This window comes from Phyllostomus hastatus, unplaced genomic scaffold (assembly GCF_019186645.2).
Source record: "Phyllostomus hastatus isolate PE091 unplaced genomic scaffold, TTU_PhHast_1.1 phas_contig_1, whole genome shotgun sequence".
Lineage (NCBI taxonomy): Eukaryota > Metazoa > Chordata > Mammalia > Chiroptera > Phyllostomidae > Phyllostomus > Phyllostomus hastatus.
The window spans coordinates 16,620,923-16,859,128 of NW_025333498.1; the positions used below are offsets into that span (position 1 = coordinate 16,620,923).

The following is a 238,206-nucleotide window of genomic DNA, read 5'->3' on the forward strand; positions in this document are numbered from 1 at the left end:
CAGTCATCATTTCAGCTAATTTTTATTAAGTGCTTACTTTATTTTTTAAAAGATTTTATTTATTGCCCTGAGCTGGTCTCCCTCTCTTTCTCCCTCTCTAAAAATAAGTAAAGTCTTTTAAAAACCTTTAAAAATAAAGATTTTATTTCTTTCTAGAGAGTGGGGAAGTGACGGGGTGAAACATCAGTGTGTGGTTGCCTCTCATACATCCCCCACTGAGAACCTGGCCCACAACCCAGGCATGTGCCCTGACTGGGAATCGAACTGGCAACCCTTTGGTTGATAGGCCAGCACTCAATCCACTAAGCCACACCAGCCAGGGCTATTAAGCATTTACTGTATATCAGGCCCTGTATTAAGCACTTTCCATGGATCATCTCATTGATTAAATGACGTGGGAGACAATGAACGTACCTATTTTACATACAAGAAAACTGAGGCTTAGAGAATTTAAAGGACTTGGTCAAGGTCACAAAGCCAGCAAGTGGTCACGGGCCTGGGAAGGAGGACGTGGGAGCGTAGCTAAGTCTTTGTGAGCGTGGACGACACCAAGGCGGAGCGTGTTCAACGTTTCAAAGCAAGGCCTGGAAACCATCTGCTTCTCATAACACAAAAACCCCATGCCTTTTCATCTCCCCCTCCCTAACCGTGAGCAAACGATTCCAGGAAGAGATTTCCTCCTTCAGACAGATCTGAGGGCGTCCTTAACCAGTCCATCATCATCCCCCAGGGACTTGAACTAGCTTTCCTAGCTCAGCTGTCTCTCTTTGCAAAGTCCATTATGCTGGTTAGAGTCCCCAGAGGCCCAAAGCGTCTCAGGCAAGTTCTCAGAAGCCTCCGGAGCTCCTGTAAGGCCCCTCCTCTGCGGACCAAGTGCATCTTCCCAGCATTACTTATCATGCATTCCATCGGCTGCAGCCGTGCCAGGTGCGTCCAGCCCGAGGCCCCCGAGTGAACTTCCAGTGACACTAAGCAACATCGGACGCAGTGACACTAAGCAACATCGGACGCAGTTACTTTTCTGCCCCACCCTCCCCTTCGTCCTCAGCTCCTCTCCTCTCTCTCCTCAGGTATTACGCCCCTCCCTGATCATACATTCCTCCCGTCTCTTCTCAAACTTGCTTTCCAGGAAAGGTCCTTTGCATTCCAAACTGGTTATATTTAAACAATTGCATCAGTTGAGCCAGGTGCTGGAATGGGAATGAAGAACTCCAAGATTCAAAAGATTCCTGCCCTTGGGAAAGATACGGTTTAGTGAGTGTAACAGATAGAGAAGAATTTCAGCAGGGAGGTAAACTCTCATAGGTAGGCGCCTCAAGGGTTTACCCCATGGCAGCCCAGAGGACATACCAGAGGGGATGCTACCAAGGGTGAATTCTAAAGATGAGCCAGAGGTGGTAGGTGAATAGGCATTCCAAGCAGAAGGAACAGAATGAGCAAAAGCATGGAGGCACGAAAGAGCTCAGATGCACTGGCGCAGTTCTATACTCTGCGGCATAAAGTGCCAAGCCAGGGGTGGCCAAAGATGGGAGAATAAAATAGGGGTAATGTCAAGGGAGTCCCCGAACGCCACCTCAAGAGGACTGGACTTGCTTCTCCAGCGTTTCTCAAATCACACCTTGGGGACCATTTGGGAAGACCAAGCCTGGGCAGACACCCGAGTTCCCACCCTGCAGGCTTTGTGCCCCCACCCCCATCCCCAGGGCAGCCGTGCCCTGGTCTCCTTTAGGTGTTTGGTACTCTGCATGCGGTCAGTGAAGAGAGACTTCTGTTGTAAAAGACTTGCTAAACCACCACATCACCCGATGGGGCAGCATTTCAGAGGAACTCGGGATTTGGGGGTTAGGGAGAGGCTGCCTTTGGGGTTTTATCCGGTTGGGGGTGCCCCAGCAGTGCTCTCTCTCCACAGGCCAGGAAGCGGCCATTCCATTCCCTAATTTGATTCTGCGATGAGAAACCTGGAGCTGCACTCTCCCTCCCAGGCTGGCTAACCCGTGTGGGCCCACTGACCGCACCAGCCTCACCAGCCTCAGCGCCCCTCAGCCTCCTCCGAGTCCACTCCTTCAGGGCCCACCCACGGGGTTTGTCACTCCAGTGACCCCTGATGTGGAGCTGGAGATGACGAGTGTTGACAGGACCCACGGTGACGCCAGAACTGACCTCTCCGATGGACTCTATCCATTTTAACGCTCGGCCAGCCTCCCTGTGCCCACCATCACTTACCTCGTTTGTTAAGAGCCGGGTGGAGCTGGTCTCCTCTTTCCTCCTGCCCGAGGACCTGGCTTTCCAGCGCTCCACCCCTGCCTCCGGGGCTTGTATGTCACTTGGTCAGGTCGTGAATATTCTGGTTCTTCCACGTTCTTCTCATCAGCCGAGGCCCTCAGCCCCTCACCACGGCTGCTGCTCTGTCTTCCTCGGCTGCTTCCGCCCCCAGGAAAGCAACTGGCAATTCGCCCTCCAGCACCGCCTCCCAAGGGACCCACTGAGGAGCCTCAGGAAGTGTACTGTCTTCACGGGAGAACATTAGTCCAGAAAGCTCTGAGTATTTTGAAGGTGCACAGTAGCAATAAAAATGTTTGAGGATGCACACCCCCCCAAATAAATTGATAATTGATTTATAGGTTATAATCATGTATTACTGCAATAATCTGTTATAAACATTATTAAACATACACAAAAATATAAATGAAAGCAAATGAGTTAAAGGTAAACAATATTTTACAGTGTTTTACTTATTCATGGTATAAAACTTTTACTCTAACTTAAAAATGCAATAAAAATATTCTTTCTAAGAAGACTATAATGGATACGCTCAATTAAATATTTTTAATTAGCATACTGCTAACCACCATTACCATCACAGAAAACAAGAATTATATACATTTAAAGTGTTAAAAAATTTTATGTTTAGTAACATCTTTATGTACTTTATAACATAGACTCTTTGCAAATTATACATTTTTATAGCTGCTCCCATCTAATAAATTCTGCTGTTCATTAATGTTATTATTGCAATTTTGATGTTTTATAGTTTAATCCATATTTTACTTTTGTAATTGTTAAAACGTTATTGCAGAAGGTTGAGTTCATCACTCTTCTGGATCGATGACGCGTCATCACTCTCCAACACGTCCTTGGGACGTTTCAGCACGTGCCCTCTTCATCTTTGGGAGTTAGTTGTCTTTCAGATCAATCATCTATAATAGCATCTTCATAAAGCGTTTTAAGAAATAAGTATGAGTTTGTCACAAAAGCTGTATTAAATAAATGCAGCCTCCCCCCAGTGCCCTCCGCTTCAGCAGGCAGGAAACAACTGTTCAAACACACCCAGACGTCCACAGGGCGCAGAGGCTGGGAAGGGAAAGGCCCACCTTGAGTCCTGGGTTCATTTCCTGGCGGTGGTATTAAGGTTTCTCCCCTCCAGCTGCGTTGCCTTGTCTCACTGGAGCCAGGCTCTGGACCTTGCTCTGGGAGCAGAATGCATTTGGAAAACCTCGTGTCTCTGGAAGCCCCTAAGGTCTTCGCAGGTACCTGCACTGGCACCTGACCAAGGAAACAAAGTTTAATCATCAGTCAGAGTCATCAGCCTGAGCAAGCAGAACAAATGCCTTTTGTGTCATTAAGGCCATTCCCCAGATAAATAAAACCCGCATTCCACACTGGCTTCCTGAGACATTTACTCCGGACCCACCTGGCAGCTGTGAGTTCCCTGTATCTCTGTCACTGGCCCAGATGGAAGCCACTATGGAGACACCATAGACTCCCTGAGACTGTGCTCCCACTGCCAACCCGCCCCAGCCCCGACCCTGGAAACTCAGGATCAACTATTTTTCAGTTCCTTTTACGTGAGGGGCCATGGTGTCACGTCCCCAGGAAATATCCCAGTAGTGAACAGCTGCGTCTGCCCACGCTGGACATTTTTCCTTCACCCATTGGTCCTGGGGGCTGACCCGAGCCACAGGCAGCATGGTGCCTTGCTCTCTGGCTCCTGACTGGGCTCGCAGGGTGAGAGGCACTGGCAGGAGAGAAGAGTCAGGGTATTTATTCCTCTAGTCTCACCCTGCTTGGCATCTTTCTTCTGAAGGTCACAACTGCTGCCAGTGACCTCTCCCCTAAAACTGAAGCTCCCCTCTCCAAGTTCTGGGTACCATTCCTGCCCCTTCAGGCCTAGGCTCAGTAAGCCTCTAAGATGACCCCAGTGACCCTTGCCTGCTGATATTCACACCGTGTATCACACCCTAACCCTAAGTGTGGGCTGGATTTAGTGAATTGCTTCTAATGACTAGAACCCAGCAGAGAGATGGGATGTCATTTTCAAGATTAAGTTACAAAAATATTGTGGTTTCCATCTTTGGCACTTTGAGGGGAAACAGGTGTCATGTTGTAAGCTGTCCCATGAAGACACCCACATGGCAACAAACTGATGTCTCCAGCCAAGAGGCAGAGAGGACCCGAGGACCACCAAGAGCCATGTGAGTTCACTTGGAAACAGCTCCTCCTCCAGCCAAGCCTTGCAATGACCACAGCCCTGGCTCCCACGGCGACTGCAGCAGTGAGACACGCTGACCACACACACCCAGTGAGGATACACCCAGGTTCCCAACCCACAGGTAGAAATGATAAGACAATAATGGTGTGTTTTAAGGCACTAAGTTCTGGAATAATTTGTTACACAGCAACTGATAACTAATATGAAGCAATGTCATTATTATCATGCTCATTTTATTTTTTTATTTATTTAGACTTTTTAATTGAGTTTATTGGGGTGAAATTGCAGAACATTGTAAATTACATAGGTTTCAGGTGTACATTTCTATACTATATCATCTGTATACTGTATTGTGTGTTCACCAGCCCAAGTCAAGTCTCCTTCCATCACCATTTATCCCCCCTTTGCCCTCTTCTACCTCCCCCACCCTTCTTTCCCTCTGGTAATCACCATACTGTTTGTTGTCTGTGTCAATGAGGGTTTTTTTTTTGTTTGTTTCTTGCTTAATCCCTTCAACTTAAAGAAAAAGATTTTATTTATTTATTCTTAGAGAGAGGGGAAGGGAGAGGGAAAGAGAGAGCCAGAAACTTCAATGTGTGCTTGCCCCTTGTGCACCCCCTACTGGGGACCTGGCCTGGAACCCAGGCATGTGCCCTGACTGGGAATCGAACCAGTGATACTTTGGTTCTCAGGCTGGCACTCAACCCACTGAGCCACACCAGCCAGGGCCCCTTCACCTTTTTCACCCACCCCCACATCCTCATTTGAGAGATGCAGAAACCAAGGCTTAGCCACCTTTCCTAAGTCATACAGTTAGGAAACCAAAAAAGCAAGACTAGCAGCCAGACAAGCAGACTGTGAGTCCATGCCCTTAGGCATTACACTTTCAGTCTCCTGATGACACAGTCTTTGACGGGAATTTAAATGTAAGAATTAGCGACTTCCATTTTTATATAATGTCATCGGAGATATAAATTGATATTCTCATTTTGGAGAGCAATTTGGAAGTGTCTATCAAAGGTGTAAACCCTTATACCCTGAAGTTCTATTGGGTTGGCCAAAAAGTCCATATTGTTTTTCCCCTTAAAATAAGATACCTTTTTCATTTTCACCAGTAACTTTACTCATTTGGACACTTTGAGTATGTCAGCTATCTTCTGCTATTGGCTTTAGGTGGGTAGAGGCCAGCGGTGCTGCTAAACATCTTCCAATATACAAGACAGTTCTACAGCAAAGAATTATTTGGCCAAAATGTCAGTAATATCAAGAAACTTCACAAACTACTTTGACACATTTGATCAATCACAGCACCTTCTCCATATGCTGCACAATGTTTTTTGCATTTCAGTTGTGTTTTTACCTTTCCTGAAATAATAAAGCCTAATATGCCAAGAATGTTGTATCTTCTTCCATCTTTAATATTAAAATGGCTGCACAAAAATTCACCAATTTTGATAAGTTTGTTTTTAATTTGCACACTGATATGACAGCTGTCACGATACAATCTAACAAAACTGTTTTGAATGAAGTTAAAAGACAACTAAGCACTACTTGGGCCATTGTACAGAAAAAACCTAACGGACTTTTTGGCCAACCCAATCCTTCTGGGATGCTAACTTACAGAAGTACATAGGTACCTAAGCATTTAAGAACCGAAATGTTTATTGTGTATTTTTAAAAGGCAAATAGCTGGAAGTAGTAAAATAGCCACTAATAGGGGATTTGTTTAAATTATAATATATCATACAGTGAAAGACTATGTAGCTATTAAATAGAATGACATCGTTTTATAGTTAGAGAAGTGGACAGATAAACCACGATATCTGTGTTGGGATGATAAACTGGCCCCCAGATTCCCACTCCCCCTGCCTTATACCCAAAATTTCTCCCAGTTGTCCAGTCATGTACTAACATAGGTGCTGTGGTGAAGGGACTTCGCAGATGTAATTAAGGTCCCAAATCAGTTGAGTGTAAGATAGATTATCTTCAGTGGACCTAACAGAATCAGTGAAGCCCTTAAAAGGACTGGCACAAGACACTGGAAATGTGAGAGGGATTCGCTCTGAGGGACATTCTCCACTGCTGGCTGTGCAGGTGGGGGAGGCCCGGTGGCAAGAGACATGGGTGGCCTCTGGGGGCTGACAGCCAGCAAGGAAACAGGTACCCCCCAGTCCTACCACCATGAGGAACTTGATTCTGTCAATGGTCTGAATGAGCTTGGAGGTGGGTTTTTTCCCAGAGCCTCCAGAGGATTCAGCCTGGCTGGAACTTTGATTTCAGCCTGTGAAACCTTGAACAGAGAACCCAACCATGCCATGACCAGACTTCTGACCTACAGAACCATTAAATAATAAATGATGTTGATAAATTTATGGTGATTTGTTTCAAAGCCACAAAAAACTAAAGCAATAGATTATTTAATTGAGAAAGAGGGTAAATTACAGAAGATGTATAGTATGATCCCATTTACCCGGCTTTCTATAAATATTTGTTGATTTTTTTCAAAATGAGGTTACGCAGAAAAAACATGGAGAAGAATATAGGTATATCCTTCTATTACAGTGGTTATCTCTGGAGATAAGATGTGGAAGACTTTCGCTTTATATATAATATTTATGCTTATGAATATTTGAATTGTTTAGAATAAGAATACTTTTCTTACGTAAGGAAGATGACCCCTTTCGGCCCACACACACCCTGCTTCTCTGAACCAACCCCGGGCTGAGCATGCGCTCTTACGCCACATCGCGTTCCATTTCCAGAAGAGCACACCCACATTACTCAAGTCTTTGACCAGTCCTATCTAAACCCCCATCATTCTCTACCGAGATAAATATAATATTTTCTTCTTTTGCTATTTGACAGTGAGAAATCCGAATACTAGTCAGTTCAGGTCATTCACACCAGCAGAAGCTCAGTGGCGGAATAAACAGGAAGTCAAGTCAAGAGACAGTATGCATACTCATTAGAGCAAGAGCATTAGGGTGAAAATAACCTGGAGTCTGAAGTTCACAAACTGAATGATCTTGGGCAGGTTACCTAAGCGCTTCAAGTCACAGTCTCCTCTCTGTGAAATGTGACAAATGCCTATTTCACAAGGTTGCTGTGAGATTTAAATGAGATGCTATCAATATACGTAAAAAGGCCTAGCATAGTGCTTAGCATTCATTCATTAAGTGGTAGAGAGTACTAAGGACAGGCCACATGTTGGGAATGCTGTGCTGAGACAGACCGGCAGTTCCTTTTTCATGCGCCTCCCCCCACGTTGGAACTACTGTCAATGGGGCGAGACAGGCGTTTAACAACTAACTGCAACGATCCAGTGGTCAGTAAAATAGAAGTTCTCAGGCACCACAGGGCTAGTGTAGAGGTCAGAGTGCATCCCAAAATGGTAGCTCTAAAAAGAGCAAATATATATTTAATAATATTGTGCTCAGGTGAATTTGCTTAATATTGCTAATCACAATGTCCTTCTCTCTCCCTCCCTACTCCAGCTATCCCAAGATAGTAACATTTCCAGCCTAGCTTTGTCTACAATCAGCATTCAGGAAGCCATTTTCCTTATTAACTCGTTCATATCAAAGTGTATTGTGCATGACTGCAAAGGTTTAGCATAATGCCTTTGCCCACTACTAACTTCGTTCAGTAGCTTCATTTTAAGGTTTAATTTGGTATAATAATTAAGGTATAATAGAGACCTAGCCCAAGGGAAGGAGGTATCTGTTATAAAACTTTAGGCTTTAATCTTTTTAATAAAAGAAACTTAAACTTTTCCAGCTTGAAATTATTTTAAACTTAAAATGAAGCTGCAAAAAAACAGTAAAAAATGTTTAGCTGTACCCTTCACTCAGCTTTCCCAAATGTTAAATATCATACATAAATAACCATACCCAACTTATTGAAACTAGAAAAAGTGTCACTGATAAAATCCTACTCAGGTTTTGACTTAATTGGAGAGAAATGTTGGGTCTGAGAGGAGAGAGCAGGGGGCATTCTAGACAACTGAACACTGGCCTTATGGGTGATTTAAAACAGTGGACTATTCAGAACACCATTTACTTTTGGCGTGCAGTGATGAAATGATGGGAGGGGCATGTATTTTACCTTCCTAATTTTCTTTTATGTATACTAATGCAAAAAATTTACATGGACTCTTGAAAGACTTGAACTCAAGAGAGTTCTTATCCCAACAAGTATTCAATCAATTCCCTAAAAGATTACAGGAGCTCTCTGCTGAATTTGGGGGAATCAAAGACATCTAAAGATTCCTACCAGTGGGCTACTCCTACATTCCTCTTGGGAGGGATTGTCACATTTAACCCTTACTACAATCCTAGGTGGTAAGAGCTATTTGACTGAAGGGAAAATTGAGGCTTTGAGAGCTAGCAAGGAGACCAGAAGTTCCTGGGCCAACTTCCACACCACACTGTGATCAGTGCTAGTGATTTGTTTCCAATACTGGAATAATTAAAAAATTGCTATACAGAATAACGTATCTTCATTTTATATAAAACATAACAGGTACACAGTAGCATGGAAATGATTTTAAAAGGCAAATATATGCATATATATGTGTGTATATATATATACATATATATATATATGATATATATATATATATATATATATATATATATGATATATATATATATATATATATATATATGAATATGACCTTTAAAAGATGGGTACCTTTAGGGACAAAAGTTTGTCATCAGAAAGAGTTCACCCATGCTACAAAATCTCTTTCCCAGAGGGGTATTGTATCTGTTAAGAGCATGTCAAGGTGCAAGTGTGCCCTTGGGAATGGTGCAGGAGCAGACAGCCTGAAGTCAAGGATGAACAACCTCCTCAGCCTAGGACAGCAATTCTGAAGTGTACATGTTCCCACTTCTATGCTTTTATTCAAAGGCATACACAGCCTAGGTTTTTAAACAATATGATTAAATGGTTATTATATTCACCACAACTTGTTCTTTTCAAACACACATATTTTGAAATCTGTGTTGTCTTAGTGAGTGTCAACTTTTCTCTGTGGCCAGGAGCTGGGCCTTCAGAGCTGGCCAGAGCCTGATGGTAACAGTTGGCTCTGGCAATAGAGTAGAGCCTCAGCTTTCTCCAGATGTTTGCTCTCGATGCTACTGTAATTGAGGATATGGGTGGCTGACGATAAATCTATCCCCACTGGTAGCAAACTACAAACTAATCAAAGAGTCCCTACCCCTTTGTGGGGTACCTGGCATCTTTCCACAGGAGGAGCAACCCTGTTGTCCTGACACAGTGGGTGGGCAGGCAGGTACATGTGGCCCTTGGGCCTCTGCAGTGTGAAACGTAACAGAAATGGAGGCACTTCGAAATGGAGTCCAAGCTGCCGTCCCAGAGGAACTGCCTTGCTCCTCAAATCTTGGGGATGTGTACACTGGGCAAAATAACCTTGGACTGTCCAAACCAACAGTGTATTCCAAACAACTGTATGGAAAGCTAACAGGAAAGCAGACATTCTGACTACCAGACTGAAAATTAAAGGCATTCTTTAGAATTAGTACCACTGTGTATAACTAAAGAACAACTCAGCTTATTTGTGACTATAGAAGTTCCTTCCATGACTTATCAACACCAGTAGAAATTCCTTCCTTCTACTAATGTAATTATTCCCCATTCCTTTCTCTTCAAAATCCCATTGCCTTTACCCCCTAAACCAAAATACTGTTTGGGTTTCCATCTAAAACAGTGCTGCATAAATAGCCATTCTTTTTCATCTCAATCAAATGCTTCTTGACTTTCACATTGGCCTTTTATTTTTAGGTTAACATAGCTGGTGTCAGAGTGGGAGCTAAAGCAGCCTCGCCATCACGGACCAGCATCCCGGGAACCATGAACTGCTTCCACGCACTGTAGCCTTCCCAACCATAAAACCCTCTCAAAATCAGTCCTCCATCCTTTTTGATTGAAGTTTTAAAATTGAGGTCGGCGCCTCTATTTGGGATTGGAAGGGGATCCCCCTCAAAGAGGACAATGGCCCCGGGAATGATTGTCCCAGTGATGGCGTGTGGCTGCTGCCCCAGGAGTTTGCTGCTGAGTGAGACTTTTCCCCTCGGGGGTTCCCTTCTTTACCTGGTGAAGGTTTCTGGGGATGTGAGCAACTCAGAGCTTGCTACTGCATTGAAAGAATGTTTTTGTCGCAGGGGGGGATTTCTCGTGGCTCTCCTGTTGGTAACAAGTGCCCTTGGGTGGGGTGGGGGGATGGTAAACAGCTCACAGGAATTTTATCCCTTTTGGGTAAGTACTCATTTTGTTGGGTGCATTTTTTCTTTTGTTTCCTTGCCTTGTCTTTGTCTGTTGTATTGTCGTAAGAAAAAGATTCCAGTGCTGGCCTGGCGGCCGGGTTGGAGCATGGTCTCACACACCAAAGGGCCGCAAGTTTGATCCCTCAACAGGGCATGTGAGGGAGGCAACTGATCGATGTTTCTCTCACAGGATGTCTTCTCTCCCCACCCTTTAGGGTTAATGGACATATCCTGGGGTGAGAATTTTTTTAAAATAGAGAGAGAGATTTCACAGGGGAGGACACAAGCATAAATCCTATAAACCTGTTATCCTGGCAGGGCCCCTGCAAACCGACTGTGCTTGCTGATCTCGCTAGACTGCTTCTGTGTAAACAAATGTATGTAGATTACAGGCACATGAGGTGAAAGCCTCATGCTAAGGAAATCTCGGAAGTCAACACCATAAACTGATGGGCATGGATCCAGCATTTAAGACTCATAAGGACACTTGCCACCTCAAGCAAAGCCTCCTGTGATAGAATAAGTTAGTCACTCTGCAAGTTCCTTCCATGACTTATTAATACCAATAGAAATTCCTGACTTATCAACACCAATAGAAATTCCTTTGTCACAGAATTAGATTGACATCAGAAATCTCTAAAAAAATGACAACCTCAAGAAAAATTCTGTGCAATGAGAATTTTAAAAAGGGTACACACTTCACAACCTCATGGTACATCCCTTTTAGATCGTCATATGGCTCCAAAGAACCCAAGTTTTATTTGTTAACATGCATGTGATTAAATAAATCAATAACGTGGACTTTTATTTTTATCCTCAAAATTCCCTTTTGATCCCAGCCATCCAGAAAGTGTATGTACCAGTGTGCATTTGGTAGTCAAGCTACCTGTGGCTTTATTTTATTTTTTTAATCCTTACTCAAGGACATTTTCTCATGACTTTTTAGAGAGAGAGGCAGAGAGGAAGGGAGAAAGAGAAACATAGATTGATTGCCTCCTGTATGTTCTCAGACCAGGGATTGAACCCACAACCTAGGTACGTGCCCTGATCAGGAATCAAACCCACAACTCGTCAGTTATGGGACAACACCCCGATGAACTGAGCCACACTGGCCAGGGCTACCTGTGCCTTTAGATTAATATCTCTTTTGACTTTCTGTCCATCCTTCAAAGCTTTTGGGAAATTAGTCTTTAACAAGTGATCTTCACTCTCTAAAATTCCCCAAAAGTTCCTTCCTTGGGAATTTAGCAAGATATATATGTAAACATTTTGGTCTTTCCTCTTGTGCCTTTCTAATACAATGGACCAACTTAGCAAAAGTAATTTAGGAAAACCTTTGTTTTAAGTCCACCTCAATGGCCTTTCCTTAAGGAAAGAATTTCAAATACCTTGGGAACAATGGAATGTATTCTCTGATTGATATGTAGAAGCTTCTAAAATACAAAATGATTTCAAAAACAGCTCTAAAGGATCTACAGGAAACTTTGGCCATCTGGGCAGGTAATTTTTAACTTAGGCAGTTAAAAGCAAAGTCTCCTATAAAGGGCTAATAAAAAATTGAAGATATAAGAACCTAAACCAAGACAATAAGATCAGTTGGTTTTTTATCCTCTCTCTCCCAGGAACAGCCATTGCCCCTTCCGTGTTCTAAGGGCTTGAGGGAGCTGTCTGCTTGCTTTGGGACCTGCCGGCTGTCAGAGGAGATGACTTCTGGAAGGTTGTGACCTTTGCACACTGTTGGGTCCATGGGCTTGTTCTGTGCCTTCAGAAATGTTTGCTGTTTGTCCCACCTGAGACCTGACAAGATAATTCAAGGAATTTAATAATTCCTTGATCAGAAATTAGGTAGAATTAAAAGTATGATAGAAATTTTTTTAAGGTTTCCTCAGCAACTCTCCCAGGCTCTCCTGTGAAAAATCAGGAATGTAAACACAGTTCACAACTGCTTGTGACTGAGCAAACCAAAGGGAAAAAAGTTAGGCGAGAACCTTTAAAAGCACAAGCAGCTGAAAAGGTTCCCTGACCAGGAATCTAACAGGTGACCTTTTGCTTTGCGGGACAACACCCAACCAACTGAGCCACACTGGCCAGAGCAATATAATTTTTATGACTTTATCTGAATTATCACTGGGTATTTTTATCTTTATTTTTCTCCTAAGCTACCTATGACCTATAGCAATTTGGTAAATTATACCTTTGTAAGGAGAATTGAAACATTTATCTTTTTCTTCCTACCTGATTAGAAACTTTTAGTAAGTGTGTTATTCCTGTTTCCCTGGCCGTGTGGTTATTTACTAAGTTCAATAAGGATCTGTCCTCCTGTAACAGGTCACAAATGGAAACATTGGTTATATAACCAAGGCGTTGACGGGAATGTCATGTATGACAGAGACGTGAATCATGGATAGACTCAGATATGATCAGACAGCTTGGAGGAGCAACTCTGGGCTGTGGAAGCCTCCCCAGGAAAGCTGGCCTGGTACCTTGTGTTCAGGGTTCCCAGAAGCCTTACCAGCCGCCCCTTTTCCTGACGCCCTACAAAATGAATGTAAACAATTTGATATAACTTCAAAGAAATCATTTTAATAGCTTATACTTAGATAATCTTTGTGCCTGATACAGAGACATACCAAACTTCAACACTGACATGTACAATTTTTCTTAAGATCTGCCCCTTTTGATTAAACAGGAGCTTTCACTTTTTGAAATAACTGTAGGTTGACCTATGCATTTAGTTTTATCTGCCTTTGTTATTCAATTAAATAAAGGAAATTAAGGAATTCAACACCACAATTTATAACCAGATTAATACACATATTAGAAAAGACACTTTCAGAAGGACTCTTTAACCTAACCAAGATGGAAAGGACCATATCAGTTACTCCTAACTAATTATCGGGCTGCCAAATTTGAAGTTGCTGACTCTTGGATCTGTGCTTCCCACTTAAAGAAAGTTCCTACACCCAAACTGGACTGCTCAACCAACAGAGGACCTGAAATTAAAAATCACTAGGAAGTGAATCAGACAGCATCTGTTGTGGACAGCTAACCCCAAAATCTGGACTAGGTTTGTATAATCAAACCTTTATTTTTCTTCCCCCCCCCCGCCCCTTATTTTAGTTCCTTCCTATCTCACAAATAATATGAGAGCCTAAGCACTCACTATAGTATTTATTGTTTCCTTTTCCCCGTAGATTTCTACCTGGAAAGATAACTCACCAATGGGCATCATTTTTAACCTAGTTCACAGGTCAAAACATGCAACTCGTTGAACACATAGTGAAGGGTATTCAATTCCTGTAAACCCCAGTAAAGTTCAGATTTGAAAGTATACTTTTTCCTTGGGCAGATGTTGTAGAGAATGATACATGATTAGGAACTTATCAAAACCCTAAAAGAAACTGTTGGATGTACCACCAAAGCAATAGCCACCCAATAAAAAAAAATCTTTAGAGTCCCTGGGCAAGTTGTATTTGACAGTAGAATTGCTCTTGATCACACGTGAGCTGAAGAGGGTGGGTTTTGCTCTACTGTTAAGGTCTCTTGTTGTAGATGGATATAACACCTCTGCTGAAGGACAGTTGGAACTAGATGAAACCTGGCACAAACTGAATGATTAATACAGTACCGCTGGCACTCCTAGCTCTTTGGTATCTTCGGCTGGCTGCCCTCAGTTATTGCCTCCTGGTTCAGATCTATTCTCCAAATTGGACTTACCATTTTGTTTGTTATTATTGAAATCTTTGCTGTTACAAAACTTTGTTCATTTTGTGTAGCTTGATGACACAAAGACACCACTCAGATAATGGTTGCTCACACTTTCAGATGATTACTAAGGCTTAAGGGACCTCATATCAGAAACCTCAAGAAACCACAGAAGGTGTTTGTCCTTAAGAGTATGAAGCTTTCCTGTTCTGGCATTCTTGTTGCTCAAATGTGGCCTAAGTCCACTCAGGAAACCTCTCTCCCTCTTACCCGAGTCATGACACAACAGGTATGAACATTGCCAGCAACGAAGGCCGAATGATGCTGTCCATACAAGATCGGTGTTGCTTTTCCAGAGGCTGATCAGAGATGCTTTCAAGGAAAGATCTTAATCAAATGGGAGAAATGTGAAAAATAATATAAATGGATCCACCTCAAAATGGAGTTAGAGCTGCTACTCCAGAGGAACTAACTGCCTTATAGGACTTATGCCTCAAACCTTTGGAGTTTAAACTGGGCAAAATAACCTTTAGGCCAAACCAACATTGTATTCCAAACAAGTTTTTGCAACGTTCACAGGAAAGCAGACTGAAAATTAAAGGCATTCTTTAAAAAGAGCACCACTATGTATAGCTAAAGAATGACTTAGCCTATTTGCATCTATTGAAATTCTTTTCTTGACTTAACACCAATAAAAGTTCCTTCCTTCTATTCAGGCAATTATTCCCCTTCCCTTTCTCATAAAAACCCACTGCCTTCACCCGCAATGGAAACACTATCTGGGTTTGTTTTTACTCAAATCAGTGCTTCCCAAATAGCTATTCCTTTGGATCGCCAATAAATGTTTGTTGCCTCTTACTGTCATCTTTTGTTTTTTAAGTTAACAGTGGGTTCCACTCCATTTTAAAATTCAGTTTTTAAAGTCAACTTGAATTTATGGTAACTCAAGGCTGGACCTCCTCTTTTGAGTTGAGAAGGCGATGGGAAAAAGCGTTCCCTAGGGGTGGGGGAGGGGGGCCCCAGCAGCGGGAAGCTGGAGAGGATGCGATCTTTGGGGGAAAGGGTCCTGGGTTGGACACCCCTTCCAGTTCCTCTCTCCTCTGCGAAAGCCGCCGTGTCCCCTCACATACACCCCCACCCTCTAACCTCACGCCCGCCACGCTCCTCTGGGGGCGGGGGGCACCCCGGGCTGCGGGGCGCTCCGCCTCAGAGCCGAGCTGGGCTGGCGCGGCGCCCCGAGCCGAGGGCCGAGGGCCAGCGGCGGCCTCGCGGCGCGTCCACATGTGGCGGGGCCGCAGGGGGCGGGGGGGACCCGGAGCCGAGGGGGGAGGGTTTACTTCTCCGCGAAGTTCCCGGATGGTCGCAGCCTCCCGGCGCTGAGCGCTTTTCCTGCCGGGCGGCTCAGCCTCACAGACCTGGGAGAAGTTTCCCAGAAAAAAATGCCCGGCGCGTCGCGGGGCCCTGGAGCCTCCTGCAGTCGCTGCGCGGTAAGGGACGCGCCGCCGCCGCCTCGGGCGCCACAGGTTTCCGGGGTCTCCAGGCAGCGACCGCGGAGACCCTCGCGCCCTCCCGGGACGCCAGGAGGGGTTGGACTCGGAACCGCGACTTGGCACCGGGGGCGGGGGGGGGGGGGCACGGGGCTGGTGGTGCAGCCGGGGCCGTCGGGGCTGCGGGCGCTGCATCCGCTGCGGGCTGCGGGCGCGTGGCCTCGGGAGGGGCGCGTCTCCCGGCCCCGCGGCCTGCGCGACCCGCCCGTCCGGCAGACGGGGAGGGAAGCGGCCGTGGAGGGCGAAGCTCCGGACGCGGCGCTTCCCGGGCTGGGCGCGTCCCCGGACCGCGTCGACCCCAGGGCCGCCCGGGGCGCTCGGGACCCATTCGTTGCCGTACTTGATCCCGGCAGGGGTTTCTCGGAAGCGCGCGGGGCTGCCTCTACACCCCGCAGCTCGGCTGGGTGGGGACTTTCGGGCATCCCGGGGGCCAGTTCATGCCAGGAAACCGCCTCACCTTTTTAGCCGGGGAATCACGCCCATCCCGTAACTCGATTTCCCCAACTAGCCTCCCGCGGGTGTCCCAAGACTGATGCTCGCTCTGTGGTCCTTGTGGACGCGCGCGTTAGCTGTATCTGTTCACCGTAGAGGCACTTCCAGTCCCGGTCAGCACTTTTTCCCCCACCAGGGCCTCTTCTGAGCTATCCGCACAGCTTCACTTCAGTCTCCTTCTCCCTAGTTTTTTCTATAGTATTAACATAATCCCTCCCTCCCTCCCTCCTTCCCTCCTTCCTTCCTTCCTTCCTTCCTTCCTTCCTTCCTTCCTTCCTTCCTTCCTTCCTTCCTCTTTCCTTCTTTCTTTCCTTCTCTCTCACTCTCTCAAAAAAACAAACAACCCCCCCCCCCAAAAGGAAAAGCAGTTAAAAAAAGTTGCAAGTGTAAGAGGAACCAGCTGCCCCACTCGGGGCGGGGTGGGTGGGGGCGGTGGCCAGATCTTCAACTGCTGGTGAGGTTGAACTACTTGAGATTAACAAAGGGGGTGCCTGTGTGAAGAAGGCTACCTGGTTCTGGGTAGTCCCTGAGGGGCGAGTCCCTCCTGGGCCGGCTCCTGGCCTTATCTCAGTTCTCCGGGAAGCCTCTCAAGTTGTCAGCGGTGATTGGGTGCCTCGATATCTTTTTCTGAAAATTGTGTGTCACTGTTGTCCCCTGGATAGTCACTGGATGCCACCCCCAGTTGCTGACCGCGTGTAACCCCTGACTCCAGGCGATGCAGCCTCGGAGCCCCTGGACAGAGGCCCGCCCTGGGTGGGTTTTATGTTGCCAGTTTCCAACGCAATGTCAAACAGCACTGTAGCTTCATTTTGAGTCATTGGCATATTTTTCCTTTTCAAAACTATATTTTTCTAATAATGGATGAATTAATTTCAAGGAATTTCCTATTGAAGTTTTTATAAATCACATTTTTACTTCTTGAGGTGAGGGAGCCCTATATCAGCATTTTTCATCTTAATTCCTCTTTATAGTGCTCAAAACACGGCCGTCTGCTTTTGCTGTGTATCTTTACCTGCATGCCATCCCACAAGGTTAAGTTTCTCAGGGACTAAATCCACAGCTGCCTGTAGGAAGCCCATTCATTACCATTGAATGGAGGTATGCAGACTAGACTCTGCAGATGTTATTAAAATATTTAAATGACATCATCTTTTTACTTGGGACCCACCCAACCCCTGCCTTCAATTTGGCTTCCTGAGAAGCACATAAACTCTTTTAGGTGTTTGTAATGAAAAGGAAAACGTTTTGTCAGCAAGGTATGATCAAATTCTGGGACATTTAGAGACAATGAAATTACTTCCAGCTGGAGAGATTCATGTCTTCTTTCATTTGTTCATTTCACAAAGTGCCTACTGGGTACCACCTTCTGGTACCCTTAGTTATATTGTGCATCCTGAGCCTCATTTATCTCCTCCAAGAAATGGGGTTGATAGTCTTGGCTCGCTCTTCATTACAAGGTGTGAGAAAATGGGGTGTGAAACGGCCAAAAGCAGCACAGCACAAGGCGTTAGGGAATACCCAGCACCTTGTAGCGTGTGGCCCCAAGACACAAGAGGGATAAGGAGCTAAAGTGGTGGAATGCAGGCAGTGAAGAGAAGCTTGTATGCCTTGTCTCAGGTGCTCTAGCCGGACGAGCCCCCTTTTGTGGCAAGTATTCGGAACTGGTTCTGTGTCACTGTCTTTGATGTTTCAGGTTGTAATTTTAGGAACATTTATAGTTTCCACAATGCACATCAGAAGAACAAAACCAATGTGCCTTTTATCTGTTGCTTTCGATTTTAAGCACCTGAGATTTCGTATTCTGCCTCTCAGAGCCGTGGTCTTCCTGGAGCCTGTGCTCCAATGAGGTCTACCAAATTCCAGTGATTCCATGCAGAGGTCTCCCTGCCACTGTGTCCCAGCAACCCACAATTGTGCTGTGGTGCTGGGAGGTTTGGAGGGCTTTTCCTTGTGAATAGCCAGGACTCACATATGTGAATCAGGTCACAGTTGGAATCAAGCCAGATACTCATCCAGCATTGAGGGTCCCTGCTAGGGGTCCCTGCTGTGCTCTGTGCTAGGGGTAGAGGGGGAGAGCTAGCTCAGAGAGAGGTGAAGTTGACCCTGAATGCTTACCTTCTGGTAGAAATGAGACATGGTCTTAAACAGAAGGAATGCAAGACAGAATATAGTAAATAAGGTTAAAAAAAAAACGGTACAGATAAAATACAGGGAATTTAGAGGAGAGTGAAATTACTTCCAGCTGGAAGGAGTCAGTCCTTTACCCATTTGTTGGTCCATTTAACAAGTATTTATTAAGTGTGTACTACGTGCCAGGCAGAGGAAGGTTAATAGGCAAGTGCGCTTCATGCTTCACCTTCCCTGCCCCAACTGGGGAACAGTTCAGGCCCCACCTCTCTGTGATGAGCGAACACTTCCTCCCTCAGCCTCACCGTACTGCCTAGCCCAACATTTGTCAAAGTACTTAACCCTGGCTCTTGTATACTTTGGAATAATAAAAACCCTAGGCTCACTGAAGCCCCCAGAATACCTTCAATTAGCTGGGTAATGCTATTCTGCCCAACACACTTTAACCAGTATTGAAGTATGCTGGTCCTTAGCCATGGGTATGACTGGAAGCTTATAAAGGTTTGATTCAGTTAGGCTAGTGTGAGGCTCAGGAGTCTAGGTTTTTAAAGCCCCCAGGTGAGGCTGACATGCTGCCTTGGGCAGGGGTCTCTCAAGGTGGAAGCATGGGACAGGCATTCGGACAGGCCTTGTTTCCCGTCCCAACTCTGTCATTTATAAGTTCTGTGACCTGTTTCTTTACCTTTAAAATCTGCCTTGTTCTGAATGTGGGATGAAGTCACACATGTGGATCACTTAGATTGTCCAAGGTAGTGCTGCAGTTCAGTATCTGTGGGCTGTTATCATCATCATCAGTGTTAGTTTGTGCAAAACGCGGTTGATGTTCCTTTTTTCATATAGGAATACAAAGAGCCTAAACACAGGAACTGCTTTTTATATAAAGTAACATTTTCAAGAATCCCTTAGCTGTTTGTAGTCTATTGAGAGTCTCATACCAGTCGCCTCAAGTGTTCTCTTAACATCTAAGAAGGAGGAATCTCACAGAACAGAATCTCAGTTTTGGGGGCTCCCAGCCTTTGGTATTGGCTTCCCCAGTGGAGCCTACTCTACTGAGATTGTCAGGGCAGATACAAGGCTGGAAACCAATGACATACTACTTTCCTGGCCCTTTGGCACCAGGGTAACACGCTGTGGCCGTCGTGCAGTGACCATCATCAGTATGGGGTGACCAGTAGGACTGCCTGCCTCAGGTCAAACTGCTTTGGTCACAGGTGTAGCACCTAAGCCCATGGAGTGGACATACCACTGCTCTTGTGTTCTCTCTTGGCCAGGGGTCAGGGAACTGTGATTCCAGGGAAGCATGCTCGCTATTAGTCTTCGGAGGAGTTGTAAACTAACTTTGCTAATACTCAATAAAAGAAGAACATAGCTAAAATACATAGGACACACAATTACTTCCAATTTTCGTTAGTTTAGAAGCTTTAGTAAATGTTGCTATGAAGTTATACAAATTTAGTATTTTAGCATTGCTTACTATGGATATATTTTTTTCTCATCCAATAAGCCATATTCCCAGTGTAACTCAGTTTTTTCTTTTTCATTCTCTTTTATCTCCTAGTTATATTAATTTGAGTGAATTGGAATTTTAAACCTTTCTATGATCTGGCAAGCTTTAAAAAGTCTCCCTTTTCTTCCCTTCCACTCACTGTCTCTTTTCCTTCTTTTTTTCCTATAACATTACCACTTACTATTTGTCATTTAATTGAATCATTTATAGTCACACAAGGTAGTCACAGAGCTAATATTCAAATCTGGGGCAGTCTGATTCCTAACTTAACCCTAATTTCCCCTTCAGTGGTGATGTATACTACTCTTCATGTAGGGGACTCTTTTGTTCCCCTGTGTGCCTTTGCTTACTTGCCCTTTCTTCTCCCCATTTTTTTCACTTAATGTTGCATCCTATAGGTTCTTCAACCTGGCCACGAATACTTGTTGAGAAGAAAAATAATAGACTTTGCTAAAAATAAAAGGAGAATATAGCTAAAATAAACAAGAGATACAATCGCCTACAAATTTCACTAGTTTGGTAGCTTCATTCAACATGGCTTGCATTATTAAAACCTGCTTCTTTAGAACAGCAAAATGCCCTCTTCTGCACGAGCTGATTCCTGCCTCTCCTGGTATATTCCCGTAGCTGTTTGTTTGCGCGTCACCTGGGGCTTGGAATCCACTCTGTCCTGTACTGGACTCACGTGTAAGTGTCCTTCTCCTTCATTACTTTATAAACTCTCTCAAAGCAGTAACTTACAAAAATCACTTTTGTATTCAAAAACAATAGATTTTTATATAGGAGGGTCTCAATTAATGTTTATCGAATGGCAGTTTCCTACTGCCACTCTGGTCTGAGAGTGGTAGATCACACTGATCTGAGATCAGTGAATTTTTCACGAAGACAAAGTGGATTTTAATGTTTTACAGAAGAGTATCTGGTTTCTGAAGATGCTAGGAAACAGATTTCATCCTAAGGGTAGTCCTTCACCATCATTGGTATGTAACATATGACATTATTTTTTATTCACATATATAATTAGCTTTATTATTGTTGTTGATTTTAGGGCACAGGTGGCAAACACAAGGCTGAATCTGGCCCTCCACCTTGTTTTATCAGGCCTGGCACATTGTTTCTACCTGGCAGCAGTGCTGACTTCTCGCTTAACTGTTAAGGAGTAGTTACATTTATACAGTCCTAAAATTACATTCTATCCTTTAAAGGCAACTGTGAGGCTGATGTGGCCCCCAGTGAAAATGAATTTGACACCTCTCTTTTAGAGAGAGAGGAGGGGAGAGAAAGAGGGAGAAAAAACGTCAATGTGAGAGAGAAACCTCGATCGTTGCCTCCTGTCTGCACCTTGACTGGGGATTGAACCCACAGCCTAGGTATGTGCCCTGATGGGGAGTTGAACCTGAAACCTTTCTGGTATAGGGGACGATGCTGTAACCAACTGAGCCACCTAGGGCTATAATTACTCTAAATGCTGTTTATTTTTATATCTTCCAAATTGAACAGTAACAATAATCCTAATAATTAAAGAAAAGCATTTTGAGTTCTTGTGGGAAGGGTGGGACTTATTATTGTAATGTAGAACCTAAGAAGTGATACTTCTGTCTAATACCTGTATCTGGTGCCTGGTTCATTTCCATATAAATGAGGGTTGGGACTCTCCCATCCATGGATTTTCCATCTTTTTTTTTTTTTTTTTTGACTAAGAGGCAATGTACAACCTGAGAAAGAAGTTTAAGCAAAATTGAAGACCACTAGCTTCCTCCCAAACTGCCACAGACTCCTTTGTATTGGAGGAATACTTTGTTCTATGAGGTAAGAGGTGTCTGCAGGAGAAAGGACACAGTGAATAAAATAGAAAATTTAGAGCCAAATTGTTTCCTGGGACAGTGGAGTCCTTTACAACTTCAAAAAAAAGTTTATTTTTATATGTTTTCTATTCTTCTTATATAAACTATATGTACTCATTTAAATATATATCTATATATTAACATTATTTAAATATATATTACATTATTTAAATATACTTTTTCTCTTGTAAGCATACTTGATTTCTTTAAATGTATATAATGTGTATACTTTACCTCATAAAAACATACTATTACCCTATTCTTAACAGCTGTATAGCATTCTGCTGAAGGGATGGATATATGACTGGTGCATTATTGTCTACAGTCACCCTTTAAAGTTCTCACTGCCAATTTGGTGACCACCAGCTCACCTGTTAGCTCTTGCTAATGATGCCCAAACAATCAGCCCATTGAGTCAAGTCAAATAACCAACCAATTCAGTGAGAGAATAAATATAGTCATTTCATTGGCATCCACAGACCAAATGGGCAGTTGGTTGAATTTCATGCTTGTCAACCACTTGTGTGCCTCCTCAAGCCATTTCTGAAACCTCCCAAGCATTTTTTTATAGACATACACAGAAGATTTAATCTATAGACTGAAGAATTTAGGCCTGGAATGGGCCAAGAGAGAAGTCTGGCCACATCTTAGAGTGATGCAATGCTGAAACATTGATCATATTATCAAATAATACTTTAGGGGACCCTGAAACTCCCCCTGCCCCCATCCACAGCAGAATGGAACTTGAAAGTAGAGAGCCTTCAGACCTTGAAGAAGATCTCTAGGAAACATGTATTATAGCTATTTTTTTTGAAAATGTAAACAGTGAGATCAGTGTCTTAACCACAATAGTCTTGTGTTATGGGGATGGATATTTAAAAATAGAGACAGTCAGATCTGCCTGAGATATAAAAGGGGATAATGGGCTGTTAACAGGCCTGAGTCCAGTAAGCAGCACCTGTGAGTGCAGGGGCAGGGACTTCCAGGAAGGACCACTGGTGATGGATTGAGAGAGGCCAGAGGGGAGGGAGATTGGAAGATGATTCATCTACTCATCCGTCCCAGGTCCCAGAAGGCAAGTTATGGGACACCAAGACAAGTTTTCATATGATACTGAAGTTTCTAGTTTGATTTTTGAGGGTCTAGAAAAGGGCAAAGTAGTTGAAGCCCTTTTAAAACCTTAAAAAGTAGTCAAGCAATTTACTTTAGCAGTGCCTATTTTTACCTATTAGAGCCAGAATTTGATTGCCATGTATGGTTTAAGAAATAAGCCAAAGTATCAGTTTAAATAATCTCAAGTTTTGTGGGTAAAATTCCACACTGTTCTTTTCCCTAGTGTTTTAGTATTTTTTTTTAAAGCCTCACATTTGTTTGAGACAAATTAAAAAACTAGATTGTTGTTAAATTGGTGTGGAACCACATGACCATGTTTGAATGTTGTTGGGCATAAGCTGGATAGAGGGAAAATGAAGAAAAAAAGAAAAGGAAAGGAAAATTCGGGCTTACTTGAGTGATAATTTACAAGATGTTGGAGCCAGAACCTTATTAATTAAACATGATAATTCTCTCCCTCCTCCTTTTCCCCTTTTTGATGAGGAACTGAGAGAAGTAAAAAAAAAAAATTTAATTATTTAATTGGTTAAAGGACTATGTGGGGGTTATTATGGTATTATGTTAACTTTAAGCTGCCTTTCCATACACAATTTTTGTGTATATCATTTCCACTCTGCGGTGATGAAGGAACATGTCCCTTACAGTTAGGAAGAGGCTTTTGTTAACCACCAAGCCAGGTGCTCAGCCTTTGTAATCCAGTCTTTGCTTCCTTGTTTTCACTGAAAATGTGACTCTTTTAAAAAATTAAATTGTAGTTTTTATTTTGCTCAGATAACAGAAGTAATATATACTTTTATATAAGACCAAAAAAAGAAGTATATAAAGAAAAATTAATAATTTTTCTTTTATTTTTTCAAATTCTAACTCCTTGAGGTAATCAACATTATCATGATACTTCCTCAACTTTTATATATATATATATACACACACACACAAATATATATGCATATATATAATTTTTTCTATGAAAAATAGAAACATTCTACATATCAGGCTACAAGATTATTTTATTGAGGCATAAGTGACAAAGCTGTAAGTTTCAGGTGTACAGTGTGTTGATTTTGTATACTTCTATTTGCAGTAGTATTACCACCATAGCATAAGCTAGCACCTTTTATGTCATATAATTATATTTTTTGTGGTGAGAACACTTAAAATATAGTCTCTTAGCAACTTTCAAGTATATAATACAGTGTTGTTAACTGTAATTACAATGCTGTGCAACAGATCTCTAGAACTTATTCATATTCTAAATGCAAGTTTGTACCGTTTGACTTATATATGTATCTCCAATTTCCCCACCTCCCAACATACTCTCCCCCTCAACCACCATTCTACTTTCTGTTTCTGTGAGTTGAGCTTTTTAAGATACCATGTGTGAGATCATATAGTATTTGTGTTTTCTGTCTCATTTATTTCACTTAGATTAATGCTCTCAAGATCCATCCATGTTGTCACAAATGACAGGATTTCCTTTTTTCTTTTAGCTGAGTAATATTTCATTGTGTGTATATACCTCATCTTTATCCACTCATCTGTTGATGGACACTTGGGTTGTTTCCATGTCTTGGCTATTATAAATAATGCTACAGTACATATCAGGGTGCAGATATCTTTTGATATCCATGAGATTTTTAAAATATAACAAAACATTATAATCATCCTCTCCAAATTTAAAAAAAAACTAATTTATATCATGGCTGCTTAATTAACCAGATTGTTTCCAGTTTTGTGCTACTTCAACAGTTCTCTGAATATCCTTGTGTGTGAAGTTGACCACAGTATCGTACAGAAGCTTTTCACTTCTGTCTGTCAGAGTCCCCAAAGCGGTATTACTTGCCAGAAGTTATGGTATTCTTAGTTCAACTAACATGACTTGAAAGTATCTGTTTGCCCACATTCTTGGTAGCATAATTCATTTTAGAAGTATAAACTTTTTAATCTCTTTTTCCTGTTTTGTTTCAAATCATTTCTTTAGGGAGCACTTGTCACTCTCTTTACCTTTTTAGATCTGAATTATTCATGCCCTGTCTTTTCCTTCATTTTCCAATGGACATGTGACCTGTCTTCAAACTGGAGAAAACCTTGAACCTAAGCTCACTGAGCTTAATCTTCTGTACTGAAATAAAGCAAAAACACTTGATTTCTATTTATTATAAGGTAAATATAGACTTTTGAATCCTATTTTTTTCTTCTAAAAGTATATTATTTAAGAATGGTCTCAGGGAATATAAATGTTTTAATGGGAAAAACAGAAACTTATTACATACAAAGATGGGGAATTTTAAAGGAGTTTTAAGCTTGCAAAGCTAGCTGGATGTCCCTCTCAAGTCCAAAAGTCTGAAGACAGATTCTTTGAGAGCATTATTTGTAAGTTATGCTGAATTACATCAAGAGGAAAAAGTGAATCACAGCAGATAGGAATTTAAACCTGGAACATCATTGGAAACCCCTGCCCTGTTGCTTCTGCTTGTTTTTCTGGGAGGTGAGACTAGATTCCATTTCTCCTGTCCTTGTAGTTGCTGAGTTCATTATGAAATTATTTGTATATAACTCCAGCAGTACATTGGCTAATCAGAAACAGCTGTACAACTGGATTCATTTATATGAACAGAATAACTAAATCAATCAGCAAAATTTCTTGTGTTTGGGTAGGTTTGGGCCAACATTGTGTAGCCCAGAATAATAACTGTGCTTTGTAGCTAACCTGACCCAGATGGCGAAGAGATCGTGTCTGGGCAGCAGAGGTTGGAACTGGAAACTCAGAGCCCCTGTGAGTCCTTGATATCTGCCACAATAAAGTGTAACCTGATTTTTAATGTTGGTGTTTGAAAAGCTAAAAAGCTTTATAAAGGGGCATCCTGTTCAGAAAAGAGCACAAGAGGATTGTATCCTCTGATATCCAGGAGGGCTGGGTCTCCTGATGAGGCTGAATTGCCGGATCAGTGTCCCCTGAAAGATTAGTTTGTACATTCTGCCAAACTGCACAGGCTGAAGCAAGCCAAGGTCCCCATGCTGGGAAAATGTCACAGGCAAGACAGACAAACTGACGTGTCTGTCTAGAGGGAGCCATGCTAAATCAGGGGGAAGACACAAGTTCCCAAGCGAGACTGAGGCTGAAGTCTTAACATAACATACCAAGAGGAATTCCTCAGAATGTGTGTGCTTGGGCAAAACCCAGAGGTCCACGAGAGTGGAGTGAGTTCGCAGAATGCCGCCCCGTTCATGTGGTTCTTATGGTTTGTCTTAATGGAGACCTCAGTACAGTAAGACGTGAGGTCTGATGAGAACAGAAACATCATTAGACCCCTATTCTCCATGTGTGACGCAGTCTGAGGAACCCTGAACTCTCTACCACTTAAAAACACAGGTCACTGTCAAGACCAGAATTCCACTGGCCAGGTCCTAAGGCTGGATTGGGCTCCGGGTGCCTGGTTGGCCTGCTGTGGAGCTAACCTAGGTAGGGAGCTGCTGCATTAGGTTTTACCCGTGAGTGGCAGAGTGAGGGAAAGGCTGCCAGGAGGAATTGGCAGCCCTCCTCTTGCTACATTCCATGGTTTTGGCATTGGAATTTGCAAACACATCTTCTTGGGGCCCCATATGCTGATGCCTGAATGTGTGTGATCCCTCTACCCTACCTTCACTTTTACTCTGCCCCTGGTTTTGGATGTACAGATAGTGTAGACTTTTGAAAATTAAGTCACTTCCAGGTTAAGACCTGATGTCAACCAGCTCATTTACTTCATTCCTTTTGCTCTGAATCTGCTAAAGGCAAAGTGAGTGGTAAAGATAAAGTGGTAGCCTGGGAGTTCAACACTTGTATTCTAATCCCAGCTTTGTTGCCTAGTGGTCATGTGACCTTGACAACAATAAGCAGTATGAACAAATAGAGCATCTGTAAGAATGGGGAGAAGATTGAGGCTAGTGATGCCAGTGATGGGACCGACTTAACATCTCTGATGTAGACAGTTCCTGGTAGACAGTGTAACTGTGAACATTTTATTTATTTATTTAAAATCCTCACCCAAGGATATGTTTATTGATTTGAGAGAGAGAGGGGAAAAGGGAGAGACAGAGAAAGAGAGAGCAACATTGATGTGAGAGAGAAACATTAATGTGAGAAACATGGATTGGTTGCCTCCCTTACATGTCCCAACCAGGGATCAAACCCACAACCTAAGTCTGTGCCCTGACTAGGGATTGAACCTGCAACCTTTTTTAATGTATTCGAGGATGCTTTAACCAACTGAGCCAACTGGCCAGGGCAACAGTTAACATTTTAACTTACCAGTCAGAAATTTAATGAGTCTGAAATGTTACTTTTGCCCTTTCTTGACTAACTATTTGGTAAATAAGGTAGAGAAGTATGTCTATCACATTTCTCAGTTAGCTAAAATAATACATGTGTGCTGTGTGTAATATATAAATATAAAATTACATTTCAGCAAACTCATCGAATTCTTCATTTGTACTTGAATCTCACTGTATGCTTGCTGGAAAAGAACATGAACTCTTACCCTGAGACTTTCTTTGTGATGCTATTTGTGGGAGTGGGGCAGGAGCTCGCCGAGTCCAGGTCTGTCTGCAGATCCTGTCTTCTTTACGTGCAGTGAAAATCACACTGCTTCACTACATGCACACACACATTGTGGTCACCTTATTCTCTACTAGTGTGTGTACATGGTCATGACTTGAAGCCACCTGTTCTTACCATCTACCCCACACAGGAGCACGTGTGCACACACGTGCACACATACATCATTGGCTAATTCTTTTTAAAGAGCATTTCAGATATAACCAATTCCAAGCTCCATTGGGGAAATACATGCATTGCTGTAGTTTTATATTCATTAGCCTTTGCAGTTTCTTAGAAGGCAGAGGTTGTTGCTCTCTACAGTGCTCTGCGTACAGCCTCAGACAAAACACCATGTGCCGGGGACTGTAGGTGCATGCTCTGTAGGATGCTCACTATAATGGTGATGATTCCTGGGAGTGGATGCAAATACCAAGGGGACTTTCCATTTCGAGTTCTACCATGACTATTGATTGGTGCTTGTGGCTGTTACTGGTTGAGGCTCTTGTTTGTATTTCTCACCCCTGGTCTGCGGAACAATACGTTGCTGTTTTGGCTCAGAGGCAGACTGTTTTGGATGGCATCCAAGAAACTGCATTGCTCTTGCTTCTCGAGACTGGTGCTAATGTTACAGAGCATCCAGTTGTGCACAGAAAGACCCTGGGCCAACACACTGGTCAGTGGTGCCCCTGTGGACTTTCTGCTTTACAGAGAAGTTAGACAAACTTGTCTGCCTGGGAAGCTGAACCTTAGGACCTGTGCCCAAGAGGGTCCAACCAGCATTTATAGAAAAGGAGAAAATACTTTCTGAGTTCCAACCCAGATGCCCCAAAGAAGATGGAGGTCCAATAAAAGCTTTGCTTATGCTTCCCTGCAGCTCTGGCCCCAGCAACACGGAGGAGGAGGGGGAAAGGGAGGAGGTTCCTGGTGATGGAGAGAGTGCAGAGGTCAGCAATGACAGCAGGGGAAAGAATCTGGTGGTTCTGAGCTACAGGGGGAAGCCCCACAGTGGGATGGGGAGGCAAGAGGTGAAGGGACCAGGTTCCTAAGGTTCCTCTGTAGGGGTAAGAAGCTCCCCGGCCTAATGGAGTTGCTGGGCAGGGGCCCAGAAAGTGCAGGGAAACTCGATGAGCTGGATTAAGCTGTGGTCTGCCCTTAGAAAGAACTCACAGGAAACAAGTAAGAGGGTGCCTGCTCTTCTCATGCTTACACAGAGACGTCAGGAATGACATATTTCTCTTCAGATTGCCCCAGACCATTTTGGGACAAGTAATAATAATATCATCTAATGTAGATATTGCTTACTATGTACCAAGCAGTCTTATAAATGCTCTAAATTAAATCACCAAATCTGTATAGCAACTCTATGAGGCAGGCTCTGTTATCTTCATTTTAGAGATGAGGAGTTCGGGTTAGTCACCTTGCCCGAGTTCACACAACTAACTTGACAGAACAGAGTCAAGATTCAGTCCAGGTCAGGTGGCTTCAGAGCACACTCTGAACCCTGGTGCACCCCTGCTTTTTTTCCAGGAAGGGACATCCAATTGTAAAGAACCTAGGTGGCCCCAACTGTTTTCAAGCAGATAGCTGACCACTGGTGCAGTGTTCTGGAAAATAACCTAGGCTTTCTGTACGTCTGTTTTTCCTGCATGGCTCTGGGTTAAGGTCACCAACCCACTGCAAAAAGGACAGCCGGAAATAATCAACCAGCTAATGTGACCTATTAGCAAAAGGGCCTGCTCTCTGTATCTGAATCACCCACTTTAGCACCTGACACCCATCACACACATACATTGTTAATGACCGTCTGAGACTTCAGCGGTCTCTAATGAGGAAAAGAAATTTCCTAAAGCGTCACAAATGCTGCCTGATTAAGACAGGTGTCAGTGACTAGTATCACATTATGTTCTCAAGAATAAATGAATCAGTTATGTTTAGCCAGTGGGGAAAGACTATAAACTCAGTGATAAAATATAGAACTTTTCATAAGATCCCAGAACATTAGATTTGGGAAGCAAAGTGAAAATGGAGATAATTTTGCCCAATCTCCATTTCACAGGTGAAGACACAGAATTGAAGAGAAGTTAGATGACTTTCCCAAGGCCAATTGCTATTTGGTGTCAGAGTTGAGACAAGAGCCCAGGCCTGCTGAGTTCCAGTTCAGCTCTTTTTCCCTTGCTTGAGATGGCAAAAATTATTCTATGAATGCTTTTATTATTAAATTACGGGTGAAGCCCTAGCCAAGTGGCGCAGCTGGGTGAAGTGTCATCCAATATACCAAAAGGCTGCAGGTTCAATTCCTGGCTGGGGTACATAAGGGAGCAATGGATCGATGTGTCTCTCTCACATCGCTGTTTTCTCTAACTCTCTCTCTCCCCCTCCCTCTATCTCTAAAAATCAATAAGCATATCCTTGGGCGAGGATACAAAAAATTACAGGCGAAGCACAGAATGGTCTGTTTCCTTACTGGACAGGACCAGGTTAACTTTGCCTTAAAGATGTGAGAGATACAGCTGCACACCTCCTTCCTGGACAGCACACAGGAAGCCCAGGACAGGACAAGACCAGGCAGTGTTCACGGCACCTGTCCCCATGGAGTTCACAGCGCCAAGCCTCTGCTTCCTCGACAGACCTGAGTCGGACAGCAGACACCTGTCCCCAGTACTCTCTGCTGAAGCCATTTGTTTTGGAGGTGAAGGAATCAAACTAACTCAGTTTATAGCAGAGTTCAGTGAAGGGGATGAGGGAAAAGAGGGAAATGGTCGCTTCCTTTCTGTAAAGAAAAATGTTTCTCAAAACTCTGCTGCTTAGAGTAATTGTCAGGCAACCAGGCCTCAGCCAGGCTTTGGCTGTGTGACGTTTGAGATGCCTGCAAGCTGCAGGACTCCGGCTGGACTGCTGGGATGGAGGAAGCTAAGTCCCTCCTGGAAGAGTCCCAGGCAGCCTATGGAGACCTCCCCGGGGAGCTCGTCCTCACCACAGCCATGTGGACAGGACTGCCAATGCCGGGGGTCAACACAGGACTCATCTGGGTCAGTGCAGACATTCCTGCTGACAAGGCAACTACAGGTACCTTATACCTGCAGAACAATGAACCGGGATCCCCACAAACATGAATGGAAAAGAAGTCAACTTTTTATCAGATAAAGACAGGAACCACAGGCCAGAAGAGCATCCAGAGCTGTTTTCCCCACCTCTGGGCTATGCTGCCGCCAGGTGGGCCCAAAGGGGGCTGTAACGTCCCACTGGCTGGGGCTGATTTCACCTTGGTCCTGTGTGATTCCACCCACAGCAACAGCATTTGAGGGGACTTGAAACTGCAAGGGCAGAGGAGAAACTTGAGAGCCATCATCCACAACCCCTGCAGGGACCCCAACAGCACCCTGCCTTGTGGGCCACCAAGGTGGGAGGGCACTTTATTCCTTCCCATCCTTCAGGCCCCGCAGTACTGTCAGCCCCCATATGATTTCTTCCCTGGCACTTTATCTGGCTGTCTTTTCAAGCCCAGGGACAGACAAAACAAACAAGCTCACAGGAGAGCAGAAGGTAGAATAAAACCCACTTGGTTCTTAAGGCTGATTTAATCTGGGAAGATTTTCAGGGAGGTGCGCTGTTCACCAAGCCCACAGGGCCTTTCCAACCTCAAATCCACAGTCACTGCTCTTGGTCAGAGGGCAAGAGGAACTCTTGTCCTCGTGTCACACAGAACCCTCTTAGAATTAAGCAAAGAACCACAGGCAGAGCTAGGATTCAAATTTCAAAGTTTCTGATTCCCAAGCCTCTGGTCTCCTGGCCTGTGCATGATTAGAATGACAGTTTTGGTGACACCTTCTGTCTTTGAGAGTGCGGTTCTAGTGTCAGCCAGCTTCCTGCAATGCCTCCTTGGCACGTGCAGGCTTCTGTCCCATTGTTGCCCCTCCCCCTCCCCCCTTAAGCCTGGATGGTACAGAAAGTGACTTTGGTGTTCCCCCTGAGTGGTCAAGGAGCAGGGAGGCTCCTGCTGTGGGCAGGCTCCAGGCTGGTGCAAGTGGGCGTCACCTTCTCCTGAACTTACAGTCTCAACTGTGGTGTAAAGTTACAAACTCTCATGAAACCAGTAATGGCCTGCTTCCTTGGAGGAACTAGAGGGCAGGGTGTGCAGTAACTAACCCTATTACATAAGTCAACACAGTGAGTTCCTCCTTTTCTCCTGCTGAGGTACATCAGAAGGACCCAACGCCAAAGAACTGCACGAATAAACTCAGACCTACATAAAAAAACCTGGCAGTGTAGATTTTGGGGTCTGGGGAAGCAGAGGGTTGTGGGTGGGTCCCTTCAGTTCTTTCCAGAGCCAAAATATTTTTAAGAGAGAAAATTTAAATTTAAGAGGCTGCAAGTTGTTTAGAGTTAAAACAACAACAAAAATAAGCATGCTTGGAGTAGTCCTTTTTCTACACTTGAATGACATATGTAAAGGGGAGATGGCATCTGGGTAATATTTGTAAAGGAATCTCTGTGAACAGTGAGTACACCATATAAAGAAACATTATCTAAACCAATGTTTTAAAAACTTTCTTGTCTTTGACCATGACCCACAGAAATATATTTTTCATTGAGATCCAATACAGATAGATAGAGAATAGAAACAAAAGTTTTATAAAGCAATTCCCATTTTTTCTAATATAATACATTTTTATTATACATATATTTTTTAAAGAGAGCTAGTTGCAACCCACTAAATTGATCTGGTTGTTAGAGAATAGGCAGCAACTTGCAGTTTGAAAACTACTGATTAAAATATTGTTCTGGCTAAAAAGTTCATTTAGTTTTTTCCATAAAATAAAAGACGCATTTTTTATTTTCACCAATAACTTTATTGATTTGGCTATTTTGAGTATGTTGGATATCTCCTACTATTGGCTTCTAGTAGATAGAGGCCAGGGGTGCTGCTAAACATCTTCCAATGCATAGGACAGCCCCACAGTAAAGAATTATTTAGCCAAAATGTCAATAGTACCAAGAAACTTTGCAAACTACTTTTGACATGTTCCAGTAGTTACAGCACCTTCTCCATATACTGCACAAATCATTTTTTGCATTTCAGTTGTGTTTTTACCTTTCTTGAAAAAATAAAGCATAATATACAAAAAGTTACATATATTCGTCCATCTTCAATATTAAAATGGCTGCACAAAAATTCACCAATTTTGATAAGTGTTTTTAAATGCATGTTGATGTGACAGCTGTCACAGTACAATCTAGGGAAGTTGTTTTGAGTGAAGTTAAAGACAACTAAGCACTACTAGAGCCATCATACAGAAAAAACTAAACAAAATTTTTTAGCTAAGAAATATGTCAAACATGTAGAAAGCAGTCTGCAGAAGGAGATCCAGTAGCACAGGGTTCGTGGTCGTAGAAGAGGTTTTCTTCACTCATCTAATCGCTAAAAGCTGGTGGAGTGGTGATGGTAATGGAGGACCAAGGAAGGGAGAAGAGGTCATGGCTGATGGAGGGAGTCAGAGGCTGAGTTTTAATTCTGCTCACAGAAAACATTTGAGTGTCCATGATGCACTGTCCAGGCACGAATAAGACACAGGCCCTGCTCATAGTGCAAGGGTGTGCACAGTCAAATGAGTGTGCAGTGACTCCATCCAACACAGTTTATAGTGAAGTGGAAGCATAAACAGATGACACAGAGAACCTGAGGTCCTCTGAGATGCCTGGAAGGAGGCACTATGTTACAGGGTTATATTCAGTGTTACATACCTATTTCTCTGTCTCGTATGTAATAGATAGTCAATAAACACTTATTGAAAGACCATGTTATCTGATTAATACTTACAACTAGACTAGTAAGAATCCTAATTAAAACACTTTTTGAAGGGTACTTTAACACACCTGATTTATCATGTAGCATAAGTAGGGACAAAATAGATAAAAAAAAGACCCCCAAAGTTTGAGTTATATAACAGAATTGCGAAACCTATCTGGGTTTCAGGTCCTCTGCAAAGCAAGCCTTTAGAAAGTTGAGGTTTGTCAGGTTTGACCTGTAAGTCAGCCTATGGACAAATTGCTCTGGCCTTTGCTTGGAGATGAGAAGTCCAAGTGGTGTGGGGTGAGCTGGCCCTGGCCAGCAGGGACCATGAGCATGTGTTCCATCTCCCTTTCCTCCGCTCCACTTCTGACACTGCACTCAGTCTGCCCTCCTAGGTCAGGCAGTTTGAGATGATGTGATTCAGGTTTTGGGTTGGGAGATTGCTCTAGAGAGGAGGATGCTTGCAGACCACTCTCCATTGGATCCTAAATGGAGCCTTTGTTTCAAGTTCTGGGCCAACTGTGCACTAGCAGGGCGCTGAGGCTGAGAAGTGGTCTGGGGCCATGGAGACCTGACATGGGTCCCAGAGTAGCCCCACTGCAGCCCCGAGCCAGGTTTCCTGTGCACGTCTGGCCCTGAGTGCTGGACTTCAGCACCAAGGCCTGTCAGTCCAAACCCCAACTTGCCATCCTGCTGCTAAACTAACTCAGCTACAGGTCCTTTCAAGCAGTTTTGGGGCTGGGGGGAAGGGGGTGGGTTGGGAGGGAGAGTAGGGGAAGCAGGCGTTTGCAAAGAGAAGAGGGAAAGACAATGTGTAACTTGAGAAAAATAGGATGGTTTTCCAAAGAAGAAGATCACGTCACTTCAAGACTTGTACTAAGAAGACACACCTAAAAGTGGACACATTTAACCTCAAAATGATTGCTGTGCATTTTAGACATTTGTTCAACCACAAAGCAAATAGCTAGGGACAACTGGGGACAGAAGATAATTTACACTCTTCAAAAGGTCCGTTGGGTTCCAGCCACAAAGAACAGGTAGCCCTTTGGCTCTGAGGCCTGGTCCTGGGCATGGGGACCTCGCCTATGTGGATGGTGGGCCCACCCAGCTGATCCTGTCTGTGCTTAGTCATATGCTTAGTTGTTTACACCTACTTAAGATAAAGGGCACTGTTGGATAAGACCAAATGTAAGTTCCAAAAGGCATTTAAAATAAGAAAGGCAGGCAGGGAGCCCCAGGTTCCAGCTGCAGCTCTGTCACTGTGTGACCTTGGGCCTCAGTTTCCTCATCTATAAATTGGGGGGATGGGAGATGTTCCCTCTGATCTCCCTCAGCTTGGACACCCTGTGGCTCTCTTCTCAGCCTCAGAAACATTTTTCTCACAAGAACTCGAGGCTGCCCAGAGCTGCTCTCTCGGGCAGCCAGTGAGCACATTCTTTCCTGTGCCCACATATGGAAGCAATTTCTGGATTATCCAAGGCACTTGTGCTGCTGAGCTCAACCAAACAGAGGAGCTCAGTGGTGGAAAGTGGAAAAAGACAAAAAACTGCATGTATTTTCTTACCACTGTGCACTTTCAGATCTGGAATCCCCTGTGCAGTCTGTCTTGCCACACTGTCTCAGGGGCGAGCCAGTGGGTCAGGGGGTTTCACAGGTAGAATCCTGATCAGAGCCAAACTTATGTGTGTTGAGTGTTGAGCTCACTGCCTCTCTGCTGAGGCCAAAGCCCACTCTGCCTTTCTCCCTTGGAAGCGTTAAGGGCAGGGCTGGGGAGGAACCTGAATTCCTGAGTTTTAGTCCCACATTTATTGTAATCTTTCTCTCTGGTCTGTTAAAATGAGGACTATTAATGGCTGCCTTTAGTTGAAAGTTGAATTGGGAAACATTAGCCAAGTGCTTTGAAGGGGAAAGTGTTTTATTAGCTCCCTCTCTGCCAAGGTAACCCTTTACTCATGTTCCTCTTCTGAACTCCTGGGGAGTTTTGGTAGTGGTTGAGCCATAAGTCTTATGAACTGGAGACATTTACTCCGAAATTCATGTCAGGGGAATGACTTTTTCTAGAGCACAACCTCATTTACAAAGCCTTACCTGCGGCCTTGGTTCCCATCAGCGGTCCTAGGACCCGATTTCCTCCATCCCTCTCTGCTCTCCTGACCTTAGTTCTGGGAAGAGGAGGTTACTGAGAAGGGTGTGTTCATAGGGAACTGTTCTTTGTTCCCCTTTCAGCCAGCCTCTGACTTCTCCACTGCCTGATCCCCCACTGACATTAAAACTTAAAAATTAATTTGTAAAGCACAGATAATCTTCCTTGAAATGGAATCTGAGCAATTAGGGATCTATACACATTTACCAGTGCTTATTAAAACTGTTTCATCAGTGTTCTCATGGATTTGGAGTATTCCTTTCAAATAATTTCTGGAAAAATATCTGTGAAAATCAAGACAGGAAGCTGATACATGCCCAAAGACTTTTTAGCTGGAAACACATTCTTTTTTTGTTTTGTTGCTGGGTCTCCAGTATAGACGCTTTGGTTGAAAAGGCCCTCTTACTCCCTTCAGAGAGAAAATGTTTACAGCTCTGGTTTGCTTCATCTGGGGTTGCTGCTGCTGAGGGCTAGAAATCAAAAGATGTAAAGATAGAAACACTCAGCGGAACCTCACACGTGTGGTCACCCTACTTCAGAACACTCCGATGAGCTCTGCTTGGCTATGAGTGTGGTTGTAATTCCGTGCATAGATTTTCCTCCTATGGTTTCTGGCCTATTTTAAAGCAGCTCAACTTTGCCACCCTGTAGAACCATAATCAGGAGTGTTTATTTTAAGTCCTATCTCTGTGGAACTCCATGTTAGGTTCTCTTCAACGCTCATCAAAGAAGATTCTACCAACTCACTTCCTATCCGCTAGGTATGAACAGTCTGAAGTAGCAATCCCAGAGAAGAGTCACTGAATGCTGGCCTGTTCCTGCCGTGGGTATCTACGGCATTGACTTGGGGTCCCACAAGGTGCTCTGTGCTAGCCAGGGCGATGCAGCTCCCTGCTCTGTGGAGATGAAGATCTTTCACTCCATCTGTTCTCCCTCCAGGGCCTCTCCACCCTCTCCTGGGCAGACAGCATATCCTGCCTCTGGTCTCTAATGCAGCTGCAGCCACACCCACCCAGACACCAGACACCCGGCTCCAACTGACCAATCAGGGTGAACCCCCCTCTCTAAGGCGGTCACCACCAAGCTTCCTCACCCCTCTGCAGCCTCCTCTTGCTTCATCTCTTCACTCAGCAAACACTTAAGTGCTCACTGTCGAGAGTTGCTTATGTTCTAAAAGGGAGAAAGAGATAGTAAACAAGCAAATGAGTAACTACTTAGACAAATTAATTCATACTTACTCAATACTTAGATTAATTACTTAGATGATTAATAGTGATAAGGGCTAAGGAAAAGGCTGCCAGGATGATGGGATGGGATGAGATGATGGGGATACTACATGAGATACAGCTGTGCAGGAAAGCTTATGAGAGTCGAGATATAAATGACAAGGAGCCAGACAGGAATGTCTGGGGAGAAGCTTGTGTCAGTCAAAGGGATTATCAAATGCAAAGGCCCTGAGGTGAGAATAATCTGGACAAATCCAGGAACAGAAAGAGGGAGAGTATAGCTGTGAGGAAAAGGGTGAAAGGCGAAGTCAGAGATCTGGGCCAGGGCCTGGGGCCCTGTGAGGACTTTCAGGGTTTCAGCCAGTGGACATCGTCTGATGTGTGTGTTAATCAGATCACTCTCGCTTCCATCCCACCTCTGCCTGGCTCTGAGGTCATGGCCTCAACCCTAACTCACACCTGCTTGTACCATCAGGTTACCCCCAGCTCTGTGTGCCACACTCTGACCCTCCCATTCTGGTTGCCCAAGTTCAGGTCCATCACTTTGGCAGCCAGGCCCAGGGGTTCAAAGGAGGGGTGAATCCATCTGCCCTGAACCAGACTGCAGCACTCGACAGAGAAGAGAGCAAGGGGCTTACTGGGCTGTGAGCTTTGGGCAGGCTCCTCGCCCTCCTGACTTCAATTCCCACCTCTGTTCCGGTGCTCTCCGGCTGTAAGCTTCAGTGATCCGAGCCATCATCACGGTAACTGTTCATCGGGCACTTGCTCTGCACACTTACTCCTCCATGAGATTGGCACCACCGTTCTCTCTCTTTCACAGTGTAGGAGACTGAGGGACAGAGAGGTTAAGCAATTTGTGCAGAGCCTCCAACTAGAACGTGGTTGAGCCAGGATTCAAAGCAGGCAGTCTGACAGCCTCATACTCCAAATCACTATATTCTACTGTGAAACGGCTGGTTGTTTTTTTGTTTTGTTTGCCCCAGCCTTCATAGTCCTAAACGAGGTTCTTTTCCAGATTGCTCAGCCCAGAGAGCAGCCCTCATCAGGGGCCCGGATGTCCCCACTATCAAACTCTGTCTGAAGGAGTGAGCAGGCCAATTAAGTGCTCCGTGTTAGGAGGGCATCTCCAACATCAGCTAAGCAAGAGCTGACTGTCCCCTCCCAGACCAAGTCCCACAATCCTCTTCTAATCCTCGTTGGGGAACCTCTACTCTGGAACATCCACTCCCTGCTGAACAGCAGTAATAACAGTAGGAGCAAATGTTTATGGAACACTTCCTAAGTACCTGGATCTCTTTTTATTTTGTTTTACCAGTGAAGAAGCTGAAGCACAAAAAGTTTAGGTAGGCGGCCAGCTTAAGGTTACGAAGCTAGTAAATGGCAGAACCAGGATTTGAATCCAGGCAGGCTGGCTCCAGACACGATTTAGAGTGCACTTCTTTATACTGAAGAATTCCACTCTTGTGGTTCCCATGTGGTAGTTCATGTTCTAATCCTTGTAGCCACAGGATGTTCTCATTTTATTAACACAGGATAAACCTGTAAACATTTGAAGACAATTATCACATCTGTCTTGGTTCCAAATGATCACACCAAGCTCTCAGGGAGCAGTTCTGTCCTCGGTCTCCCAGTTCCTCCCAGAAAAGCACAAAGAGTGCTTTATAATTTTCCATCCAAATCCAGACACTTGTGAGAGGCAAGGGAGCACTATTAATAATTATGCTGGGACAACAGGCATAAACAGAGACTGTCCTGGGCACACCAGAATGTGGTTCGCCCTACCCCCAGGCCGTGGTAGAAATGCCATCTGCTCAAAATGCCTTCTGAAGGCTGTGGCCAAGTGGATTATGGGGAAGTCAAGCTAACTCTGCATAGTTTCTCTCTCTTTTTTAAAGAATTTATTTATTTTCATTGTTTATTATTTTTCATATTTTTAAATATTTTATTTATTTACTTTTGGAGAGAGGGGAAGGGAGGGAGAAAGAGACAGAGAGAAACATCAATGTGTGAGAGACACATCAATCAGTTGCCTCTCACACGCCCCTAACTGAGGACCTAGCCTGCAACCCACGTATGTGCCCTGACTGGGAATCGAACTTTCACTTTGTGGGAGGACACCCAACCCACTGATCCATACCAGTCAGGGCTCTACACAGATTCTTAATTGATGGGAATTCGGTTTTAGGAGTCTGCCATTAGTGAAATTCTTGCAGTGGAAAAATGCTGGACGTATAGTGGAGACCCACAATTGCTAATGTGATCTTTGATGAAGTCACCTCCCATCTGAGTTCTCAGTTTTCTCGTCTGTGAAATAGGAGTTGATCATCTGGAAGTCCCTTCCGGTCCTCAAACCCTGGTCCCGTGTCAGCCTCCCTGCCATGAGCTGTGGTCTACACCTTCACTCTCAAGCCACAGACATGGAAGTTGGAATTTTTCTTTTTTTAATTATTATTATTTTTTAAGTCCTCACCTGAGGATATGGTTTTGATTTTAGAGAGAGAGGAAGGGAGAGAGAGACAGAGAGAGAGAGAAACATCAATGTGAGAGAAACATCAACCAGTTGCCTCCTATATGCACACTGACCAGGAATCAAATCGCAGCCCAGGTATGTGGCCTGAATCAGACCCCCGATTTTTGGTGTATGGGACAGTGCTCCAACCAACTGGCCAGGGCTGGAAGTTGGACTTTTTAATCCATTTTTCGTGTTTAGCATTATGTGCCAAGCCCTAGAGGTCAATTTTCAGAGTGCCAGCGAGATCCACTGATTTAGCCTGCTTTTGGGCTGTCTGTGGAATTGTGCTGAACACTAAGTATCTTCTTTAAAAGTGTGTTTCCTCTGACACAGCCACGGATTTTGTTGATATAAACACAGGAAACCAGAAATAGCCCGACTTAATTGAGAAATTTCTTTTATAAAAATTACCTTTTATAGTTCCTAAAACCTGTATCTTTGAAATAATTTCAAAGTGTTTTCACACACTCTATCTCAGTAGATCCTCAGTGTGGCCATGGAAAGGGGTCATTATCTTTGTTTTCCAGATATTGAAACAGAGGCCCAAACGGAGGACATGAAGCGTAGAGGGCTCGCAGCTAGTTAATGGTGGGACTGCAACTCACATTCATGTCTGCAGGATCCTTTTCCGATAGTCTTTGTGCTGCACAGGTACTTTTCAGGTCGTTTGTGTTCTTTAAGCAGGTAACTGACTACTAGAAACAGCTTCCCATGCCTTAGCTCAGGCATTCAATCAGTTACACACACACTCACATACACACACACGCGCGCACACACACACACACACATACACACACAATATCAATGTTCCATGGAGACAGCTGACGCACACTGTTTTCAAACAGAAGTAAAGCTTTTCCTGGTGAAGTAGTGTATACCTGCCTTCTGCAGTGCTCTATGAAAGGCTCTGTAAAACCCACCACCCCTCTGCCTCCAGCAGAACATGGTGTGAACAACTCCACACTTTTCTAAGGTGACTCACACTGTTTTGCCCATTTTAAGGATATAGGATGCTTATGGGATTCTGCGCAATTCCATTCTATGTGAACTTGTTGCATTTAATGAACTTCACTGTGATTCTAAGTCCCTTGGTCAAACTGTCACAGGGCTTGTGTGAGTTGCATGCACATGGCCTTTGCTTGTCTCCTGCCTTCTCCTTTCTCTCCCCTAACCCCTGAGGCTCAGCTATTACCCTGTCCACCCTGTTTTCCCATCTTGCCCAGTTCCACCCTTACCATTACCAGAACCATGTCTCCTTTCTGGACATTTCTTTGCTGGCTTCATCATTCATTCATCCACACAATAAACACTTATTAAATACCTACCAAATAAAATGGTGTGAAAAGACCCAGCCTAGCCACTAGCATATAAAGTGCATGAGTCCCCACCCCCTACAAAGCACAGCACCCCTTTATTTCATTGTGTCTGAGGTGACTGACTTCATCACGATAATCTCCCAGGTTCTTCTATGGCAAAAGCCTCTTGCTGTTATGGCAGCCTGTTCTCTTCCCTAGAAGGTAAACACGAGGTGCTTGGCTCACACTCACGGCCTGTGTGTCCTGACCTCTCCCCATAGTCAAAGCATAGCCTATGCCTCCACCAGAAGCTGCTCTACAGAGGAAGAAAAGTTAGAGAACAAGTTCTCCATTCTTTCTGGGCCTGCTGCATCTTAGAGAGTAGCCAACTGGCATCTATTCAAAGAGCACCCTTATCTAGGGAAGAAAAAATGAATGGGAAATATTTCCCATTTTTTAAGTCTAGAGTTTGCTCTCTCTCAGCAGTTTAACAGGAGTTCATGCTCAGTTTCACCAGCTGACAGGACATTGATATTTATGCTTAAGGTTCTGTTTCTCCCACTTAGTGCGTGGAACTTTCAAACACTGGGAACTGATTCTTCTCCTACACATGCAACATTTATGCTGCCAGATTTTTCCTAAACCCATTCTTTAATCTTCATCACATATAATTTACTAACTGGAGATAGTTTTAGAAGACAGGATATATTCCAAAAAATACATTGATAATTTTACCTATATGAGATCACTCAGAAAATTCAAAGCATTAGTCCAGTATAAACTGTTAGGAAATATTCTTGGCATTCTGTTTTTTGATTTTTACAAAAGACAGATATTTTGCTTAGACCATAGTTCTTATAATGATTCTTTTCCTTTCTGAAAGAGCAGCAATTATTGGAAGTAGCAATTCAAAGTTTCACCAAGCCACTATAAATTTAGCAGCCTTTCTCCTCATTCTGTAAATGTGCATGGGTTTTTAAAATAGTTTAGCCATATCCTGGATCATATAACAGTATGCGTCAGCTGTCTCCATGGAATATCGATACTATGTGTGTGTGTGTGTGTGAGATTGAATGTCTGGGTTAAAGCATGGGAAGCCGTTTCTAGTAGTCATTTTAGTCTACTAGTCAAACTCGGCCATTCAATTCTTAAGGTAATTTTTCAGACAGAACTGAATATGGACGATCCACCTAAGCCAGAAGCCCCCACAGTGTTCGTCTCCCCGAACACAGCAGCACCCACGCCCTCACCCACAGCTGTGCGTATGCACTGCTGGGAGAAAGAGGAAATGGAACATCAGAACGGGTTGGTTGTCCAGGGACTAGTTTCCATTTATGTGGTAATGTTCACACAGCAGCCTTGTTGGACTTCTTACTTTAATGTCAGACCAGGAATCCTTGAAAAAAAAAAAGAGTAGGAAAATCTTTTCATTGGAAAATGTCTTAGAACCAAAGAAAATGGCAGAGGAATATTGTGCTGTATTACAAATCAAAGCTGGTGGTATGAGTTCCTCTATATTCTTTTAATTCTGTTACTATTTTCTTGGATCTGCCTGTTAGAAACTTGGACTCATCTTTGCATGAAACTTATGCTTTGAAATAATTTCTTATTCCTTTTTACTCATAAATTTAGTTTATTAGTTAAATGTTACTATATAACAAATGAGCTCAAAACTTAGTGACTTAAGACAACAACCACTTAACTGCTAATGGGTCTGCAACCTGGGCTGGGCTCAGCTGGGCAGCTCTTCTGCTGCTCTTGCTTTAACCAGACTTGGGTTGCATTCAGATGGCAGATTAGCTAGGACAGGACATAGCTGGCAATCAGGGACGGTTAGGCTCCTTTTTTTCTCCATGTAGTGTCAGGACCTCTCACTCTCCAAGTGGTCTCCCTGTGTTCTTTCCATATGGTCTCTTCATCAGGGTCACTGGACTTTTTGGTGTTTAAGATCACAAAAGCAGAAACTGCCAGGTCTTCTTAAGGTTCACGCACAGAACTAGCATGGTGTCACTTCTGCAGCTTTCTTTTGGTTAAAGCAAGTCATTAGGTACAGCCCAATTCAAAGGGAGAAGACTAAACAAGGTATGAAATTCCAGCAGGCATGCTTCATTGGAGGCCACCAGTGGAACAGATCACCCCACAGTCATTCTCCAATAAAATACTTATTGAGTGCTTGTCATGGACCAGGCATTAAACATCCAGTGGTGAACACGCAATGCATGGTCCCTGCCATTATGGAATTTATAGTCTGGGGGAGCCCAGGAAGCCAGGAATCAGAAAATTGCTGTGCAGAGTGAGATGTCCAGGGCTGGGAGAAGTGCTGATGCCCTGGAAGCATGCCTGGACTTCATGGAAGGATGGAAGAGTCATCCTGTGGAGATGAGCAAAAGAGGGTTGCTCGCAAAAGAACAGCATGACCCTAGGCCAAGAGCCAAGCAGAAATGTGGCCCTTCCATGGAACTGAAAGAAGTGCTGCATGGCTAGAGAGTAGAGCTGTGTGTTTGGTTGTGGGGAGAGGAGGAGTCACACCTAAGGTTTCCAAAATAGAAGGCTGGAGAGTTAAATAGGAGCCTCTTCACATATTGAGGGCCTGCTAAGGCATGTTAAGAAAATTAGATTTGATCTTAGTCATAAGGGGAAGAGATCTTAAGCAGGACTGCCTTTCAGATAGATCACAGCTACAGCAGACTGTGAATGGAGGAACCTGGGCCTGGAGATCCCCAGGAAAGTGTTCAGGGGCCAGGCAAGGGAGAGTGGTGGATGGTCATGGGTTTGGAGCACAGGGGATGGATTCCAAAGATACTAGGAGGTAGAATCTACAAGTCTTGGTGATCGATTGGTTAGTTATGGGTCCGAGAGAGACCGAAGAGGCAAGGGTGGCCCTCAGGTTCTTGGCCTGGGCAGCTAGTGATGGTCTCATCCACTCCAGTAGGAAACCCTGGAAGAGGGACAGGGTTAGATCCCATTGGAATGGGCTGGCAGCACCAAGAAGAGCTACCTGGAATGTACCAAGTTTGATTTCTTTGCCTTTTGTCCACTGCAAACACTTTTCCCACTATCATGTTGTGAGATCCTTAGATGCTTCTTAGCTTCTGCTTAACTTCACACATCTCTCACACGCTTTTTGCTTCTCCTCCGTCCTCCCATAGAAAAGAATAGAATGACCAGATCTGAGGCAGGAGTGTCCAGGGATGTCACCTTCTTGGACCTTTCTTTTACTTTGAGGGCAGTGGATTGGAGACACTGCTGATGGAGAGTTATAGGATCTGGCTTGGTGGCTTGCAGAGAACAACTCAGGTCACAGGGTTAAGAAATGCAAAGGCAAGAGGATTGAGGGAGGAAAAAATGGAAAAAAGAAGACAAAGAAACTAAACCAGTTAGAAGAAAATTAAGAAGTAACTGAAGACATAATGAAGGAAAGGAAAATGAATCACCCATCTGAGGAGAAAAAAAGGAACCGAACAGAAAAGACAGAAAGAGATGACTCCACAGGCTATGACCTTATGGAATGTTCTAGAATCTTGTCCTTCCATGCCTCCTTTTTACATTTGCATTTGTAAAATAAGCCTTTTTTTTTATCCCCATTAAAGCCTCAGTGGACCTTTACATGAGCTTTCTAGTTATATAGTAAAGAAAATGAGCAGTTAATACATTAAGGTAACCTCTAGTTCTTTTGTCAAAGAAAAGTAATCCTAAGAAAGGAATATACAAACTGTTAAAGTAAATATTTATTTAAACTGTCTATTTCCAAGTGATCTAATGGAGAAATATCTGTAGCCTGAGAGAATGGAGAAAGAGCAGGACCTCGTGATCAATTTTTAATAAACAAATGTATGATAAATTATGCATGGAGGGATGATATAAAGCATTAAACAATGAAGGATAAATAATTTAAATGATTAAAAACTGCCTCTGTCATATGTGTGATGCATGAGGACTCTATTTGAATTTGCTCTTTAAGGAAATAGAGGAGGAATTTTTAAAGGGGATTTTTTTAAAGACAGGCTTTTAAAGGGAAAATCATAATGTGGTCTGCTAAGACAGGTTGTTGACCACAAAAATTCTGACTCCTGCAATACTATATCTTGTGCCTCTCTGATAAACCTGTGAGCATTGCCTTGCTGGTAGACAATATTGTGTCCTATCAGGAGGTCAGTGGTGGGAGCACTGCCTATTCTCTAGAAGGCTGAGACTCAAGATCTCTTTTCAAGTGTCCAGAGAAACTTTGTCAGGTCACAGGAGTACAGTGGCCGCTGTTTCTTATACAGTCTCAAACTTCCAGGTCTCCTGGGTAAAAGGTACTGTCCGTGCATATTCACTGCCTTGGGTAATCTCCCATTTCTATCCCAAAATTGGAGTGGACAGATTACAACCAAAGAAATGTCGGCAAAGGCATCCTCCCCATGGGCTGCTCACCAGTGGTTTAGGGAAGCCACATTCATCTAAAGCACAATATTATGTCATGCAGCGGCTAAGACCATAGGTATAGAGGTCAAACCTGTCTAGGTGAGAACCCACTCTACCACTCACTAGTTTTGTCACCTTTGTTATTAATTGACCTCCCTGAAACTCAATTTCCTTATTTGTAAAATGAGTTCAGCGATACCCCCAAAGAACCATTAAGCATTAAATAAGATACAAATGTTAATAGCTTAGCTCAGTGTCTGGAACATAGTAAATGCTCAATAAATGTTTATTATTAACTACAGAATTATATATTGGGTGTTTATTTTCCTATCTCACACCAGTACAAAATGGACCAAGAGCATTAGGCAAAAAGAACTTAAATCTAGGAAATACCTGTCACCTAATCTAAATCAAAGATCATTAGCTGTAGTCTAAGAGCCAGTTCTGGAAAGTGCAGTATTTTCAAAATAATTGATTTCAAATACCTTAAGGCAAGGGCTTAAAGGTGCTCCATTGAGCCCCAATCTCCATTATTTCCATTGGCTTACCCAGCTTGCTTTTACTTCTCTGCCTGCCTAACTCTGATAGGAGTTTGAGTTTACTACCTCAGGCTGAATAGTTAGTTCTATAAAGTTAGAATGTCTGCCCTTAAGTTTTCTAGCTCCTGAAATATTTTACTTTAAGTTGGGGCATCTGATAACCTTAGTGGAGATAGGGGAAAAAATTATTTTTTTCCCAACTGAATAATTTTGATAAAATTAAATGCCAGATATGCCAGTAGATCTTTTGCCAGTTATTTACTTTGTCATTATTTCAAGTTAATATTTATTTCACATCCATGTATGTGTTATATCAGAACTATAAACTCACAGTTCAGAATCTGATTATCTAGAAATATAACTGTAGCCATTTATGGTTGATATTCTGTAAACACAAATACATATCAATAAAAGTTCAAATTCGGCCCTGGCTGGTGTGACTCAGTGGATTGAGCACTGGACTACCAACCAAAGGGTCGCTGATTCAACTCCCAGTCAGGGCACATGCCTGGGTTGCGGTCTTGGCCCCCAGTAGGGGGCCCATGAGAGGCAACCACCCATTGATGTTTCTCTCCCTGTCTTTCTCCCTCCCTTCCTCTCTCTAAAAATGAAAAAATAAAATAGAACCTTTTAAAAAAGTTCAAATTCAAATTGTTGGTGCACCAGACCATGGGAAACTGAAGACTCACTATGAGTATTTGGAAACATGGCTGAAAATATATGGACATTCTGCTAATAAGAGGTGTGCTTGTGTCCCTTTAACCAAGAGAGTACTGCTTTGACCAAGAGAGTGCTACAGAAATGGCCCCATGTGACTCCAAGGCTAGGTCACAAAAGGCCACACTTCTGCCTTGTTCAGTAGGATCACTTGCTTTATAAGATTTGAGCCACCAAGTAAGAAATCCAACTAGGCCCTGGCCAGGTAGCTCAGTTGGTTAGAGTTTCATCCTAATGTTCCAGGGCTGTGGGTTTGATCCCTGGTCAGGTCACGCAGGAATCAACCAATGAGTGCCTAAATGAATGGAACAACAAATTCGCAAGCGCTCTCACACTCGCTCTCTCTCTCTCTCTGTCTCTCTCCCCCCTTCCCCCTCTATACCCCCTCTGTTCCCTCCTCTCCTTCCCTCCCTCACTTCCTCTCTCTTTCTAGAAATAATTTAAAAAAAGAAGTCCAACCAGGCACTGGAAAGGCCACATGTAAGTGCCCTGGTGGACGACAGTCTTGGTTGAGCCCAGCCTTGCATCAGACATAAAAGAAGAAATCATCTTGGAAGTGGATTCTCCAGCCCTAGTATTCTAGCCCCCAGTTTATCAATGGTCTCAGCTAAGACCACACAGACATTACGGACCAGAGAAGAGTTGTCTCCACCGTGACATTTCTGAATTCCTGACCCACATGATCCATGAAAAAATGAAATGGTGGTTTTATGCAGCTAAGTTTTGGGGTTGCTGGTTATGCAGCAATAGATAACTGGAGCACTCACCGAGCAGGTTTGCCTGGCTTTGTGTCCAGGTAGTTACTGCATGACAGGTGTTTATACGATCTTGACAGTAAGAACCATCTGGTTCCATCAAAACATGCCATATTACTGCTAGCTTTTTTTTCCATACAAGATAAATATAGGAGATTAGCTAATCAGTTAATGGATATTTATTGAACTGAGACCCATGGTGAAAGGCAACAATCCAAGCTCTTCTGCAGTTTTATAGTTCGATTTGAAGGGTGTGTTGCTGTTACCTTTTATACTGTAGTAACTGTCACTCCCTCTAAAGTAGAAATAACAGTTTTCTTCAATGATTATGAATTAAACAATGTGTTAAAAAGCACTTAGGTTTTTTAAAATTATATTTAATTTTTATGCTATTAGTTATCCTAAGTTTTCCTCCATTACTCCCTCCCCCCACAAGCATCCCCTGCTCCCTCAGGCAATCCCCCAGGCATTGTTCATGTCCATGGGTCATGTGTATAAGTTCTTTGGCTGCCCCATTTCCTATACTGTACTTTACATCTCCATGGCTATTCTGTAACTACCTATTTGTATTTCTTAATCCCCTCACCTCTTCACTTATTCCCCCACACTCCCATCCCACCTGGTAACCATGAAAACATTCTCTGTATCCATGAGTCTGTCTCCGTTCTTGTTAGCTTGATTTGTTTTTTAGATTCAATTGTTGATTGATTTGTGTTTTTTTTTGCCATTTTATTGTTCCTTGGTTTTGATCTTCTTTTTCTTAAATAAGACCCTTTAGCATTTCATAGAATAATGGTTTGCTGATGACGAACTCCTTTACTTTTTTCTTGTCTGAGCAGCTCTTTATCTGCCCTTCAATTCTAAATGATGGCTTTGCTAGATAGAGCAATGTTGGCTGTAGGCCCCTACTTTTCATGCTTTGAATATTTCTTACCAGTCCCTTCTAGTCTGGAAAGTTTCTTTTGAGAAATCAGCTGACAGTCTTATGGGAACTCCTTTGTAGGAAACTAGCTTCTTTTCCCTTGCTGCTTGTAAGATTCTCTCTTTATCTTTAACCTCTGGCATTTTAAATATGATGTATCTTGGAGTGGGCCTCTGCATCCACCTTGTTTGGAACCTTCTGTGCTTCCTGGACTTGTATGTTTACTTCCTTTACCAAACTAGGGAAGTTTTCTTTCACTATTTTTTTAAATAGATTTCCAGTTTCTTGTTCTTTCTCCTCTCCTCTGGCACCCCTATGATGTTAATGTTGGACCTCTTGAAGTTGTCCCAGAGGCTGCTTATACTAGCCTTATTTTTTTAGATTATTTTTTTCTTCTTGTTGTCCTGATTGGTTGTTTTTTCTTCCTTATGTTCCAAATCATCAATTTGATTCTTGGCTTCATCCACTCTACTGTTGTTTCCCTGTGAAATTGTTCTTTATTTCAGTGTATCCTTCATTTCTGACTCTGCCTATTTTATGCTGCTGAGGTCCCCACTAAGTTCCTTGAGCATTCTTATAACCAGTATTTTGAACTCAGTGTTTTGAAATGGAGATTTTGTATCTCCATTTTATTTAGCTCTTTTTTCTGGAGTTTTGATCTGTTCTTTCATTTGGGCCATGTTTCTTTGTTTCCTCATTTTGGCAGCCCCCCTGTGTTTGTTCCTATGTATTAGGTAGAGCTTCTTTGAGTCTGTCTTGGTAGTGTGGCCTAATGTAGTAGGTGTCCTATAGGGTCCAGTGGCACAGCCTCCCCTCTCACCCAAGCTGGGTATTTGAGGTATGCCCTTCCAGTGGGCTGAGTACACCCTCCTCTTGTAGTTGGGTCTTGGTTGCTTTTGGCAGATCAATGGGAGGGACTTACCCAGGCCAGTCAGTGGCAGGGGTGGGCTGTGACGATTGACTACTAACCTACACACTCCATGGAGGATGAGCTGTGCATGGGCAGGGTGGTAGTGCTCCAGCATGGTTTGTAGCTGTCCACTGGGTGCACTGACCCTGGGGTTTCCTGAGCGGTGTAGGCCAAGGTTAGCTCACACCTGTTTTTTGCCCAGGGCCACCCTGCATGAGCTATAAATCAGTCTGAGATGGCAGCTGTTTGTGCTGGGCTTGGAGATTCCCAGGTGAAGCCAAGCTATGAATCTAGGCTGGCTGCTGCTAGTGGTGGGCCTGGGGCTCACTGAGGCCAGCTGTTGCTGGTTTGATAGGATTTAGGAAATTGTGAAGCAGGAGCTAAGATCAGCCATTCATATATGGAAAAGCAGCTTGGGTTGGCCCGTAAGTTGCAAGTTGTGTGGGGTGGAGTCTCAGCAGATTTCCAAGGTGGGTCAAACAGTGTTAGCTGGCTTGATGAGTCTCAGGTATGGCACCAGCCTGCCAGCTGTTTGCAGGGAGGGATGTCAGACACTTCAGCCTCTCCCTGTACACCACTGGAACCTTTCAAGCTGCTACCACAGTGCTAGAGCTCAGAAGGAGTGCGTCTGAGTAGGTAAGTCCATGTGTGGATTTTTTGAGAGGAACTGCTTGCGGCCCCAGAAGTTTCTTCCACTGACTCAATCCCCACTGGTTTTTGCAGCCATAAATTGTGGGGACTTATCCTCCTGGCACTGGAACCCTGGGTTGGGGGGCCTGGTGTAGGGCTTGGACTCCTTGTTCCTGAGATATCCCTCCTGAATTTTTATCTACCACATGTGGGTGAAGGACCAGCCCATTCCACGTCTGTGCCCCTCCTACCAGTCTGGATGGATGTGGTTTCTTTAATTCCATAGTTGTCAGACTTTCATTCAACTTGATTTTTGATGGTTCTGAATGATGGTTGTTTTATATTTTATTTGTAATTTTGATGTGGTTGTGGGAAGAGGTGAGCTATGTCTGCCTACACCGCCATCTTGACAACTTAGGGTTTTAAAAAAATATATAATACTGTTGAGATACATAAACACTTAATGTAATAATTACTTTGAGTTAATGGATAATGCTAATAGTGTATGCTATTAAGAACATTTGCAAAGCAATATGAGCATACACATGAAGATTAGGCTGTTAGAGCCTGAGGTAGCTCATGCTTTAGAAGCAGCTGAACTATAATAAGGGTCTTAGTTCTTCCATTTGGAATCAGTTTAAAGAGATCATTTGGTCTCTTTATGAACAGATAATTCTATCTGAATTTTGAAAATCAGGGTGTGGCAGATCACAGGGCAGATCCCTTCAGAGAGGCTGTGTGGAGAAATCTTTATTCTTTCCAATGCTGCCTTTTCATCCATCCAGCAACATAGGATACCAGCATCCTGGTGGTCAAAAGTCACATTCCGAGGTCAGGGGCAGCACATCCACAGCACATGTGATCAGTCAATTAGGCTGTCTTGGGAGATGGAAGTTCGCCGTGGTATTGGTTCATCCAAGATGTGGTGATTACACACAAGTTCTTGTGGCATTTGGGCATTTCCCACTGTCCATCCTTCAGAAGGCAGCCGGGCCAAGGGTGTGTTGAACCAGAACAAAGATCCTTAGCACAGGTACGACTGAAGAGAGGTTGGGTGTTTTCTGTTTGTCCAAGACTTTCTATTGTTAAAAAACATTGTCAGGAGGTGTGCTATTTATGTTTAATCCTAAAAGGAAAACTGAAAAGCTAAAGAGAGTTCATACTTTTTGAGAAGAGCAGTTGAGATGGCATTATGATTCCGTGAAAGTTGAAAGTCCAGGAAACACCTTAGCATACAGAATATTGTAGAGGGAGGGACAAAGAGAGTTTTATATCCAGTTCCAATCTTAAAATCTGTAAGTTACTAGACAGGTTAATTTAGAATCCAAATCTGCATTTTTTATTTTGAAGCTCTTTTACTTTGTGCATACACAGAGTGGACCATTTATAAAACCGGTGAACTGGACTGTGTATTTGTAAAGGAGGAATTCCGTTCTTTGTTGTCAGCAGGCAGTAATCTCTCATTTGTTCAGCAGACACCTGCAAGGTGCCAGTCCTTTCACCCTTCCAGGAGGAGAGAGACATGAACAAGAGTGGTGCAGTAGACCACTGGTGCAATGAAGTAAGGGGGCATGACTCTACCTGAGAGGGTCTGGAAGGAAGAGGTTGACCCCTGAACCAAGGCCAGATTTCACCGTAGAGACCAACCACTTCTCTCTGAGGTGCTTATTGCCCTAAGTGTCGATCTTTACTTTAGAGATGAACTGAGAGATGAAAAGAAATTTATTTGTTTTGCTACATATTGTCACAGACATTTTAAAAATTTTATTTACAGAGAGAGAGAGAGAGAGATTTATTGTTCCACATATTTATGCATTGATTGGTTACTTCTAGTATGTGCCCTGATTGGGGATAGGACCTTCAACCTTGGCATATCGGGACGTCGCTCTAACTAACTGAGCTACCAGCCAGGGCCTCCAGATATCTCTAAAGAAGTGATAAATCAGATTGTGGTGTGAGCTTGGTTGTCCTAGTAGCACATTCTCATATTTGAAGATATTCATCTTTGGAGGTGCCTACCCACTCCTGTTTTCCTTTAAAAGGGCCAATAATGTTCCCAACTTCCTGTCTCCTTTAGAGAGATATGAAACTGTCACAGGTGCTGGACAACAATAAGAGTGTTCTGTTAAAAAAAATCTGTCTCAGACCTTCACTTCATCAACTTGGTAGAAAGAGAATATAGGAGAGGGACTGCCCAGAAGGAATCGTGATTTATAACTGAGCCTTAAAGTCGCTGCACCAGCAGAGTGCCTGAGCTCCTGTTGCCAGTGTAGGAGGAGCGAAGTTGAGATTAAAGACTGACCTGGTGCAGTGCTGTTGTGAAGTTAGGGCTTACAGTTGTGGCTAAGGTAGAAACTGTACCTATTCATAATTACTCTTGATCACTATTTCTTTGCTTGACCACCAGATGAAGTGGCTGGCTGCCTGGCGTTTGAAAAATATGTGTTTTTAAAGACCGGAAGCACATCAGGTGTGGCATGCTGGTGATAGCCTCAGGTTCATGTCTGTCATCTCGGGATACTCTGGGGGCACACTCATTGTGCAGAATGGTGGGTGACAGGGCTGTAAAGGAATAAAGTAATCCACTGCAACCAGTAAGTAATGGATTTGGGATTTGAACCCAGGTAGTTTGAGTCCAGAAGCTTTTCTTTTAGGAGTGGTATAGCTTCTTTGCCTATTCCACCCTATTCTGTGTGCTCTTAAATATGGAGGGGAGGGATGCATCTGAAAAGAAAGACTGTTCATACATAGACAGTTAATTAATTAGGTGTTTTCTTGGTTTCATGTTAGCTATTTATATGCTGAAAACACAAATCCTGAATCACAGCCACAAATATGTATGCTAACATTCATGATCTCTCCAAGCACCCTTGGTACACTTGAATTATTTATTTTGACTTGTATTCTGTTCTCTATTCCATTTAACAGAAAGGAGCAACAAATATGTGAGAGTGTCTTGGTTCTTAGTACTGTCTACTACCTCTGGAGTTCTGTATTTATGAGGCATCTTAAAACTCATACTGGGTGAATGGCAAAGCTTTCTATGTGTCCCTAGCCAGTCTTTTTATGAACAAGGAAAATTGCCATATCCTTTTAGTGTTTTGATTAACAACAAAGATGAATGAGGTGCCTAGTTATTTGGAATTCAACTGTATGATATTGGAAAGGGTGAATTTGGTTGTTGGCACCAGGCCTGTAGTATGCCAAAGAAGAATGCTTCTGCTAGGGCTCTGGCTTTGAAGACAGCTAGCCAGAAGGCTTGATAATTCTGGTTTAGATTACATTGCAATGGCATAAACAAATATACCAGAATGCAATGCATTAGCGAGAGAATTTTATTGACCTTTCATCTTCCCTTTAGTTGTTCCAAGGGCTCAAAAAGTGGTGCATGGTGTCTTTTTGCTTAATTGCTGATGAGGAAAGCCTTTAACATGACATAATGCTGCAAAAATCCCCCAGGATCAGTGTAGAAACAATTGCTCTGGGGTCTAACTGGACTGTTTGACCTACATTGTGAACACTGACTGCCAAGGGCGGGCCTCACTGCAGTTCCTCCCTGCACAGCATGCATATGGTGTGCATGGGTTTCAGTTTCTCCAGGAGACAGAACAACAGGGAGATAGTTTGCTGTATACTGGAAATGACACCAGACTTGTAGTCAGAAGCTTGAGGTTTAAAATCCCAATTCATTATCTTATTTACTTTGAACAAATCTCTTTAGCTCTTGGAACTTTAGTCTTCCCTTTTATATTATGAGAATGATTAAAAAATAATATTTAACTCATAGAATGTTTATGCAGCTAAGTTAATTTTGTTAATTATTCTGTTAGAACAGAAACACTCTTTTAAGGTAGTGGGTCACTTCTTTGTGGTCCAAACTAGGATCTTAGTCCAGTAAATTGAAAGTAACCAGCAGGTCTTCAAATAGTTGCTACACCTTTATCCCTAAATCCTTTTTCCCACTACCCTGGGATTCTCCATGAAAAATTAAATATGAAATTTTAATGTAAACCTTCATTCAAACACAAAACACACACACACATACATATACACACAAACATGTACAAACAATACCTGCTTAGGTGTTTTTTGGCCAGAATTTTCCCCATCACCATGCACTGATACCAAAGCTTTAGAAGGGTGGAAACTACCTCATTTTGGGTGCAAAAAAAAGTGTAGATTCTTGTTGAGACCTGTGCTTTTGTTACTATATGTTAGGAAACTCAGCATTAGAGCCTCTGAGCAAGTCTAGCAATGTTATTTTCTCATTTCAGTTCCTTGACTCTTCAGAGGATATGTTTACATTATTATGATTTCACAGTTAGGCTCTTACCTAATTCTCAAATAGATTCCGCAGCTGATGATGACTTCTACTGACTGGAAGTAAAGTAAGATAGCAGGAGGCTCACCCTCCAAGGCTCTTTTCTGCAGATACATCTTCAGATCTCCAGAGTGCTGGCATGTCTCAGAGTCCAAAATTTGCAAAACATTCCCCAGGATGTTCCTGGCTGCACCCCAGTCACTGGGTCCTCTACCCCACACTTACCCACATGATTTGTGAGAGCCAGTCCTCTTCATCATAAAGCGGGAGGGAAGTGAATAGAGACTGGGCAGGATACTTTTTTTAGAAGGGTTTCTGATGCTGTGTTATGTCATTCCCCCTAATACACAATTTATTATTGTTATTAACAAAAACCTACCATTAAATTTTCCAAAACAATGTGCTGATCTTACCAGTTAGCAGGGTCCTACTGTGCAGTTCTCTGATATGTAGTTCTCTGAAAGGTCATGTGTGTTTGATCTTTAGAAAAAAGTCTAGGTGGGATTTCTAAACCGTTAGCTCTGAAAACAGACGCACAGCCAGGGTAGAGGGTGCTATAATAATAAAAGCATGGCCAATCAGTAAAAGTCAAGAAAAGGAAAAAATACAAGGAGAAATAATGTAACAGAATACATATGATAAATGGCAGGAATAAGATAAACGCATAACAATAAATGTGTCTAGGGTAAATTCCTCTAATAAAATCTATGACTCTCAGATTGATTAAATAGATAGTCTAGCCATATGCTGTCTTCAGGAGTCGTATGCATCCCAAAATTACACAGAAAGGAAGAAGAGAAAGGATAGGTTGGTAAATGCTAACTAACAAAACAAAAATAGGGATGATAATATTACTATTAAAAAGTATAGGATTAAATGTAAAAAGAAATAACTAAATAAGACATAAAAGAGTAAGAGAGTTAAGTCAGACAAGAAGATTCAATAGTAATGAAGCTTTATGCTCTGAGCATCTTAACACCGGACTAGATAAAACAAAATTTGTTAAAAGCACAAGTAAAATAATACAAATAAAAATATAAATAAATAATTAAAAACGCAAAGTTCTCCATAGTTATTGTGGGAGATTTTAACAAAATGCTTTCAGAACTTAATTGAGTAGACAAAACTAAGCATGAACAGAGCTTTGAGTAGTGTAATTTTTGTTATTGACCTAACCTCACAAATAGGAAATACATACAATTTTTTAAAAGATCATACATAAAGCATTTACAAAAATTGATGAAATACTAGATCACAGAGAAACCTCACAATTAACTAAAAAGTAGACATATTGGCCACACATGACAATATCATAGCATTGCAAATTAACAGGGGATAGCTCCTACCCGCCTCCATCCCAGCACTTGGAAACTAAGATATGACCCTTTAAAATAATTCTTGGATCAAACAGGAAATCATTACTGAAAGACTATTTAATAATTGACAATGAGCATACAATGCATTGAGATGTGTGGGACAGACCTAAAGTATACTTAGATAAAAACTTAAGGCTTTTATTTTAAAAGACTGACAGTAAAATAAATTTGTAACTTAAGCAACTAATAAATGAAAAAATTAAACAACATGGGGGAGGGAAATAGTAAAGGTAAATTATTTACCTTTATTTGAAAAAATTACAGATTTTTTTATGAGAAAGCTGCTGGAATGAGGTTGGGAAGCTGAGTTAATGGGATGAGAGAAACTATCCGTGCCTATAATTGCCACTTATTTTTGGTTTAGGTGAAAAGCATGTGCGGAAAGTAATTAGAGAACAGGACTACATTCAATAAAGGGCCTGATCAGGAGATATGGATGCTAAACCTATCGACCACGGAGAGCAGCATTAGGCCCTGAGACTCTGGTGTCGGGCAGAGCAGAGCTCTCATGTGGGCTTTAAACTTTTCAAGGAGTCCTGGATAAATTATTTAGCGTCTCTAACTTGGTTACCTTTTCTGTACAGTGGGGATCACAGTACCTACCTCACAGGATTACAGTGAGAATTAAATGAAAGTATGTATGTAAGCATGTAGCTCCGTACTTAACACGCAGTAAGGGCTTGGTCAATGGTTCCCTAGGAAAATCAACGCAGCATCTCCTTCCAGTCTCTTCTGGAGGTTGTTGAGATGATTAGGGTGCTATCAGAAGCTTAGTTTATTTTACACAGGAGTGAGACAGAAACCAGTGTTTAGAGTGACCAAGTTCTGCTTAACTGGATGAAATTGTTGGGCATCACGCCAGTGACTGTGAAATACACCCATGGTGAATGGCTGAACAAGACTCTCTTAAAAGAAGGCTTCTATAAAACATGATGCTTCCAAAGCAGTGGTGGTTCATGAGGTAGAGAGAAGATCCTGGCCACAGAGAAAGGAATGGCCAGTTCTGCCATTCCGCAGTCAGCTGACCTCTAGAAATAGGAGAGACAGAATCAAGGTGTCCTTCCTGATCTGTAAACGCTTTTGTTCCTCATTAACATGAGTGAAACATCATTCTTGCAACCCTTCAATGTCAGCATTAGGCTCCTCAGACATGTTGATGGATTCATGAGCTCTTGAAAAGGTAACATAAGAGGAGTCAGATAGTAAACACAAAAAAAATTGAAAAGAATTTAACGCCCCCTTTTTTATCTATATTTAGGACATGAGAATTTGTGGTTTGTGGTAAAGGTAGAATATGTCTGGAAGTAGGTAAAAACCACGAGTTTTAATGTCTGTGGATGCTACATATCAAACCACTTTAGTCAAAATATGTGTTCAGTGGGGGAAAAATCAGTGGAAGTAGTTAGTTGATGTCCCTGCTCTAAAAAAGCACCAATTGACTGCTCTATTACACCATCAGCTGTAAGGTGTACCATTACCTAATGACAGATAAGTCGGGGGCAGGGGCATGACTTTAAATGTACGCTTTGATTCCAGGAATGTTAAACTATGAAGAAAATACCCAACCACCAACAAAAACCTGTATCTTGGAATTAAGGAAATGCAGGATTTCACTCAGTTGGTATTTTGGTGTTCTCTTACTGGTAGAGGCTAGCACTAATTTTATGAAAGCAATAAAAAAATTTTTTTAGTAATACACTTGGCAGAACTAATGAAAATTAAAGGCAAAGAAAAAAATTCTCAGACCCATAGATTTATTTTATTTTATTCTCTTGCGGAGACAGAAAAAATGTGGACAGTTGGGAAGGTACTATACATAATGAGCCTACAGCATCTTGTAGCGCTAGAAAATAAGAAAGTACTCAAAAGCAAAGCAAAAAAGAGGTATGTCAAAGGAGCACAGGAACCAACTGAGAGAGCTCCCAATGGCCAAAGGTGGAAAAATTTGAGCAAAAAATAGCATTGAAATATAACCCAAAATATAAAATAAATATCTATGAAGCCACACTGATATAAATAAAAGATAGAGCAAATTAATAAGGAGGTAAAAGAGACAAATCCTCCATGCAGAAGAATTCCAAATACTTCACATAGGTACTCCACCCTCAGGTTTTCCTTTCCAACCATACAGTATGGGAAGTGGTGGGCGACAGCTTTATAAAGGAGAAACCCGACACAGGCCACCTCAGGTAAGCAAGGCCAACATCAGCAGGAGTAAATTAGTTGGATGTGTATATATTATATATGATGTGATTAAAATGGCACTTTTCCTCTGTGATTTTACTCTAAGTAACTGATAACTCCAGTCTTACAAGAAAAACATCAGAAGACAAATCCCAATCATGGGACATCCTACAAAATGCCTGACCAGTTCTCGACTGTCAAGGTGATCAAAACCAGAAACGTCTAAGAAACCATCACAATCAAAAGGAACCTAAGGAGACATGATGACTAAATGTAATGGGTTGTCCTGTATGGAGGCCTAGAACAGAAAAAAGACATTAGGGAAAGACTAAGAAAAATTGAAATAAACTATGGGCTTTAGTTCATAATAGTGTATCAATATCGGTTTATGAAGTGTTACTCATATATCATTCTAAAGGTAAGATTTTAATACTGAGGAGACTGTGCATAAAAGGTGGGAACTCTGTATTATCTTCTCAATTTTTCTGTAAATCTACAACCGTTCTTTAAAAAGTCTAGCCCTGGCCCGTGTGGCTCAGTTGGTTGGAGCATTGTCCTGTAACCAAAAAGTTATGGGTTTGACCCTGGCTGGCATAGCTCAGTGGATTGAGCGCGGGCTGCGAACCAAAGTGTTGCAGGTTTGATTCCCAGTCAGGGTATATGCCTGGGTTGCAGGCTATGACCCCCAGCAACTGCACGTTGATGTTTCTCTCTCTCTCCCTACCTTCCCTCTCTAAAAATAAATAAATAAATAAAATCTTAAAAAAAAAAGTTATGGGTTCAATCCCCAGCCTGGGTGCATACAGGAGGTAACCAGTTGATGTTTCTCTCTAGCAGTGAGGTTTCCCTCTCTCTCTTCCTCTTTCCCTTCCTCTCTCTCTAAAAACAATGGAAAAAAAAAGTCCTCTGGTGAGGATAAAAAAAGTCTGTTAAAATTTTTTAAATGCCTAAACAGGAAAAAAAGAAAAACCTCATGAACAGGATGCCAGGTTAGGAATTTCAAAGGAAAATTATAAAGCATTTTGTTAAACCCTTTAAAAATTCCACACAGAGCATAGCTTAAAGTAGAACATATGTAACTGCTTAGCTGAAAAATGGAACTGGCAGCTTAACCCAGAATGTGACACTTCTAAGTACCTTCAAATGGAGTCATTATTATTTATCATCTATGTAGTATTTTGTTTTTGTAAGACGGCAAGTTTTCCCCATTACTCCGAATTTAAAGCTAAGGCCATGCGTATATCCATCTTGACTCTACTGGCTAATCTAACTGTACAGTTCAATCAGAAAACCAGCCATCAGTTGTCAGAACGGTAAAATAGTTATACAAGTTTTCAAAGCCAGACATACAATCATGTGGTGAGACTGTAGAGTTTTACTGTTGTCCAAAGTTCTGACTCTCAGGACTCATTTTCTTACTTGGTGTTCTCACATGGAAAACTTCACTGGGGAATTATAGCGTGATATTTTTAAGACTTGGAAGAGTGGACTTGTCTACAGTTACCTTTCTAAAAAATAAATTAAAAATCTCTTTAAAAGCATTGGAAAAAAAATTATGCCGGGGCAGCCAAATAGAAACAACTTTGGGGTTTCTGCACTGGGTCAAGTTGTACAAATTGTAGAATATTACCCTGGGTTCAGGGCATCATTTTACTCCCACATACCGCTTCCTACATCCACCACTTCCAGAGAGTTAGAGGAATTTTACAAGGAAGAGGAAGGCACTGACCACAGAAACAAGAAAGCTAGAAAGGGCACCCTGTGCTTCTTGCTTGGTCCTGCCTCAGCCCTTCTGCAGTCTCCCCTTGGTTGGGGACTCCGAGGGGCACATCCAGGCACTGCCCCTGGTGCTCTTGCCAGGCCAGTATCAGCCCCCGCCCCCATCAGGGTCCCCCACCGCCAGGGCTCACGTGCCACCGGGAACCCACCACCATCCCACAGGAAGATGATGTCTGCCCCTTGAGGGGGAACCAGAAGCCTGGCATGTTTGGGAGACCAGCAGAAGGGAAATGCCTGCTAGTGATTTAGCCCTGGGAGGCAGCGAGTGTTGTGACTTTGCCAACCAAGAATTAGGGCACAGCGTCTGACAGCAGGACTGAATAGACTGGATGTGAACTTGAGACCGTCCCAGGGAATTCGGGGTGTCGCTGCAGGATCCAGAAATGTGAGCTGTCCCTTGGGTGTGCTCCTTGGTGGTGGCGCCCTCCAGAGTGCAGCCTGGGGACATCCTGGGCGCAGTGCCAAGGCTGCCCTTCGCAGCGGTCTGAGGGCAGTGCCGCAGCACCCGGGCTGGCCTCAAGATGGCAGACCACCCAGCTGCGCTGAGAGGGTCCGACCCTTCTCAGCTGCCTCCCCAACCCCAAGAAGGGGGACCCCCGGGGCTTAAGAGTGTCCGTCTCCTCCTCTCTCTCTCTCTCTCTCTCTCTCTCTCCCCCCCCATCTCTCTCTCTCTCCCCCCTCTCCCTCCCTCCCCTCCCTCCCCCTCCCTCCCCTCCCCTCCCCTCCCCCCTCTCCCCTCTCCCTCTCCCTCCCTCCCTCCGTGTGGAGTCAGAAGTGCCAGGAGTCCTGACATTCCTCTCCCTTGCCTCCCTCCTAGGCTTAGCTCCTTTACCTGTGCCTGAGGGATGCCTAAATCACCTTTCCCCCCATGCACAACTATTTCTTAAGACTCGGCTTACCCCAGTGTGAAACAGGCAGTGAGGGGTTTTTATCACATGGCTCTGACCGCGGAGAGAGGCGAGTCAAAGAAGGTGCAGTGAGGAAGTGTAATGTCACATGCAACACTTACAGGAAACTGGGCAGAAGATAGCAGGGGAACTTGAGAACTTGGTCGTTTTCAGCGGATTAAAACAACTCAGGTTAGTGCTTTTTCCGCCCCCTGAAAAATCTTTCATAGCTACTCTAAAATACCCAGCTGGTTCTCTTTCCTTCAACGGTCTTTAACTATTGTTGTGATGTGAGGTCGTTGCTCTGGCTCTGAATGGAAGAGCTGGGGCAGATCTCGTAACCACGCATTGTTAGAGGGACACCCATCCAGCCATTGTGAAAATGAAATTAGAATCTCTTGCTTCCCTGTGTGGAACGTCTTTGCCTTTAAAGCACAAACCTTCAGATGTGCATTAAATAACTTATTTCTTGGAATTCAGCTAAGCCTCTCCTCATGTTTTGCCTATTAGCGTAAATCTGAAATGGGACAAGTTAGCCTGTGTTTGCAGGCAGATGCTCAAAGGGCAGTAGGAAACACAGGAATATTGTGTGTAAAAACATGTTGCAAGGCTGTCTGCAAAGGTTTGTTGTTTTTATGTACTTTTCAATTGGTAAAACAAATCTTTTGGCTTGTACTTCCTGTTAAAATAATTTTCTCCTATCTCTATAAATTCTTAAGTTCCCTTTTCTATTTTTTTCTGCCCTCTTTCTTCCTTTTTTTTCTTTCCTTCTTTTACTAACATAAAAACAGGAGTAGAGAAGAAGTGGTAGGGGGCAGCTTGGATGTGAGATGAGGAAGTGCCCTGGAGTTTGAGAAGGAGCACAGCCAGGGGCTGTCGCTGTGCGGGGCTGAAGAAGCCATGAGGTCTATCTGCCACTAGAGCTCTGTGTCTTCAGCCTGTGCTTCTGATGCAGAGGAGGAGTTGAAGAATCTAGAGAAGAGCCAGAGACACCGTTAAAGGGTTGGAAATTAGAGCCCAGAGACAGCTGAGGGTCCCAAAAGAATTCACCCTGTGACCACAGGGGATAGTTTAATAAACTTCAAGTCGATAAAAGGTCCCTACACAAAGACCTACTGCTTTCAGACCTGTATGAAGAAGGAAAATGTTTTATATTTGAGTTAGAAAAAGGAAGTTACTACACTCTTGGACTGTTATGAAGGGCTAGAACACATTAGCCAGATGTCCCGGGCATTTTTGAAAACATAGTAGGTTTCTTCTCTGGTTTTGTGAATGTGTTAATAGAAGCAAGGAGAGGAATGAAGAGAAGAGACCAACGTTGGTATCTTCTTGTTTGATCTCTTCATTCCAGAACGTTTCAGTGTCTGTACTGAAAAACAAATGACAGAGGGGTGAGGGGTGAGTGGACTCACGTGTTGTTTATACCCCAGTCATGCAAGATAACCAGGACAGTGATGAAAGAGAAAAATCATTGTTTACTTTGTCCTCAGATTGCCACATTTTTCATTTGTTATACCATGTTGTGTAAGAAAAGGGAGAGGAAACTGACAGAATAAGGGAGGATTCTAAGTTGGGGATCTCAGCCCAAGTGGTTTCAGAGACACCACACTGGCTTGGACAGGAGCAGCCCACGTTCCTCCCCATCAGGGATAGAGAAGCAGAGGGAAGATTGGAATTTTTTGGTACGTGGAGCCTTTTGTACAAATAAATGCCTGGAGGAAACGCACAGGGGAGCTGTGGTGGGCAGGTCTGTAGCACATGGCACCAGGAACTCCCCTGAGCACCAGAAAGGCTGGTCATCCCTAGAAGGAGCTGCTCTTTCAGTTTTGTTTTGCTTTCTTCATTGGTCATAGAGCTTTGTTGTTCAGGGACTTTTGTGTTTTGCTAATCTGCTGCTCATAGTAGAAAAGGGCATTTATTTTGTTAAAATACGTTCCAGATGGACCTGACTTTTTTTGGAAATGCATCTTTCCAAAAGCTGTTTGCATTTCTTCTGGGAGCATCCATTCTCTCCGGTCCATTTCTCACCCCCTTCTCTCCCCTCTGTTTATGTCTGAGATACAAGAAAAGGGGTTCACAGAGTGTCACTGTTATACAAAGCATCTGATTTCCAAACCTGGAAGTGGTTCTAGTGGGGAGGAAGGAAGACGGGGAATGGCAGACAGTGGTGGAGCACGTTGGATGGTGGAGAGCAACTGGAGTATTAATTTTGTGTGTAATTTTTAGATAGGAATTACTGTTTAGAAATATGATGGTCACCTTTTCGCTGGAGGAAAAATGGTGAATTTTATGTTACTGAATTCTCTAAATAAGAAGAAAGAAGGGGGCTGACTTTGCAAAGAGGCAGGCCTCTCTTCCCCAGAACCCCAGAGTCGGCATCCACCAGTGTTTAGGTGGCCTGATTTCAGAGAGATGATATGGTGAGATACACAAAACGTCCATGCTAGTAGGGAAAAAGAAAACACACCTCTGATGAGAGCAACCTTTCAATCAGATTCATCCTGGGTCATCTTTTTGCATTGACATCAGCAAGTCTGGAGGCCCAGCACTCTGGGCTTCTCAGAGAGACATTCCTGGGCCTGTGTGAGGAGTTATTGTTGTCAGCACCATCATATTGGGAAGTGCTGGGAGTCACAGTTTGTTTTTTCAGTACACATAACAAAATTCACTATCTTAACCATTAAGTGTGTAGCTCAGTAGTGTTAAATATGTTCACATTGTTGTACAACCAATTTCCAGAACTTTTTCATTGGAAACTCTATAGGCATTCAACAACTCTCCCTTTCCCCTCCTCCAGCCCCTGGCAACCACGTTCTACTTTCTAGTTATGAGTTTGACTACTCCAAGTACCTCATATTAGTGGAATCCTAGGGGGTGGGCGAAAGTAAGTTTACAGTTGTGCGTGTGCAAAACAGAGGCCTTTCTTGTGTTATTATTTATTATTATTTTCCATATGAACAACTGTAAACCTACTTTTGCCCACCCCTGCAGAGTATTTGTCTTCTTGTAACTGACTGCTTTATTTCACTTAGTATAATGTCCTCAGGGTACACCCATACTGGAGCATGTGTCAGAATTTCCTTCCTTTTTAAGGCTGAATAATATTCCATTATATGTAGATATCACATTTTCTTTGTCCATTTATCTATGGATAGCATTTGAGTTACTTCTACCTTTGGATATTGTGAATAGTGCTGCTGTGAACATGGGTGTATGAATATCTCTTTGAGATCCTGCTTTATTCTTTTGAGTGTATACCCAGAAGTGGAATTTCTGGATCGTATGGGAATTCTACTTTTAATTTTTTGAGGAACTGCCAAAGTCTTTTCCATCGCAGCCGCACCATTTTACATTCTCACCAACACTGCCTCAAAGTTCCAACTCCACCACATCCTCGCCAATACTTGTTATTGTTTTGTTGTTGTTTCATAGCAGCCGTCCTGGTGGGTGTAAGAGGATGTCTCGTTTTTGTTTGTCCCTCCCTGACAATTAGTGATGTTGAGCACCTTTTTATGTGCCTGTTGGACTTTTGCATATCTTTGGAGAAGTGTCTGTTCAATTCTCTTGTCCGTTTTTTAAGGAGATTGTTTGTTTGTTGTTGTTGTTGTTCTTGTTGTTGTTCTTGTTGTGTTTCAGGAGTTCTTTATTCTAAATATTAGGGAACCACAGGTTGTTTTTGTAAGTGTGGTATGCTCCAGTTCTAATGTCCACATCAAGAGCCAGTTGCCCCCTGTGGTTTACAGCCTTGGCACAGAGTACGAGTTTCAATAATATGATTTTTTTCAACAATATATTTTTATCTTGATTCTGAAATGCTACACAAAATCTGTCACTTTCAGCTTAGAAGCAGTTCAATTTTCAAGTGCTTACAAAGGTGAATGGAAAGAAAAGAAAGAGAAGAGGTAGCTTGGAGTAATGCTTTTTATTCTTTGTATGATTTATACTTTTTGGGTTACATAAACCTGAGGAAAAAGCCTTACACTGGATTCTGTTGACTAAACCCAGACTCCATTAGGGTTAAACATACTTTCTGAGAATCATTCAGTAATTATGTCTTCTTATAACACCCTCCGTCCAAAACCACAGACTTCAAGATAACTCAGGTCATATGATCATTATCATTTTCCTTTGTGAATGCCTCAAAGATAATTTTGCTTCTGGGTTGTAAAAGGAAGAGAACTTGGGCTGTTGTCCCAGGAAGAACAGTGTGACTCCTCTGGAGGTGTGGGCATGGTACTTGTTTAGATTACAGGTTTCCTGGAAGGTAGTGGTGGGAAGGAGGTGATGGAAGTTTGACACAGTGCAATGTGGCTCTTCTTGTGCTGGAGGTGCTGTCTTCTGAATAAAATATCTTTACTGCCCATTTGCACTTGTTAATACTCCGTTACACTTCCAGGGAAGAGACTGACTTATGACTGATTGATGTTTCACTCTGCCTTTTCAATTTCCCTCCATTTCTTCAGAAATGTGTCTGTTGTTTCAAAATACAAAAACAAAAAAACCCTCCATTTTATTGTCTCCCCTAACAAAAAAAAGTGGGCATCAGAAATTGCAAGAATGGTTGCATTTTTTGTTTGTTGGTTTGTTTGTTTATGATAGGACAGAGAAAATCTTTTCCATGAAAATAATAAACTGGGAAAAGATGAGTCCTTAAAGTGAAACCATGTTACGATACAAAAAAACAAGAGACACCTACTGAGTCTCACTTAGAGGTATTCATATACCACTAGCATTGTAATTTCTCAATACTAATTAAAGTTACTGCTTTGAGACTGTCTAACTAGCTAGCTACTTACCCGGGTATCTGTTTTGATACTTTCTGGTATGAGTTAGGCTTCCGTTCTACTTTTGTCTGTGTCTGGATTTTAATAGTATGTCATATTTTAAGTTCACTCATTGTGTTGATTTATAAGCCTGTGTGACTTAAAAACAAAGTTTTTTAAATAGTAGAATACATGTTTGCACACATACACATATGTACACACACAAAGATATATATCTTTCAGTAGGGAAAATTCTTTAGGGTCATTAGATGGTACCTTGGAACCTACCATCATTTGGAATAAGCTGCTAACTTCAGAGTAAGAGGTTATGTGTATACTATACCTATAGATTCATCTGGAGGGTTTGCCTGTGAATTGCTGTTTTTTTTTTTAGTAAATCACTGATTTATCAAATGGTGATTTAGAGCGTCTTTCAATTTCCAGGACAGCTATGGAAAGATACGGTCTTCCTCACAGGCTTTAGAGACCTGTAGAATAATCCTGACCCCTGGAAACTGGGTGTGGGACCAACAGAGGGGCTGTCCAGTACCCTCAGTAGCTCGCTATACAGAAGCCTATAGGGAGAGAGCTGTTAAAGGGAATAAGTGTTCCAACTCTGCCTCCTCCCTGCCGTGGGACTTCTTAGGAAAGTCCCAATTCCAGCAGTCATTTAACTAAATGAACGTTCTTGATGAACTACCACCAGGGCTTTGTCTAAAATCTCTTTCAAAGCAAACAACATGTACCTTCATTTTTTTCTCCTTCCCTTTATGTTTTCTCTTTCTGCTCTCCTGCCATTTCCTGCCCATCACCTCGTCAAAATTTTGGACCAGAATCCACCTGCTTGGACAGCATGCTTTCTGTAGCAACCTTGTCTCTAAGCTTGTGATTCCCCTTCTCCCGAGCATTAAGTAAACTTCCTTGTGAAACAGGGACAAATCAAGGCCAATGAGCATAATTGCCAATATAAAAATATTTTAGAGGTTTTATGTAGGAAGAAGAATTTGAACAAAATGATATTGTGAGACAGATCTTGACAAATCAGGAAGGGTGGATAGTTTACTTTTTAAAACATTTTTAAAAGATTTATAAGGAGGTGTAGCGGTAGGGAAAAGGGAATTGAAAAAGCCAAAGGATAATTTGCTTTAAAAGACAAAAATGTTAGGTTATTCAAAAAATATTCATTTCTCCTACTTCAGTGCCAGGAACATCTGGCCTTGAGGAAAGTCTAGGACAGAAGCTCTCAGATGCTGTTGTCATTATTTAAAACTTAAAGAGGTAGGTAAAAAATAGAATCCTGGCTTTTTGGAAATAGAAGGGACTTTCAAGAGTTAAATCCCCTCATTTTTAGATTTGGAAACTGAGGCTTAGAAAGGTAAGGTGATTTATTTTGGTCAAAATAATTAATTAGTCAGAGTAGTGAGTGTAGACCAAGGCTTCTGACTCCAACATGGGTCACCAGCTACAATGTGGAGGGTTCTTGAGGCCTTGGAGTCTGGATACAGGTGCCCTTCGTGCATCTACACAGACTAGATCCAGGCCTACTGGGAGTAAACCAAGACTGAGGAGTTTATGAACTCCCAACACTCCAGCTAAGTGACCTCTACTCAATGCCTGGAGGATAGCACAGCAATGAGTAAACACAGGGGTTGGCAAAAGTAGGTTTACAGTTGTTCATATGGAAAATAATACAATAAGTAATAAATGGTAACATAAGAATAAACTCTGTTTTACGTACTCACACCTGTGAACTTACTTGTGCCCCACCCCTGGATTACAAAGACACCTACTCCATCCCATCTGGAGAAAGTTTGTGTGCAGGGAATAGTGATGGTTGCCCAGGGGAAAAAAAGAAGACAGCTCAGAAAAGAAAACTTCCAGTGGCTCCAGGATTGGCTGGCCAGAAGGAGACACCCTGAGTCTTGTGGCCATGAATACGGATTACAAGGGGCTGTCCGATGTGAAGTGTGGGGAAGATCAGGGCTCGTCGTGGTCCAGAGTAAGTAGCCCTCAAGCAGCTTATTCGTCCTGAGCTATGACTCCAAGATTTTTGAACTACCTTCTGAACACTAAATCTGCTTTCTGGGTACCATGATCTCAGAAGAGCATATTCTGGACAGTGGACATGGTCACCAGAAGGAAATGACATCATTTATGAATTTTTGTGAGCCCAGCAGCCCCCTTGTGAATTTGTAATGTGGGTCAGTCATTCTGAGTCTGATTCCTCAGACTGACCAGATAAGAGGGAGGTTTGGGGGACTTCTAGGACAAAGTCCCTGTGCTGGAAGTATGGTGATCTACTGCTCCCTGGTAATACCACTGGTAGGGGGTCTTTCCTGGGCAAACAGCGGCCTCTCCTCAAAGGGAGTCCTACTTCTTTGTCACTCATCTTCAAAATACCACAAGCGTTATACAAAGAAGAAAATGATATAATGTGTGAGTCCTACTGTTGGACACCACAAGGCCCTTTTTGGACAATGGATGTTTTATGTGGATTTTTTTTTTTTGCATTTCCTTTTAATTCAGAAATATTTATTGAGTGCCTTCTATGTGGATCTTACATTTTAGCTGGAGGATTTGGACAATGATAGTAAACCTAATAAAAGTATGTTAGGTAGTGTATTGCAAGGTTAGAGAGTAGTAAGTACTATGGAGAAAGAAGTACAGCAGAGTAAGAAAGACCAGGAGTGCAGTGGTGGGTGTATGGATTTAGGTGGGGTGGTTAGGGTGACTGTTGTGGACAGGATGGCATTTGAGTGAAGACTTGGAAAAGGTGAGAGCATTCCCCTTGCAGGTACCTGGGGGGAAATACAAAGGCCTGAGGCAGGAGCATGCCTGGCATAGTCAAGAATAACAAGGAGCCAGTGTGAGTAGGGCAGAGTAAGTGAGGAGGCAAGTAGGAGGCAAGATCTTGGAGGGCCTTGTAGGCTATTATAGGACTCTGACTACCTCAGAGTGAGAGGAAGCTTTGGGAGAACATTGAGCAAAGGAGCGACAATAACCTGGCCTCACACTTTAAAGGATCTGCCTGTAGGAGAGGAAAAGAGAGACCAGTCAGGAAGCTGTCGCAGTACTCAGGTGAGAGATGATGGTGCCTTGGACCCGGTGGCAGCACCAGATGTGGTGAGGAGTAAAGAGTCTGGTTATTTTGAAGGTAGAAACAACAAAATTAACTGTTGGCTTCAACAATAATACATAGAAGAGGGAGTCAAGGAAGACCCCAAGAATAGTGGCCTAAGAAAAGAAAAAAATGAAAATGCCATCAAACTGAGATCAGGAAGGATGTAAGTAGAGCAAGTGGGTGGGGGGGAGAGATATGGGGTTTAGTTTGGGATATGCTGAGTCTGAGATGTCTGTTAGACATCACTTGGAAATATTGAGTAGGCAGTTGCATATACATGTCTAAACATAGGAGTTAGAATCCTAGGAGAAGGTAATTTTTCTTAATGGTTTTAATGGTTTAATATTATTCCTGAATACATCTGTAGCTTGTAAAACTCCTGTAGAAGAACGTGGAATGGGACTCTGTATAAGGACTTACTCACTGTTAGGTTCACTTGGGTAAACAAGAAGGGTGAAAATTTTTGCTTTAGGCCTTGCCTTTCACTGTTTAAGCCCCAGTGATTCCATCATTTCTTATTTTAAGAAAAAAAATGTCAAGACAATTGAAGGAAATATTACGAAGTTTTCATCTTTTTTTTTCTGTTTACAGGATTTTTAAAATATATTTTATTGATTATGCCATTGCAGTTGTCCCATTACCCCCCTTCATTCCCCTCCACCCTGCGCACCCTCTCCCACCCACATTCTCCCCCTTTAGTTCATGTCCATGTGTCATAAGTTCTTTAGCTTCTGCATTTCCCGTACTATTCTTGCCCTCCCCCTGTCTATTTTCTACCTACCATCTATGCTACTTATTCTCTGTACCTTTCCCCACCCTCTCCTCCTTCCACTCCCCTGTTGATAACACTCCATGTGATCTCCATTTCTGTGGTTCTGTTCCTGTTCTAGTTGTTTGCTTAGTTTGTGTTTTTGTTTTAGGTGTGGTTGTTAATAATTGTGAGTTTGCTGTCATTTTACTGTACATGTTTTTTTATCTTCTTTTTCTTATCTTCTTTCTTAGATAAGTCCCTTTAACATTTCATAAAATAAGGGCTTGGTGATGTTGATGATGAACTCCTTTAACTTGACCTTATCTGAGAAGCACTTTACCTGCCCTTCCATTCTAAATGAAAGCTTTGCTGGATAGAGCAATCCTGGATGCAGGTCCTTGCTTTTCATGACTTGAAATATTTCTTGCCAGTCCCTTCTTGCCTGCAAAGTTTCTTTTGAGAAATCATCTGATGGCCTTGTGTGAGCTTCTTTGTAGGTAACTCTGCCTTCTCTTGCTGCTTTTAAGATTCTCTCTTTATCATTAACCTTTAGCCTTTTAATTGTGATGTATCTTGGTGTGAACCTTTTTGGGTTCAACTTGTTTAGGACTTTGTGCTCTCTGGACTTGTATGTCTATTTCTTTCACCAAATTAGGGAAGTTCTCTTTCATTATTTTTTCAAATAAGTTTTTGATTTCTTGCTGTTCCTCTTCTCCTTCTGGCATCCCTATGATTCAGATGTTGGTCCTTTTGGAGATGTCCCAGAGTCTTCTCAAACTCTCCTCATTTTTTAAAACTTCTTGTTTCTTCATTTTGTTCTGGTTGATTGTTTATTTCTTCCTTATGTTCTAAATCATTGGTTTGAATGAAGCCCAGCTTCCTTCCCTTCACTGTTAGTTTCCTGTGGATTTTTCTTTATTTCCTTTAATATAGCCTTCAGTTTTTCCCTTATGCTTTTGCCATATTCAATGAGATCTTTGAGCATTCTGACCACCAGTGTTTTGAACTCTGCGTCTGAGAAATTGGCTATCTCCTTATCGCTTATTTCTTTTTCTGGGGTTCTGTTCCTTCTTTAGGACCATATTTCTTTGTCTCCTCATTTGGCAGCCTCTTTGTGTCTATGTACTAGGTAGAACCACTTGGATTTCCTATCTAGCATACTTGTTAAGTTGTATGGGGCAGAGCCTTGGGTATTCACCAGGGCAGGGCAACCTGCTTTGCTGCTTTATGTCTCTGTGTCTAGGGGAGGGGTCAAAGAGAGGCCAGTGCCACTGCTGGGTGACTTCTGGAGGCTTGCCTGGCACTTGCCCCTTTTCCAGTCACTTCACTCATTCCTGTATGGGACTGGCACCCCTCTCCAGTTGCTGTCTTGTTTGTGGTTCCCAGAGTGGGTGGGTTTGCCTTATGGACGCTGGGGTGGTGAAACCAGCAGTTTTTTCCACCACCCCAACCCCTAGTGGGTTTATAGCCAGAAGTTACAAGGTTTTATTTTCCCAGCACTGGAACCCTGGGCAGCGTGGTCTGGCCTGGGGCTGGGATTGCTCACTCACAAGGTGTCCCCCTGATTTTTACCCACCACAAGTGAATGTGGGGCTGCCATTCTGCCAGCTGCTGCCTTGCCATTCCCAGCTCACCGCTGCCTCCAGCTCACCGCTGCCACTCTGCATCCTCTCTGCCTGGACTCCTCTCCACCCCTCCTCCCTGTTTGGGTGAATATAGCTTCTTTAAATCCTTGGCTTTTGGACTTCCGTACAGTTCTGGGTGTTTTCTGAGTGATTTTCCAGCAGTCTGGGTGATTTTTGTTTTTAGCTAGCTGGGTTCCTTCTATGGTTATGCAGTGAGATGAAACCTATGCTTCCATCTTGACTGGAAGCCTTGTTTTCATCTTTTAACATTTGTGTAAATATTACCTTAATAATGAAATTTTCATTTATTGTCATTGAAACAGAATTAGTTATAAAAATATTAATGAATTAATCTATGCTAGCTATTTTCTTGGGGAAAGGAAGTATGCTATCTGTATTCAATAAGTAGAACTCTGAGTTCTTATGGGTTGGATCTGAGACTGGGCAAAAGTTAACCTTTGACCTCTGAATTCACTTTTTGTTTACTTTTTAGTTAGCATAAGTAAACAAACGGGATATATTTTTAAAATACCTAAATTGGTACACTGGAATAACACTGGCAATTCCTACCCCACACAGAAACTAAAAGTTTTTATTCTCAATCTTATACTCAGTTTATAAGAAGAGCACCTATCAAACTTGTCTTTATCTCATTAGACCCTCTACCAGCCTACAAGGCAGGCACTATGTGAGCCCCATGTGCAGACGTGCACATTGCCTCAGAGGGATGGAGTGACTGGATCACAGTTCACAGAGCCAGAATTCAGACCCAGGACTGTCTGTATGCAAAGCCTGACCTACTCTAATTCCCAGAAGCATGGAGCAAAGTAAAACCAACTAGAGCTTTTCAGTTAAGTAATGTAGACCAAGGGGCAACGCAGAATGACCTCTTTTATGATAAACCTGCAACTGGGTCTCCAGTCAAAAATTTCAGGTAGTTGTTAAACCAGTCATTGATATGAAGAGGGTTTGTGAAAACAGTCTTTTTTTTTTTTCCTTTACCCCTTAGAGCAGTGGGGCTACTTGGGTGGTATGAACCTATGGACTGAAAACTTGCCCCTCAATCAAACCCTCAAGGAAACTTCTCTTGCATAGAAGTCTGCTGGAACCAGCTGGCAGCAGCTGTCCCAGGCTGCTCCGAGAAGACACCTGGGAGCCGGAAGACTGCAGCCAGCTAACCCCGGGAGACCCGACTGGGGGGTTCTGAGAGCTTTGAAGGTGGTTCAGGACCTGGAGGCACTGACCTCAGTTCGAGGCTCAGAAAGGAGGGCTAGGCTCTGTCCTTATAGTACAAGCCAGACAGAGTGCTGAGGAGCAACAGGGTCAGCTCCCACACCAATAACCCTCATGGGGACCCTTGGGAGGACCAGCCCTTACCTCAGCAGTTTGCATGGGTATAGCCTTGCTAGTTACTAAAATATTGGGGTGCTTCAAAACTAGTTGTTGAATCTCAGTCACCCCAGTGCACTCTCAGGACCCCTAAGACCTCTTGTAATTTGAGCAACTAAGGTTTAGTGCCTGGCACAGTGTGGGGCGCCCTAGGACCCTGCTCCAGCACCAGGTATTGTTCTGATTGGTTAGTGCCTGTGCCTTATTGGCTGCTAAATATTTTGAATATAACTCTGTTCCACCCCTAATAAAATGAAACACTGAAGGCATTTCTGTGAGCAGGTTGAACAAACCTTGATTGGGGTCCAGGAGGGCAAAATTTAAACCTATAATTTCATTGCAAGTTTCCTGGTTCTCTGATAAGGACTTGATAGCATCCCATGCTATTCTTCACTATCTAGAAAGAAAATATCTGCAGTAGTTTTAACTGGAAAGGTAATAAGCAGAGTTCAAGCAGAGCCTAGGAAACATAATTTTGATTCATGTTTTCAGAGGCCCCAAGTTTGAGAAGGTTGAATTTTACAGGAATACAACATCTCTCTACTTGCTTTCTACTCAAGTCCTACCTGTCACTAGAGAAATGGCTACCACTTCAAAACAGGACTTGTTTGCTTCCATAGATCAGTTGGTGACCACCTGCCCAGAGGAGGTGAGAGGTTCATTATAAGCCAGACTCCACTAACCCTGATTTATTAGTGCCAAACACTTGCCTTTTGCAGCTGTGGGAACAGTTTTCAAAGTCAATTTATTTCTGAGCTGGACTAGCAGTACTACATGGTTTTAAAACAAAAAGGAATCTTTCACAAATGCAGTGGTGGATGTCAGGGGTATGTAAGGAACCCTTGTGCCCATCCTCAAAGCATTGAACTGATTTTTAGATGGTGCAAGTCTAGATGTGCTGATTCCTTTAACACAGGGGTTTTTAACTTGAACCTTGTGAACTGTATGGGGGAAATACTGCATGTTTATTTTCACTAACATCTAACTGAAAACTTGCATAAGGACTTCAGTAATGAATGTAGCCAGTAAACTGTAGTAGGATTAGCAGCACTTGCGACATCATCACCAACAGAAGTCATAGACTCTGTCTGATCATCCAAATTTGTATTTCCATTTGCTTTCTGAATATGCCTGATATCTTGCCAGATCTCAAGCTCAGTGTATGCAAATCCCTTCCCACCAAAGCCCCGACCTCTGCCTTCGTTCCCCATCTCACGAATGCCATCCATGTCTAATAAATTTCTGTGCCCTATTTCTTCTTATTAAATATTGCTCAAATCCATCTTTTTTATATTTCCCCTGGCTCTTCCCTAATTTAGACCTTCAAAGCTTTTGGGCTGATCTGATACAGATAAATCTCTTGCCTTCAAAGTCTTTGGTTCTTCCCCTTGCTGTCATCAGAGGGAGCTTGATAAAGCACAGGTTGTACCATGGTAACATGGCTTAAACATCTCATGGGGCCTCAACAGCTCCAGGCAAAAGTCCAAGTTCCTAAATACTGCTGACCCCAGAGTACCTTTTCAGCCTCATCTCCCACCAGCGCTCATCCCCTCTGGCCACCATGTTTCATCCACAACTCATAAGCAGTCTTCCTCTCTTACCACCCGGGATGTTCTTCTCGCTCTCTGCCCCGCAGACTGCTTTCAAGCACAGACGCAGCTCCTGAGTCGCCTCCTCTGTGAAGCCTTCCATATCCATTGCTCTACTGGTCCCAAAGGCCTATGCTGCTGTCACAATTCAGGGAGAAAAATCATTTAAAATGCCCTCATTCCTGTCAGAATGGCTATTATCAAAAGACAACAAATAACAAGTATTGGCATGTGTGTGGGAAAAAGGGAGCCCTTGTGCACTGTTGGCGGGAGTGTAAATTATTGTAGCCACTATGGTGGTTCCTGAAAAAATTTGAAATGGAACAACCATATGACCCAGGAGTTTCATTCCTGGGCATTTACCTGAAGAAAACAAAAACACTAATTAAAGATGTATGCACCTCCATGTTTATAGAATTACTTACAATGGGCAAAATATGAAAGCAACCTAGGTGTTCATCCATAGATGAATTGATAAAGAATGTGTGGTTATAGATACAATGGAATATTACTCAGACATAAAAAGGATTAAATCTTGCCACCTGTGACAACACAGGTGAACCTAGAGAGTATTATGCTAAGTGAATAAGTCAGACAGAGACAAATACTGTAAAATTTCATTTGTATGTGGAATCTGAAAAATAAAACAAAACAGACTCATAGATACAGAGAATTAACTAATGGTTGCCAGCAGGGAAGGGGTAGGGGTAAGAGTGAGAAATGTGAAGGGGACTAAGAGATAAAAATTTCTACTTTTAAAATAAGTCCCAGGGACATGTATTTTAAACCATAGGAAATATAATCAATCATATAATAACTTTGTAAGGTGACAGCTACTAAACTTATAGTGGTGATCACTTCATAAGGTATATAAATGTTAAATCACTATGTTACATATTTGAAATTATTATTATATGGCAAATATACTTTAACGATAAAAGTAGATAAATCAATCAATGTATTCAGTGCCTGTCAGATGTAAAGATGTGTGCCAGGCGCTGTAGGAGTGGCAGATAAGGAGTGACCCCTGGTGTCTGGGAGCATCCATCTCACAGGTGCTACAGACACATAAATACCTACTGGGTGATGAGGGAGATCTGTTCTGTGAACAAGTTGCCAACAATGAGCTACCACAGAGCAGAGGACGAGGCCATGGTTCATGCTTCTGAACACTCACCGCTGCTCTTCAGTGTCTGTGCGGGACACTGCAGCGCCTACTCCTGTAGAGCTGTTCTCAGCCGGCTTGAGCGTGACTTGTTGCCATCCCCTTGGCTCTGACCCTGCATCCCAGGAAGGAAGACCTCTGAGGGAGCCATCTTTACTTAGTCTGTTTTCATTGTAGTGCTTTTTTAAAAAAAATACATTTTATTGATTATGCTATTACAGTTGTCCCATTTTTTCTCCCCTTTATCCCCCTCAGCCCTGCATCCCCCTCCCTCCAGCATTCCCCCTGGCTTAGTTCTAATCCATAGGTCATACATATAAGCTCTTCGTCTTTTCCATTTCCTACACTATTCTTTAACTCCCCTATTTTGTACCTACCATTTATGCTACTTATTCCCTGTACCTTTTCCCCCATTCTCCCCCTCCCACTCCCCTGCTGATAACCCTCCATATGATCTCCATTTCTGTGATTCTGTTCCAGTTCTAGTTGTTTGCTTAGTTTTTTTTTTTTTAGGTTCAGTTGTTCATAGTTGTGTTTGTTGTTATTTTACTGTTCATAGTTTTGATCTTCCTCTTTTCTTAGATAAGTCTCTTTAGCATTTCATATGATAAGGGCTTGGTGATAAGGCACTCCTTTAACTTGACCTTATCTGGGAAGCACTTTATCTGCCCTCCCATTCTAAATAATAGCTTTCTTTGCTGGGTAGTATAATCTTGATGTAGGTCCCTGCCTCTCATGACTTTGAATACTTCTTTCCAGCCCCTTCTTGCCTGTAGGGTTTCATTTGAGAAATAAGCTGAGTCTTATGAGAACTCCTTTGTAGATAACTGTCTCCTTTTCTTTTGCTGCTTTTAAGATTCTCTCCTTATCTTTCATCTTGGGTAATGTAATTATGATGTCTTGGTGTGCTCCTCCTTGGGTCCAATTTCTTTGGGACTCTCTGAGCTTCCTGAATTTGCATGTCTGTTTTCTTTGCCAAATTAGGGAAGTTCTCCTTCATTATTTTTTCAAACAAGTTTTCAATTTCTTGCTCTTCCTCTTCTCCTTCTGGCACCCCTATGATTCGGATGTTGGAATGTTTAAAGTTGTCCCAGAGGTTCCTAAGCCTCTCCTCATTTTTTTGAACTCTTGTTTCTTCATTCTGTTCTGGTTGAATGTTTATTTCTTCCTTCTGTTCCAAATTGTTGACTTGAGTCCTTGTTTCCTTCCCTTCACTGTTGGTTCCCTGTATATTTTCCTTTTTTCACTTTTTATAGCCTTTTTTCTTTATTTGTGGCCATACTCAGTCATTTTTGTGAGCATCTTGATTACCAGTATTTTGAATCTGAGTCTGATAGGTTGGCTATCTTTTTCTGGAGTTTTGATCTGTTCTTTCATTTGGGCCATATTTCTTTGTCTCGGTGCATCTATTATGTTGTAAGGCTTAGAACCTTAGGTATTCACCAGGGCAGGGAAACTCACATTACTGAATTGTAGTGCTATATGTGGGGGAGGGGTCAGAGAGGGAACAATGCCACTTGCTCGGCTTTTGCCCTGCTTTCAGTCACCTCCTCTGCTACCCACAAGTGAATTATGCCCTTTCGGGTGCTGGCCTGGTGCTGATTCCCAGGTGGATGGGCTTGTGTACATTCTAGGACACTGTGGGCCCCTCCAACAGACTTGCCTGTGAGACCAGCAATTTCTTCTGCTGCCACAATCCCCATAGGTTTTTACAGCCAGAGGTTTTGAGGCTTTATTTTCCTGTGCTGGAACCCTGGGTTGCACAGTTTGCCTTGCTCTCCAGTTATCCTTCCTGGTTTATCCACTTGTGAATGTGGGACCTCCAGGTCTGCCAGTCGCCGCTCACCAACCCGGTCCGCCAGCCACCCCCTTGCCACACGAGTCCTCTATACCCCTCTTACTAGTCTAGATGAATGTTTCTTCTTAAACTCCTTGGTTGTTGGACTTCCATACAGTTTGATTTTCTGTCAGTTCTGGTTGTTTTTTTGTTTTTAAATTGGTTGTTATCCTTCTTTTGGTGGTGTGAGGAAGCAAAGTATATCTACCCTATGCCTCCATCTTGGCTGGAATATAGTGATTTTTTTAAATGTGCTTTTTAGACATTATTTTATCAGTGAGCTCAGGATACAATATATTCTTATGCAAAAATAGGGTACAATACGTACAAGAATAGGCTATATCATGCATAAGGCCATGGCAGTGTAGAAGGTTCCTGAGAGATAGAAAAGTGCTGCTTCTTCATTAGCTTCCAAAGCTTAGAGCAGTTCCTGGTACACAGTAAGCATTAAATAGTTCTTGAACTAATAAATATATACTTAAGTTACTATGATTCATCATGAGTAGATCCAAGAAAAATGCTAATTGTGAGGCAATGGGGGGGGCAAGAAATAGACTGTCAGGCCCCCTTAATAAAGGGGCTTTATTATAAGGATGGAGAATAAAGAAGATGGGAAACCCAGGATGATCCTCACAGGGAGGCACATACTGGTTGGAAGAACAGACTGTGGAGCAGTTGTGTCTTTGCCACTTAGGAGCTGTGCAGCCTTAGTCAAGCCACTTAACTTCTCTGTGCTTCAATACCACCACCACCATCATCATCATCATCTTCCTCACAGAGTTATAGTGGAAACTGAATTAATTAATACTTGTAAAACTGCCTAGAATGCTTTTTAGCACTAAGTAAGGGGTGCAGTACATGTTAGCTGTTATAATGGTCATTATTGTTAATATTAATCCTATCAGAATTATTCAAAACTAGGATTCAGTTTAAGTACCTGAAAAACTCTGGTTTTCCTGCAGCCCCAGGAGACGGATCATCTCTGTCAGGTCCACCAGTTAACTGGCTCAGCTGTTCTTTTCTGTCTCTTCTCAGCCTCTGTTGTGACTAATAGGCTGCTCATGTCCACAATTCCCAGTTCATAATTCCAAGACAAGGAGGAACCTGACTGCCTTGCCTGAGCAGAGTTTCTCATGCCCAGCGCTCTCACAGTGTGGTCAGTAGCCTGAAGACTGGCCACCTGTCGGCCAGGGGCCTGCTCTCGCCCAGTTGGCTGTGACCATGGTGGGTCCAGCTGCAATTGATCTCAGAAGGGGAATGTAGGTACCAAGGAAGCTCTTGTAATTATGGGATTTCTAATTATTCTGAAAAGAGGACTCATAGAATAAAGAGAGGGTACAAAACAAGAAAACTTAACAGTTGAAGAGACAAAAGGACTTTTGGCATTTTCCAACTAGCATACTGATTCATTTTCTAAGGCCCATTTGTTACTGGTGAGATCCACAAAGGAAATTATATGACTAAGAACTGTGGCAATGAAACAAAACCTCAGAGGGCTTTTTTTGAACCTCTGCCTTTTTCTAGGCCATGCCCTTTCCACCTTTGCATCGGTTCACACTGCACCCAGTCTACTTTCTGGTATCTTACTCGATTTTTTCCATCACGTAGACCAGCCAAGAACACATACTATAATGTATAAACTACACAGAGATGCCAATGGGCTTTCTAATTATTTTCTATAGCTGAATGAATGCTACCTTTGGGAAAGCTCTTTTGGAGAATGTTAGCATCACATGGTGCACATTCTCATAAGACCACACCCCTTTCAATGTCATTGCCATGGACCCACATCTTTTCACCGATCCCTATATTTTCACTGTAATCAGAACAACATCTCACCCCCTGGAAGTTGGCCATTGCCACTTTAAGACCATCTGAGAGCTGGAGTCACGTCTGATAGAAATGGCTGTTGGCTGCAATGCCTATAGCTCAGCATGAAGCAGACAGCAGGAAATGTTGAATCTGGGGGGTCAGTACTGTCTAAGATCATTGTTCTTTCTGGGCCATCTCTTCTGCCCAGATGCCTGTGATTTGGTATTTCTTCTGGCCAGACAATACCACTGGAAACACTGAACAGGGAGCATTCTATCCCTTATTACTCAATGTGGTTTTTTTCCAGAGAAGCCCAGAGGGTTATGCTGGGTTTTATGGGCTGCAGAGGATTGCTGATGGGTGTACCACCTAGAAAGACAAACTGCAAAAACTACAGAGCTTGGAGCTGCCCTTCGAGTTGGTTACTTAGTGAGACAAAAATCGCTGCTTTCTGTGCCCAGCTTGAATATTATGGCCAACACTTGAAGAAGGGAGAGCAGCATTTAAAGCATTTTAATTGTCCCCACATGTGATCTGGGTACTAAATGTTTGAACTAAAAAAATCTCAGTACCCAGTGGAAAGTCAGTGTCACACATTTCTGATATTAAAGATTAATCCCTTTTTCCTGTCTCCCTCTCACAAAAGAAAGAGAGAGAGAGAGAAATAAAGAAGAAAGAAAAAAGAAATAGGCTTTTAACTGTGAAATTAATTTGCTCAAATGATCAAAACCAGAGGGCTTTTTTAGCCTCCTTAACCCCGTTAGCAATAAAGACATCAAAATAGCAATACCGACCCTGGATTGAAAAAACAATTTAAAGACTTTTGCTAACACATCTAATGATCTCAAATAAAAGTTATTTGAAAATAAAAATAAGGACCTTCTTAAGATGTGGGTAGCAATCTCCACCTGTTCTCTCAGAAAAGCAGCTGCATTTTCAGAAAAGTCCAAATGGTTTTCAAAGCCAAATATAATGTGATCTTTATTGCTGATGTGTTTGTTTAATATGAAGAATATTTTGAAATGCTCAAAACCTGAAAATTCAATAGTGGTCATTTTAAAGATTGTGAGTGCATTTCAGCCCAAAGTTGACCAGTGAAACAACTGTTGTAGGTGTCCTGCTCTCTTCCTGGCTCTGTAAGGACACTGTGGAACGACCCACGTGAAGGCTTCAGCAGTGGAGATACCATGTGTTAGCAGCTCATTATTAGCTTCTGGTCTACTAGTGGCTTCAGGAAGGGTCATCGATTGACCATTTCGGCAGTGGTCCAGGGCCCACCTGTCTCATAAAAAGGTATGAAGTCCTCTTACATATTTGTGATTCTCTGTCTGAAGCCATGAGAGGTAGGACAAATTCTCTTCCTCCTGACCCCAGGATGGGTAACCCTGCCCTCTTATCCCCTTGGCACCAAATGAAATCACTGCACAAGTGCCGTACTTCAGTTTCCTGCATGTGTGTATAGCTATCGCCAAGGTAAACCGGTCTCTGGGGTTTATCTGGAGTTAAATTAGCTGAGCTGTTTGTTTCCTCTGAGCCATACACAGATGCTTTTTGAACTATCTTTGTGTTTGAGGGATTTTTTCATAGTATCAGCACACCACTTCCTCCGAGTCATTACTTTGAACAGTTTTGCAGAGGGAGATATTTCTGCTGGCCACCAGCCTAGGCAAGCAAAGCGATGATTGAGGGATGGCAGCAAACTTTTACTAGTGTATTTCATGTCTGTGTATGACTTCATGAAATGATTTCTCATCCACTAATTTTGGCAGATGGGGGGGATGTCATCTGAGCTTAGCAGTAGAAAACTGCATTTTGTAATAACAGGCGTTGGCTCCCCCATTTGAATGATACTCAAGTTGAGGCTAAAATAATGTCCTCAGATGACCCTTTGCCTGCTCCCTCGCTCTCTCTCTCTCTGTCTCTGCCTCTCTGAGAAATCCATGGAAATTTTTTAATGTGGATTTCTACTTAAACTTTGATGCTTCCACATTCTCTGGCCCTGTTAAATTTTAGCAACTGAAATTTAAGTAAAGCCATTTTTAACTTTCTTTTTATTATATTTTAAATATTTTTTGGCAATGACCTTTAAATAGTTTTAAATGTTTTTATACAAACATATACAGTGCTTTTACTAACACATTTTGTAAATTTTATTACCTTTTTCCATATTCATATATTTCTTTGGTCATGAAGCTAGTGATGTTTTATAGTATCTCAAGAGTAAATTCTAAATCTGTAAGTACCCTTATGCATATGCTAAAGATAATAAAACTGGCCCTGCTTGGCGTGGCTCAGTGGATTGAGTGCCAGCCTGTGAACTGAAAGGTCACTGGTTCGATTCCCAGTCCTGGCACATGCCTGGCTTGGGGGCCAGGTCCTCAGTGGGGGGTGTGTGAGAGGCAACCACACACTGATGTTTCTCTCCCTCTTCTTCTACCTCTCTTCCCCTCTCTAAAAATAAATAAATAAAATCTTAAAAAAAGAAAAGAAAACCGGCAATTAAAATATATAACCTTAATAAGTTCATAGTAATTTTTATACTCCCAGATTTATGCATTTAAAAGAATGATTTGACTCTCACCACACTCTGATTTTGTATTATTTTTTACATTATATTTTACATTTACTTTATTGTATTTTTCCCATCGCTGTTTATTCCCCTTTCACCTCCACCCACCCCCTCCCTCTCTCAATCACCACACTGTTGTGTGTGTCCATGATTTCACATTTTTAAAAGTGTGATTGCTTTTTATTGTGGAGAAAAGGTGAGAGGTGGGAGTTCACTTAAGAAAATTCATCACTGAGTTAACCCAGTCTTTTTCTGGACTTTATTTTTGTAAAAGCCCAGCTGTAGACAAAGTGGTAAAAGGTATCAGTTAGCGTACTTCACGGAGCAATACAGTGCATGCTGTGTTTTCCATTGTTTTTGGACACTTTAGAATGTATTCTAATTTTAGAACTTATTTTAAGAGTGATGATATATTCATCACAGATAGTAATCTTGAAAGATTTCAGAGTCGAATGCAGTGTGTTCCTGCTCTTCTCCATTACTTACACTTCTCATGTTGCTTTTGCCTATAAAGATGTTGTGCGATACATCTTTTTTGTGTATCTCTCAGCATTTTTGAGAAACTTGCACCTATATTTTCAAGATACAAAGGCGGGGGTGAAGAAGCAAGAGAAGACAGCCTTAGCTCCACATTTGTGCAGTTAGAGGTAGAAGAGAATTCAGAAGACACCTCTAGTGAAGAATTGTTAGAAATATGCCTCCACAGAGTAGTCTGCACTAGGAGTAATCTAGACAGAAAGTCCTGTGCATAGACAGACGCCTTTGTCCTTTGGAAAATAAAATTTTACATCAGTGATCTTCACATTGGTTTTCCATGAATTCCCTGCCAACAGGAGTTGGATACTTAATGTGTTTTCTGTGTGGCATTGAATTTTGCTGAAGCTTTATTTGATTCTTGGCACTGCTGTCTTTCACGTCAGAGTGCCATCATCTGGTGGTGGCTGAACTTGGGCATAATTATAGGAATGTGGTTTTGTTTTCTCACTTGCTCCGAGAAATCGGATCTTGCCTCAAGACCTGTTTTCTCTCAGTTCAATATATGCCACCTCTGAAAACATCCACAGACCATTACTGTTCTCTCTCTTTACTCCTCATTCCCTTAAAAGAAAAAACAGCCTTGTAAATAAGCTCTGTCTTCCAGTTCCCAGGTGGTTGAGACCACTGCAAAGAGCTTGTGGACATTGTCCTAGTGCACCGAACAGGAGCCTGCGCTCTGCCGTGGAGGGCTCGAGGGTGAGTGGCTCTCACCTTCCTCCTGGAGCTTTAACCTCCTGATTGGACCCCCTCCGAATGAAATGGAAATAAGGCAGTGAGCATAAAATCAATTTACTAATCCCTATTCTCCTTACCTTTTAGGAGAAACTGTATCTTTAGGAAGTTCCTAGGGGCATTTTCCCTGAATTTGTGTTCATTGAGTCTAGTGATGTGTGAACTTGCACAAAAATGCAGGGGCATTCGTGAATGAGACAGGGACCAGCAGAGATTGAGTGGACCAATGCCAGCTTTTTGAAAGAGGCTTCAGAAGATTCAAAAACTAGTTGTAGAACTGATATAAAATGGAGACTCTGAAATTACTAGTACCCAGGTATTCCTCACTATCGAATAGAGTAAATTCTTCATTCTTGCGTTGCTTGCACTATCCCTCTATAAACAGAAGGAGCCGCTTTGCCTGCTCTGTTCCTTCCTTTACCAAGCAGCATTAACTGGGGAGAAGTTTAGCTCACTTAGTAATAGTAATGACAGCCGGCACTATTAAGTGTTTAGTATGCTCCAGGCACTTCACCCCAAAACACTTGCCTGTCGCATTTAGACATAGTGAATATCTCCTAAGTCCAGGAGAGAACTGTAGAAAGTGAGGAACAGCCCCTGAGTTGGGAAGACACAGGTGGAAAGGAGATCAGAGGATGTCACTCCAGCCCAGGTTCTTGGATGGATCATTAAGTAGGTAACTGCAGTTATTTTGAATGATCTGTGCCCAGAAAGAGGTTTTTATTGCCAGGCTTTCAAACATTAAAAAAAAAAACTCTTAATTAAATTTTACTTTTTCCAAAATATTTGCATAGTGGCTAATAAAGATGGCGAAAATAAAGGAAGCTTGGATACTCATTAGGTCATTCTAAATTACTGCTTAGTTGGTGGGAATTCTGGCCTTGTAGGAGATGGAACAAACCGACTCAGGGTCATAATGGTTGCTTTCTGTACTGAAACTTTAGGGCTTTGCACAGGTCTGCATGTGTATAACATAAATCAAGGCATTCCTACTTCTGCGTTTGAGGTAGGAGGAACTGTGGCAAGATGTGCCTGGACATTCTGCATGGAATGGAAATATTCCACATTGGGTGGAAGTATTTCCTAGGATGGTGAAAATTCTCATAGGCTGCACAAAACAGCCACATTGACAGTCTAAGAGAATTCTTTTGTAAGTGTGTATGTGTTGAGGATGGAGGCCGTCCTTGATTAATGAAATTTGCTTTATAAACTTACCAAAATGATCAATGCTAACCACCCAAGACCCTTAATGGTTACAAGATTTTATTTTGTCTATGAAAATGAAAAGTCGTGGAGCTTTTAGGTAATCTTCAGATTCAAAAGTGAAAGAAATATGGAAAACACTAAAACTCAGTGATTTTAAAAAATCAAGATAACAATTAGTGGAGAAAGATGTACCAATAGTGGAGAAGACAATGCATATCTGAAACATGGTCAATCTCACTAATAATCAAAGAAAAAAATTAAAAATGCCCATACATATAATGTTTTGTCTTTCAAACTGGCATAAATTTTCAGAAGTGATAATAGTACATGTTGAAAAGAAATGAAAGTATGCATGCTAAAACTTTGAGAAAACAATTTAACAATATATATCAGGATGAGAAAAACTTCACATCTTCTATTCCAGTATTTGTACTCTAATAAATTCATCCTAAGGAAATAATCTGAAATGACTACAAACATTTAGATACAAGTATATTAATTATAGTAGGATTCATACTAATAAAATTAGATGCAGTTTAAATGTCTAACAATGAAAAATATTTACATAGGTAATGGAACATCCATAAAATGAATTATGCACCCATTAAAATTATGTTAGGAGAATATATAATAATATGGGAAAATGTGAAAAAGAAAGATATTAATAATATGGGAAAATGTGAAAAAGAAAGATATTAAACCATTTATATATGTATACATATATGTATGTATATATGTACATATATGTATACAGAACCTCATTTTAGATACATACACAGAGAGAAAAAGACTAGAAGGAAATTTCTTCTCTGAGTACTAATGGGTCATAAAAAATTATATTACTTAAAATTTTCAAACTTTTCCATGTATGACTTTTTAAGAAAAAATGTTTGTATGTGAAGGAAGTTAGTTGTAAAAAGTGGAAGAAACTGAAGGAAGTTAACCCTAGACAATGTGACTCTACTATATGGTGTCTCCCTCCAACCAAATGTCTTCTTTTATCTCAACAAAAAGACTACTAATTCAACATTATTGGGGTTAATAATTTCTCTCTTTAAAAATAAGAAGCAACAACTTGATCTCCCCCTGCTATGTCTCAATGAGATCATGTTCTCCTAGGAAAGGGAATTATGACCTACATGTAAGCATAACTTTGAGACAGGAGCCCCTTAGGCTCCTGAGTGGGTTCAAGGGAGAATGTAGGGCTGGCTTAGAGAAGGGGGCAGAGGCTGAGGCTGGAGTGCTCCAGAGAGAAATGAACCTCCCTTCCCTCTGCCACCTCTCAGTCCTTTCCTTTGAAGCCTTGGAAATGAAGGTTCAGTTTGGTCACCCTTGTGGGCTGGCCTGTCAGCATACCTTCAAGTATATTTGTATAGACTGGTTTTCAAATTGAAATGACTACCCTGCAAGGACTGTGGAGTACTTTACATTCACATTAGAACTGGCCTGAGTTAGCCTTTCTTCTGGGGGTAATTGGTAAGAGTGTCCATCGGATTAGCTGAGTGGAGCTGAACACCTGCACTTCACAGGTCTGGGATAGATTCCTGTTCCTTCCATCACATTGTCAGATATGCAGAAATAGCAAAAGTAAAACCAATGAATCGCCAAAGTTAGTAATTAGTAAAAGTTTATTGTGCACACACCAAAAAGATGGTTTGCACACAGGAAGCATGAAAATCAAAATATGGAATGAGGCTCAGGGCATATTGTTACAAAGCAGCTAATAGACTGAGAAAGCAGTGACTGTTTATGCTTCACAGTGATTGGTTCTGATACTAGAATTTTTTTTAAATGATAGGGAATTGGTCAGCAGTAACCTTATATCAACCTTGGGAAACAGGTCAAGTTTTGCTTATTATTTCCAGAGGCATAAATGCAAGAAATGACTCAGATCAAGTTAGTCTTGCAAGATAAGCTAAACTAAGCTCTGCTTGTATGACTAAACTGGTTTTGTCCGCTCAGGGAATTTTCAAGGTTGGTCTTTGTTTTTTACCTTAACAGCATCAACTCGGATATAAATGTAAGCTCCTCGAGGGTGGAGAATTTTGTGTGTTTGATGGCTGCAGCGTCCCGGACACCTCAAACAGTGCATGTGGACGACTGCTCCCCACGTAGGGGCCCTAACAGCGCCCCGCCCACTGGTTAGCCCTGCAGTCAGACCCGAGCATAGGGGAAGGCAGTTAAAAAGATCACAGAAAATATTTTTGTTACTAGAAAGTTACTTTTTTTGTGTGTTTTTATTTTTAGCTGAGGAAGAGGGCTGAGAGGTTGAGTGTGGGGCTAGGAAGGGCATCAGTGGCAGAGCCTGGACCTGGAGAAGCTAATGTGGAAGGAAGCAGCTGTGGTGATAGAAAGGGGTGGTGGTCAGGGGTGGGAGGGGATGTTGGCCAAAGTGGAGATTATGCTAACAGGTTATTCTATTTATTTATTTATTTATTTATGTTTTAGAGAGAGCAAGGAAAGGAGAAAGAGAGGGAGAGAAACATCGATGCACCAGAGAGACATCAGTTGGTTGCCTCTCATATACACTCCAACTGGGGACCAAACCCACAACCCCTAGGCATGTGCTCCAATCAGGAACTGAACCCGAGACGGTACACTTTGTGGGACAGCACCCAACCCACTGAGCCATACCAGTCAGGGTGCTAACAGGTTATTCTTGACCTTAGAGCCACACCAACCAGACAGCTACTTATTTGCTGTGCTAGGAGGCAACTTTCACCCAAAAGCTAAGAACCCAAAGCCCAAAAAGCTAAGAGTTTTGATTCTGATTAATTGTTGCTTAGTGTTGTTTTTTTGTTTCCTTGCTTTTTGTTTGTTTGTTTAATGATGGTAAATGAGGCAGGGAGAGGCCATTTAGGTTTTTTAACTGCCCATTTAGCTTCCTGAAGGTACCCTACAAAACATAAACCACATGTGGTTTTCATACCTCAGATGTTTGTGGTTGGTTACTCTCAAACTAGTCAATATTTAAATATAGTCATGGGATTGTTTTTACACAAGCCACCAACTGATCATCCTGTTGGAATGGTTTGGAAACAGAAGGAAATGGTCCAAGACTGCATGAAGCGGTTTCCACGAAGCAGGGAAAGTCAGCGTTAAGGAGGCATACACACACAGAGTGCGGAAGCTGATCCCATTGCCCCTGCAGCCCTACCTGGAGTTGGGGGAACAAGGTGTGTCCATTTGGTCCAGTAGGATGCACTTTCCATTGTCTTTCCTCTGGCTGAAAGGGTTGCCACCCCTGAGGGAAGACCTCATAGTGCTTTCCGACCGTCTGTTTTCCAGTCATTTGGGGAATTAGAGAAGCTAAATGGGAGGCAGAAAAGTTCTTACAGTAATGAAGTCAGAAGGAAACCTGGGGTAGAACAAATTGTGTTTTGGGAAAGCCACAGAGAAAAGCAGGGCTTGCTAAGACACAAGAGGAAGAAGTACCTCACACATCTGTGATCATTTAGAATAAAGTGTGAGCAAGGTTCCCTCCCAGGACTGTAGGGGAGTGGCAGTGGTGGTCCCCACAGGCTCCTCTCGCCTCTTCCCAGGCTGGATGAGCAGAGCCGTCAAACTCTGCCCGTGACTTGAACAGAGCCCAGGGATGTGCAGACATCTGCACAGCACCAGAAGCAATGGCTGTCAGCCTTGTCTGACCCCGTGGCCGCCTCTAATGACAATATTTTCTTATGTTCCCTTCAAAGGCTTCAGTGAACTTTCATAGATGAAATCATCTGACCTCACATATAATTTCCTCCAAAATCCACGTAATTTTTATCTGCAATTAAAAAGAGAAATGACCCTGGCCAGTGTGACTCAGTTGGTTGGCTCATTCTCCTGTAATGAAATGGTTGTGGGGTTTGATTCCCAGTCAGGACACATAGCTAGGTTGAGGGTTTGATCCCCAGTCCCAGCATGTACAATCCCCAGTCTGGGTGCATGTGGGAGGCAGCCAGTTGGTGTTTCTCTCCCCTTCTGTTCTCCCTTTCTCTCTCTCTACAAGCAATAAAAACTGTTCTCAGTTGAGGATAAAAAAAATAATAATTGATACATTTTAAAAAGGGAGAAATAAGAGGAACATAATTTATCCTAAAAATGACTTCAATTTGCAAGATATCAGGTACAACTCATTATAAGCAAAATGAGGTAAGTGGTCAGGTGTTTGCACCAGGGGTGTCCACCCCACGGCCCTTGGGCCGCTTGCAACCCAGGGTGACTGTGAATGCGGCCCAACACAAAATCATAAGTGTACTTAAAACCTTTTTTTTTGCTCATCAGTTTTTGTTAGTGTTTGTGTTTAATATGTGGCTCAAGATAATTCTTCCAGTATGGCCCAGAGACGTCAAAAGGCTGGACACCCCTGAATCACCACAAATGGAACAGCTTTAACTTCAGACTAACCTGGGTAAGAGTTAGAGACTTTTACCTCAAGTGGCAGTGTCTTTGGGCACATGATTTTCCAGAAGGGGTGAACAATTCTTGGTAAAAATCCAAGCAAAACATAGTATTTCATTTATATAACAGTTGCATTACTAGAAAATTCAGGAACTGACACAACAGTGCAATAATTACTTTAAGCTTATATGTAAAATGGAGATAAGGTCTACACTCAGATAACTAGGAACAGTTTTCCACCCATATCAAGGGCTAGCAGGACTTTGAAGGTCATGTGAGAAGGTAGTTTGCTGAGCAGGGCAGTCTGGTATGTTGCATGTTGTCTAGCACCTCTGGCCCCTGGGTCTGAATCCCAGGAGGGCCCTCCATGGTTGTGATATCTACAAATGTCCCCATTTACTGTCCCCAGGCAGAGTGCTGGGGTTTGTCTCTCTTAAGTAGCAGCTGCACCGCCAGGCCTGGCTTCTGTGCAGTCGGAGGTCCCAGGGGAAGTGTCGGGCCACTGAGCCCTTGCTGCAGGTTTCAGGTGGGTGATGTTGGGCCCAGAGGTGCAAAGCTGATAGGCCCTTGTTTCCTCTATACCCCAGGGAACTGCTTTCACATGCACGTGGTTCTCTCCTCCAGGGCAAGACACCGTGTAGCCCTAGAGCTAGAGAGAAGTTGGAATAAAGAACGAGATGTCTATTGTCCCTACCCCAGAAATGATTGTAAAAACTGCATCTAGCTGCATAGCTAATGATTGGCCGCCAAAAGGAACATACAGCTCCCCATGTGCCAGTAGTTCCTCCCTGCGTGTGCACAGTGTGCACAGGGCAGGATGTGAAGATGGGGCTTTCCGCCAGTTTGCCCCTTGAGTCGTAAGAAACTTCTCTCTGTATTTCACATGGGTTTTCCCCTGTGGGCCACTGGCATTGGATGTTGGTGACCAACTGGGAAATTTTTGCCTTTTAATTAAATTAAGAGACCCCGACACATCTCTGACACTGGCAAATAGCCCTGCTTGAAAAGAGGGTTGTTAACTCTGTGGGCAGGTCCCTGTGTTGCCTTTTTCCGGGGCTGTCCTGTGCCGCAGCCCATCAGGAGAGGCCAGAGCCCCCAGGGTCTCTCTGCAGGAGCAGATAGAGCACAGTTCTGCCCCACCCAGGGACCTCCTTTGCTGGAGCCCAGCATGTGGCAGCCTCATCGCAGCCTTCCATCAAATGAAGGATTAAACTAAACTTGGAGTTGGAAGCTTTTAAAATCCATTCACAAATTTTTGCCAAGTCCCTGTGATATGTCAGTTACTGATTTAAGCCACTGGGCAGGCAGTGAAGAACAACACAAGCTCTCTGCCCTCATGGAGCTCCCCCTCGAGTGGGAAGAGCGGACCGTGCCCAGAGAATGCAGACATGACTGGAATGAGGGAACAGACTTGTCACCCGGAGAAAAGTGTCAGCACAAAAGCCCTGAAACAGAGATGGGAGGCGGGGCGGGGGAAGAGGTAGAAAAGATCTACAGAGGATAAGTGGGGAGTGTCCATCCTGCAGTTGTTGCCAGTCACAGCAAGGACTTCAGCTCTTCCTTGGTGTACAGAGGAAAGCCACAGAGGCTTCTGAGTCTGTGAATCTCTTCTGAGGCCCCAGTGTGAGAGTACTGCAGCCAGTGTCTCGGGGGAGTCAAGTCCTGTACTAGCGTTGTCAGCACAAGGACTCTGGGAGGGAGATGCCAATTTTGGTCAAAAATCCCACTGAACACACACCCAAGAGCACGTAGTCAACGCCCTGTTCTGAGAGATGGCTCCAAGCACAACGAACTGTTTTTAGCCCTGAAGCGATAGCCCTGAGGGGCTCTTGGCAGCCGAGAGTGGCCCTAGACTTCCCCAGGACTCTTGCTGATTGTCTGTTAAGTGTCACCCAGGCACCCTGCCAGGGAAGAGGTTGAGTAAGACAGGGCTCCTGCCCACCAGACCCTCAGCATCTAGGGTTGTGTGGTCCAGGGTAGTGGTGGCTCTGTGTTGCTGGCAGTAAAACACACACCTGGTTTTGAAAAGTTAGTGTGCATAAAAGCGGCAGAGTACCTAGTTAATGTTTTTTACTGTGAGCACATGTAATGATAATACTTTTCAAATACCTAGTGTATTAAAGTATATTATTACAATTTTATTTTTTACTTTTTTTTAATGCAGCTACTAGAAAATATAGACCTGCATGTATGACTCAAAGCATATTTCTACTAATCTAATGGAAAGGTTGTTGATCTAGTTAAAGGGGTTTTTTTTGTTCTTTGGTTGATTGGAATTTTCAGTTTTGCTTTTTTGTTGCCATTAAGAGAGTCTCAGATTTTAAAAGTTTAATACTTTTGTGGGGAAGAACTATTTGAGTTCCTTTTTAATTGTTCAATTACAGCTGTCTTCATTCCCACCCCCCACCCTGTTACTCTTCCCCACCCTACCCACCCCCACCTCCCACATTCAGTCCTCCCCTGCCCCCCATGGTCTTTGTCCACGTGTCCTTTATACATGTTCCTTGACAACCCTTCCCCTCTGGTTACTCTCAGTTTGTTCTTTATTTCCATGTCTCTAGTTATATTTTGCTCCTTTGTTTTGTTGATTAGGTTCCACTTATAGGTGAGTTATGGAGGACCACTCAGCCTCTGTCCCATTTCATCCATGAGCTAAAGAGATCGTTTTGAGAAATAAAACGTTAACTTCTATAGCTCCCAGGTCTGAGCACATGTATGTTAGAGTGAGCAAACCTCTTGAACAGCCTCTAGTGGATGAAGAAGGGAACGAGCCACAAGGCATTTTTATTTTATTTTTGAAACTTTTTGTTATGGAAACATTTCAAATGTACATGAAAAGTAGTCAGAATATTATAACAAACTGCCGTGCACACCCCGCCCAGCTTCAAGGATAATCATCTCAGGCCTCTTCGTTTCGTTTGTTCCCCTGCCCACTCCCCCTCATTTCCACTGTCCTTTGGAGCAAACCCAGACATCAGACCATGTCCTCCACAATGTTTCAGTGTGTGTCTCTACAAATTAAGGCTTCCTTGTAAAAAACAACTTAACCTCAATGACATTATTACAAGTAAAATTTAGCAGTAATCTTAGGATGGTTAAATATCGATTAGTATTCAAATTTCTGGTTGCCTCATATTTTTTAGTTCATTTGTATTAGGATCCAAGTACTGCATTGCATCTGACTGCCATATCTCTTGAGTCTCAGGCTCCCCGTAAAGCTCTTTCCTGCACTGGCTTCATTCTCAGCCTCTGTATGTGTGCAGTGTGGCTATAATGCCGCCAGTCCCAGCCACAGACGTCTTACAGAAAGTCTCATTGCATCTCCTTGGTACAGAAGCAGTCAGTGCTCTTCTCTGAACCAGTCACTGTAGCCAGAGAACCACAGAGCCTAACTGGTGGTCACTTTCTATTCTTGGAGTCAAGGTAGAGCTAGCCCAGCTGAAGTCGGAACAGCAAAAGAGTTAGGAGATCAGTGGTTCTCTCTCTCCCCAACATCTGAGGTTATTACTCTAATTCAAGGGAATGGATGCTGGACAGCCTGAAACCAACAAATGTGTACTCTTTTTACCTGTCCAGCATCCACACAGACACGTGTCTTCCCATAATGCAATTTCAAAAGTGCCCCCACGTAATACATTTCACTCACCGTCCTCCCAAAGAGACAGCGAATTCAGGTCCAAGTCCAGCATCAAGTCCAAACTCTCCACAGTCTTGTTGTCAGCACTAGACATAGTAGTATCTCTTGTATCCAAATGGTTAAATTCTAAGTTTAATACCCAGTATACAGTGGGAAAACGGCAGAGGAATTTTGTGATTAAATTTCCATTTGGGAAAGGAGAGAATGAGACATCAGTCACTGGACACTGGTCACCAGTCTTTAGCATATTTATAGCCCACTGAACAAACTCCACTTGTGCTGTTGATGAGAACTTTGCTCATCCAGAGGCTTACACTGCTTCTGCTCACTGGGGGGATCATTCTTATCTGTTACCTTCCAGAACCATATATAAGAGCAGGGCTACCCCTATTCCACAGCCTACTTCTTGTTCTCCTGGTTTCAGGGACCTTGGGATTGCCTTAGTGTCTGAGCCATCATACACTGTTTTTAACAAGTCTCAGGCTTCATCCTGTAGTGTCCAGTCTGTGAACTCTGTGGACTAGTGGCCAAAACTCAAGAATGTGTTGAGTCTAGTCTTTGAATGCCAAACCAGGAAACTTCTGTCTCCTAGCAGATGAACCAGCCTCCACACCCTAACTTCGTGGCCTCTATCTTCATCTCTGATTAGGTACAATTTGAAATAATGGCCCTGGCTGGTGTGGCTCAGGGGATTGGGCACCAGGCCACCAACAAAAGGGTTGCTGGTTCAATTCCCGATCAGGGCACACACCTGGGATGCAGGCCAGGTCCCCAGTAGGGGGTGTGTGAGAGGCAACCATATATTAATGTTTCTCTCCCTTTATTTTTCCTTCCCTTCTCCTGTCTAAAAATAAATAAATAAAATATATATTTTTTTAAAGAACAATGTCCTGAGGTGGTGGGACCACTGATAACTTACTTCTTGCTCCTGAGATGGACCCCAGCACATCCCAATGAAAGTAACTGGCCTGTTGGTCAGATGAGAGAACACAACGGAATGTCTTTGGAGGGACAGTGGAGAATTGGGCTTCCGTTGCGTTCCAAAATATGTCCTGATACGGTCCTTACTTTCTGATGCTACGCCATCTAACATGAGCGTAACGTAGAGAAATTGGTCTCTCAAGTCTCCAGACAGTCTCACAAGTCTCCAGATTATTTGACTCTTAACTTTCTTGGTTGCTTCCAGGCAGTTTCAGCCTAAGTTTATCTCTTTCCTATGGATCTGACTGAAGGCTGTAAAAAATAGCCAACACACTCCAACTAACTTTCCTTCTTTCTTTCTTTCTTTCTTTCTTTCCTTTCTTTCCTTTTTCTTTCTTTCCTTCCCTCCCTCCCTCCCTCCCTCCCTTCCTTCCTTCCTTCCTTCCTTCCTCCCTCCCTCCCTCCCTCCAAATCCTTTAATGGTACGTACAGTCATTGCACATTTCAGAGTTAGTCACATTGAGCGCTCACTTCTAGTACCCATTCCTACATCACTTAAGATAGAAAACCTGACCACACCTAGTTCAGACAAAATGGAAAATTCATTTACTAGCATACATTCAAAGTCCAGAAATGAGGCTAGCCTCAGGTATAGATAGATTCAACCAACAAAGTCAGTAGCTGCTTTTTCTCTACCCCCAAGTCCCCGCTTCACTGGCCTCAGTTTCAGACCTCATGTGGTCAGAGGTTGAGTGTGGCCATTCCAGCCCCCACACCCTCACATATTGCTCATCCTGTGGGGAGAATCTTTACCCCTGGCCACAAGTTCCCGTGGTGCTGATGAGGTCACAGGCATCACCAACAAAGCCTCTGGGAGCAAATGAACACCAGGCCCCACTCTTCTCATCTCTGGAGCTGGAGTGAATGCCTCTGGGCCCACAGGGTCTGACAGTGAGGGAGAGATGAGCCTCCAAACAAAGACGAAAGGCCGTCATTGGGGGCGGGGGGCGGGGTAAATGGATGCTGAGCTGCCAGAACAAAGAAATGCATTCCAAATTTTCCCCCAAGCAAGATTATACTAATCTATATTAATAGAGCACAGAGTAGTATAGAACTTGTTTTTAATTTCTCTACTTTTGAGATTATTTTTAAGTGATCAACCCTCTATGTAAGTGTGTTGATAATTTTATCGGGAAGAGGGAAATTCCTTTGTTTCTTTTCAAGCACATAATTTCCCTGTTTTAATATTTTGAATGTGGAATTCTTCTTTCAATAAATGCATTCATTTAATCTGGTACTGTTTCTTATTCACCTGACAAGTCATAAAGGGGGGCATTCTGCTAAATGAAGGTGTTAGAATTGAGGGAATACAATAAAAACATCTTTTAACCAGGGAAGATACTCACACTTAACAGTGGAAACACAACTTGAAAAACCAGAGTTATTTTTCTTTGAAAACCACTCACATTATATACATGTCGCTATTGCCCGGATTCAGTCTCTGTTGGTTTGGGGTCACCACAGGAGGGTCACTGGCTGTGACTGATTCTTTACTGCTTTCCAAGACTGGTGTTTTCAAGACATGCTGCTGTTTTATAATCTGTTTGCTCTTGGTTTTTTATTTCTGCAGATTAATATGGAGGATTCTTTGACTGATTGGTCTGAGGGCCTATTGATTATTGCTTTACTCTATTGTTAAGCTCAGGCTGGTCTATGTATTGAGTTAAATTCTCTTTGAATGCCAGAATTCTGATTGTCTTTATTTGCCTCAAGTTCTCAATCCACTTATTTTTGGCCTTTGATTATACTTGGTTGGCAAAAAAAGTCCATTTAGTTTTTTCCTTTAAAATAAAAGACATGTTTTTCATTTTCACCAAAACCTCTTGATTTGGATATTTTGAGTATGTCAGCTATGTCCTATGTGGTATAACATTGATTGTTCTCAATTAATGCCTTGATTTAATCGCTATCAATGTCAGCTGGTCTGATCGACCATGGAGCTTGTCCAACAAGAACTCTCCAGCACGAAACTTTGCAAACCACTGTTGACACATTCGATCAGTCACAGCACCTTCTCCATACACTGCACAAATCTTTTTCTTGCATTTCAGTTGTGTTTTTACCTTTCTTGAAATAATAAAGCATAATATGCTGGAAATGTTGTATATTTTCTTCCATCTTCAATATTAAAATGGCTACACAAAAATTCACCAATTTTGATAACCTTTTTTTAAATACACACTAATATGACAGCTGTCACAATACAATCTAACAAAATTGTTTCAAATGAAGTTAAAGACAACTAAGCACTATAAGAGCCATCTTATGGGAAAAAAACAAACGAAATTTTTGGCCAACCCAGTAATAACAGCCCAATCAGCAATCAATACACATTCTACACTCAACTTCTCCCCTCCACATCACAGCCCTCTCCCTACCCCTGTTTCTGCTGCTGCTTCTTATCTCTTTCTTCTGTTTCTCCTTATGCTGATGGAAAAGAAGGAAGTGAAATCCTCTTCTGAACCTAAAATGAGGCTTAAGGTAATAATGACACTAGACATTGGGGCGGGCGACTGGCCTTCTGACCCAGCATGGCTACTGCCTGCTGTGTGACCTGAACAGGTCACGTGGTCCTCTGGACCCCCCATTTCCTCATCTGTAAATGATGGTGTGGACTTTGATCTCTGTAGCTTTAAAATTCCTAATAGTAAAAGGCTGATGCTGATCGGGAACACCTCATCACAGAGGAAGGTCAGAAGGCTCTTTCAGGTCCAGCACCTGTGTGTCATCCACAGCAGAGCTTGGCCTCCAAGGCCCCTGCAGCCATGTGGTTGGAACTCTCCCTACCCACCACATTGTCTCTCCTGTGACTCCCTCTTTTCCTGCCCCACTTCCTTTATGTTGTAATTGCCCCCATTTCTTTCCAATGGGATTCTTTTCAGCTTTATTTTTTATGTATATTTTATTGATTATGCTATTACAGTTTGTCCCATTTTTTTTCTCTGATTTATCCACCTCCACCCCCCTCCCACAAGGATCTGCCCTCCCTTAGTTCATGTCCATGGGTCATACATGTAAGTTCTTTGGCTTCTCCATTTCCTACATTATTCTTAACCTCCCCCTGTCTATTTTGTACCTACCATTTATGCTTCTTATTCCTTGTACCTTTTCCCCCCATTCTCCTCCCTCCTACTCCCCTGCTGATAACCCTCCATGTGATCTCCATTTCTGTGATTCTGTTCCTGTTCTGGTTGTTTGCTTAGTTTGTTTTTGTTTTTTAGGTTCAGTTGTTGATAGTTGTGTTTGTTGTCATTTTACTGTTCACATTTTTTATCTTCTTTTTCTTAGATAAGTCCCTTTAACATTTCATATAATAAGGGCTTGGCAATGATGAACTCCTTTCACTTTACCTTATCTGGGAAACACTTTATCTGCCCTTCCATTCTAAATGATGGTTTTGCTGGATAAAGTAATTTGGATGTAGATTTTTGTCTTTCATGACTTTGAACACTTCTTTCCAGCCTCTTCCTGCCTGTAAGGTCTCTTTTGAGAAATCTGCTGAGAGTCTGATGGGAGCTCCTTTGTAGGTAACTGTCTCCTTTTCTCTTGCTGCTTTTAAGATTCTCTCCTTATCTTTCATCTTGGGTAATGTAATTATGATGTGCCTTGGTGTGTGCTTCCTTGGGTTCCACTTCTTTGGGACTCTCTGAGCTTCCTGGACTTCCTGGAAGTCTGTTTCCTTTGCCAGATTGGGGAACTTTTCCTTCATTCTTTTTTCAAGTAACTTTTCAATTTCTTGCTCTTCCTCTTCTCGTCTGGCACCCCTATGATTCGGATGTTGGAATGTTTAAAGTTGTCCCAGAGGTTCCTAAGCCTCTCATTTTTTTTGAATTCTTGTTTCTTCATTCTGTTCTGGTTGAATGTTTATTGCTTCCTTCTGGTCCAAATTGTTGATTTGAGTCCTGGTTTCCTTCCTGTAACTGTTGGTTCCCTGTATATATATTTTTTACATCACTTTGCATAGCCTGCACTTCTTCTGCTATTTTGCATCCATGCTCAGTCATTTCTGTGAGCATCCTGATTATCACTATTTTGAACTGTGCATCTGATAGGTTGACTATCTATCTCTTCATCACTTAGTTCTTCTTCTGGAGTTTTGATCTGTTCTTTCATTAGGGCCATATTTCTTTGTCTCAGTTGACCAGTCTGGATGAATGTTTCTTCTTTAACTCCTTGGTTATCAGACTTCCATACAGTTTTCTGACAGTTCTGGTTGTTTTTTGTTTTTAAATTTGTTATCCTTCTTTTGGTTGTGTGAGGAAGCAAAGCATATCCACCTATGCCTCCATCTTGGCTGTAAGTCTTTTCAGCTTTCTTAATCTATTTTTTCCTCCCCACTGCCCAATGGCATAAGCTATCTGCAGTGCATAAGACTCTACCAAGACCCCTGGTGGGCTTACCTGCTTATCTGTGGAATCTTCCTTTTGGAGAAATTCCTGTTAAGCCTTCTCAAGAAGGTTCAAATCTAGTCTTGACGTTCCTTATTCACTGTTACAGGGGGAACAATCTTAAACTTTTAAGGGAATGTTATATTTCGGTAGAATTTTTAGGAGTTGTTGATTTTCTTTTTTATTCAACAAACAATATTAATTGAGCACCTTGCAGGTGTCAGATGCTGGTCCAGATGCTGAGGTGATAGCAGGAAGAAAGGTCCCTGTAGTCATGGAGCTTGAATTCTAGTGGGTAGAGACATACAAGTAAATAAATGAAAAAATGTCAAGTAGTGACATATGCTATGCGTAAAAGAAAGCAGGAGCAGAGATGGGGTGTGAATGAGGACATTTTTGCTGACAGCTGAAGAATAAGAAGGAACCAAGTGGCAATGAGATGGCTGATAAGAGTGAGGTCCCGAAGTACAAATGAGCTTGATGCATTTAAGGAAGAGAAAGGGCTAGAAGATAAATCAGCAAGAGGGAATGTTACTTGAGATGAGGTCAGAGGACTAGGGAGGGGCCAGATATTGTGGGTCTGTGTGAGTCTGGGCAGAGACTTTGGACTTCCTAAGTGAAATGAGAAACCACTGGAGGGTTTCCAGCAGGGGAGGAGCATTATCAGATTTAGGTCCTATGATGCATGGTAGACACCATAAATATGCTCAGGGTTGACTGTGTTTACAGGTTTTCATTAAAGATGAAATAGACACAAACTCCAGACAACTCCCCCCTTGCATGTCTCAGAGGCTCCAGCCTTCTCCGTGACATACTGTCTTCTAACTGAGCGGTCTGTAGTGGATAGGAATAGCCATGAACCACATGGCATACCGAGCGTGCATATGTTTCTCTGTGTGTGTTTGTGTGTGTTTGGGGTGCCTTACTTAGAGAACTTAAAAATAATTTTGAAACTACATGGAGAAATCATCATATTGCCCATGTTCTCTTTTTAGACCCAACTATAGTTAGACTTCCGCATAAATTCACTCAGGCATTTACTTGGTAGTTTGTCAGGTTTTCTGTTTTCCTGAGGTTAGTAGAGGGGGAAGGAGATGAAAGCTGCAGGCCTCCACCTCCATCCAGCCCCACGCCTCCATGTATTATCCATACATTGAGTGTCCCTTGGACTCCAGACCCCATGCCAGGCAAGAGGGATACAGTCATGCCTGAAGAGGCTCCAGGCAAGGGAGAGGACTCTCAGTCACTAATCCTCCCATGCTGGGTGTCCAGGAATCCTGCCATGGCCTGGCATCATGATAACTCTGCTCATGTAGCTGGGCTCATATCTCAAAGAATTTAGAGTTTGAGAGAACCTTAGACATCAACTATCTTAGTATCCCTTCTGGTACTTTGTGTGAGACTGTCTTAAGTAACATGGGACATTTTTATATTCCTGGCTCCACCCATGAATCCTACAGGTCCCTCCCTCCACCACTACAACCCACTGCCCCCCACTTTCAACTAAAAATTCCTCCATGCATTTCCAACAGCCTCTTGAATGGAGAACCACTGGTCTCCCCAGTCCTATCATTTTACAGGTAAGGGAAATGATAGGCAACTTGTCTTTTCATGCCGTTTTCCTCAGAACCCAGCAAAATCAAGACCCAAAGTCCAGATTTTACAACAAAGTTACTTACTTAAATATGCCTGTTTTTCATTCTTTCAACTGATATTATTTTATCAGAGTTACATGGTATGTGTTGTGAACATTAAGTCTGATCCTTTTAGATGGACCTAGAAAAAAATTATAAGCATTTTCAGGTTGTTCATATATATTCAAAATTTTAGTATAATATTTTCTAATATATTCCATTGCCTATCTACATCTTCGAGTCCTTTAATGAGAAATCTGACTTTCCTTCCATGTTCATTATCTCTGTGCTTTTGTCATGCATCCCCTGGGAGAGTTATTGGTACTCCATTAAATATGAAGGACAGAAACAACATTCTGGCACAGAAAGCTGCTGATCTTCATATGCCCTGAGCTCTATATCATTCATCCTGACTTGGGCACCAAATCACATTTCAAAACTCATTTGTATTCATGCACCTGACCAGCTTTCCTCACCTGCATATGTGACTGTCTCCCTATGCACTTGAATGCTCTGTAGATGAGGAAGAATCATTTATCTTAATTACTAGTGTATTTGAGAGCTTTTAGTTCTTTTTTTAAAAGATGTTGTTTATTTATTTTTTAGACAGAGGGGAAGGGTGGGAGAAAGAGAGGGAGAGAAACATCATTGTGGTCAATGTGTGGTTGGCTCTTGTATGCTCCCTACTGGGGACCTGGCCTGCAACCCAGGCATGTGCTCTGACTGGGAATCGTACCAGGGACCCTTTGGTTTGCAGGCCGGCATTCAATCCACTGAGCCACACCAGCCAGGGCAGAGAGCTTTTAGTTCTTGAGTGACTTTTTTCCTTAATACTAAATGGTACAGTTAATACTGAGAGTAGTACTTTCAAATGGAATTTTCCTGAAGGAATCGCAGGTTCCATGAACAATTATTTTTGTGGAGGTATTTAGAATAAATTAAAGTTGGGTTGTTAACTGGATGGAGGTTCTGATCTCCTCCTGCTAGTCTACCAAACAGGTATGTTTCTCCTCTGGGGACAGAGAAACATTTCTTTTCTTTCTTTCTTTTGTTTTAGTTTAGTTTAGGTTGTGGCTTTTTTTTTTTTTTTGCTTACTTCTTAAGTAAAACCAATCTAGTTTCTTTTTCTGCAGCAAAGAAGGAACAAACAACAAATTAATCACACAGGAAGCGAATAACCACAGAAGAACGTCTGCCTCTGACTCAGTATGTCACATTTAACAGGAGGCCAGAGCTGGTCCAAAATGGCTGTCCAAAACCGACCCCACACTTGCGTTAGAAGATGATGCCTTTTTCAGGGACGGTTTTCTCTCTGGGCTCGTATCTCACTTGCTCTCTGTCTGCTTGTGTCCCTGATCATGCCTTCCTACGGTATCCTTTAACGGTAAGGAGCATTGTATTTAAACTAAATGTATTTTCTGTGTCGGCTAGAGAGAGAACTGAATGGCTTTTCATGGGCCATTTAGCATGCTGAGATACCGTTTAATTTCTCTGTAGAAGACCACGTCTGTTCCTGTGGCACGGAATGCCATTTTCACCAGTATGTTGATTGCGGGTGATTCCTAAATTGTGTTTTGAGTCAATATGTAAGCAAGATTATCAGTAGAATTTTTCCTGACCGCTGGGTAGTTTGGACCCACAGGAATTTTCTTCCCCATTTAAAATTAGGGCTTATGTCAGTCAGGAAGCATACCCTTTCCGTGTACAGTGGGGTTGTCCACACGGTTGCCTTTGAATTGTCGCTTTCACCAGCAACAGTAAATGCTTTTAAAGTAAGCAGAGTCGCTGGAAGCTTCAAAGGAAATCACCGCAGAACTAAACTGTTGCCGTCTATTGCTACAGACCTGTTACTGAAGTTCCAGTCCTAAACTAAACCATTTGTAAGCAGAGTCCTTTAAGAAAACAGCTTCTCTTTAGAGGCATTCTGTTCCGCATCCTGACAGTGCAGTGCACAGCCACTGCTGCTAGTCAAATTCTGGAGCATTCAAAAGTACTATTTTCACTTAATATGATTAATGCTTTGGCATAAAATATTGTAGTGTTAAAATTTCAAGCCATGTACCCAGAGACCTACGGAGCAGATTAAGGAATTTTTTGGGGGGTGGGGGGGTATCAAAAAAGTGTTTTTCCCTCTGGGGCACATGTCAGTTTAGTCAGTAAGTACAAGTTCTTTTAAATAATTCAGTGGCATAACTAGGGTACAGAGTAGGAAATGGAGAAGTGGTCAAATGATGAAAAGGCTGCAGGAAGAGCTAATTCAGGGAAGTAGAACAGTTGATAGAGATAAAGGTGGGTGGGAAGGCCGCAGAAAGAATAAGATGGCATAGTAACGGAGGACAACGGAAGCCTGGGAAAGGTTTTGAGGTCAATTCACGTGGAAAGTATTCAGACTCTTCACTTGGATTGTGAGTTTTAAGTACTCTATGTCCATGTCAGAGACTTATATTGCTTCTGAACTGGAACATCATCCAGTTAAAACTCTTCCTTTTATAGTCTGAAGAGGTTTAAATGATTTACTTAAAGTCACAGTCAGGTTTTCTAATGCTCTTTGAAAAGTTCATTCATAGGTCAGTTGTTCACAGTTCTTCAATTACTTTACTATCTAAACTCTTTGAGGACTGCACATGCTGGAGTGGACTGCAGTAGTTAAAAGAAATCCCTGTGCTGAAAACCGTCCTTGGGTCCAACAGCAATTTCACCCTGATCACCAATGATACCAAATTCTAGATCTGGCCTATAGGCGGGAAGTTCCCCAGTCTACGATAAATGTAAGCAGAAGTAAGCTACCTAATTCCTGGACCTTTTAAGTTGTATGCCCTTTTGAAGGCTTGCTTAACATTTCCTGAATACGTCATTTACTTTGGAAGTTTCTGGCTGCTTAAGGTTTGACTCATTTTTGTTTTACCAAGTTTTCATACATTTACTTCTTGTTGGAAAGCGTATTTCCCCTCCCTGTCATAAATACCTGTCTGTATTTTGCAGCCCTCACTTGTGAAAATTAAAACCAAAAAAAATACTAGAATAAGGAATGCCTTAATTAGTATGCTGTTCTGAGAAATTTAAAATGCCCCTTATGTATGCTTCCCTTCACCATTCATTTGTAATGCAGAGGTTTACAGGGGTGTGGACGCATGAACTAAGGCTTGGATCAACTCTGGTTTCTCCCTCTCACAGTAAAATAGGAAGGGAGACAGTGACATTTATTGAACACTTACTATGTGTTAGGCTCTTTACTTTTGCTTATTTTGTTTTTTTTAATGGCTAACAAAATGAACTAACAAGCAAAATAGAGACAGACTTATAGACAGTGAGCAGACTGACAACTGTTGAGTTAGGGGAGGCTGGTGGGGGAGAGTGGGAGGGATTGAGGACAAAGTTTATGGGCTCCGACAACAGTGTGGTGATCCCCGGTGGGGAAGAGGGGTGGGGACAGGGGGTGGGGGTGGGGGGATCAATGGTGGTGGGCGGAGACTTGACTTGGCAGGGTGAACACACAACACAGAGCAAGATGATGGGTGGTGGACCTGTGCACCTGAAACCTGTCAGGTTTCGTTAACCGGTGCTACCCCGATAAATCCAATAAAAAGGAAAAACTGGCCACAGTTATTAAGCACTTGCCTCATTTAATAATTCTATTTAATAAGTACTATTTCCCCATTTTATTGTGGGAACTGGACTCAGAGGGGTAAGTAATGTACCCAAGGCCACCTAAGAACCAAGTGCGTAGGAAGTGTTCTATAATTTCAAGAGCCTTTTTCCTAAGTGCAGTTGAGAGACACCGAGATGACTTTTTCCAGCCCTGCGAGTTTGGGATTATACAGATGCTTCATTTTAAATGTCCCAGCAATGGTAAATATCTTTAAAGCAAATGAGACATTTTCCTTTCTGAGTCTTTTGACCTTTTCAGAAGTAAGTTTGGTAGCACTTCTAACTTATGTAAGAAGGCTCCACTTTCAACAATAAAATAAATAAAATACATCAAGTGTGTTAACATAATGCAGTGTGTGTGATTATGTGTGAGGGTGCATGCATGTGTGTGAGTGTGTGCGTGTGTGTGTATTTAGCAGGGACAGGAGTAGATCTTAATTCCAGGATAAAACTAAATGTGGTGCTGGGGATTTAGGAAAATTTTAGCTTTGAGATTTGAGTTCCTTAATGCTTGGCAGAGATGGAAAGTAGTGTGAGGAGAGCAACACTTTTCAGTTAAGTGGGTAAAGTAGGAAAGGTTTCCCTTCCCTTTCCCACAGTTAACCAACAGCGGGGTTGGTGGATCATTCTACTTACCTTCATTTTCTCACTTTTGAAAAGGTTCGATGTCTATGAATTTGCATTAGTTTTTTTTTTAATTTTGAGAGAGAGAAAGAGAGAGATTTGTTGTTCCACTTATTTATGCATTCATTGGTTGCTTCTTGTATGTGCCTTGCCTGGAGATCGAACCCACAAACTTGGCATCGTGGGGATGATGCTGTAACCAGCTGAGCTACCTAGCCAGGGCCAAATTTGCATTCATTTTTAAATTAAACATGTGACAGCAGGTTAAAACAATAATTTTATTTCATAGCAGCCTTTATTTCCCTAGCAGTTACTCTTACAGTAAAATTGTGAGTTGGTGTCGTACTAATTGTTATGACATAGTAGATGTTTCAGAATGTGTTCTCTGAAAAGTGCCTTGCTCACCTCCTCAAATTAATCAACTCTTCTCTAAATAAGTTCTAAAAGAAGTGTTTCTAAAGTAGCTTATCTAAAATTCTAAACTCTTATCTAATTAAAGTCCAAAAAGAAGTATTTCTAAAATAGCCAACAACCCTCTAACTACAGTTGGGACACAGACCCTTACCACTGACAAGATGGCCTATAAGCAGAATAAACTTACGCTATCGTCTTAAATGATGTTCAATGGAGAGAGGAGCAAGTAGGTTCTGAGAGATGAGGGGTTGCGTGGACAGAAACCTCGTGTTCCACATTCAGCTCGGATTGAGAGCAACAATGATAACTAACTAGGTGAGGCTGTTGCTTTGCTTGTCATGAAGGAACCCTTGCCTTCTGTCCTCTACCTCTTGTTTCCTCTCCGGTTGAGCAGCCTTCTCTGTCTTTCCTCTTGTGGCGATTGCCTCATTGCCTGCAGCCCTCTGAGCTTGGACCTGAGAAGAGGAAGAGTAACAATAATAGAAACAAACTTTATGCAAAGATGTCAGATTTTCTGAAATGGCCAAAGGACAGGCTGGGCTAGTGGGGGTAAGGGTTAGGGCAGAGACGCTGCACTGTGACTGATACCGTAAAACAGAAACTCCGGGCGACTGCAGCTGTGAAAAGATTGTGCTAAAGAAACAGGATGGCTGTGGTTTGCTGTGAGCATCAATTTTCCTGTTGAGCGTTTTTACAGGAAGTTGAAGAACAAAGCCACCTTCATCTTAATTAGTACTAATGGTTTGCAGATCTTAAACACATCCCACTGAGCTTGCATCATGGAGGACCCTCAAAGAATAGAATCAAGAATAATTCAGCAAGAATCCCAAAACTACAAGCTTTGTAAAATTCAGGATTTTAGCAGCAATTTGAGTTGGCTAAATAACTTTCTTTTTACAGTATAACTTGAAGTGGGTTCATTGGCTTTATAATGAATACCTCTGCAATCTTTTTTTTATGGTTATAACAACTCAATATAAATTTAAGAGACTTTTCTTACTAAAACATGGTTGAGTTGTATTTATTATAAATTTCCTTCTATTAGTATTTATTAGTCAAACAATTGTGTGTGTGTATGTATAGATAGATAGGGTGTGTGTGTCTGTATTTATAAGCTAGAAGGATATACAGAATCCAGCAGAAGTAACGCCGTTGAGTATGGTTGGTAGGGCACGTGAATGTCTCCCATGAGATGGACAGGGATTTGAAAACATTTCACCTAAAATCTCATATGGTATGCTTGAGTGTGATATTGTTATGTTACAGAGTTACATAACAATCACATGCTTATGATTTTGTAATAAAAGATTTGGTATAAGTTATCAGCTCATAAAAAAGGGGGTGTTGTTTGTGCTGGACCCTATATACCAAAAACATTAACAAGAATTGCCTGGGTATTTTTAACCCCAAATCTTTTCACCTAAAACTTAATTATTATCAAATTCTTTCAGTGGTTAAATACCACTGTTGTGTTTAATTTTCATCTTTGTGTATTTTTTGTGTTGTCTGTAGTTTTCTAAATGAATAAATGTTACTTTTGGAAGCATAAAACAAATACAACCTCAGAATAATTCAACTTGAAGAAGGCAAGAGCATGTGAAAAATACATGCATAAAAATAATTTAAGAACATTATATATAATGCAAAACATAAATGAATGGAAATGGAAATAAGGTACAAAATAAAAAGTAATGGGGGCAAGAGAGCATGTGGAACTTCGGATCTGTCCAGTTGTGTTACCTCTATTATGATGGGTCCTCACCTTAACGCCCCTCACACACAGCAAATTAAATACTCCTCTGTTGATTCAACCTTTTTGAAAAAAAGTTTAATTTTCTCCCATTTGTAGGGTAGCATTTAGGGGTGACTTTTGGCAAGAATTTATTTAGCAAGATGCTTTATATTTTTGAATAGTTCAAAATGGTGATAGAACATGATGGGATAAACCTGCTTCTTATCATCTCTAGGAGAATGTGGCTGATTCAGCCCGCCCCCCCCCCTCCCCCCAGGATCAGAGGCAGCCTTCTGAGGGCTATCAGATGTTTTCCTTGGACAGTGTCGGAAATCTCTCCCCTCTTCATATGGTTCCGTACTGTGGGCTGCACACGGCATGATCTAAAATGCATTTAAAGTTGGCTTAGAGAAACTGAGGAACGGTTTATTTAAATAACTAGACAGTTCTCTTGACTCTAAGAAGGCAGATCATTTTACGTTCAGAAATAATTCTTCTTTCTGAGATGAGCGCCTTGAAGAAGAAACCGTAAGTTTCCTGACTGAACTGCGGGCTGTAGGTGAGCCTCTAATCGGCTGTGCCTTCAGGGAGAATACGTGTTGTAGGGCGAGGAGTGTGCCCAGCAGTTCGGTCTTCCTCACAGGTGTCCCTCATAGCCAGCATCACATGTGGAGGAGAGGGCTGTGGGCCCCAAGGTGCGGTGCTGTCTGGCATAAGTGCTAGCCTGTGATGTTGACCTAATGGCGTCGTAGTGGAACTGACAAAGCCAACCGTTTCTTTCACAGAACGAGGGGATCCCAGCATTTCTAAGTGTCGATGTGTATTGTGTGTGTACTTACATGTGTGTAGGCAGCGAAGAAAAACCGGTCAATGAATTTTTTAGTCATTCATGCGAAATACCCTGCTCTGTTCTCTCAACCCGCAGGGCCAGTCCCTTTCTAAAAGGCGTGTTAGTAGATCCCTCCCATCGCTGTAACACTTTTTCTCCCAGAGTTTGATGGGTTTTGAATGGTGTATTCAATTACTAAGGAAGACTTTTGTAATCACTCACACACCCTACCTAGGGTTTGGGATGATTTTTTTTATATCTTTAATACATGACAATCCAGAGATATTTTGGGTAAGAAATCAATTGATGGATGTTTTATTCAAAATCCATTATTCTATAATTTCCATAGTGGGGTAGTAGACAAGAATTGTTAAAACTGTGTTTGTTAACTTGCTAGGGCTGCCATAATAGAACCTCAGACTGAGTGGCTCAAACAGCAGAATTTATTGTCTTGCAGTCCTGCGGGCTAGAAAGAAGTCCAAGATCAAGGTGTCAAAGGTTCAGCTTTTCCCGAGGACTGTCTTCTGGGCACCTTCTCCCTGTGTCCTCACTTGGCCTTTCTTTGTGCTCCTGCATCACTGGTGCCTCTTCCTCTTCCGATAAGGACCCCAGTCGTATTGGATTTGAGGGTCTCACCTAACCTAATCACCTCTCTAGATGTCTTATCTCCAATTCTGAGGTACTAGGGGGTTCAGGCTTTAACAGGTGAATTTGGGAGGGGCACAATTCAACACATAGCACTGTGTCTGAAAACAGAAAAGTCTTCCATCCTTGTGGTTTTCTTTGTGCACATGAAATTCAACACACAAGGTGAACATTTTAGAAAACTCTGGCTTTTCTCTCTGTGATGACAGTTATTTAAACAGTGAAATGATTCTTCAAAGTGTCAAAAGTGAATGTTCTTACAAATGTAATGCCTGGGGTGAGGGTGGGGTGGAGGGCAAGGATCAGCAGAAGGGCAGGTCAGAGATCCTCCGATGTCAGGGAGCCTGGCTGCGGTGGAAGGCGGGACACAGCGGTCTCACAATGCACGGCTGATCCTGATGCACAAGGTAGCCTGCACTTGGGGAGCCGCTGCCCTGGTCCTTCGCCTTGTATGAGGGCTGCCTTTCCTGCTGCGTTCCTGTCTCCCAAGGGCAGAACCACACGCAGCAAGGCCAGGTCTTCAGGCTCTCATTTCCACCTGTGCAGCTCTACCCTCGCAGGAGTCTGGGCTAAGCAAGGGCCTCAGCCAAGCCGCCAACTTGGTCCCTGCTCTGCCAGGTTCTCAAGCGGCACTCACACTAGCAGGACTGGTGCTCACCCTTAAGGAAGAGAGGTCTAGGGCTGCCTATTGACTGCTCACTCTACCAGCCATGCTGAGAGCTTGCTGAGCACCATTTCATGCCGTCCTCCCAGTAACCCCCATTTAACGGTGGGAATGGGAGGCTGCGAGAAGTTACATTCTTACCTCAGGTTATTAGGTAGCAGAGCAAAGATTCCAAACCATGTCTCCTGGCCCAGCTCTCATGTTCTCAAAGGGATTCCAACCCTTTTTGTTCCATAGGCCACACCAGTGTCTGGCAAAGCCCAAAGGACTCCTCCTTGGACTGTTGTTAAATGCATAAAACAAAATACAGAGGATTGCTAAGGAACTGGTTAGACAGAAATATGTACAAGATCTGACAGCAGATCTAAATGGTGCCATAATTTCAAGACAGATCTGAAACTGTTGCAACATCATGTGAAAACATCATGTGAAAATCTGTTGATGAAAAAGTTTCAGGTGCTGTGATCTGTGGCTTACCTTCATAATTGAAGGAAATGCTAGAACTTAGGAGATATAAACATGTCCTTTTTTTCCATCCAAGTTCACAAACCCCTGAATTGGGTCTGCAGACCCTGAAGGTGTAAGGATCAAGGTTGGGAATGCCTGGTCCATTCGGATCCAGGCTGCTTTTGAGGCCCTTCAGTAAGGCCCAGTTCTGGTTCTGATGTGAGCCGTTAATGCCATGAGAGGAGTGAAGCCAGGGCGCTCCCAAGGCCTTGGGTTCTGCTCCACAGGCAAAGTCAGGAACTGCCAGGGGAGCAAGTCCCGTACTCACTGCTAGTAAGCCCCTCTGATACGGGGCTGATTCTTTGCCCAAACCTCAGAGTGCAAGGGCTGATGCTGGGAGCCATTCCAATGGCTGGCGCATGGCTTATTTGTGTGACACCTGGCTCTTCCACTCAACACATATTTAACGAGACACGTACTTTGTGCCAGGTATTAGGGAGACCGAGAAGAGTTCAAAGTCTGGTGGGAGGACAGCCAAGAAGTGGGCCTGGTGTGGGCCCAGCATGGGGGAGGTGGGATTTGACCCATGTGGTGAGGTGACTGGATTGAGTCTGAAGGTTCTCACAAACCTATAGACAAGTCCACCCACGCAGCTGTTCAGCTAGGCAGAAGCCAAGAGACCCTGGAAGCCTCTGCCGTCAATCAATTACCTGTCAGCACTGAGGAGGGGTGTGTCAGGAAGGGAGTGAGAAATCTGAGGCAGGGAAAGCTGCGGCTGCTGAGGGAAAAGACTACAATTACCCTTGAGCCACGCTGGTTTGGGCTGTGTGGGTCCACTTACATGCGGATTTTCTTTTTCAGAAAATATTATGAATATACTTTCTCTTCCTTACGATTTTCTTAGTAATATTTTTTTTGGTACTTTATTGTGAGAATACAGTACGTAATATGTATATGTGTTAATTGACTGTTATCAGTAAAGCTTTCAGTCAACAGTAAGCTACTAGTTCGGTTTTGGGGAGGTCAGAGGTTACATGCGGACGTGTGGGGTCAGCATCCCTGACCCCCGGTGCCATTCAGTGTACTCAGGTCTGCATCAGCCTTGGAGAGTCAAGAGCCTACCCCACAGAACTTCTCCCTGTCGTGCCTCTGAGGGGCCCAGGAGGGGAAGGCCAGGCTCCTGTGGTGCAGGGGTTTATTTATGTCGGTTGGTGCATAGTCAGAACCGGAATGGCAACAACAGGAAATTGTAAAATAATTAAACTGGACTTGCAGGGTAGCAGTCCCCTGAAAGGGTCCATTTGCCGCAGTTTGGCCTCTAAGATGACAGGACAGAAGTCCAATTTGGTCTTTGCAACCAGAGACCGACTCAGGAGAGCCAAACCCACACGGGGTTCCTGGTGACCTGAATCCACCCTTCTCAGGACTAGGACAACGGGTCAGCTGGGGAACATGGGATCCGACACAATGAGCTCGAGCTCTGAGGGGCATTCCATCCACCAAGCACGTGGGTAGTCTGTGCCATGGAGCCCACCTTTTGGGCCCTCTGGGTGGACCCAGCCAAACTACCCCTTATTGATCTGCCTTCTGCAGCTCTGATAATACCATTGCTTTGGCCGCAGTATGTTTCACAGTCAGCTGGACCCGAATCCAGTTCCAGGTCCCTGTCCTTCCTCCTGATCCTAGGAGGTGTCTGACTCCGTGGCCTCCTAAGGCGCCTTCTGCAACTGGAGAGCCCCTAACAGACCTCCGAGCACAGGCGCTGACCCTGCTTACACCACCCGCTTGGCCTTTTTTAAAAAACCCGCAGTACAGTGAAGCCGCAATAAGTGAACCTCGGTATAGCGAGGGACGACTGTATACTTGGCATCGTGCGAAAAACCAATGTAAGGAACACATTTTAAAAGAATCCTTGTCTGAGATGATCTCTTATGAAAAACAGAGTCTCACCCAGTTTGCAGGTGAGCAGTAGCACTGAGTGTTAGCTAGTCCTTTCCCTACCTAAAACTGCTTATCTAAAAAGAGCCGGGTTGAAAGGACTTGATTGGAACAAATTGTGCAGGTCTTTCCGTGAGTTCCTTAACTTCTCTGAGTCTCAGTGACCTCTTCAGAACTGGCAGAATCACACTGGTTTGCAGGGTCTGTAAAAGTTAGAGACAATGTAAGTAACACATCCTGGATCCAGTCACCCGTCAATAAGTGAGACCTGCCGTTGCTGCCCTGGAGCTTTTAGGTTTTTCTTTTCTAGGCAGCCGTCTTGGACAGGACTGTTCCAAACTGCCCTCACGCCTTCTTCCAGCAGCTTTGCACGTCCAGCCACCGCCTTCTAGCTTTTCCATCCATTTCTGTTAGCGGAAAGCAAGCCATCCAGCACTACCTCAGTGTTACTAAAGGATTTTCAACATTTTATCACCCCATGGCGCACGTGAACTAAGTACTAAAGTTCCAAGGCACACCAAAAAAAATTTTTTTTGTCCATCTGACAAAAAAATGTGTATAATTTTGATTTATTCATTAGACGGCTATTGTTCTGTTGGCTGTTGTCAGTTTTTAATTTGACAATCTAAGGGAAAGGAGGTCAGTGCCCCTGACTCATGAGCCAGGTACTGCATGTTTTAAACATTCTCGCGGCACTCCAGTTGAAAAGCACTGCTTTATTATAGCATTTGTTTCAAGGTATAAGTTTTCCACATTAATTTATAGTGGTTAAGTTCAATTTAAGTTCTAAGAAATTGTTTTCTGCAATAGGAGACTCTTATGAATGGAAGAAAGATAATTCTGCTGTTGGAAACCGGGGGCACATGTTCCGTAGAAGTGGCATTAACTCAAGTGGTCGGCGCCCCAGGCTGCCCGCTGGCTTAAGGCTCACGCTCTGCAGACAGGCTTCTGAATTAGATGAATCACCAAGGGGTCTTGTTCAAGTGCTGAAGCAGATGCAGTTGTGGGGAGAGGGGCTGAGATTTGATGTTTCTAACGGCCCCGGTGATGCCCATGCTGCTGAGCGGGGACCCCTCTGGGAGCAGTGGCAGGGGCTGGGTGGGAGAAGTTGGGATTGCTTTGGGTGAGAAAGGGGGTGAGGTACTACTGGGACTGGGACCCTGCGGGAGGAGACCCAGGGAAGGGACTCCAAGGCCTGAGGGAAAGGGAGACGGGATTTGTGGCTGGTGTAACTCCTGGAGCTTCCTCAGCGCAGTTTCGGCTGCTACCCACCAGGGTCGCCCTAAACTCTCCCGCTCAGCCGCGGAGTCTGGCCTTTCCTGTGTTCCCAGGGCGATCACACTATGCACAAAGCTTTCCTCATGAAGCCCACTTCTAGTAAACAGCCCAGGGGTCACAGGTTTAAGTCCCTGTCTCTTTTCACCCTCTTTTTTCCCCACTTAGACCCTACAAGGAAATTTCAAGGAGCACACTAGGAATCGAGCCCCCTCACCCCTCACCTTACCTGCTTACCTTACCTTGTCTCTGTTCCCTTTCCCTGGAGGACTAGTCCTGTGAAGGCCAGAGCAGAAGCAGATTCATCTTGACGTGCATACAGTGTGTGCCCAGCCGCAGGCAAATGTCAGGAATCTGCACAGAAAAGAAAGTGGCGAGGCATGGGATGGAGGAGGAGTGGGAGAGCAAGAAGGGGTCTTGTCATGGAAACGAGTGAGGACGAGGAGCCACTTGAACATGAGCCTTTGCCAGAATACGTGTCCAGCAGTATCATGATGACCTCCAGCTGCTCCAGCCGTAGGCCCAGGGCCCTTGCACAGGTCAGCCCCCCGACCTGCTTAGGTGGGAGGTAGGATTGAGCAGCAGGGTGCCGGATTTTGCTTCCAGTTTCGTCAGGCACTCAGTCTGAGAGACCTCCCTGCCAGGGTCCTTCTGGAACAGTCGTATCTTAGCAATGTCATGAAGGTAATTCCACCTCTTACAAGGGCTGGCCTGTGTGAATGGCTGTCACTTTGGCGAGAAAGGGGGAGGAAAAGGACAGAGTATTGCTAAGAAATCTATTCATGACCATATTTTGTTTCTATTTCTTTTGTTTGTACAGGTTTGTCAGCAAGACTGTTGAAAGCTTAACTGTCCAAGATGCCCGTCCCTCCCCCTCCAGCACCTCCGCCACCGCCCACGTTTGCCCTGGTGAGTCCTTCCTCATCCTCTGTCATCCTAGCATAAAGCAGACAAATGAAGTCGACCCTGGCATCCATGTGTTTGTTTCACACACCTTTGCATTCTGGCTTAAATATGATACAGTGAGCTTTCCAGGTGCCGGAGCAAGCCAGAGCCTGCGCCGAGGCACATGTAGCATGGAGGGCTTGCCGCCTGAGGCCTCGTGCAGTGCACTGCACGCGTGTGGAGTGTGGCGTGTTAGGTTTCCTCAGCTGTGTCTGGCAGGGGAAGCGTCCTGTTCATCCCGTGTGCTGGCCCAAGACAGGTTCGCAAGGGCAGTTCTGAACTCTTTCCATTCAAATGGGTTCAACTTCTTACCTTTAACTTCTGGGTATGACAGTCCAGAAACCCAGGCCTCTGTCTGCAAATGCGTCCATTCAAGTGTCCTCCAGACTCACTCCTTTCTTTCTCTGCCTTTCACCCTCTTTCTTCCCACTCTCTGTTTCTGACAAATAACCCCGACTCCCACCATTACCCAGGTTCCCCTCACACACTTATCTCCCCCTTTAAATCTGTCCTTGTGTTTAGATGTGTACTTCCCAAAGGAATTTCCGCTCGGGGCTCATCCTGGTCCTGGGCAGACCCGTCCTCACAGGTCAGCACACCCTCTTCCAGGACGTCGGCGGCCCTCCACGTGGTCACACGGAGGCTCCCAGACATGCCACGTGACAAAGGCCTCCCCAGCACGTGAAGCCTTTGTTGCTAACAAGCCTGCCAGTGATGGGCCCTTCATTTTTCATTTGAGGAAACTGAGGCACAAAGAGGAAAAGTCTCTTGCCCAGGTTTCCATGGGATACATTTATATGCAGGCCATCTAAGGCTGGACAATCTTCTAATTGTCCATTAGAAGAATGGACAATTAAGCAGCTCACTGCTCTTTAAGGCACGGTCACCAGCTGCTGGTTAGAGTCCCCGAGGAATAAGTACAGAAAATGACAGTAAGCATTTAGAAACACAGCAACTTGATGGTAGTGTTTGCCTATTGTTTTTAAAATTGCATTTTGTGTGAAAAGCTCTGATCTGGCCAACATATTCCTGCTATGTTGCAAATATAAACTGCATTTAGTTTATATTTCCCCCAAAATGTAGGCTGTATACCACTGCTGGATAGTCTGTGCCTTAATTTTTGTTTTATTTTAATGTTTATATGTTTGTTTTTATTCATGTTCTGAAAATTATAACTAGCATATGCAGTTATAAAAGCAGTTAATTTAAAAGAAAATGTTTGCTGAAAAGTAGCATAGTAAATTGTATAGTGAATAGACTTAATGAAAAATATAAAATAAATAACAGGTAGCATGAGAAAATGATTACAATCAGGAAAGTTGTACCAGAATGATTGAAGTTCGGGAAATGCTGTTTTGTCCTGCCAACCCATTTCTAGCCACTATCCCCTGACTCAAAGCAGCATCTGAGAGAAGTAGCAGGGAACGCAGGGTTGGTGGCCCTCACAGGACACAGTTTAGTGGGACACTACAATTAAGGAACCTGGATTGACACACCCAAAGGCGTCAGGTGTCAACATAAATTTTGAGACAGAAGGGCGGCCATTGAGGGTTGCTGACCCAAAACCAGTAGGAGATCCAGTGTGAGCACATCACTTAACCTCTCTGGTCCTCAGGGATTTGTTCATCCTCAAAATGAAGACAGTAGGTAATTTTAAAAGCTCTTTCTAAAATGTCCAAGGTATATTGTTAAGTTATAGAAACAAGTTTCAGAGCAGTAGAGGATGATCCCATTAGTAAACACGAACTATACATGCAAAGAGCTTTTCTGGAACTGACTGCTGAGAATCTCTTAATAGGCTTGCTATTGTGGAGTGTTGGGACCACTGGAGAAGGGACATTTTACTTATTAACTTTTCCCATTGAGATACAATTGACATATAATGTTGTATAAGTTTAAGCAGTACAATGTGTTGATTTGAAACATTTATATATTATAATTAGTACCATAGCTTTAGCTAATACCTCTATCACATTGCATAATTATTTCCTTTTAAATTTTTATTTTTTAATTTTATTTTTATTTTTTAATATATTTTATTGATTATGCTATGACAGTTGACCCATTTCTTTTCTTCCCTTTATTCTCCTCCACCTGGCACTGGCCTCCACCCTCCACTACCTTAGTTCATGTCCATGGGTCATACATATAAGTTCTTTGGCTTCTCCATTTCCTATACTATTCTTAACCTCCCCCTGTCTATTTTGTACCTACCATTTATGCTTCTTGTTCCCTGTACCTTTCCCCCCTTTCTCCTCCCTCCCATTCCTGGCTGATAACCCTCCATGTGATCTACATTTCTGTGATTCTGTTCCTGTTCTAGCTGTTGGCTTGGTTTTAGTTTTCGTTTTTAGGTTCAGTTATTGATCATTGTGAGTTTGTTGTCATTTTACTGTTCATAGTTTTTGATCTTCTTTTATTTCTTAGATAAGTCCCTTTAACATTTAATATAATAAGGGCTTGGCAATGATGAACTCCTTTCACTTGACCTTATCTGGGAAGCACTTTATCTGCCCTTCCATTCTAAGTGACAGCTTTGCTGGATAGAGCAATCTTGCATATAGGTCCTTGCCTTTCATGACTTGGAATACTTCTTTCCAGCCCCTTCTTGCCTGCAAGGTTTCTTTTGAGAAATCAGCTGATAGTCTGATGGGAACTCCTTTGTAGGTAACTGCCTCCTTTTCTGTTGCTACTTTTAAGATTCTCTCCTTCTCTTTAATCTTGGGTAATGTAATTATGATGTGCCTAGGTACCTGCTTCCTTGGGTCCGACTTCTTTGGGACTCTCAGAGCTTCCTGGACTTCCTGAAAATCTATTTCCTTTGCCATGTTAGGGAAGTTCTCCATTATTTTTTCAAATAAGTTTTCAATTTCTTGCTCTTCCTCTTCTCCTTCTAACACCCCTATGATTTGGCTGTTGAAACATTTAAAGTTGTCCTAGAGGTTCCTCAGCCTCTCCTCATTTTTTTTTGAATTCTTGTTTCTTCAATCTGTTCTGGCTAAATGTTTATTTCTTCCTTTTGGTCCAAATCGTTGATTTGAGTCCCAGGAAGGAATTCCTGTCACTGTTGGTTCCCTGTACATTTTCCTTTATTTCACTCTGCATAGCCTTCACTTCTTCCTCTACTTTATGACCATACTCAACCATTTCTGTGAGCATCCTGACTACCAGAGTTTTGAACTCTGCATCTAATAGGTTGGCTATCTCTTCATCACTTAGTTGTATTTTTGGAGCTTTGATCTACTCTTTCATTCAGGCCATATTTCTTTGTCTGGTTGTACCTGTTACATAGTAAGGGGCAGAGCCTTAGGTATTCACCAGGGCAGGGCAATGCGCATCACCACATTGTGGTGCTGTGTGTTGGGGAGGGGTCCGAGAGGGAACAATGTTACTTGCTCAGCTCTCTAGGCTGGCTTTCAGTCACTTCCCCTGCTACCCACAAGCTAATTGGGCCCTTCTGGTGCTGATTTCTGGGTAGGTGGGTTTGTGTATGTTCTAGGGTCTCTCCAACCAACTCTCATGTGAGGCTGAGAGTTTCTCCTACTGCTGCAATCCCCACAGATTTTTACAGTTAGGGGTTTATTTCCCCATGCTGGAACCCTGGGTTGCACTCTCTGTCTCACTCCCCAGTTGTTTCTCCCAGTCCTCCAGCTTCTGCCTCACCGTGAGTCCTCTCCACCCCAGCGGCCTGTCTCTGCCCCTCCTACCAGTCTTGATGAATATTTCTTCTTTAACTCCTTGGTTGTTGGACTTCCGTACACTTCAATTTTCTGGCAATTGTTTATTGTTTTTCAATTTGTTGTTGTCCTTCTTTTAGTTGTGTGAGGAGGCAAAGTATATCTACCTAGGCCTCCATCTTGGCCAGAAGTACATAATTATTTCTTTTGGCTAGAACATTTAAGATTTGTTCTCTTAGCCAGATGATAACGCAACATTGTTGACTGTAATTACTGTTCTGTGCATTAGATCTCCAGAACTTCATCTTCCAGGTGCAAGTCAGTACCCTTTAACGATATCTCCCCATTCGAGGAAGGGGCATTTTAGGTCCCACATTTACCCTTCCAACAGATTATAGGGACAGCTCTGGAGTCAGACTGCCAGGGCTTAAATCCTAGACCCTGCTCTTACTAGCTGGGTGACTGGGGCAAATGATCTAACCTGTGCCTTAGTTTCCTTGGTTCTAAAATGAAAATAATGATTCACAGGGTTGATGGGGACTAAATGAGTTAATACATGTGAAGTGCTAAAACAGTGCCTGACATTGTAAAAAGTTATATACATGTTAAGAGTTATTACCATGGACAAGTAATACTTTATAACTTAAGACCCTTGTAGCTTAACACATAGAGATTCTATGTAGCCCACAGAAGGGTTTTTCCTAGCTCTCCCTCTGCCTCTAACTGCCTCTAACTACAGTGAATAGCAGGGTGAGGTATCGAGTTAAACTTCCCTGGTTTACCTCCGGTGACCCTCACTGGCACCTCCAAAATCAGACCCTTTCTAAAGGGCTGGGGCCAGACTGCAAGGGTTCCCAGGTCTGCCAGAGGACTCCTCCTGGGACCAGGCCAGGCCAAACCAGTTTCCAAGTGTGACTGACCACGCCAGCTTCCAAATTCATATGCTGGGCTTTTTGAGTGTATGTCCCCACACCCTACAATAATCCTGAAGAAACAAGAACCCAATTCCATAGTAGGGATCTTTCCCAGGAATTCCAAAAACATAGAAAACACTCAAATATTTTAAAGCAGCATTTTGTTGGCTCTGCAATCTCTGTGAGCTAAGCTTTCAAAGAAACACCTTAGGCCAAAGGGACGTGAGCCAGGGTTTGGGGCGGTGGACATGTTAGAGGTCTTGCTCAGTGGTGCCTGCATGGTTGTCTGTGTTTGTCAAAACTCCTAGGACTGTATACACTGAGAGGGTGATTTTACTATTGCAAATTATACCTCAAGTCTCCCTTAAATTAAAAAGAAACAAAAAATCTTTAGCATTGTAAACAGAGGGAATTATTTTTCTCAAACAGTAGATTAAAAAAAATAATACAGTGTGCTAGAGAGAATTTTCTCCTCGCAGCAGGTTAGTTCTAAAAGGTAAGAAAGAGAAGCTGCTCTTCAGGACACATTTGGAGAATGAGGCCTCGTAGTATCCTGCAGAATCTTCTCAGACTTAAAATTCCCTTTTCGTTTCTAGCCATCCAGCCCTGGCGTTGCTGGTTACAGCCAGACAATGGTCTGAATCTTCAGAGACTTTGAATGGGAACTGACTCTTCCTGCATTAAAAATAAATGCAGTTTGCTTCCGCATCTATTCCCAAATGTCCGGGTCTTTAAAAGAATGACAGCAGGTCTAAAACTTGTGGAGAGTTTACAACCTGTCACCAACAACCTGAATAACTAGCTTCAGTACTCTAGCTGTCCCCGCTGAGTCTTGCAGTGCGTGATTTTCATTCAGGAGATGAATATGAGTTTGCATGGTTTCCTTTCAGGCCAATACAGAAAAGCCTTCCTTGAATAAGTCAGAGCAGGCTGGGAGAAACGCTCTTCTCTCCGACATCAACAAAGGGAAGAAACTAAAAAAGACAGTCACCAATGACAGAAGTGCACCGATATTGGACAGTAAGTGAAAAAAGTTATTTTCCATGGAGATAAATGGTGTATGGCCTAACAATCCACCCTACCCTTTTTTTTTTAAGTCAACAACAGCTGCAAAGCTAGCAGAATAAGGGACTGTCTCACTCATTGTAGGCCAAGGCTTCGGCTTGGGTTCCCTCTAATGCTGCAGCAAGCCAGTATAATAATTCTTTGTCTAAGTCACACACAGCAGCGATTCTCTAAATGATTGAAACACTTTCTGGAAATTAACCCTTTGCTCCTTGCACCACAGATCATAAAACAGCATGAAATAGGGAAAGAGCCCTAGACTTGGAATCAAAGGATGTGGGTTCAAGTCCTGGCACATCCATCATTTATCATCTCCAAACCTATTGTCCTCATTTATTAAATGGAGATAATACTATTCTTCTATCCCCACAAGTTCATTGTTAACATCAAATGAGACAATGCTTATAAAGTGTTTTGTTGTCTGCAAAGTGAAATTCAAGTGTAAGACATGATTATTAGAAGCTTATAGAAAGAGGAATTGAGATCACAACTTCACTTATCTACCCATGATAAGTCTGAGACACTCTCTGGAGCAAGGCAGGGCGTGTATTAACAAACAATTACCCACCACACAGGGTTACTCATTAACATTTAAAACAGAATGAAAAGTTATATGTGACTAGAGTCTACTGACAGTAATGAGGCCTCGAGACTCTCCTCACATCCCTAGATGTTCCCACTGTAGCCAGATGTCCCCAGAATTTGTCCTGGACCACAGGTCCCATTTGGACTCAATGGGAAATAGACAAGTGAATAATGATGTAAAATTATAGCCAAGTGGAGGATAAGAGGGGCTTAGGAGGAATTTCTAGGAAAAGGGCCCAATAAGAGGGGAAAGATCAGAGTTAGGTGAGAACACTGGTGTGGGGGTAGCTGGAAAAGAGGAAGACCAAGACAAAGGCCTTTGAATGTTGTTCTGTCAGCGGGCAATGTGGTGCAAATGAGAACACACCACACCTCAAAAAGGAACTATGGGGTCTTTGACTCTTGACACAGTTTTACCTTTAGATCAAAACTGATGTGGTTAATGTATAATCACTGTCTTGGTCCTCCTGATTCATGTCACAAGACTCTCCCAAGGGGAATCCCAGCACAGTCACTTATATAAGGGGAGCCTTGGTCCAACAACTCCCAAGTCATGATGTCTGGTATGGGGCCAGGGGAGCCCCGCTAGTAGCCAGCCTCTGGGGCAGAGCCCAGCGGTTCTCTCCACATGAGCCGGAGCTAGGCTCCGGGGAGGGGGGTGTGAGTTCCCCAGATGGTAAAGGAGACTGGACAGTCTGGGGCCCAGTCCTGAATCCACTAGTGGAAACTCATATTCTTCAAGAATATGACTTCTTCAAGATCCACTTCTCCCATTAAATGGGAATAAATGTTATTTCTTCTCTCTTCCAACTACTCACTTTGCATAGTGAACACAAAATGCAACCCAGTGCATGCCCTTGTTATCAATGCAATTAATGGGACAGCAAGACTGCTGTCACAAGCTCTTTGCCAGTGACAAAGTCCATCTATGGTTTTGTATTTGTTCACAGGTGAAACCTCCCTGGGCTCATTATGAAAATGTCAACCACAGTTATGCATGACATAACACTTAAAGTCAGCCTTGTCCTGCAGTTTGATGACTCGTGACCAGTGTCAGTTAGCGGTCTTTAACTGCTTTAGCTTCTCTACTGAGAGATCCACTCATGGATGCTGTCTGATCGTGCATGGATTGCTCTGAATGTTTAGTACCATTTAAAGGTGTCCTATGGAAATGCAACATTGCAAGATGTATCATTCATTAACGAATAATTACTGACAATAGTTAAAATCGGTAAAAATTCCAAATTTCTTCTATCAGCAGAGCTCCCATAAGTATCCCCAAAGCTCTGTACCTAGAAAAGATACAGAGCTAACAAAGGCATGATAAATCTAATCCAGAAAAAAGAAAACACAAATGAATAAAATTAGAACTCAAGAAGTAGATAAACTAAGAGATTTAAAGCAGATTTTTTAAAATTAAGGATGCTACAATGAAGTTATATGCAAAATGATTTTGAAATCTTAAATTAATTTTCTAAGAAAAGCATAAATTTACCAATATTCCCTTATGAAGCCTCAATGAGCAAGGAAAAAGCTGTAACCTTTATTGTATTACTTTCCCTCCTAAAACCTTAGAGCTGGATGATTTTATCAGTGAATTCTTTCAGATTATAAGAAACAGCTAATTCAAGCCCTGGCTGGTGTAGCTCAGTGGATTGAGCGTGGGCTGCGAACCAAAGTGTTGCAGGTTCGATTCCCAGTCAGGGCACATGCCTGGGTTGCAAGCCATGACCCCCAGCAACCGCACACTGATGTTTCTCTCTCTATCTCCCTCCCTTCCCTCTCTAAAAATAAATAAATAAAATCTTAAAAAAAAAAAGAAACAGCTAATTCAAAAGCCGTATGAATTCCCAAACACAGGAAGAGACCAGAAACTACCTGTATAATCCTATTGTCACAGTGCGACGATGGCAGCACAGGAGCAGGAAGAAAGCTTATATATCAGTGTGTCAGGGGGCCTGCGGCGACATCGGGAGGCTCTTTTAGTTGTCATAAGTGGTGAGCTGTGCGTTCCCACTGACATTATTGGGTGGAGGTCAGGGATGCTGTCAACGTTCTACAGAGAACAAGACCGCCACCCACAAGAAGGATTTACCTGACCCAAATATCAGTTGCTCCAAGGGTAAGAAACCCTACTATAGATGAACCACTTAGGATCATAGATGAGAGGGTACTAACTAAAAAATAAAATCAAGAAATCTAATTCAATATGCATATTAAAAAATAATTCACCAAAACCAAAGTTTATATCATTTTTAATGTTAGAAAGTCTATAAATTCATAGCAAATAAGGAAAACCATATAACTTAGAAACAGTAGAGGCAGTCTCATTAAAATCAAAATGTTTTCCTTTAGCAACATTAATAATTTACATTATTATAGAAGTTATAACTTATATAAAACAGAAATAAGACACAACTATTTAAAAAGAGGAGGAAGAACCTTTATTATTTGAAAATCATATGTTTACTAGAAAATTCAAGATAATTTTTTTGTAAATTTCAAGTTAAAAAGATAGCAAAGTGTTTTATTAGATAGCAAATGAAATTTCCTGGTGCCAATAATAATAACCAATAACAAAATTTAATAGAAAAAACATTCCTTTCACAATTTTAAAAAACAAAAATGTGTTCAAAGTAACCCTAACAAAAGGCCTGTGTGACCCGTATCAAACAAATTACAGAGCTTTCCTTAGTAGATCAGAAGGCATGGAAAGTAAGCCATGTTTCCAGAAAGTGTGATTATTATAAAGTGTCAGGTCTCCCGGATTAATCTGTAGATCTCAGGTAACACCCATCAAAGACCCAGGGGCAGAGCTTTATAAACAGTGCTTCACCTCAGAAAACGCACATACATGAGACAATTTTTTAAAGAGGACATTATCATGGCTCTCATACAGATATAAAATGAACATATATCAAAGATTTTATTTTGCTTATTAATTAATGAAAAATGATGTTATCAGCATGATGTTTTCAGTTGCAAAGAGAATTCAAAGTACCACACATGCATAGGCAGGCAGCTAAGTGCTGGAGCGAATTTACAAATAGGCACAAATGGGTCCGTATCAGTTGCATTCCACTGAACACAACCAATTTGCATTTCTGTGACAAATACTATTTGTATTATTATCATTTTTCTAAAATTTACAGAGCAGTAAAATAGCTCAAAGGCAATGGGAAATAATACAGAAAGCTAGAATTAATCACCTTTATCTTTGTTCTTCCTTTCTTTGCCCATTTCAAAAGCTTTCACAATATTTTTGAAATAAATGCAAAATAAAACAAAATCTTTGCACTGTCTCAAATTGCAAAAAAAATTTTAAATGTGAAAGCCTACCATTGGGCTTAATGATATTAAAAAGTTAAAAGCAACCTAAAAGACCATCAAATAAGTAGATGGTTAAATAAATTACAATACATTCATGTTCTAAAACACTATGCAGTCCTTTAAACTTGTATTTTAAAGAATATTTAATGGCATGGGAAATACTAACAATAAAGTGTTAAATGAAAAAAAGCAGGCTAGAAACTATCCAGTGAATTTTAGTCTTAATTTTAAGAAAAAATATATGAAAATGAAAAGACACTGGCAAGGAAAAAATACACTAAAAGAGTGGTTATTTCCAAGGAGTAAAATTATGAGATATTTTATTTTTTTAATTGTTACTATTTTCTTTCTTCTCACCTTTTACCACATCTTCTCCCTTGAGACTTTCTTTGAAGATCCTTACATTCAGCGAACTGGTACTAACTCACACGGCAGGCAGCCGAGTGGGGGTGTAGCAGCAGGTCACCACCTGTCCTCGCTGTTCCCACCACTGGGCCAACGGCTGCCCTGGAGAGGAAAGAGTCCCCTCCTTTCCAGTTAGGGTGGGTGAATCCTTACTATCCTGCCTGTTAATGAAATTCTAGTTGTCTCCCATGGGTCCAGGTTGCATCATGGTTCTTTACTTGGGCCAGAACTGGTGAAGTGCTCTTTCAGAGTGTTCAAACCTGTGTAAAGACTGTTTTCTTCCTCTGCAGAACCTAAAGGATCTGGTGGTGGTGGTGGCGGTGGTGGCTTCGGTGGAGGCGGCGGATATGGCGGAGGAGGTGGCAGTGGAAGTGGTGGTGGCGGTGGTGGTGGTGGCTTTGGAGGAGGTGGGCCACCCGGTTTGGGAGGACTGTTCCAGGCTGGAATGCCAAAGCTGAGATCCACAGCCAACAGGGACAATGGTAAGGAGGGTCCCCTTCTCTCTCAGTTACTGGAGACTAGGGTGCGGTGATTCAGAGGCTTGGCATCTGTCTTAGACACTGTGCCCTTTAAAACATTTTAGAATGCTCAAAATTGTTAACATTTTTGTAAGAGAGACTCTATGTAGCATCTTTTAAAAGTTAAATCAGTACCTGACAGCTCCATTGGGCTGTTATATATTTGTCCATTGTCCTTGGGGTAACTTGTACTTTTTTGTACTTTTCTAACGGGTGAGCTGGAGTGGGAAGGAAAGAAGGGAACAAATGGAACTTGCCACCCCTGGAAACTCTGCCTGGTGACCTAGCAAATCCAGCTTCCCTTGTGAGGTAGCCTGACCACACTGTCGAGTGTAGTACACACTTGTGAGCCACTTTTCACACACTGTGGAGCATGTCACGTGGAATAGAATCACCTATCTCGCTAAATCTAAAAAGGCGTTTTCTATGACAGACATCCAGCATATCAGGGCCCATGATCCTAAGTCTTCTCTGCAGGGAGCCCAGGAAATGAGTCCCACCGGACTGCCTGGGAGCCTGACAGCAGAGGGGAAAGTTGGACCTGGTCCTGCCTAAATAAAAACCTTACAGAGGGCGTGAGGTGCTCTCCAGACTATCGCAGAAGCTCGTGAAATTGTACCATGGAACTTTCTTTTTTTCATGGTTATTGTTATAAGGATTTAATTTCTAATTCTGTGATCTTTTTAGATGTTCACTGGGAAAAGTATGAAATTCTCACATCGATACCAAGATAAAGGCACTGAATCCTCAGGGTTAGCTGACTGTTTTAGCATTGGATGGTCAAAATCTAGAAAGAGACTCAATAATATGAGAGATTCTATCTTGCTAGACCTGCATTTAAATTTTAAGTCATTTATTTAAAACCCACCCAAAGGATTTGAGGTAATTGACAAATGCATGCATTTAGTACTTTAACAAAAAGTGAAGAAATCAAGGCAAAAGACAACTGGAAATAAAATAATAAAATGAAGATGGAATTCAAATTGGTGCATAAAATGGTATACCAGAAGTACATGTGTTCATTGTGTACTACCCACGTAATAGAGCCTATCCATGTAATGTAGTAACTGCAGTTTTAATCTGAACTTGGAAAATATAACTTATTACAAGTTGGGGTCATAGAAATATACCACACAGCCGAGGACAATATATCTTTTTTCTAGTACTCAAGTCAAAAAAAAAAATTTTCTGGAGTTCAGTTCACATTACTCCAATGTATAAAATTATCTGTGTCTGTCAGTGTGCCTTGGATAAACCTGAACTCCTCTGGCCTGCAAGGCTCTTTGTGGGCAGGCCCCGCAGGTGGCCGCTGAGGGATGGCCACCCGGGCTCTACTGCCAGGATTCCTGTGCTTGTCTGCCCCTGGCACACAGGCCCCGGAGTCTGGCTTTTCCTCTGAAGCTCATTCCATGTCAGGGCCTTTGCACCTGCTGGTCCGTTGCCTAGAGTGTTGTTTACTTTGCGGGTCAATCCCATCCACTGGCACTGACTATTAATTAAATTTTGACAGTTTTTTTTTTCTGTTTCTTAGTTCCCTCTTATTGCAGTCATTACTCTCCCATTATACTTTTGCACCTTCTTTTGAGAATTTCTCTTTGATAAGACTAGGTAACCCCTCCTATATGAAGATTTATACTGGGACAACTAATCTCTTCACCTTAAATGGCTGTTAGTTTTGTAGGCCTAAGAGGTACCGGGGCAAGGGATGGTGATCTATTCCTCTTCCTCCAGGAAAGACCGCACAAAACCTGATTTAAATAAATAATAGTTGCCTGTATTTATAGCATCTAGGAAAGGATTTGCAGTAGCTGGAAAGGTATTCTAAACTGGTTTCTTTTAAGATTCCTAATTTTTTAACTGAATTTTCCCCCCTGTTCTTCAGATTCTGGAGGAAGCCGACCCCCGGTTTTGCCACCGGGAGGAAGAGCCACATCTACCAAACCCTTCTCGCCCCCAAGTGGCCCGGGGAGGTTCCCTGTGCCTTCTCCAGGCCAGCGAAGCGGACCGCCCGAGCCCCAGAGGAACCGAATGCCTCCCCCGAGGCCTGACGTGGGCTCGAAGCCTGATAGCATGCCCCCTCCAGTACCTAACACGCCAAGACCCATTCAATCAAGTCTGCACAACCGGGGGTCCCCACCGGTGCCTGGTGCCCCCAGGCAGCCTGGCCCCGGGCCGACTCCCCCCCCTTTCCCCGGAAACCGAGGTGCTGCTTTTGGAGGAGGCTCCATCCGTCAGAGCCCCTCAGCCTCATCCGCCAACAGGCCTCCCCTGCCGCCTACCCCGGGCAGGGCCTTGGATGACAAGCCCCCGCCACCCCCTCCCCCGATGGGCAACAGGCCCTCCATCCACAGGGAAGCCGGCCCACCTCCGCCCCCCCAGAACAGCAAGCCCCCGGTGCCTTCCACTCCGCGGCCTTCCTCCTTGTCACAGGCCCCACCTCCGCCGCCGCCCCCCAGCAGGCCTGGCGCTCCCCCCCTGCCTCCAGGTTCCAGTGGCAGTGACGAGATCCCAAGGCTCCCGCAGCGGCATTTGTCCCTCTCCTCGTCTGCACCTCCCTTACCTTCACCTGGACGTTCGGGCCCTCTTCCTCCCCCGCCCAGTGAGAGGCCCCCTCCTCCAGTGAGGGACCCACCGGGCAGATCAGGTATGGCAAGACATGGGCCGGGTTGTCTCCCTGAAACCCCGCCTGCACACGTGTCACTAATGGTCCTACACAAAGTCCAACAGGAAGCTTAAGGGACCCCTCAAACTGCTTTCATCTGTTACGGGACACCTACCACTGCGTGATTTCATCCTGACCTCATGTAAAAGGTCTGTGATTCAGAGATGAGGAGACCGAGTGACCGATAAAGTTCAGTGGTCACAACAGGCCTCCCCTGCCGCCTACTACTACTAGTTAACTTAACTAGTTAAGAGAAGAGGCTAGAATTTTCATCATCCATCTCACCAGTTTACAATTCTGCCCCCTAAAGTGATTTTAGATGTCTCGATTAGGGAACTAATTCCCATCTCCTATACAAGGGCCCCATTATTTCAACAAGAAGGGCAGTTATTTCAGAGTTAATGAGCCCCTCCTGCACTTCTCTCTCTCCACCGGCCCAGCTTTCAGGCCACTTCCCTGCTTATTAAAGACAATGTTAGCCCCCCTTTGCTGTTTGTTGACATCTCTGACACAGAGACCCCTCAGAGAACCAGATAAAGGTGTCGGCCTTCGCCTCACAGAAACGCTCGCGAGTGTAAACTGGAACTCTGCGCGCTGTCTCCTACATCGGAGGACCTGCTGAGGCACCTCTGTGGCCCCTGCCCAGGGCTGAGAAACCTGGATGAGGGAATAATTACTTTCAAAATATGAAATGAACTGTGCAGGTTCCCCAGGGTTTGTACTTTATTATAATAAATTATTGATGGTTATTGATGGAGTCAGAGAAACTAAACTACTTTGAAATTTTAACCTTATGCATACAAGATGTTTGGAAATGGGGTATTTTTTTTTCTCCTGGTGAAGTTAACTGACCTTTGACCCTGTGACCTCAGGAACCTAACAGATACCATTCTTTAAACCAGTAGTCCTCAAATTTGACCTCATACTGGAATCACTGGGGTGCTTTAAAAACTACAATGGGCCCTTCCCCAGGGTTTCTGGTTTCGTTGCTCTGGATTTTAGATGGGACATCGGGACAGCGGGATTGTAATGTCCCAGTGACTGTAATGTGCAGAAACGTTTGAAAAGCACTCCCTCAAGCTGTCCTGCCATGGAGAGCGGGCCACAAATGCAGAAAGTCACTAAGCCCTTCAGTCCCGTCCCTAGATGTGCACCGTCTCATCGAATGTTCTTCAGTGAGTTAGCAAGAACAAGCAGTCAGACGAATGAGACGCAGTGTTTTCTTTCTGTACAAAAGCTATGGATTTTCCCTAGAGTGGCTGTGGAGCTGCTTGCGTGGCTCTACCAAATAGGTGAGTCAACAGATTAATAAATCTGCCTTAAAATAGGGTAGACAGTGACATAATTATAACATTTATTGTTCCTTTTCATTATATGTCATAACTGTTTATTATAGAATAAGGAAGTACAGAAAAGTAGGAAGAAAAAATATCATCTATAATCCTGCCACTAGAACCATCCAGAAATGATCATTGATAACATCCTTGTATATTCTTTCAGGCTTTTAAAAATGTACACATATATATATGTGTGTGTGTGTATATATATGTATATATATATATGTTTACAAAATTAGTATCACGCTACAAATATTGGTTGGCAATTTGATTCCTATTTAACAATATCTTCTTAACATTTTCTGATATGACACAACCTGACTTTTAATGACTGCATAATATTAACTCCTCCAAAATACCTTGGTTCCTTAATTCCTCACTTGGTCATATAAGATATCTCCAGATTTTTGCTATTGCTGATAATGCAGGAATACGTTCTTATAGTCAAATATTTATGCACATCTCTATGTATTTCCTCCAGGTGAATGCCTAGAAATGGAATTTCTAGGTAATGATTATGCACAGTAAACCATGGATTTATAGGTACTGCCAAATTGGCCTCTAGAAAATTCCTAGCAGTTTACATCCCCACAAGGAACACATGACAGGTCACCTAGGGCCACCTGGATTTTGAGAGATGGCTCAGCTTCATTGTTGGGAGAATGGGCTTTCAAATTTGACAGATTTGTAGTCAAATCCTGGTTCTTCCTCTCATTAGCTTCCTGACTGATCTTTTTAACTTTCCAACACCCCCGGGGCTTCTGCTGTCTCCACACCTCTCAGAGCTGTTGTAAAAATCAAATGAGGTGAGGATGTGTAGTGATTGTCTTATTTCCCAACATCAATGACCACTTTTATTATTAGGCTGCCATTGGGAAATAGAAATGTGTTCTATTATGCTTGCCCAGGTTTGGAGCACGGGGCTGGAAGGTTGGAGAAGAAGGAACATGAACAGTCATTTAAAGAGAGAAAGATCAAGTCGATCAAGTTGTGTAGTACCAGACCCAATAACAGTGGAGGTCTCATTGACATTGGGTGACAGTTATATGGTGGGAGTACCAGTGAGAGACACTCCTCTCCATAATAAATCTACTCCTGACTGGGACTCCAGCCGTGACAGGCAGATAGGACAATAAGGAAACCCCACCAAGTGTCCGAGCCAAGACTTCCAGGCCCGGCTATCTGTGATGTGCAAGTCATTCCTTTAAGGTCCTCTGATTGGATTCTGAATCTGCAGTTAACAAGAGGTTATAGTTATAGCAGTTCAAGACATTGTGTTACATAAAATGGCAGCCTCTGGCAAGTGGAGTACACTGCCGAACGAAGATCAGGAATAATTACTAAGTCCATTTTGGTTTCCATGAAAAAATGCTTAAGTTCCTCTTTCTTCCTTTCTTTTTTTTAAATTTACTCGTGACCCAAATAGCCTCTGCATTTGGAGAATGAAGAAAGCAAGATAGGTCCCTGTGTATTATCAAAAAGAATTTACTTTGAATTATTTTCTAGGAACCTAAACATTTCTGATTATACCACACTACTGCATTTTTTTAAGAAGTGGTTTCAAATACTTATGTAACCCTTTTTATTTGCCTTTGACTAAATATTCCTGGCAGTAGTGCAGTGGGAAAGGTGACTATTCGGTGCTCTCTGTAGATAGGAAGCCAAGCTCCACAGGGTAAGCGGCCCGCTCAGGGTCAGGATCCTGCATCGGCATTTATAACCGTGCACCTTGATGAGCTATTGTCGCTCCCTGTGTTAGTCTGCCTCCCAAAAGAGGAAGAGCCAAGAAGGAACTTCTGCTGTTCTCGGGATGATTAACAGTTTCCTGACCCTGCTTCTGCCTGGAAACAGATTGTGCGCTTCACAGAAACATGCCTGCAGAACTCGCAATAATGCTGTGAATTTAAAGAACTTAATTCCTCTGAAGATCTAAAATAACTTAATAACTATCTACTTTTAAAAATTCTTTTATGAAACAACATTTAATAAGTATGCCATAGTAATTAGTCCAACAGCTGTTTAAAAGGATATGAAAATGTGTTTTAAGTATGTAATAGGTTGTCAGTATGAACAGATTATCACCTGCTCTCAACTTAACTGTAACATCTCCAATCTCAATACTAACTCAAAGCCAACACAGCCATTCAGCTCCAACATGCACCCATTTCACATCTGTGTATACATATGAGCATTTCTGAGTTTGCATGTGTCTACTCCTTGTCTGAATCTCCTAGGAAGTCTCCATGATTTCTCCACCTTCTCTAGTAGAAGGGCATGTATCCACCAGGCACTCAATAATTGCATGTTGGGGATGGCCATGGTAAGGTATTGCCCTTAATTGTTGTCTTTTCTGTTGCTCTAGGCCCTCTCCCACCACCTCCTCCGATAAACAGAAATGGCAGCACATCTCGGGCCCTGCCTGCCACCCCGCAGTTGCCGTCCAGAGGAGGTGTGGACAGTCCCAGGGGTGGGCCTCGGCCTCCCCTTCCTCCAGACAGGCCTGGTGCTGGGGCCCCTCCTCCACCTCCACCATCAGCATCAATTAGAAACGGCTTCCAAGACTCTTCATGTGAAGGTGAGGTGTGGTCCCAGCTTCTTGGAACACACAAGCTATTGAGCAGCAGCTGAGTGAGAAATTTGTATGCGTTTGTTAGTGTGTTTGCATTTCTTCTTTGCAAGACCCTCATCGTTATCACGCTGCTCTGCTCCGACTATCTAACCCAGTGACTTTCAACATTTTTCATATCGTGGCACAAATCAACTAATTGCTAAAATTCTGCAGCACACCAAAACACATATACTTTGGGCCGATCTGATAAAAAAATTAGGTTTAATTTTGATTCATTCACACTAGATGGCTATTGTTGTGTTATTTTTTATTTGACAGCCTAAGGGAAAAAAGGTCAGTGCCCCTGATTAAATAGTCAGGTATTGCACATTTTAAAAATTCTTGCAGCATACCAGTTGAAAATCACTGGTATAACCATTTTAGGGCTCACCGTGATTTCAAATTAAAAATAGTAATGCCCCCGTCTCCACTTTTCAAAAAGGCAGATTTTGTTTCTCTGTTCCTTGTTTGAGTCTCATTTTGGTTAACTTTCTAGAGATGCCAGAATTCTAAAAAGAAACATTTTTATAGCTTACCTTATTATCTACCTTTCTAAACAGTTTGCTGTAGGGAAGAGGCACAACAGCCTGCAGATATTAAGCAGCTTATCTCTGCCTCCGTATCAGAGGGCCCCAGGGATTCCTCCCACTAGTGGGAGAAATGATTAAGGAAGGTGTCCCATGCCTTAGCCCCCAGCTCCTGAGAGGGACTGGCTGGGTCCTAGTCACTCGAATCAAAATCACTCGGATCTGGCTTTGGTTTGATTGGAAGACCAGTAGATGTGATTGATGTGCAATCTCAGTGACACCTCTGCACTTCCCACTGTCTTCTAAACTTCTAGACATAAAACTAGAAGTGATCTCTTCTGTTCTATTTCATGATATGCCTTTCATTCCATCTGTTCCTAGTAGATTGTCGATTACTGAAGATACTGTTTGTCTCTCCCTCAGATGAGTGGGAAAGCAGATTCTACTTCCATCCAATTTCTGATTTGCCACCTCCAGATCCATATGTGCCAACAACCAAAACATATCCCAGTAAACTGGCAAGAAATGAAAGCCGGAGTGAGTATTTCTGCAAGGACTTTTGGTGGATTCCCACTTGAATAGCCTGGGTTATATACAGCTGAGGGGTGCATGGGAATCCAGGCTCTTGCCTGGAGCAGGGAGACCAGAGAAGTCACTTCTGGATTGGAAGCCATCTAAATTCTGGTAAACTCCCCTTCTGCAGCCAGTGAAGAAAGCAGAGGTAACCAGAATGAGAAAAGATCATTTTCATGTGTCATTACTAGCCCAAAATACTGTCGGGTTGCTAGTGAATGAAATTGTATCATTTTGCTTGTTTAGAGAACCGTCCCCCATTCTCATCTTCCTGAGATGGCCCAAATAGAACCATCTTCTTTCTATTCCTATTAGCTTTGAGACTGGCAAATGTCTTATTTAATCATAACAAAAACTGACTGTAACTGCCCTTGATCTTTTAAATATATCATAATCATAGCTTTATAGAGCATCACACAACATTTTCAGTGAACCCATAATCTCTCCACATAACAGATATTTTCATTTTATACGTTCTTGTCTAGTTTTTATCCAGTGAATTCTGATTAATTTATATGGTTATAATTATAGAGTGCAGTTTTTTGGTGGTGAAGTTTATATAACTTTGCTTAGTAAACAGTTCCCTATTTTATCATGTGGTTTTATTATACCAGTTTCCATCAAGTCAGCATTTAATAACTTAGTTTACCATTATTGGACACTTAAGTTGTTTCTGGGGTTTTTTTTCCTAATAAATATAATGCTACCATAAGAAATGAATCACTTTTCCACTATTGGAAAAGAATGTGAACAAGAAGAGGAAATGGAAAAACTAATATTTTACAACAATAAATGTATAGAACTGAGAAAGAATTATCATGAAATATACATATATCACTGATAACTTGTAAGAGCCTTAGCTTCAGAAACAAACTCCCAAAGCAGAAACATGTGGAGAAAAAACGTTCGAGCGTGTCAAACAACTGTCCCTGTGTCCCAGCCTTGTCCTTAAGCCCCAGGCAGAGCTCCGTATGCATCCTCGGAGCCTGCTGAACTTTCTCAGTCCGCAGTTCTTAATTCTCAGTTTGCTCCCAGCCTCAGAGCAGATTAGTACCCACTGAACTCGAGGCTGGTTAGAAGCAAAATTATGGACTTCAGGGAGACTTGACAGGTGGCAGAAAGAGGAGATGGGGACACGGAGCTGTGCTCTGTGTCACAGCATGGGGCAGGTCACTAAGGACAGGTCAAGTTGTGCTTTATGCCCCTGCTGAAATTTCAAAGAATTCGAAAATATTTTAGGAAAATTTCCATGAACAAATGACAGAAGTAAAGGGAATATTGTTGCTTAAAAGAAGTTTAGCCCTGGCTGGTGTGGCTCAGTGGGTTGAGCGCCGGCCTACAAACTGAAAGGTCACTGGTTCGATGCCCAGTCAGGGCACCTGCCTGGGTTGCAGGCCGGGTCCCCAGTGGGGGGTACGTGAGAGGCAACCAATGGATGTATTTCTCACACATCAATGTTTCTCTCCTTCTCTTTCTCCTGCACTTCCCCTTTGTCTAAAATAAGTTATTCGAATTTTTTTAAAACAAAGATTAATTTCTGGGAAAACTCATTTATGTGGAATAATGTATTCCTAGATGATGCCTAATAAAAAAGGTGTAACTACAGTGAAAGTTATCGCAGAGGCGGCGGTGGTGGGCTTCACATGGGACGAATACCTTTGCGTCTGTTTGTGTGCTTATGCCATAAGAGGGTCTCCTAGCTGATAGGGGTACAGCCTGTTTTTCTTTCCTTTAAGGACTCTAAATGTTTTCCTGATTTCTACTGTAAATATTATATATATGCAGGGGTGGGTAAAAGTGGGTTTACCATTCTTTGTATGGAAAATGACATGCAGGTTATGATGATTATAAGAGCTTTACTAACTAACTCAGAAGAGAGTCACAGTGGTACAATGCACTTTCTTTTGCCCACCCCGTGTGTGTGTATATATATGTATATATGTGTGTTTGTGTGTGTGTGTCAGTAATAGAACCGTATTCCTCTGCCCCTCTAGAGTTTTAATTTAATAGCTGACCACATCCCCTCCCCCATCCGCCTGTCTGTAAGACTTTGTGAAATCCGCAGGCTGGAGCTGTGTCCTGCTCACTGTTGCATCTTCCTGGAGTGTCACGGAGCCTGAAACATGGTAGACACTTAAAACTATCTGCATTAGTGAACTAGTGAATTAATTTCCACTGCCCCAAAGAACTTTTTGTAGACTTTAAAGTTCTACTTTTTGTAGAATTTTAAAGTTCTAGCAATGTATATTTTAATATTTTATACTGATAATGGATGATCCCTCTAAAAAATACATAAAGTATAAACAAATGGTTTTATTCGCTCCTGTTGCTACCCTGGCCTCCAGGCCCACAGCCCGGTAGGGCTCGCAGGCAGCCCGGAGCAGTGCTGGCCTCATGAAATCTGTGCACAGGCCAGCCCTTGTTTTGCTAGCCATTTGTGGTGTGGCAGCTGCTGGTCCAGGCCCCATGACAGGTGGCTGGTTTATATCCAGATGAGTCTTCCCTCAGATGCCCGCCCAAAAAAATATTTGGTTGAGATGGTAAGAGGAACAATGCCAGTGTGTTCCTCTGCCCCCTCTCCTTGCCCAGAGATTTAGTTCTATCTCGGAAACCCCTAAGTGGGCTACTAGGGCTGCTGTCAAGGTGCTCACTGAGGAATGTGTTGGTGCCAGCCCACCTGGGTCACAGAGCAGTGGCCATAGCAGACACACTCAGTTGACATGTGCCCCTGGTGGACATGCTTAAGCACCTGAGCACCTGTCCCTGTGCCTAACAGTCATAAGATCCTCAGAAAAGTGTGTGTGGGATAGATGAATTTCAAAAATTGTGAGTGGATTTTAAACCTGTATAGCTCACAAATAAGTATAGTTTTTAAAAGAACACTATCAAGAAAATGAAAAGGCAACCCCTGAAGTGTGATAAAATATTTGTAAATCATATAGCTGATAAAGAACTAATATGCAGAATATACAAAAAATTGCTATAGTTCAACAACAAAAAACAACCCAATTTTTAAAATGGGTTGAATACTTGAATAGACATTTCTCTGAAGATCTGCAATGATCAATAAGCACATGAAAAAATGTTCAATATTACTAATCATTAGGGAAATACAAATAAAACTACAACAAAATGCCACTTCACACCCATTAGGATGGCTACTATAAAAAAACACATTGGTTAGAAATTAGAAGATGACTAAATGCCCAAAAAAGGGGATTAGATGAATAACCTTAATATGCCTATATAATAGAATGCAGTGTGTCATTAACAATTATATATGTAAAGCATAATTACTTTGAAAGATGTTCAAAATGACTATATATGATCCAATTTTTGGAAGACAGAAAGGAACTGTTTATATAGAGAAAATATACAAATGATGTTTTTATTATCTCTGGGTAGTGCAAGCTTGGTGAATTTTTTGTTTTGTTTTCACTCTTCTATTTTTTTCTAAACCTATAACAAACACATACCATGTTTGTGATAAGAAGGAAAACAACTTTTTTTAACTTTCTTAACTTGATGCAGGTAGTCGGTAGCCAGAGGTGGGTCATCCACTAGTAATTTCGTTCAGATCCTTACGTGCTCCTCCCTTCCCATCCACACGTGCTGGTCACAGGGTGTAGGGTTGTGTATACCTTTGTGAACATCTCTGAGTTTCTACAGTGAGAACACAAGCTTTCTAACCAGAATTTATCTTTTGTCTATTTTTTTTACCAAGGTGGATCCAACCGAAGAGAAAGGGGTGCCCCACCTCTGCCGCCCCCCCTGAGGTGATCCTTGCCTGCTCTTCTCCACCCGAGCCCCACAGCAACTTCTGCTGTTGCTATCAAGAGTCGCACACCCTCCTCCCTCGTCCCTGTCATAGAAGGAGTAGGGAAGAAGGGAGGGTGACACGGGAGTATGTGTGTGAGGGGTGGAAATCTGATAAAGAAATGCACCTAGATCTTTATTCTGTGTATATTCTCAAAGCTATTGCTTGCTTCAGCTACAGCCCAACAGTGTGTACAGCTTAGGGGCCAACTGGCTTTTATGGCAAGTAGGCAGAGATGAATTGTGTTCCAGGTTTCAACCAACCAAGTACAAATTCAAACATTCACCATAAATTTGCTACAGACAATATTAAAGTCCCTGAGAGCTGCTTGCTTCCATGCCTTTTTTGCATGCTTGGCCTCCTGTCTGTTTCCATGAACCATGGGCCACCTAAGCAAGTTGCTGAGCAAGGGCTCACATGAAGTGTTTGTGGTTAGAGAGTATAATTTTTGGCAGCCTGAAGCAGGCTCCAGGACAGAGCTGTCCAAAAGAAATATAGTGTGAGCCACATATACAATTTAAATATCTCTAGTAGCCACATTAAAAAAGAAAAAGAAATAGGTGAAATTAATTTTAACATATTTTATCCAAAATACCATCTGGCCTGCAATTAAAATAGTAATTATTAATGAGGTATTTTACATTATTTTTATTTGGTACTAAGTTTCAAAATCTGGTTTTGTGTCTTACACATAAAGCACATCTCTCTTTGGACTCGTCACATTTCAAGGGCTCAGTGGCCACGTGCAGCCAGTGGCTGCCATGTTGGACAGCGCAGGTCTAGAAGACAGGATAGCGCAAAACCCCTTGTTTAAAAAACAGAAAATGAAAGATGAGCTTTAGCAATTCAAGAAGTAACTAAGAGTAAAGTTAGGACCCAACACCTTGTCTGGCAGGTAGCTTGACCTTAGATTTTGTTCCTTATTCTCTCTCTTCTTCCCTTAACGAGTATACGAGTGTTGCTTCAGAGTACCAAGATCAGAAATTGCTCTAACAGCGTTTACAGTTATGTGGAGTAAAGCCATTGGAAAGGAACGAAAGCCTGTTGGGGCTTCCAGGCTCAGCACCAGCAGCCTGGAGCTCACCCGTCAGCTGCACTTCTGCCTGGCCTCCCAGCTTGCTCCTCGGGGTGGGGCGGCTCAGTAGCAGAGGGGACAGTCAGGGAAAGGTAGCAAATCAGAAACACAGAAAAAGGGGCCAGATTTGGGTTGATGGGCGAAACTGTAAAATAAATCTGATGCGTATGGGGTTGAGAGAGATTGTTGCTGGAATTGGAGGAAATTTGAAACTGTCCGGGACAAGGAGTCGTTTGCCTTGGATCTATGCAAATGAAGCTCCCAAATGGGCCATAGGGAAGAGCCAGCCTTGCCTTTTGATGTATGATTTTGTTTACAGACTTCACTGGGACTTTTAAATCTAACTATGGAATTGGAACAAAACATTTCCATTTATATATTTTATACAGTTGATTATGTTTGAAATGACCATTACTTATTTTTTTAAAGCCACATGGCCACATATGTATGTGTATGCCTACATAAACTTTGTATCATGGTTTCAGTGCGTTGTTCATGTATTACTGGGAGATACTAACGAGAAACCAATCCAAAGAAGATTTTGAAAAAAGCATTCCTATTTATAGAAGAAATAATTGTTTCATTTATATAAAAGCAAAAGAACTTAGAGTTCTAGTAAATGGGATGTCTAATAAATTATGATATTACCCATTGAATATATTGTATTTTTATACCTTGTCTTGCCAAAGTCCTGGGCTTAGCACATTACAGATCTTGGGTTCCCCCCCTCCTCTGCCATTCATTTGTCTTTCAGAAACTTGGGGTCCTTTACCCAAAGAATCAAGAAATATAAAGGTATAACAACCTTGGCAAAGTATTTTTACAAAAAGTTCATATTTTGGTAACATAGCAGCAGCATCACTTTATTATTGGACTCTTTGATCAGATATCATTCTTTAATTGATGGTTGATTAAAACTCCTGTGAGAAAGCCTAATGACCCACCTCAGAAAAGGGGCCTTGCTGGCGAATATGGCAAAGAAAAGTGTCAGCCAAAGAAAGTGGGTTGGAGTTTTATAAGGGAGAGCAAGAATGGCCAATTTCCTCACACACCCCAACTCTGCAGGTGCCATCCTAAAGTCTGAAATGGGGCCACAACTTATAGTTGCTATTCACCCAGGATAGAGATGTTTTAGAATGTGTTTTTTAAGTGAATGTTTCATTAATACACTTATACTCTTGCTTTGAAAGTTAGAAACCTAATTGCATCCAAAACTTTAAATAAGTTCTATGCTAATATTTTTAACGATGGTAAATCACAAAAATGAATAATCTTCTTCCCTGAAATCAGAGCTTATGTGTGTTTTTTTCCATAAAACTTCCAGGTAAATGTATTCAAGATGCAATACAGTATTTTAACATTCACATATCATTTTATATGGAAATGTATTACAGTATTAAAATTCAGTGTTCAGTATTTATTTCACTGCATTTTATTTAGTAAAAGCTGGGAAGAATGTTTAATCCAATGGTGCCTTACTTTGTGATTTGAAAGAAATCCACTTTTTATGTCTAAGTAGCAGATTATTTGCATATTTGTAAAACCTGTTAGGCCTTTATATTTTAACTTGTAATACAGATTTTGTTATCTGAGTAGCAAAAATGGGATGATTATTAAAGCGCCCCAACATTTTTGGCATGAAATTAATTTTCCCTGTTTATAGTCAGGGACTGTAAAGGAGGAAAAAAATGTTTTTCATACCACTGCACTATGTAAACATGCACATTTTCCTATCTGTTTTATCAGGATAGTTTAAATGGTGGGCAAGAGTCTACTTGAGACATCTGCCTCTGTGTAGTAAGTTAGCCAGACAATAAATAAAAGCAGAACAATATGAGTGTCAACTGGTGGTTTTTATTTCAGTATTGTCTATGTAAATATGACCAGAAAAGCAAGTGTCTATTTTCTGTCTTTTACTCTGGTAAAGAAAGACATTCTCAAAGAAAAGAAGGAAGAAGGAGGTCTGTACGAGTGAATAAATAGTCATTGCATCTACTTTCTAATACCTTCTTTCTTTTTCCTAAGAACCTGTCTCTTCATCCAAATCTGTTGATGGTTTATTTGAGGCAGATGCTTCTACCCTAAGGTAAAGATGGATGGTGTAAGCAGGGAAAGATAAAATTACAAAGAGTAGTACTGACATGGATAAATTTAGGAAAGGCCAATAGGAATGAGGAGGCCTGATCATTTTTAAAATTATCACCTGTGGGGGGGGGGGGGGCCTGTGTACATATCTCAGTACAGTTAATGGCTGACAGGTTAGGAAGACCTGGCTCTGTCCTCACTTGCAAGTCACTTAACTTCCCGGAGCCTGTTTCCCCATGTAGAAAGCGGGCAATCTCGCAGCATTACTAAGTGCAGCAAATAAGATGATACACTCAGTCTGACTGCTCTAAGTGCTCGGGGAGTGGCAGCCACTGTTAGTGCTTCCCAGAACCAAACCGACTAGAGGGAGACTCGCTGGTGCACTTTCAGCGGGAAGCAGTAAGAGCAGGAAAATGTCCCTGTCGGAACTACAAAGCAACTCCAGACAGCAGTCACCTCCCATGCTGTCTTTCTGCCCCTTACACCTCCCAGGCCTGGAAAATGAAAATCCACGTTGCTTCAGTCATCAAATAAATTATTAGATTCAGTTTGAAATCATAGATATTGAGACCTGGAAAGAGCCATATATATAGGGCAGCCTTAGAATTTATCCACAGTGGGACACTTTTAAAAGTGGAAGGGGGTGCTAATAATAACTGCCTTGGTGCAACTGGTATAAATCAGGGCTGTCCTGGCAAATTGGGCCATGTGGTCACTCCACTCAGAGGTCATCTAGTCCAACTCTGTTGCCTTACAGCTGGATGACTTAAGGCCAAATCACATACTACGGGTAGACAAGCAGTATGACTTTTCTCCACACCAAACTCAGTTCTTTTCATCCCTCCCACCTCTAGCTAAAATCTGTTTCATGTGCCTTTCACATTTGCTGGAAAGAAAAGGAGAAATGACAAATTTCAGAGTCAGAATGAGCCCTGGACACACAACCCTGGACTGAATCCTGGCCCTGCCACATGCTCCCTGGGAGACTGCAGAGAAGTTATTTAAGGCCTCTGAGCTCTAGTTCTCTCAACTCCAAAATGGTTACAAAGCTTAAGTAAATATATTAAGTATTTGGCATATGTCAGGCATTCAATGGAAGTTCCATTCTATTTCCTAATTCCCTTGTCATCAGACTAGGCTGTAGTCAGGAAAAATGTTTCAATGCATTCAAAGGAGTCTGATAAAATTTAATTACAGAATTCTAAAGATTCTTAGGGAAACAAGTCTGGATGTTATTAGACAATGAGCTGAAATTTAGCTTAAGTCTTGCCTAGGACGGTGCCAGCCAGAACAACTGGACTATGTCCACCACAGACTCAAATGTGTTTCAGTAATGAGGAGCTCCCATTTTTTTCCTATTTGCTGTCTTTCTTACTAGCAAGTGAGTTAAAGATCACCTGTGGGAATGCTAGCTATTTCAGATAGGTAATCGGGAAACAGATAATTGGGAAAACCTCAAAGCTTTAAGGAGCTGATGTATTCCTTGTTTTACATCTATTCATTCAAATCATCAATACACACTTACGAAACACAATCAACAATTACAATTTAAGCATTGGAAATACAAAGATCCACATTACACAATAGGGAACTACTAGTCCTAAAACCAAGAATATGCTTAAATTGTAGATCCAAGAGGAACTTCAGCCAGTAGGCACAACCCCACTCAATCACTAATTCTGGAGTGCTCCTACTGACTGACGGGGCTCTAGGGTTGGCTGTGCGAATGAAAGGGAAAGTGCCTTAGTGCTTTCTGCTGAGACTTACTCTTGGAACAAAGGCATGGATAGGTCCCAAATGAGGCCATGAAATAAATGAAAAATATCACAGTAGCGAAAACACAAATGTATACCATCAACATTCTATCCAATGTACTTATCAGGATGGCAACTCCCATGTATTGTCTTGATTCTTCATCTAACCACCACCGATTATTAGTCACCTACTATGTACAACAGATTGCACTAAGGTTCTTGCAAGTATTATTGCATATGTTACTGTAAGTCTTTGTGACTTCACACATGCAGAAATCAAAACCTGAATGGATTAGAAATTTGACTCAAGCCACTTGCCTTGAATCGATCCAGAATTCAAACTTAAGGCTGAATAAATAAATTTGAATGGAGAGTCATAATGTTAATTTATCATTTGCCAGTTTAAAAATATATTAACATTTTGTAAAAGCAAGGACATTTTTAAAAGGTCAAAACAAGGAAAGACCTAATCTTAGAATAAAACACAGTAGGCTCAACTGAGTAAATACAGCTTCATGGAAAACTCACTGGATGTACATTGTCCCTCTTTTCCTCACTGAGCTATGGGCTGGCTCCAGGCCTGGACCAGCCGTTACTACCCCACCTGGGTGCATTGCCACTTGTAAGTGATCTAATTTCTTTCAGTTCTTCCAGTGGGGTAGTCATGATACCCACCTTGAGTTTCTTAAAGAAATGCTATGTACTTGCACTTCTCATCTCATCTCATCAGACACCTGCTGCCTTTTAAGTGATTGCAAGGACACTAAATTCAGAGGCCATTTCACAAAACACCTGCAGACTTCTGAAAGTGCCCCATCTCAGAGTCAGGCTGCAGTGTGAATAGTTAACTCGCTCTCCTGTGTATCTCCCTTCGTTATCTGTGGAGTATCTCTTCCATTCATATTATAAGTTTTTAGTATTTAATTTACTGTTGACTGTCCTGGAAGTTGGAAAAGTCATGTGGTTCTTTTAAATTCCAAATACTAGCATTCGCTTTTCCATAATGACCAGAAGTAAAGTTTGTGTTCTTTGCCTCAGTCATACAACCTAGCACTCATTCACAGGAGAAATGGAGTTAGAGCAAAATGGCACACCATATTTTAAAAAATTGAAATAAGTGGTTTTACAATTTGAAAGCATTTTCTTATGTATTACATCATTTTAACCCCTATGAAAGAGGAAGAAACTTATCGCCCATGTTACAAAAGCTGGACTCAGGCACTGAGAGATGATGACAAGATGCAAAGGTCTCACAGCTGGTGGGTAAAAGGAGCCAAAACTAAATACTCTCTGACTGTTTCAATCACACTCTTTAAATTGCGTTTTTACCCTTATTGCCTTCCTTCATTTGACAGGTATTACTGAGCACCTTCTCAATAATGAGAAGGCCCAGGGTAAGCCCAGCTGAATATACAAAGGTTAATATGCCACATAATTCCTGTATTTCAGGGAGCTTACAGTCTTTGGGGAAAGTAAGGCAGATACACAAATAACTCTAGAACTAGGCAGAATATATGTGCTATTTAAAAGCTTGCAATAGTATATTACAAGGATCCAAAACAGGTACAATTCCTATGAAACTGATTGAGCTTTCTGATTGAAAGTTTCTGATTGAAACCGTCTCACACCCATTCATTTTCCTCCTTTTCCTTTTTTGTGCATAATCACATAATTTCATTTTAATGATCATATAAAACAAAATTTTTCCATCATTTATGAAATGCTTACTGTGTGGCAGGGCCTGTGCCAGGAATTTTGTGTAGGTTTACACAAGTTACTACAAAATCTTTTTTTGTTTCTAGTCTTTTTTGAAATATATTTTATTGATTATGCTATTACAGTTTGTCTGATTTTTTCTCCCCTTTATTCCCCTCCACCCTGCATTCTCCTTCCCACCAGCATCCCCCTCTTAGTTCATGGGTCCGTGAGTCATACATAAAAGTTCTTTAGCTTCTCCATTTCCTATACTACTCTTAACCTTTCCCTGTCTATTTGGTACCTACCACTTATGCTTCTTATTCCCCGTACCTTTTCCCCCTGCCCATCCTCCCTCTCCCCACTGATAACCCTCCACGTGATCTCCATTTCTGTGATTCTGTTCCTGTTCTAGCTGTTGGCTTTGTTTGTTTTGGGTTTTTTTTTTTTTAGGTTCAGTTGTTGATAGTTGTGAGTTTGTTGTCATTTTACTATTCATATTTTTGATCATCTTCTTTTTCTTAGATAAGTCCCTTTAACATTTCATATAATAAGGGCTTGGCAATGATGAATTCCTTTCACTTGACGTTATCTGGGAAGCACTGTATCTGCCCTTCCATTCTAAATGAAAGCTTTGCTGGATAGAGTAATCTTGCATGTAGGTCCTTCCCTTTCATGACTTGGAATACTTCTTTCCAGCCCCTTCTTGCCTGTAAGATTTCTTTTGAGAAATCAGCTGATAGTCTGATGGGAACTCCTTTGTAGGTAACTGCCTCCTTTTCTGTTGCTGCTTTTAAGAGTCTCTCCTTCTCTTTAATCTTGGGTAATGTAATTATGATGTGCCTCGGTACCTGCTTCCTTAGGTCTGACTTCTTTGGGACTCTCTGAGCTTCCTGGACTTCCTGGAAGTCTATTTCCTTTGCCAAATTGGGGAACTTTGCCTCCATTATTTTTTCAAATGTTTTCAATTTCTTGCTCTTCCTCTTCTCCTTTTGACACCCCTATGATTCAGATGTTGGAACATTTAAAGTTGTCCAGGAGGTTCCTAAGCCTCTCCTCATTTTTTTGAATTCTTGATTCTTCATTCTGTTTTGGTTGAATGTTTACTTCTTCCTTCTGCTCGAAATCGTTAATTTGAGTCCTGTTTTTCTTCCCTTTACTGTTGGTTCCCTGTACATTTTCCTTTATTTCTCTTTGCATAGCTTTCACTTCCTCTATTTTACAACCATACTCATCCATTTCTGTGAGCATCCTGATTACCAGCATTTTAAACTGCATCTAATAGGTTGACTATCTCTTCATTGCTTAGTTGTATTTTTGGAGCTTTGATCTGTTTTTTCATTTGGGCCATATTTCTTTGTCTCAGTGCACCTGTTGTAGTAAGGGGGAGCCTTAGGTATTCACCAGAGCAGGGCAACCCACGTCACTGCATTGTGACACTGTATGGGGCGGGGGGAGTCTAAGAGAGAACAATGCCACTTGCTCGGCTCTCGTTTCACTTTCAGTTACTTCTCCCATCACCCACAAGCTAATTGGGCCCTTCTGGTGCTGATTCCTGGGCGGGTGGGTGGGTTTGTGTATGTTCTGGGACCCCATGGGTCTCTCCATCCAACTCTCACGTGAGGCTGGGAGTTTCTCCTGCTGCCGCCTCAACTCCCACAGGTTCTTATAGCCAGAGGTTTTGAGGCTTTATTTCCCCATGCTGGTGCCCTGGGTTGTTATGCCTGTCTTGCTCCTAGTTGTTCCTTTCATTTTATCCACACACAAGTGTGGGACCACCCACTCCACCAGCCACCACCTCACACACCCAGTCCTACAGCCAACGCCTTGTGGAAAGTCCTCTTTGCTCCGGCTGTCCGTCTTCACCCCTCCTACTGGACTGGATGAATGTTTCTTCAATTCCTTGGTTGTCTAACTTCTATACAGTTCAATTTTCTGGCAGTTCTGGTTATTTTTTGTTTTTAAATTTGTTGTTGTCCTTCTTGTGGTTGTGCGAGAAGGCAAAGTGTATCTACCTACACCTCCGTGTTGGCTGGAAGTCCCCTCCTCTTCCTGAGTTGGCCTTTCAGCGTTCCTCAGAATGAATGGTAAGGACGAGCTGCACAAGGATTACCTGGAATGCCTGTTAAAAACAGGTTCCTGGGCTCCACCTCAGACCTACCAATGTAAAAATCTCTTGGAATCCAAGAAATTTGTATTTTTAACAAGCTTAAAGTTCATTCTGATGCACATTCAGGATTCAGATCCACTGTTCTAAATGTCTGCCCTTGCATTTGGGGCTTTAAAAAGAATATATTTAAACACAGAATATATGAAATACCATGAAGATTAAATCACAAGATAGCATTTTCTGTTTATCATATCCATCGACTTGATTTAATACTACCCTATGCATGCTGATTCATTAGAATATTATTTGTCTTAAAATACTTTCCCTAAAAAATTATCTCTATATCTATTTAGCTGTCTAGGAGTCTATTACCAAACTCAGTGATACAGTTCTCTCATACTGAGAGCTACCTTACCTCCTTAGCCAAAGAAAGATTATGTAATGACAGCATCACACAGTCCTAGCCAGCAAGCTTCAGCTCTCTGTGTTAAGTGTTTGTTCTACTGTGTTATCTTGAATTAAGTGTGCTTGCAATGTGGACTCTCTCCAATACCATTTTCTGGTGAGTTCTGATAAATAATTGTGACCTATAGGCAAAAGAACATAGTTCTGCCATAAAGAAACATAGAAGAATATCATGTTGGATGTTAGATTTTTTAAACCAACTCAAGACGACTTCAAGGAAATGGCTGTAACAGGGGAGTGAGCAGTAGACATTCAGGCTGGTGTAAATCTTGGGACATTATGAAGGGTGTCATAAACATCCCTTTTACCAGGAAGAATGAACCAACAATGATGACTGGTAATGGGAAGACACTATGGCTTGTGCGCTCTGGAGACTTAAAAACAAAATCTACTTAAGAGGAACCCTTGGACTCAAAGACTTGACCCAAAGAGCCTGTTCTCTGGAATGCACACCCCTGCAGTTAACAGGGCTGCTTAGAGTGCTGCTGTCACTACACGCTCCGTACTTGCCAACGTTTCACTGTAGCCAATGGAAATAGTTATAAGATATTAGAGTGGTGGTTCTCAAACCTCAGAGAACCATCTGGTGGCCTTGTTAAGAGAGTCCTGTGTCCCACTGCTAGAGATTCTGATTTAGCAAGTCTGGGGGAGGACCTGAGAATTTGCGTCTTCTAGGAGATGCTTGATGCTGCTGGTTCTCAGACCACACTTTGGCACCAAACACTATCTGTAGTCATTGAACAATTTCCCTTGCATTAAACCAATATCTATTCATAGCATCAAACCTAAGTACTGTGTCCATTCTTTGCATCATGGTTGAAGAAACTTGGCTGATTAAAGTAGAAAACCAGTGGGCATGGCACTGTTGTATCTGAAACATAATTATGCCTTATAATTACCTAATACTCTCTCTTTGACCACTGATCATATCTACTAATATTTTTTGTTATTTTTACCTTGCCCACAGATCATGGGGGGGGATCCACATGTTAATAAGTGTTAATTATGGAGTTTTAAAAATCAAATCAAAACAGCCAAATCATAAGAAGAAAATAATTCATAGAAGCTGACAAGCCTTCACCCTTAATCATCATCTCAAGGTTAAATAATGATCAGAATCCTTTCAGCCGAAGTACTTATGTTGCATCTTGCTGTTTGACTATCATATAAATATAACGGTGCTATTAGGCTCTATTTTTCATTGCAGATGAAATTGATGCATCTTTGTGTAGTGTAGTCTGACATAGTAAAATTGTTACTCTCTAGGTAGGATATTCATAAAAATGTAATTATCGTAATCAGAACAGTCTTTAAGCTCATGAGAGGGGATTGCCAGATTTGTGATTGGCAGTTTTCAATCACTTCATGTATAATAAACTTCTTAAAGCAGTCTTTGGGATCATTAATGCCTTACAGGGGAAACTATGCAGATCAAACAACAAAGGGTGTTAGGAGATGCTGATGAGAACTCCAGTGGACCTCTGCTGCCAGGCTTTGGGCAGGATTGGATGGGGCCTTTTAACATATGTCGTTCAGTTTCCTCACCACCAAGTTCAACAGCAGTGCCATTTGTTAGGGGAGTGCTTTAAGAAAGAAATCCAGGAAGATCTCTGTCACTAACTAGAATGAATTTATCATTTTCCGTCTTGAATTTATAACTTGCCAGAGGAACAGCCCCAGAGTTGCTGTGCACCGCGCTCCCTGGGAAAACGCAGTAGCAAGCCCATCAGTGGGATTCAGCCTTGGTCAGTTCAAGTCTCCAGTCTTGTTAATATCTCAAATGCTGGTCTAGGCGGCATGCTTAATAAATGTGTAGATACCACAAAAAATCCCATGTTGGTGGACTACAGGAGTAAAAACCAACAAAATAAAGTCAACAGGCTATTCAATGTGAAGAAGAAAATAATCTATTCAGAGAGCAATCTTGTTTTTGATGTTTTAAAATTATTCAGTGGGAGAAAGTTCTTTTCCCCGCCATTGGATGAAAACCTCCATAAGCCTATGACTGGTTTTTAAGTACTCTTATGTAATAAAAAAAAGTCCTACAGACATCTTAAGTCTCCAATACAGTCTCAATTTCAAAGTCAGAATAGCCAGTCTTACGTAATAATCAACGTTTGCAATCAGATTTAAAGGTGAAACTTTTCCCTTCACCCATCTGCAGGCTTCTGCAGCCAGGAAACCAGGGAAGGGGACAGAGTCCATCCTCCTTTCCTCTACCTAATGTTCCCGACTGTCAGGCCCATTTTACTAACATGGTTTGTTCCAGAATCAACGCAGGAAGAGGGAAGAGAAGTAAAGGGGAAAGAGAAAGAAAAATTCTTGTTGTCCAGTTGTCCCACTAGGTGGCTTCTGTCTTTCTGGGCTAAGCTACAATATTGAAAACCACCTGTTCTTAATGTAGGGTGCTTTCATGGGTTCTTCAGTGAACCCTATTCCCCCGCTGCTGGGGGCCTCTCACCGGGATTTCCCTTCATCACCTAAACCTCCACAGCTTTGTCAAAACTCCAGCTTCTCCCTGCTGAAACCTAACAGCTCCTCTAGGTGGCCCTGTTGGACAAGAGTAAGTCTCTCTCCTCTGCTCCCTTCCCTTCCCCTTCCTCCCCTCCCCTCTCCTCCCCTCTTACCTCTTCTCTCTCTCTCTCTCTCTCTCTCTCTCTCTCTCTCTCTCTCTCTCTCTCTCTCTCCCCCTCCCTCCCTCCCTCCCAACTCTCAACCCTGGCCCACCCAGTCCAGCCACCTCTCGTCACTCCCACTGTTAGAATTCTCTTTCCTTTCAAAATTGCCCGGTGAGAACCTAACACCAGTCCTCAGCATTCTCCCAGCCTCAGGAGTTGCATGTAAAACTCTCTGAATGAAATCTTTTCCCAGAAAGGGACTTTGGGATGGGAGGGGCTTTCAGACTAGTCTCCTCCAGAGAAATCCTCTTCACAAATTTTCCCTCACAATCTTCAAACCCTCTCTTTCTTACCGGGAATGGCTGTCCCCACTCCTGTGGGGAGTCTCACGCCGGCTGTATCTCTCGGGGCTCTGCCCGGCACTACTTACCATCACTCTCCACACACTGGGGAAGCTTAGCCTGACCCCCTTTCTTCCTCTTGGTAGTGGTCTGCTAAGAAGGTTGGCCTAAACCTGGGGCGCTGTGAACAGCCCCGCTTGGCTGCCACACTAAGCCCTGCCATCCGGCTCAGCTTTTTGTAGTGATGCAGGTGACATTTCAGACTTCATCTTCTACATTTCATTTCATTTCTCAGTTTGTTGAGAACCTGGGTAGGAAAGATAGGTGCTATTTTTTGAGCTCCCTCAAAGCCTCAACATCTTTTTTACCTTGAATGTGGGTAAGGATTTGAGTCATGTTACCACTTTTTGGATAACCCCCTTGAAGTTTTCTATCTTTTTATGTCTCTTCTCTTTGATGTCTTGGTCAGATCTTCTTATTTAACTCCTGAAATGTGTCATGTGGAAAATAAGCAGCTAAAAGCTTTTAGAATTTTCTTAAGAAGTAATTGATTATAGCAACTATTTGAGGTCTGTCCAGAAAAAGTACAACCATTGTTAATATAAAAAGAATGATTTGCTTGACATCGCTATAACCTGGCAGCCAAGGAGAGTGGACTGGAATGCACATGAGTGAACAATGACTTCACTGTACTAGTCAGTGGGGGCGGTAAGCACCACTGAGCAAGCATGTGTATTATGTACTGTGTGGCTGTCACATTCAAAGTAACTGAGCAAGTAGAGCAATGAATCTGCATCAAATTTTGCATTGAGCTTGAACATACCTCCACGGAAACTATATGGATGATTCAGAAGGCCACAGCTATGGGCAGCTGGTGATTGGCGGCTTTATTATGACAATGTGCCTGCTCATGCATCAGTCTCGAGCAGTATTTTTGCAAAACATCAAATCACCCAGCTGACTCAGCCTTCTTACAGCCCAGACTTGGTGCCCTGCAACTCCTGACCTTTCCCAAAACTAAAATCACCTTTGAAAGGGAAGAGATTTTAGATTGTCGATGAGATTCAGGAAAATATGACAGGGCAGCTAATGGCGATTGGGAGAACTGTGTGAGGTCCTGAGGTGCCTACTTTGAAGGAGACTGAGGTGTCATTGTCCTATGTACAATGCTTCTTGTATTTTCTATATTCTCCAATAAATGTCTATTTTCCATATTGTATAGCCAGATACCTCCTGTACAGACTGTATATATGTGTGTATATATATATATGTGCATATACATACATATATATATACACACAAATGATGGTGAAACAAAGATATTTTAGATAAAATTTTAAAATATTTCAGGAAGAAAAAAATGACATTCAAGGGTACTCAAATTTTTTCTTGGCTTTGCCAAAGACTAGCTATATGACCTTGGGAAAATAAATCACTCCATCTCTCCAGATCCTAATTTTTTCATTTACAAAATAAAGAGTTGGATGTAAATATTTCTCAGGTCCTTTTCAAATGCTTACAATGATTTTTTGAGACCCTGGAAGGACGTGGGAGAAATTTCTCTTGCTTAACAGGCAATGCCAGCAATACAGGCATGAAGACCAATAATGCAGGCTCCCCATGGTATTCACAAATGTGGTCCTTCCCCCACTCGATTACACAGAAACACTTACAAAGCGCACACATTTGATTATTAACAGATATTTGGGTGCATAAGATTAATCCTTTATCCAAGGAACTTATGAACAAGCTACACTGTTCACAAAGAATGCTTAACAATACATGATTCCTTGCCCAGCAAACATTTATCGAGCACCAACAATTCTGTGTACAGCCCCCCCCCCGCCCCGCTGCCTTTGTCTGCAGGGGAGATGTTCCAAGACCCCCAGCGGATGTCTGACACCATGGAGAGTTTCAAATCCTATATATACTGTTTTTCCCTATACCTATAGACCTATGATGAAGTTTAATTTATAAATCAGGCACAGTAACAGACTAACAACAGTAACCAATAATAAAATAGGACAGTTATAACAATGTTCTTTAATAAAAGTTATGTGAGTATGGTCTCTCTCTCTCTCTCTCTCTCAAAATACCTTAGTGTTTTGTACATACAGCATGGAGTCGCTAGGCAAAGAGATGGCTCACATTCTGGGCAGGATGGAACAGCACAGCATGAGATTTCATCACACTGCTCAGAATGTCACACAGTTTAAAAGTTACCAGTTGCTTATTTCTGGAATTTTCCCATTCAGATTTTTGGACTGCAGCTGACTGCAGGTAACTGAAACCTTGGAAAGCAAAGCTGCAGGTCAGGAGGAACTACCGTACAACATGTTGTGGGACTGTGCTGGGCTGCAGTGGGCGGGGACACTTTCCTCAGAGTACCAGGGTTACACATGCGGACAGACCGACTCAGAGCCCCCAGTCAGCACATGCTGAGAGTAGAGCAAAGGCCATGGGACAGTTCACAGCCCAAGATCCACCCTCACACCCTTGGCCCTGTGCTTCCAAGGACAGAGACAAGAGACATTTCCATTAGGAAAATGGTGCTGCTTCTCTTCTCTCTTGTTTTGTAAGACGTGACAATCAGGCAAGATTCACTGTTTATGGTTTGACTACTTCATAGAAAAATGTGTCTATAAAACACCTGGTAGTTGTAAAAGGCTTGGGTAAAGGCCCAAGGAACCAAATAAATATATATATGTTATTTATTCAGCTGTTCCGAGCCATGACCATGACCAATCTCCTCACACCTAAAGATTGCCTGTCCTCTGCTAAATTTTATTTGTAATATTCTTGCTTCATGGTCAGGTAAAAAAAAATCTGGAAAATCAAATACAAACATTCTTCATGGCCTTTCAGGTATTCTCTGACCCTCTAAACCAGAAAGATTGTAACAATGAGTGTTTCTGGTGTGGCAAACACAATAAATGCAGTCAAAGTTACTTGTCGTCGTAGGTCAGCAAGTATCTCTTAAGCACTTTTGGTGTACCTGGCTCACTGCATTAAGGACCTAGAAGATAACAGAGATTTCAGTATGTTCTCCAAGCCACGGTGTCAGAGTCAATGGTGAGCCCACTGCCTGACTTCCATCCTGTCAACAGCAGTTCTGCCCCACGTGGGCTTGAAGGTTGTTCTTTGCTCTAATCTGATCTCCAAAGCCAAATTCTAACCCCGCCTTTCCCTTCAGTGACTTTTCCAAGGTAAGTCTTATGTTCACCAGCTCAAATGCATCACCTTACATATTTTTAAAGGCTTTGAACTTTATTGTGATAATAGACACTTAACTCACTCAGAATTTGATCAGGTTGCTTTTCATAGGGAGATGGGCTCCTGCCTTACCTTGTCTGATTTTAGTATTGATTATGTTGAAATCCCTTCTAGGCAGGATCTCTGAAAAGAGGGTATTTCCACTGGAGACACACAGGGAATTTTGCTTATTAGGCCAAGAAGAAGGAATATCACCTAAAGAGGTACCCAAAACAATGAGACATGCAGGGGAAACCTCCCAGCAGCAGAGAAGTTGCAAGGGGTGGTGCCATAATTAAGGTGATCATATTTTCCTAATCAGACACCAGGGCAGATGGCCTGACACACAGTCTGAAACAGGACAGCTTATTTTTTTAACTCTGGGATGTATGATCACCATGTTCACAGAGAATGAAGCCAGCAAGAGCCAGCTACTCTTCAGTGGAAGCCATTAACAATGAGTCTCTGTACATTGAGAGATCCAGAGGACAGGGTGGGAAGCCTGCTGATGTCACTCATCTGTGAGCCAGGGTTTCCTCACACAACACAAAGAGGGTTTGTTACTGAGGGCTTCCTGGAACTGCTGCCGTCACCTTGCCTACAAGGACAAAGGTCCAATCTACTGACCAAACCAAACAAAACAAAACAAAAAACAATGAAGCTTTGCTTCCAAACAACATAGTCTGGGAATGTAAAATAGCAAGAAGCAGGAGCATAATGTTATAATGTCAATTATATCTCAATTTTTTTTAAAAAAAAAGCAGGAGCAAGTACAGACAGACCATCAGCTATCCTTGACTTTTTCAATTCTATTGCTGCTTCTTAAAATCATACTATTTTTAAATTAAATTCTCATCACTCTCCATGTTAATCTTATGCATTCAGTTTAAAACTTGGGAATCATTTTGCTGCAAAGGAGGAGATTCATAAATTCCAATTCCACTACTTAATAAGAATGTTAAGTCCAGCATAATGTAATAGGAGAAAAGTTTCCCTTTGTTGCCAACACTCAAAGTCAACTCTTAGTTATGTCCTTTGAGAATGGGCCTTGGAAAATATTTTCACTCCAAGTCTTATCACAGCACAGAAGTCCATAGGCCTCCATTTCCAGTTTAAAGTTGCTGTACGCCTTTTCAGCTTATATCTTATCAAAAGCTGATATTTTTTAAAGTAAGCCATCATAATAAGTTAATTTTGACAATTCAATATTGTATGCTATCTATATCACTTTAGCTTTATTAGAGTGGATAAGAAAGACTGATTTTATAAGAAACTCAAGGTCAAGGTCTATAGATTTTTTTTCTCTACATCAGAACTTTAAATAGTAAGCAGAACTGTAAAAGAAATGTATTTAAATGTACGTTGTATGTTGCTTAGGTTGTTTATAGCTTCAAATGATCGATTAACAGTAGGTTAAGTTTATAGTCTCACATAATAAACCTGGGGGTTTGGCATTTTCAGGGTTGGCTATTTCAATGGCTCAGTGACTTACTGAAGACCTGGGGGAAGACCTCTCTCCCCCTTCCCATCCCATCACCCCATCATCTGGCATATTGATGTTAATCTTCAAGCTTGCCCACATGGTCAGAGGATGGCCACAGCGGCACCAAATAATAACCTCATATATCATCTAAAGGCCAAAGGCCAGGAATATCTTCACTAAGAGGGAAAGCATTTCCCAGAAACCAGTCAGGCTTTGAAAAGTAAAGAGCTAGTCAGCCTCTTAAGGGAGAGGTGGACTATGCCAGCACATTATAAGGGTGGGAGGGATGGCATTTGAATAGATTACCAACAATGTTGCCATAGATGCGGACTGAGAAAAATTCCATTTACCTATGCTGAAGATTAACGGACCCTTCTGATTATTTTCCAAGGAAATTGTGTCTTTGAAACAAGTGTACAACCAAGTAACCATTTTCTGATCAGTTAGAACAGTGCAAAGGAGCCTGTCTGAGTGAGGTGTGTCTGGGAGAAGCAGATGGGTGGGTTGGGGGTAGTCAGAAGTGAATAAGAAAACCTTTCAGCAATGATAATTAGTGCCTGCTAAATCGTCTGCCTTGCCATGGGACTGTACAATGCCACCTATGAAGTGTTCTTGGCAAAATACCAAACCAAATCAGATTAAACCTTCCGATCTAACACTCAGCTTATAGGAAGTACAGGGAGCAGAAAACACTTGTTAACAACACAGGGAACTAATCCAAAAAAATTCAGAAATGAGGGGGGAAATTTAACCTGACTGGATATTTAATGATATTAAGGAATCTTTGTCAAAATTTTTAGTATTGTGGTTATGGTTCTTCCTTTTCTTTTCTTTTTTTGAGACTATACTTCTTTATTTTGCTAGAGTTGCTGAATCCAAATACATGCTTATGTTTTTTAAGATTCTTTTTAAGAATCTTTTTTTTTACCCTCACCCACTCACCCAAGGATATGTTTTATTGATTTTACAGAAAGCGAGGAAGGGAGAGTGAGGGAGGGGTGGGGGAAAGAGGGAGAGAGAGAGAGAGAGAGAGAGAGAGAGAGAGAGAGACAGACAGACATCTATTGGTTGCCTCCCATATGCGCCCTGACCGGGAATCAAACCTGCAAACTTTTGGTGTACAGATGATACTCCAACCAACTGAGCCACCCAGCCGAGGCAAGAGTCTATACTGAAATATTTATAGCAGAAATGGTATAACTTCTGAAATTTACTTCAAATGCCTCAAAATAATCTAGTGGAAGTGTTTGTAGGGGGGAAAGATGGAGGGAATGACAGGATATAAAGACTTACAGCCATTTAGTCACTTTCATGTAAAGGCTCGTTCATTTTGAAAAGATATAAACCTGGCCCTGGCTGGCTTAGCTCAGTGGATTGAGCGCGGGCTGGGAACCAAAGTGTCCCAGGTTCGATTCCCAGCCAGGATACATGCCTGGGTTGCAGGCCATAACCCCCAGCAACCGCACATTGATGTTTCTCTCTCTCTCTCTCTATCTCCCTCCCTTCCCTCTCTAAAAATAAATAAATACAATTTTTTTTAAAAAAAAAAAAAAAAGAAAAGATATAAACCTGGTGCACTTAAAACCAAAAAAAATTAATTGTTAAATTTTGTTTGCTTACTATAAATGATAGCAAAAAAAACCCCAAAATCAAACATCTTAACAGCAGTAAGCCAGTGTTTCTCCACTATGACTTCATTATTCAAACCCTCAAAAAATAAATAAATAAAAATAAAAACAAATGCAACACATATACAAAACAGCACAGATGAGCAATATTCAACTTTCCTCAAAAGTATGCATGGGAAAGACACTCTCCAAGCTCCAGACTGTTTGCAAAATAAGATCTATGAGGATGGCCCCCAATGAGGTATCTAAACAATACATATGATACATCTAGGTATTTTCCTGAATATACATCAGAATCTCCTAGATTTCTACTTGAGTCACTTTGAAACTAGCTCAAGAAACTAGTCTGGTTCTCGCTTTTATCAGGATGAAATAGTGACAAGAGCTGGGGAACAACTGGGGTGGGAATTGCCCAGTGAACAATAAGGGCCTACAGGAAATCATAGTTGACCCCGCTTTTCAAAAGTTCACATTACACCACTCTGCTTTTACAAAAGACCTGAATTAGTACCAGTTTTTGCTATCAGGGAGAAATCTGAAGGGAATTTTCACTTTTGGAAAAAAAGGCCAAAATAGCATTCAGCATTTGTTTTGCAGCCAGCTGTTACAGAGGCAGCACTCACCCTGAGCAGCAAGAGGGGCACCACCAGCTCCTTCCCCAGAAACCACATTGGGCATCTCAGTGTAGCTCTGAACTGTGTCTGTGAGCATCTGTGCTTTAGTCTCTAAACATACTGCTCATCAGACTCACCTGAAGATTTTTTAAAAATAAATATTTTCATCTCTCCGACCCTACTGACTCAGATTCTTAGCCAGGGTAGTAGAAAGTAAGGGGCTAGGGTAGAAGGGTTTTTAAACTCTCCATGTAATTCTAACAGACAGTCAGGTTTGGGCACTACTGTTGAGAGCATGGAAGAACCTCCCAGTGTCTTCTAGGTCACACCACTCGCCTGCTCGGAACTATAAAGAGAAGGGAAGAAAAGTCTGTGTGGGCACCAGCCTGCTTCCCACCTCTCTGGTGAAATGCATCACTTCTCTGTTCTCAGAGCCCTGTAATCCAGGCCACCCAACCCAGACGCTCAGACTTCACACAAGCAGGTGCTTCCTCCTGTTGAAAAAGAAAGAAAAGAAATGACACTTACTAGAACCCTAAGTATCAAATTTTTCAAACAGCTAATTTCCTTTACTGATGACAATGTCCTTGTACAGTTGGCATCAGCCCCATTTTGTCGTCAAAACCGGGGCTGACACCACTGCAGTGTGATTTTGCCAGGTTTCCCCCAGCAAAGACGCAGAGGAGACACAGAACCTACTGGGACAGGACAGATGATTGACGAAGCCGTTTATGCCATGTTCCTGTTCCCTGTTTCTGTTGGAGACTTATCTGACAGAAGGAAAGGATAATATTTCTCCTTTTTACTTCTCTCTAAAAGGAAAACGGCTTTTTGTTCTAAGACACGGGACCCTCTTATGCTCAGGTATAAGAGGTTTAAGAGCTTATTTGTGTTTCAAAAGCTATTCTGGAAAAAGCCCCAAGCAGGACTTTTTGCAAGTTCTTAGCTCATCCAGAAAAGAAGCCGGACTTATCCTAAAAAGGGAGGAGTTGGAAGGCAAAGTTTCACAGGGAGGAGAGAGATGCCTCTGTTTTGGGAAGACGAGTTCCCAGAGGCTGGAGTGAGGTGTGGACATTTCCAGCACCCACATGTGTGGGACAATTCAGCGTACTACAATTCCGCTGCACTACAGGTGCAAAAGGGCGAAGAACGTGCTACCCTCAGCGATGTTAGGCAGTTGTCCCGTCTTAAAACCTGATTCCTGGGGAACCGCAGAGATAGAAGGTATTCTCTTGAGTATGTGCAAAGTGATGTAAGAAAGGCCTATATGCATGTAACTGTCAACAGCCAAGACCACCAAATAGGAGCCGATGAATCCACAAGCCAGTATGTCCAGCATTTTTAGTCAGCCCACGGAAATGACTGGAATGAGAACAGCTATACAAGAGAAGGCCACCCAGAACACAGCTATAGTGTACCAGGAATGTTCGCCCCTGAGTCCTGAGAGCCTCCACAGGGTGCCAAGCACATGGCAGCCCTGCCCAAGCAGGTTTTTCCTCCTCATTCCCATCCCACACAGCTGGACCCAGGTCACGGCAACCTGTACTTGTGTACAGAGCCCTTGGGGGCCACACTTGAAGATCATAGCTATCTGCTCAGAGTGTGGTCATCTGCTCACAGATTCATGGCCTATAAAGCATCTAGGTCTTTATCAAAATAAAGAACAAAGTAAAAGAAAGCAGGTATGGAAGAGCACAAACTGTATATTTCATTTACATGAAGTTCAAAACAGACTAAACTCACCTATGCTGATAGAAGTCAGTGCAGCAGGTATGAACCTGGGTGAGGGGACACACGGGAGCATTCTAGGTGCTAGAGACTTTCTGTAGGTTGATCTGGATAGTGATTACACAGATGTAAACGTGTGAAAATTCATTGAGCTGTACACTTAAGATATGTGTAGCTTACTGTTACATAAACTTTATTGCCATAAAATAATATATAACAAAAGGAAACAAGCCAACACAGATACGAAACAATAACCTACAATGATCAGCTAGCTCCAGCTTAACTGTTACTGGGGCCAGTTACTCCTCTTTTTCTGACTCAATCTCTTCCCAATTCCTAAAATGAATCTGTCTCCCTACCCCAAAACTGTGCAGGAACATTTAAAAGCCAGAGAAGAGCATCAACCCCATAGCCTTCATCTATAGCTTAATCTGTAGCATTGTGTGTGTACAAAATGACAGAGCCAGATGACCCAGGTTTGAGTCCCTGCTCTGCCACTTAATGATCACAGCCTTAAGCAGCTTACTTAAATTCTCTCTTCTTCAGTTTCCTGATCTATGTAATAGACTTAATAATCAGGATTAAACAAGATGAATCCATGTAAATGCCACTCAGTAAATACCCAATATTATGGTGTGCCAAGCCTGTGGTAAGCATTTTACCACTATTAACTCATTTAATCCTTGCAGTAACCCTGCTGATAGATGTTACCCCCATTTTACAAGTGAAGAAGTTGAAGCTCACAGCGGCTAGCCCTGCCTAAAGTTACATAGTTGGCAAAAGGCAAACTTGAGGCTTGAACACAGTTCTGGTTTCTCTTCCTCTGTTAAGGGACTTCCCTGAGGTCCACTGGATCCTCCCAAGAAGGGGTTCCATCTGCTGTCTCCTGGGCAGCCCCTGCATTAACCCACCACTAGCCTGCTCTCAGACCATGGCCTGCATGGCCCACTCTCCAGGGAAGTTTTTAGTCCTTTGGAGTCTGTCCAAGACCCAGGTACGGAACATGCAGTCTAAATAATGGGACCATGTCCCTCTTCCACCCAGATTTTCTTATACCAACAGGAGGAAAGTGTTGTTCTTAAAGGAGAAATCCGTGCAGCACTGGTAAACAGGAAAAAAACACAACCATCAGAAACTTTTGAAATATCTGGAAGATAGAGTTCAATGAAATCAACACTGACAAGACTGAAGAAAAACCACATCCCAAAACTGACTGCAGAAAATGAACCAAATAAATGATTAAAATAAGGAGAAGATAAGAGCAAATTCAAGGAGATTCCAAACTCAGATGGACGTTTACGATATTTCAGAAGAAGGCTCTGAATCAACCCTCAGGATACGTATTGAAGAACTGTATCCAGAACATGGGGCCCATTGAGCTTCCCTTGCCCCTCAGCTGCAGAAAGAAAACATCAGCAGTGCTGGCCTGGGGGGAAGGGAGACAGCAGTGGAGGTCGGGAGCAGGAGCTGCACAGGAGAAATAGCTAGGAGATGACAAGGCAGTTCTGCAAGGAGAAAATGTGTAACCTGCACCAGAGTGAAACCTCCCTTACTTTAGCATCATGGCAGGGAAATACCGTAAATGTGCGGTGTATTGGTTTTCCACTGCTGCCATAACAAATTTCCACAAACTTAGTGGCTGGAAAGAACACAAATTCATTATTCTACAGTTCCGCAGGCCAGAAATCTGGGGCTAAAATCAAGGTCAGCATTCCTTTCTGGAGACCACAGAAGAGTTTGTTTTTTTGCATTTCCCAGCTACTCGGGGCCACCATACTCCTTAGCTCATGGCCCCCTTCCTCCATCCTCAATGACAGCAACCTTGCATCTCCCTGGCCTTTCTCATCTCCCTCTCATTAAAGCTGGTAAAGTTTCTCCACTGTTCAGGAATCCTGTAGTTGGGCCCACCTGGATAATCCAGGCTAGTCACCCTTTCTCAAATTAGTTAACTTAATCACAGTTGCAAAGTCCCTTTTACCATGTGTGGGAACATGTTCACAGGTTCCAGGGATTAGGCTATGGGCTTCTTTGGGGCCATTTCTTCTGCCTGCCACATGTGGGTGCCTGGCAGATAACCCTGCTTCCTGGCTTGGCAATTGGAGTGCTGGCTGTTCCACCCGGGACCTGAATCTGGAGGGACACCCACAAAGACTAAGTAACGACCTAACCAATCTACTTCTGCAGAGTGTCCTTGGCACTGACTTCTTTGGCTCCTGCTGGTTTTCCAAGCCTGATTTTCAGCCTTCTGGTCAATTCTGTGAGCCACCCAAGAGCCTGCTAAGAAGTTATTTTTCTGCATAAATTAGCCAGACCCAGTTTCTGTTGTTTATAATCAAGAATTCTAACTGGCATGAAATGTTCTACCCACCTACCTACTGCATACCCAATTCATCTTTACCTAAATGCTTCCTGGGGACATTCCCCACCCACCTACAAAGAACTCAGATCTTGCATTCAGGAGAGATGTCTGTCAGCACACCCACACAAAAGCAGATAAAACCCCTGCCACTTACCTATAATATCCAACCTGGTTCTTCACTTGTAAAAGGATCACCCGACATTCAAAACAACAACAGCATGAGAGTCATGTAGACAAAAAGGAACAAAGAGACCTGACGTGGAAGAAAAAGAATTCAGAATAAAATGGTCATCTTAGACCGAAAAAAAAAGAGCGCATTTGGTATATTCAGAGATGTTTGAAAATATTTTTTTGCCTATGTCTCACAGCCTTTCAAAGCCAGGCAGGTTAACATGGGATTCAGGCAGACGCAAGAAAATTTGAGGAGCCGTGGGGGTGCCTGACATGCCTTTATTCTAGGGTGGGGCGATCCATGCACACTGCGAGCCGCATGTCGTGCTGACTTTGTATACTGAATGCACACAAGGCAGGCAGGGCGCCAAGACGTGATATAACAAAGCGTGATTCTGCGCATGTGAGCCCATTCTCAAGGTTATGGGAATACTGCTTCTTAGTTGCCCAGACATCCGGGTAAGGAAGCCTGACTGACTCCCTGTCCTCCACAGCCTACATACAAGAGCATTCAGAGAGTGAGAATTACTGGAAAATAAAAAGCCAGCAAGATGACTTCATTTGCCACTGAATGTCATCATTTAAAATAATACCTGGCACATAGTAGGAGCTCATTAAGCATTTGTTGAATGAATGAATGATCAATGGAAACTGTACAATTGAAAATCAAATTAGTAATCCAAAAGATAAGGATAAATCTCCCAAAATTTGAAATAAAAAAGACATAGTAAATATAAAATATCAGAAAGAACTTTAGCAATATGGAAAACTAACCAAGGTGCTCAAAAATCCATATAATAGAAGCTCCAGAAAGGAAACACAGAAACAATGAAAGAAGAAATCACCAAGAAAAAAATTTAAATAAAATTTCCCTGAGCTGGAGAAAGCACAACTTACAGATTGAAAGGGCCTGTTGACAAGTCCTGGTGAAATTTAAGAAACCTGCAGATAAAGAACATGATGCTGAAAAATTCCACGTGATAAAATCTGCAAAGGAACAAGAAGCAGAGCAGCATCAGATTTCTCATCAGCGACCCTGGTGCCAAAGACACCAGAGCGCTATCTTCAAAATTCTGAAGGGAAATAATTTTGAACCTGCAAATCAATACCAATGCAAACTAACAATCAAGTGTGAAACATTTTTTAAATGCACCATGGCTCAGAAGTTTTGCCACAAACACACTACCTCTAAAATAATTGCAATGCTCAAAAATGCACTTGAGCAAAATAATGACAAAAGTAATCCAAAGGAAAAAGATAATGTTGGATAAAGAAAAAAGGTGAGTCAGGAAAAAAACAAACAGTACTACTTTAACTGGAGTAAAACTAATTTGGTAAAATTGCTTACATGTGTAGAGGTAAGTGTGGCAGAAGGAGAAAGTTAGAGAATATAACTTTCTTGCCTGGTGGGAATAAAGATGAATTAATTCTAGATGCTGACAAGAAAACATGTATAACCATGAGAGTTCAACTTTAAGTCAACCATTTAAATAATTGAAACTAAATACATAACTTTGCCAACCTTCAAGGAAAACAAATGGAGCAAAGGAAACTTGGTCAAGCTAACAAAAGGCAAGAAAAGGAGAAAGAAAAAACAGCAAAAAAAGCAATCTCAATAGAAAACGTAAACCCAGATAACAAATATCTTTAAAGATATTAACAGTAAAAATGTGAAGGACTTAAGTTCCCATTTTTTAAAAAGGAGTTTTGATTTGTTAGTAAAACAATAAAATCCAGCTATACGCCATTTACAAACGAGACTCCTAGAACATTAAAGGGAAGAAGCCTAAATCCAAATTTTAAAAAAATCACAATTCACTAACAAGACATGAGAGTCATTATTCACTTAATACAGAACTTTACTATTTAGAAAACAAAGGACATTAGAAATACAAAAAAATTAAAATTGTTCAATCTATGAGAGTGGAAATTTTAAAAATATGTGTTTCAGAAATCAATAAATCAAAAAAAATTTTTAAGCAAGTATATTTGTGTACAGTGATGCCTTTGTCCCCTGGGAACAGCTTTGTAAAGATCACAGGAACTTCCATCGCACGAGACAGAACGGTCTTCATCTTACTCCATCTCCCAGCAACCACTGACACGTCTGCCACCCCTCCCAAAAACGTTCTCTCCCTGGGCTCCAGAGATGCCGAGTCTTCCTTACTCTCCTCCTGCTTTGGGTACCCACTCAGCTCTGCTGGCTCCTCCTATTCTGACTTCACAGTATCGAGGCAGTCCAGGACTCAAGTCTTTTTCTTCTCTCTTTACAGTGCCTCCCTGGGTGGTCTCATCCAGTCCTCCTCAGTCTTTAAATGCCACACCTATTACTATGACACCCAGATTTATGGGCCCAGTCCTGAATTTTCCCCTGAGCTCCATATCCCTCCATCCAGCTCTGCTTGAATGTCTCCTAGGTACTTCAGTTTTAATGTGTCCCAAACTAAACTCTTAAGTTTCCCTATGAACATTCTAAAATTTTTGTTGTTGTCTCAAGTTTTTTTTTATTGTGGTAAATGCATGTAACATAACATTTACCACTGTAACCATTTTGAAGTGTATAATTCCATGTCATTTAGTACATTCATAATGTTATGCAACCGCTTCTGTCTAGCTCCAGAACTTACTCATCACTCCCAATGGAAATCCCCATTAAGCAGTCACTCCCCATTACTCCTTCCTACCCTGAGCACTGGCAAGCACTAATCTACTTTCTGGCTCTATAGATTTGCTTATTCTGGATATTCTGTATAAATGGAATCATACAATATGTGGCCTTTTGGGACTGGCTTCTTTCACAATGTTTTCAAGGTTTGGCCACATTGTAACATGTATCAGTATCTCATTGCTTTTCATGGCTGTAAGATTTCATTGTATGGGTGTACTTCATTTTGTTTATCCATTCATCTGTTAACGGACATTGGGTTGCTCCAGTTATATACTGACATTTTTCTTCCATTGCCCGCACCCCTGTCTCCCCCACCCCAGTCATCTCTATCTTAGTTGGCGGCACTAACATTGATGCAGTTGTTTTGGCCCCAAACCTAGGAGTCACATCTGACATCCAAACCATCAGTAAGTCTTGTTACATCAACCAGCTATGTCCCAATTTCAGTCACATTTCATCCCTTACCCAGCTACCACCTACTCTAATCTACTATTTCTCTGGACACAGGTCTTTTTGCTTCCTTTCTTCCCCCTCCAATTCATTACCCCAAAGCAATCAAAATTAACCTTTTATAAATATAAATTCACTCATGTCGCATCAGTGCTGCTGAAGATCCTTCAACAGCTCCCCACTTCATGGAATAAAATCTAAATGTTGCTATGGCCAACAAGCTCAGCATGATCTAGCCCCTGCCCACCTCCCTGAGCACCACTCCTACACTCTCCCGCCGCCGCACTGGCCTGTCTCTGCGTCTCCGCCACACCTCTTCCAGCGCCTTCACACTCGCTGGGCTTCTGCCGGGACGCACACCTTCCCCAAACTTTGCTCAGCTTCTACCCCGCAGAGGGGCCTCCCCTGACTCTCCAATCTGAACTAGTCCTCACCCCTAGTTTCTCTCTAACCCTTTACGCTGGTGGGTTTTTCCCTCTTAAAACTTAAAACCCATATAATAATCAAAACAGAAAGGTATTGGCACAAAACAGACACCTAAATCAGTGGGAGAGTATAGAGAGCCCAGAATTAGACCCTCTTACACCAACAATTAATCTATGAGGGAGAAGGTAAAAATATACACTGAAGAGTTGACAGACTTTTCAAAAACTGGTCTTGGAAAAACAAAATTTATACATGCAATAAAACTTGTCTACATTCTTACATCATATACAAAAACAAATTTAAACTGATACCAAAAAAAACCCCTGAAAACCCTATAGCATTACATTATTTTTCTATCTGTTTATCATCTATCTTTCCCCCATAAGAATGTAAGCTCTAAGAAAGTAGGTGCCTTGCCTTCAGCCAAATCCCCAGGGCCTAGAGCGGTGCCTAGAATGTGTGAGGCATTCAGTGAATACTTGTTGTTGGGTTATAAATGGATTGTATTATACACACACACATAGTAACAGGATCTTGCGCTCAATAAATATAATATCCATTCTTCTGAAACATCCTTGAACATTTATGTGAACAGACCATGAAGTGCTCTTCAACAATGTTGGTGGGAGTATAATTGAGTATAAGCTTTCTGGTGAATAATTCGATAATATCTATCTAATTTTAAAAAGCAAGTATCCTTTGAACCAGTGCCATATATTGAAAAGGCCTCCCTCACCCCATTAATTCCACTGGCCCCGTTGGGATAAATCAAGTGATCCTCTGTGTGTAGGCCTGTTTCTGGACTCTATTATATTTTTTGGTTTATCTATTGTCTATTTGATTGTTTTCAAGGATAATGCAGAGATTCATATGACTCGGAGGAAAGTTTCCTTTCCACAATAGTATTTTTTTATATAGTTCTATGTCCTGTTCTATTACACAAAAGTAGATTAAGTAAAAATTTAATACTATGGTAATATAGAGAATACTTTTGGTTTGAGTAAGAAAATTTTCACCATATTTAGGAGAATATTCTGGGACGTTGTCTTTCTGGACATTGGTGTGTGTTTGGAAGGGGGAAATAAAATTTTTTTTAATTAAAGGAACTGCCACTTTGCCTTTTTATTTTGTTATCAAATATTCCTGTCCCCTCCCAAAGATTCTGAAGGACACTGAAATGATCCTTGTTGCAAATTACACTGAGATGGTAACATGTTGTAAATCGCACTCGGGTATTAGAAATGAAGTGTCTTATAGAACCAACTTTTGCTTTGAGAAATTGTCATTCTGGTCCTTGGTGCTAAAGCAACTGGGTATCCATGTGGAAATATAAACAGGACAAGACTCAGACTCTTAGTTTGTTCACTATGCAAATAGGAGAGAGCCAAGGATCGTCTTCTAATTGGACAGGGCAACCCTGACAATGTTTATATCACCAGGTGTCAATTATAGCTGGAGCACCAGAGTAACAAATAAAACCATTTGAACAAGTCTTAACAAGAAGACAGAATTACAGGTATCATTGAAGGTTATGTTCCTATAACACGGCAACAATTTCTAAAATCTCTAGCATATACAAGACTCCTTTGTTCAACTAATCATTCCAATGTTAGGTTTATTTTAGAGAGAAAGAACAACCTGGTAGCAGTTGTGAATATTTGCACAAATATTCGTATTGCATAGGAAACAAGACTAATGTCCCTGTGAGAGTTCAAATTTCATATCTCACCTCATCAGATCCTCGAGGTTTTAAGATGAGAAAGGACGCCTCCCTTTGTAGCTTCAGTAAAGAAGAGATATGTTTTTCATTTCTTTATTAGACATTTTCTTTTTATTTAAAGTTCTGTATTTTCAGAACCAGGATCTAAAATTTGATTAGTTACATTAAAAGCAGAATGCAGACCTCTGGGGCTCAGGCTTCTCATCAGCAAACACCGACACCAAAACATGAGGAAATGAACACCAAGTTCCTCTGATTATAAACCAGAATGTGGTAGCCAGACAAACACAATCAGGTGTGACAGTGGGATGAAGACCTATGAGACATGCAAGGGCTTGGAACACTTACCTCCTACATGCTCATTTCAGTGAGGTTGCCTGGAAATATGCAAGGGGAAACAAGGAGAAATGAAAGGGGAAGACCAGCATCTCAGGAACAGTGAGACAAATCCCCAGAGCAAAGGGAAGGCCAAATAAGACTTGCTGAGGAGCAAGATGAAAGAGCAACTGGAGGAGAATGTGCTATCCAAGAGGGAGGGCATGGGTCGGGGGTGTGTGGAGGTAGGGAGTAAGGGATAGAATAACTAATACAGTCAAATGTCTGGGGGAAAGTTGAAACTATTATCATTATAAAGGCAAATGGCACAACAGACAAAAAGAAAAAGAAAGAAAAAGGGGCGGCAGGGGGGAAGCAAGTAGAAATACCAGAAAACCCCACACAATTTTTAAAAAGAAATGAAAGTATACTGTGCCCCTTAGTTCAAAGTATAGAGAGACCTGCCCTCAGGGTTGAAAATTTGGTGTTGAAGTGTAGTGGGCCATCAGATTGAAGGGATACAGTCAGTGTAAATTACAGAAGGCCTGCAAAGCTAGGCTCAGAGATCTGTGCCTGTGGTCTGATAACCACAGGAGAGCGGTAACTAGTTCTGGAGGAAAAGAATGGAAAGTTAAAGGGAGCATTTCAGTAACGTTAACCTGGCAGAAGAAGAGGCAGGAAGCTGAAGGGTAAGTCTGTTGCAATTTTTCAGGCATGAGGTATAGGAATAAACAGACAATAGAGAAGGAAAAGAGAGCACATCAGAAAGGCATTTCAGAGGAGGACTACAGGACTTGGGTACCAGGACTACACAAAGGGGAGGGGTAACTCTAATGTTTTCTAGTCTGTGAACCGGAAAAATGGTGATGGCTTTTGTCTAGTATTGCTGTTTTATTATGACATACGTACTCTCCCTCCTCCTCCTCTCCTCCTCCTCCTTCTCCCACTCTCCCTCTTTTTTCTCCTCCTCCTCTTTTCTCTTCTCCTTTTTCTCTCTCCAAGTTGGTGCCAACCTCCTTAATGGTAGATACTAAGCCTGTGTTTGCTTCCTTGACACCAGCACCAGGTCCTACTACCAGAACTACTGGGCTCTGCTGTGATGTGACTTCGGGTGGAGGAGGTGGTGGTGATGATGATGATGATGACAACAAGGTGCCCATGCTTTAAAGATAAAAATATTGGAAGGAGTGGTGTTTGGTGCATAAATAATTGACAATGTTATGAGAGCTTTAGTGAGATGTCAGCTCCCATTGGGATTTAGAAGAAAGTATTTTTTGAAAATTTCGGTTACTTCTTTAGTGAAGTGGCTTGATTTTTCCTGTCTTTAATATCCTTTACTTAACTCTGTCTATAGCTATGGAGAATTAAAACCAAGCAGTATTGGGAGATCTTCCCCAACACAAGTAAACTTACTTCCAAATTCTTATTTCCAATCCTTTTTTTGGCTGAAAAATAAACAGACTTTTTTAGGAAGCAGAGCTATTTAAACAAGCCCTACCCTAAGACGATGGGCCTTGTGTATGTTGTTTTGTTCTTGTTTCCAAAGATTTAAAAATGTTATTTTCAAAGAGAGCTCTAGGTGGCACTTGTGATGTATTCAATAGTTAACTCAGATCCTTTCTGGGAAAGGTCTGGTAGAAAAAAGGTAATAAATATTGAAACAGGGAAATCTTCATTACAATAATGAAGATCAGTACTTATGATTGTGTTTACCATCTTACTATGTATGAGCAATATCTTTATGCAGTGCTTGTATTTAAAATCTGGGCTTTACTTCCTTTAAAAAAACTGCAAGGGAGGAACCAGTATTTCTACAATATGTGTAAACTCCACATCACTAAAATAATAAATAAGAAAGTAATGTTTAATTTGCAAAAGGACTGACTACAGGTGTTCTTTTAAATGGTCAGTTCCTCTATTCTGAAAATATTTCAATTTGTAAAAATAGATTATAAAATAGTTTTTCAAGCCCATCTATCGTGTAAAGCAAAATAAGTTGTCATTAATTTAAAATAAGACACTACAGCTTAAAGTGTTTTTTGGAATAATAATAACCAAAAACTAAAAGAAATTTAAAGCAAATGTCTTAGGATTTATTTACCTAAGGGATAACACAATGACTTCCAGCAAATGTATTATTTATTCTGTTATTGGTTAGGCAGTCCCTCCTGTGTAATAAGCAGCTTAACTGTCTCATGGTCTCACTCTACCGTAGAGAGACTGCAAGCTCTTTTAACAGAAATGCAGGTTGAGAAGGTCTATTTCCAGTAGACAATGTTGTTGCCAAATACCACAGCCTGTGTGCCTCTCACGTTACTGCACCTTTACCCATGGTCTAGGCCCTCATGACCCCCCATCTCATGGACTAGGGTCACCTGTGGCTCCATTTCACTTTTTATTCTTATTTTCTCTTTGTCTTCCTTTTGTTTCTTATTTTAAATGTGTTTTTTTAAATTTTTTGCTGTACCTTTGTAGGATATTTTAACACAATGAAATCCTCTTGGAACAAAATGGGTTATAAATAAATTAATAATAAAATGTAATTGCACTAATTTGCAGGTTTTGGACAAATCTGACATTTTGAAGGTAGTATCTCATGTAGCAGTCAACTCATGTGAGAACTGAGAGCTAAATATGAAAACCTGTACCAGTACTGAAAAAAATCTTGGCTCTCAGAGTAATGGTTGAGTCTCTTCTGTTGAGAATGATGGGAATGGATTCTGGCTAACCTACGCAAAAAGGGGCAGAATGCTGGCTGGGAGCTCACGGGATGGTCAGGGGGCTAGAGGCCAGGCCTGGGCGCAGGGCAGGAATGCGGGCAGCTCCTGGAGTCCAGGCAGCATGAAGGACTTCACAGATCTCATCAAGGTGCTTCCTGTCCTGTGTGTCTCTGTTCAACATTAAAAGTTCTACAAGCCCAGACTGTTTACTGTGTTCTGTGCTTTCACAGATTTCTGTGCTAAAATCATGAGAAATCCAGTATCAAATACAAGCTTGAATCTTGAAAGCTTGCCAAAATATAAAGAACAGTAAGTTTTGAAAAATAAAATATCCCAGGATCCAGTTGTCTTCCCTTGGGTCACATACGGCCTGTTGGTTACAGTGGGATAAGGAGTGTTAACTTACAAGACTGCACACAACTGGAGAGGTAATTCCCCAACAGGAAACTGGGGTGTTCCCGGGAAGGGAGAATGGTTGCTGGACACGAAAAAACAATCCACGTCACTACACCACAGCAGGAATAGTTTGTTGGTTTCTGTGATGTGTTGTGAACCCCTGTAGTGGGTTGAGTAGTGTCCCCCCAAATTCACGTCCACACAGAAGCTCAGAATGTGAACTTTTTTGGAAGTTGGGTCACTGCAGATGTAATTAGTTAGAGATCGAGATGGGATCTTACTCGATTAGGGTGGGCTCTGAATTCAGTGGCAGTGTCCTGATAAAGAAGAGGACACAAACAGACACCCAAAGGAGGTGATGCGAAGATGGAGGCAGAGCTCGGAGTGGCGCATCTACAAGTCTTGAGCGCCAAGGACTGCGGGAAAAGCTAGGGATGCAGCACGAGCTGGGTTCTCCCTCAGAGTCTCCAGAAGGAGTTAATCCTGCCAACCCTTGATTTCAGACCTCTGGCCTCCTCAATGGTGAGAGAATAAATGTCTGTTGTTTTAAGCCACTCATTTTGTGATTACTTGTTATAGCAGCCCTAAGTGGTAATACCAGGAAAGTAGGTGATTAGTAAAAGCATTTTTATGGGAGTGAGTAAAAATTCATTTTTTAATTTCAAAAGAAAATAAGCCTGTAACTGGTTTTGGTTATTTATTCCGCACAAAGCTATTGATTAACTCTTATGCACTGGACACTGTTCCAGGGGCTGAAAGTAGTGTGGTGACCACATTAGGCAGGCTCACGAGGCCTGCATGTAGAAGAAAAGAGGTGAACAAGACATATTCTGTGGAGAAGTGAAACTAGATGATGTGATCTGGAGTCACACACAGGAAGTGGGGGACAAGTGTAGACTGGGTGGTCGAGCAAGAAAGAGAACTGAGACCTGAATGATGAGAAGGAGCCAGACACTCATGCCGTGGGAAAGAACATTCCAGAAAGAGGGAACGAGGAGGAAGCAGAGCTGAGTGACCTCTGACAAGTGAAGGGGGATGAATGGGGAGACTTAGGCAGAGACAGATCACAACCTCTAGTCTAAGATATGTCACGGAAGTGGAGGATTTTAAGTAGGAGAGTAACATAATCTGATTTCAATGTTTAAACATTGTGTCTGGGAAGAAGGATTGCAGGATGTTAGGAGAAGCAGGAGGCACTTGGGAAACTGAAGCCTTAAGCTACACTAGGGTGGTGCAGTGGGTACACTGGATATGTGTGAGGCAGGGTTTGAGAGGACTAGTAAGTATTAGTTAAGTGTCTCCTCTTGGTCCAGCAATGCTTAAAATTCTACAGGACAGCCAAAATATTATATTACCAAGACTCTAGTATTCAGGAGTTTTGCATTTAATTGGACAAATTAGAGAATATATATAATTGTGCAACTTTGACCTACTAGCACTGATGCTAAATTTAATCAATGCCTTAGAGCATGTGGAGAATATAACATTAATTTACAAAGGTCTTGATTTGACTGAGTAGCAGCAGCCTGATAATTAAGATAATACCTAATACACCTCCATGGGAAACAGAAGGGGAAGACTACTAATATAATAATTAAATTAGGAACATTGACTACGACCTATGATAGGGGGCAGACACCCTCATCACCACAGGCAGAAGCAATAGAACAAATTTTAAAAGTCATTTTAAAAGATGCACCTCTGCAGCACAAGACAGCATTATTTACATTATTTTCAGGCACCAGGAACACAGGAGAGCTCACTGACCTCAGAACAAGGTCAAGATAAAAGCTATAACTTTAATGCTAATGCATACATATAAAATAGGCTATACCTAATGTAAATAAACTAAATCAACATAAACTATTTAGAAGTAAATTTATAAGACCCTTTTGGCCATCTGAGCAGCTTAGACCACCACCCCTTAATCCAAATTATAAAAATATCCAGATAGAAACCCCAGGAACTATTAACAGTGGCAGAGACATAAAAACAGGCAATCTTTTAGGGAAGTACACCTACAGAAAATAGATTTAATAACTATTATTTATAAATAAAAACCCCTTTATAAAACCTAATCCCATTGATAGACAAGCACTTATAGAGAAAGGAGAGGAAATCCAATGAGTACCCTTTAGGAACTTGGCAGTCTCCTGGCCCAAGCCAGAGACAACCATCCTTTTGTTACTGTGGCCATTTCAATAGAAACACAAAAACATAGTGTTTATAAATGAAAACACTATGCATACTACTACATGATTAGATACAGGATCCTAAGTAACAATGATACAAGGATAGCCTACTTATTGTTTACATTATTATGTTGTTTACACTATTATAGATGTTCCCATTTTCCTCTCTTTTGCCTACCTCCACCCCCTAATAATTGGAAAACTTTAAAAATAAAATCAGACTAATCAAAAGATTAGAGGGAAAATTAACTCCAAGCATGTGGGTACATAGATTCCTAACAATTGATATAGACCATTCATTAATGCTAAATGTTTTATAAGTCCTAATATAGAAAAAATTTCTGGAATGAAAAAATAGGACATCATGTAACAAAGAAAGATGTAACAGTTCCTAAAACTAATTTGGCTATAGCAAAATGGACTGCAATTAAATTGCCTGTCCCACCTAAAATAACAAATATACCTCAATACAATTTTAATGGAGGACATACTCCTATTAAGGAAAATATTCTAGAATTCCTAAAGGAACAAATTATTGTGCCTACTACTATTTTGCCATATAACCATCCAATCTGGCCTTTTAAAAAGCCAGATGAATCATGTAGTTTTAGAGTAGATTATAGGAATTTAAACAAACACTCTCCCAAAACTGAGGGAGCATTCCCAGATGCAGGCACTAACATAAATAATATTACACTGGATCTGCAGCTTACAATACAGTGGTAGACTTATCTGCCATGTCCTTTCCTATACCTATGGACAAAAAGAGCCAACCCACGCATTCACATGGGCAGGTAGACAGTATCCAATAAACTTATTGGGTCACCACAAGGCTATCTTAACAGCCCAAGTGATAGCCCATGACCTCCTAACACAGACATCCAGGCCTCTCAAGAATACACAACACATACACAAATCATTATTTCTTAGGTTGATGACATCCTTATTTATGGTGATAACTTAGAAGAACAAACGAGTCAAAATAGACTTGATTGAATTTCTTACAGTCAGAGGATGGACAACTCAGGTAAAGCTGAAAGACCTCAAACTACAGTAAAATTTCTAAGCATAATTTGGTCCTCTGAAGGTAGGAAAACACCAGACCCATTCATAAACAAGACAGATTGCAACTCCTAACGCTAACATGGCAGCTCAGAAACTGATAGGATTGCTTGGATATTGAAACAGTACATATATGAGAAAAATATTAAAACCCATCTATGAAATGACTAGAAAGAGTAGGAAATTTAGATGTGCAGAGAATGAAGAGGCAGCCTTTACTTGTTTGAAACACACTACTTGAACTTATAAAACACTGGGAAATGTGCACTCTAAACATAAACTAGAATGCCTATCTTCACAAGAGTTTGCAACACGGGCACTGTGAACTAAAACTACAGGACTCCAAATTTACCCAAATGGGTTTTAGACTAAGAAGTTCCCAAGGTCTGAGAACGTACCAACCAACCAAAAGGCTTACCTGGGCACTCTGTTAGGCCATACAAAATACAGAGCCACTAGATGAAAATAAACCAATTATTCTTGAACTCCAACAGCCTGTTCTGGAGTGGCTCTACAACCACACATAAACAGGAAGGACAATGGAACATAAAACCCGAACACAGACATGCCAAATGACAGAATCACGGCATGGGTACATCACCAAGCTGGTCACTCTGGCACACAGGGCTCCAGACCATGGTTAGAAAAAAGAAACATGTATTAATAAATGTTAGAATTGCTAAAAGTTTAAAGTTTGAAAATTAATAATGAATACTTTAGATAAGATTAAGGCAGACAGACCCTCCCAAATTGATTATACAGGACCCTTGTTTATATCAGAAAATAAATTATATGCATGCACCATTGTAGATACATGGTCTGCAATAGGATTACCCTATACCTGCAGGAAAAGTGATAAAAAAATTCACCATCAGGGCGTTGAAAATATGGATTTCTTGCTACAGTTATCCCAACTATTATAGAATTAGATCAGGGCACCCATTTTGTAAGAAAGCTAATACAAGATTGGGCCAAAGAACAGGGCATGATGTGGAATTTCCACTTAACCTACAGCCCAACTGTCTCTGGATCAATTGATAGGTATAATGGTTTGCTCATGCAAAAGCTCAGGTTTCTTACTAACAATCTATATATGAAAGTGTGGACTAAAGCAATCTGGGATGTGGCAAGATCTCTAAATCATATATATGAAAGGGATGGAAAAACTCCTGTTGGAATAATATTGCAATCACCCACAGAGATAAGAATTAGCATTAACAACAACCCAGAATCTAAGTTAAAAGGGAGTGGGCCCTGGCTGGGTTGCTCAGTTGTTTGAAGCATCGTCCCAAAGCACCAAAATATTATGGGTTCGATCCTAAGTCCAGTGGGTGGGAGGAGGACATACAGGAGGCAAATGATGTTTCTTTCTCACATCAATTTCTCTCTCTCTCTCTCTCAAATCAAAAAATATATCTTTCACATGAGGCAAGGATTAAAATATAAATACATGAAAAAAGTTTTTAAGATTTTATTTATTTATCTTTAGAGAGAGGGGAAGGGAAGGAGAAAGAGAAGGAAAGAAACATTGATGTGCAAGAGATACATGGATAGGTTGCCTCTTGCACACACCCCCAAGTGGGGACCTGGTCCGCAACCCAGGCTTGTGCCCTGACTGGGAATCGAACTTGTGACCTTTCCGTTCACAGGCTGGTGCTCAGTCTATTGAACCACACCAGCCAGGGCTAAATGAAAAAGTTTAAAAGGGAGTGGGAGATGGGATAAAGATGGGGAAGTGTCTAAGAAGTACAAACTGCCAGTTATAAAACTAGTCATGGGGATGTAATGTGCGGCACAGGGAATATAGTCAATTGTAATAACTATGTGTGGTGACAGGTGGTTACACTAGACTTATCATGGTGATCATTTCATAAGGTATGTAAATGTCTAATCACTATTTTGTACACCTGAGACTACTATAATATTGTATTAATATGTCAACTATAATTTTAAATTAATTTTAAAAATAAATGAAAAGAAAAAGTATTAATTAAAATATATAATAATACATATAGTACTGGGGGAATTATAGCACCTGCCACTAATAAAACCTACTGGGTAACTGAAAGAAAAGGCTTATTACATCAAATTGAAGAAAATAATATGATGCCTCCATACAGTTTTAATAATGGACACATTTTTGTATGGCATCATTATCAGATAACTAATATTACCCTCATGTGATGATTTGGAGCAACATTCACAATAATGGCTCCAACTATAAATTTCCTTAAGTGGCAAGAACAGCAAGTAGATGTAATTAGAAATTAATAGGGCAGTATTTTTATTTTGCAGGCATAAATCTGCTAAGCATCAGGAAGCTTATTAATACAGTTGACCCTTGAACAACACAGGTTTGAACTGTGCATGTCCACTTACACACAGATATTTTCAAGATATACAGTAAATGTATTTTCTCTTCCTGAGGATTTTTTAAAGAACATTTTCTTTTCTCTACCTAACTTTATCTTAAGAATACAGTATATAATACTAATAACATACAAAATATGAGTTAACTGTTCCTGTTATTGGTAAGGTTTTCAGTCAACAGCAGGCTATTAGTAGTTAAGTTTGTGGGGAGTCAAAAGTTACAGGCAGATTTTTGAATGAGCAGGGCTTCAGAGCCCTGTGTTGTTCAAGGGTCAACTGTATTTCTAACTGGATCAGTGCCACATGTTGGCTGCGGCCCACACTATTGTACTTATTGCTCACTGTTGCATGCTACACTCATTGCAGCTGCAGATTCCTTTCTGACAGCTGCAGCCATAGCAGTTGTGCCATTAGTCCAAGCTGGAATGCCACTGTCTACTGTGATATCCTCTGCTTCCTCCAGGGATCACCATTATTGCAACTGAGGACTCACCAAGCCCAACACTGCCACCCCACCCTTCTCATCAGCACCATCACTTGCTGGGAAATCTCCAATGGATGGGAAATAAGCGCTGAGGGAAGCTAAGGAAACCATGGAAACCTCCCCTCCAATCTCCATAAGAATCAACAAGGATCCTGAACAACTGCCCCTGTTAGACACCAACTCAGAGGATAAAGGTGGGCCTGAACCACTGACTCTTGGTTTTGTAGCCCAGCACATATTGAGACAACCAGGTACTGACTTTCGTGCTCTTCCCTTACCATAACTCACTGAATTGGGAGCATGATCATATCAGTGTAAAACCTTTGTTAGACTAATAATGTCTCAAAAGTGCCAACTGGAGCAGAATCTTTCTTTACTTCTCCAACAGAACTCATGAAGAATCAATACATGCTGCAAACCAAAAGTGAGAAGGAAAATTTAAAGTAAAAATTTGGGATAACTTAGAAAGACCATTAAAATGTAGAGATGACTTTACCACATGGAACACTAAATACAAAGTTCTGGCCATGGTAACAATGATACTTTAGGAATAGATGTTGGCACAGCACGTCCACATGAGTGAAATTAGGCAATTATATTTTTGAATATAAATAGGCCAAAAATTGATCATTTACTATACTATTATGCTGCTTAATCCATAGTTACCTATGAGAAAATTAACAATAGATCCATGGACTCTATGTCCAGACTTCAAGACAATAGGAAAACTATGTAAAGTGTATACAGGACACATAGGAAATTGAGCATATAATGCATATTATTATCCATGGTGATATATATTAGGCTTCTCTATCCCACCACAGATTTTTATCCCAAGAGCACGTATGCTAACAAAATGTCTCACAGTCATATTGGAACCTGCAATAGTAGGTTATGCCTTGACATTTAATATGCACAAGACTTTCAAGCCAGGTATAGATCCTCAAATTCTGCTCAGTTTTATCCATCTTTTTTTACACCCACTTTACAACCTATGCCAAAGATTGATTCACTGGAAGGAAGAGCACCCTTGTAGCTCCTTTGCGAACTGGTAGGAGGTTTAACTGGAGGAGCAATGGCAGCTGCTTCTTCCCAATTCCAAATTGATCAAATCACATTAGATTTTTAAAACTTTGAAATAAAAAAAATCTCAATTTAACACATGCAATGGCAGCTTTATCACTGCTGGGTACACAGATGGATTAAATTAGCAATACATTACCAAACATGAGTGAATTTCATATGGAAGGAAATAGAGCAAGGGAAGTTCTACATAAAGCAGTTGCAGAAAATGCTTAAAAAATAATGAAGTACTAAAAATGACATAAAAGATGTTTATGTAAGGGTAGATGGTCAACTGCTTCAGGTAAGATTGGTTAATATGTGGAATACTCTTAGCACAGCTATAACCTCAGGGCAATACTGGTCATCTGAGATAGAAGGCGATGACCCAACCACAAGTAGACATCACACAACCCTAATGGCTGTCATTCCTTAGGTAGCTGTGAAGTTAGAATATTGGCACTTAGAAGGGAAAACAGGGGAATGAAGGGGGAAGGGTAATGGGACAACTGTAATAGCATAATCAATAAAATATATTTTAAAAAAGAGAAAAGATGACATTGGGTGACTAACCTTTTGTGGTTCCCCAATATCAAAAGGGACAGTGGAGCCTACAAGCCACAGAAATATCTCCTTATGATAAAAGGAAAACATGCTCCTAAGGAGATGTTAGTGGATTGGAACAAAAATACCTTTATTACTGTTAGAGGTTTGGATATACCTATGGTACAAGTACCCATGACTATGGCCTTGATGCCCCCTCAGTCAGAATATATAATATGAGAAATTGGACCATGATAGTATACTCTAAGCCAAACCTTACCCTAACCTATTGGAGTCAAGGGAAAAATAAGGAACTCAACAAGATGGGTTGTGTAAAAATAGAACAGGTAATTAGTGTGACAAAAGGAGGAAAAAGATATTATTTGAGGTCAATGGAAGATAATGAAACCATTAATATAACCAGAAGAATATTCTACACTGAACCTCCTAGAATTAATCTATTAAGTATAAATCATACATTAAAACACTTAAGACAAGTAGAAGAACATCTGCAAGATGAGCCTAAGAAAGTCAAAATAACTTCAGGAAGTGAAAAGAGAACAGAAACATGCATTTTAAAAAAACAATCACAGCCTCAAATTCTGATGTATGGCAATCAAACACGTGCTTGACACTGCTGTGCAAGGTTGTGTCCTCTGGAGTTTTATAAAACTGGCTTTTTTTTTAAATCTTTGTTCAAGTACAGTTTTCTCCCTTTTACTCCCATTCCAGCCCACCCACCCAACCCTCCCTACTTCCCTCCCATTATCACCCTCCCCCTAGTTTTTGTCCATGTGTCCTTTAAATTTGTTCCTGTAAACCCTACCCATTCTCCCCTGAAATTCCCTCTTTTCTCCCCTCTGGTCACTATCAGCCTGTCCTCTATTTCAGTGACTTTGGTTATATTTTGCTTGTTTCGTTGTTTTGTTGTTTAGGTTCCTGTTAAAGGTGAGATTATATGGTATTTGTCTTTCACTGCCTGGCTTATTTTGCTTAGCATAATGCTTTCCAGCTCCATCCAAGCTGTTGCAAAGGGCAGGAGCTCCTTCTTTCTTTCTGTAAAACCGGCTTTTACATGGAAACACAATGGTCAAGGAAGCTTAACTGAGTGGTTTAAGGACTTTAATATTTGGTCTTTTCATGATTGGATATTGCATCATGTTAAAGAGTTCTTTACTATGCTCCTACTGATAATATTAGGAATGTGGTTACTTAAATTGGTCATTAAACTATGGCATAAATGAATGTGTGATAGAAGAAAAATATGCAGAAAATTATTATTGTGATTAGATCATAAGTGATGTAGAATCACAGGGTGGATTGATATTTTTGTAAAATTAGATTTGTACAGGATAGTAGGCCCTTGGGATTAATTGGTGTGTGAGTGATTTAAAACCACAAGATGGATTGTTATGTATTGATTTAATATGACTTCAAATCCGCTTGTTTGTGACTTAAATAGTTTTAATCTACTTGTTTATGACAAAGACCAAAAAAAGTTGTTTTTGCAAGTAAAGTTACTTTGATAGAAGAATAAAGTAAATTTCGTCAGGATGTCATAATCTATCATCCGGGATTATCATCTGTGATTGATAAAGCCCAGTGGCTGCGGATCCGTGTTGGGGGCTTATGGGTAAGAAAAATGCAGAAAAGCCGTTAAGGCCAAGAGATATTTAGACTATAAATACTGAGAGTTTCTGAGGTTAATTTGAGAGTTACGGTTTGGGTGGAGCAACTCTCTGCTAACCGAGAAATCTCTCCTGAGGACCCCTGAGGCATTAGGTCCTGCTGTGTGTGGACTGCTCCCTTTTCACCTCACAGGGGCCCCCTAAGGATGCTTGCCAACAGCAGCATCCCGGGTCCCTAGCAATGCGCTCCGTGTAGCAACAGGGGACTTCCACCTTTGCACTAGCAGCTGGACACCGGCTTTCAGTCGGCAAAGCTGGCGTTCCTGAGAAACCAAATTTATATGAAAAGGTACACGTCAGTGAAAATCTGAACTTTACTCTTTTTAGCTCCTCTTGCCTGGAACAATAGTAAGATTAATCAATCTGTCAACTGTTTGAAGTATGTTATTTCCTTTTTTGGCTTATTAAGAGATATTATCCTATATTGTTCACTTGTGAAATTATTATAATCCTCACAGAAAACCTATGACAAATAAATTGCTGGTAAAGACAGAATTAGTCTCTGAGTATAACTTCGCCACCTCCTCCCCACAAAAAACAAAACAGATGGGCCTTCAAAGATACATAAGACTGAAGATGAACATTCGGGTTGAATAAGGCATTAACAAAAGGGAAAAGTGGAGAATGAATGTACATTATTTGGAGCAGGTGAACAAACCAATCCCACTGGATTAGAGAACTTGTGTACAGTGAATAATACCAACTGAATTACATCAGTGAAGTGAGGATAGATGATAGAGGGCTTTGAAATCCAGAATGAATTTACATTTAATCTGCTAAGCGAAGGGTCAGCAAACGTCTTCTGAAAGGGTCAAATAATAAATACTTTAGGTTTCACAGGCCATATGGTCTCTGTCACAACTATTCAACTCTTTTGCTGTGTCATGAGAGCAGCCAAAGATGACACTTTTTAAATAAGTATGGCTGTATTTCAATAAAACTTTACTTATAAAAACAGGTGGCAGGCCAGATTTTGCCCTTGAACTAGAGCAGCAGAACAAATAAAATAAAAATGAGGTTTTATTAAGTTTTGAAGTAACTACACACGAGGATAGGGGGCATTACTTAGTTACTTGGCATCCATCTTCCCCATTCTCCTTCCTTATAGTTTTTAGACTTCCAGTCAGGTATCAGCTTCTTTTACACATTCAGGGAGAAGTTATTTGAACTCCTACTTCTAGGAGTAGTCTCAGCTTGGTCTAAATTATCAGGTCATTCCATTCCTCTTTCCACAATGATTGATTCATGTAATCTACATGTAAGGCACAGGATGTGGGTTCAGGAAGGGCATCTGGACTAATTCTGTTCAGTAACATACAGTGTACCCTTTACAATACTGGGTTTCCAGCAAAGAAGCTTTCTCATATTATTGGAAGAGCCACCAAAAGGGATACTCTGTCCCTTTCTGGGCAGGATGGCATATAGATATGAAACTTGGATTTCTGAGTTCATTTTGCCACTCTGAGAGAAACCAGACTTGGAACAGTGCTGACAAGCTGAAGGCAGAGAAGAGAAAGGTGAAGAAACCAGGTCTTTGATGACATGGTTGGTCTATTAAATAAAACCAACCTTGAGGCCGATCCTACTCTGGACTTTTTAGTTCTGTTAGCCAACAAATCACCTTCATTGCTTGAGTCTGTTTGAGCTGAGTTTTTTCTGATAGAGATTAAAAGTATTCCACTATCATAGAAAAATAATATGGAATAGGAAACACTGAAAGGAGTTAGACCATATGAAAGACTAGGCATAAAGTGACACAAGGCAGCAGTGAGAAGAGTCATTGAAAAGAGAGAATTACTGTGTGAGGCTAATGCATATTAATATGTCAAGAATTCCTACATTAAATAAAAGGCTAAGGAGAACATTTAAAGAATACAGGAAGTAAAAAATTCAAGCCCACTCACAAGAAAATGCATGTAAAACATAAGATTTTTGAAAGGTTAAAGATGAAGGAGACTTTTATTTGAAGTCACAGAACAACCATAGTCCAAAATATAAAACTGTGCCAAACCATAAGGATGGTAAAAGGAAACAAATTTTTTACCATAAAAATTTTTTACCATAGAAATAAACATACCAAAAAAAAATAAACATTTGTGAAAAAAGGATAAGCTAGTGAGAACTTCTGTATTATATTTTGGAATGGAAGAGGGGTCAGATTAAAAACCAAAAGGAAGAGGGACAGGGTGATTGAATGACAGAATGGAAAACTCTTATTAGAAAGGGTAGGACTGATCAAGCCATTCCCGTTACTTATATTTTTGGCTAGGGAACCTTCTTTCAACAGAATAGGTCATCCATTGACATATAGCTCCTGGGAGCCTCAGGGTAAGAAGCTTGAGATAACAGGGTAAACCAGGGAAAGAGATGAGAACTGCTAGAGGAAAGAGACCCAGCAACAATTCACAGAGAATTACTGAGTCTTTTCATAGTTCAGTGATGAAAAGGTAGGAGGCTTCTGGATTCTGGTAGGGCACGTAAGAAGCTCAGAAGTTGCTACTCTACCCCTAACAACAAGTAAAAAGCTGAACAAACTGAAAAATCAATAACTCTTTTTAGAGCCAAAAGAGAAGTGAGGTCACAGGTCAAAATCCTGCTCCCGAAGTTGGAGGTACCAAGAGACAAATACAAGGAATCCCACCTTACTGGATGAGCAACCTTGGTGGAAACCAGCACCAGGGAAAAAACCTGAGCTGGAATTGATGAATTGCTGGGGGCACAGTGTGGACAACTCTGAGTGTTAAAAACTCCAGGGGAACCAAGTCACCGCACGCCCCACATATTTGTGAGTTTTGCCTCCTTGTTATCCACCAGAGTCTTGTGGTAAATACTAGAAAGACTCACACACCCACTTCCCCACCATGTTTCCGGCAGGGGGAAGGGAAAAGGAACCATACTGAAATACACTATATTAAGCATTCTGTTCTTAACAAGGTGCCTTCAAGAGAAACTAATTAACCAGAGCCTAACCTGCTGGGGGTTTATCAGAGCCTAATCAGCCTGGGAAAGGGAAATAACCACCTTCAGGACCACCTAAGGGTATAGGGTATGGGGCACTGAGAAACACTTGTGAAGTTCACAGTCCAGAGGCACAGGCACACTAAAAGCTGAGCCCTAATCACGGGACTATAGAACACTTTCCTTCCTCTTTATCTTATCTCACATTACTAAAGGTCTATTTACAGCAATTCCTTTTACTCAGTACACTGTGCTTGGCTACCAAGAAAAAATTACAAGATATAGAAAAAGCAAAAATCACAGATGGAAGACACAGAGCAAGCTTCAGAGCCAGACTCAGATATTGCAGGGATGTTGGAACCATCAGACCAGCAATTAAAAACAGCTATCATTAATATGCTCAGGCGTTACTGGATAAAGTGCACAGCATTTAAGAACAGATGGGCAATGTAAGCAGAGAGATGGAAATTCTAAGAAAGAACCAGAAAAGAAATGCTAGCAGTAAGACTGTAACAGACATAAAAAATGCCTTTGATGGACTTGGACTAGACACAGCTGGAAAAAAAAATCTCTGAGCTTGAGGGTATTTCAATAGAAACCTCCAAAACTGAAAAGCCAAGAGGAAAAAAAAAGACTGATAAAACTTAACAGAATATTAAAAAAAAGATGGAACTACTACAAAATGTGTAATATATGCATAATGGGAATACCAGAAGAAAAGAAAGAAAAAAAATGAACAGAAAAAATATTTGAAACAATAATGACTAGGAATTTCCCCAAGTTAATGTCAGACACCAAACTGCAGATCCAGGAAACTCAGAAAACACCAAGCAGGGTCAGATCCAGGTGGTTTGGCATTGGAGTGTGTGCACAAAAACTGCCGCTGCCGGGGCCAAGAGTGGGAGGAGTCAGATTCAGGAAAGACTAGTGAACACAGAAATTAGTGGTCGGCTTTAGTGGCACAGTTGCTCTCTCTTAGCACTTTGCCACCAAATCTTCAGCTTTCCCTCTTACTCCATCAGTTTGCTGACTTGAGCATATTGATTCATTGTCTCCTCTACCAGACATCATGCTCAGTCAGACTAGCTTGTCCAAAGATAATTCTGACAACTGACCACATCCTGTATTAACTCCTCTGCTACCATGTACCTTCCTCATCCCCAAGGGGACACAAAGAAAGAATTTGTTCTCCTTCCCTCAAGACCAAACATCCTTATCCTTATCAAGTCTTATTGAGCACTGACTGTGTGCCGGGAAATAAGCTAAATGCTAGGGATCAAAAAAGGGTCTTATAACCTAGTTGGGAAGACATACACTAAGGGCAATTATGCTTTTATAGGATGCCATTAATTTAGTTTGTGAATAATCTGGTTTTTTGGTGTTCCTATGAAAAAATATACAGTAGGCTGAATCATGGCCCTCCAAAATTCATGCCCTAAACCACAGAACCTGTTAACACATACCTTATATGACAAAAGAGGCTAGAAAAAAAGTATGCAAAACAAATGTGATTAAGTGTAGACCCAATGTAACTGTACGAATCTTTAAAAGTGGAGAACCTTTCCAAACTGCGGTCAGAGGGAGATGTGACTATAGAAAAAGGTCAGAAAAATGCAATATTTCTGTTTCTGAATATGGTACAAGGGAGTCACAAGCCATGGAATATGGGTAGCCTCTAGAACGGGGAAAAGACAAGGACACAGGTTTTTCCCTAGAGCCTCCAGAAGAAACCAGCCCTGCTGACACTTTGACTTTCACCCAGTGAAGATTTTGATCTTTTGATTTCCAGAACTGTAAGATAATAAGTCTGTGTTGTTGTTCTGGTCAGGTGGCTCAGTTGGTTTGGGCATCATCCTGTACATCAAAAGGGTTGCACATTTGGTTTCCGGTCAAGGCTTATACCTACCGTGCAGGTTCCATCCCCAGTCGGGGCACGTATGGGAGGCAACCAATCAATGTTTCTCTTACACATTGATGTTTCTCTCTCCCTTCCTCTCTTTCTAAAATCAATGAACATATCCTCAGGTGAAGATTAAAAAGTAAAATAAATAAAAGTATCAAGAGCATTTTAAAAAGTAGTAAGTCTGTGCTGTTTCAAGCCACTAAATGTGTGGTAATGTGTTATAGTAATATAGGAAACTAATACAATGTGCATATTATGGTGCAGGACCCAGAAGGCTTACCAAGTGTTCTGTGGTTCTGAAATGTACATAAAAGGTTACGCTAAGGCAAGGTTCCTCTCAGGAGGAACATCACCTATGGAGTCTCGGTGAATGCCTGTCTACTAGAATTGGGGAATAGCTGGGGAAGCAGAAGCTCCAGTCACATTAAGCCTCACCTTGGTCATGGGGACATGCTAATTCCTGGCATAGGACAGGGAGAGCTACTGAGAATATCCCCCACAGTGTGATGGTGCCACTCCTAAGTGATCTAGCTTGTATGCCCAGGACAAAGCTATAAGCTCTAAGTGACTGGAATACCTTGTGGAGCTTACAAAGAAACTAATTCAAGGGTTAGTAGAGTTGAGGGTTACCAGCAGAAATGTGACACTGAGAGTGGTAATAGCTCACCTGGTACTGTAAAGAAAATGGAAAAGAACTCCAGGTCTATAATTCTTTAAGATAGCTAGGCTGCTTGCAGAGGCTTTGGTGACAGATAAGATCTACATGTAGCCTGTGAGCTGCTCAGGCACAAACTCTGCTTCCATTTAGAATGCTAACCAAAGGGCGTGTTTCATGGCACAGATGAGAATCTATAGGCAATTACTGTAAAAGAAGAGGGGACTTGGGGGGACCTAAGATGGCCAGGCCTCAGATTTGGGGCTATCCAGGGCAGAGGGAATTTGGAAGTGGCAGAAATGAAAGGATGTCAGGTTGTGCCTTTTGACTAAGAAGGTGGACTTCCAGAAAAAAACAGAAAGTAGTGAGGAAGGAAAGGGCAAGCCAAGGCAGCTATGCCAACCCTATCGGTTCTGTCTCACACTCAGAGGCCCATCCTATATCCAAGACTAATTTACAGTCACAGCAGTAACCTTCTTATAGCAGATGGTAGGGAAAGCTGAAGCTGTTAGTGGTAAGGACCAGAATCATCCCTTGCGCCCACCAAACTATCAGATTTACTTGGTAAGAGAAATACAGGTCTTTCCACAAAGGGTGGTGCTATTCATGAAGCCTAGGGTAGCTTAACAGAAGTCACACCTTTGAATATAGATTATTATATATAGATAGGAATGCCTCCTTTGCTGGGATGATTGTCAATTAGAATATTTGAGTACATGAAAAATCTTCTTAAGGTTTAGCTTTGCAAGCACAAATAACTGCCTCTACCAGGTAACAGTTGGAAAGCTATGGCTGGAAATTTATTTCTCATCAGCTTGAGATGGTACTAAGGATCCTATGTGGAAGCCCTATAATCCTGATTAGATAGGGTATACAAGTGAGCCAAGTCAGTCACATGTAGGCAAAACGGGGTGTCTGATGCAATCCTCACGGCAGGCCAAAGACAGTAAATAAGAGACACGCATAAAGCAATGCAGCTGGAGCCTGGCTCCATAGCTGAGACAAGAACCTAAGAAAGTAGGTGGGTTTGGGAGGCCAGAGCAGGGGTTCAGAAATGACACACCTAGAAATTTTATCAAAAGATGACTTTGCCTGAGGTGGTGTTTTTTCTTTTTAAAATTAGACCTGACATGGAGCTATAAGGTGACTTTTACACAAGGGCATCTTAAAGGCCCTGCTAGACATTTGACAAACATAAGCATATCCCTCCTAGACACTGGACAAACATGGTAAGTATATCCCTCCTAGACATCTGACAAACATGCGATAAGCACATCCACAGCATGACTACCAGCCACACGTCCACACATCCTGCATTTGCTCACTCTTACTGCTTCAGTATCTCCAGGGGAAATATACACTGACTTTAAGATAATTCATATTTCCATTAGCTGATACTGTTCTGCTATCTTCTTTGAACACATTTCATACATTTTTACCTCTTTGTACAGTCTCATTTTATTGTATTCTGCATTGAGGATTTTTAAAAAATTTACCTAGACTTGGTAGGAGGGGATACAGAAATATTCTTTTCTGTGTTTAACAGTAACATTCCATTTTGAGTCTAGAATGGGGCTCTAATTACACATACGAATTTGAAAAATGGTACAAAGAATAACAGTTTTAAAAGACATTTACTTTTAGAAAAAATATAGGTAAATATCATAACCTTTTAAAAATATATTTTATTAATTTATTCTTAGAGAGTGGGGTTGGGTGGGAGAAAGATTAGGAGAGAAGCATCAATGTGTGGTTGCCTCTCATGCACCCCCCACTGGGGACCTTGCCCACACCCCAGGCATGTGCCCTGACTGAGAGTGGAACCAGTGACCCTTTGGTTTGCAGGTTGGCACTCAATCCACTGAGCCACACCAGCCAGGGAAATATCATGATGACCTTGATGCAGGAGAGAATTTTGTTAAAGACACCAAATGTACAAACTATAAAGAAAACAATTTTTTAAAAAGTCATTTCTTAGGAAATAATATCTCTCAAAAGCTGAGGCTTTAAGAGGTGGTGAAATGACTGCACTGGGGTTTTGCTACATAATCCACCATACTGTAAATGTATTGGCTCAGTTGCTGAATGTGTCAGAAAATTACTTCATCCAGTTTCACCCATAATGTGAACTTTCTGACTGGGATCTGAAAATGACACTATAATGAAGACATGGTGTACACATACCCAATAAATGAATATAATGATCAATTTTGTTTTGTTTTGCTTTTCTCCATAAAGGGCAAACCAAAACAAACAAACAAAAAAAAGGTTTCACATGAGGAAGAATGTCCTGATAGGAAAACAGCTATTGAAATGGATTTCTGAAGAAAGTTGCCAGACTCAATGTGCCCTTTTTCCTATGAGAACATGTTTCTTCCCATAGACCATGAGACTCTAGAAAAATGAAAAATGTTCTGCTGTCCTCTAAAACAAATACTCCTGTCTGCCCTTGAAACAGATGTATACTTTCTAGCTTATTCCCCAGAACAGCTCTTACCTGGGAATTTGCATTAAAAGTATGTGCAGAATCTGGAAAACACACAGAACTCAGACCCAATCCCACTGATATTGATTTAGTAAGTCTGACAGGACCCTGGAATCTATATCTTTAAAAATTATATTCTCTAAGAACAACTATGTCAAAAACCTAGTATCCATGCTTCTTTCCAGGTTGGCCTGACAAATGCTCTTGTACTTCAGAAGTCTTACGCTTCTTTCCTGTTTCAATTTTTTGGAATGGTTCAGGGAAAGCCTATGTGCAAGTTAGGGTAACAGGAAAGTCTAAATAACTTTGGGGATTTTAGGAGCATTTTAATATTTGTAGAATTAATTATTGGGACACTATTTATTACCATATTTAGTCTGTGTCACAACCAATGATGACTCCCCCACGATTTATTCTGTTTTAGCCATTGTCAGTCACAAAAAGCAATCTGATTCCTCTGCTGCCACATAGAGACTAGCATTGTGGTACTTCTTGGTCAGTTACTTGTGTTGATAGTTGAAGAAGCAGAATAAGAGAGGGCAGAAGGAAAAAGGACTCATGGACAACAGTGTGGTGATTGCGGAAGGTAGTTACAAGGGGACTAAATGGTAGTGGGAAAAAATACAATAAAAAATACAAAACAAGAGGGTAGGTGTTTCCATTTTAAGTGACTCTCTAAATACAGCAACTTCACAAACTTGTTTAGCTGGCATTCCAAGGGTTAGTAGACCAATAAATATTTATTAAGTTCCTACTACATGACAAGAACACACCAGGCACTGAAAATATTATGGGAATCAATAAAGTTACCTGCCCCTTCAAGGAGGGAAGGAGACTGGAACTTACAAAATCCTACTGAAAGAATGCTTCTGAGGTCTGTGGTTAATTCTTGTACTGAAGTTAATTCTTGTACTAATTCTTGTACTGTGATAGCTTTTTTAAAGCTATCTATTTACTCAAAAGTTCTACCCATGTTTTAACTATTGGGTTGGCCAAAAAGTCCATTCAGTTTTTTCAGTAGAATAAAAGGAACATTTTTTTTTAATTTTCACCAATCACTTTATTGATTTGGATATTTTGAGTATGTTGGCTATCTCCTGCATGGTATAACTTTGTTCTCAATTAATGTCTCAGTTTGATAGCTATCAACTTTAACTGGTCTAACTGACCCTGGAGCATTGTCCAGAAAGAAATCTCCAGCATGAAATTTCACAAACCACTTTTGACACGTTTGATTAGTGACAGCGCCTTCTTCATACACTCACTGCATATATCTTTTTGTTGTGTTTCAGTTGTTTTTACCTTTTTTAAATAAAAATAATATGCCAAAAATGTTGCATATTTTCTGCCATCTTTGATAATATGGCCATGCAAAAAATCACCAATTTTATGTTTTTTTAAATGCACACTGATATGACAGCTGTCACAATACAATCTAATAAAATTGTTTTGAATGAAGTTAAAGACAACTAAGCACTACTAGAGCTACCTCACAGGAAAAAAAAAAACACCCACAAATGAACTTTTTGGCTAACCCAATAAAATAAGCTAAAAATCTTACTCCAAAGTCAAAATTAAATCTGAAGTTTTCTCCACTTTCTCTTTATATTTTAGAAAGTTGACTAGTTTTACAGTGTTTCATTTTAGAGATTACTCAAATTACAAAATGCTCTTCACATTTATAAGAGTCTCTGTTTAAAGATTGTTTATTACATAAACTTTTCTCTGAGCACATTTTTAAGTGAACAAACTAGTAGCAAAAAATGGGATTATTTTATTTGTGTTTCATGTTCATGTTCTAGCCCCTTTCAAAAAAATAAAAGTACAAGTACCAAGAAGCTATACCTGAAACCAGAAAAAAGTTGGCATTCATGCTGCCTGTAACTACCAGAACCAATTAGTAGAGACAAGGCTTGAATATTTATGGGCGCTTTATTCAGATGCCAGTGATCTGAGAAGACAGTGGGTTATGTACCCTAAAAACTCTGTTAACATCTCATCTCAAACTAACCAGGAGTTGTGTGCAATAAGGAGGCAAAAAGGGTAGATAAGGGGTTTGGGAAAACATTAATCAGGTAACAGTTGCAGTCCACCTGCAGCAATTTTCCTAGTATTTCTTTATCTGTGGATCAATTCTTTATCCACATCACTGACATTTCATCCCTGAAACACAATGGCTCAGATGCCATCTCCATCACTTGCAGACCCCCTCGGTCACAAAAGTTGAATTGCTTGTCAACCTCCTGGAGTCACATGGGTCATGTATTCCAGGAGCAACAGCTTTCTGCATGCATAAATCACATAAGCCTATCAACTATAGCTAAAGCTACAACCTTTAACTCTTGAGTTCCTCTATCATATCCACCCTGAAACAAAATGAATGAGCTACCAAAGTTTTTCATGCTTGTGTTGTGTGGTTTCTTCACCCTATCTTATCAAAGCCATTGATTTAACTTTCAGATTCATAATCTAATTCTGACTTCATTGCTTTTCTATTTAACATTTTTTAACTCTAAGTAACTTTTTATTTTTTAACAATGGTTGACATACAATATTATATTAGTTTCAGATGTACAACCCAGTGTTTAGACATTATATAACTTACTAAGTGATCACCCCAATAAATCTGGTACCCAAATGACACCATACATAATTATTACAATATTATTGACTATGTTTCCTACACTGTACTTTATATCACCATGACTATTCTGTGACTACCAATTTGTACTTCTGAATGCCTTCACCTTTTCCATCCAGTCCCCCAAACTTCCTGTTATCTGACAACTGTCAAAATGTTTTCTGTATCTATGAGTCTGTTTCTGTTCTGCCTATTTATTTTGGTTTTTAGATTCCAGTATAATTGAAATCATACGGCACTTGTCATCCTTTATCTGACTTGTTACACTTGAAGACCATCCGTTTTGTTGCAAATGACAAGATTTCATTTTTTACAGCTGAGTAATATTCCATCACACACACACACACACACACACACACACACAAGGTCTGTCCAGGAAAAGTCCAACCATTGTTAATACAATGAGAATGGTTTGCATGGCATCTCTGTAACCTGGCTGCCAAGGAGAGTGGTCTGGAATGCACATGTGTAAACAATGATGACTTCACTGTACTGGTCAGTGGGGGCAGGAGACACTGTTGAGTTAGCATGTGTACTGTGTGGCCGTCACATTCAAAATGACTGAGTGAATAGAGCAACAAATCTGCATCAAATGTTGTGTTAAGCTTGAACATTCCTCCACAGAAGATATTCTGATGATTCAGTAGGCCGCAGCTATAGGCAACCAGTGATTGGCAGCTTCATTACAACAACACACCCTTTCATGCATCATGTCTTGTGCAGTTATTTTTGTGACACAGCCCCCTTACAGCCCAGATTTGGTGGCCTGGGACTTCTGGCTTTTCCCCAAACCAAAATCACCTTTGAAAGGGAGGAGGTATCAACTGTAGATGAGATTCAAGAAAATATGACAGAACAGCTGACAATTAGGAGAACTGTGTGAGATCCCAAGGTACTAACTTTGAAGGGGACTGAGGCATCATTGTCCTATGCACAATGTTTCTTGAACCTTGTATCTTCTGCAATAAATGTCCCTATTTTTCATACTGCAAGGCTGAGTAATTTCTGGACAGACATATTACACACACAACTTCTTGTTTACCCATTTATCTGGTGGCGGACATTTAGGTTGCTTCCATATCTTGGCTATGGTAAATAATGCTGCAATGAACAAATGGATGTATATTTCTTTTAGTTTAGTGTTTTGGGTTTCCTCAGATAAGCACCCAGAAGTGGAATAGCTGGGTCCTTTGTCTTTTGTTATGTAGCCTTTGTTTTAAAGTCTATTTTGCCCAGTATAAGTATTTGTTACCCTAGCTTTTTTTTGTTTTCCTCCATTTTCATAAAATATCTTTTTCCATCCCTACACTTTCAGCCTCTGTGTGTCTTCTGATTTAAAGTGTCTCTTGTAGATAGTATATGTAAGGGTCTTGTTTTGTTATCCATTCAGCATCCACACATCTTGATCAGAGCATTTAATCTAATTGCATTTTAAAGTAATTATTGATAGATATATATTCATCGCCATTTTATTGTTCATATATTTTATCTTTTCTTCTTCTTTTTCTTAAAGAAGACCCTTTAACTGACATTTCTGGTAATACTGCTTTGGTGGTGATGAGCTCCTTTAGCTTTTTCTTGACTGGGAATCTCTCTATCTGTTCAATTCTAAATGATAGCTTTACTGGGTAGACTAATCTTAGTTATAGATCTTTGATTTTCATCACTTTGAATACTTCTTGCCAATCCCTTCTGGCCTGCAAAGTTTCTGTTGAGAAATCAGCTGACAGTCTTATTGGAACTCCCTTGCAGATACCTAACTGCTTTTCTCTTACTACTGTTAAGATTCTCTCTTTATCTTTAACCTTTGGCATTTTAATTATAATTCTGCTGAACTTCTTAAATGCTGGCTCAGAGAAAGGCCTCTACCTATTTAACCATGACTGAGTCTTACCTGAGGTTAAAAGATCAGTAACAAGGTGATATGTTTAGATTCTAACTTCCTTCATTGCTTTTGTAAAAAAAAAATATAAGTATATATTTTTACATTTACCAGTTTAGCATAAAAATATTGACAAAAGACAGATGAACATTTAGATGGAAGAGATGCGTAGGTCAAGGTATGTAGGGAGGGCCGCAGAGCTTCTATGCCCTCTCCAGAAACACCACTCTCCCAGCACCTCCAAATGTTTACCACCTGGAAGCTTCATAAAAATACTTTAATAGCAAATTAAAAGTAGATTGAGAAGAAGTTAGTATATATTTACAAAAACACAAGCAGGCATACATATATTGTATATATTAAATGAAAAGATAATATTCATGCCCTGGCTGGTGTGGCTCAGTTGGTTGGAGCCTCGTCCTGTAACCAAAAGGTTGCAGGTTCCATTCCCTGTCAAGGCACATACCTATGCTGTGGGTTTAATCCGTGGGTCCTGGGGCATAGGATCCCTGGTCCAGGAGCATAGAGAAGGCAATCAATCAATTTTTCTTTTTCACATCAATGTTTCTCTCTCCCCTTTTAAAAGCAATGGAAAAAAAGTCCTCAGGTGAGGATTTAAAAAAAAGATAATTTTCAGAGTTTTATCCTGAGAGATCAAAATTTAAATTATTTAATTATAGCATTGAAAATAACAAAAAGTCACAGTTTGGGATAATATTGATATTTAAATAAGGCCATAAACTAGGACAAAGTGAAAAGCTGGAAAAAATAAGAAATTAGGTACTATAAAAGAGCCATATACCATAGTTGCTTATATCAAATAGTTCACCTTGAATACAAATACATGTTAACATCCTGGACAGCTGGTAAACAACTACCAGTATGTTTTATTCAATCATTCACAAACCACTTACAGGACACCTAATGTATATTTCAAGGAACGGTCTATTTTAAGTACTAGGGACACCAAGATTAACAAAAACAAGGCCTTTGCAGTAGAAGTTGATACATGGCACTATTACAGTGCTCTTAAGTTGTTTTATACTTTATGGGTAAATTTTGTATACATAGCTGGTTTAATATATAATTGTGGCTTTTAAATTTATTTTATAAAAATACTATTAGGTATTGTTCACCATTTCTATATAAGCAAACATATATACTTTAAGACTTGTTTCAGACTTTGTCCTGATAAAATTAATACACTTTTTGGTAGAAGTCTTGAGAACTTTTCTACACGGGAAAAATTGTATTTTTACTAGTCAGATAATTACTGTTGACATTTTCTTCTAAAACTTTTTGCTATTAATTTGATTTCAAGTAACAGAAAACTCAACTCAAATTTGTTGAGTTGACAGAGCCAATAAAAATTTAATGGCTCAATCAAGCCTTAAAGTTACACTTTGCAACTGTACAACTAGCAGGAATCAGATTAACAATGAATGATATTGAGTGCTTTTAACAGAAAGTAGATAGGCCATATTAAAATAATAATAATACCACTACCAGTAAATGGGAACCCATCTCAGGATCAAATTGTGAAAACTGAAGATGTGTATTGTTGTTCCCTCATACTATATGTAAATGTTAAGCTAGATCCAAATACATAAAAGTGAGATGGACAACAAAATTTAGGTCATGGTAGCCTGCACATTAAAACGATCCAGAGTAATGTTGTTTTTTAATGAAGCCCATACATCCTGATCACTCACCATTTACCTACCTTTCCCTTTTGAGAAAAAAATTCAGCCTTGACTTCCATCCAAGGTTACAGTCTTGCCCATTCCCATTGCTCCACCATTTCAGCAAGACACTGACACAAAGACTTCCTAGGAATGAGTCTTCCAAGCAACATGGAACCACATTATCCAACTGACACACTGGTCATCAGTGCATCCAAAAATGACCAAAATGGGGAACTGTGGACCAAAAAATGGGCCACATACTAAACCTAACAAGCTCTGGAAGGGTCTGCATGATGGGCCTTACAAACTCAGAGACTAAATGTAAGCAAAGAGGATAGTCAAAACACAAAAAATCCTAATTAGAAGCAAGTCGTTGTGGTAGGGCCTGTGGTTTCCTTAACAAAGGTCGATCTTTACCTTAAGTGAATCTGTCTATTGTCTTTTTGCATCTAAGATGACATACCTTTGAGATGTCAGAGTAATCTTTTTCCAGATTTTACTCAGATTTTCAAGGCACAGCACAAAACTCTGGGTTCTCATCTACCATTTCTATGTGATGTAAATATTCATTATTAACCACCCTATACCCACCAATGTAAAAGAAGGATGTGTCTTTCCATTTTGCTTTTTATCCAGTCGCAGAGATTGCCCTCCCACTTTGCTTTTTCCCACCCTCTTACTCTACCACCAGTGGATTTCATGTAACTCTCCTTATGTCTCTCCCTTTCATTCGAATGTACAAAATAAGTTGCAAAAAGCTCTGGAGCATTTTCACAATCTGTTGAGATTTTGCTTTCCAGCAACTGTTGTCTGTTTGATTCAAATAAACTCATAACAATTTTTTAAAATATTGATTGGCTCACATAAATGAGAAATCCACAGGTTGATTAGCTTCAGGTGAGGCTTGATTCTACAATCTGTCATCAAGGATCCATTTATTTCCTTCTCTTTGCTGTGCTTTCCTCGGTGTCTCTATCATTCTAAGACTGGTTCCTCTCATGGTTTCAGGATGGCTCCCAGCATCCTCCTCTTGTCTACTAGGAAAGAGAACCTTAGCATTTTCAACTAAAGTCCTGAGTCATTATATCAAACTACCTTAGAACCAATGCCCACCCTGACTCAATCATTGAGTCCAAAGGGATGGATTGTACTGTTGGGATGGATACCTAGGTTAGTTATATCATCTTTGAAGGCAGAGTGAAGCCAACTTCTCTGAAGGTATATGGATCCCTCGAGAGAAAATGGTGCTATTGGGAAGGGGGTAGGAGTTTAAAGAAACTAAATAATTTTAAACAAGTTTGAAATCATATTAGACCTGTTTAAGTATATGTACTGCTAAAGTAAGCACTAGTCATAGTCAAATAACACATTTTAAATCACTCTAATCACTTGTACTACTTTATCTTCCTCTTATTTACTCATCTTTCATTAGATTTTATGAATGGTTCAGAGTTCCCACTTTTTCAAGGAAAATTATCCTCAAACCTCAATAGGGAATTCTTGATATGTATTAAAATTATTATATAGATTTACATTTATGGATAGAAGTTCATTATATATTATTAATGAAAAATGTTACTAAAAGTCATGTGTATAAAAATCATGTCTATTTTATGATGCTATTTTTCTTAGTCTATATATATACACACAGAAAAACCGATATATATAGTAAAATGCTATCAGTAGGTGTTTTCACTTTCTTCATTGCTTTTCATATTATCTGAATACAGGTAGAGCAAAAGCAGGTTTACAGTTATGAGTATGCCGAACACAGAGTTTATTCTTATATTATTATTTATTATTGTATTATTTTTCCATAGAACAGTAAACCTACTTTTGCCTCACAGTATGCTTTATAGTTACTCATTACATTCATAATCAGAAAAAAATTAGAAACTGAAACTGCAATTATGTTAAATTAGTCCAAATTTGGTGATGTGGCCTAGCATAAGTGACCCCATTTTGGGCCTCTGATTTTCTTTTTTAACAGTTGAGGACAAAGGGGAAGTGAGAATAGAAGCAGAATACATGACTTTTCCATAATTTCAGTTCCTGGCCATTTTTCCCCAGCCTAGTTTTCAGATCCTTAGTTTTCTGTGGTTTTTCAAGTTATATTCTTGTATCTTCACATTAAAACTACCAAGATGACAGGGAGACACTGAAGTTGCAAGACAAAACAGTTAAAGATGCAAAGCAAACTAGAGGCTTATGAAGGAGAGATGCTTATGAGATACTAAGTGAGGTCAGCTTATAAATATTTTTAAGTTTGAAATAATTTTAAGTCTAAAAGACTAATTCAAATACAGGACTCCTTCTGGTTTCAAAGAGGAAGTCTACACAGTAGTCCTCGCTTGACATTATGGTTAGGTTCTTGGAACTAAAGGGAAACGACATACAAGGAAACCAAATTCACCATGGACTAATTAATAAACAAGAGTTAATTCTTGGCATCTCATCAACGTTATAACAACATTGGAAGAAAAGGCGTTATTGGAGGGCCTGCTACTGTATTTGGGACCCCTTTATTTCAAGAAGCTCTGGAGGTTTTTCCAACAATACAACCAATTTCTTCCTGGTAGACCAAGACTATATAGTTTCCTCCATAGTAGAAACACAAGCAGTCAGGTACTGGGAGCTTATTCGAAATAAAACACAGTGCTAAAGCTTCAAAGACATTTTCATCTCTGATTTCTATTAGAAAAGTCAAGGTCACACTGCCTTGGGAAAGTGGAAGGTGGGATTCTGACCTAGGTCTGACTCTTAAGTCCTTGCGTTTAAACTATGTGATATAAACTTGACTAGCTTAACTAAAAGAGAAATTGTCGGATCACACGAAGCTGGGTTGGGAAAAAAACCTAAGTTAACGAGACTACAAACACAGACTGCAACCGCCATCTTGGGAGAGCCGGGTGGCCGGAAGTCCCGCCGCCCAGTGTCTAGTGGCTGGGCCGCTCGCGGGGGGCAGAGGCGGGGACCCAGTGCGGAGGCTGGCCGGCGAACAGGAGGGAGGGCCCAGAGACTGGCTCCCGGCGAAGGGTGGGGCCTGGGGGCGGGGCCTGGAGGTGGGGCGGAGCCGCAAGGCGGGCGCCAGGAGGAGCTGACCCGGCCGCGACTTCCCAGCACCTCACTTTCGCGGAACGTGACTGGGCTGCTGCAGCTGACAGCTGGCAGCTCTCTGCTAGGAGGGCTGTTGGTGGGAGATGACGGTGATTTCCTCCCTGTTTGGCCCACTGTAAGCACCGACTCCCTTCACCGCGCGGCCCCGGGGCTGCAGACATAGCAGGTGAGATGAGCCCCTGGTGCCCCCGCCTCCCGGATCTGAGTAGGTGGGCAGCGCCTAGGCCCGCAGCCCACTGCCTGCGCCGCCCGCCTCCTCCCCGCAGTGCCCACCTTTAGGACGCGTGGGGCCAGGCGGGTGGGCTTACGCAGGGGAGGAGGCGGCTCGCTTGTCCCCTCCGGCGGCAGAATTGCCATTCCCTAGTTTGAGAAAGACTTCATTTCACCCTGTCCTTCTCCGACTCTTACCCTTATCCCAAGGGGTGGTCGCAGTCTCTGCCCTCCGGGGAGCTTCTGCCCATATACTTGGAGAGTTGCCCCAAATTTTCTTCCTTACCCGTTTTTAGAGTATGTCAGTTACTCTGACGTTGTGACTGTCCTGCCCTGGGGAAGCTAAAGGACCAACTTTTTATTATCCCTGCCACAAATCCCAAGCTGCCTTTCCACTTCTCTGCTGCCTGTCCAGGCACTGGGTGGTAGCTGCTGTCTGGGCGGCCTCTGGGGTTGGCGACTTTCCACACCCTTATCTTGGAGGACCAAAGTCTATCCCTGACGACAAGGGAAGAGCCGAGCTCAGGGCTCCCCACCCTAGGTCTCCAGGGAGGACATTTGGAGACCTGCAGGTAGGTGGGAGTGGGTGGACAGTGACACTGTTGATGTTGCAGAGTGCACTGTATGGTACCACACTGTACTGTGCTTTTCCCACAGCATAAAGGATATTGGGTGTTTGAGAAATAGACAGCCTAAGAGCTTAAAGCTTTCTCTTGGAAGATATTCACAGCCCTCTTCCCCATTTTTACTTAATAATACCAGTTGTTTACAATTTCAGTTGTTCTGTGTTGTTTAAACCAAAAATGAAGTAGCCTAAAGTGGTTTATATATCTCTACTCCCTGCCCCATTGAGTGGTCAGTTTTTTTACTCTTGACAGATCAGCTTGTTTGTTCCATAACAAGCCTTGTTTTAATGAGATGAAATGATTGGATGTAACTTTAAAAAAAGAACAAACCACCAAAACTTCCTGTTGCTGCGGCTCTTGTTCATTTTAAAAGAATGCTTTAGAAAGCATCTTTTCCTCCCATGGGGGGTGGGGGGAATTAAGATGAGACAAGTCCTTTCTGGTTATTTTGACTTTCTCTCAACTAGCAGGCATTGTTTTTATAATATTGAGGAACATTAAAAGAAACCTCATGGAAAGGGGCACATTACTTTTTAAATTTTCTCTTAATTTTCAAGTAACTGAAAGTTAAACCTGGGTATTATGACAACTATTTGACCATCTCCTTGAGAAAAATGAAGAGCTCTCTCTTTCCTGCTAAAACTACTTAAGATCAAACTAAATTAAATTGAACTCCTCTTAATTGTTTGTTATAAAATAAAAATGATAACCTTGTGGCCCATCCTATTCCTCTATTTTAGTTGGAGGATCTTTACTACTAAGTGTTGTTTGAAGAACTGACATAGAACAATGAATTATATTTAATTTGCTACCATTCTTACTATTTTGAGGGCTACAGTTCCTAACAGCAATTGCTACTATTTCTTAAAAGCCTACTTTGTGATAAACTACTGAGATAAGCTTAGTATAAAGTCTCCAGTCCTCACAATATTCCTCTAAGGAGGTTTTTCTCTGATTTTATAGTCGAGGAAACTAAGGTCCTGAGAGGCTAGGTAACTTGCCCAAAGAGAGTTGATAAGGGATAAGGCCCAAAATTGGGTTCAGGGCTTTTTGACTCTTTTTACTAAACAACTACTAGTTTAGTTAAACTGTTTGGTTTAAAAGCATTGGAATTCACTGATAATGCAAGTCGTGGTGCAAACAAGGGGTAGTGAGCAGTATTAGTTATTAAATCTCCAGGCAAAGAAATATAGGGAACTTTGGGGGAAAAAATAACAAGACTGGGCTAATTTATCACCTTATTCTTTAGCACTGACTTTTCAAGTCCACATCTTTAAGGGCTCCAAATGTTTGACACCTTTGTTTAATTGTTTAACAGCTCCTACTTCAACTATGGGTACCTGCACCAGCAGGTAGCTTTCCCAGGATATAATTTGACACTTGCTTGCTAAACTTCAGGTATGTGAATATTGTAGGTTTTGTGTATATTGACTACCGTATCTAATCCTACTAGAAAAATACTTATCCTGATCCAGATTAAATGTAAGTTTTTAAATGGCTCAGTTAATACCAGGGTAGTACAGAGAAAATTATCTTGTTCACACCTCTGAGTATCAGTTGTTGCTGGTCTTTGGCTTGCCATCTGAGTCTTATTAACGTGATGTGTGTTTGAGAACTTAACCGGGCATTGTACATTTCAGAAATGAGCTTTTTTACTTTCTGCCTTATATAAGGTCACTTTAGACGATTAACCCAGAGTAATTATAACTTGGCAGTTGTTGCCATGTTAATTTCAAGTTACTAGGAAGAGCTGGTTATTTGCAGTTGTCTAAACCTCATGTTCATGTATCTGTGGCAACAAGAGGGGAGCCTGAGAAGTATTGTAATATTATCATTGAGAACTTTTTCTTGCTTTAGCATTTTTCTGAACATCTTTAGAACAGTTTACAACATATTTTGTGTTCCTTAACATTTCATGAATAGCTTTAGAACATTTTAGAACACATTGTGTGGCCTTGGGTCTGTTGCTATAGTGAAAAACTTAGAATACTTTATCATAGAAAAGAGAGGGAGAGAACAAGCGAGAGAAAGAGATTTCTGTCCATGAACTAGTCCCTAAAAGACGATGTTGATTCACTGAAAGGTGAAATAAATATACACATATGGAGTCTCCTGTGTGCCATGTACTATGCTAGGTGTTAGGGACACAACAGTAAGGAGAAACACGCGCAGACCCAGTGTAGCACTTAAAGTCTAGCATAGGAGATAGTCATAAAACAAGCAGTCACCATAATGCACAGTGTAATTATAAAATGAGAAAAGTGGCCTAAAGGTAAGGAACACAGAGAAGACTCCTGGCCTGGTTGTGGGGTGAGAGAAGCCCTTTCCTGACAGACGTGACTCTTGAACTCTATGATTTGGAGGATAAGTAGGTGTTATGTGTAGGGAGTGGTGGGTGGGTAGAGAAGGGAGCATTTTTAGAGCTAACTGCATATGCAGACTCCATGTAGCACAAGGGGACTGTTGGACATTCAGAAAGGCCAGTATGTGAGGCTGGTGCCTTTTAGTTCCTTAGGTTGGTGGGATACCATCATTTTTTGGTTTCATTCCCTCTCTTAACATACTATGAAAATTATATTTAACTTTTGTTAAACGATTACTTTGTGTCACATGTAATTATGTGAACTTCACTTGAATAATCTCAAGTTCCTGTGAGGTGGGTACTATTACTACCATTACACAGATGAAGAAAGTGAGACACAGAAAATAAAAGTTACTGGTTCAAAGTTGACAAGTGATACTCTAGTATACTTTTTCCAATCCTATAGTCAAGTGTGACCACAGGCTGGAAAGGCCCCTTCTGTCTAGTGTGTCTCCTTGACATAGCCTTGAGAACTTCTGAGATTTTGGGGGCACCTGGATTAGGTGAACATTCTGCAGAGACTCTGAGCTCCAGGCTCTTAATCATTAGGTGGGGCTCCAGGGTGGGTCACTGGAGAGGACCCTGGTGCCTCACTGCAGCTGGGTTACTCGGGTGTGATACTGATTATAGGACAGCAACTGTCCTATAATATTTTGTACTGACCACCTCTGAGAGTAAAGAAGTTATTGTTAGCAAGGAAACACTCCCACCCTTTTTTTTTTAAACTTGTTTTTTTTTTATCTGATGGTAGTTGAAGAAAAGTATGTATATTTGGCCATTTAATAAGTATGGGTTTACCAGTGTATTCTTTCAACTAGAATTCTCCCTACTGATTGTTATACTGAATCCTCTTTCTTTGCAGAGATCTGATTGGTGTTGGCGAGTGAAAGAAAATGAATTCTTTTTCTGATTTACCTGCCAAGAACTTAACCATAGCTGTCAATGTGACCAACACTGTGTCCTCAACAGTAATGCATGGATTTAATTCTACCAATGACCCATCTTCAATGTCAATAACAAGGCTTTTTCCAGCCTTACTAGAATGCTTTGGCATAGTCTTTTGTGGCTACGTAGCAGGAAGGGCCAATGTCATAACATCAACACAGGCCAAAGGACTGGGAAATTTTGTCTCCAGATTTGCACTTCCAGCTTTGTTATTCAAAAACATGGTTGTGCTTAATTTTTCCAATGTGGACTGGTCTTTCCTGTATAGCATCTTAATTGCCAAAGCTTCTGTATTTTTTGTTGTATGTGTACTAACCTTATTAGTTGCCAGCCCTGATAGTCGATTTAGCAAAGCCGGACTATTCCCCATTTTTGCTACACAAAGTAATGACTTTGCATTGGGATATCCTATAGGTAAGTTATTATTTTATTTTCCAAGTTTTTAAAAAAATTCAAGGGTTTTAGAGGTACCAAAGTTTAAGCCTTTTTATTTATCTAAGCATTTGTTAGTGATCGATACTTACTCTTATATCTAAGAGATCTTTCATGGTTTTTTTCTTAAATATGTCTTAAACTAGGATGAATTATATTTTTCCTTAATAGCAGAGTTTGAGGCTCCTTGAAAGTTCTGCCTAAAACAAATGGTCATATCCAAATAAACTTTGTGAATTTTCTTTCTAATAGTATTTTTTTCTTCTCAATAATCACATATAAAAGAACTTTAATTTCCAGAAGAGATCAGATTCTGATTTAAATTATATAAAAACATAGGCATATTATAAAAACTGCCATTATTAAATGTTAGCAGTGGAATTTTATGAGGACAGGACTTTTTCCCTGTCTTATATTTCTTACCATATGGAATATATATTATTTTACATTAATGCTCATTTTTTAGCTTGTTCTTCAAAAATGTCAGTGTACTTTTGTTGAAGTTAATTTGTTCTTTAAGAACAAAGATGGGGAGGTTTTTTTCACCTTTCCAACTTTTCCTTCTTCACTTTTCCAATTCTTTAAGCAGCCTAATTTTATGTTTCTAAGTGTATATGTTTCTGATGAAACAATAAAAATACCAGTTTGGAATGTTGAGAGATCTTGAAACACCTTTTTTTTCCCACACACTGTGCCACTTAGAAAATGTATACTTAGTAACTTACTTTCTTTGTATTTTTATTTTTAGATTAATGTTTATGCTGTGCTTTGATCATGTATCATAATGTGAGGACCTGAACATTATGGATACAGTCATTCATTCATTCATTCATTCACTCATTCATAGGGACCCCTTATATACCAGTGACTGTGTTAGCTGTGGGAATGCACCTGTGAACAATATTCTTGTACCTATTGAATTTACATTTTAATGGGAAAATAAAATAATACCAAAATAATGACAAGGGCCATAAAAATAAATAAAGTAGTATAGAGGGGTAGGATTGAGGAGGTACAGCTTAAGGTAGGGAGTCAGTAAAGGCCTTTCTGATGATACAGCTCCTGAGCAGAGACAAAAAAATGTGATAAAATGACTATTGAAATCCACCATTAATTTTCAAATTTTCCCCCAACCAATTATTTCACCACTGGCACCAAAAGGATTCTGAGGGACGACCCATTTTCATCTCTCTCCTCCTCTGACCCTTCTCCATCTCTTTTACCAGAAACAGAGATACACCTGAAAAATTAAATGACTATGAGTAAAGCAGGAGGTTTATGAGAGGAGAAACCAGGCTATTAGATAACTAAGCTATAAATAGTCAGAAACTAGATAGGTGTTTAAGGTTAGTGAATTTTAAAATTAGAATGAACCAAGCATTTTAAATAAAGACTTATCCATCTCTTCAGAGGTGTTAATTATGTAAACTTATCAAGGTGTTTTTGATATAAGGACCTAATAAGTGGTTCAGCATCATAGTATTAAATATTAAATGAATATTGCTATATCTTAATTTAGACACAAACTATAAATATATAGTTTTGTGCTCTCATAGATTAGTAAGCCCATAACTAAATAGAACTAACATTTTAAACTTTGTAGAAGTTTTTCTCATTTATTCTCATTTGAGGTAGGGCAAATATTATCCTCATTTTTTTAAAAGATAAGCCTTTTTTAAAAGATTTTATTTATTTATTTTTAGAGAGGGAAGGGAGGGAGAAATAGAGAGAGAAAGAAACATCAATGTGCGGTTGCTGGGGGCTGTGGCCTGCAACCCAGGCATGTGCCATGGCTGGGAATCGAACCTGCGATGCTTTGGTTCGCAGCCCACGCTCAATCCACTGAGCTACACCAGCCAGGTCAATCCTCATTTTTAAGTAAGGAGTCAGGCTTACAGAGATTTAATTGCCTTATCCCAGGTCACATAGCTTACAGGTGCCTGAGATCCGAGCATAGGTCTTCTGGTTCTAAATCCTGGGCATTCTCTTATGCCACACAGTTATATAACATGCCCATTTAATCTTCAGAAGACCAAGTAGCCCTTGTGATATATTACTTTCACAGATAACCAACTTTTTATTATCTTTACATTAATCTAAAATATTTTATGAAATGAGTAGTAGTGAAAAAAGACCTGTTAAATGAGTTTATCCATTTTCATATCAAGGCAGAATCTCCAACTGAAAAAGGTAGTCAGCCATATTCATCATTGCTTTTCCTATGTCCCACATTAAATCAGTGAATCTGTTAATAATCGTGTTTCTAGCAGTGTTCCAGCCCAGTTTCCCTGATGATTATGCTCATAATTTAAGTCCTCACCTGAGGATATGCTTATTGATTTTGGAGAGAGAGGAAGGGTGAGAGAGAAGGAGAAGGAAACAATGTGAGAGAGAAACATCAATTGATTGCTTCCTATATGTGCCCCAAGTGGGGATTGAACTCACAACCTAGGTATGTGCCATGACTTGGCATTGAACCCATGACCCTTGGTGCACAGGATGGGGCTCCAACCAACTGAGTCCACTGGCCAGGGCTATGCTCCTAGATTTTGAGCTGTAATATATTTTTTAAATTTTTAAATAAAAAATAAGAGCTATTGTAACATTAGATTATAGAAAATAACTTTACCACAATCCAGTAGAATAGACTGAAGTGCTTTTCCACTTACCCGCAGATTGGAAGGTGTGATATAGAACTGCAGGGCTGTGTATCTGCGGCAGTGAGGTGATTTATTATTGCTGTCCATGCCCATCGCTTTCTGGCCTCATTCAGTGTGCACAGAGAAGACTTTGTTTCTAGAGAGAAGACCCTTTCAGTTTGTTATGTGGCCTCTCCCAGGAATTCCCACTTGCTTGTTCACAGATAAACATCATCGCTTATAAGAACTGATCTTTTTAAGACTGTATTTGTTTTTCAACATCAGTCCAGTTTACAGGTGACTCAGGAGAAGGCAGATCATGAATACAGAGAAAGGACAGTCATGGTTCCTTTTCTGTAGCCTATGACAATTATAACAGTTATGAGACTATGTTAAAATCATTTATCTACACTGAAGTGACAGAAAACTGTAGTGCCTTATTACAGACTGAAAAAGCTCTCTGGGTTTTTTTGTTTGTTTTTGATTTTAGAACAATTCTTTTCAAAGGTACTTAAAGAAACTTGAGTAGAGAGAAACCAAGGTGAAATGTTGATTTCAGCAAACCAGAATGGTTCCCTGCCTTGGTCATTAAAAGATACTAATAGGGCACAGTTAAATCCTATAATTTATTCCTCAAATGATGCTGATAACATAAGTACCCTGACTAATCATAATTATGCTGTAGTGCTTGAGCTGTAAACAAAAAGGAAATGAAGCATTTAACTATATGCCATTAAGTAATAGAATGATCTTGTCTGGGTCTCTGTGTTATTTGCTAGGGATTGAAAACCTGCCAGAATCAAAGTAGGAGCCACAATGAGTGGCTAATTTTGTCTCTTAGTTTTCAAAGCTATATAGTAATTCCTCAAAGTGGAATTCTCTCCTCCTCCTTAAGAGCCTTATTTCTAAGTGTTAATTAATTAGAACTTAATAGTTTATATAATGACTATAAATCTAATTTGTTAGTAGGGGTCACTGCTTTCATATATTATATATATTTTTTCAGATTTGGAAAACCATCTTCAGATTGGTAACAAAAGAATAGCACTACCAATTTAAAAAGACATCATGTTAAGCTCTGACCAGTGTGGCTTGGTTGAAGGTTGTCCCACAATGTGAAAGGTCACTGATTCGATTCCCCATCAGGGTACGTGCCTAGGTTGCAGGCCAGGTGCCTGGTTGGGGCATGTGTAAAAGGCAACTGATTGATGTTTCTCTCATAAATTGATGTTTCTCTCCCTCCCTTTCTTTCTCCCTTCACCTCCCTCTAAAAATAAAGAAATAAAATCTTTTTAAAGACAATGTTAAGTAATTATGCAAATGAATGGCAGGAAGGAATTGAAATTTCCATATTTAACCATGTTCTTATAGTAATTTAACAAGTATTTATTTATTCCCAATGTTTTGCTGTCCTGCTAGACTACTTTTGCCTTCAAATACCTGTTCAACCAACTTAAAAATACCCCAATAATAACCTACTTTGTAAATATTCAGAATAGGAAAAAAGAAGAAAATTTGGATAAAAAAGAAAACAGGTTAACAAACAACAATTAGGTATAAATTACTGTGTGTTACAAAATACATTTTTATTTCGTCTAAAACCTTTAACCTTCATTGATGTGTTAATTCCATTCAGCAACTATTTTCAGATCTGCTCGGTGCTGTGCTGGGGCTTGACAGTTATAATATGATGCCTCCAAAGAACTTAGAATTAGTTGAGGTGGCACTAGTACGAAACAAGTTACCAGCGCCATCCAGAGAAGAGGATGTCCATGATATCGATTGAAGACTTGGTGGAAGCAGTAGTACCTGTGATGGGCCTTAAACAGTAGACAAGGTTTAGATAAGAAAGGAGAGACTTCAAGAAGTTGGACAATGATGATCAGTATGCAGAACTAGTTACGAACCTGGTGTTTGTCCGGTCTAACTATGATATTAAACTGGCTGATGGAGGCTTTGCGCTAGGGAATGGGTATTTCCAGAGAGATGAGCTGGGGAGGTGAGGGGCCAGTTGTGGAGATGGACTGTGAATGGCAAAAGAAAGGTTTTATAGCTGTTCTTTGGGGTGGTGAGAACTTCGGAAGTCTTATTTTTTGAAAGTTAAGATTTAGACGATATTGTCAGCAGTGAATAAAATGGATGAAGAAGGTGGCCAAGAAAAACCAAAAGGATATTGGTTGGAAACATGTTAAGTAACCCAGTCTTGAAATTTTTGACCAATGGTAGTAGTAGGAATCAAAAGGAGAAAATATAAAAGATTCTGAAAAAAGAGAAAGCACTTGGTGATTGGCTAGCTACAGATAATAAAGACTGTTGCTCAAATTTGTATTGAGCTTTAAAACAATCTAAAGTCTATTAAATGCTAGTGTGCCAGGAAAATACTGTGTTTTGCCATGTACGATGCACTCCTTGGTATAATGCACACCTATGTTTTGCGCACATTATACAAGGGATTATTATACCCATGGCATGTAATCATTGTACCCATGTATAACATGTATCCTTGTTTCTCCCTAAAAAATTTGGGCAAAAAAGTGCGCATTATACATGGCAAAAAATGTAAATTCTGGAAAAGGCATTAACTTAAGAGACTCTGTGGGCTGCAAGTTTATGCATTTTATCCAAGTTTATGTGTTTTATCTTGGCCATTTGGGAAAATTTCTGTGCTCAGATTGAAAACACAAGACTTTTCTAAAATATAATCTCTATTTTTAAAATTGAGCGGTGGGCAGATATGGATGTCTTAGACATAGAATATCTGATCAGAAAAAGTTTTACTACCTTGAAATAGTTATCAAAAGTGCTGCTTTTTTTTACTTAAAAGACAAAACCTTATGACACACGAAAGAAACCACTGAGGGTTATAGAGCTAGTATATTGAGGGTGGAAATCAGAAAGAATTTGTGAAATTTTATGTGATCAAATGTGTTTTGTTTAACCACTGCTTCATTTCAGGGCTATAGACCTCTGCATGTGCTTAACTAAAAAGAAGGAAATTGATCTTATAAGAAGTAGTTTTTTAGCTAATGAGAACAAGGTGAACGTCTACAGGTTATATAATCTAGTTACATAACTTTAACAGGACACTTGCATGCCATTAAATGAAGCTTACATACCCTGAGTAAGTAAACAAATATATTTTCCCACCCGTGTCACTGTATCTCAATGTCAACCGAGAAAGCTAATCTTTTGCATTTTTTCACTTGATTGCCTCTCTCCTTGTGAGTGACTGTGGTTGTTCTTTTGTCTTTCTTAACCTCAAATCACTTATGAATCAGCCTTTAAATATTAGGTTGAATAATTTCAGAACGCATTGCCAAAAATGTGCCTAGAGACCAGGTTGCTTACTTCAAGGCTCTAAATCGCTCTGATCAGTCTACAACCAGGTCACCAACCCTCACTTTCACCAAGAAACTGCTATAAGTCTGGTCCAACCCACCATACCCCTTTTTAAGGAGACTTAACTTATGCAGCAGTTAGGTTCTAAAGTCATCATGAACAATCAGACCCTTGAAAAATCCCTTAAGTCACCTACACAATACAGCACACATACTCTGTGTATACTCCTCAGTCTAACCCAGCCCGATTTTTTTGCTAGCATTGTTCTTTAGAGAACAAGTTAAGTAGTTCATTTGCATATGGAAACTTGCTTTATGGAAAAGTAAAAAACGCTTTTGTTTTCCTTGAGAGAGTAGTCGAATTTGTGTTAGTTAAATGTGCATCCCATGACTCCACCCTTCCAAACATTTCTTATCCATCTTTCCGTCCCTAATTCTTCAGCATCTTCACTGGTCTTCCTTGAAGCCCTGCATTCCCTTTCATTCCCCTCAGATGGAGACTACCCCTTTTCTCATTGCCTGCATGCCTTGTGAGCAATGGTAGACAGGACTGGCTTCCTCCCAGCCACTTTGTACTGCTGCTAGGCCGTTGTTATTTGCTCTTTGTAAAAATGGCCTCTTTGAGGTTCAAGCACAGACTCACTGCTCTCATCTACTGACCTCATTCTAGTCATTCCTCATTCATTGAAGACTTGAATATGTGGCTAACTGTTATCTTCTCTGCTGCCAAAATTTGCCATTATCTTGCTTGACTTTAGCATCCATGTGAATTACGGGTCAAATTCTCTGCCCTCTTTGTTCCTTGACCTTCTCATCATCAGTGATGTTTTTCTCTACTCCATTTCAGCCACTAACTAGCATGGCCATCCTAGGTTATTCTGGACCTACTCAACTGTGCAATATTAAATTCAAGAGCTTATTATCTGACTACTCTGAAGTCCTAAACTTCCAACTACATCTAATTCTTAGACTTCGTAGGGAACTCCAGTTCTCTTTTCTGTGGGCCATCACCCATCCCCACTTCTCCTGTATAGCTTGGACTTCATCCCTTCAGTGTTCATTTTTGAGTTTGTCGTCTGCTATTTCCTCATCTGTCCTCTGTACCCAGACTCCTGCCTCACCACTCCAGTGAGCCCTCTCTCTCATGGGAACCAACAGCCAGCCACCTGTTGCTATTACTACTTAAATGTTTTGTTATAAGGATTTTACTTTTCAATTATTTCTTTTAAGAATTCTACAATTCACCCTGGCTGGTGTGACTCAGTTAGAGCATGATCCTGTACACCAAAAGCTTGTGGGTTCAATTCCTAATCAGGGCATATACCTAAGTTACGAGTTTGATCCCAGGTTGGGGCACATATGGGAAAAAAAAACAATCAGTGTTTCTTTCTCACATTGATTTTCTCTCTCTCCCTCCCTCTCTCTCCAAAATCAAGAAACATTTAAAAAAAAGAACTCTCCAGTTCTTCCATTTTATTGTGACTAGTCTAAGCCTCTACTAAGTAAAATTTAGGAGATATTACTAAAAATTTGTAAAAGTTGATTATTATGAGCTAATTATTATTTAACATGTTATGTTTTTCTTTTTTTTCAATTTTCCTACTAAATTGCTCTGTTTACAAAACAAAGCTAATGAGGTCATTCTGCGCTATTTAGGTTTAATTTACAATATGGTATAATCGTGCACAGAAAATGTTATACACATAAGGTATTAATTAGTTTCTATAGTAATCATTTTAAAATCAATTTTAATTCTTGTTTTGCAGTTGAAGCTTTATATCAAACTACATACCCAGAATATCTCCAGTACATTTATTTGGTGGCACCAATATCTCTTATGATGTTAAACCCTATAGGGTTCATTTTCTGTGAAATCCAGAAGTGGAAAGACAGTCAAAATGCTTCTCAAAACAAAGTAAAAATTGTGGGACTTGGACTTCTGCGAGTATTACAGAATCCAATAGTATTTATGGTCTTCATTGGCATTGCCTTCAATTTTATTCTTGACCAAAAGGTGCCGGAATATATGGAAAATTTCCTTGATGGACTTGCAAATTCTTTTTCCGGAGCAGCTCTATTTTATCTTGGTCTCACAATGGTAGGAAAAATTAAAAAACTGAAGAAATCAGCATTTGTTGTTCTAATTCTTCTCATCACAGCTAAACTGTAAGTTTCACTTATTTAACTTGGGGATTATATTTTATGCAAGTCTTATTTAGCTAGTTCATTGGAATGTCTGTAATTATTTTCTCTTTAAGTAATTTGATGATAATAATTCCTCCTAACTGAATACTTGTGATTTAAAGGAAAATGTGATGTTGGTGTATTGTGGAAAGAAATTTTCTTATTTCATGTAGGTTATCCTTTCTGTTTTACTGTTAGAGGATAAAGACTATTGGTTTTCCTTCAGCTTTTATATAATTTCACTGAATATCTCCTAATGTCCAAATGCAATAACATTTCTTAAGGAATTTTGCAGGATTTCTGAGTTTTCTAAATCTGTTAAAATCCTAAAGTCCAAAGCATCTTAGTCATGAAAAGAAAAATAATTTTTAATACAAACTCTTTCAAATGCATATAATCATGAATTTTGGGAAAATCTTCTGTAATACTGAGGGTGGTTGAAATTTCTAAATAGAACTAAGTTAATGTGAATGATTATTATCAACCATCTAATCCTAGCCTGTCAAAGAGTTATCAGCCCCTCAGTCAATAGTTCTTCAGCTTACTTAGCTCCTTAGCCATAGAGTTATACTTCATGGTGCAAGTGACTTCAGTTTTACTGCCAGATTATCCCAGGGTACTTGGGGCATTCTTAACTTTGAGTTCAGCTCTTGTATTGACAGTTAATTTTATGAGACCAGTGCAATATAAAATAGTATCTATATTTTCAAAACAGTACAAATGAATACAAATTTTATCTATAATATTCTAATGTAATATTCTATCAATAATAATAAGAATATAGTTTATGGTGGTATAATGCTCCTTAGAAGTAAAATATTAATTAGTATTGGCACAGTAATAGATATAGTTCTAACAGTAATAGTATTATCAGCTTATAAGTAGAATTTAAATACTCTCATTTAAAAAAAATGGTTGAAGTCCTCACCTGAGGATATATTTATTAATTTTAGAGAGAGAGGAAGGGAGAGAGAGAGAGAAAGAAACATTGATGTGAGAGAGAAGCATCAGTTGGTTACCTCCTGGATGCACCCCAATTGGGGATTGAACCTGCAACCTAGATATGTGCCCTGACCGAGATCAAACCTGCAGCCTTTTGGTGTGCGGGATGACGCTCCAGCCAACTGAGCCACTGGGCCAGGGCTAAATATTCTCATTTTTTAACACCTTTTTTCTGAGTCTTCGATCCCTATTTAATATTTTCATGTATTTTGTTAATTTTATTTAATTTTAGAAAGGAGGGAGAAAGCTAGGGAGAAAATCATCGATGTGCAAGCAAAACATTGATTGGTTGCCTCTTGCATGCCCCTCATGGGGGACCTGGCCTGCAGCCATGTGCCCTGCCCAGGACTTGAACCTGCAACCTTTCCATTTGTGGGAGGATGCCCAACCAACCCACTGAGCCACACCAGTCAGAACTTACCTACTTTTTTAATTAAAAAAGTGTGCAGAAGAGATCTTGATCCTAGAGCATCTAAGTGCGGCTGTAAAAATATCATCAACCTTGGTCTTGTTGTTTTTAGGAGGAACCTCTGTTAGCTCAGCCACTGTTGATAATGCCCTTTCTATGGAATCCTGAAGGATTTGTTTAATAATTGACTCTTCACTATGTCCAGATTTCACCGATTTTCTGCTCTATTTCAATTGTTTGTTTCTTTGCTAAACGTTTGTCTTTCCAAAGATGAAGAGTTAATTGTAAGATACCCACTTTTCTACTGTTTTTGAAAACCTAATTGAGCAACATTATCATTACCTAAACCGTTTAAACCCCTAATTATGATTTTTAAAAAAGCTTTGTTTTTCAAAATTGAGTTTAGTAATTTTCTTTTTAAAAGTTTACCCAGATTGTCAATCTTTTTTCTTTTAACATTTCAATGAACTAATAGAGGAAACAAGAAACAGCAGCTATTTTTATAACTTTTACAAGCTTTTTGCAAGAAAATTATTTGTAGAACAAAAGTCTGATTTTCTTCTTCCTAATTACTAACGTTTGAAGTATTTTTAGAATTCTGTTACACTTTAAATGGCTGTAAGTTGAATTCTTGAGTCTTTCAATGAAATATCCACAAGTAGGCATACAGAGAATGTGTACATGCAAATAGATGTACCTTCTAGGAAGAACAATGACCTAATGCCAAGTTCACGAGAGCCATTTACCACTTGGGGACCAGCATGCTTGGGTATCAAGTTATGATGCATTTCTTGTTTCTTCAGCCTGGTGTTGCCACTTCTGTGCAGAGAAATGGTAGAGGTCTTGGACAAGGGCGACAGTGTAGTGAACCATACAAGTTTATCAAATTACGCATTTTTGTACGGCGTTTTTCCTGTAGCACCAGGAGTGGCCATCTTTGCGACACAGTTCAACATGGAAGTGGAGATTGTACGTATACACCACGTTCTGAGTTTGATTGCTTGTGTGGTTAATAGAGAGTGAATTTTCAAAAAACAGAAGTCAGCATTTTTTAATGAGAACTTAATATCTATAAGTTACTTCATGGTATATAAAGAGGCATCCTGTGACATCATGTAACAAGTTTTTAATCTGGAGTTTTCATTCAGCCAGGATGTTTTTCATTCGTCTTTTTTAGTTTCAAGTATTTTATTTCTGTACTTACACTTAAGCCTAAAGGTTATTTATGGGAGGGTAACTTTTGAAATTTTGAGGGAAAAAGATTCTATTTCACTCATTGATAATTCAGCCTCCAAATGGAAAACACCACATAATCAACTGCAGCAAATAGCTAAAATCAATTAAAACCAAGTTGTTATCAGTGTCTAAGTACATTGTACATGTTCTCTACAGCAGTAGAGTAAATGTTTTTGAAATATAACATGAAGGTACTAAATTTAACAAAGTGTTAATTTAAGTTTAACAAAGGTTGCTTCCATTTTTGGTCTATAAAATGTTTACATAGTAATTTTATGCTTTTTTAACTTGCTTTTATTGCCCCATATTTTATGAAATAATATGAAAGGAAACTGGTCATCAGTTTAATTAGATCACTAATATGGTTTACTTCTTAGAACCTAGACTATAACCATCAGCCATGGGATGTCTGCTGTTCATTATGTGAAAGTAGAAACTAACTGAGCATAGACTGGAAAAGGAGCCAAAGGAACTTAATGGTGTTTTTTTTTTTTAAAAAAAGAGTGCTCAGAAAGGGGGAATATGGCATCAGATGACATGCTGGATTCTGTGATGTCTTTTTACCGACTCTTGCTTTTATTTTAGAATGCCTTAGTGTGCTGTGGCCATTTAAAGTTGGAGGTAATTGTTTAAGTGTAACTCTGACTTGACCCTTTCCTCAATTTGATTTTATTTTTACAGATAACCTCAGGGATGGTAATAAGCACATTCGTGTCTGCACCAATCATGTACGTTTCTGCGTGGTTACTGACCTTTCCCTCAATGGACCCTAAGCCTTTGGCTTATGCCATCCAGAATGTTAGTTTTGATATAAGTATTATCAGCCTGGTCTCTTTGGTAAGTATGTTTCAGTGTAAAAATGAATGAAAACCACAGAATGAGTTTGCAGATAGCTTGGTAACAGAAATTTAGGAATTTAAAGATCTAATTTTGTAGGCAGTAGAGAACACTAAAGCCTACCTGTAAAATATGATATCAGTCTTAAGAGATTTGTCTTTCAAACTGGGAGTTAGAATTGTATAGCAGACAAGGCATGAAATTTAGTCAGACCCAAACTTGAGTTTGGCTCTATCACAAACTAGCTGTATGTCTCTGTGGAGTTACCTTGACTTCTCTAAGCTTCAGTTTTCTCAGCTATAAAGTAAGAGATAATAATTTTACCTATTTTCTTTGGTTGCTTGAAGGATCACATGGGACAGTATGTGTGGAAAGCATTCTGTACATGGTGAATCACTACACAAATACTGGCTGTCGCAGCATCACAGGGTTGGGGGATCCTCGGGATCCCATCCATTCACCCATTTAATGTTAATGAAACTTTTTGGATATATCTTGCTCAGATTAAATACTTACACTTTCGACAACTAGAGTATTTTATAAATTGTCTATTGAATTCAAGTGGTATTTTGGTTGAAAAAAGACAACTTTTACTGTTAAAGGAAAGGAAGTGGGGATGAATAGGTATATTGGTAACAAATGTGTAATAAATGTAATTTTTAGGAAATTTCACTTCTGCTACATATTCCTAACAATCAATGCCCATTGGTAGGAGGGCAGTTTGGGGAGAGAGACGATATAAGTTTTGATGGACAATGAGGGGAGCAGAAAGAAGGAAATTAACCAGCATACTTGGCTGGCCGCTGTATAGGTAGAATAGAAACCCTATCCTTTTCACTATAAGGAATGAAAGAAAATCTTAAGGTAGGCAATGTGTATTGTTTGAAGTAAGATAGCCTGGAATTTAGATACCACATGAGTCAATGGAATCAAAAAGGGAGAATGTAGCCCTGACTGGTGTGGCTCAGTTGGTTGGGCATCATCCTGCAAAGCAAAAGGTCACTGGTTCAATTTCCAGTCAAAGCACATGCTTGGGTTGCGAGTTCGTCCCCGGTGGGGCGTGTATAAGAGGCAACTGATCAATATTTCTCTCTCACATCAATGTTTCTGTCCCTCTCTTTCTCCCTCCCTTCCCCTCACTCTAAAAATAAATAAACTCTTTAAAAAAACGTGGGAGAACTCAGTGCATTGTAGCTCCATCTCCCATTAAAGCTCTCTCCCTGAATAGTTGGCTATGAACCTGTGTCCCATCCCAGCCACCAAAGGTAGGGGAAGTTAGAACATGGCCCTGGTCAAGGTTCTCAAAGACCCTGTCATTTTTGGACAGTTGATTTATGATAGGACCTCTCCATGCTTTTTATTTTACCTTGGCTATAGTAATCTACCTTGATACCATTTAGGGAACTAGACAGATTAAAGTAAATACAATGTTGGAATTTTTTTTCTGAACCAGGATAAAATGAATTCTTTAAAGAGGCTAATGAATGAATTCAATAAGTAATTGAATTATAAACATAAAAATTAAGAAACCTGAATAACCTTTGAACCTTTTGTCTTTAAGATCTGGTCTCTGGCTATTCTTCTTCTGAGTAAAAAATATAAACAGCTTCCTCATATGCTTACAACTAATTTACTCATTGCTCAGGTTAGTAAACCTATAGATATTTAGAACTATGGCTTTCTCATCTCCACTACTACTGAGAAGAAAATTACTTATAAAGTAATTTTATAAGTTACTTATAGTCAAAAATATTTTTTACCAAATGCAATCAATTATAATTTGATTATAATAATTTATGCCTAGTTTATTAAAAATTGTAATGGGTCTTGAACTGTATAAAGTTGAGGTTCATAATGTATTTGATGATAATTTTGCAATTTTAATAGAAATAATTGTGTCATTAAAAATTGAACCCTCCCAGTCTCATTTTTCTAGTTAAGTCTTCACATATCTCAAATTATAATGGGAAGGTTAGCATGTTCTATGTAAACCATTATTAAATATAAAGTTAATATTTAGAATGTTATCTGTTTTAATTGAATATGTACATTGTTAAAGAATCTGTATAAGAAAGATTTTTTACCATAAAACTTGAAGTTTTAGTATAACTAGAATGCTATAGTTGATAATTAGTCAGCAATAATTTAAACTGAATAATTACATTTACTGTGAATAAAACATGACTATGACTTTGTTTTTTCTCATTTTTCTTCAGTCTGTTGTCTGTGCTGGAATGATAATATGGAATTTTGTTAAAGAAAAAAATTTTATTGGACAAATTCTGGTGTTTGTTCTATTGTACAGCTCCCTCTATAGCACCTATCTATGGGCAGGTAAGTTGGACCATGAGTGCAAATTTATTTAGGTCTCTCCTGTCTCCATCACTATAAACCCTCAGCTTCTAGTGATCTTTTGGAAGTCTCCCTGTACAGGAGTAAGGTATTCTCTCGGCATTTACACCTGCTAACGTGGGCAGTCCTCAAAGCCGAGTTCTGTTTGCTAATGTGCTGTATTTCCGCCAGGGTTTGGGTGGTTTCCTCTCACATGGCTCGTTTCCTCTTTGGCCCTAGGCCACAGTCAGCACAGCTGTCCTTTGGAGACTCCAAGAGGGCAGGCCCTGGAGGCAGATAGAGAGTGTAGGGAATGGGCAGAGAAGTGTGAGGCATGTAAGATATGTCCCAGAGTTCACTATCAGAGTCCAGCTGAATGAATAAAAAGATTCTGGCTCTGCCTTAAGCAAATGACTTAACTTTTGCAGTCTCTGTTCCCTCACCTGTACCTGGGTCATTGTACCTTACAGAGTTATTTTGAGAATTAAATGAATATGGGTATTTATACCTGGTATGTGGTAGGCTTTTAACAAATAGAACTATAGTACTACATAGATAGAAAACTGATAATATGAGAACAACTAAAGTAAGGAATAAGAAGGTATGGAAATAGAAGAGTACCCAGTAAGAAAAACTATTTCTCATTTCAACTGGCTCCAGGAAGGATATTCAAAATGATTTAGCACATTGCTATTTTGAAGTATAATATTTATTTGAATACCTTCTGGTATGTTTTTTAAACATTCTGTTGGGCTATTTTGTATTCATACCACAAATGTGAACCTAAAAAATGGCACGTAAAAGGAAATTGTAGAATGGTAGGGCTGGTGATAGCCACTGTTAGGAGGCAGGTGTCAGGACGTGGCTGTGAGGCACAGGCCTTTGGTTCTGCACCTTCACCATCAAAAGCAGTGCCCAAACTAAGTCAACAGCCTTTTGAAATGAAGCAACAATGTGGTGAGGAATTACACAGTGAAAAAGTCAGTGCAAAGAGAAGGTTTGAGCTTTTTAAAGGCAAGTACACCTTGGATAGCATAAGAGATTTCATGAGATACCAAATTTAAACAGCTTAAAGCCTTTATTTCTAAATAATTTCTCTAATACCTGGATTACTAAGGCTAAATTTATAATAAGAATAAGAAAGCAGTAAATAAATCAACGTACCAAAAAGCCCCAAGTCTCCCTGAAACACTCTTCAAGCATGTATGCCAAAATCTATCCAGAAACATTCTGAATTCCCTAACCCCAATTAAGGGAATAGATCAAAGTTAAAGGAGCCCTTTAACCTTGTGATTATTATGATGAAACAGAATTTTAGACCTCAAGTGTCATTTTAAATCATCCCATTCAGCCATTTTTAATTTCACTATTTGCATATCGTCCTCATGATTTCTGCCATATCTGCATAGCCGTGTCCTTGTTTTTTCCTGAAAATTGACTTACTTTTTTTTTCACTTGTGTCAGTATCCAAGGTTTCATGTGCTGTTAAAAACTTTTGAAACACATATTAAACACATAACTAGTCAAAAACTTTTCAACCTCCTGCCACCTTTTATCTCTACACTTTGGAAACACTAGTCTGGTTTAAATCTGTCATTCTGCAAATGAGGAAAATAAGGCCCAAAGAGTTTAACTGCTTCGGGCAGGAGCTCTTTCAACTTTGTCAGTGAGAGATGCGGAGCCAGATTGGAGCTATTCCTGTGTCAGTCTTTTCACAAGGAAGAAATAATGAACATTAGAATTTTGAAGAGTGTCCTCGGTACTGTAACACAGTTGGCACACTTTCGTGATTGGTTTCTTGTTTCCTGGACCCTTTGAAAACCTGAAACTACAGCATGTGCAAATGCATTTAGAGAAGAGCAGTGGATATTATAGTATCTTTTTGAACTTGAGTAATGTGTGGTCCCTGTAAGAAAAGTAATTCTTGAGGATGTTCGTGTTGATTTATATTATTTTTAGCACACAGTTACTTAATCTGTACAACCTTAAATCTTGGTATGAATTCCTTATATACAGCTAATACATAACTTTAAAACCCAAGCAAATTCACAGATGAGATTCAAACAAAACCATAAACTCAGTAATTCTAATTAGCAACATTTATTGACATGACAAAGGATCTTGTTTGCTAATCTGAATCATAGCTTGAAATGTAAAATGGAAATCATGTCTGCAGTTAGGGTTTTGTGATTTTTTTTTAAGTTCACCCTGCCTTTATTTCCACATGTGGATTTAAGGTCTGGTTTTCTCTTTGCTTTTCTCCCTTCAAACTGTCACAGAGCCTTCATTCTGGATCATGTGTTTGCCTTCACTTGGCTCAAACTGAATATAAAGGCAAATGTAAGCCCTGAAATCATAAGCCTGTACTTTAGTTGTAAGATGGGCAATTAGGTGATTGTCATTGAAAATATACCAAAAAGACTTAAAGTTTCTCAGAAATTTCCAGATTCTGAGGAATATGTCTGGGGAACCATCCGGGTCCATGGATCTGAGCTTTAGAAACACTAATCCAGTGGACTGGCCTCAGATCTGGTGGCTGGGTTCCCAGTCCTGCTCTGCCCTCTGCTGGCTGTGTGGGCTGGCTGACCCTTGTTTTCCAAATCCGCGAAATGAAGGTGTGAATTTATAGCAGTGGTCCCTTCCACCCCGAAAGCTCTAAGATGCTATAGCTATGTAGAATTTGTTAAATAAGACATTACTGGTATAAATAATTGGATATACAGTATAAGGAAAGCTAAAGAACTTTAAAACATTTGTTTTTGTAGTAAATTCTTATTGTATTTGTATTAACATAGATCGTTTTGACCTGGGGCATTTTCCAAAAACAAAACCTGTGTAAGAATTGCCTGTACTTTCTTTACACTGATAGAATGGGAGTGTTTTCATTCTTAGAATTGTTCTGTAGCCACTTAAAATTTTTCTTTTTCCAAATATATTTAGAAATATATATTCCAAAGACATCAGTCAAAAGATGATTTGGGGCATTTGATAAAAATCCTCATGTATAAAACAATAAGATTTGAGTAAAGACACAGTATAGGAGGGAAAAACACAAATGATTTTGAATTAAGAAAATCTGCTTCAAATTATTTGGGACAGCATTTACTTGGAGTAAATTTTGGGCAAAAACTATAGACTGCTACTGAAAGAAGCTTGATTAAATAAAGTTCCATGAAGTCTGATCAACATCAAGTAATTATATATCTTTCAACCTCTATTTCTTATTCTTAGGACTTCTAGCAATTTCCTTGTTTCTTTTGAAAAAGAAAGAGAGGGTACAAATTCCGGTTGGAATCATCATAATATGTGGCTGGGGGTAAGTTGGTAGTTTTCTGTTTGCTTACATGTTTCTGTGTATACAGAGTTAAAAATGTCTGACTTCCAAAAAAAATTTCTGACTTCCACAGCTGAAAGTATTTTTAAAAGAAAGGGTTTATTAGGCTAGCAAAAAAGAAGACCAGTCTTGGGGCCTGGAGTCTGAACCACCAGATGCATGGCTAGGTAGGAAAGATGGCATGTCCATCGTTTCAGAGTTTGCAAATGTTTTTATGCATTAGGTGAAGGAAAGCGGGGAGAAAGATGTAAGGTGTTGAAGTAATTTATGTTGGCTGTAGGCAGAGGGGTGGGAGAAAGTGAAGCATGCCAGCTCCCGGATAGGCATGGAGCCCACAAAAGAAATGTCCACTCCTGTGCATTGGCTGTGGGCAGCAGTCCAGTATGCCCATGTGTAAACGAAAAGCAGAGACTCCTGGAGTTTGATGGTGCGTGGCTAAAAAAGTAACCTGTGGAAATAGCCACCTGGACATCAAGCCGGAGTTCCAGCAGATACACAGGAATGGGAGCAGTCTTCTGTTAGCTGGCCCACAGCCATTGACAGACGAACGGTTCCGTCTCCTTCTCTCACTCTCCAGCTGCTGGAGTTAAGAACATCTCAGAATTTTCTTTGTGTCAGTAGTAACTACTCATTCTCTTTTTTTCTCTAAACGCTTGTTATTCTAGAATTCCTGCTCTCCTTGTTGGTGTTCTTTTGATAACTGGCAAACATAATGGAGACAGCATTGACTCGGCCTTCTTTTATGGGAAGGAGCAGGTGAGAAGAGTGACACTTCTTTTCCTGAGAAGGCCCCTTTTTAGCTTGCTAATGTGCTTTGCTTACCTTGAAATTAATTTTGAAAATCTATTCCAATTTACTACATATCACACTGATGATCCTACATCCCTTTGTCCAGTCACCCCTCAAAATGTGGTAAAGATTTTATATAAGTTCATTTTTAGTTGAGGATTTCCATACGTTTGAAATTTACTGAGTCTTCTTAAACACACTTATGAATTATATTTCCTATACTGTAGGAAAGAGTGATTAATTTAAAGCTATTTAATGAGTTAGCAGTAATAATAAAAGCCAGATTCTTGACTTTCAATCCTGTAATAAATGTAAATTTCAGAACAGAAAGTATCTGTGAGAAAGTGTGCTTGAAAGCTATAGAGAAAGAGATTTTTGAGATCTGCTGAATCAGAAATTCTCCAGGTAGGTAGGGCCCATGGACATGTTTATTTAAAACTTCCTCTAATGATTTTGATTTCTTACCTTTTTTGTTTTGTAATTTTGAATTTACTGGGTTGCTGTGAGAATTAATAAGATTACACATAAAGGACTTTAACTAAGCATTGCCATATAGTTAATACTCAGTAAATATTACCTATAATTGTTTATTTTTGGTATTATTACCATAAGAGTCTCTAGTTGAAGTATGGTTGAACTATGCATGAAAGCAAGCAAAAACTTTGAAGAAAACAGTTATTTAAATTACTCATAGACAAAACCATGGCAAACCATGTATAGCAAAAGAAGAGTTTAGAAATCTTATATAAGATTACAAGCAAACTCTTAATTTTTCTACAAGTAACTTATATCCCATCCATACTCCTCTTTTTTAAGAACCACTGTTCTGGAGCATTTATAGCTATGAAGATACTGTTATTTTCCACCCCCTAAAAATTACCTTTAACCTATCCTGCTAAGATTAGGAAGATGGAATTGTGAAAAGTGGCTTAATGTCTTTTTGCAATGTTGGCAGATGATCATCACGTCAGTCACCCTGTTCTGCAGCATCGCGACGGCCAGCATATCACTCATGTGTATGAACCGCAGCACCCAAGCGGGACGCTACGAATGTTTCAACCAGTCTCAGAACCACAAAGCCATGGAGTCTGGGAACACTGCTTTTGAGGAGGGTCCAGCACCAATAAATGAACCCTTACCTTTTACGAGTTCTATCCCAGAAACAAGTATGATCCTTAATATAAAGAAACTCTTATGTGCCTGTATAGCTTGCGTCCTAAATATTTTGTTTAAGGGAATCTCCTTGAACTATCTTGACTGTCACAGGTATTTCTCAGATGAGGAACTTAAATGAAAGTCAATAATCGAAAGAACTTGGAAGTTCATTCATTAGATTCCTGTTTATAATTTTTTTGTGAGGATAATCTTTTGTTAAACCCTAAACTTCCTCAGACCTGAGAGTTTTAGAAAAAAAGTAACACCAAAGGTAGGTCCTTTTTAGGAAACTAAGTGCCTACATTTGCTAATTTAACAACTTGCATCAGGCAAGCACCGTCGATAAAATGCCCAAGGCCTGCCTGACACGGGGTTAACCGTGTAAGTGAGGAGTTGGCAGCCTACTGTCTACAGGCCAAATCTGGCCACTCACCTGTTTTTGCACAGGTTCAAGAGGTAAGAATAGTTGGTACATTTTTTAAGGGTCGAAGAAAAAAAATTTAAAGACAAATATTTTGTGCCACTTGAAAGCCATATGAAATTTAAATTTTAGTGTCCATAATGTTTTATTGGAACATAGCCAAGCTCATTCCTTTGTGTATGAATGTCTGGGGCTGCGTTCATGCTACATTGGTGGAGATGAGTCATCGAAAAGGGACTCGGTGGTCTGCAAAATATTTATCATCTGGTCCTTTATAGAAAATGTTTAGCAGTCCTTGGTATAAGTGAAAATATGACCCTCACTAGCAACTTTGTTCATAAGTGTTAATGATTGTTGTGGGGTTTGCTTCAGTTCATGAAGGGAACTCAGTGATAGAATACACATTTTGGATTCACAGACAAAATATTGTGCTAGGAAGTGTGAATGATGGTACATACTTTGTTTAGAGATTTTGTGGAGCTAAGAGCTGACTAATCTCAAAACTATTAGTTGTTAGCATTAATAAGTAAAAGATAGGAAGAAAAAGAACAAAAAGGGAGAAAAGATTTTAAAATTTTTAACTGTTTTTATCTTTTCAAAAAATTATTGTTGTTCAATTACAGTTGTCTGCATTTTATCTTAAAAGGAAAAAATCCCACAAATCTTATAAGGCATTTTACATTGCCTTCCTTCTCCCTCCCTCTCTCTCTGTCTCAAACCAGAAATATATAGCCCAGTGCTTAAAAACTGGGAATGGAAGCCAGGCTGCCTGGGTCCACACCCTAACTCCACAGTTTACTGCTGTTTGAACTTGGGCAAGCTCCTCCTGCCTTGGTTTCCACATCCGATGCTGATAACACCTCCTTCATAGACTGCTGTGTCCTACACAGGGCTCTGGTTTGCTAAGTCCTGAACTCTACACCATTAACCCTGCTTCAGTCAGGACCCTGGTAATTTACGTTATTGATGGTGCTCACTAATTTGTTAGGGCTTTTGTGATTACATCAGAATTTACTTCTTTTGAGCCCTCTTGGCCATTTTCCCTTTTAAAACAGTAGTTCAAGAAGTACATTTATGTTTTCACTAACATTTTAAAAGCCGCTTTTCCTAAGTCGAGAGTGCTTTTCTGGTCATGCCCAGCATCCTCTCCTTCCTCACTTTTTTTGTGGACTCTTACATTCATCCTATAAACCTGTGTGCTGTCTGCTTTCAGTCAGGGCTTGAAGACCACCATTTCCAGCTGGTTCTGTGTCTTCCTTTCCCACACGTGTTTCAGAACAGGCTACAGAAGGCCTGAGAACATCCATGGGGACCCTAAACTAAGTGTCCTAAGCCCAGAGACTTTTGCTGCTACTTCTTTACATGTCTTTTAAAAAATAGCAAAAATCTGTGCCATAGATGATCTTTAAATGCTGCATCATCATCTCCATCAGGAAAACTAGTTGGCACCTTTAGTATATATGAATGGGGAACCAGAAGACATATCACCTCCAGAGGAAACCCTCTGCAATGTTTATATTTCCCTCTCCTCTTATGTCACTTTTATAATTGCTTTTGAAATTATCCATATAACCCATGAGACTGTAAGTGCTGTGACTGATTGGCCTATCATAGCCTCAGCACCTAGCGTAGTGTCAGGCTTATTGTACGTGTTCAGTAGTATGTGCTAAATGGATGGAGAGATGGATGGGGGTGGATGAGAGAGGCCATGATTTTGTGGAGCTACCCTAGAAATTGCCACCGCAAAATTCTTGTTTACTTGCCTATTCACCTATGTTCCTAAGGAAAAGGTCTTTAAACCTGTCTGGTTATTTTCCTTTCCTAAATCCTGCTCTACTCTGCCTTGCTAGTCAGATAACACTTTAGATGTCCAGGGCAGCCCCCTGAAACCTCAGTAATCTGAGAGTTCACTCACCTCTGCCCCCTGATACACATTTATCAGAGACCCATGGCTTTCCCATGTTATGGTGTGGAATTATGATCGAAAGGAAAATTAACCCATTTTGATATACTGTCAAAGTTTCAATTAAAGAGAAGGCTAGTGGGCTACTTACATATCCAGTTTATGTTTGAAGAAAACACTGCCTTAGTGCAACAGTTTTCGTGGTGGCAGTAATCTGTGGGTGCTTTCCCGAGTCTGTGTCGTTGGCGTGGGCTGGCTTTACATCTGCAGGTAATTTTGTCTTGGCTGCTTCCAGCCTTCCAGTTTCTGAAGATAAGAGGGCTGGGCCAGGTGATCTCTGTATTTTCTTTTCTGTTATTCTGCAGCTCTGTTTTTAAACCTTGAGATGACATCATTATCTGAAATTTATGAAGGTGTTTTGTAGTAGCTTATTATAGATTATAGTTTTCATACTTCTGAAATCTTTTTTTGTTTGTTTTTAAGAACACTGTTGAAGAATTAAAGCACATTATCAATGAAAGGTTCAGCACACAATTATTTTTTCCGGCACACTTAATATTGTAGGTTACTGAAGTTACTGTTCTATTATCCATGTCAAGAAATGCCAGGTCTGTACGTGTGTGAAATGTTTTAAAGGACACTGTGTGCACTTCTGTGACTAAACAGAGGAAAACTCACAGCTCTGTAGCAGATGTCTCAGTGGTCTTCTGTAAACCAATCTACCTATAAACCAGCAAGAGGTTTTTCAGCAGTGTATTTTTGAAAAGAATATAATTGTTTTTACTATATCTTCTGAACTAGTAGGAAACACATTCTTGAAAGCAGAGAGTTTTGAGCTAAACTTAGAGGAAGAGAGTGTTTAGATGAATTAACAAAAGTGGCAAGTTCCTGTCAAACAAGGCCTGGAGACCAAATAAGTATGGGGTTTGTGGAAGCCAGGAGAGAATTGTGAGCCCTGGCTGGTGTTGCTCCATGGGTTGAGCACCAGCCTGTGAACTGAAAGGTTGCTGGTTTGATTCCTGGTCAGGTCCCATGCCTGGGTTGCGGACACTCAAGAGGCAACCAGTCGATGTATCTCTCGGACGCTGATGTTTCTCTCCATCTCTTTCTCACTCCCTTCCCCTCTCTCTAATAAATAAATAACTTTTTAAAGGAGAATTGTTGTGAAAGAAGGAAAGGGTCTTTGCTGAATAGTGGGAGCAGTTAGATAGTGGGAAAGAGGGGCCAAGCCCTTGAGAGCTTTCAAATTCAGGCAAAGGAATTTGAAAATGAACTACTGTAAGCAATAGAACACTTTAGGAAAGTGTTCAAATTCTTAGTTCCCAAAGCACAGTGGAAACTAGTCAAATAGCAATGACAAAAACATTTTTCCTCGTCTCATAACAGTGAGGAGACAATATGTAAAGGGGCTGATCCTCTGTCAGCCACTCTACATGTTAACTTTTCTGTATAAGCACTTTCAAATACTTTCTTTGATAGATACCATGTGACATTTGTGTGTGTATAAGTGGATTTGTTTGTAGTCTATGTTTGGTTGGTTGGTTGGCTTGTGGTTTTGGTTTGTTCTGTTTGGCATCTCTTGACAATGCCCATTTCTGTTATGATTGGGCTCAATCCTCACATGTTGTGTTGTCTATACAGGTTGCTGCTCCTGCTCTATGGGAAATGGAGGGTCCTGCTGCTTATCCACAGAGCCAGTAAGAAACATAAGCCCCAGTAGACCCGGGACTCCTTCGTTTGAGAAAAGTAAGTATCTCTGGGCCATGAGGATAGGCCTAAGGAACAGATGTTTTCTTATCCTTTTTGCCTTACAAGGATTCAGCATAGCCCTGGCCAGATAGCTCAGCTGGTTAGAGCAGCATCCCCACCTGCCAGAGATTCAGGTTTGATCCCCAGTCCAGGCACATACAAGAAGAAACTAACAAATGCATAAATAAGATGGACAACAAATCAATGCTTCTCTCTCTCCCTCTCTCTAAAATTAATTAACAAATAAAAAATGTTTTAAAAGAGCTCTACATAGAATTTCTATAGAAGCATACTGTTTTAAGATATGTGTTCTCAAATAAGATGAGGGAAAGTTCTAATAGAATAATCATGCATGGATACTCAGTTAAAAAAATAAAGTCCTGGCGGCGGGGCTGGGATGGGAGTAAAAGACAGAAAAGTACTTGAACAACAATTAAAATAAAAATAAATTATAAAAAAATTTTTAAATAATAAAGTCCTTATGATGTACTAATAGGAGCATTACACACACACACACACACACACACACACACACACATCAGTTTTTCCAATAAATTTAGCCCAAGTGATAATTCCAAGGAGTTTACCCTAGCACCATTGTTTTTTTTTGCCTTTTTTCTTGTTTTAGAAGCTGAGATTTCCCCCACCCCCTGCTCTCCATCCCCAGGGCTAGGACTAATTAATTAGGGCTTAATTACATTTTGAATCCATATACTTAAAATATGCCCTTTCTTATAAAAAGAAAAATCTTTAAAAGTAATAACTTCTAAATAACTTTTTGGCATACAAACTAAGAGACTGAATCACATTTGTGGTCTGAATTTCTAATTATGTAGAACAATTATTTAGAATACACTTATGTGAAGTTACAATGCACTTTTAGTTGATTATACTCATTTATAATTAAGTTTGGAAGGTAAATCATAGAAAGTCCTCTTTTTAAATGAAGTGTATGTCAACTGTGTTGTTGCCAAAGGCATTATGTTTTTATATAACAAGTTTTGTGAGAATTATAAGCAATAATGTATGCAAATCACTATGCACAGTGAGTGATGTTCAGAGTAAATGCTCACTAAACACCGTAGTAGTAGTGGTAGTTATTATCAGGCAGCGTTCAGATTTGGCTGTCATTTGCTGACTAGAAATGAATCTTAAGTAGTGGAATTTGCATTTCCATAGAAAGAAGTAAAATTTATCAGATGTGGACTGTCACTGACTTTCTGTTGGGAAACTGTTCGACTGCCTTTCGGTTTCTACTTGTGCCCCCTTTTCTGAAGCTAGCATTTCCTTATGTCGGAGCTCCCGAGGCTTTCTGCTGTACTCTCTTCTCCCCATAGGTATACAAAATACCTAATAGTAAAGCCCATTGACAAATTCGACATGTGCTTTAACAAGTTTTTTTTGCTCCAGAAATTTCCTTATGCTTTACTTCTCTGTCATTTTCTTCATTAATAATCTGATTGTTGAAAACAAAAGGGACTTTTTGGATAGTCTGATCATATTTTGAGAAAATTATATACAATGCGAGCCATCATAAGTGAACTTCGTCTGCTCACACCATTTAGTATCATTCCTAAGCCTAATGTAAAGTCTAAGGGAAATCAAATCATGAATGAATGACAAATTTTAGAGTTCAATAATATAATTAATTGCTCATCCCTAAACACTGGTACAGTACCAAGACAAAATAAATATTATAGTGTATAAAAAAGGGAAATAAAAGATACTGAAATTTAGTTTTATCCATTTTATAATATTTATACGTATATTTTAAGACCAGGTTATTACATATACTATAGAATTTTCCTATGCCAAGATAGACACAAATAAGTTTTACTAAAATAGGACCACACTGCAGAGGTAGTTTGGCAGCCCACTTTGTTTTCACCTAGCAACATTGTGACCTTCCCCCATGCCATTAGCTCTCATGCTGCTCTACGTGTAATGCTTTGAGGACATACGTCTTTTTCTAAAAAGTGGCTTTAGGAAATAAAATTTTTATTCTTAGCTTGTAGTTAAGAGCTATAAAACTGTGTGTTTTAGTCATTGACTTTTTGAAACAAGACTATATGTTAGCCCTGGCTGGTATGGCTCAGTGGATTGAGCACTGGCCTATGAACTGAAAGGTCACCAGTTTGATTCCCAGTCAGGGCACATGCCTGGGTTGTGAACCAGGTCAGCAGCTGGGGGCACTTGAGAGGCAACCGATGTATGTAACTCTCACAGCACATCAGTATTTCTCTCCCTCAGTTTCTCCCTCCCTTCCCTTCTCTCCAGAAAAATAAATATAATTTTTTTGAAAAAAGATTGTATGTTAGACATCTATTTTGTAAAAATGTTTTGCCCAGCTTTTGGTGCCATGTATAGTAGAACTGGGGTAGGAAAGCAGGTTGCTTGGGAAAGGCCCCTGGCCTCCCTTTTAGGCCAGAGAAGAATCATGTCTGTGATTTGATTTGGTTCTATATGTAAATAAAGTGTATATTTTTTATTTGGTGCCTTAAACATCATTCCTAAGGCAAATTTTAAACTCTTTAATGAAAGGCAAGTGGTAGTATTAAATTTGTTACCTACTAGCCAAAATAGGGTATTCATGACCAATATGTAGATTTATTACAGGTAAAACTTGATTTATTAATTTAAGCCTTAAAAATGTATATACATATTACACTGTTGAGTAGTGTAGAAGGGAACTATTACATACTACTCATGTTTTTTCGGACTAAAAACACCCTACAAGTAGAACTCTCCTGAAACAACATGAAGGAGTCTTCCTCAGATTCTTTTAAAGTAATATACTGATTCTGAGCTGAATGTGCATATGTGGTGGTTTGCTTAGGAAGTCATTATGAATTTAAAGTGCATTCAAATAAAAAGCTCTGATTACAAATTGTTGCACTTACTGTTCCGCAGATGATCATTGTGTGAGTCGCTGTAACTCCCAGAGCTGCATATTAGCCCAGGAAGAAGAGCAGTATCTACAGAGTGGAGACCAGCAACTGACTCGACATGTGTTGCTGTGTTTACTTCTCATTATTGGCCTGTTTGCTGTAAATGTTTCTTCTGATTTTGTTTTGGGGCCATTTCTTTAAATGTTTGGCAAAGGTTTTATTCAGGCATCTGGGAGAAATTTAGTTACTACTTCCCAGGGGGGTGGCAGCTAGGCTATCTGAATCCTAATCTTGAGCTAAATGTTTTTTGGGGAAAGAAGAATGGAGAATTCACATTACTCTGTTACCTAAATGTTCCAATAGCTTATTTGCTTGGAATCACTTTCTCAGTCTATACTCTGACTGTGGAATTTGGTAAGGAGAGGTGTTTCTGTGATGTGTGCGGGGCCACTTATTCCTAATGGATTCCTTGACTGACCTCAGGGGAATGCCTGTGTGGTCTCTCAGAAGATATTCCTCAGATCGGTCAACTTTAAAAAATAATTTTTAAATTATCAAAATAACATAACCATTACAAGATAATACTTACAAGATAAAGAAAAGAGGAAAAATGTCCATCACACCACTAACTTTTTTAGTACATTTTTCATAGTTCTAATCATACATACAGATTTATTTCCTGCTTTGTTACTTAAGTCAAGCATTTTCATGTTGCTACATAGTTGTGCATAACCATTACTTTAAATGGCTCCTCAATAAACCATAGGGGAGATGTATTACGTAATTAACCAATTCCTTATGGATCGTTCCTAGTTTTTAAAAATGCTCTGATAAACATCTCCATGCAGTATATTTCCTTATCAATTCTCAAAGTTAGGAAAACTGGATCAAAGAACATACATGAATATTTCTGTGCCTTTGGAGGCATTTTGCTAAATTGTTTTCCAAAGGAGTAATATAGATTTGTAAAGTATTCTCACCAACATTGACTGTTATATTTTAATTTGATAATTTTGTAGGTAAAACAGCATTTTCTTGATGTATTTTTTTACTACTAAAGGGTTTTTTAATTGCTTTTATATCCTCTTTTGTGAATTGTCAGTTATTTTTATATAACTATTTGAGATGGTTCGAGAGTAATTTGCCCTGAGGTAGGAAATGGTCCATATAATCCACAAGGAAACTCTCTTACCCTTTTCACACTGGGATGCTACTTACACAGAATGGTATCAGCCAGCACCATTGTGACTGCTGTTTCAGAACAAAAATCCAAAAGAAATGCTGCCAAGAATTGTTGCTTAGTGATGTGATTGTTTTCATTGTGTAGAACTAATTTTAAAATCAGTCCTGTCTCGGGCTAGTCGGCAGTCCTGATATGTTATGTAAGCTGCTGTATTATGGCTTATATCTTCTTGCTTCAAATTTGATCAGAACAGATGATGCTTGAGTGACATCTGTCAAGGGGAGAAGTTGAAACCTCTTGTTCGAAAGACAAAGCATCTGTATTCTTGGTGTTTTTCCCCTTTAGTGTTCTTCTTCCTAATTATTAAGTAGGTAAGTTATTGTTCTGTTAGGGAGAGAAATGATTAGCTTATTTCATTTAAAAATACTATTTTCTCCTTCCATTGCAGAATCTTTCCAGTTGTTTATGGTGGCTATTTAACCAAGAGCCTGGGAGACTGTATGTTGAGTTACAGTTTTTCTGTGCCGTGTTTAACTTTGGCCAGGTATTTATTTACTGAGAACTCTGAGGGGGTTTGTTTGCCTGGATGGGTTGACTAGGACGAGTGCGGATGTTGTTTTCCTTTAAATCAAAAGGGTTCAGTTTGTTTGCCAGCTGCTGGTACGTGTGACAGCTGACAGCTGCTGCCTGTCTCCGAGCAGAAATGAATTATTATATTGGTTCAAGTCATCAGAATGCACACTGAGTGTTATAGTCAGAAATAGTTTTTTTTTTTTTGCTTTGGTTTTAAGATAATGATAATGTAAGCCATGACAAGATGTTCCAAGCACTTTTTAAACTTTGTTGTGGTCTTACTAAGTCACTTTGGGAAAATGATATATCTTTTCTGAGCCTTTAGTTAGTTTAGTCACTTAAATTGGTTTACACTCTTTCACTTACATTTTGATAAAAGTTTTAATATTTCTTGAACAATAGGTACTTAAATATTTTCTAAAAATTATAAATCGGTGTATAAGTAAATTTTGGCCAGGTATAGTAGTTACTCATCATTCCTTGTGAGGATGCACTGTACTACCCATTGTTAGGCATTTTTCATGAACCATCTCATTAAATATCACAGTACTGGCAAAGTAGACATTGTCATCCCTAGTTTAAAAATTAGAAACCAAAAGTCTATGGAGAACTAATATACAATAGTGCTGTTATCTTTATCTCACTATTAAAATGGCTATTTAAGGATAAAGGGTATTTTACATATTGGGAAAACGTTTTTATGTACAAATTTTGAAATTTGATTCTATATTCAATCCCTTACTCTTTAATTAGAGAGTAGTTGTCCCCTGCTTGAGTATCAGGTTGAAAAAGTACTGTTTGAAATGACTGGGTTTGCCTATTAAATCTAAAATAATTGGCCATATGAGTTAGTGAACATTTATCAGATGCTCCCACAAGTTTTTCCCTAAAAATTATTTTTTTGAAATATTTTGAGTTTGTTTTGCCATAATCATGGGAGCCAAACTGGCCATGTCCAGGTAGACAAGTGACCTTAATCAGTTTATTACAGACACACATGTGTGTCCCTAGGGCTCCTTGACGCCCCCCTCATTTGGGGATACTGTTTAAGGTGAGATTTTGAACTCAAGAACGACAGAATACTAGGTTGAAAAATCATAATTTCACTTAACATTTTGCATTTTTTATCTTTGCCTGAGGACATGCTTATTGATTTTAGAGAGAGGGGGAGGGGGAGAGAGAAACATCAAAGGTTGTTCATGGGATGAAGGTCAGCTTCAACTGAGCCACACTGGCCAAGGCACAGCATTTTGCATTTTGAAAGCCCACTCCAAGCTGAGCTTTCCCAGGACAGAGACTGAGAAAGCTTTACAAACAAAAGCGAATACCAGGGATGTTGCATTTGAAATGCTGCCTCCACAGCTATGGCTCAAGTGCTTCAAAGGAGGGAGATATACCACAACCCTCACTCCTACCCCTCCCACACACACTCACACCACGTTTTTCTCTTGGGGAGGTATTGAGGTGTCTAGTCAGATGATTTCCTTTTGGTTATTTCTAGTTCCAGGTAAAGAAAGGTATGTCCTTCATGTAATACATTGCATTCGCCATCCCACCTCCTACCCCGCACTCCCGCGCCCTTAGAGCCTCATCCCACTGTGCCTGACAGATGGCAGTTCGCGACTTCCTGTCTCCCTCTCCGTCCTGATCTGTGACTAGTGATATCTGGTGCCAGTCTGCCGCATCACCCCTTTCAAGCACTTTCCTTAAGCACTAGCCAGTTTCATTTCACATACATTTTGTTCAGTTGCTACATTATATTCAGATACTACAGCATTTTTAAATTCTGTAATTTCTGAAGTTTTAACAGAAATATTTCACATTGTGCTTAAGTAAATACTTAAGCACATTGTGAAATATTTTTTTTTTTGAAAAAGGGAAAAACAAAGATATATAGCCTGAACATTTTTGGTTTTCATTTTCTTCAGTAACCTAGCACACACACATGGCTGCTCAGCACTGGTTGATATCACCCATCATAATTAGTAGGACGGATGACTGGGAAGAGGCAGCCGAATGTCATACCTGCCTCCAGGCACTGGATTGTATATAGAAGTCTGCCTGTGTGTTCCACTTAAAATGTTGCTCTGATCACACAGGTTTGCTTCCCCAAGCACTAAATTTGGTGGCTTCCATATTTCTGTCTTGAAATTTTATTTTTCTGTTCATAAACTCTTAACTTTTTTTCTTCCATAGGGATTTATTTCCTTTGGCATCTTTGGATTGGACAAACATTTAATCATCCGACCTTTCAAAAGAAGGTAAATTTATTTGAAAAAATAAATCTATATCTGTAATAGTAATGAGAAAGCCATTTTTAAATCTTTAGTAAGAAACTGCTGGGAGACCACAGAAAGGGCAAACTTAATACCACAAAAAGGTTATGTGTTGATTCACATATTTGTTGTAAATAATTGCAGAAAAGATATGAGAAGAACTGTTATCAGTCCGACATTGTAATTTGCATTTTAATAAGAAATGATGGATGCTGGCTTCTATCTGTGCCATTAACTACACAAAGTAAAATGAAACTTGAAAATTTATTTAGAAATGAAATAGGTGATGTGCCCCCAAAGGTCTCTATTTGATTATCTTTCTCCTTTGACAACCAGATTTCTTTATCAATCTGACAATTTATAGAAAACTCATTTTCTTTATAAATTTTTGGGTTTTCCTTAGCTTGGTGAAGCTAATGCATTAACTTTGAATTCAGCTCAGGAATTTCTTTATGAAAAATAATGAAGTGGGAATACTACAATTTGAGTGAGGGAGAAAAAGGTAGGATAGAAGGGTTACAAAGCTTTGTACTTCTTCATTTGTTTTCAAAGTCAAAATTAGTAGAAACTAGAAGTGCTAATGGAATTTCTCCTACTAATTGATACAAAAAGTGACCAGTAAATGGTAACTATTCTTACTTCTCCTTCTTTTTCATCATTATTAAGATACAGTTGTTAGGGTCATAATCCTTTTATTGGAGAGGAAAAGCATAATAGGAAAGTCACTGAACTTAGTTACCAGCTTCATAATGTTGATAAATTAAAATAGTTGACAAATTGCCCTGGCTGGTGTGGTACAGTGGTTTGAGCACCGGCCCCTGAACCAAAAGGTTGCTGGTTCATTCCCTGGTCAGGGCACATGCCTGGGTTGTGGTTGGGGGGTGTGCAAGAGGCAACTGATAGATGTTTCTCTTGCACATTGTTTCTCTCCCTTCCCTTCTGTCTCTAAAAGTAAATAAATAAATAAGATCTCTTTTAAAAACTGTCAAGTGACTTATTGTCTGGGCTGGCAGAAACAGAATTGTTCTGAATTCCAGATCCCATTATATGTCTCTTGGTACTGCAGTTGGAAAATGATTAAGTAAAATAATTGATCTTTCTAAGTTTCTTTTGCATTTCAAACAGTAGAATGTCGAATAAGGAATCTCATTTACGATAGAAACCGAAATGGGTCATACATGTATGGAGGGTGTTCTATAAAATGTCCAGAACAATTTTATAAAATACCCCACCCTACCCACCCTCCCTCCACCCTAGCCTGCTTTGAATAGGAAACCAAATGCAGGCTAAGTATGCTTCTGCTTCAGACACTAATAACGTCTGGGTGTTATAGATGACAGCTTTGGTAACTGACAGCTTTGGAACAGCATGGTGATGGAGTAATAAGCAGGAAGGGCTCTCTCAGTGCTTTTCATTCCTTAAAAACAGTCTCCTTAAATTTTGACTTTCAGACTTGGATTGCTATGGAACAATAAAGAAACAGCAGAAAACAGGGATTCTCCTGTTCCTGAGGAAATAAAAATGACCTGTCAACAATTTATCCATTATCACCGTGACCTCTGTATCCGAAATATTGTCAAAGAAAGGAGGTAAGTATAAGTTCCAGATAATTCTATTTTAGATGATAATTTTGGTTTGTAACAGGTTAAGTAATATAGTTGTGACTAACTACATGATTTTTTAATATTAAATATACATGTAAAAGTTAAAATAGCAATGGGTCAGTTTGTATTTTAAGAAACAGCACATTTATAAGAGCCATCACCACTTGTTTTTTATATTTTTAAATGTCATGTAACTTCCGATTTTCATATAAAATGTGAAAACTTTAGAAGGAACCAAAATATACTTGAATATTAACATTCACTTCATGGTGACTCCTAGTGTCTCTCGGAAACTCTGAGATACATTGAGTATAGGAGTGGTTTTCTGGTCCCCATCTCCTAGTGGTATGTTGTTTCATATTACTGATGACATTGTCAAGAAAATGAAACTTCTGCCTCTTCACTAATTCTGCTGCTTGTTATTTACAATAGCCAAGATATGGAAGCAGCCCAAGTGCCCATGAATAGATGAGTAGATAAAAAAGGTGCTACATATAAACAGTAGAATATTACTCGGCTGTAACAGAGAATGAAATCTTACCATTTGCAACAGCATGGATGCACCTAGAGGGTGAAATAAGTCAGACAGAGAAGACAAATACCATATACGATTTCACTTGTATGTGGACTCTAAAGGACAAAATAAACAAACAAAACAGAAATAGACTCATAGTTGCAGACTGAGGGTTGCCAGCAGAAAGGGGTACTGGGGGACTGGATGAAAAAGGTGGAAGGATTATTATGAAATACAAATTGGTAGTTACAAATTAGTCACAGGATGTGAAGGACAGCGTAGGGAATACGAGTACACTCAGTAATGTAACTATACCTGGTGCTAAGTGGGTACTGAAGTATCAGGGGGCTCACTTTGTGAAGTACATGACTGTCTAACCACCATGCTCCACACCTGAAACTAACACAGAGTAATACTGAATCTACACTGTAATTGAAAAGTAAAAATTAAAAAATCAGAAAGCTTTACTTTTTAAAAAAGTTTTAGGTTCACAGCAAAATTAAGAGGAAAGTAGGAAACAAGTCAACGAAACAGTTTTTATTCTCATCTAATTTCAGAATTCTGTGTCTTCCTCAGCACATAAAACAATTTTTTACCATTTGCAGCACAGTTAGCATGTAGAGGACAATAAAAACCACTCTTGACTGTGACCTGTGCTTTCCAGTAGTGTGACCACTTGTAGCTCTTGAGCTCTTGAAATGGGGCTAGTGTAATGGAGTAACTATCTACTTGTAGTGCTTACTTTTAATGAACTTATATTTAAAACTGAAAAAAATTAATTCTGCTTATTTTTCACCTCAAGTCCTAATCTTCAGTCTGTGACATCACATTTTTTCTTCTAATACTCAAGATAATGGAGTATGCAGCAGGAAACCAAAAACAACTGTTACCAATATTTTCAGTTGTAAAAGAAAAAAGAAAACATCTTTAAAAAAAACCAATGCTCTTATGCCTATGAAAATTTAAAAGTTTGTGAAAATACCATTGAGTACTGACACAAGGACCATTTCATTAGTGCTCGAAGGCAGCCCGGTGTAGCTGGTGGAACGAGGACTCACTGTGCGGGGAGTGACACTAGAGCTCAGCTCACCCGCTGTGTGACACTGGGCGAGTTCAATTTTCCAAACCTTAGTTTTCTTCTTTTTTTAAAACATCTGGGTCTTGGGGTTATTCCAGTTCAGTTTCTGGAAATGGTAAACTGTGAAGAAAAGTTAGTTTCCTACCTTTAAAGGGACCAACATGATTATTTCAAAAACTTGCTTTTTAAAATTAAAAAAGGGAACGCCAGGTTAACTCTGCCAGGCCCACTGTGATTGCTGACTCTCAGGAAGCATAGCTCTTGCCATTTGCAGGGCTGGCGGGCTTCCTGGGTCCCGGGTGGGATCCCAGGGAGCTGACTGGGCCCGGGCTGGTGGTGGTTCTGCTCCGCAGCCTGCGCAATGGCAGTCTCGGTGCTGCTCTGCACAGTTCCGCAAGTTGTGGTTGGAGCTGCTTGATTAGTCTTTGGGAAGCAAATATTATTCCCTTGGTGTCAGATAGATGATGATGGGCTATACGTTAAAAATCAGCAAGCAGGAAGAAGGCTCAAACTTAGGTTGTAATATTCAGGCTTCTGTTGAAAGTGATGTTTTTAGTGGCAAAGCGTAAATTAAGATATCTTACTCCTTAAATAAAATAATGATGTTGAAATATTGTAATTTTATGTGCTTCAAGAAAATTTTCATGTATGTTGACCTCTTTTCTAATATCTATTTTCATACATATGAAAATATGTATGTTCATTTGTGGTTAAATGTCTTAAAATTTTTGTCACTTATTTCTCATTTTATCTTGATTTCCACCCACTGTTTCCCAGTGTCAGGCACTCAGGCACTTTGGGTTTTACAGCTTGACTGATGCTTCTGAACAGATTCATGAAGCCATTGTGTATTTGTATGAAAATATACAGAATTCATTTGTTTTTTGTTTACATTTCTCTTTCCCTTGTTTATTTGTTGATACCTAAGGCACCTTACATTTGTATTAGGAAGAAAATTTTAATAATCAAGAAGTAGAATCATAAAGTACATTTTCAAAATCTTAGATTTGTAACAAAAGAGGTCTTGCTTATTCTTCCCTTGCTTCCTAATGCAGCAAATTGCTAACGGATCCTAGGGGAGATGTCTTGGCTGCTGCTGACAAGAAGAAAGGCTGTTCATGGACACTGTGATAAGCAGAAAATATAAAGCTTGATTTGAGAAACTTACTTAAAATTGTCCTTCTTAAGAGCTTGTAAAAATATTAAACATTCCTGAGATAAATTACTTATTTTAACTTTGAGTATAACTTTCAAAATATGTAATATTCAGCTGTCTACAGAATGCATCTGATCATAAAAAGACATCCACTATAAAAAGAATATTTCTTTGTAGGTGAATTTACATCATCTGAGGTTTTTTTGTCTTTTGTTTTTGGCTTAAGCATTTCTGTCTTCACAAGCATTACTGGCATATTTTTCTTCTCCTCCAGTGGGTCTTTCTAGGGTCTGGTGAGGTAAACCCTTTATATTCAGCAGTTTCATTCCTGCACTTTTAACTATCACGCTGTTTTTTCCTATCTCCTATTTTTCCGTGCTTGTCCTCTATCATGCACTGCTGATACCAGGTTTACAGACCATATGGGTGAATCCTTCCTTTGACATACAGGTGTGGTGCAAAGACTTCTGCCGGGACCTTCTGTGGCTGTGACCTGGTGAACTGGCTAATTGAAGTTGGCCTTGCCTCTGACCGTGGGGAAGCTGTGATATATGGAGATAGACTGGTGCAAGGGGGAGTCATCCAACACATCACCAACGACTACGAATTTCGGGATGAGTACTTGTTTTACAGATTTCTTCAGAAGAGTCCTGAGCAGAGTCCTCCTGCTATTAATGCAACCACTCCCCAGCAGGAAAGATAAAGAAATTGAGCATCCATCCCTATCCCCTAAGACGTAAATTATGAAGGAGAGAAACCCACATGAAGTCATATTCTAGCCCCAGATCTGTTACTTTAGTGAGTAACCTTGGGTGAATCACGACCTCTCTGACCCTCAGGTGCCTCCTCTGTAAAATGTAATGAGATGCACTCCTATCCCATGCTGACATTCTGTGATTTTGTGTATATGTAAAACCCACAGGAAACTGACTTAGGAAAAAGAAAAACAGAACACATCAAAATTTAAAGTTCTGAATGAATGTAATAGTTACTAATTGTTAAATAATTATTTAAAACCAATTATGCCAACATTTTAAAACATTGCCTCCTGCAGCTGTTTGCTGTAATTCAAAATCAACATCCAATTTACTACTCCTTTAAATTGCCAAATTTGGCGGCTTTATTGCTGGAAGAAAATGGACCTTAAATTACGACAACTGTTTACCAATTGATAGCACTTCCTAAAAAAGAATTTTACTGATTCTAATAAGAGGCCTTGTTATTACATTTTCCCATTTCCTTGACAAATAGTAATCATTAATAACTGGAAATATGGTTTTTTTTAAGGTTCATCTTTTCTGGCTTTTCTATCCAGAGGACTAATCTGTACCATTAGGAGAGGAATAAGAACTTCCATAAACTTTATCATGTACAAAATCCATCAACAGAAGTATTGTCTAATCTTTAACTTTTGTGCTAAAAATAGTAATTTGAGCAGATTTGTTTAAATTTTATCAACAAAATTATTGCCATGTGACGTATCATTTCTGATGTTTGCACAGAAGCATCATGGTGCAGGACAACCACTTTACCTTATTCCTCTCAGTTAAAAAAAAGAAAAAATTATATATTTCAAGCCAAGATTGTAAAGTCCTAAGCCTAACATCCTATTTTTACATGTAGAACTTAGTCTTTCTTGTGTCCATGTATAAAAATCAATTAACTTGAAAATTACTAAATGTTGCCCTCAGATAAGATTTCTGTTCTTCAGTAAATTAAAGAGAGATCCCCAAGATCTCTGAGTCTCTACTTACTAGGTGTCAGTTTTCGTTTAACTTATTTAAAACATGTTTTAAATATTTATCTCATACTTTTAGTGTCTCATATAAAAGTCATTTAGAAAATAATTTATAGGGTTAAATCATTTAATATGTAATTTTCCATTAGGCATGAAAGCCTAATGTACTTAATACATACAGGCACAGCCTGGAGATCCTGCGGGTTCGGTTCCAGACCACATAATAAAGCAAATATCGCAATACAGAGTCACATAAAGTTTTGGTTTCCCAGTGCATATAAAAGTTATGTTTATCCTACACTATAGTCTAATAGGTGTGCAATAGAATTATGTCTGAAAAACAATGCACATACCTTCATGAAAACATACTTTATTGCTATAAAATGTTAACCGCCAGCTGAGCCTTCAGTGAGTCGTAACCTTTTTACTGGTGGAGGGTCTTACCTTCAGTTTGTAAACACTGCAGTATCTGTGAAGTGCAATAAAGCAAAGCTCAAAAAAAACAAAACAAAACAAGGTATGCCTGTAAAATATACTTTAGTCAATATGTAGTATTAACCTGTACCAATTTTAAGTTATGATTAGAGAATTGCGATGTTTTTCAGCAGAACTGTTTTGCTGCAGAACTCTTTTTTTCTTAAATATGACCACAGTGTAACTCTCAGAGTGCTCAGGCAACAGCATAAAACCTCATTGCTGTGCCAGGAGACCTTCATAGCCACAGCAATAGAGATATCAACTCACATGCATGCAGGCAACTCAGACTCCAGTGGAGAATTTATTGTGTTTGTGAACAAGTCATATTATACATGTTCTGTTATTTGCACGAAGGGAATCAGCATCTTTTTTCATGGGAGATATTAAAAGAAAACCCTGAGTTGGAATGATCTGCAGTTTCTGAAAATGAAGGCTTTTAAGAGATGTTTTTAGGATTAAGGATATGCTAATTTTATTAAATGAAAATATTTGTAACTTCTCTCTCACTGACAAAGCAAGTTTCTCAATAAAATACCTATTTTAAATCACATTGCCAAAATCTTTTTTTTTTTGAGTAATCTGAGTAGTACAGAAGCCATCAGAGAAAATTCTTTTCTGTAAGTTCTCAGTGTTTTCTTAAGTGGATGTCCTGAAATTGTTCTCTTCTTTGTGAGCCTGTGGGATCTGTGCACAGGCAGAGTCTTAATCAATTATGCATTCAGTAAACAGTTTTCATTAATGACTTAATGTAACAGTAGAGTCCTTTCCACATATTTCATAATTTCTAATATGCAGGGTCAGAGCTGGGAAAATTATCTGATACAATTTTGAAAAAAATCTACTACTTTTGTACTGATCTTCAGCTTGATCAATTGTTCTTTGTTCTCAGTGAGTAGCTTCTGCTTAAACTTCAATATTTTTAGAATAAGGTGAAGTGTGCTTGGAATTTTACAAATACTAATTAATGATCAGTAAGTTTCTAAAAGCTAGAAAAATATAAAACTATTATTTAATGTTTTCCATGCAGCAGTAATACAGCTCTTAGGGTTTATCCCTTCGTATCTCGTATCATGTGAAATGTGGTATTACTTTAGACCACTGAACATAGGCAGTCAAGTGATGAAAGACGGTTGAAACATAGTTCAGGATCAGAAATGTTACCACCATCCTTCAGGAAAAGGTAGGATGGTAAATTTCTACAAGTGGTATGATAAAAGCCTTAATTAATTAAAAAGAGAAAACATTCATTCTGTAGAACCTGTTTTTGGCACATTTTATAAGTAGGCACTAAATTTCCAAAGTTCTAAACTGCATAATTATTTCTGTGACAAAATTTTTGGTTGGAGATTAATATATTAATGTTTTTATCAAAGATCAAAGTAGCTTTCTCTAAAATAGTTTATTAGATTATTAAAGAAATAATAATTTCTTTCAAACTTTTTTCCAAAAGCTTAATTTCAGCCACTACTTATTTTACTTTTAAGAAATACATGAAATTTAAGAAAATTATAAATTTTCTAAAATGTACCACAAAGCATTAACTGCTCACACAAGGACTAAAAGCCCAAATATCATACTGAATTTATACAGTGAAAGTTTCCTAAACTGTTTAATATAATAACCCTTATTTTTGTTTGTGGAGTTCTTATTCCCACTTTGAACATGGAAAAAGGCAATGTGTTGACCTGAGACTTACCAAAGGTTACCAGGTTGTACAGATTGATTGCCTACCTTTCTTAACTTTACAGATAGAGAACTGTGAAAATTCTCCCCATCAGTACTCGAATGTCCATTGAACAAAATGTTTATTGAGCTTGTGCAGACACAACAGCACACAACTGAGCACACAACAAAGAAGCTATGGTTCCTATCCTCACAGAGCTTCTATTCTACTGTGAAAGACAGATGGTAAACATAATTAATTATACTTGTGATCAGGACCACATGTGGCGGAGTATACGTAACCAGAAACTTGACCTCATGGTGTGGGGCAAACTTCCCTGAGGAAGTGATATTTCAGGAAAATTGTAAAGGATGAAAGATCTACTTATACAAAAATGAGCAAGTGAAATGAGTGGTATAAGCAGAGAGGACAGACACGAAGAAACAGTGCACATTCGAGGGATTGAAAAGCAGTTAGTAGATATTTAAAACAAAACAAAAAAAAAACAGAACAACACAATGGTGGCTTCCGGTTAGGATAGCAACACAGGTAAATATGGTACTTGAATTCTCCCACAACCACATGAAAACTACAACTGAATTACAGAACAACCATCATTCAGAACTGCCTAAAATCTACCTGAAAGGAGGTACTACGACTAGGAATTTAAAGCCACATCGAGACTGATGGGAGGGATAGAGATGCTGAACAGGCTAGTCCCACGACCATGTGTGGGAGATAAAAACCAGGAGGGATATCTCTACTGTAGAGGTACCCCTGAGGGGCGAGGGGTCTCAGCATGACACCAGGTTGCCCAGCCCAGATTCCAGTGTCAGGAAGAGAAGTCCCAATAACTTTGGGCTGTAAAAATCAGCATGGATTGTGGCTGATTCAGATGGAGGGCTTTTGGAGTTCCAGGTGGTTCCTCTTAAAGGGCCCATGCACAGACTTAGACTCACTCCAAGTTCCAGTACTGGGGCAGCAGCTCAGAAGGCACCAGGGACACAAAGGGGGGAACTGTCTGGCATCAGGGAGAGAGCTGGGGTGGAGGCGGGGGGCAGCTTTATGCCAGACAAAAGTGCTGGCCATAAAGTTCCTTTTCTGAGACTCCTCACCCAAGTCAGAGGTGGCAGGTGGGCACCATATCTGAGTCTCCCATCAAACTGACTCACATTGTTTGCCCCACCCTGGTGATTCCCTGAGACCACACCCAACCAACTTGCAGGCCCAAGTTGTTTCCAGTGGCTTTTACATAATGACTGGGCTGTCTTGGCTCATGCTTCAGACTTTCCTAAAATCTCTCATATAAGCAGCATCTGGCATTGGCATGCCCCATACCTTTCTCTAAGCTGTCCCAAACCCAGCAGCAGCTGGCCTTGATTCGCAGGTTGACCTCCCCTTGGCACCTCTAAACCCAACATAAGTAGCAGGTATCTGCAGATCACTTTGTAGCTCATGGTGGCCCTGGGCTGAACAGAGGCAGTGGCTGACCTTGCTCTGAATCTCCCGGGGGGTCCTAGAGCCAGCACACCCAGTGAATAGCTTCAGACCATATCTAAGCACCACCCAACCACCTCCACAAGCAACACACTCAAGTGTGTGTGTGTTGAGGGGGTGGCTCAGCAGACACCAGAGCCCTGCCAAAGTAAGTCCTGCTCTGTGGGGTAAGCTGCTACATAACTGATCTTCTACAGTGGTCATTGGTTGCAGCCAGTCCTTGCAGCCAATTGACCTGGAGGTAAATCCCTCCCACTGAGGTCCCAACAGCAACCAAGGCTCAACTCCAACAGGAGGGTGCACACAGCCCACATGGAGGCCACACCTGGAGTGCCCAATTCAGGTGATTGGGGGCCAGAGGCTGTTCCACTGGACCCTTCAGAACCCTTACTACATAAGGCCACTCTATCAAGCCCAAGAGACATAGCAGCTCAACCTAATACATAGAAACAATCACAGGGAGGCTGACAAAATGAGGAAACAAAGAAACATGGCCCAAGTGAAAGAACAGAACAAAACTCCAGAAAAAGAACTAAACAAAATGGAGACAAGCAATCTGTCAGATGCAGAGCTCAAAACACTGGTTACAAGGATGCTCAATGAACTTAGTGAGAACTTCACTAAGAGATAGGAAGCATAAAAAAAGGACATAGAAACCATTCAGAACCAGTCAGAAATGAAGAATACACTAACTGAAATGAAAAATAATTTACAGGGAATCAATAGTAGAGTAGATGAAGTCAAGAATTCAGTGATTTGGAATATAAGGAAGTAAAAAACACCCAATAAGAACAGCAAGAAGGAAAAAGAATTAAAAAAAAATGAGGATAGAGAAAGGTGCCCCTGGACAACTCCAAGTGTAGCACAGCATTCTTATCATGGAGTGCCAGAAGCAGAAGAGGTAGAGCAAGAAATTGAAAACCTATTCGAAAAAATTACAACAGCAAACTTTCCTAACCTGGTGAAGGAAACAGACATACAAGTTGAAGAAACACAAGGAGTCACAAACAAGATAAACTAAAAGAGGCCCACACCAAGACACATCATAATTAAAATGCCAAAGGTTAAAGACAAAGAATCTTAAAAGCAGCAAGAGAAAAGCAATTAGTTACCTACAAGGGAGCTCCCATAAGACTATCAGCTGATTTATCAACAAACTTTGCAGGCCACAAGGGACTAGTGAGAAATATTAAAAATTATGAAAAGCAGGGACCTATAACCAAGATTATTCTACCCAGCAAAGCTATCATTTAGAATCAAAGGACAGATGGACAAGGAAAACTAAAGGAGTTTATCACCACCAAACCAATATTACATGAAATGTTAAAGGGTCTTAAGAAAAAGAAAAAAATATAAAGAATATGAACAATAAAATGGCAAAAATATGTACCTATCAATAATTGAATCTAAAAAACAAAATAAACAAGCAGAACAGAGACAGATGCACAGACACACAGAACATTTTGATGGTCACC

At 40.9% G+C, this 238,206-nt stretch overlaps 2 protein-coding genes and 1 long non-coding RNA gene across 7 annotated transcripts; 2 read left to right on the forward strand and 1 right to left on the reverse strand.

The window, feature by feature from the left end:
* Positions 1-2,627: 2,627 nt before the first annotated feature.
* On the reverse strand, positions 2,628-16,698 carry LOC123827365. The gene is made up of 3 exons (XR_006787218.1): positions 16,486-16,698; positions 3,372-3,543; positions 2,628-3,209 (listed from the first exon to the last, which is right to left on the reverse strand). It is a non-coding gene; the product is annotated as an uncharacterized LOC123827365 (long non-coding RNA).
* WIPF1 (WAS/WASL interacting protein family member 1) lies at positions 15,825-136,289 on the forward strand. 4 transcript variants are annotated; one of them, XM_045851751.1, is made up of 9 exons: positions 60,099-60,273; positions 79,246-79,426; positions 111,240-111,328; positions 116,846-116,975; positions 121,631-121,822; positions 123,741-124,502; positions 128,220-128,432; positions 129,416-129,529; positions 133,290-136,289. In XM_045851751.1, the coding sequence occupies exons 3-9, from the start codon at positions 111,278-111,280 to the stop codon at positions 133,343-133,345; spliced, it is 1,518 nt and encodes a 505-aa protein (XP_045707707.1). In that variant the 5' UTR covers positions 60,099-60,273; positions 79,246-79,426; positions 111,240-111,277; the 3' UTR covers positions 133,346-136,289. The 4 variants fall into 4 exon arrangements, with proteins under 4 accessions (XP_045707790.1, XP_045707707.1, XP_045707624.1 ...); XM_045851834.1 differs by lacking the exons at positions 60,099-60,273; positions 79,246-79,426 and adding an exon at positions 15,825-15,968; XM_045851668.1 differs by lacking the exon at positions 79,246-79,426 and having other exon boundaries at positions 60,100-60,273.
* Positions 136,290-192,147: 55,858 nt separating this feature from the next.
* Positions 192,148-234,119, forward strand: GPR155 (G protein-coupled receptor 155). Of its 2 annotated transcripts, none has more exons than XM_045852999.1 (17): positions 192,148-192,348; positions 194,337-194,416; positions 196,243-196,739; positions 204,501-204,900; positions 207,133-207,298; positions 208,247-208,402; positions 209,964-210,047; positions 210,619-210,736; positions 213,965-214,049; positions 214,733-214,823; positions 215,812-216,022; positions 219,977-220,081; positions 222,995-223,131; positions 224,604-224,699; positions 226,925-226,989; positions 228,456-228,593; positions 231,256-231,782. In XM_045852999.1, exons 3-17 carry the CDS (start codon positions 196,274-196,276, stop codon positions 231,329-231,331), a joined length of 2,394 nt encoding a protein of 797 aa, XP_045708955.1. In that variant the 5' UTR covers positions 192,148-192,348; positions 194,337-194,416; positions 196,243-196,273; the 3' UTR covers positions 231,332-231,782. The 2 variants fall into 2 exon arrangements, with proteins under 2 accessions (XP_045708955.1, XP_045708859.1); XM_045852903.1 differs by lacking the exon at positions 231,256-231,782 and adding an exon at positions 231,807-234,119 and having other exon boundaries at positions 192,151-192,348.
* Positions 234,120-238,206: the final 4,087 nt, after the last annotated feature.

What these genes read in the sequence shown, in the direction of transcription:
- WIPF1 (XM_045851834.1), top strand. Translation starts at nt 111,278, where the DNA reads ATGCCCGTCCCTCCCCCTCCAGCACCTCCGCCACCGCCCACGTTTGCC. An exon ending in CACCGCCCACGTTTGCCCTG is followed by an intron (nt 111,329 to 116,845) that starts GTGAGTCCTTCC and finishes GTTTCCTTTCAG; the next exon opens with GCCAATACAGAAAAGCCTTC. An exon ending in GGACCCACCGGGCAGATCAG is followed by an intron (nt 124,503 to 128,219) that starts GTATGGCAAGAC and finishes CTGTTGCTCTAG; the next exon opens with GCCCTCTCCCACCACCTCCT.
- GPR155 (XM_045852903.1), top strand. Translation starts at nt 196,274, where the DNA reads ATGAATTCTTTTTCTGATTTACCTGCCAAGAACTTAACCATAGCTGTC. An exon ending in TGCATTGGGATATCCTATAG is followed by an intron (nt 196,740 to 204,500) that starts GTAAGTTATTAT and finishes CTTGTTTTGCAG; the next exon opens with TTGAAGCTTTATATCAAACT. An exon ending in CTTCTCATCACAGCTAAACT is followed by an intron (nt 204,901 to 207,132) that starts GTAAGTTTCACT and finishes TTGTTTCTTCAG; the next exon opens with CCTGGTGTTGCCACTTCTGT.